The sequence below is a fragment of the Phalacrocorax carbo genome, chromosome 23 (assembly GCF_963921805.1).
Source record: "Phalacrocorax carbo chromosome 23, bPhaCar2.1, whole genome shotgun sequence".
NCBI lineage: Eukaryota > Metazoa > Chordata > Aves > Suliformes > Phalacrocoracidae > Phalacrocorax > Phalacrocorax carbo.
In genome coordinates, this window is record NC_087535.1 from 667,082 (window position 1) to 950,097 (window position 283,016).

Sequence of the window (283,016 nt, forward strand, 5' to 3'; positions counted from 1 at the left end):
ACAGCCCATACATGTGATGCCGACTGCACCGTCTGGTCTCAGCACAGGATGGACCCATGGATGCAGCTGCCTGGGGCCGAAGGGCCTCGCTGCTGCATGGCGCAGGCCAGGGACGATGTGCCAGCAGCTTCTGCCTGGAGTCTTGGATGATGAGCCGGGGTTTCCTGAAAGACCAGTGGTACAGGATGAAGCCAACCCAAGAGCTTGGCTCCTCCGGTTGCAGGCTGCTGGTGTGGCAGCTGCTGCTGCTGGATGGGAGGTACCTTTCCTCCATGCAGATACTTGCGTAACTCACCCCCGTGGCCTCTTCCTCTTTTCTTGGGCAAACTGTAGAACTGAGGCCTGTTGGAGGTTTTAATGAAAGCCATGTTTTCCAGAGCTTTCCATACTGTTTTCCTGCACTCTATTAAAGTATCTTTTTAAGGTGGGAGAGACCACAGAAAAGCATTGCTACTCCCTGCAAATGTGAATCTACTGTCTTATACAGCCCCCTGCAAGATCCCCCTTGAGCACAGAGAGAGATTCAGCCTCCTCACCCCGAATCCCACCGAGACAATCCTGTCTTAGTGCAGCAGGGCATGTCCTGCAGACAGGACCTGCACCCTGGCAGCCAGGGTCATGTGAGATACAGTGCATGTGCAAATGAGACAAATTGTCTAAACTCAAGCCCTCGATCCTGTAGTTGGGCGCTCGGCTGCCAGCACCCGTGCCCGGCTGGCAGTGCACTGAAATGCATTGATCCGCTCCCAGAGGAAGGTTTTGAGTTGTGGTGCACTTTGCAAGAGCCAGAGCCCTGTGGCAGCTGCAGCAGGTCCCATCGCTGCGGCCGGAGGAGAGACTCGCCACCGGTGTCCCGATGCAGCCAGAGGGCAGCAATGCAGAGCCAGCGGCACAGTGCAGCTCTGCAGGGCCATGCCTGCGTGCGAGTACGTGGGCCCGTCTGCTCTTGAAAGCTGTTTTGGATAGTGCTTTCTGGCCTCAGAAAATGACGAAGCTGCCACGTTGGGCCGTGCATTGCTCCTGCTGAGCGATGCCTCCCTGAGTCCCCTTGGTCTCGTTGCGGCTGCGCAGCCATAGGTCTGAGCCACAGGAGCTCGCGGCACATGGGCTCTGTTTTATACCAGCACCAGCTATCAGAAATATTCCTGTCAGCTCACTGTGGGGAAGCCATGGTGCTGGAGGCCACAAATGCCCCAGATCTGTAGGAAAAGCTAAGAAAGGGCAAGCTTTTATTTTCTTTTTTTCTTCTGCTCTTGGGACCAAGGGGTGTCCCCAGATGCTCTGGGGTGGGGGACACTTTTCCTGCCAGCAAGTGCAGGTGGTGGAGGATGGAGCCATGGGGCTTTCAGCACTGGAAGATAAACCAAGGCAGCAGCTGGTGACACCAGAGCCCCTGATATAGCGCAGGCATCAGGCTTTTTGGCCACGAAAGCCTCGCCTTGCCAGCGCTGGATGGGGGCAGCAGCAGACAGCAGACCCCTCCATCACGCAGGGCTGCCAAACACCCTCTCCCTGCTCCCGCCTGGCATGGGCGGGGGGGGTCAAGCACAGGGCTGGCATTGAGCAGTGTTTGCAGTAACCCTGAGTAGGGCACTGGGTCTGCCACCGCGTGGGAGAGCAGCAGGGCATGGCCGTGGTGCCTGGTGGGCTGGTCACTGCGCAGTGCTACAGCTTCTGGTCCACCAGCCCATCCTTCTGCCCCCATACCTCACCTCTGGCTTATGGGGGACATTGTGCCCTATGAGCAGCCCATTGTGCTCGACTGTGTGTGCATTTTGGGAAAGGGTGGGCCCCTCTATAGCCTGCACGTAGTGCTGGGGCCCGGGTCTGCAATGCTGGGATAGGGCAGGAGGGATCCTTGCTGCTGGTGAGTGGGGCAGAGGGTGGAGAAGCACTGGTCGAACACCCGCGGGGCTGTGGAGAGGCGTGCAAAGCCAGCAAGCTCTGCTCTCAGCTGGGGCAGGGCACCCCCGCCCCGCCAGGCACCATGACACCGTGGCAGATCATGTCCCACCGGTGGGCATCACCCCTGCCAGGGGGCACCTCCACCTCCTCTCAGAGCCCCCAGGCAGCTCTGTCTGCCCCTCTTCTGTGGGCCTTCTGAGCCTCTCCCCAGACATGAGAGTCACCAGCAAGGCCACCTCAGCTGGGCTTTGGGGTGCAGCCAGGGGGACCCTGCAGAGCTCAGATGCAGCAGCCTGCAGGCACGGGCTGGGCAGGGGCCCTGCTCCTGCCGGGGAGGAGATGCTGCCTGTTGGGCCGCATCCTGCAGCGCTGGCTGGGTCTGGGCCCAGAGGTGCTGGCAGGACCCCCCTGTGTCTGCCTATTTCCCCATTCCTTGTTTATGCTTCTGTCACGGTCGGGGGTGGCTGAGCGTGTAAGGATCAAGGACGGACCCTGAAGAGGTCCAGATGGATCCTGTTTTCCAGGAGGAGCCAGGTCGGATTCAAGCAGTGACAGCCTGTGTGTCAGCATCCTCTGCCTGCCTCTTCTCCACAGATCAGACAGTCCGCAGGGGCTGGCACAGGCTGGTTTCAGGGTGGACCCTCTGCCAACAGCCTTGTCCTGGTTTCAGTTGGGATAGAGTTAATTTTCTTCATAGCAGCTGGTGCAGTGCTGTGGTTTGGATATAGTATGAGAATAATGTTGATAACACACTGAATGTTTCAGTTGTTGCTAAGTTGTGCTTACGCTAGTCGAGGACTTTTTCAGCTCCCCTTGCTCTGCCAGGGGCACACGGAGCTGCGAGAGCTGACCCCAGCTGGCCAAATTATATCCCACACCATATCACACCATGCTCAGGATATAAAGCTGGGGGAAGAAGGAGGAAGGGGGGACGTTTGGAGTGATGACGTTTGTCTTCCCAAGTCACCGTCACACGTGATGGAGCCCTGCTCTCCTGGGGATGGCTGAGCACCTGCCTGCCCGTGGGAAGGAGTGAATGAATTCCTTGGTTTGCTTTGCTTGTGCGCAGCTTTTGCTTTACCTGTTAAACTGTCTTTATCTCAAACCATGAGTTTTCTTACTTCTACCCTTCCGATTCTCTCCCCCACCCTGCCGGGGGGAGTGAGCGAGCGGCTGCGTGGGGCTGAGCTCCCGGCTGGGGTTAAACCACGACAAGACTCTTTTTAATAACGCTCAGCAAAGGAGGGAAAAATTATGTTTGTCAACTGCTAAAATATCTGTGTGTTTCCCTGGAGACCTGGTGGGATGGTCCCGCTGCTCCTGCTCCTGGTACTGTCCTGGACAGAGGGGAGGTCAGTGATGGGCAGGGGAAGAAGCGGGAGGAGCTGGGCAGGGGGCTCTGGGCTGGGGCAGAGGAGATGGAATGGGTGCTGGGTGGGCAGCACCACCAGGCGGGGTGACCTTACCCACATGCACAGCTGCATACAGGCTCTGGGGGAGAAAGGATGGACCCAAGGATGGAACAACACTGTAATTGTAGAGGGCTCTGCTCAGGACCCCAACACACATTTGGGGTGCAGGGCTGGCCTGGGAGGAGCAGGGGTGATGGAGATGGAGACACTCACTCCACACTCCTGGGAAATACAGCAGTGGTGTGCCACGGGGCATCCTGCCCTTGACCCCTGCCTTCAGCAGCATCCCACGTGAACCACAGCACCGGGCCATTCCTGCCCATAGCTGAGCCCAGGAGCTCCGGTGCTCCCTGTCTGTCGAGCAGGTGGCCATGCATGTGACAAGTTTGTCAGGCCGCGGAAAGCTGTCCATAAGAAAAACCAGCAAGGCTGTGTAAACAAGTGGTGTCCAGCCTGTTCTAACCTAGGTAAGACCACACGTTCATGGATGCTTCCAGCCCGGAGGGAAAGCAAATAATGCTGTCTCCTGCTGCAGGTCTCCTGTAAAGGTTGCAGCTGATCCTAGAGCCAATCTGCTGTGACCTCTTTCTCTGCAGATGTCAAGCAGCAGGAACTGGCCTCTCCAGTGAGGGTCTGCTCTGGGAGCAGGCACTGCGCAGACAAGTCCTCTGCCCCAGTGGTAATGGAAGAGCTGCTTAGAAAACAGGAAACCACTTGACCAGGAAAAAGCAGTGAAATGTTCCCTTATTCCACAATGTTTGTTGTTTTAGGCTCTCCCAGCCAAGTGGCTCAAGCCGAACGGCAGCCCTGCTGATGCCCCCAGCCCTGGGACAGTCCCTCCCGGACCCCGCAGCCAGCCCAGCCCAGCCACACCACCCACAGGAGAAGCAGGACAGCGTGGCTTCACCGCCCAGCTGCCAAACACACTGCTAATGACAGACCAGGGAGGGACAAAGAGGCACAGAAAAGCTGGATGCGTCCCTGTTACCAGCCTGATGCCTGCTCTCCCTCCCTCCCCTCCAGCAGCAGAGCTGTGGGTACACCTTCCTGGTGTATGGATGGTGAACTGAGGCAGGGTGGGTGCTGCTCAGAGGTGGAAATAGCTTCTGCCAGTGCTTTGGGTAGGGACCAGCTCTCCAAGTCTGGCATCTGGGAAGGTCTCCAAGCCCCACAGACCCTCCCTGCCCCCGAACATTCAGGCCAGGATGTTCAACTCCGTGGACACATCATCAGGGAGCCCTGGACAGGCAGGGCTGAGCTCCAGGTCACTCTGCAAGACACAATGAATGGTGCCACCATCCCAAGTCAAGCAGCAGAGGCTGCAGCTGAAAGGACAGACACATCACAGGGATCTGGAGGAAAACTCTCAGTAGGTGGTGGGGCTGATCCTGCACCGCTCTGCGACTGCCTCAGCCCTGCTCCAGAATTGCAGCACCCACCTGGTGAGATCAAGCTTGTGCCAGCAAAGCCTTTAGCAATCACCAGCCGTGAGATCCACACCCGTGGCCAAGGCACATCCCAAGAAGCAGCTTCAGCTGTGATGGGTGAAGGCCACGGCAGCACCCCAGGGAGCAGCCAGGCTGCAACTGTGCCAGCCCCAAATGTGTATCAGCCTGGGGAGGGTGGTCTCAGCTGAGCTGGAGGGAGTAGAGCCCAGGTGGAGGTCCCCCAGCTGCTCCTGTGAAGAAGCAGAACTGCCTTCCTTTGGGGGCTGGATGCAGAAAGCATCAGGCGCCACAAGAGACAGGCTAGTGTTGTGTTTGGCTCCGGGTGCTGTGGGAGATGCCATGGAGAAGTCAAGGAGAGGCAGAAGCGGGCGCTGCCAAGGCTGCAGCCGTGCTGCAGGGAGGGGAGCACCCCCGGGTGCCATGCCGCAGTGCCCCGGGACCGCCACGGTGCTAGGAGAGCCACAGGCAGACCGTGATCCCTCTGCTGAAGGGCCAGCTCTGCCCTTGCACGCAGCCATCCTGCACGCGTCCCCGTGCCCTGGGACCCTCCGAGGCATCACGGCTAGGCAGACGCAGGCAAGATGCCTCTGCCGGCGCAGCCTGCCAGGGTCCAGTGCCTGCCGGGCAAGGCAGCAGCGCGGTACGGCGGCAGTGCTGCTGCAGGCAGCGCTCTGCTTGCAGCGGACGTGGGAGAGGGAAAGCAGCCAGGCAGCAAGACGGGACAATGCCCTGCCTTCGTCCTGAGCTGCCAGGCAGGCCTCCCACCCGGGGGCATGGAGGATGGGCAGGCCTTCTGTTTACTCCTCCAAAAAAAGAGACCTTCCTCCTGAAAACAAAACCTTTTGTGTGCAAATGCAGCCGTCTGGCAGGTTTGTTTTTGTACAGGAAACTTTGAACCAGAAGGCTGAGGCTGGTTTCATTTTGAGGTGAGTTTTTCAGTTCATGGTGGTATTTGGAAACTGAGACACTTTCCAAATTTGGACGCTGTGTTTTCGTGTAGTTGCTGAGCATGGCAGCAGTGTCCAGGGCTGCCTCCCCTCCCTGCCGTGCAGGCAGGCTGGTTTGGACGGAGCCAGCATAGCCCTCCCTCTCCCTGTTCTCTGCAGAGAGCTTTGCCCAGCTGGGGCGGGTGGGTGATGGGGACCTGCCGGCAGGGACAGGTGCCTGTGGTGGGACGGCTGAGCCCCCCGAGCAGCAGCTGAAATGCGTGGGACCCTTGTGGGACTGGGAAGGGTCAGATGCAGAGACACCCCTCCATGCACTGCACAGCGGATGCGGGAACTCGCTGCTCCCACGTGGGGCTAAGCCAGGCTAATCCTGCCAGCTGCTTGCGAGGACACCAGAAACATGAGCTCCAGGCCTTGTTTTCAGCTGGGACTGCAGGATACTGGAGTCATCATGCTCACTGCCATGGCTATTGCACCTCCTCCTCCTGCATCCATCAAGTTGGGAGAGGGGGTGCCGTGAGACCTGCTTCCATGGTCCTGGCTTTCCTCCGAACCCACTGGACAAGGTCCACCCATTCACCAGGGTGAGGATAAGTGCCACCTGGGACAAGCTCTCAGGATGCTCTGTGCCTACTGAGCCAACTCATCAGCTCCTCATCACCTCCCCTGTGATGTGGGGCTGAGGGGGACCGGGATGCTCTCGCTCCAGGATGGTGGCTGGTCTGATGGGGCTCAGGGCAGCAAAGGCTTTAGCAATCACAACCCACAGACACCTTCGGGGCTGGAGCGTGGGTCTGGGCATCTGCGCTGGCTCCATCATGGCCTCAGGGCCCTCCCTGCCTCCCTTTGCAATTTGCCATCTCCAAGGGTCCCATCACAGGGTGCCCCCAGCACCCAGAGCGCGTGGTGCAAACTCAGGCAAGGTGCAGGGACAAGTGAGCCATGCCCAGCCCACGGCATGGCACGTGTCTTCTGCCCTCCCTGCGGCGCAGTCCCCTGCCATCGCAGGGCCACAGGAGGCATCTCCATCCAGCTGGTCCCTCCTCCCTGGCATCCTGCAGCCGAGACGCCAGGCGAGCCCAGGCGGGCCTTCCCCAGGACCAGCCCAGACTTGAGCGTCAGGGCCGTGCACAAGCTGGAGTAAACGGCAAGCGTGAGCTCGCCAAGCCAACGCTGCGCACGCACGGCTTGCAGGGACTGGCTGTGGACCACGCCAGGGATGCCCACCAGGAGAGGTACCGCTCCCACTCCTTGCCCCCCTCTCTCTTTTCCCAGCTGTGCGGTTGAAGCCTGGATGCGTGCGGTGGGGAAAGAAGTGCAGACCCTCCTGTGCTCTGGCACCGCGGGAGCAAACACCATCCCACGGCCCCGGGGCGGGCGGCTGGGGATGGGCAGCCTCCGTGCATGGCTGTGCCAGAAGCAGGGCTTGGCATTACGCCGCTGTGTCTGCGCAGGGGGGGTCTCGTGCCCACGCTCCCCAGCACAGCGAGGTGCGGGTGGGCACCAGGAGCTGCTTCATGGCAACTTCTTGGCTCCGTGAGTGTGGTGTCCTGGCAGCAACAGGCAGCTTTACTGTCAGCCTGTGCTGGCACTGCATCCCAGGGTGGGAGCAGAGCCCTGTTGAGTTTTGCAGGTTGTTGGCAGTGGAGTTGGGGGGTTTGGGGGGCCATCCAGGGGCTGCCCTATCACTGCTTGCAGTAGGTGTGGGGCAGGCGCTCTCCAGGCTGCTATCAGCCCTCCCCACCTGGTGCCTGTTGCCCTGGCCAGGGGAAGGGGACGCCTGAGCCTGCTCAGCCCCAGGGGCGGCACCCACACCCTGGGGGGGCAGAGCAGGTCTGCCCGGCTCTGCCGGCTTTGGGCGTGCTCTGAGTCACCCACAGCCCTGCTCTTCCCAGGTCTGCAGGCGCCTGGTTCCGCACCCGCAGGCATCCTGGGCTCTGCCGCCAGGTCTCATCCATCACTGGCAGTGAGCTGGGGAGCACAGAGCATCGCCCAAGCGCGGGAGTCACTCCTGTGCCTCCTGGCTGTCCAGTAGCCTGGCCAGCGTGGCTGTGCCTGCCCCGGGCACAGCTATGCTGTGCAGAAGGGGTGCTCTCCCCCACTATGTGCCTGCCCTCTCCTCTCTGCAAAATGGGAAGAGCTCCAAGGTTTGAAGGCACCTGGCAGGAGGCAGGCAGCGGTGCTGGCGGGAGTCCACATGGAAATGATTAAACACTTGCAAGGGGTTGAAGGAAGAGCATCCCAGTGCTCTGGGGTTTAGGGTTGGAGAACGGTGGCGTGTGAATGTTGCGAAGAGAGAGGTCCCAGCGGCACCTGCATATTCTGCAGGCTCTGCCCTGGGAACAGCCTGTTCCCCTTGTTCCTCCCTTGCAGCCCCAGGCAGCACTCGACACCTCAGAGGTGGCAGAGGGGAGAAACCGTGGCCTGGGGCAGTTCATAGCGCTGGTGGGCACAAGCAGAGACAGGCTCTGGAGGGACAGGGACCAGAGGGACGTTGCTGCTGGGCCAAGGGATGACAGGAGCCCCAGAGCTGCTCCCAGCCCAACCCCAGTGGCACTGGTGCCCCATATCACGGGCTGCCTTGAAGGACGAAGGTTGGGGCGCTTGCTACACAATAATTGTAGCTTTTAACGTTGCACCTCTGTGAGCTCAAGGAATTCAAGCAATTGGGTTATGTTTGTTCGACAGTTTGGGGAGTAATCTGCAGAAACGAGCTGTGCTTGCAAGGACTCGATCGTTCCAAGAAACAAAACCTTAAGACCAGTTTGATTGACAGAAACATGTTGCAGGGTGCCAGTTTGGATGGAAGGGGTCCTGCCCAGGGAGGGTTGGCAGAGCTCCCACGGGGACAGCAGGGCTGCCCATCCAGACATGGGTGCAGGTTCCTCCACGCAGTAAGAGCATCGCTCATGGCACAGTGCCAGGCCACGGCTCTGCCCTTTCTCGGTGCAGGCCCTTTCTCGGGTCCCTCCGGAGTGGCAGCGTCCTTGCCTGCGTGCTGTCCCCTGGCCGTGGTGTGCACAGACCCTCCTGGGCTCTGCCTGTGCCCAGCCTCGGGAGCACTGCCGGCTGGCTGTCACCACACACAGACCCTGGGACACTGGGGATGCTCGGGTGCCACAGGCATGCACTCTGCTGCCCACCCTGCTCATCCTCGCCCCAGCTGGTGCTTCCCAGGGAGGTCCCCTTCTTCCCCCAAGTGTGGAGGGCCATGCTCGTGTCTGGGAGATGCCTCAGCGGGGACGAGCCCTGTACCACCAGCTCCGTGCCCAGGGCACCCAGGGTAAAAGTCAGTGCGTGGAGTACAAAGGCAAACTGTGGGTGGACTCTGCTCTGGTCTGAGGTTGGCACTGCCCAGGGGGACTGCCTGGAGCCTTTGCCAGACAGGGTCTTTGCCACTGCACTGTGGCTGCTGTCCCTCAGCATAAGCAAGGCCTGACACCACATTGATGAGCATGCTGTCAGAGATCCCCTTTCCCATCTCTGCTCCAGACTGAATGATCCCGCTGGGGCTCAGGGAGATGACAATGTCCCAGCCTGAGGCTCTCCCCCTTGCAGGAGGCGCTGGCGTGGCCGCTCTCACCCTGTGGTGCCACCCCAGCTCTGGCCGACACAGCTTTTGAGTGCTCATAGTTGGTGGGGCCTCCCTCACTCCCTACTCCTTGCGGTAGCCTTTGCTGCTACACGGAAAATGTGATGACTCGGCAGCCCCTGAGTTTCCAGGCTGGGTTCCAGCTGCTGGGTGGAGAAACCTTCTGCAGTTGTTTTTGGGTCTGGCACAGACGAAATCTGCACTGTCGGGGGGACCAGAGGGGAGATCTGGCACCCTCAGCTGAAGGCAGGCTCTCTCTGTCCCTGCCTGTGGTGGCACGGTATCACCATCACCAGGGTGGCCACAGGGAGGGTAGCTCTGGCACATAATGAACAGCTTCTTCTGTCCAGTATGGGAAGCTGCTGAGCCCTGCGGCGCCAGCGGCAGCTCCTGGGTTTGGCTCCCACCAGTGCTCTGGGCTGTTTCCACTGCAGGCACAGCCCAAAGTCCCTGGGCTCAGGGAACACAACAGCTGGGTCCCCAGGTTTAAAATCAGTGGGGCTGGTATGGACGTGTCCCCACGGCCAGCGGGATCCCTGACCTGTATGCCCTGCGGTGGGCCACCAGCAGCATGCAGAGGCTGGGAAAGACCTGGGGACACCTCCGGGACCATGCGCAGAGGTCAGTCCCAGCCGAGCAGGCAGCAAGGCATGGTGCCAAGGCATTCCCGGAGTGTAGGACACACATGCCAGGCGGGAGGTCACCTCTCCTCCTGGACAGGGAGGTGCGGAGCAGTGGCACAGCGTGGCAGCGGGCTCCGTGGGGATAGAGACACCATGCTCCAGAAGTCCCTGCTCTGCTCCCCAGCCCAGAGACCAGGGACAGCAGGACAGACTCTTTGGTCCTTGGGCAAACCAATGCCTGGAGAAATAACTTGGTGGTGGAGTTGTACCCCCATGTAGGGCCATGGCAGCAGAAGTTGATTTCCAACAAGCTCCTGAGATGCCACATCCCACCCACCTCCCTTGTAACTCCCTCCTGCTGAGCCAGGGTGGCTGGAGATGGAGATGACCAGCTCTGCAGGGAAGCTGGTGACAGGAGCGCTGGGGCTGCAGGCAGGCAGGTGTAGCAAGCGTGTGCGGGCTCAGCTTGCTCCCCAGATGGGCAGGGCACACTCAGCCCAGCTGGAGTTTCCCAGGACTCCAGAGAGTGGGTTTGTCCTCTTGCTGGCCTGGAGCTGCTCTTTGGTGTGCTTTGAAGCTAGACAAGCCCCACCTTGACTCTGTAGCCTGGGAAAATCTCCTGTCTGTGCCACTGCAGGGGACACCGCCTCCTGCCACCTGCCTTAGACACTGGGGGATTCAAAATCTCTTCCCAGGGTTTTCCTTGATAATCAAGGGTCCCTCCTGCCCCATCCCCCTGGATCACAGTTCCCAGCCCACCAAGGCCCTCCATTCTAACCTCCAACCCCTCCTTCCTCAGCCAGTGGCTCCTCCAATTCGGCTCTGCCATCACCTGCCACCCTCTGGGGACACCACACGGCCCTGTCCGCCCCCAGCTTCCCCTGCCTGCTCTACCTCTGCCCCAGCCATCCTGACCCTCCGTGCCACTCATGACAGCACAGCCCCACGCTCCTCTTCCCACACGGGGTCACCTCTTCTTGCACCGCGGTGGCAGGGCACCACAGCCTGCACCGCACCACGGACCTGCACAGCGGCATCCACCAAAAGCCTCTTTGCAAACATGATTTGGGGACCAGCTGGTTGTAGCTTCCCAGTTCCCACCTCCGGTCCCCGGGTAAACCTGGCACGCCCTCGCTGCAGCGGGGAGCTCCAGCCTCCTCCCAGCTGGCTGCAGCCACCCAGCTCTGCAAAGGGGCCTTTTAAAACAGTCCCCAGCCCACTGGAGACGGCAGCAGCCAGCCCCAGCAGCTCCCTCTCTCTCAGCCTGTGGAGGGGGACTCTGTCCCCATCCATCTAAGTGGCTGGAGGACATCACCTCTGGTATCCATGAACCCTGTGCTCAGTCCCTGGTCACGCTGTTGTCTGGCAGCAGGGATGGGTGTCCCCAGCTGTCTGCAGTGCTGGGTGATGGGTCATCCCCATCACCGCAGGTGCTGTTGCACCTCAATCCCAAATGCTTATCAGGGGATCCCTAAGAGCCAGAGATTTTATGCTGGGTCTCCATCACTTGAGAAGATGCCCTGCTTGCATTTTTGACATTCAGCCCTCCCCAGAGCTGCCCATATTAAGGATTAGAATGCTTGCCTGCACTGGAGCCAAGGCACTGCCTTCTGCTCCCACCCTGATCTTCCTGTCCAGGGTGCAGAGTGGGGCAGGTCCGGGGACAGAGTGACTCGAAGGGCCTCCAGTTGTTGAGCTCTGCCTCTCTGCTGGTGGGACAAAGGTGGCAAATAAGCCCTCACTGCTGGGCTGAGCAGCAGAGCCAGGGCTCCTTTACCCTCAGCCCGCTCCAGGCAGGGGACTGGACTTCTGCAGAGACGTGACTGTGACCATGGACCAGGGCTCCTGGCACCAGTCCCATTTGGCCAGGACCTGGGGAATTAACTGCCTCCATGCAAAGGCAAGGGCATTCGCATGCTCTTTCCCCTTTCCCAGCTGGCCCCATCAGCCTGGGGGCTGTCAGGAGGTTTAGGGGATGGCCCTGGGGTTGGAGATGGGTCCTAGACCCAGGGGTCCTTGTGTCCCCCTCTCTTCTCAGTTATGTGCAGGGGCCAGGGCTTTCCTATAGCTTTGTGTAGGCACTGGGGGGTTGTGTATGTGTGATCTGTCCCTCACAGGTCCCATCTGACAAACCTCTGAGCTTTTGGGGGAGGGATTTTGCTGTTCTGGGGCCAGCTAGGGGACGTGTCCCACCCTGACAGCTCAATGGCTCCCAGCAATAAGCAGAGCTTGAATAGCCCCTGTTGGTGGCCGAGCTGGCTACTGGGACAGACTCCCACGGCCACACGGGCTGTGCTGGCTTCTAGGACAGATGCATCACTGAACCTTTTCCAGCACTGTCCCAGATCTCCAGCACTGATGTGAAGCCTATGGCATCTCCGCTCTGAATCACAGCTGGCATCCTGCCACGCATTGCACAGAGTCAGCACCGCACCGCACAATGCACGGCCCTGCGCATAGCTTGGGGGGCACAGGGTGCTCCCCATGGCAGCACCATGCACAGCTCCTACAACCCACGAGCGGACAAGGGCACAGGACCCAGCCAACCCCTGAAATGGGCAAAGCGCGGTCCAGGTGTCTTTGCATCCCTGGGATGCAACATACAAGAACCTCTCACAATGTGTACGCACCCCCCCGCCTCCAGCTCCAGTCTACCTGGCCCTGTGCCATGAGCATCACATAGAGGCGCACATCTCCCTCCGCACCCAGCATGGCCAAACCTCCCATTCCCCACCAGCAGCCTGCTGTGCAGAAATTCATGCATACAGAGCTAAAGGGTGCACAGAGACAGCCGCAAGGTGCACAGCACCCACACAGGACCCACACTCCTGCCGACGCTCCCCGCAGCATCCGAGCCCAGCTGCCGGAGGCTGCCGTCCGCCCTCCCTCCCCTTGCTGGGGGCCGGTTTGGGCACTCCCTTCCAGCTCAGAGCCGCCATCGGTCCGGTGCTGTCTCCTCCCCTCCCCTCCCCTCCCCTCCCCTCCCAGCACCAGCTCCCACAGCCCTGCGGAACTCCCTCTGATGGCCAGCCCGGGCTGCCGCCGTGCGGGGCCCGCTCCGCTCCGAGCGCCGCGGGCGGACACGGATCCGCGGGAGCGGTAGCGGGTGCGCGCAGCGGGAGGCACGCGCGCACTCGCTGGGCTCTCCCAGCCCGGGGGCGCGCTCCGCTCCTGCCCGGGGGTCGCTGGCAGGGCTGATGGGCACCACGCTGGCACGCAGCGCCCGGCCCCGCTGATGTCACCCGCGCTCGGAAAGCATGTGGGGACGCAGCCCCTCGCTGCCGTGGGAGAAGGGGCTGGCTGGGGACAGCCACTGCTAAGAAGCGACCCCCTCCCAGCTTGTCATCCCTCTGATCTGCAGCCGCCCAGGTCCCAATGAGACCGCCGCTGCTGCCGCTGCTTGCCCTGTGGGTGCTGCACCTCCTGGGAACCCTGGCAGAGGTAAGCCCTTGTCTCTTCGTCTCCCCGTTTGTCCATGCAGGCACTTGGCTCCAAGCTCTCTGGCGGCAAGGGGCTTTGCATAGTCCTACCCCACTGAGGAATGACGGCATATTTCTGGGCTGCCTCTCCAGCCATGCAGCTGCACCAAATTAGCGACGTTTGCAATTACGAGCTGGCTCTTTCCTCCGCTTCCCCCCGCCACCTCGCCGTGCCCTCTTGTCCCAGCGGCTGGGATTGGAGCGTGTTACTGCTACCATGGCTGCATGGCTCCTCGCCCCAGGAATTGGCTGGCTGCTATTCCTGGGGGTCTGGAGCCCCTTCGGTCCCTCTGTGCACAGACTCCCAAAAGCACTGCAGTTGGTGGGGGAGCCAGAAATGAGTCAGCCAGCAGAGCCAAGGGGGAAATAACTAAAGAACGATGATTGCTCCTGTGCGGCTTGTTGCAGGACAGGGAGTGGGCAGAGACATTTCCTTTAATGTGGAGGGAACTAGCCTCAACCTAAGCAGGGCACACCCTGCTCGTGAGCAGACTGCGGGGAGATGGGTGTCCTGCAAACGTGCTCAGCACCCGCTGCAGTGTGGAGGATGCTGGATGCTCTGGAGCTCTCAGTCCAAGCCTTTGCTTTGCAGCCTGTGGGCGATGGCAGCTGGGTTGAGGTCTGGGGTCCCTCCATCCTCCCCTGACATGATCATGGGAAGGGGGTAATGCCTGTAGAGGTAATGAGATTGCCTGGGCCTGTCCAGAGGTCCCTCCTCCCCAAATCTTCCCCTTGTGCCCTGGCTGTTTTGGTGGGATGTCTTCCTCTGTGGGCACAACCCTGTGTTCATCTGCACTCCCAGGAGCCATGCAGAAGGCTGGGGCAGCCCCCAGGCTACATCTGCTGCATCTGCCTTCCCGCCTTGGAGGGCGATGTGAGCAGTGACCTGGGCTCTCCTGCATAAAGGGATCACAGTCCGCAGAGGGTCGCAGCCTGCAGAGGCCATGGCTGGGTGGGAGCTCTGCCCAGCCAGCCTGACCCCTGGCCTGGCACAGGGCGCCTCTCCCAGGCGTGGGTCTCAGCTCAGACCACCTCACCTTGCCCCTCTCTCACTTGACACCTGCAATCCCCAGGGTGACAGATCCAACCGGACAGCACAGGCAGGCTTGGAGGGACAGGATGCACCCAGTGACAGAGGTAAGCCAAAGCAAAGAGGTCCCCGGGTTGCAGAGGGTGGTCTTCGTGCCCGGGAGCTGTGAGATGAGCAGATATGCTGAACCAGGACTCCTGGAGTTAAGAGTAGCTTTGTAAATACTCTGCTTTTGACTTACTGCAGGCTGCAGGTCATGGCCAGGGAAGGGGAGGGAGTCAGCCCCATCCTCTTCCAGCAAGCAGCCTTATGGGGGGGAAGCGTGAGCGATGGACAAGGCCTCCAGCTCCCTCTTTCCCAGGAAGCAGCAAGTGGGCTCAGCAGCAGCACAGGCAGTGATGCCCTGCACGGAGCTCCTGCAGTTGGCCGGGCAGGATCACGCTCCTTGAGGCAGCCCCACGGGTGTGCCGAGGCGGCTGGGGAGCAGCACAGCCGTGCTGTGTTGTGATCGTGGGCCTCAGGGCTGGAGGATGCCTCTGGCCCGTTTTAGGTATCAGTACATTTGTACTGCAGATGTGAAGATGATTGCCAAGAGGCAGATGGAGGCAGGCAATGTAGTCTGTTGGATAACCGAGAGAAGCAGACAAACATGGGTGGAGAACTCGTACCTTCATGAGATAAGAAAGAGCCCACAGTGAAAAACCACCCCTGCTTGAACTTTGCACACAGAGCACAATCCTGCTGGCTGTCTTCAGGAGGAGATAAACCGTGCCCCGTGCTCCTCAAGGGGTTGCGGCTGGGTCTCTGCTGACAGCAAGGGGAGCCCAGGGCAGCGGGTCCAGGTGTAGGCACCTGACCCATAGACACCCAGCTACATTCAGATAACCCTCCTGAGCAGTCTGTTCCTAATTCTGCGCCTAAGCTGCTCAGGAATGACACTGATAAGGGCTTTCCCAGGGGAGCTACGTGCTCCTCTTTTGTGTACCTCTAACTTCCCCAATTCCCTTTGCACCCACCTGCTGAGTGAAGCTCTCAGCACAGCAGCGGGCTCCAAACAACAGTATTGCATGAAAGAGAAGTTACATGTAGTTCTGAAACTGTTCAGCCTTAGGGGAAGGCCACAGATGACACCCGAGCCCCCCTGCCCCCGGGCTCACCCCACACTGCTCCTCTTTTGCTGTGTAAAGGCAGCCCCGGGGCAGATCTCTGGGGCAATGGCTGTGCTTGTTTAAAGCTTTCTTGCCATGCCCGATCACATGTAAACCTGTTACGACATGTTGCACATCGTAAATTTTAAGTGCTAATTATTACATGAATGTCTTATTAGCACTAGAGCTGTTCCGATGTTTCCCAAAGGCTGAAAGCAATCGAGAGCTCGTGGTTCACAGCAAGGCTGGGGATAGGGAGCGCACAACGATCTGCTGGTGGAGGCATGGGGAGGCAGAGATGGAGCCTGCAAGGGTCACGCTGCTGGCTTGGTCCCGACAGACAGGCTCTGTCTGGCTCCTGTTTGTGTAGGTGGTTCCTGAGCAATCTAATGGCAGGGATTCAATAGCAGTTTTGGCCACTGACCCACCAATTAGGCAAAGCCCCGTATGCCACTTCCTTGTCCCCAGACTCTCTCCATCTGGGTGCCACAGCACCAGCCCTGCGGCTGCGGAGTGCTGACCTTACTGCTGCAGCGAGGCCAAGGCAGGGACGCACCTCAGCAGGGCGTTGTGCAAATATAGCCCCACATTTCCTCCGCGTACGCAGCATCCTACTCTTCCCATGCCATCTCTGCACTGGGCAGGACAGTGGGGTGTGGACAGAGCCCACACAGAGGCAGAGACTATTGCAGGGAGCGTCACGGCCCCACTGCCATATCCAGCCTGCTCCCTCACTGGCCAATGTCTTGGAACTGCGAGGTGGACCCGGAGCCCTTCAACAACCCCCTTTGGGGGCTCAGACCAACCAAGGTGGTGAGCAATGCATTATACCCAGCCAATGCAACTTTTCTGCCATAAACCAGGGCTGTCTGGACAAACCATGTGATGGCCTGAAGCCTTCTAGGCTTTCTCCAGTGGAAGAGATGCTCCATGTTTAGGAGCACGTCTTTCACATGGCGCCTTTGACCCCCATCCATGGGGGGTTCTGAACCTTCTGTGTTTTCCATAGGCTGTGCAGAGCCTTTGGGGTCAGGGGGCCTCATCACAGCGGGGCAGTGCCCAAGGTGATGGCCCGGGCCAAGGTGTGCAGTGAGGGTGGGTGGTCTGGGGAGCCTGGCTCTGCAGGCTGGCCACCCACCAGCACCACAGCTCCCTGCTGAGGGCTTTGGCTTTGCCTCTGCAGGGACCCTCCTGAACCTCAGCGTGAGTAACCATGGCCGGTCGGACTCCCTCCTTCTGTCCTGGGATGAGCCGGAGGGGGGTGCCAAGGGATATTCGCTCGCCCTCTCCTCCCTGGGGCCAGGCACGCTGCTGCAGAATGGATCCGCTGGACCCAACATCACCAGTTTCTGGTTCCACGGGCTGACCCCTGGCATGTGCTACGAGATTGAGGTGACAGCCACGCTTGCCAGCATGGAGACCACCAGCCAGACAGTGACAGCACAGACAAGTAAGGCGTTCCCCAGGGTCAAAGGGTCTGAGGTCTCCTACCAATGATCGTCACACTGCTTTAGAGGGTGCGAAGCACAGGTCTGCGCAGAGTCCTGTGAGTCCATGGGGAGGTCAGGTCTTTCCTCACTTCCACAAGGTCCCCAGAGCCCCAGGGGTCATTCACTCATCCTTGCAGAAGGAGGGTCCTGCCCCCCACACTTTGCATGGGCAGGGTTCAGGCTATATCTTCTCCTGGAATAATATAGACCAGTCCATGGTGTGGACTGCAGAGAGCTGAGGGGTGGAAAAGTCATGCCCGAAGGCCTAGAAAGAACTACCAGGAAGTAGCATCTGCTGTGATTTTGGCACGTGTCTGTCAATCACTGGCTCACCCACCAAGCCTTGCTCTGTGCCCTCCCTGGCCAATACCAAGGACTGAGGAAGGGGGCAGGGCTGGTGAGCCCACAGCTCAGGTGAGGATGGCAGCCCTTGCCTGCATCTCTCCAGAGGATCCTCGGGTAAATCAGTGCAGGTGAAGGTGGAAAACCTAGAGGAGGGGAGTAGAGCTGGAGGGACAGGGTTGACCAGCAGAAGAGATGGTGTCAGACGGCAGTGGTGGCTGCAGGGAGCAGGGGCTGGTGCTCACAGGAAGGCAGGTGGCAGGACCCACAGGGCCGGCAGGAACAGAGGACCTGGCAGCAAGTGAGCTCACAGGTAAGCACTGAGGGCTTCACCTTTATCAGTGCGCATCTGGTGTGTTGTCCCTGACCGAGCCTCCCTGCCCAGTTCAGAGTGGCTGTGCAGAGACTGGTCCAAAGGGGATGGTGCAGCCCACACAACCTGTGGGAGACTGGTGAGCTGGCACGGAGGTGGTGGGGCTGTGCTTGGGGGATTGGATCCCATGGAGCTGGCTGGCAGGACCTCAGCAGGTGAAAGCACTGTCCCACTGTCCCCCGAGCAACCTGGCAGGTCAGGCATCGCAAGGCAACCAGCCAACCGCCGTCCGTGCCATGTCTGATGCAGGTCCTTCGCCCGTCTGCAACCTGAGCCTGAGCAGCGGCGGGAGCTCTGCCGTGCTGCGTGCCTCCTGGGAGCACGCCCGTGGGCAGCGGGACGGCTACCGCCTCGCCCTCTACCACAGCGACTCCCAGATGCTTGTGAGAAATGTGTCCGTCCTGCCAAACGCCTCCACATTCCTGTTTGACGGGTTGCTGGCTGGCAGCGAGTACGCCTTGAAGGTCAGCACGCTGGCTGGATCCAGCCAGGCAAGCACCAGTACCCACCAGTGGACAGGTAGGGAATGATGGGTGTGCCTGCCCAAGAGGGAAGGGGTGGGAGAAGGGGCCTGGCAGGAGCGGTGCAGCACACGTGCCAGCTGGGCTGGCGGAGAGCGGGAGGTTTCCAGGCTCGGGATGGGGATGTTGTGTGGGGTGGGAGTTTTTCACATCCCCGCTGAGCCCAGTGGGCTCGGCCAAGGGGACAACCTCGCACCTCAGTCCTGCCTTGCAGGACCTGCAGCTGGGGTTTGTGTGCTCCATGTCCCCATGGGAGAAGGGCTATCTGGGGATCCTGGCAAAAGGCCTTGGCTGGTGGGAGCTGCAGAAATGTTGCATTACCTGGGCTGCCACCCGCTCTGCCCTGCAGCCTGAAAGAGCATGACAGTATGGAGGGCCCTCAAGAGCCCCTCAGCTCGCCTGGGAGACATTCCTCAGCAGACCCCTGCCAGACCCTCAGCACTCGTGCCAGCATAGAAAGCAGCTGTGGGCATAGGAGACCCTGGGGCAGGAGGAGGGTCCAGGGACCCTCAGCCCCAGTGCTGAATCTTGCTGCCTCCTGCTCTTCCCCTCAGCTCCCTCCATCCCCAACCAGCTGCGGCTCAGCCCAGGCTCCAGCACCAGCCTCGTGGCCTCCTGGGTGGGTGCTGGGGGGGCCGCCTGGCTGCACCTCGCACTCCACAACCTCCTCACCCAGACCGTGACCACGACCTTGTCAGCCAGGAGGGGCCTCACCAACTACACCTTCCAGCATCTCCACCCCGGCACCCAGTACTGGCTGGGGCTGAGCGCCACGGCAGGGCCCTACACTGTGCGGGGACCCAATGCCACTGCTTGGACATGTGAGTATGATGGCCAGGGATGGGGGAGCACCTCAGTGGCTCTGGGTTTCTCCCTACTCTCGGTCCAGCCCCTGAATCCAAAGGTCTTCTGCCAGACCCCCATGTGCAGAGGGCAGTTATTCTCCTTGGACCTGAGTGAAAGGTGCTCCAGGACATGTGTCTGGGCACTGCAATAGTGAGGCCAGTAAGTTGCCCCACAGTGAATTCCCAGTGCTGTCCTACTTCCCCCTGGGATGCACTGGGATCAGCCTACGGCCTCCCCCTGAGGAGGAGGATGGAAGGGCAGGACATCCCACTGGTGTGCGGTGCAGCTGGGGCCGGAGTGTCCTGTGCCTCAGGGCGGTCCAAGGGCAGCAGAGAAAACATTGGGCAAGAGGACAGCAGTTTGAACTGGAGGTTCCTGCAGGGAAGTGGGTCTTTGGTCCTCTTTGATTGCTGTCAAGGGTATATTTCAGTAGCACCAAACCTCATCCTGGTGGATGTCCCTAACGCGCTGGGTGCTGTGCAAACACAGCCACAGAAGCCAGCCTCTGGCAGGTCAAGAAATTGAGGTTAGGCCTCCCAGACCCCAGCTAGTTACACCAGTCAGCCCAACTTCCTCCACCTTCTGGCCTCAGGCTGAGGGCCCTGAGAGCAGGTGACTTCCACCACTAGGGTCCTGGTTTGCTGCCAACACTGTGTCCGTAGCCCTGTGAACAGTTCTGGCACTGGACTTGCTATCCCAGATATTCCCAGGAAAAATGGGGAAAATGGGGAGGGCAAACCTAGCCTCCTGGACAGAGCAAGACTCATTCCAAACTCCAAGAAAGCATTGCCCCTCTCTAGTGAGGAGCAACAAATTATGGAGGTGCCAGCTGCAAACTCAGGGCTGTTGTGGCCAGTGACTCCTCCTGGCCCTGGGCAGAGATACTGGTCAGGCATATGCTGGAAGGTCCTGGTTGCCACCAGATGACCAGTGTCCAGCTCTTTCCTGCTCTGCCTGCCAGCCCAGGAAGCTGGATTCTGCTCACTGCTGACTCTGCAGCTGGGATTTTGGAAGACCTCCACATCCCCAGCTGGTTTGTTTCTGCTATGGAGTGAGTCTGACTTGATCCCTGCCGTTGCCAGTCTGCGGCTCTGACCTACACAACTGCCAGACACACAAGCCAGGGGCGTCTGGCCAGGAGTTCTGTCCGGGCCAGTTCCTGGGAATATCAGCAAGCTCATGACAGGACACGAATGGAGAGGAGGGGGACTTTCAGGAATTTCCCAGCAGTGCTGCCAGCTACATCTGGGCTCTGCTAGACCAGGAATGTTTGTGCTGGGAAACAGAGACGGCACGGTCCAAAAGGATGTCTAAGGCTGGATGTAATCCTGCAGATAAGGAAGCAGGGAATGAGGCTCAGGGCTTTATGGGGTCCAGAGCACCCCATAATCCTGATGCATTCAATCCCGTTCCCTTCCCTTCCAGACCCCCTGAGCCCTGGCAATGTGACCCTGAGCAGTGCAGAGGAGCAGAGCTCCTTGCAGGCTTGCTGGAGCACCCCAGCGGGAGAGAGGGACTTCTACCTGGTGACGCTGCAGGAAGGAGAGGATGGTGCTCCGACGAGGAACATCTCTGTCAGCGGAGACAATGACCATGTCACATTCCACGGGCTGAGCCCTGGGAAGCAATACTCTGTCCAGGTGACGGCAGTGGCTGGGCCTTACCGGGCATCAGCCCGCAGCACAGCAGCCTGGACACGTAAGCAGAAAGCCTGAGCGTGTCCTTTCAAGGCCATTTCTGCCACCTGATGGAAGGGCTGATGCCCAGAGGGAGGCTGGTGTGATGCTGGGGGGGGGATTGCGGCAGGGGCAGAGATGGGGCTGTGCAGTGCAATGGCACCTGGTCTCAAGAGCAGGCTGTGGGTCAGAGTGACAAAACCTGCTGCCCCATGCTTCCTTGTGAAGGTGGACTCAGAGGCCCTTGGCAGACTTGTGCCAGGTAGCGTCAGGCATGAATCAAGACCAGATCCTACTCAATAACCTTTGGACCCAGTGTTCAGCAGGCTTCAAGACATATTCCCCTCCCTCTGCTCACAGCAGCTGGGTAGCGAGGCACCACCAATCCCCCCAGAGCAGCATCCCCCTGTGCCCAGTCCCTCTAGGGCAACTCGTGGAGGCATGGTTGGTGCTGTCCCAGAGCTGCCACCCTGGGAAGGAAGAACAGGACCCTTAAAAGGTGTGGGGAGGCACTCACCCCGCCCCGGGCACTGAGAGAAGTAAAAGGCTCTCTGTGCAGCCCTGGATGCCCAAGCCTGGTGGGAGGACCGCTGCAGAGTGTCATGAGAGCAGCCTGGCTGCCTGATGCACGGCCCCGCACAGTGACGTGCATAATCCCATCCTTGTCCCTTGCAGAGCCACTAGCACCATCTGCTGTGAGTCTGTCCAGCCAGGGGAGCCCCTACAGCCTGCTAGCCAGCTGGGAGGAGGCGGTGGGAGAGGGCTACGTGCTGGCCTTGAGCCCCATGGAGCACCCAGTGAAGAACAGCTCGCTGCTCAGCGGTGTCACCAACTTCACCTACGAGGGCCTCCGCCCTGGGACACTCTACACCTTTGAGGTCAGCACCGTGGCTGGCCCCTACACATCCACACCCCGGCGCATCACCCACTGGACACGTGAGTGCCACAGTCCTCACCGCAGCCAGCCCCAGGGTTCCCGCTGTGTCCTGGCCTTCTCCCCGATGTCATGCCTCAGGTCTTCTGCAGCTTCATGCCATAAAAGGGCAAAAGGCTGAGGAGGAAAGCAGAGGTGCTGCTGGGTGTGCCTGACCCTGGTCTGTATGCCAACAGCTCAGCACGAGGGTCAGCAGAGCCCAGCGCCCTCCTCCTCCCCTGGGCCGCCCTCCCATGGCACTGCTCAGGCTGCATCTGCCCTGAACCGCCTCTCCATCACCCTGGTCCAGACCATCCCACCCACCACCTCCTCCAGCAGCACAGTAGTCCTCTCTCACCATGCCAGTTTGAACTCTATGCTGGCCCAGTCTCTGCCAAACCGGTGTGTGGGTGTCAGCAGGGGTCACAGTGGCCTGCTCAGACCCCACGGGTGGCCAAAGCACCTGGATGTGGGTTTTCCCAGGGAAGGGGCTCCAGACCCAACACATTTGGGGTTGCACTTCTGCCAGGTGACCCCAGTCCGCGTGCAGCTGTGACTCTAGAACTTACCTTTCCTAGATCCTTTGCCGCCGGAGCAGCTGACCCTCAGCAATCAGGGCCACAGCACCTCCCTGCAAGCCTCCTGGAGAGCAGCTCCCGCTGGCAACACCTGCTACACAGGCACCCTCTGGGAAACCAAGTCCCAGGAGCAGGTCAGGAACATGACCGTGGGGAACAACTGGACAAATGTCACCTTTGAGGACCTGGTCCCCGGGCGACAGTATACACTGGAGATGGCTGCTATGGCTGGACCTTACAGATCCCCTGCGCGATCAGCCACAGACTGGACTTGTGAGTGTGTTACCCCTACCTCACCCCTACTGCAAACTGCGACCACAGCCTGTCCAACGAGAGCAGAAACCTCACGGCATGGAAGCGAGGCAGGGTATAGACCATGTATGGGGAGCGGGGGGGACATGGGGCAGGGGTGCATAGACCGACAAAGAATGGGACGACAAACAGAGCCACATTCAGCCAGGTTGGAAGTAAAAGGGTCTTCAGTGCAGGACAAACCCATCACTGAACGGAAATCATTTCCAAATGTCACCCAGCAGTAAAGGTGGGGACCTGCTCCCATGTCTGCTGTGGAGCAGAAGCTCAGGCTGTTCTGGGGTTTGATGTGCCAGGGCTGTTTTGTGACCTGAGCCCACCAGGGACATGCAGTGGAGGGTGCCCGGGACAGGCACGTGCAGGCTCCCACTCCACTCCACGGCAGCTCCACCGTGACTGCCTCTCATTGCCTGGATGTCTCTTCTCTCTCAGACCCCCTGGCTCCGGCTGGTGTGACCCTGACCAACACCCGACACCCGCTGGGACTCTCTGCCATCTGGGACAAGGCTGCTGGCGATGTGGACCAGTTCCACCTCCAGCTCTACAGCAAGAGCCATCCAGCGCAGAGGAACATCTCAGTGGGGCCAAACATCCACAACTTCACGTTCCTGGGGCTGTCCCCTGGCGTTCAGTACTTCCTGAAGGTGACTGTCCTCGCTGGCCCATACAGATCCTCGTCACACTTTGCCACCGAGTGGACATGTGAGTAAGAAGTGTCCCCAGCCTCCTGCAGGGACAAGGCATCCTGGCACTGCCCTGCAAGACTGGCAGTGACATGGATGTGTCCGGGCAGAGGGAGGGCTCTGGTGAGACCTGCGTGCTCCCTGCCTCTGGGAATCAGAGCATGTTTCATGGGTTAGGTGCTGTGTGCCAGCTTCTGAGCCCCAAAAGACCCTTTTCCCCAGCTCAGGCTTTCCCCAGTCAAGCTGAACCTTCTGCCTAGACTGCTCATGATCTCAAGACCAGCCTGGGACTGGTGGGAGAGGGGTGCAGGAGGGGAAGCGCAGAGATCCATCTGGGCTTGCTGGTCCCTGTCCATGGAGCAGAGCAGCCTACTTGGGAGCTGAGTGCTCTCATCTCGGTACAGCTCCTGCCTGCTAGCAACGACTGGGGGACATGCACGGGCAACTCACAAGTCCCCCAGGACAACAGGACAGATGGCAGTCAGCTGCCACCACTTCTCTTTTAGCCTTATGCAGGAGGTCCAGGCTGTGTCCAGGCTTTTCCAGTTGATTTCTTCCATGATCTCATGGACCTCCATGCTGTGTTTCCCCCTAGATCCACTCTCTCTGGCTAATGTGAGTGTACAGCCTGGCCAGAGACCCCAGGAGCTACGTGTGAGCTGGGTGGAGTCAGGCGGTGGCAGAGACCACTTGGTACAGCTCTCGGCGGCCGAATCCCTGTCCATCATCAGGAATGTGTCCGTCCCCCGTGGAGTCACCCAGCTTGAGCTGGACGGGCTGGTGCCAGGGTCCCGGTATCGCGTGGAGATAATTTCTCAGGCTGGGCCTCATCGCACCTCCTCTCAGACTGCCATCGGCTACACTGGTAGGAACGCAGCTCCTCTGCACCCATCCCCACCCCTGGTACCCAGCCTGGCTCTGACCTGGCGAGGGGCTGGGCACCAAGAGGGAGGTCCAAGGGTTGTTCTGCAGGAGGGCCCTGAGACCGTGTCCCTGCAACACCACTGGTGCCTGTCTTGCCTGTCTCCTACTCAAGATGCTGGCTGTCTTGTTGGGGCCCCCACTTACCCAGAGCCCAGCAGCTCAGTGGGGCATGCTGTGAGCCTTCCCGAGCACTTTGGGACAAGGGGGTCTCAGGCCACGGTGGTGATGCACTGTTATCACCTGGGATGCAGGAAGCACCTTCGATCTGGGAGCAACCCGCTGCTCTCAGCAGTCTTTAGACAGCATGTGAGATGCTCAGTCCTGCAGCTCCCATCTTCATTCCCAAATTAGAATCAGGCCTGAGATCCTAGGTTTGTCTCCTGTAACGCTGTTTCTTTCCTGCAGTCCCGTTACCACCTCTTTCCCTGTCGGCAAGCCCTGTCAGCACTGCTTGGGCTCTGGCTGTGCACTGGGAGACCCCTCCTGGGCAGAGGGATGGATACGTGCTCAGCATGCACGAGGAGGGCTCTTCTGCGCCAGCAAGGAACCTGGAAGTAGGGAAGGACAGCACCAATGTCACCCTGGCACAGCTGGCACCAGGAACTTGCTACCTTGTTAGGATCTGGGCAGTAGCTGGACCCTATCGCTCTCTCCCCAAGAACATCACTGGCTGCACAGGTGAGCATCCGTACCACCCACGGGTGATGTGGGTGGGAGCACTGCGAGGAGCTCCAGAGTGGGACGGGGATCAATGTTGGCACCCAGGGAGAGGAGGGCACCCTGGTCGGGTTCCCAGTGATGTTGGCCTGTGGTCTTCTTCTGCTTCTTGGCAGCCCTCTTGTACCACAGGGACACAGAGCACTTGCTGGCCGGTTGCTGCTGGCTGCCTGGGAAAAGCAAGACTCCCCTCCGGAGACAGCTGCATGTTCAGAACTGGATCTTTTTCTCTCTGAATCACATGTCTGTCTTTCCTCACAGTTCCTGCTGCACCAACAAACCTGAGCCTTACCAACCCAGGCAGCTCCTCAGAGCTTTACACGTGCTGGAACAAGCCCCCAGGCAGGAGGGACCACTACCGTGTTATTCTGTATAGCCTCAGCACCCAGAGCAGGGATCAGGTCCAGACCTTGAGTCCGGATGCCCAGAACATCACCTGGACTCACTTGGAGGCAGGCAGCAGGTTTGCTGTTCAGGTCACTGCTGTGAAGGGATCGTTCGAAGCCTCCTCCACCAATGTCACCCAGTGGACATGTAAGTATGATGGGCTGGGTTAGACACAGGTTAGACTATGCCCCAGAGCCTCCCTGTGAGCCTTGCAGAGCACCCACCACCACCTTCCCCATCCCAAACCATCCCTGCTGCTCTCCTAGCTTCTACGTAGTTGTCCCACCTTTCTGTGCACTGTCCTCACCCCTTCCCCAACGGAACCAATCCCCTCTACCCACCTCAGAGGCTCTGGGTATCTCCCCTGCCGCGTCCGGCTGCAAGCCCTGGGGATATTGCACTCAGAGCCGCGTGTGCTGTCAGCCCATTTGTCCCCATGCTTCTCTCTGGGGGGATCTCTGGTGGCCAGCCTGCCCACTGCTCGGTGGGAACTGGGGGTGGGAGCAGGAGCAGGAGCAGGAGCAGGATTAGGTAGGTAGGTGGCAGTGGAAGTCCAGCCCACGGCACTGCCAGAGCGTGAGGAACCACTGGGCAAAGCAGCCGGCTCACAGCGCTGAGCAGTGAGGAGTGGCACACTGGGGCTGACTGTTTCCCTGTTGCTTTCCAGATCCCTTGGCCCCTGCCAACCTCACCCTGGGCAGCCCGTCTGCCGCAGCACTGCAGGTCTCCTGGGCAGCAACAGGGCGCGGGGCAGAAAGCTATGTGGTGGACGTCTATGACATAGCCTCCAGCAGTCGTGCTGGGCGCGTGGTGCTGGGTGGGGATGCCAGGAGTCACACCTTCAGGAACCTGAGCCCCGGCACCCGCTACAGCGTGGCAGTGAGGGCCATAGCTGGGCCCTTCCACACCAGCACCCCCAACCTCACCCACTGCACACGTGAGTATGATGCTTTCCTTGCAGCCAGGGGTCCTCCACCAGATCTCCCCCGTCGTGGTTCAAGTCAGAGGCCATACTGGTGCAGCCAGATGCTGCCTTCCTCCCCCATCCATGCACGCGCTCAGTGCTCATGCCCTGCAGGATGTAGCATGGGGAATCTGTGCATGACCCCGTGGCCTGGCCACCCGTGTCCCAGGTGGCTGTCCACAGCCATCCACAGCGCCAGGGAGGACGCAGTCCCTGGAGGCAGCTGCCACAGAGTCAAGGGCAAAGTCAGCCCTCGGGACCTTGCAGGACTGACCCACCTCCTGCAGCACAGGCTTGGCACAGACATGGAGCACCTCCTTCCCCTCAGCCTGAACGTGGCTCCTGGCAGTGACTTGTGTTTCCTCTCCAGGTCCGCTGCCCCCAGCTGCTGTGCACTGGCTGAGCACGGGGCACCCCGACAGGTTGAGCGCGTCCTGGGAGGCCACGGCAGGGGAGCGAGATGGCTACACACTGACCCTGTACCAGGCACGGCTGGGCACCGTGGCAGCTGCAGCTTCACTCAGGAGAGACACCCACAACTACACTTTCATGGGCCTGACCCCGGGATACGAGTATTCCCTGGAGGCCAGTGCCACGGCTGGACCATACCAGGCAGCGGCACCCAACATCAGTGGCTGGACACGTGAGTGCCCGGAGGAGCGTCCTCTGCAGAGGGGTGGGAGATGTTGCATCACTGGGCAGCCCTGAGGAGGGCTGGGAGGTTTACAGGGGTTCTGGTGCCTTTGGAGATGTGCGTGCATACGTGCATGGCTGCAACACGCAGCAGCTAGTGCACGGGCACACTGTTACCCTCACAGGGGCATGGATTTTCAACTGTGGACTTGCACAAGTACATGCTGATGACATGTAGGGTTACCCAGCTGTGCCCATGCAGAGACATCCCTCTGCCCGTGTAGCCCCATCTCTCTGTATACAGGAGAACTCGCACCCTTGCTGAGTCTCCTCCAGCAGGTAGAAATGACATTACCATAAAGGTCCATGAGTCAGTGTAGCAGAAGAGGCTAATCCACAGTCCTCCCAGGAGAACAGGTCTTTGCTAGTCCAGCACTTCTCCCCACCCCGAAAGATTTTAGGCAGCTGCATGCCAGCTGGGTGCCGGAGGACGTGTGCACACGCAGCGGTGGCAAAGGCGCTCCAGCTGGGCTATGGGGATGTGGGTGACCTGGATGAGGGAGGGTTGGCATGTGAGGGACCACAAAGGGTGAGCAGCATTAAAGGCGAGGTGGGATGGGGATGGAAAAGAGAAAAAGTGAGGAGGAGAAGTGTGCCAGAGGGGGCCTTTGTGTCCCAGCCCTCAGCAAGCATCTGTTCTGCCGCACAATGTCCTGTCAAGTGTGTTTCCTCCTGCCCAGTCTCTGGTCCCTAACATCAGGTCTGGTGACTCCCCAGGCCCACTGCCCCCGGCCACGGTGCGCTTGCTGAGCACGGGGCACCCCGACAGGCTGACCGCGTCCTGGGGAGCCACGGCCGGGGGACAAGACGGCTACGCACTGACCCTGTACCACGCGCGGCTGGGCACCGTGACAGCTACAGCCTCACTTGGGAGAGACACCCACAACTTTACCTTCATGGGACTGGCCCCAGGAAGCAAGTATGTGCTGGAGGTGGTGTCCACGGCAGGGTCCTACCGGACACCTGCAGGGAACGTCAGCAACTGGACATGTGAGTACCCTGTTCTGAGGGTGATGTGTGCCTTGCTGGGCGGTCATGAAGGCTCACAGCAAAGGACATGGCCCCACTGACCTCCATGGCAGACCCCGAGCCCCGCCTGAACCCAAGGGTATATCAGTGCTGTGGCACTGAGCAGGGCACTGCCTGCCCTCACCATCTGCTCCGCCTGCCTGGATTAGATCAGCTGCAGCTCCAGGGGCTGTGCTTCGGAGGAGAGGCATGGAGCAGCAGACAGGGACATTCACCTTCCCTCCAGCCAGCTGGGTGCTCCCTCCTTTCCCATCCCTGGATACCTCGGTCCAGCTGGGACAGGGCTGCCTCTGCTCAGACAAGCACCTCTTGAAGCTTGCAGAAGCTGCTTTTAGCTGCCTCCAGGCTGGTGGATGCAGCCATCCAGCCGAGACAAAGTGCCCTGCCCTGTGTGGTGCATCCCTTCTGATGACACTGCCAAGATACCAGGCAATGTCCTCAGACCCTCCACTGACAACGTCTCCTGTCCTGTCTCTCCAGACCCCCTGCCACCCCGTAACGTGTACATGACAAACCAGGGGTATCCCAACAGGCTGAGCGCATCCTGGCGAGCTGAACCCCAAGGACAAGACAGTTACAGGCTCCTCCTGTATCACTCGGGCTCAGGTATTTTGGCAGCCAATGTGTCTGTTGGGAAAGGCATCAGCAAATTCACCTTTTCTGGCCTGGCTCCAGGACACAAATACCTGCTGGAAGTGGTGTCGGTGGCAGGGCCTTACACAGCCTCCGCGGGGAACATCAGCGACTGGACAAGTAAGTGGGGAGAGCAGGCGGTCCTTACGTCATGCGTGAGGCTCAGCCTTCCCCAGCCAGGCAGGCTCAGCCCCTGTGGTGGGAAGGGTTAGTGCCAGGGCCAGGGCTGCTGCCTGGAGGCTGTAGGTACCACGGAAGCAATGGCATCATGGGCTGTGCAAGCCCCTGGTGGAGGGGAGAGCAGGGCAATACTGCCTGGGAGACCACGAGGCCTTACAGCCGGGGGGGACACCCCACCATCCCTGCTGCCTTTCTGCCAGCACTCAGAACGTTCCTGGCATGGGGGATAGGGGGAGGCTGGGCTTGGGGTTTTTTTTTTTCAGGAATGTGGAAATTGCAGATAAGCACAATAAGCCTTTTCATGTGCTTGTCCCCACATTCCTTGCACTTTGTTTGGGGAATCCAGAGGTCTCTGCTCCCACGCTCAGCCAGCCCCTGGCAGGGTGCTGGGAGTCATGTGCAGAGCCCTTCAGGCAGGTCTCTAATGAAACATGCTAATTAGCAGGAGGAAGAATCCACCTCCTCGTGCTCCTCACTCTGCATCTCCTCCAATTGCCATTTAAAGGTCATTTCTGGTAGTGGCAGCCGGCAGCTGCAGAAACGTTATCACTGAACACGTGAAGTTTCCTTACATGTTACCCATCTTCTGCTTGCATCTCTACAGGATGGAAGAGAGTGCCTGCATGCCAGTAACTCTCCCCTGGTGTGGTTTTCATTGTAGCCCCCTCAGTTCCTAAAAATCTCTCTGTGGTAGCTGAAGGGAACAACACGATGCTCATCTCCTGGGACAGTGTCTCTGGACAGCAGGACGACTGCCAGCTGTGGCTGCGGGATCCCAGGAACAGCACGCTGCCCCGGCGGCATGCCCTTGGCAGAGGGCAGGTCCAGCACCTCCTCCAGGGGCTGATCCCAGGGAGGAACTACTCTGTCTCCTTGAGCTGCGTGGCTGGGCCCTACTGGAGCAGCACCAAACCCCTGGCAGTGCCGATGGGTAGGTGTGCGCTGCCCTGGGGATGGGGGAGTGCAGGCTGGAAGGGGGAGAAACGCCTGGGTGGCCTCAAGACAGGATCAGTCCTTGAGGATCAACAGAACTGTAGGAAGTGGTGGGAGGAAAGGAGAACCAGCAAGATAACCCACTGGTAGCCATCAGCTCCCTAAGCTAGCCTCGCCACAGAGATTTCCCATCACCCTGTGGCATGGCCACCTGTGAAGCAAAGCAGTCTCTGCAGAGCTCTCCTATAAGACATCTGCTGAGGCCCTGACCCATTTGCCTTGTCCTGTGGCCCTTGGCACAGAAGGGTCCCAGGTCGCGGATGTCCAGCTCTGCTCCTCTCCCATTGACCTAGGGACAGGCAGTAGAGGACCACAGTGGCTCTGGGCTGACACATGGGCTGAGGCTGGGATTTCTCTGATCCATTAAGTACAGAGCCCACCATATCTCCTTTGCAGAGCCGAAGCCAGTGGAGGATGTGCAATGCCTACCAGAGTCAAGGAGCCTTTACTTGAACTGGACCAGCTCTCCTGGAGATGTGGAGGTTTATGAGGTGGTGACAGAGAGACTTTCTGATGGATCTCCCACCTCCAAGTATGTCATAAGTGCCCCTGCGAGCGAGGCCAGTCTGGAGGGGCTGAGGCCAAACTCATCGTACCGAATTGTTGTGAGCACAGTGGGCATGAACACAATGAGGAGCCAGGCTGTGACTCTGCTCTGCAACACAACAGTGGAGGGTGAGTTCCCTTCTTCCCCACAGCCTTGCCACAGACCCAAGAGAAGGCACACAGTGTTGCTAATTAGACCTGGGGACTCCCTCGGATGCCTGTGAGCCCCATGCAGTCCTGCACCGAAGTGCAGTGGTTCAGAGCTCTGAGCAATGATGCTGGGACCAGTCACAGGCTGAGCAATGTGTGGTGGGTCCGTGGGCACAGGGACACACTAACAGGCTGCGCTTGCTGGTTTTCTTCCAGCCCTGCCTCCACCCTTGCAAGCAGACATCTTCCAGGTGGAGGCCAGCTCCACAGTTATCATCTCATCTGACCTATTCAGCGAGGAGAATGGCCAGATCGAGTATTATGGTGTCATTGCTACCACTAATGATTCACGTAAGTGCCCCTGCACACCCTGATCTGCAGCGACTCCCTGGAGGGAAGCAGGTCCCCTGGATGTCACTTCGGGACTACCACTGTCACCTTGTACATTCCCCTTCAGTGCTGAGGCCCACCCAGGAAAGCATGTCCAGCACATGGTATGACCACTATTACGGGACAGAGGACTCCTACCTGGCTGTGCTGATCCCCAATCCCTTCCATCCGAGCCCCAGGAGCACCCCCAAAACCTGGCGAGTGCCAGTGGGAACAGAGGAGTGTGGCCAGTCCAGGGCAACGTGCAACGGGAAGCTGAAAGCCAATGAACAGTACAGGTGAGAGATGTGAACATCCCTCCTGAGGGGAAGGGGCTGGAGGAGAAAAGGGACTGCACAGGTCCTGCAAGGTGCCACCAGGATGCCACCTCACCCTCCTACTCCCCAGAGCCCCAGGGGCTGCCCCCCCAAGCAGCGCCCGAGGGATACAAGGGCCGGCGTACCGGGGAATATTAGACGGCATGAGTGGGCAGGGAGGGGGAGAGCAGTGGTGAAAGCTGAGGCTGACAAGGGCTGTATGTGATGCCTTGGGAGCTGGGCAGTTGTCCACCTCCAGGGTAAGAACTAAAATGGATACTGTTATTTGTAGGGCTTTTGCATGCGATTCAGAGCCACCTGCAGACTCAGAAAGTGCAAAAATGAAGCAGATTCAGTAACATTAGTTCGAGTGGTGCCTACAGAATCAGGGGCTCAAAGGTTGAGGGTAGCAAACACACAAAGTCCAAGTTCCCCATGAGACACAGAGATCACAATATTCATAAATTCAAAGTCATATTTGACCAGGTCCCTGGTGCTGGGTTTGGACCTGCTGGCTCTCCTTCCTTTCTACTCTTTTGCTTTGCTCTCTCTACTTCTGCTACGTGCAGACTCTGCGCTCACATGAAAAGCTGACATTGATTCTTATGGAGTCGGTTTAGATTTACACAAGTTGCTGTACAGGGGCTCTTAACTCAAGCTGCTGTTTGGGGCAGCACTGGCAGAGAACAGAGACTGGTGTTAACACTGGGCTGCGTCAGGGGAGTGGGAGATGGCTGCTTCTCCTGGGAATAAAAAGGAGTTTCCAGAGAGCCATTCCCTTGGAAATCCCACCCATAGCAGGATCATCAGGAGCAAACAGCTCTTTGGGCTCTCCCTAGGTCCTGTATTATCATGTGTGGCAGGAAAATTGCATGATGATGCACTGCCATCCCATGCCCAGCACAGGCGTTGTGATCCCTGAGATGGCACGGGAGAGTCTCCAATTGATTCAGAAGGTTTGCGATCTATTCTTTATTGCTCCTGCCCAACTCACCCTCGGGCATGGCAGGGCAAGCCTTACGCTAGCAGCCTCAGATGTGGCCTTCTGTTGTGATTTAGCCCCAGCCAGCAACTGAGGCCCACACAGCTGCTCGCTCACTGCCCCCACCCCAGGGGGACAGGGGAGAGAATCAGAAGGGTAAAAGTAAGAAAACTCGTGGGTTGAGATAAGAGCAGTTTAGTAATTTAAATAAAATACAATAATAATAATAATGATGATGTAATGAAAAGGAAAACAGTGAGAGAGAGAGAGAAGCGAAACCCAGGGAAAAAAACAAGTGATGCAACTGCTCACCACCCACTGAGCGATGCCCCACCAGTCCCTGAGCTGTATCGCTGTCCCCCACCCAGCCAACTCCCCCCAGTTAATGTACTGAGCGTGATGTCATATGGTATGGAATATCCCTTTGGCCAGTTTGGGTCAGCTGTGCTGATCGTGCACCCAGCAGAGCATGGGAAGCTGGAAAGTCCTTCCCTAGTGTAAGCACTACTTAGCCACAACTGAAACATCAGTGTGTTATCAACATTATGCTCCTACTAAATCCGACACGCAGCACTGCACCAGCTACTAGAAACAAAACTAGCTCTATCCCAGCCAAAACCAGGACACCTCCTGCTCCAGCCGTCACGGCTGAGACAAGGGACAGCCTGGGTGCAAGCTGGGTCCGTGTTGCAACGCACTGGCTCAGACCAAGGTCTGCCTGACCCATCTCTTGTAGCTGCCAGCAGCCTTGAGGGGAGTTTAACAAAAGCACAAACACAGCGGGGTAACCCTCTGCCTCCAAAATACTGTCCAGCCAGTCTGAGGGTGTATATCTGCCCTCCGTGCTTCCCAGCTGCCATTTTCACCCCAGCATTGACCTCCCACAGGGTAATAGCTAATTCAGACCCATCAGGGTGTCATTAGCCCACCTACTGAGATTGAATGACGTGTACTTAACTGCCCAGTTACTCAGGACTAGAAGATCCTTTTGCACCTCTTCACAGCTTGCTTTCATTTTGGCTGCCCTGAACAATATGTACCCTCGGTAAACTGTGCTGCTTTCCTAGTTAATCGTTAGTAGTGTGGTGAAAAGCAGATACCTCTGACAGCACATCTCCACTCTGAAAGCCAGCCCTCGTTTCCCATCTTTCAGCGAGTTATTTGTCCACAAGCCCTTATGTCTCATGCCACAGCATCTGCAGGCTCACTTTGCAAAGAGGTCTTTGCTCTGGCAGCTGTCGGGGGTGCTGCCAGAGGCGACTCACACTGGGCTCCCCAAACACTCGGCTGCTAAAGTCCAAAGCTGTGATTGAAACCCTTAGCTTGCATTCAGGACACAGGAAGGCCTACCCTTCCAGGTTACCTGCTTAGAAAGAAGTCAGCTCTGCAGGGAGCTGTGCGGCTTGGCGCGCACACTTCTGGGACGAGAGGGGTGTAGGGCAGATCTCCACCGGGAAGGGGATGTCCCAGCCACTTCTGTGTGCATGGAGAGGGGTGTGGGAAAGGGCTCAGCCCTCCCAGCTGAGGGGCCCCTGTTTCAGTCACCCAGGCTTAGCTCTTTCAAGTCAACCCAATTAGTGGGTTGACACGAACTAAGACGGTGAGTCATCCCAGCTTGATTTTCCCTGCGTACTGTTGTCTTTCCCTACTTCTGTCCAAGAGGCAGAAAAGGGAGGAGAGACCATTTCCATACATTCCTTAAATCCCTACCAGAAAACCAGCTTCAAAACAGAGGCAGCTGCCCTGTTCCCTTGGGTCTTCCTGCTGCTGGCTGCATGGGAGCTGTGCTCAGTTCAGATTGCCCCTGACGCGGGACTCTGCTTTGCCCTAGGTTCAGCATCGCTGCCTTCACCAAGTATGACCCAGTAGCCCCTGCAGTGACATTCACCATGTTCTCAGGTAAGATGGAGAATGGCGTCTTCTCTACCTGGCTGTGCAGGTCAGAGCCAATTAACAACCTGACAAAGGCGAGCCAGAGGGAGAGCGTAGGCTGGAGCAAATATAATAAATAAAGTGCAGCCATTTGCTGACTCTTACTTCTGTCCATCCTATCTCTTTGGTTCCAGCAGCTGGGTCTGGTGCAGACGCAACTCCACTCTCAATGCCAATAATCGCTGGAATCGTTGTGGGATTTCTGTTGACACTTGCAGCTATTTTTGGTTTGGTCTACTGGAAACAGCTCAGAGCAAAGAGGTGAGGATGAGCCGTCTCTTGCCTGGTGGGTGCAGGCTGAGAAACCCAGCCTTCTATGCCAGGCCAGGAGGAAGAGCAGTGAGAGGGTATAAAATGAGATTTAGGCAAACTAGGACACCCGCCAGTGGAGTTTTGCCTGGCAAGCACAGAAGCAAAAGGCAGAGGCGAGAGGGGAGCTGTCTGAGTGCAGTTAATTCACAGAACCTACACGTGCACGAGGCAGTGTGCCTGATGTGAGCTGTCTGCTCACAAGCGCTCCTTGAGCCAGCAGTTCACAATACGCTCACAGCATGTCTCTGCACCACAGGGAAGAGTAACATCTCCAATTCTTTGATTCTAGAACCAAGAAGAGCAGCCTGCCCCAGGAAATGGTGACCTACAGCTTGAGGTGAGTGCTGGAGCCTTCCCTATCTGCACGTCCCCACTGCAGGTCCCAGAGTCCTTCACTTACTTCCTTTCTCATACTTTGACTCAGGAAAAATCCAACTTTCTCCTCTCCTTCAGTTATTGTTTAAATCATAGGCTTTCCCATGTTCAGTATTTATTGCCCAGCTCCATTCCAAGTCAATAGAAGTGGAAATGCATTGTCCATACCTCCTCTGCAAGGCTTCTGCAGTAGGAGAATATCCTTACCATCCTGAAATCCCTCCCGATAATTAAACAATGCTCTGTTGATCCCAGTTCCCTGGGCAGTGACGTGGGCTATAAACCATCCATGTGTGTGTGCACCCAGGTACTGCAGTTCTCAAGGCTGGGCTGTCTCACTGGCCACCTGACTGGCCTGCCAGACCTCCCAATAGCTAAGGCAAGTTTTCCTCTGGACTTCATTTCATGCAGAAATGTCCATCGGCCAATTCCCATACAGAACTTCAAGCAGTACTATGAGATGAAGACAGCAAGTGCTAACCACGCTTTTTTCCAGGAGTTTGAGGTGAGATGAGATTCCTGCTAAAGATGAGACTTAACTTCCCCTCCAGGTAGCTCATGCTCCAGCTGTTGGGTGGCCTGTATGGACTCCTCATCTCCAAAGACAGTAACCTATCTCTCTAGCAATCCAGCCACCCTACCAGGCAATCTTGGATGGACCAAGTGATCAATTCCTTTGCTCAAAGCCCATTTTGTTCAAGTTCTGGTAGAAACGTGTTGTCTGTGGCATGAGGTGAACTAGCACTGTCCATAGCTGCTGGTGGACAAAGCTAAGGGCCCAGGACTGGACTGGAAGCAAAGATGCTTAGTGGTGTTGCAATGAAATCCACCTTGACAGTGTTAGAAAAGGGCATGCAGCCAAAAGGAAGGCTGAGGAGCACTCCCAGAGCTATAGGGCCAGGCTGGGAAATTCACCTGGCTAGCTTTACTGCCTCCCACTGCCAACAGCTGCAGAGTCTGCATTGTTCTGCTGCCAGCACCTTTGAAAGTCCCACTAGTGATTTCAAGCATTCCTCACGTCACCCTTCTCTGGCCTTCTGAGTGAGGACAGAGGCAGAAGCAGCACAAGATGTTTCTGTTTTTCAGCACAAAATGCTCTGAGCTTCTTGGTAGATCTATGAGAAGGTATTTTTTTCCCCAATACTTGATCTTGGCTTTGTTTTCTTTTAAATACAAACACTGCTGATGGAAAAGGCACTGGGAAAAGCCACCTATGGCTCAGGGTATACAGGCTATCCTGAGTAGAGAAGTTCCCTGTGCATAGGTGACCCTCTTGAACTACCAGACGCAGCCGTTGGCCATGGGGAGGGAGCTGGGTTGGCCAGGAGCTCTCCAGAGAGACACTTGTGCTTATCCTCTCCCTTGTCCTACAGGAGCTGAAGGAAGTTGGGAAGGAGCAGCCGAAGGTAGAGGCTGAGCTACCAGCCAACGTCTCCAAGAACAGATATCCCCACGTGCTGCCCTGTAAGTGCTGTCTCCTCCCTCCTCCTGCCAGGACCTGGGGTGGGAGTTCATGCTGCACTGCATGGCGTGGGCTCACCTTGCATCGCTGCGGGGTTCACCGTGGCTGGGTCCTCTCCTGGGAGGAGGGTGTCTTGCAAGGGGTTTCAGTTTCCCTTTACCTGCTGGAGACTCAAGGCTTAAGGGCTGAGCCAGGGCTGAGGGACAACCCCCCTCAGCTCCTCCAGGAGGCTGCCAGGCAGGTGCTGGGTGAGCCCAGCTCAGGGATGGGTCCCAGCTAGAGACCAAAGGGGGACCTTGAGTGTCCCATGGCTGCTCTGATGAGCCTCATGATACCAGATCTGCTTTCTTACCCCCCTGCTAACCCAGCTGGCAGGCAATGCTCACCTCTCCAGAGAGAGGGTGCCTGGTCAAGCACAGAGCCTCACTGATGGCTGCGTACATGGAGCTAGCAGAGCTGCTGGGGCCTCTCCTGGTCACCCAGATGAAGAGGAGGTGGCCATGTCTTGGTGAAGAGCTGCCTTGTGGGGTCACACAGGTATGGTCTCTTTCAGATGATCACTCTCGGGTCAAGCTGAGCCACCTGGGGGAGGATCCACACTCAGACTACATCAATGCCAACTTCATGCCTGTGAGATCCCACTTGCCTTCCCCACAGAGACACGGCCATGGGGCACCATCAGAGAATCTCTGCCTGGATTGAGGTTGTGAGGGCTGGTGGGCAAGAGCTGCCACTGAAGCCACAGGTGGCACAGACTGGCGAGGAGTTGGGGGCCAGGCAGAGATGCATAGTTGCCCTTTAGCAGGGGTTGATGGAGATCATCAGATGGCAAGTGCTGTGAATGCAGAGGTGTGAGTGTGGGGAGACTGGCAAGGCTTTCTGCTTTCTTCTTGAGGACTATCCTCTTCCCATCCTCTCCCATCTTAGCGCCCATCTGTCTGTCTGCTCTTTCTCCTTCTGGTCTGTGCAGCTGCATTTGAACAACCCCGGAGCTGTTCCCACATCCCCCATCTGGGAGATTTTCTCAGGTAACAGGCAGAGCACACAGCATGCATGTGTGGGTGTGTGTATCCGTGGGGCATGTGTGTGCCAAAGGGGCAAAGGCAGAGAAGCAGCCTGAGACCTTGCATGCTCGCCCTACCTTCAGCAATGACTAGGGAGCACAAGACAGACCCAAATCTGTCTTTCCTGGTTAGGCTGAATGAGGAACTGCTTGGAGGGAAATGGCTGGGATCACATCTTTATTCCAAATATGTAGAAAGCACATGTTGGGCAGCGTATGCTTCCTGTGAAATCAGCTGCTTCTGAGATCAGCTGCCTGGGAACTGGGCTAAGGGCAACGGGCATTTCTCCCTCTACCACAAAAGCAGACCAGGCACTGACTCTGTCCCAGGGCAGGATCCTCCTGCCTCAGCAACTTGCCAACTCCTCCTGTCTGCCTCTTGCTCAGGGCTATACATCCCAGCAGGAGTTCATTGCCACCCAGGGGCCCCTGAAGAAAACAATAGAGGACTTCTGGAGGCTGGTGTGGGAGCAGAACGTCTGCAACATCATCATGCTGACAGTGTGCATGGAGAACGGGCGGGTAGGTCAGCACCACCAGGCTTCCACGTGCCAGCCCTAGCCAAGCCCAGACCTGGCCGTGTGAGCTGAGCCCAGGGCTGGGTTTGTGCCCTCCACCAACCCCTGCCCAGAGGTGACTCCGGGTGAGCACAGGCCACACAGCTTCCCCAAAAGGCAGTTTGGGGGGAACAGAGGCTGATGTGTGCAGCTCAGCATTAGCTTGGGGTAGGAAGGGGCAGAAGTGGAGCTTAGCTGGAACCATGCCCATCACCCTCAGATATTTCTGCAGCATCTGAAATTACCACTTGCCTCTGGATGAGACATCTCACATGGACACTGTTCCTCTGGTCTCCAGGGGTGATGAGACCCACACAGGACCTTTTCTCTGGAGGAGGCTGAGATCCAAACAAAGGGGAGGTGGGGGAGTGTCGTGCCATGTTCCTGGTGGGTAGGGGATGTACCCCTGCCCGCTCTCCAAGACCTGCCCTGGCTCCCTGCACAGCTGCTGCTCTTCAGATGCTCCCAGGGGAATGAGAGGTCACCCAGGGACCTGGGCCATCACTGTCATCACTGGGTCTCTGTCTTGCCTGTGCTTTAGGTCCTCTGTGATCATTACTGGCCATCCGAATCTGCCCCAGTTTCTTACGGGCAGGTCCAAGTCCATCTGCTGACGCAGAGCAGCTCCGAGGAGTGGACCATGCGCGAGTTCAAACTGTGGCACGTGAGTAAGGACTCAAAAGGATGGACCTGGGGACCCGTCAAAGGCTAGGGGTTTGCATGGGATGCAGTGGAGTTTCTCCTCAGTGATGGTAGCATAATTTCCTTTCCCTGCCATTATCAGGGTTCAAAGACCCAGTCCCCTGTGACTGTCACAGTGACAGTCATATAGTGACAGTCTGTCACCGTCAACTTGTTTCACCCCTGCTGTCCACCCTTGCTCTGTCCTTTCCACATCCCTGCACTGGGATATAACCTGAAGCTTCAAGGGCACATTCCCCTGCAGCCAAAGGCAGGTCTCCTCCTTACCACCTCCACATGCCTCAGCATGGCAGGGGACCATGGGGGAGGCCAGGGGGGCAGGATCCACCAGGCAGTGCAGCAGAGCTGGCATTGGCTGTTCCCTGCAGCTGAGCCGGGTGTCCCCAAGACCCCAGGTGCTCCCAGGGCTGTGGGGTGCACGCATGCCCCTGTCCCAGTGGGCGGCATGCCGACCACCAACATCCCCACCGGCAGGAGGGTCTCCGGGCAGAGCGGCACGTGTCCCACCTGCACTACACAGCATGGCCAGACCATGGGATCCCAGAGTCCACGACTTCCATTATGACCTTCAGAGAGCTGGTCCGGGAGCACATCCAGAGCACCAAGGACACGGGGCCGACCCTTGTGCACTGCAGGCAAGGCTCTGCTCCGGGGGACAGCAGGAGGGCACAGCGGGAGAGAAGCGTCCTACTAGTGCACGAAGTGGGAGGGAAAGCAGTGCCCAGGAGGCACAGCTGGTCCGTAGAGAGTGTCCTGCTTGGGCGCTGGGGATTACAGGTCTGCTCACAGCCTGCCCCCCAGTTCCAGCTGGAGATGGTCAGCACCAGCCCAGGGCAGCCTGAAGGGCTCCTCAGCCCCATGCTGTGTTGGGACCAGTGCCCCAGGGTGCAGCCTCTGGGAGCCTTGTCTAGCAGTGGGAAGGGAGCCCATCGGCTGTGGGGCCAGGTGATGTTTAACTCTTGCTGTCTGTGGTCCCAGTGCCGGGGTGGGCCGCAGTGGCACCTTCATTGCCCTGGACTGGCTGCTGCAGCAGATGAAGCAGGAGAAAGTGGTGGACACATTTGGTGTTGTTTACGCCTTGCGGATGAACCGTTACCTGATGATTCAGACGCTGGTAAGACCTCTGCCCCCTCTTCCCCCAGGCCCCTTGCTTCATGCCATAAAAGCTAGCTGAGCTGGCAGACAGACGAGCTGGCCGGCCAGCCCCAGCACCCCCCGGCTGGTCCCCAGCCTGACACTGTGCCACAGTGCTGCTCAAAGCAGCAGCCTATCTGTGGGGGTCTCCAGCACCTTCATGACCTGCTGCCAGACCCGCAGCAGCAACATGTAGTCTCAGAGTCTTCCCAGGAGGCTCAGAAACACCCCAGAGCACATAGAAGCAGGGTCAGGCCCTTTGTAGTCAATTCTTAACCCACACCACGTCACTGGCCTGTGATGGCCACAGCCCATCTAATATTTCCAGTATTCAGGGGTGGGACAAGTACGACCCTTCAGGGCAGGCAGACAGACCCAGTGGAGAGATCCAGGGGCTCTGAGATTGAAGTAGCTGGGGCCTTTTGGGCAGGGATGTAGGACACCCTCTGCCCACTAGGCAGTGCCATACCCACCCTTTCATGCTGTCTGCGTGCTGCAATGTTCTACGTTGCTGTCTGCCTTTGCCTTCTAGTCCCAGTATATTTTCCTGCATAGCTGTATCCTGGAAAAGATCTTGGAGGAACCACTCCTGGGTTTATCAGGGACAGAGAGGTAAGAGCATGCTGCATTTTGCCTGCCACTCTACCCACTCATCCACAGCCCCTTCAGGCAGCAAGCTGGGATCCTGACCCCAGCTTGAGCCTTGGCTCCAAGACAGCAGGACGGGGAAGCCCGCCCATCCATCCATCCATCCATCCATCCATCCATCCATCCATCCATCCATCCATCCATCCATCTCATCTGGTGTTTTGAGTGGGGTCAGCCCAGGGCTGGTTGTCCCCTGCAGCATAGTGAGCCCAGTCCAGAACTAGGTGTGAGTCACTGGGTATACGGGAAGGGCTTGGGGGACCACATCCTCCTTTCCTCTGGTGCCAGTCTCCTGGGCTACACCAATGCCAAAGAGCTGCAGAGCTGTCCTGGGGAAGGCATTTTGGTCAGCCCCTAGCTTCCCAACCCACAGGGATGCCCTAGAGGTGGGTTCAAACTGAAGGGGCTCGTGGCAGCTGGGTGGCCTTGGGTTGTCCCTTCTAACAGAGCCAAGAGGAGGGAGCAGAGTCAGGCTGGGCATGGCTTTGCCTCATTGTCTCTGAGGCTACATCTGGAGGTCACATACCTCTATAGTCAAATTCTCTCCTCCCTGATTCAGAACAGGAGGCCCACGTCCTTGCTGCATCCTGGGAATGGGCCCTGGGCTGTGCCACACCTGAGCCTTGCCTTTGCCTGTGGGCGAGAAGGTTGGCATAGGCCAGAGCTGGGCTGGGGACCTGCAAGGGCCCCAGCATTTGAGTGGTGAAGGTGCCTGTCAACCTACTGCAGACACAGCCTGATGCTGCTGAGGTTGCTCAACCTCACCCTTACCCCAGTTTCTCTCCCCAGGTCCTGCCCCATCCCACTGAAAAGCTTTGCTCAGCACTATGCCCAGAAGGCGGCCAAGTCCCATGTGGGCTTCCTGAGGGAGTACGAGGTGAGAGCTGTCCTGGGCAGGGTGCAGGGAGCGCTGCCATGGCCATATGCACTGGAGGCACCTGGGAGCAATAGCACCTGGTCAGGCTGGGGGACGCCCAAGAAGTGCTCTCTGAGTGGGTCCCCTAGCCCCATTTCCACACACCTGGCTATCCTGGCAGTGTCCCCTCTCCATGGCATTGCATCCCCAGGCACATAGCTCTATCACGCATCCTTCACTGATCAGGGTCTGTCCAAGACCCCCTCCTTCCCAGACCCCACAAAGGGTAGGAACCTACCTGAACACCATTCTCCTGCAGAGAGTTGCGGCCATCTCCTGACAGCGCAGACCTGACAGCCCACTCCAGAGGTGGTCACATAAGACCCCTGCTAAGGCTTCTGCATGTGCAGCTATAACCACCCTTCTGCCAAGGGCAGGCGTCCTCAGGTGTCCCCAGTTCCTCCTGCTCCTCCTGACGCCTCCTCCACTCTCTTTCACTCTGGCAGACCCTCCTAGAGGTTGTCAAGGAAGAAGCCAGCTCTGCAACACCATCTTCAGGCAACCAGCAGACACGGCCCTCTTCCAGCATCCTTCCGTGTAAGTGCTGTGACACCTTGCATCCTCTTCCTTCCTGTACCCACGTGGAGCCAGGCTGGGCCAGGGCTGGTGCTCCACAGTACAAGCAAACATTTTAACACTGTGCTGATTCTACCAGGAGGCTACCAAGGTGTTTTGGGGGTGGAGCACATGATGTATGGGCTGAGATAGGTGGGTTTGTTCAGCCTGGAGGAGAGAAGGCAAAGGGGAGATCTTATTGCTAACTACCTGCTGAGTGGGCACAAAACAAATGTAGAGTCTTCCCAGAGGTGCACCAGGGAAAGACAAGAGGCAATGGAGATAATTTGGAATGGTAATCCAACTCAGTATGAGTAAAAAAGAATTCCCATGAGGGTGGCCAAGCACTGGACCAGAGGCCCAGAGCATCTGCAGGCTCTCCATCCTTGGAGATGTGCACGTCTCCATTGGCCAAGACACTGATCAACCTGCACTACACGTATCTGCCTTGACCCGGAATTGGGGATAGAGACCTGCAAAGGTCCCTTCCCGCCCTCAGAAAAGGATTCCCCTCCAGCACCTCCGGAACAAGGCCCAGGGCTGCCTTTTGGGCACCAATGTCCATGAGCTGGACAAGAGCACTGCACAGGGGAGGACCCTTGCAGAGAAATGGTGAATGGGGTGTTGGATTTGTGTGGCTCTGCAGGGTCTGGCAGTCAGTCTGCAGGAGCTGTGTGAGTGCAAGGGTCCCCTGGCTCCCTCCACCTCCCACATGTTTTGCAGATGATCGCTCCAGAGTGAAGTTTTCCCTGCTGGAACAGGGCCCTTTCTCAGGTCTCCTGCAGGCGTGGCGTGTCCCGGTGAGTTGTACGCCCAGCAGCAATGCCAGGGTCCTGCCATGGCTGTTTCCCATCCTCACCCCGTCCCTGCTGCCTGATTCCTGCGCTGCTCCACCAGTCACTGCTGCCGTGACAGGAGGGAACTGTGGGGGCTCAGGATGAGTCTTGCCTCACTCCTGGGGCCCTGCCCAGTTTGGGCTGTCCCCACTTCCCTCCCTCAGTGCTTTCCCCTCTCTTTGCCTCCTTACCTGCTGAGCTTCCTTTCTTTTCCTGGCCCCTCCTGCAGCCACCTGGGCTGACGGGGTGCCTGTGCCACGCTCCCCAGCAGGAGAGTGACGTTCTTGTTCCCCACCCAGGGCTGCAGCTCCAGCAGGGATTATCTGGCTGTCCAGGGTCCCGACAAGTTGACCATGGAGGACTTCTGGACCCTGGTGTGGGAACAGGACGTTCACACCATCCTAACACTTCTCCCGTGGCAGGAGGAGGGGGAGGTAAGGCACCAAGCCTGCCTGTGCCATGGCAGAGCTGGGATCGCTTTAACAGAGCTGGAAGCGAGCATAGCTCCGAAACCTGAACCTTCATCACTGCCTCCTGAAGCCTGGGTGCAGATCCAGCTTGTCTAAAGCTGAACCTTTCAAGTGCTCCCACTGCCTATCATGGGAGACAGGTTCTGCCTGCCCACCATGCGGTCCATGGCTCAGCTGCTTGAAAGCTGCATCTCTAAGCTACCCAAGGACAGCAGCTCTGCTGGCCAATGGCCTCTGTCTATCCGAGGTGGAGAGTTTGCTGAGCAGATTCCCACTGCCGAACAAGCTCTGTGTTAACAGGGAAGCTGGCTGCAATCTGCTGTTGTTTCCAAAAACTCCCCAGGGTTTACCTGGGGGATGAACCGTCACAGAGTGATATTGGGGGTGCTCTTGGTCCAACCCCGTCACAGACCCCTGTGATGTTCTGACTGTTCTGAAATATGGCAACTGTCAACAAGGAGCCAAACTTGCTGTTGTGCCCAGGTCCCAAGTGAGCTGTGCTGGCCGCTGGAAGGAGACTCTCTCTGCACAAAGATGCTGACCATCCAGTGTGGCACAGAGAAGCTTGTCTACGGGTGGCGGTGTATCCAGCTCAAAATGAAACACGTATGTGTTGATGGGGCTGGCCTGGCTCCCACTGCCTGGTCTGTAGGGGCAAGGGCTGAAAGGTCTGTGGAGACTTGCCTCAGCTGTAAGAGCAGAGTGCCAGCAGTCCATGAACGCAGGAGGGAATCTAGATTGCAACGTCCAGAAGAACAACTGCTGAGTGGACATAGGAGATGCATGGGAGAGGCTTGGAGGCTTCCCTCGCTCCTGCTGATAGACCTTTCTGTCTCTCTTTGAAAAGGCCCACATGGTTCTCAGTCTCCCTCTCAAGGGGCGGGTCAGGGTGCCATGGGGAAGGAGAGCAGGTTGCTGGAGGGACCATACTGCGTGGGTGATGGGCAATGCCCCACCAGAGGCTGCCTGGACAGCTTTACAGAGGCTAGCAGATAGCACAGGAAAGCATCTGACAGCCTAAGGACTGGAGGGCTGGGAGCCCTCTGCATCCAAACTCACCCGTACCTCCCCAACAGCCATGGCAACTCTTTGTGTCTCACCAGGAGAAGAAAGCAAAAGAGAGGCAGGTACAACGGTTCCTATACACACTCTGGAGCAGCAAGAAACAGCCAGATGTCCAGAGCCTGGTGGATCTCCTCAGTGCTGTCAGGCCATGCACGCCCCACCGAAAGAGAGCTGGTCCTCTCCTGCTGCACTGCAGGTACGTCACATTGTGGCTCCATCCATGGGCAGCCTCCCAGAGCTGGTTCCCACCAGGCTGCACACAACCTTGGCATGAGCACCAGCGAGCCTGTGCCCTCCACCAAGGACCCCAAGGTTTTGGGGCATGTTGGGAGTAGGTCCATGGGAGCCAGGGGAGCTCTGAGCTTGGGGGGGGTCAGATTAAGGAGTGCCCTGTCAAGTGCATGGAAAAAAGGAGGGCAAAAAGGGCTGGGCCAGGGGCAAGCATGGGTGGAGCTGGCATCCCCGGGCTGACTGCTAGGATCCTGGAAGCAGCCCTGACATCCTCATCTGCTTGCAGCCAGGCCCACAGGAGCCAACGCAGCCAGCGCATTGGCAGAGCTGGCTTCAGCGAGAGATGCACAGCCCATAGGGCAGGGTAGGCTGGGTCTGCATGTTCCTTCAGTGGGCACTTTGGGGTCACATGCCCCTGGTCAGCACAGGCCTCCCTGCCACCTAGACCAGTGCTCACGCTCCTCTATCCCCATTGTACTCAGTTGCTGCAATTTTTTTTCATGGGGTTTCTGACTTCTTGGGCTGGTGACCACTTCCAAAGAGGTTCAACTCAGCCTGGCCTGGCATCAATGACCCTCCCATGTCCCTTGCAGTGGTGGCGTGAGCCAAATGGGGACCCTGATCTCCCTGGATTGTCTGTTGCACCAGATGAAAGCTGATAAAATCGTGGATGTCTACGGGGTAGCCCTCCAGCTGACAAGAAGCTGCTGTCTCATGACCCCAACACTGGTAGGTGGGAAGGAGGAAGGGTAGTGGGCCAGGACATTCATGCTGAGCTGCCTGGAGCTGGCCGCATGCTGCCCACTCCCCAGGTGCTCCCTGCCACCTGGGAGCCCGTCCAGCCTATGCAGGGATTTATTCTGTGCTTCATCCACCAGCCACCAAGGGCTAAGGGCGCTGTCTTTTCCCATGGAAGGGATTTCTATCTCTTCAGTTCTGGAGTTAAAATAGGTTAAATTGCATGTGAGCTCACAATAAATGCAAGGCACTCTTCCCATTCCGCCCTGGAAAGCATGAAGCACTGGTTTCATCCTACATGACAAACCTGCCTGCTCACCCCTAGCCTCCAGACACGGCTGTCAGCCTGGGTACTCAGAATCTGCTGGGTTTCCCCTTGTCCAGTGCCTTTCCCTGCCTCGCCCCCACTCCCGGAGCCTGCTCCCAGCCCCTGCCGGCTGCCAGAGCTGGGGCCGCGTCAGTGCGACGCGCTGCCGCATTTGCAGCTGCCCTGCAGCCACAGGGGCTGTGGCACTGCCTGATGGTGACGCAGCCATGCCCAGCCTCACAGGCCTCCAGCGTGCCACTCCTGATGGCTGCTGGCGGCACAGATGCCCTCTGGACAGTGCTTCCATTTGCTGCAACCGCTGAATGAGCTGATGCAGTGTCCCTGCAAACCCTCCCCACAGGGGACAGGAGAATTGGGGCAGATCTCTCCGGGTCTTCCCAGCTGCAGAGCTGCCTGCAAGCAGCTAATTGCATTCTTAATTAATGTGAACCATGCGCATGGTGGGAGCTGGAGGAGAGCAAGGCATCCACTGCCCTTGCTTCAGAGCTCCTTTGTGTTTCAGCAGCGGTCATGCTGAGCAGAGACACAATGTGCCCATAAAGGCACAACAAGCACCGATCAAAAGCTGCTGCCCCAGTGAGGGGGGCAGCAGAGGCAGCTGCCTCCCCACCTTGCCACGAGCAGTGGTTGCTCTGATCCCAGCACAGCCAGCAGGGCTGCCCTCCAGCCCCACGCCGCTGCCATGTGGCTGCCAGCCTCCTCCATCGCTGCGGGTGTTTGCCAGGACCCCTTTATCTCTGGTGGGGGTCACGCTGCTGTCATGCTGGGGGTTTAGTATCCTAACAGGGGGGAGAAGAACCTTTGAGGGTTTGTCTGTGGATAACACCCCAGCTGTAGCACGGCACGTGTCTCTGGGGATGCGCTCTTGCATTTGGCCAGGCGGTGAGTGTGCCTGGTCTGAAGTCGATCCTGGGCTGTCACTCCAGATTTCACAGTCAGGCTGGGCTCACTGAAAACATGCCCTGGTGACCTGGAACCATGGCCATTGCGTGATCTGTGGCTTCCCTGGCCCTTCAGTGGGGCTAAACCCACTGCCGGCAGGGGTGGAGGCTCCTCGTGACTTGCAGCTTAGCCAGCGCATTAATGAGTTGTTTGGGGGCCTCTCTGTCAAATCCCAAATCCCCCCTTCATGGCTACCATGTGATTTCAACCCACATAATTTTCAGGCTGGCCCTGCTCTGCAGCTTTGTGTATTGAGTACAGTTTCGTTTACCTTTCCTACATCTTGCCTTTTGTGGAGCCCTGCCATTGCTGTGGTCAGTCCTGGGTGTTTCGTAGCCTAACATCATTTTGGAGCAGCCTGGCATTTGAGCAGAATCTCGTATAAAATCCAAAGTGAACTTGAGACCTCTGGACCCACATTTGGTACCGATGGATCATTTTGGTGACTTTAAAAACAGTGAAATGATGCAACTGGACTAAAACCACCCAGATCTTTTAGTCTACCTCTGAGAGCAAGCAGACAGATACCCTACTGTCAGCACTTGACTCAGGTACACTGAAACTACCACCAAGGGAAACTCCTGCTCCAGAGGTCTTCCCTCCTGGCCTCAGGTCACTGCCAGACCCTGTGCACTCCAGCAGAGCAGAACTCTCCCCACTCACTGCCCTGCAGCATCACTGGAGTAGCTCTTTGGTCTTGTTTTGGTTGTGAACACCTTGGCCTGTCCAAAAGCCACCCGGGCAATCTGAGGAAGCCAGATGATGTTGTTCCTCCCCATCTCAGATGGGGATGTTTCTCTCATCCCCATCACGGGCATGGTGAAGCAGGAAGAAACAAACAGGGTGCAAGTACAGCTTCAGGCCTGATTCTTCCTTTCTGGGCAACTCTGGTGACAAACCATGGATCGCTTGGGACAGCAAATCTTGCTCTTCCATCAGGCACTGTTAGTTAATTAGGACCTTTTAAAGCAAATTGCAGGGTTAGTCCTGCAACCAGGAGGTCTTTCTCAGAAACCTGACTCCAGACCCGACCCCCCCCACCTTCTCTCTTGTAGGACCAGTACATGTTCCTGTACACCTGCATCCGGGACATCATCACTCAGAAACAACCCTAACACAGCTCGGCACTTCCTGGCACTGTCCTGCCTCTGCGGGGTCCTGTTGGAGCCAGGAGTTGGGGTGAGAGCACCGTGAAGCTCCTGGCACAGGGCGAGCCCTGCAGCGAGAGGGGACCTACCCCGGCACTGTCACCAATGCATCCGACATGGTGTTAGCAGTGAGAGGGGTTCTCCTGAGCAGATGGGCAGTGCTGTCCCACACGCACTGCTGCAGCCCCTCGGTGCAGACACGGCGAGGGGCTGGGTGGGATGCTCCCCTGCTTTGGCCATCTCCTGGGATTCCTGGTGCCTGGAAGGTTTGTTAACCCCACGGCGGTGCGCAGTGTTGGCTGTGGGGTCTCTGTGGTGCCCTTGCCCCTCAGCATGGACGGGGCAGCCCTGGCCTTGCTCCTGGACAGCCCTGGCACCTGCAGGCTGCTGAGGTCTGACACGAGCACTGGGCACCGCTGTCTCCATGCGCCCGTGGGCACCAGGTGTGCTGAGGTCTCTGACGCTGCTGAGGGCAGAGCATGGTGGGAGCTGGCTTGTCTCGGCTGATGGATCAGTCTTAGGTACAAACAATAAACAGCCCTAGGAATATGTGTGCTGGTAAGGGTGGGTTGGCTTTTGTGGGGTCTCAGCAATGCTGAGGCCTTCCCCTGCTGCAGCATGGCAGTTGTTCCCAAAAGGGCATCTGTGTCCTAGTGAGACCGCATCTGGAGTGCTGTGTCCAGTTTTGGGCCCCCCCATTTAAGAAAGACAGGGAACTCCTTGAGCAAGGCCAGCGCAGAGCTGCCAAGGGGATCAGGGGCTGGAGCATCTCCCTTGGGAGGAAAGGCTGAGAGACCTGGGTCTGTTCAGCCTGGAGAAGAGAAGGCTGAGGGGGGATCTCATCAATGCCTATAAATATCTGAAGGGTGGGTGTCAGGGGGATGGGGCCGGGCTCTTTTCAGCGGTGCCCAACGCCAGGCCAAGGGGCCACGGGCACAAGCTGGAACACGGGAAGCTCCCCCTGAACATGAGGACAAACCCCTTCCCCGTGCGGGTGCCAGAGCAGGGGCACAGGCTGCTCAGAGAGGCTGTGGGGTCCCTTCCCTGGAGACATTCACACCCCGCCTGGACGCGGCCCTGTGCCCCTGCTCTGGGGGTGCCTGCTCACGCAGGGGTGGGACGGGGTGAGCTCCAGAGGGCCCTGCCAGCCCCCACCAGTCTGTGATTCTGTGTGATTCTGTCCCTAGCCCTGGGCAGCAGATGGGGTGCCCTTGGGCACTCCAGGTACTGCAGCCCCTGGCACAGCAGCTTCTGCCCACTCTCATCTGCTCCAGGTACCAAGGCAACACTTCTGCAGTGCAAAGCTGCACCCACAGCTTTACGAGGAAGACACACATTTTCTCAGGAAGCCTGGGGTTGAAGTTATGAACCTGCTGGCTCCCAAGAGCCAAGGACCAGGTTCATAACAAAGAAAAAGGCACCTGGTCCAGCTGACATGCAGTCCTGTGGCTCACTGCAGAGCACTGGCTGCTGCTCTGGGAAGCGGGTTGTCCATGCGGCCACACATAGAGACACCGCTGCTCTGCAAGCAGGGATGGCCGTGCACAAACTGAAGTTGCAGGTAGCAACTTGGTTCATTGAGCGCCAAGTGAGAGGTCAGAAGGAAGAGTTTAAAAGCAGGTGATTTCACAAGCATATTCCTGGGGTAGAAAAAATTGTATCTGGGAACCTATTTACCCTCCTTCACCCCTTCAGGCAGCGTGGGGTTGTGGTACGGTCTTGAAGCAGCACCCCGTCCCAGTCCGGGCCCACACTCCTACCCACAGTACCATGCCCTGTGGGAGCTGCCTTGGAATGGGGTGAGGAGGTCCCAAGACCTACTGCAAGGAGTAGACAGCCCCAGGCGGGGGGACTGAGTTGGCCACCCATCCTTCTGCCCCTGCATTTCCAAAAACAGCTTCTCCCTGTTCTAAGACAAGGAGCCTGCTGTCTGCACCCCAGAGCAGGACACCCAGGGCACCTAAGTGTGGGCAACCATCAGCCATCCCAGCACTGGGATGATGCCTCAGCTGCAACCAAGTTTGATGCCCAGCACCTCTTCCCCCGCTCTCCAAATAACGTTCTTCTCTTTGGCAGTTGCTGTGCCCACCCAACTCCCGTCCCCACCGCCCACCAGTGCAGTGCAGCTGCCCGCCATGTGTTCGGGCAGGGGTGGGAACCTGCCTCTTGTCCTTTGCACCCACTGCCCATGTGTAGACACAGACAGTGCACAGCTAGGTAGGAGCAGCCTCTCCATGCACACCGTATCCCTTCCCTACTGCAGGCAGGGCTCCTCTGCTGCTCGGTCCCCGCTGCCGTCCTCTCCTTCCTTGCAGTCCCTGCCCTGCTCCCAGCTGCGAGCTGCAGCACTCATGGGCCAAAGGAAACCAAGATGGTGCAGAGCCTTAGCCCCATACAGGGCTGGTTTTTCCGCCCCTCTGTCCTCTCACCCTGGGGTCTCTGTGCGTGCAATGCTGTCTTCATCACAGGTCAGAGCATCCTGAGTTGCCCACGACCACCCTCATCCACCAGCATGACCTGGGTTGTCATGGATGCAGTTGCTGTTTGAAAATGTTTCCATGCAACTACAGCTCTGTCCCAGGGTCACCCACCCCATGATGTGACCGGTCACTCGCTGCCCAGCCTGCACAAGTGACCATCGCAGTGACTTGTAGAATTTCTGCTTCTGGCTGGAGGCCAACATGCCAACAGCTCTCCAGGAGGATGTGGGAATACTTTCAACATGAAAAAGGCCGGCAAAACTCAGTGGATGTTCTTATGTACACAAAGGGATTTATGATGTTGTCTTGGGAGGAGCCTGGCACTTGCCCATATGCTCACAGGAAGCCCGGTGGCTTTGTGACTTTTATGTAACCAGTAACTCCTAAACTGTACTTGCACTGCAGGATAAGTGTCACAGCAAGGAGATGTTTGCTGCCAGTGACACCCAGCCCACCCAGTCAGGATTGGTGGGGTCAAGCTTTGTGCTGCCCATAGGTGTGTGCAGCTTGTAGGCAGCAGCCACCCGCCATGTTCTTCTGGGGCACCACGGGAGAACACACTGGGGCATGTTGGAGGCCTGACATAAGGCAAGCAAGCTGAAAAATGGAATCTGGTACAAAGATTGATGTGCCCATTGTCTGGCCAGAGTTTTGAGTTGATAAGCTGGTGAAGTTTAGACCCGCCCGGCAGCACAGAATCTCACCAGTATTGGGGGTTTTAGACCAAGAGCCCCCAAGAGGAGCAGTCTCAAAGACCAGGTTGCCTGCTGCCACATGCACATAGGCCCATCATTCGTAGTCCTCCATCAGAAACAGCCCTGATGTCCAGCTTTCACCCTCCAGCTCCAGCCAGCCTTAAAAACAGTTCCTGGGCTACAAGGCAGTAGCCTTTCTGCCAGGACCTGCAAGTCCATTTTAACAAACGCCTACAAAAACAGTGGAAGTGCTGATATTTCCACACTGGAGGCCCAGTCCCAGCCACCTGCCAGAGTCCTCGCCTCACTGGTTTAGCCGCAGCACGGCTGACCTGCAAAGCACACGCAGGCAGGGGTCCCCGCACGAATGGGAGAGGGACCTGCTGATGTAGGGAGAGGACTGGTGCTCGTTCCCTCAAAGAGGGGAGAGATGAACCAGACCTGGATCATCTGTGATCTGAGAGCCTGTGGCTCTCGTTTGCTCTCCGTGGCCTGGAAACCCCAGGTGCTGAGCACAGTTACGGCTCAAAGGGGTGTGTAGATGCGAGCTTTAGCCTCGGCCCCACAGTTCAAAGTGTGCAGTCACCACTGATCACTGACAGGCGTTTGTACCTGTATGGCCCAGCATGGTTTATGATGTGTAAAACACCTAATCTCTTAGTCTCAGTGGATTTCAGGAACATCTGTGGAGCTCCCTGACCTGTGGATTGGGGCAATCACTGAGAAAGTGAAGATGTGAAGGAGGAGCCAGTGCCATGAGGTAGAAGGAGACTTGTGAGGGGCACAGAGGCAGGACTACCAGGGGATTTGCTCTCTATAGCCTGGAAGCCAGAGCGTGGGGCTCATACTACTGGCTCCCTACCCTGGGTGGGTGGTCACTGCCCCTTTGGCTGTGCGTCACCCCACAGTACCCTGGGGTTCTGCTCTGGCGAGTACAGCTACCAGGGTCTGCCAGCATCCTGGCCAGGACTGCATCCTCAGAAAAGGGCAGGTGCCAAGGAAAAGGAGGGACAGGAACTCCCCCATCCTCTCGTTTCTATTTTTCTGCAGTCAGAGCTACCCTGTGGCTTTCAGAGTCATTATGCCTGGGGCTTTGCTCAAAGCCATATTCCCCGTGGCGAGGGTCTGGGCCTGGCTCTAGAGCTTGTCGCACAGGAGAGAGGCCTCAGAATGGGACAGCATTCCCAGGGACTGCTTGTGGGCTCTTGCCTTTCATGGAGAAGAGCAGGATAATGTCCACATGAGACAACTTGGCCAGCCCCAAGTTCACCCTTAGCTGATAGCAGACCGAGCAAGATGGGGGGTGAGTTCTCCTGGCACCTGCCCCACACCACTTCTCATCCCAACAGGGCACAGTTCAGCACGTCACTGTCCATCTGCCTTGCCAGGTGGGCTGCTGCACCAGGATCTTCCTACAGCCCCTTGGGAAAGTGATCATGGGTCTTAAATGTGTCCACGCACAGAGATGGCAGCCCCAGCATGGGGCACAGCTACGCACAGCCGGGCAGGTCTGATGCACAGACCCAGGGCTTGTGTCACAGGGTTGCGAAGAGTGCTGGCTCTGAGTCGTAAGGAAGCAAGTGAAAGCCACGGTGGGGGAGGCATGTTGCTGTCTGCAGAGCTTCCAGAAGTGCAGGAGCAAGTGATCCCACAGCCCTCACATCTGGCTAGCACAACACAGCAGTGTTTCCAGCAGAGCCAGCAGCCAAAGCGAACCTGCAGACATCTGCAGCTAAAACACAGCTGTTCTGGAAGGTATGAAGGGACCTTCTCATCAATGGGACAGGCACGGGACAGGGATTTGTCTCGCAAACTGGCCAACAGGTTTCACCCAGTGAGTTTGGGATGGCTGCATCTGTGGCACAGCTTGCTGCTCCATGTTTCATGTCCTGTCTAACAAGAGGCCGCCTTGGTGACGATGATGAATTTACAACCTCCCACCCACTGCTGCAGCGGAGTCTGGAGCCACAGATGCTTACAGAGGGTGTCGTGGGAGCTGCGGTTTGGATGAATAATTTTCCAGCCCTGCAGCTCAGAGCCACAAAACCCAGAGGGGGAGAGAGAGACAACAAAACAGTAAAACAAAACAAGCCTCTAGCTCAGGCCGCCCAGTGAGTTCTGGACCGTGCCGTGTTGTTCTTCATATTTAGCCTGCTCCAGTCTGGCAGCATCCAGCCACCACCCTCCTCCATCGGCCCCCGTGCAGAGGTCAAGACCCTGGAGATGAGCAGGACCATGTTCATTTGGTCACCCCCTTCTCACTCCTTTCCCCCTTCCCATGGCTGCCAGAGCAGGGGCAGACTCGGCTAGCATTGCCAAGTGACAGGAGAGCAGGGATGCCCAATCCTCAGATCTCCTGGAGACCCACAGCCATGGGAGGTACCTGCTCGTGACTGCTGGGGCACCACAGCTCCTTGAACCCACAGCTTCTCCGTTCACCAGTCCTGAACCTCTCCCCTGCCCCCAGCTCTCTCCAGGGCACAGAGAGTCCCGCAGCTGCCACATTTTCACATAACACAGTAACAGGACATTGCTCCCACCACAGGGAGCCCATGGCACCCTGCCACGTCCCAAGCTGGACATCTCCATGATATTAGGTGTGTGGCACCAGACTGTGGCTGCCCCAGCTATGCCGTGGTGCGGGGACGTGCACTGCTCACTGCCTCTTCTGCCTGAGCTATACCAGCACTGGGAGCAGCAGGACTGCAGCCTGTTCCTCCCCAGGATCTCCAGCATCGTCTCTCATCAGCTGCTGCTGTCTCCTACCACCTGGAGAGCAGGAGTGCTGGGGTCAGGCAGATTCGAGGTAGGTCTGAACTGGAAGGGGGATTCCTCCTGGGAGAGCTGAGCAGGATCAGAGCCGAGGTTCCTGCTTCAACACCCTGCTCTTGCATGTGCTCAGCTTGCCATGGCTTTGGCTCCCTCACTCAGCTGATGCAGGCATTCCAAAAACGAAGGTCTTCAGGCATGTAGGACACTGAACCAGGGTTCTGGTCCACCTAACAGAGTTTCTATCTAGCTCTGCACGTCTGTTCCTCCTCTCTGCAGGGCATGGTGCCACCAGGCTGCCCCATGGCTTTTTGAAAGCAGTGTCTCCGTGGGCAAGGAGTTAAAGTGCATCTGAGGCTTGTGCTATTCTGTACCCTGGGCACCAGGGAGGAACCAGCCTTCTCTGTGTGACTCTATTTGCACCAGCCCTTCTCACTACCTCCAGTCCCTGGCCTTCCCCTGCCCCAGTCAGGCAGCTGGAGCAGCATCCTGGGCACTGAGGCTTTCTGCTTTTTTGCAAATGTTTGCACTTACATTTTGGAAAGCCTCTGGGAGCTCTTGCTGGGCCCGGACTTACCCATGGCCTTACTGTGGTATTTCAGCCTTTGGACGGCCCCGATGGGTGCAAAGGCACTGGGAACATTCCTCTGGCCTTTGCCCCTGCGCCTGACCTCGAATTGCTCCCTGGGGTATGCCCTGGGCTTACAGACACATCTGAAGCACCAGACTCTTGGCCTCTGCTGCATTCAGTCCATCCCTGCTGGTTTGGGCCACATCGTGCTCTCCCCAGAACCCAGAGAACTAGCTTCAGGACAAGCCAGGGATGGCAAGAAAGTCTGGAGGGCTTATCTTATAGAGAGATCATGTCCCAGGTGTGTGTGTCCCCTCCACAGAGGTATCTTGGATGAGACCATGCCCTGGCACACACGGGCCAGTCCTGGTGATGCCTATTATTCTTTGGTGTCCATGTGCTTTGTGAGATTGTCTGGGGCTCTTGCATCACCCCCTTCCCCTGCATGTACTTCTGCAGGACCTGCCTCTCTGTTGTCCTCCCCAGCGTGTGGCCCAGTGGCGTCTTGGTTCCTGTTGTGACCCTGGCAGTGAAAAACAGCCAGCGTCCTCCTGGCCTGCAGTAGGGACTGGTTGTCATTGGAGATCAACAGCCAAACTCAGGTTCTACTGGGGTGATCCCGAACCCTCTAAAATCTAGAAGGGAATAAAAAGAGGGCACAAACATGGGAGCAGGGCAGAAGACGCACTTGTGGGTTTGTTCTAGGGCCCCCAGGTCTGGCACATGTTGAGGACAGAAATAAACAGCCTCCAGCCCTTTAACTCAGCTAGCACAACCTGTCTTCCAGCTTGGGAAGGTCCCAGCTGGATGTCAGGCTGCTGGCAGCATCTTGGGAGGAGCCACAGCTCAGCACTGCCCATCACCTCCTGCCGCTCTGCAGGAAAAGCATTGCTGAGCAACAAGGTCAAAGCTCAGCAAGTTGTGCTGTCTGGTCCACAGAGGGTATCTGGCCAACTCTGGTACCCCAAGTCCCAGCTCTCCTCAGGTCCAAGACTGAGATCCAGAGCCAGACCACCTCGAGCATGTTGTGCTGGCATGAATAAATAACACAGCCCTTTCCCACCACCCCTACCTCTTCTGTGCCCCCTACGAGCAGAGGGAATAACTGTGCTTGCAGGAGTTCGCACAAGCTGGACCTGTTTCCCCTCTCTAGGCTGTACTCTAAATTTTCCCAAGTTTTTTTCCCTGCTTTTAAGCAAGCTGTAGGAAGCCCTGTTAGCCATGCAGTGCGGAGGCAGCAGGAGAAGCATCACCGGGATGTCACCTGCCACCCAGGGGAACCACATGCTAAAGTGTCACGCTCAGCCACAGATCCCAGCTGTTTGATCCCGAAGTCTCAGCTCCATCCTTTAAAAGTAGGTCTCTGTGAACAGGGGGTGCAGCAGGGCATGTTGGGGAGCCTGGCTGGTGCAGCCACAGCACGTGAGCGGCTCCGCTGAGCAGATAGTGCTGCTCAGCTTGCTCTGGAGCAGTGCTCTTTTCATCTCCCCAGACCGCAGCCTGCCGCTAGAGGACAACACACAAACACGTGTGAGCCTTGCAGAAAAACATCCACTTGCGTTAATAGGAATTAGCTGGATCTGGAGCTCCCGGTGCCTGTAATAAGGGCACAGTGCAGCTTGCACTACTCGCAGCGAACTGCGGTTTCACTGAGACCTGGCTGAAAGGTGACACTTCCATTCCAGGGGGACTTATTCAGAAATTCCAGGTTCACTATAGAAACATCAAAGTTCTCTTGTCCAAACGACTTGATGCCCAGACTCCTGGTTTTGCCAGGAGCCGGGTGACACGTTGGAATAAGTGAAGACTTTGAATGCTAACGTCTACTATCAGGTCTCAAAGAAATGAGACATGGAAATGAAACACCACTGCCGAGCTGGAATAAAAAGCAAACAGAAAAGTCAAAGCAAAGTGAGACACAGAGAGAAAAGCCCTCCAACTTCAGGCTGTGTTGCTCCAAAAACAGTGTGAAAAATGTCATTGCAGTCAATACCTTCCTGAGGAAATGGCTCTATTGCAGCAGAATGGCAGTTTTCAGTAGGAATATCTTCAGTGTGATTTTTTAAAGAGCTCTATTAATAGCATGCTCAGCCAGAGCCCTTGCTCCCCAAGGAGAATTCACTGAGCGAGAAATTGTCGGGCGCTCGCAATGCAGCGGGGATCTGGCTGCTTAGGCTGGAGAGAGAGGGATGGGGAAATCATAGATAAAAGCTGCTGTTGCAGCCAGGAGCAGAGTGATAGATCTGACACTTTCTCCAGACTGACACCAAATTCCTGGCTGCTGTCAGAGCAAATCTGGCCATTTCAGGCCGTGCTGGAGCTCCATGTCAGAGCTGGAGGGGAAGCTTGTCAAGGAACCCAAGGAGGAATCATCTTTCCAGCAAAGGCTTCCTGTGTCTCCACCAAGCAGTGTTTTACATTTGGAGCTGTCAAAACACATTGCAAACATTTAATTAGTGACATCTCCAGAATTGCTCACAATGGAAGAGGCTTCATTCCTGCTCCTAGACCAAATCTTTGCTCCTCTGCACTCAGTGACAAGGTTTCCACTGATGTCAGCAGCAATAGGGTCTCGGTCCTGAAACTGTAGGAACTGAGTGGGCTTCACAAAGGAAATAGTTTCAGATCCTGCATCACCCAGGCCAGGAACCCTCAGCCCGAGCCTGTGCATCAGCCCTGAATGCTGAGCTCGATCTTGAGCAGGTTTCTTCAGAGGAGACACCTGCTCTGACTCAAAGGCCTCAAGGCACCCCAGCCCCAGGTTAGCTGAAGGCTCCCACTTTGCAGCTTACCTTCCTGACCCCAGATAACTCTCCTACCTCTTTTATCCTGAGATAATGGGCATATCAATTAGGAAACTCTTTTGCCAGAAGGAAAAGCACAATCAGAGGAAGTGGGGCCGTGAAAACCACCTCCCAGCCTGTGCTTCAGCCATGCGGCATCTTACCTTGGCACGGCCACAGCCAGAGGGGTGTCTTCATGGGTGCACTTTGCAGCCACCCAAACCTGGGCCCTTCTTTCTCTGCCCCATTCAATTCCTCCAGCCTTGGCAGGAGGGGAGGCAAAGGGAGGAACACGCTGGCTCTGATGGGAGTCCAGGTCCACCGAAAGCCCAGGGGTCAGCTGTCTTTCTTCAGTGTGAAAGACCCGTGTTCAGCTGCCGTCCCTGTTACAGACAAGACACATGGCTCTGTAGGGAGAGACGCAGCGTGGATCAATCTGTGGGGCCAGACTCAGCCCCTATCTCTGAACCCACCACCGTGGGAAGACAGCAATCATCCCAGCCAGGGGCATCACGGTCACCCTGAACAGCCAGTGGCTGCGATCAGGAGGGAGGTGCAGAGAGGCCACACAGAGGCAGCCTTTGCAGCCTTCTCCCATCGCAGATGTAGCACCCTTTTCTAAGCAGGTGCTTCTGCTGCCCCAGAACACAGTAGCTCCTCAACACCCAAGCAGCAAGAAATCCTGTTCTGATGCCCATCCCACACGTTTCAGGACACCCCGAGACCCTGCGCTGGGCTGGCACAGACAATACTCCGCTGCTAAACCAGACCTGCTCCCTTCTGCGTGATGGGGCTCCAGATGATGTGGCTTCAAGCCCCCACTCTCTGGACTATTCCTCTACTTTGACCTCTGACCACTTTACCCAAGGCTGGAAAGAGCTCCTAGAGCAAACCAGCCACCTGTCCCTGGCACCAGTGCGGTGCAGCTCCTGCAAATGCAGCTCAGACGTGCACCAACCTTGATCTGGTCAAAGCTATAGCAAGCAGCGCGAGCACCGTGTCCCACTGTCCTGGAGAGCTCTCTAGAGAGGTCCCCAACCGAGCTCAGCACCATGACACTGCTGCTCCATCCCCTTGCAGCTCCCGCCCGGCCCCTGCCCCAGGCGTGGGGATAGCAACAGGGCTGCTCATGAGCGAGGGCTGGACCGCAGGACAGACAGACCTACAGCCCTGGGCACTGTTGGTCCCAGCAAACAGCTCGTTGTGAGCTCCTGACTCCCTTCTCCACAGCTCACCCTGACTTTCCAGTTGCAGCTGGGTTTAGCAGCCAGCACAGACACAGAGTCCTTTATCTGGGGTTGTATTTCAGCGTCCCAAAGTCTGGAGCCCTTGGGTACTCCTGCCTCCCTATTTATATTCCTCTGCCCTGTTGGAGCCAGATTTGCTTTCCCCTGCCCTGCTATCTCACAAAAACATTGTTACAAAATAAGCACAGGTCCCGGAGCTATGAACAGGTCTTTATTTGTTGAGGTTTCTTTTTTTTTTTTTCCCCCCCTTTCTTCCCTTTGAATGAAATTCCTGCCAGCTCTAAGAGAGAGAGAGAGGGAAAGAGTAGAAAGTTTAACTCCTCCCATTGGAGTGTCTCACGCCCCTGCCCAGCCCTTGAAACCCAATAACCAAGATCATTCAACAATGCCTTCCCTTCCCTGGCTGCATCCTTACCACACTCCGACCTGCAGGAGATACCCTGCCCGCTGCGCGCGTGGCAGCAGGATCGCTCCCCTCCATCCAGCGGAGCCCCGGGGTCGGAACGAGCCGGCAGCCCCTCGCGCGGTCCCTGCGGCTGCAGCCAAGGCGAGGATGGACAAGCTCTTCTTCTGGGGCGTTCTTCTGGCCTCCTCTGCCCGCTTCCAGGCGGTGCCAGCGGAGCAAGGTGCTGCGCCCTCGTGCCCACCCCAGTGCCACTGCGAAGAGGATGGCATCATGCTCTCGGTGGATTGCTCCGAGCTGGGGCTTTCGGAGGTCCCTGCCAACCTGAGCCCTCTAACAGCTTACCTGTAAGTACAGCCCTTGCTGCTTCTTTTGCAACGCTTTCTCTGGACCCCTTCGTCAGCTGCAGCTTTCCTCCAGCTTGGAAGTTTGTGCCACATTTTTCTGAAATTAAATTTCCTCTGGAAATTAGAAACAAAACAAAACAACAACAAAAAAGGCAGCTATTACTGCAGGACCTGCGAAGCTAAGCCAGCTCCCCCTCCTCCCTGCGCCCCTCTGCAAACGCTGTTTATATTGCGATGTTATGCATGCTTTGCTTCTTGATTACAGTGGATCAGAGGAGCTGATTTGCTGGGTAGATTCTGATTGTCTGAGAACATAATGGAGTATTTATACCGAGCAATTAGTGCAAACTGCTCTGGGATCCTTCTGTCAAACATTTCAATAGCTGTGATAACTCATGGCTTTGGGGGGTTTGGGTTGAGCTGGCCACCAGCAGTGTCCCAGTTGCCTCTTTAAAAGGAATATTAAAGTCTTATAAGAGGTGTTGGGGCTTTGGTAGGGTGGTGGTGGTGGTGGAGGTGTATTTAAAATTCTTAATTTTCTGAACGTTACCCATCCTTTCTGGTATTAATACCCCAAAGGCTTAAACTACCCCAGGGACCGGTGGGTTCATTTCTAGCCCCAGAGCTGGTCGCGGTGGTGCCATCTGAGTAGTGATGACTGCGAATGTCCCCAGGGTGAGCAAGAGGCTCCGTGGAAGGATATCAGAGTTTCACCAGGAGAGGAAACACCTCTCAGGGAGACAAGGTGGCCCTGGCACGCACTGGGGAAGGTGCTCGGTCTGTTAATTCACAGAATGTGCTGCAGCCACCAATTTCAGCTGTGCAGCAGATAGGCTGGTAAGGACCTTGGCTTTCCCAGCTAGGGATGCAGCTAAGGCACTGCCAAGGGAAGCCGTGTGTGCCACAGTCGTTAAAGACCACTGGTAGCCCCCAGGCAGTGCTGGGGATGTTAATTTTGTGCTCCTCGTGCTGAGGGGCACTTGTGTCCGCAGGTGACATACAGACTGTTGCTGGTTTTCTGGTGTTCCTGGATTGTCCTGAGATGCAGTTACTCAACTGTTAAAGCTAAGCACCCTAATCCATTCAGGAGGTCTTTGCAAAGCCAGGTTGAAGCTGCCACGGCTGGCTAAGAGCTTCTCTGCTTATCCTGCTTGCCTGAGGAGCGCGTTGCTTTGTCGTGTGCCAACTATTGGATGGCCAGAGCTGTATTGGCTCAGTGGAGAAAGAAATATGACAGGAAAGGACAATTTTCACCGGGGAGCATGAAAAATGAGAGAAATGTGTAATGCAAGCTGTATTCCCCTGGCAGAGGGAACCACAGAGTACTTGTCACATGAGGTGTGTCCTGTATAGAGCCATCCCCTCTGCACACACCCCGGGGCTAAGTTTGGAGCCATCTGCCTATGAGTGAAAAGTCATTACAGCTCCTGAGCGTGCCTTGGTGGAGGTGGTTAAACACATGCGGGCTGTAAGCACGGGAGGCTGCAGAGCTTTGCAGCACTGATGCTACTGCCGGGACGAGCGGCAGCCCCGCCAGGCACCCACTCCACTTTTGCAGTCGTTGCAAGACGGGGCACCCGCGGCTCCAACTCTGCAGAGAACATGCTGCCCATCGTCTCTGCGGGGTTGTCCCTTGGGCTGGGAGCCGCAGAGAGCTCCACTGCACGAACCAAGGGACATGCCAGTGTTAAATGCTTCTCATTGCCACATTTACCCTGACCGTGGCGGTGGGAGCAGGGACACAGAGCCCTGGGCGAGGGATCCCTCGTGTCTGGACCCCGGCGGGAGAGCGCTTAAAGATGCTCTTGGCCTGGCGTGGCAGGTGACGGCGGCTGCTTGTGCAGAGGTCCGGCTCTCGGTGGGCTTCGGTCTCGGGGCGGCCCGGCCGCAGCCGCTCCCCCGCCGCTCCGGCAGCCGCGTTACTCGCACGGTGGCGCCAACGGCGGCCCTTCGCCGGTGCCGCGCGGGAACCGCCAGGCCAAGGGGGACCCTCCGGGTGCCAAATCCACGGGGTCGAGCCACGGAGGTGTTGGATGGTCCAGACTTTTCCTCCTCCCCTTAGTGCTGGACCTGTCTGGGGAAAACCAGCACATTTGCTGTCTATCCGTTAAACGCTGCTGGTGAATTAACAAATAAGATGTAACAGAGGGAGGAAGGCAAGATGAATGAGGAATTATTGGAGGAGGACTGTGGAGAGCTGCGTTTTCTCCCTGTTTCTGTCACTTTGGCTACCTTCAGCAACCATGTAAGCTTAGTTTCATGGTTACAAGATGTGCAGTCAGGGCTGGTTTTTCAGAGTAAATCAACATAAATTTTGTGGAAAGTATGGATATTTAGGAGAGATCTAAGCTCTTCATGTAAATTCAAGCTTTAAATCCACATTCAGATATGTAAAGAAATGCCTAGATTTTTTTTGGAGGGCTGCAAGTGCTGAAAAGCAAGCCCTGGAATGGCAACGAGGAGCATGGAGCTAAAGGGCAGCTACTGCCAAAACTTTCCAGCTCCTTTGCTCCATGCCCTGTCTTCTAACCAAATTACTGGTACTCCTTTCTGTAAAGGGCAGGACTCCCTCAGGTGCAAAATACAGGATCCTTGTAATAACCTGTGATTAGACACTGCTTCACCACTAATGAGCTCGCATTCATGCCCCATCCTGACAATGCTGTGCCTCTGCCGTACCTGTCTCTCTCCAAGAACCCTGTCCTTGCTCACTCTCACACCTCCCTGTACTTAAACCTGATCCTACCCATCCAAACCCAAGCTTCTCCAATGGAGGCATCACTGGAGAGCTTGCAGCTGTGGTCAGGTAGGTGGGAGAGAAGCAAGTCACCTCTTCCCAGGGGAACCTCTCCAGTAGGCACTTAGACATGCTGGTGTCTCGTTGGCAGCCCTGGAGAGAGCCCAGGCAGCTAGCTCAGCTGGCGGTTGTCCACATTAAGTGACAGGTCCCTGCTGTCTGCATTGCTCCTGCAGGCAGCCGGAACACGATCAGGTCTCATGCCAGCTCTAACAGCCCGTTTCTCTGGAGCAGCACAGCCCATCCTGCCTTGCTCATCACACAGGGGCTGGCTAAGTGCTTCTTAGTGCATGACATATTTGGGGGGTGTGTGTGAACTGTATCTTCGCCTTGCCTTAGAGTTCAGCCATGAAACACTAAAGGTCAGCACACCTTCTCCTTCTCAGCTAAGTCCTGTAGGTCCTGTATCAACCCGAAGGAGCTGAGCTATTCAGAGAGTAGATTTAACCTTTAGCTGATATAACAATAAGTCCTGGCAGCAGGGTGTCAAATATCACATTTCTGTCTTCCATGGCCAGCATCATATGTAGGAGAGTTGCTTTTGGGACTGGCAACAGACATGGGCTGGAGCTGATGGCAGCTCTCTGGAGAGGACTGCAGCAAGCTGAGGATGCAGAAGGAGACAGGAGCTGGAAAGGGGAAGGTTCCTGTGCAAGCAGAGAGGAGACTGCACAAAGGGACACAGAGGAAGACAGAAAAATAGGAAGAGCTGCTTGGTACTCGGGGTATTAGCTTAGCTTCGATCCCTGGCACCACTGCACACCCTGTGTGTGACCTGGCTGAGCAACCCCGCCTCAGATCCCCCAGGGTACGGATGTGCCACATGTCATGGGCTGAGGGAGTTCGGTCCCTGGCTGTCCCCATGCCTGTCACCCACTGCCTGAGCACTGGGAACAGGGCTGTGGTTTGGTGCAGGTGCTCAGTGCAGCTCTTTGCCCCAGGATGGCATCCTGACCCTCTTCTGGCCCCTGCATCTGGCTACCAGCCCCTGGCAAGGGCGACTGGTGGCAATGCTGGGGGGGTGAAGGGATACTCTCAATTTGCTGAGGCTGCCCGTTTCACCAAAAAAAATATGACACCGTGTTGGTGGTGCCTGCCAGGCCACTCCTAGCAAGACGCTGGCCTGTCCAACCACAGCTGACAGGAAAGAGGGGGCTCAGAGAAACGGGGTGCCCGTACTCAGCAGAGGATACCCTCAATAGTACCCACAGATGGAAAGGCAACAGCGGTAGTGTCATGGACATTCATTCAGGTCAGGTGGCCAGACAGGACATGCACGCCCTGGGCAACCGCACGTGTGTATGTGGGAAATTACACATTTTGCAGTGTCTTATGCCACCTGGACTAAGGGACCACAGGGAGGAACTGGAAGGATTGCCCAGAATCATAAAATATCTTAAGCAGGAAGACATCTCTGGAGGTCTCTGATCCGCACTCCTGCTCAAAACAGGTCCAACTTGTGAGGTTGGTCAGGACCTTGTCCAGTAGGGTTTTGAGTATCTCTACGATTCCTTTACCTTTTTCCCATTTTTGACCATCCTCATGGGGAATGTTTTTCTTAATATCTAATTGCAATTTCTGATGTGCCAGCTTGTGCCCGTTACCTGTCATCCTTCCCCTGCACAACTCCAAGGGTTTGGTTCCATCTTCTCTACACTCTCCCAGTCAGTAGTTAAAGACAGCAATAACATTCCTCCATTCTCCTTCTCTCAAACCCCCTTGTATGAGCCGTGCATGGGACACGGGTGGAGCAGGGAGCATTGCGATGTGGGAGAGGGGAGCGTGCAGGGCAATGGGGATACTGCAGTGGAAGTGGTATGGATGAGGGACACAAACCTGTAGGATACCAGATATCAGTAGCACCACGGCTCAAAGCTCAGCTGGAGGAGCCATCCCACCCTTCCCCAGGGTCCCAGGTCCGCACAGCACCACAGAGGGGTCAGGCTTTACCCTGATCTGTGTCCCATCCCCAGAAACACTGGTGACCAGTGTGTGCTTGTCCCAGGCCCCATGGACACCTTGCAGTGAAGCCAAGCAGCCGCTGCACAGCTGACTACATGCAATGCTGTTGCTCTGTCCTAGAAAGCCAGCAAAGACCTGGGGCACAAGGCTGTTGGGGTGATGAGGTTGTCGGGCTGTTGCTGTCAGAGCAGGCTTTGGGAGAAGAAAGAGCAGCAGAGAGTCTGGCTGCTCCTGGATATCACCAGGCGCCCCAGCAGACTGCCCAGACAGAAAGTTTCTCATTCCCCATGCTGTTTCCGCTGAGGTGAATGGGATCAGGAGCTCTCAGGGCTGTTCTCACCTTGCAAAGACATTTTGAGCCATTGCCTGGAATTTAGCATCCCACTAGGAATCTGGGGCCCCACGTCACCCATGCTCTCCTCTGAGCTACCCTCTGGGATCTGGTGCCACATGGGCCCCTGATAGGGATCTGCAGGAGGCAGGGTTGCTCTGACACGAAGCCAGACTGCCCCAGAGTCTGCCCCTCTGCAGCCCCCACCTTGGGAAAAAGGAGGACAGCCCCCACCACAGCCCCCCTAGGATGGGAAGCACCCCAAGAGCTGCCAGAGGAGCCAGGACACCACTAGAGGGACAGGGCTGGTGAGTGACGCCTACGACCCACAGGACCGGTGGGTGACTGTCGTGGTTTAGCCCCAGCCAGCAACCCAGCCCCACGCAGCCGCTCGCTCACTCCCCCCTGGTGGGACGGGGGAGAGGATCGGAAGAGTAAAAGTGAGGCAACTCGTGGTTTGAGATAAAGACAGTTTAACAGGTAAAGCAAAAGCCATGCATGCAAGCAAAGCAAACCAAGGAATTCATTCGCTCCTTCCCACGGGCAGGCGGGCGCTCAGCCATCCCCAGGAGAGCAGGGCTCCATCATGTGTGATGGTGACTGGGGAAGACAAACGCCATCACTCCGAACGTCCCCCCTTCCTCCTTCTTCCCCCAGCTTTATATCCTGAGCATGGTGTCGTATGGGACAGGATACCCCGTGGGTCACTTTGGGTCAGCTGTCCCGGCTGTGTCCCCTCCCGGCTCCTTGTGCACCCGGCAGAGCACGGGCAGCTGAAAAAGGCCTTGACCAGTGTAAGCGCTACTCAGCAACAACTGAAACATCTCCACATTATCACCGCTGTTTCCAGCAAAAAAATCCAAACCACAGCCCCATACCAGCTACTACGAAGAAATTTAACTCTACCCCAGCTGAAACCAGCACAGTGACCCAGTGCTGGGTCGAGCGACGCAGCTGTGGGGAGGGGTGATGGTGCTGAAGGGATGGCTGGGCTTGCAGGGGTCTGACAACGAGATGGGATCTCCTGCAGGGATGACAGGGACCTCTGGGTGCCTTTGGGTGTTGGGTGACAGTCACACACTGTGGGGAGACAGAGGGAGCAGCCACAAATGCAGACAGCACGAAATCCCAATACAAGGTCCTTCCTGGGGGCATCCCTGCTCTCCTGCCCCAGGTAATTTTGCAAAGAGCAGTGAGTCACCACCCAATGGCTAAGGTTTGCCCAGTGCCAGGGCCCATCCACGGCCTCTTCCTCATGCCATGTTCACTACAGGAGCCCCAACATTGCACCAGGAACCATCCGAACACACCACAAAGGTGCAGACTCACCGCGCAGAGCTCCCAGACTCTTTCACTTCTCGAGCCATGATAGAGCACAGGGTTTCCAAAGCCACCCCCAGGTCCTGGTGGCCAGACTGATGCACTAAGGGCTGGCTCTCTGCTTGGTCTTCTTCCCTGCTGGAAGACTAATGGGAAATGCCACTCCTGCCCTGTACAACCAGGAGTCCACAGCCTCTCCCTTGGAAATGCCAGGCATGCCTGGGAGAGCGGCAGCCATAGCGTGAGCAGGGGGAAACGTTTATGAGTTTGGGGTCCCAGATGTGGGACATAAGGCTGGTGAGAGGCATTAAAGAGCTGGGCTCTGACATGCACTGTGCAGTGGGGTCATGGGTTTATGTTCAGCTCTGGGGCACTTTTTTTCTTTCACCCTTAAAATATCAGGGATAACGAGAATATCCCACCTCCACGGACTTGGTTTCATCCACAGGGGCCCTACAAAGACCATCTGCAGAGCCTGCTGACGCTGTACAGCCACTCCACAAGGACACAGGTGTGTTCTGCATCCTAACTGAATTCTTACCAGCAGGATTTCAAGGGTGCTTTAAGGTCAGGCCACCAGGGTTCAACTCCGCCCAGCACCCCAATTACCACCTCAGGGTCTCCTGTGGGTGACGGTGGCTTTTTGCTGGCACATTGCAATGAAGGTCCCATGGGAAAGCATCACCCAGCACTGATGAGCAATGACACTTTGGGATACCCAGGTAGGCTGGGCCAAACCAAGAGCTGCCCAAGTCCCAGGTATCAGGGAGAGCTGCTGGCAACTAGGCCGACACTGACTCTGGCTGGTGTTTCCCTTCTGGAGAAGGCAGATGAAAGCTAATCAGAAGCAGTGCTATTCCTGCCCCTGTGCTCCCCAGCCTGTAATGAGGAGAAAACCAAACTGAGCAGATCTGGGATCAGGCACCGCTTGGGAGTGCCTTGTGAGAGAAACTGCAAAGCAACCTGGAAAAGCCACAGCTACTGAGCGTGTGCTTCCAAACGACCTTTTACATCCCCTAGACATCATGTAACTCTCACCTCAGCCGACAGCTCAAATTTCGTGGTCCCTTGGCCCACAGCAGTGCTCAAAGCGCTGCTGGTTTGGCAGTCAGAGAGCAGAGGACCTTCATCCCTGCATTACTCTCATAAGCCTGATGCTGCAGATGCTGCGTGGAGGTGCCCTGGGCTCGAGGCTCAGGGCGGAGCAGCGGGAACACGCTGAAACCCCTAATGAGCAAAGTTGCGGGGAGGGAGCCAGTGTGCCAGGGGGACTGGCGGTGCTCGGAGCAAAGCCAGAATTGCAGGACCATTAACTGTGAGTTCAGCCCCAGAGCTGCCCGAAGAGCACATTTGGTGGGATGATTTTCCAACCAATACCTCCTTTCCTTGGAAAGGAAAAGTTTAATGAAAGTGGATTGGTGTGCATGGGACAGTAAATGGGAGAACTGTAGTAACAAGTTGAATCAATAGAGGTTATTTCAATGTTTTCACTTCATGGTGGCTTTTTGAAAAAAAATGTTTCTATTTACATATTTTTCACCTGCTGGTGTTATGTTTACCTGTAGGCAATTTAATATTCACATTGCAGGACTCCAAAGCAAAGCATCTCAATGATTCTGAAACAAAATATATTGGGGCTTTTTTTTTTTGTTCTACACTAAATATTGTCATGTTGGCTCTTTATTCTTGTTCAAGGGAAAGGAAATTTTGAAGTCTCTGAATTTCCAGCGAGGTGAAACTACACGTTCATGGCAGCTCTTCCTGCCTCCTCCTGCCTCATCATCCCCTGGCACCCTTCTGTGCCATAAGCTCTTCTCCCTTTTATCTCTTGATATCCTGAGCTAAAAAAACTTCGGGTGCAGCAGTGTTTTGCTTTATTTTGCTGCTGCCACGCCAGTGCGGGTCCTGTTGGGATTCATGGACCGCTGTGCTCTCGGAGAGCGGCTGGCTCATGAACAAGGGTTCCAGCCCCCAAATGCTTCCAGCTACAACGGGTGGTGTGTGCATGACGAGGCGGAAGGCTCTGGCTTTAGTACCACAGGTCATGGCTGAGATTTTCCCAATATTTCAGTACAAAAGGAAAGAGGCATCCTTTGCAGGGCTGTTCGGAAGTGGCAGCAGGGTGTCTGGGGTGCTGGGTGTGAGCAGGTGTCCCCTTCTTCGTGGGCACTGTCTGAGTAGGGCTACAGGAAGGGAGACACAGGATCTGCCCCATCCCAAAGCCAAGCACTGGTGCCCAGGTCTCTCTGCAGAAGAGGGAGCAGCCAGACCTTCACTGCACTTGCTTCACAGCTGGCAGCGAGCACTGCGTTCCCTGGCAAGAAGGGAGCAGGTGTACGGACGAGGAGCGCGCTGGGGAAGGCAGCAAAGCGGAGTGGTTAGAGCAAATGCACACGGGGATGGGGCTGTTCTCTGGGGCGGATAGCCACAGGTGACTACCAGCCAGCCTCCTCCCTCCTTCGCTCTGCAAACCGCAGCCAGGGCGGCTTGGTTGGGACTGGGAGAGACCTGTCCCTCCCGCTTGCGCTTTGCGGGATGCCCTGCTCCTGCTCCCACCCGTCCGAGTGCGCGCAGTGGTGCAGCAGCAGGCAGGCCATGTCCGCGTGCTCCCTTCCAGCTGGCACCACCACGCAGGGAGCCTGCGTGGGAGCGAGCTGCTGCTCACTCGCCACATGCTCTGGACTTCAGCCACAGCAGGCTGGTCCTCACTCACATCCGATCCCGCTTTGCCTCTCCACCATGCCTGAGAGCACTGGCCACGGCAGAGCCCGGCTCTCTGCAATGATGTCCTGCGCTTCCACTGCAAACACCTTCCTCCATCCTCCCCCCTCTCCTCCCTGCCCGCCCCCCAGGCTAAGTAATATGCCACAGCCTCCCCTCTCTCCCTCCCTTCCTTGAAGAATAAGCTCATAAATCTGCCTAGGGCAATGAAAACACTGAGCTCATGGCCCTTAGATCTGTGCGGGAGGAGCTCTAGCTGGCGATTAAAGGAGTTTAGGGTTTTCTTTGAAAAGCTCTTTGATTCTGGCAGAGGCTCTGATGCCAAAAGGCAGCAATGGAGCTGCAAATGCCTCTCCCCCTCTGCACCTGCCTGGGTCAGGGAGCAGCAGAGGGTGGAGGAGGGAAAAGGAAGCGTGGTGCCTCCCAGCTCACTGCAGTGGGGGCTGAGGGACCCCCATCACCCCCTCTCAGAGAGGGAGAACCTTCTGCCAACAGCAGGGCAATGGGTGCTGCTGCCTTTGAGCCCAGGCACTTCACCCAGGGTGCCAAAATGCCTCCACTGCTGTGGAACAAGCTGGTCCCCAGGTCCTCCTTTAGAGGAGCTGGGCTGGTCTCAGTGAGCCACTCGCCCATGGGTCAGGTGGACGCTCCTCCTCTTGGCCTCTGACACAGCTCAGAAGGCATCTGACATGGGCCAGGCTCCTTGGAGACCCTGAAATGGGAATATGAGATACCTTCAGGCACCACAGCGAAATAGCTCAGGGCGGGGGGGGAAAGGGGCACCAAGGGCAGCCCAATGCTGAGCTCCCCGTAGGCGGGACAGGGTCCTGCCTGGGTGCCCGGGAGCCAGGAGAGGCTCTGGGGAGCCAGAGGGGAGCTGGGGCCAGGGCAGGGACCACCGCAGCAGTGCTCTGAAAAGCAGTGGGAAGGGAAAGGGGAGGACTGTCAGGGCTGGGAGGAGCCTGAGGTCTTGGAGAAGGACTTGAGTTTGGTAGGAGCTGAAAAGAGATCAGAAACAGCCTTTGTGAAGAAGAGCAGGACCAAGCACAAGCATCTAGCGTTGCAGCCCAAGTGGAGGCAGGAGTTATGCCAGTGGTGGGGAGCAAGGGAGGACACAGTGAAGCTCAGGTGGTGCCTCCAGCCTTGGCAGGGATGCATCAAGGATCCAAGAAGGGGTAATGCAAAACCCTTCCCAGATCCATCAGCACAGGCTTTGCTGACGATGATAAAGGAGGGCAGCACTCCAGGCTCCTGCCCACCATGGGATGACAGAGTCGTCTCCTGAGGTATCAGCAGCTCTCTGTCTCCATCTGCTCTGTTTGCAGTCCTTCCTGTAGCTGTTTAAACCTCTTTGAAGGATTTGGAAAGGAAAAGCCGCCCCCTTGGGATGGACCGAGTCAGACACACCTGTAAGGGCAGGACCTGCTCAAGGGACCTGCTGTCTCTTCTTGTGAGTAGCCACAGGTCCCACTACAAAGAGACCCAGGGAGAGAGGATAGTTTCCAGCACTGAACATCCCCGTGGGGCACCAATTAGTAACATTCCCCTTCGTTCAAAGGGAAGGTGAAGCCCAAGCCCCACGCGTCAGCCGTCAGGGCTGTGCGTGCCGCGGTGGGAACCGCAGGGGTGGAAGGGGAGCGGAAACAAGGTCTCCTCTGCCGAGTAAGGGGTGGGAGAGCAGGGGGCAGGGAGGGATGTTGGGAGGATGTCCCATACGCATGTTGAAAGGTTTTGTAATGTGACGCTGAGCTCTGCAGACCACCAGCCCCTGGGACATGCCCCCTGCCCAGTGCCACCTCCCAGTGCCAGCCTTGTGCACGGAGCAATGACTTGAGCCAAGGCCACAGCGGCTGCTGGCAGCGTGACCAAGCACCAGGGATCTCAGGGACCAGCAGAATCCAAAGGCACAAGTCACCTTCCCAAGGATGTTACCTGGTGTAGGGATGACTCTGGGTGTAATTGCGTCTTGCATCTTCAAGAGAATTCCCCATTCTGGGCATTTTTTAACCTTAGTAAAGCAAATTTTCATCAGTTTCATTGCATGAAAACAGCAGGAAAGGCATTTGCGCTTTTAGACAGAAATTCATCTTCTGTCCTTCCATGCCTGGCAGTGTCCTCACCTGCTTCCCAGTACCTGGGAGCTGAGAAAGGCAATAGCTGTGTGAGCATTTCATTGACTTCCCAGGCAGCACTCTGAGTTAGTCTAACTATGGACATGAAAACAGTGCTTCTCCCGCCGCTCAGTCAGCATCTCCCAAGGGAAGACTGAGGTGTGGAGTCACGTAGCTGCCGTGTAAGGCCTTCTCCTCCCTGTACATAGGGGCATGGGAGTTGTCAGACAGTTGTCCCAAGCTGTTGTCCCAGATATTGCCCCAAGGCTCTGTCCCAAGACTGGGAGGTCGCCTGCCTGAGCAGCACGTACCCCAGGTACCAAAGGACAGAGACATACCTTTAGGGTCAGGTGTGATGTATTTGCAGAACCAAAGGTGTCACAGCCAAGACAGGACATTGATTATAGGTGCAGGTAGGATTTTATTGTTGTACTAACTTCCTGAGGCAATGAGTTCCACAGATTAATGAGGTGCCTGTTGCACAGAGCGGTTTTATATGTGTTCTGGCAACAGCATGCGGGGCTTTACTAGTCGCAGGGGCAGCCTTGCTGTACACGATGTCTTTAACTTCTCTTCAGCTCAGGGCCAAAACAGCAGGTTCTTGTGCTGCAGGTTGTGTTTGCAGCTGCAGTCCTGCGCAGGGAAGTGCCTGTCGGTTAAGGTATTGTGGTGCTTTCATGTGGTGTAAGACAGCACAAGATTTATTAGTGACAGAAGCATGAATGCTGGAAGCCTTGATTTATTGAAGAAGGGGGAGAGGAAACATGTTGCAGCCCATGCTGGTTAGTGTGGTGTGTCTGAGATGAGCTAGCACACGCTGTGAAAATTGCCCATCTCCTCCACGAGGTGCTCTGGCTCCCCTGGTGATACCATGAGGTAGATCCACTCCTTTTTCCAGGGACGACTTTTCCACTGACCATCTTGCACTGAGAAATCTGGGACAAAAAGACTCGGAATTTTGGGAACAGACAGGTGACCCGTGAGCTTTGGCTCCCTTGTATGGTGGAGGTGGGCGATACAGAGGACTGGGTAGCACGAGAAACCTGGACTGTTTTCCAGCCTTATGGTTTACGCCAAACAAGTCCTCTCCTTTTCCTGTGCCTCAGCCTCCCTAGCTTTAAAGCACTACTAATAAACCCTTCTCTAACGCGCTTTGAGATCAACTGATTAAAACAGTGCTGTGGAAGAGCTGGAGACTCTCAGCACTTTCCAGCCACGCGTCTGGACCTCTCGAGCTAAAATACCTTTTAAAAGTTTATTAAAAAATTCTTGAGCTTTACATTTCTTCAGCCACAACATGAAGAAAAGCAACACTAAACTCTCAGATTTGCTGCCTGCCTTTCATGTCCGCTGACCTCATCCCTCCTTGCTTACGGATGCAGCCACAAGTCAGTGCAGCTACTGAAACACTCCTCTGGAGCCGCATCCAGCAGCTGTTTAAAAGCTCGTGGGCAGCACCGGCGAACTCTGCCGAGGAAGTGAACCCAGGTGGTAAACTGCAGCTTAGCCAGACCTTCTGTAAACCCCAATTCTTTAATCTAATCTGTTTTCCATAGGAAGCTACCTTGCTTGTAGCATACTTCTTCCTGAATGTATAGGGGCAAATAACAGCTATTCCAGCTCTTTGGGTAAACCAAGAGGAGGGGAAGTATTGGCTTGGGTTAAACAAATAGATTTTTTTTTCAGGTTTCCCATGCAATTAAAACTAAACCAAACCAAACCAAAACATGTTTGCTCTGGGTGTCCCTGAAACATTTTGCTTTGACCCAAAAAAGAATACTTCGTTTCATGTTTTAGTTCCCTGAAACCTTTAAACCCTTTTAAAAAAAGATCTTACAATGAAATGTTCCACCATCTCCCCTCCCTTCTTTTTCCAGTGGAGCATAATTTTTCTGTGAATTTACTTTTCACCAAAATGCTGTAGGTTCTGCCTGACCTGTCAACTCACCCAGCTGAGCTTGTGCCATCACTGGTTTTTCCTTTCAACACTGTTTCTGTCTTTTCACCTCCCACTGGACAGACACACGGTCTTGTGGGAGCATCGTCCTCATCCCAGGGCTGTGCTGACTTCTCAGGGAGACTCGAGAGCGGCTGGGAAGGGGAGAAAAAAATCCACGAAGGCTCCTTTTGGCTTCAGAGAGCTCCTCTGGCTCTTCTGACTATCTCTGGCTACTGCCAAGACACCTTCGAAACAGCTTTGAAACGTCTCCAGCATGTTGGGCACCGTGACTGGGCTGGAGGGGAAATCCACATTCCCTTTGAAGTCTGGATACTTGAGCAGTCTTAGAATTATAGGGCTGTAATATACAGGAATGTGTGGGGCTGTAATTGTGACTTAGATCCTTGGATGAAAGGTGCTATGTACATACAAAAGGTATTATTATTATTGCTATTATTATTACTATTATTATTACTATTATTATTATTATTATTATAGGGCTGCAATATGTGGATTGGAGATGAAAGTAGCACCAAAAGATCCTGAAATACAAGATGTGTCTTAAGGAAATTTCAGCTTGGAATTAGGTTTTGTCTACATGGGGGAAGCAGAGCCGGCTGGCTCCGCTGCACTGACAGCTCTGGGGCTTCTGTGGAAGAAGTTCTGCATGCAGGCGTGATTCCCAAATCCAGGTTGCTCTGGCTCTCAGAGGGTGTCTCCAGGAAGAGCTGTTCCAGAGCAGTTTGTGCAGAAAAAAAATGACATCAGAGATTTTCACCATTCTTTCTGAGACACTCTGATTGCTGCCAGGCAGGCTGTAGCTGTCACAAAATAAGCCCCTGGCACTTGAGCTATCTGGTACAAACAGTACAGGAACTGGTGACTCTTAGGAGGGTGGACACGGAGCAAACTCCAGGTGCTGCTGGGCAGCAGAGAGAGCTTGTGTGCACATCGAGCCCCCTGCACCCTGGCAGAGGCGAGGCCAGGTCCAGCATCCTGAGCTCATTGTCCTCTTCCCGGCCATCAATCACATCTCTCCCTGAGCAGCCTGGGAGCAGAGTACGAAGGAAGACAGGGATCAGCTTTGATCCTTCACAGGGTCTGTGGCTCTGCACAACCTTTGCCATCAGCCTCAAGTTGTTTCTCCTGTCCTGTTCTGCACTCACGTCTCATTAACAAGGGGGGACTTAAGAGAAGCCAGGCGCTGAAGTAGAACTCCCCACGACAGCACCCGTGATGATTTTCTCCTGTGTCATGGGCTCTGCAAAGCATCAGGTTTCACCCTAGTGTGCAGCTCCAGCTGCCTCTCCTGAGGAAGGTGGGGGGAGGATTTATTCTACTCAGGTTTCCATCAGCTTTGAAAGCCAAAGCAAAATCAGCTTGAGTTTTTTCCATGGACCTCAGAGACTTTGGGAAAAGTCCTTGGCTCTCCTGCTTCAGGGGCCATCACCTATGAGAGTGCAGAGGCAGGTCTGCACTCAGCTGGTCTTGCTGAAGGGCTGAACCAGAGGCGCAGGAGGCAGGTGGAAGTGGGAAGAACTGTTTTGCTAGAACTGGACCCCTCCCTGAAGGAGGTTTTCTGCTTTCCTGGGTAGCAATGCTGGCTCTGACTGGCACAGGCTAGGTCTGATGTGGCACTGGGATCTAGACGATGAGCTCCAGCAGGAACCAAACCTACCCTGTTGGACCTAGTTCCTGGAGCAGGATGGGGAACAGATTGAACTGAATGCACTGATGCACCCAGAAACTCCTTTCAAGCATCCCGGCCTCCTTTCTCCTGCAGTGTTGTGGGAACCAGTAGGCAGCTTCATGCTTTAGCCTGGAAGAGCTAAACTCCCACCTCATTTCAGCTGTGGCTATGAGACAGGATGGTGGATGATTCTGTCTGTGAGGCTAATCTACACACAGGCTCTTTCACAGCCTCCGTAAGCATCTCTCGCTGTTTCTGTGGCAGCACTTCAGTGGCCAGCATGATGTGCAGCAGGGTAGCTTCTCCTGGACAGACTCTTCCCAAAAGGGTGTGGAACAACTGCCAGAGATGAATGTGCAGGGAATAGCTGTGTGCTGGCAGCCCCCTCGGGTGCCACCAGCTACAGCACTTCTGCAAAGAAGCTTCCTTCTCACCTGATGCTGTTTCTGGCAGGTACAAAAAGGGGGAATTCAAAACCCCTGCAAGAAAGAGCTTTAGTGTTACAACTGTGCTTGGTGGTCTTGGAAGGAGCAGAGGAGGATCTGGAGTGCCAGCCAGAGCCACTTTGACTCCAGAATCACCTCTAAAGCCTTAGAAAAAAATTTTTCTCAAGAGATGTCCAGAAGCTTATGCCAGATGCTACATTCACATCAAACCAGCCCTCACCTGCAGAGCAGACACTGCTTGGAGAGCAAAGCCTTGACACTGGGACTTGGGCACAGCCATGTATCTGAACATTGTCAAGCAAAACTCTCCACTAAGTAAATACAGGCAGATTGTCAACAGCCCTGAACTACCAGATGTGACCCGGAGCAAGCGATCATCCCAGGCATCTGAATATCCAGACTTAAAAACATTTCCCTGATAAGATGTGTGCCAAAAATCTTTGAAACAGCTGTAAAGCACGGATGTGTGTCTAGTGAGTGGCCTGAGCCGGTTGCTGTGCCCCAGTCTGGCAAACAGGAGGAGCCCTGGGGACTGCTCAGTGCACCCCTGGGCAGGTCTCCGCTCCGCTCTGTGAACGCCGGGCTCTGGGACTCAGGCTTCCCCGTGCCATAGGCTGTTGTGCTCCTTCTTCATCCACTCCTCTTCCTGTCAGTTTGCCTTGTGGCCAGAGCTTTCTGACCAAGACGTCCCACACATGTTGGCTTCCTGGGAGTTTTCGTATTCTTCTGGTCAAATATTGCCCCTGCCTTGTTACTCCTTGTGCCTTGTGAAATCAGGCGTGCAGAAGCAGGAGCAGGGCATCTACCTGAACCACAGGTGCCACAGAGCAAAGGCTGGCTCACATTGGGGTTGATGAGTCAAGTCCATCCACAGCAGTTTGTCCGTTGCTAAACTCCCACAAGCGAGGTCTGGCTCCTCAGCAGGAGGGTTCAGCTCCCCAGCCCTGCCCCACTCTTTCCCAATTGCACTGATAAGTGGAGCTTCTCCCCCAGCAGAGTCGGGAGCGACAGTGACTCACCGCCACTTCAGTGTGAACCATTCAGCCAGGCGCTCCAGCAGCAATGTGTGCTGGAGACAGGAAGACTCTTGTTACCCACTTGACAGCAGAAGAAAAGCTTTTCTCGGTGCAGAGGGACCACCCACCAGAGAATGAGACAAGGCAAGAGCCGTCACGCTTTAATGTCTTGTGGCTTCTTGGTGACACCATAGAGTCTGCTGCAGTTAATGGAAACCTGCTAGTTACTCAGGGTAGTAGAGATCACTCTGAGACGAGCCTACTCTTGGCATCTCTGAAACGCAGCCTGTCTCACCAGAGTAGCTCCCAAATCCCTGCCAGGCCATTGCTGGTCTTGGCTGGAGAGCACCTCAGCCCAAATCCCTGCAGGCATCCTGTTGCCCTTAGAAGGTGGCAAGCATGGTGAGGAATGTAGCTGGTATTCATCCCTTACCTTGGGCTGTCAGTCTCAGCCAAGAAGCCAAGCTGCTACAAACAGCATGCAGAAGTTCTCCTCTGCTGCCTCTGCTGTCATAAACGCCTGGAGACTCTTCATCTATAAATCATGCACCATCTTGGGAGGCAGAGCTTGGATGCTTACTTGCCACAGAGACCCAGGCTTTTCTGGTTTACGGTAGGGAGGATGCTGGCAGGATCAGTAGTCCCCTGGAAAGGGTTCAGAAATGAATGGATTGTATCACTTGCTCCAGCACTGGTACCACAAGGGGAAAACCGACAGGATCCTGTCTGTCATGTGTCCCCATAACCAAGATGGATCCCTTGGACTGGACCCTCAGCTTCTGCTGGCTGAGATTTCACAGCTGCTGTCTTTGAAATTTCCTCATGAAAAGGCCAGAAGTCCAAAAGGCATTTTTCAAAAGCTTCAGCCATAATGTTTCATTTTAGGAAGTCTTTGGTCTGAACACAGATAATTTTCAGCCAAAAATGGCCAAAAGCCACCAGCAATTTTTAATTCCGATAAAAATGCTATTGTCCGTTTGACAGTGTCAACAACGGCTGGGTTTTGCTCCTTGCTCACTACAGTTTCCTGCAAGAGGAAACAAATGTCTCCAGGCAGCAATCCCCTGGGATCCCAACAGTTTATCCCTGTCTCTCACCCAACACAGTGCCTTCTCCAGGGACCGTTTCTGTTACCTCCAAAGAGATGCAGAATGCTGCCTCTGGGTTGTGTGTGGACAGGAACATTATTTATTGAGCTTGCTGGCCAGTGGCTTGCTCGACAGTAAGATCCAGCGCAAAGAGTAAGGATAAACCACAGCTCAGAATGGTGCTGGCTAATAAAACCATGGCTGGGAGAGGGCAACAAATTAGGTGAGAATCTCATGTGTTTCGGGGCAGTAATAGAGCCCACATCTACCTGTGAGACTGTAGGAGCAGGAAATATTGCCTGATGAAGCAGATGGGGAGCAGTCTCTCTTTCTGACTATGTCCTGGGCTCTTTGCAGGCAGACCAGGATTAGGGATTTATCAGCAGGCTGATAAGGTTGTCTCAAAAGGAAGGCAGACTAGGCTGGTTGAGTGGCTTCTTAGTAAGGGTCATTCTGCTACAGTCCAGGAAAAGGAAGAAATCGTATGGCTTGGGACTTCTCAGAAGAGGCAAAAAAAGCAAAGCTGGGCATGCAAGCAAAGCAAAACAAGGAAACCACTCACTACTTGCCATCAGCAGGCAGGTGCTGAGCCGCTTCCCGGAAAGCAGGGCTCCACCACACATAACGGTTACCTGGGGAGACAAATGTCGTAACCATGAATGTCCCCACTTCCTCCTCCTTTCCATGTAGCTTTTACTGCTGAGCATGATCTCATATGGTGTGGGGTACGCTTTTGATCAGATCAGCTGTCCCAGCTGTGTTCCCTCCCAGCTTCTTGCATGCCCCACCCTGCTCCTTGGGGGACAGAGTGGGAAAAAGGTGCTGTGCAAGCACTCTCCAGCAATAGCCAGAATGCTGATGTGTTATCAATATAGTGACAGATCCAAAACCTTACAGCTGCTATGAAGAAAATTAACTCCAGCCCAGCCAGAATCAGTTCACACCTCCATCGATTTGCCTGACTCCAGCATCCACCCACTTGTACTTCTCTCCGGCAGGTTTTCGCAGGCTGGTGTGCAGGTCAAGGCTCTGTTTCCAGATCCTGTTATCACTGCAGGAACTCATGGCCACAGCCAGATTAAAATCATCCTTTATTTAATCCCATTGTTGGGCTTGATCGTCTAGATCATGGTGTAGATCATTGTTGCTGTTGTGGGCAGGACTCTGCTAAATCTTGATAAATCAATCAAATTTATTCACTTTATATCCAGTTAGTTCTGTGATGTTGTTCATCAGTTATGTGACCTCCTCCCTGACCATATTACTCACAGCTTTTTGGAGGCAGGAAGGCAATATTTATATCCTGTAGCTCCAGTCCCACAGTCTTTCCCACAGTCCCATGCAACTGGTTACAGCACAAGCCTTCTAGAGCAGGACCCATCCGTACCGTGATTTTTCTAAAGGTCCGGATAATAATTAATGGTGAGTTATCACATCCTTCTGCCTGACAGATGTGAGGGAATGTCCAGGAAGTTTTGTGTCTGAGGTCAGACTTGATGACATCAGGTGCTTTCAACAATGCCTTGGATGTCCTAGCTGCTCCTGTTCTCTGCTACAGTTTGAACATTCACCAGACCCACCAGATTAATGATTAGACCTAGAAGGGCTTTTTGTTATCCTATGACTTCGAGTTACCTTGGCAGCAGGGTGATCTGTCCTTGCTGCAGGATTGCAATTCCTCTTAGCACGTGGAGTCCTAGGGTTGTGCTGGAGGAGCTTTGCTACCCTGTTACATATTATTTCTCTCACAATCCTGCTTGTTTCAAAGTTGACCATTCCTTCTTGGCTAGCCGAGGTCTTGGATAAGGCAGGGACCACTGGTGTCTGTAGCCTGAAATGGAGCTCCAGGTTGCTTCATTATGAGATTAAGACCTTCATGAAAGAGAGCACCTGGCGATATGCTGCTCTACACCCAAGCCATGCATCATCAAGCAGACCTGAGAGGACACATGTCTCTGCCCTGGAGTAGCACTGACATTCCTACATTAGGCACTGGAGGTGCCCCAAAGCTCAAGCAGATACAGATGGCAAATTTTCAGAATCACTGAGATCAGCCTTGTCATAGCTTGGCCTGATGGAGGATCAGACTGTGACAGCCATACTTGGCAGGTCACCTTGAGAGCCCCAAGCTCTCTGTCAGAAGCCCTTCCCCAGAGGAGGATCAGAGCTTGGCAAAGGTCCTGCACTGTAGAGCTGTTATGAATGCCAGGTACATTCACTGCCCACTCAGGGAACTGAGACCAGGGAAGCCAACTGCGCAGCAGCATCCTCCAACGCAGGTCCCGAGCTGTTGACGAAGGAGCCTCCATGAAGGCCAGGGCTGAGTGAAGGCCACAGGAGTCTTTACCCAGTGAGGCAACGGTGGCCACCATAGCAGGAGCGCATGGGGAGGGAAGGTACAGGGACAGCAGAGTGCCCTTCCTCCTCGGCTCAGCCAGGTGGGTGGTACCTGCAGGGGTGGAGGTGCTGTTTGCTTGGCATTTAACCTTCCCTTGGCCAGGTGCTACCTGGGACTTCCCCACCTCGCACACAGCAGGTGTGAACAGAGCTGTTTGCCCTGTGGACTTTGGAGTGGCGGGGCTGGAGAAGGTGTATCCCTCATCAGCCTGGAGCCTGCCATGGTCCCTGCACCTCCCCTTCGCTGGCCTTCTCCATGCCAGGGAAGGTTTCACTGTGCACACTGAATTCCTTAAACAGTGCCCACTGCGTGTTCCCTGGGAAAGGGCTGTCTCCCGCAGATGGATCCTGGCAGCACCGGCCTCTCAGATATTGTCATCTTGGGATATTGCCGGCTTTTAGTTGTTGCTCACGCTGGTGCAACTTGTCTGGACAGAACAGATGATACTTTGGTGCATGAGCAGAGGGAGTGCCACTGAGTCACCCGCAGGGCATCTGATTTCCAGACGTGGCCCACGCACTTCACTGCCTTTCTCCCAGGAGCCCGGGCCACAGGTGCTGAGGTTGTCCCTTCATCAATCCATACCTAAAAAGGCAGGGAGCAGGGCCAGCACCCAGGGCTTTCCACTGGAGCACCATCCACTGCCAGCAGGCAAAGGTTCCCACAGCTGCCAGGGAGCTGGGAGCAAAAGTGGCTGGTGGGGGTTCTCCCTCCTTCATGTGGAGCAACATCTGGGTCCACTTCCCACCTGGAGCTGTGGGGAGGAGACAGTGAACAGCAGGAGCACCTGATCCTGCAGCAGGGAGGGTCCTTGGCAGCTGTCTCCAGCTCAGAGCCCCTGCAGGTCCCCTCTTGCTGACTGTACTTGGTGGCAGTGTCCCTCAAGCGCTGGGCAGACGGTGGCCAGGACTGTGGAGACCCAGACCAGATGCTTGTGGCATTACACATATGAGGACACGTTACCACAGCCCCAGCAAGGAGGTCCCACTCCCTTCTCTGGGTCGGGGTATGGATTAGGCACAGGCTACCACAGACTGAGGTCCTGCCTCCCACCCCTGTTCTCCCCTCCTTGCTGTCCCACACAGCTTGCCCTCTAGCAGGACCAGGGAAGGGGCAGGGTGGGAGCCCCATCTGCTGCTCAAGCCACCAGCACCGAGAAGAGCTGAGTAAAACCAGCAGTGAGCATGCAGGCGTTCATCTGGCATATGGCAGCCAGAGGTGGGAGGTTTGCACAAGCTCTGCTTATGATTTCCCAACCTGGGAGAGCATCAGGGAATGTCGGGCCTGCCCATAGAGCTTGGCCATTGCCAGGGTAAACCCCCACAGTTTAAAACCTCCTTGTAATTAATGAACCTTCCCATTAAGTGTCACAATGGAACAATTCATTATTACTGATGTGTGCAGGGTCTGCATTCCTGTCTCTGCTGCCTCCTACAAGAATGTGGAGACTGATTTAAATAGATCAACTAGTCTCATCTGCATTGTCTTTGATGATTTACTAATTCCAGGTACTGTTCTGCAACTCTTTGGCATCTTCCTGCCTCTTAATCCTCCACATCCACCAGCTTCCAGGTACTGCAGCCAAGTGGATTTGCACTGGATCACATCTGTCAGGAAAAGGGAATTAGAAACACTCTGCTCGAGGGTCACTCCACTGTTCACACCACGGCAACCAGCAGGGATGTCAAAACACGTGCTTTCAAACTTCCAACTGTGAGCAGTCAAACTGATTTCTGCTGTCCGAAGCTTCTGTTTTCCCCCAAAAATCCTCAGTGACTTAATGCTGTCTGTGAGTTTCCAGTATAAATCAATTGTCTCTCTTGTACCCGTGTGGGAGTAAGTTCCCAGAGTGGCACCACTGTGAATCTGGTGGGATGGAGGTAAGCGCTGGCCCAGTGTCAGCTCTTGCAGAGGTGGACAGACCTGGGTGAGCTGGTGGATGCCACAGTCCTGCAGCTCTGGAGCAGGGTTTACTGGAGGCAAGGCAGAACAACCGCCTGTGACCATAGCAGAGAGCTCTGTCCCAGGAATAGCTTTCTTCCCTCTCCTTGGAGGGCATGGTGCCCGGGACAGAGCAAGGTTACCTATTAAGAGTGTGCATCTGGTGGAAAGGGAATTCTGCTCTCATGCCATTCTGCACCCATCCTGCACGGAGCTGGGACTTTCCTGTCTGGCTTGCTCTCTGATAAGAGAGGTGCAAGCCCTAGAAGCCACAGCTGTACTGGGCTAGCTCAGGATGGAGGATAGAGACCTGTCAACTGCAGGGACGACAATACTTTGCCAGTCTCAAGATTGGGTGGATCTGCTTTAGCACCATGTACCCACCTCATTCCCCATCCCATCCAGATTTATCCTGGAGACAAGAGAATGAGTGACTGCTGTGATTTCCTCAGTGGACTGTGATTGTGTCAGGGCTGTTCCCCAGATGTGATTTTACCCGTGGGACTTCTCTCTTTTGCTTATGTTACACTCATTCTGACTATACAGCATGGCTCCCTGGGTTAATGCATGCGCTCAGGGCAGAATATGACCTCCCCATGGTTTTATTAAGTCTATCTATGTGCAAGAGCTCATGGCCCCAACAAAGACAGCCTGGTGCCTGTCCTCTGAAAGGTGTGGCTGAGCACCAGCTTTGCTAGCAGAGACTGCTCATGTAGGGAGCTGGCAGTTCCCCTTCCTCATTTCCAACTGTTTCAAATATCTCTAGTCTGTTCATCTTTACAAAAAGCTGGAAAAGGAAAAGAATGTACAAGAACCCATCTGACACTCTCAGACTGTGCTTGGCTTTCCACTGCCAGGGCTCCCTGGGGGCTGAGCATCTCCACTCAAGCAACCACTGAAACCAGAACAAAATGGAAACAGTATTTTTTCCAGAAAGAAATAAGGTCTATGGGATAGGAAAAGGCTGGATTAGAGCTCAAAGCAGGAAGCATTAGGGATGCATAGGCAGAGTTTTGAGGAGCTGTTGACAGCTGAGTATAGGAAGCCTTCGGGGTGGCTATGCAAGCATCTCATTGTCTATCATGTACGTATAACACTGTTGGAGAGGGGTCCCCAGGACATGGAGCCTCCATAGAGACACCATAGCTATCTACCAGGGCATGCCCTAGATTTCTGAGTGTCTGCTGGATGGGGGATTTCCATGAGATTTCAGTGGCTCTCCAGGAGTTTGGCAATGTGGATTACTCCCAAACCAAAGAAATGCGGTTTATGAGTTTCCTCAGAATCCAGTATTTCTTGGATTTGACACTCCAGAGGATCACCAACCTAGATTAGAGGGAGGGGAGTGCTTTTTCAAATGTCTTTTCTTGAGGACTCATGAAACAGTGAAATAACTCAAAGCAGTAAAGATGCAATTTATTGGACTGATCTGAGCAGAAATTGTGAAAGGCTCCCCACAAAAACTACAGTTAAATTTTTAGATGGGAGTGACGTTTGTAGGTGTTTTGTCTAGACTGTCTCTCCTTTTGATGGAGTTGGAGACTCCCAACAATGAAAATCTGGCTGGGCTTTAAAGATTTCCTTTGATTTTTCCGGAAGGGACTGTAATCCCAGTGCACAGTCTGGCCTAGCTGAGAAATCTGGTCCTTTGTAATTTAGTGCAACTGAGAGCAAAATTGTTGATAGACCTCAACTTGTCAGTCCAGACAGCTGTACAGATAAATTAATGGAGGAATATTAGGGAAGTTGTGCAAGCAGGATAAAATATACCCAGTCATCCAGACAGTACAAGCCTTACCATCACCCCAGAGTTTAGTTTATTTCCTTTATTTACCCATTACCTTAAAGTGAGTATGCAACACTGAATAACTCTTTTGTTCCCAATAGGATAGGAAGTTCTTTCCAAAACACAGATGAATCCTGAGGCTTTCAGTCAGAAATCACAGTAGCCAGCAAGTCTAAAGTTAAAAAAAGCTGAGCTGCTTCCTTAATAGTAGGAGGGTAGGTGCAGGGTAGAAGGTGTGTTGTCTTAATTAAGCCCATTAATAAGGCAAAAAAATGCTGTTCTGATTCCATGGAGGTAGGAAATGTAAGCTTACATCAAAAATGTAAACTAAAGAAAGAGCTTGTGCAATTAAAGGTGCAGGGGCATCACTAGTTCTACGGCCTTGATATTGTTCCAGGGTTCAACATATGTAATAGACTCCCAGGTGTCTCCAGGCACGGTAGGCCAGTCAAAAAGAATATGGTGAGAAGCTTATAACCCCTGAACAACCTACTGTGTCAGAAACGTGGCTTGATCAGACCTTGAACCAAACAGCCCCTATGGCCTTACAGCTGTCTCCTAGCCAGAGTAAGCAATCTCGTGTTGCATGTTGCATGGGTACCTTGCTTTTGTTGAAGACTACAAGCCATGAGTAGGCAAAATCATATTTAGGGTGGCTGAGGGACCTAAACAGGTATCACTGGCAAACTCCAGGTGGTTTTAAAATTGATCTCCAGGATTGCAGAACAGAGCTGATTAGCTTATGCTTTTAATACAAAGCCAGCTTTCCCCATCCTCCCAACAGGCCAAAATGCAAGATGGTGAAATGAAAGATTATAATCAGGAAACAAAGTGGACTCAGAGCAGTTGGGTCTTGCAGCCATGGTGTTTTAGCCTCCTCAGTGCTCCCGTCAGGCTGGGCAGGAGTGGCTCTGCTGCAGGTATCTCATCAATAGCAGCTCATTCTCTTGAATTCAACTACTGTCAGTCACTAAAAATAGCTTGTGTAGGGAGGAAGCTGTGGTTGAAAGGTCTTTAACTGAGCTACCACTACTCCTCCAGGACAATGAGAAACATCTGCTTTAACAATGAACTGATGGGAAGGGTCTGTGTGTATTTTGAATGGGACAATTACAAAAACCTGTTTAAAACTATCACGTATTTCCTCAGCAGCTAGGGTGTTATTTTTCTCCACCTAAAATGCATACCTAAATAGGCTTGTATGAATCACACAGTAAAAGGACTCGTTTCTCTTCATGGGACTATAAAGGGAATCCAAAGTCTAGCTCAGATGTAGACATGTGCATTGTAGGCATCTATACTGAGGTGGTGAGATTTAAACATCCCCTTCTTTAATAAGTCCAGTAATGGGAAGATCATTTGGTGAAGTCTTTAATTAATTGGTGATAAAAGCTAATGAAGCTAAGGAAGCACCAAAGCCTAGTAACTGTCTTTGGTGTGGCCAAGTTTGTGATTTCTCAGAGTTCATTTCCATTGCCTCTGGGGAGGTGAAGCAGCCCAGAAATTCAATGGAAGACCTTTAAGAATTTCACATCTCTAATTTGGCATATGAGTTTGTGACAACTCAAATACTGTGGGACTGATTTTACAAGCTGCTCAGGTTGGTTCATGCCCTGTGAAAAAAATAATGCTGTTGTCCAAGAGTATTATTATAAAGGAATCTAGTAAATCTCTAAAAAACATAATTAAAAATTTTGCAAGGTAGCTGCAGCATTAGATAGGCCAAAGGGCATGACCAAATACTCCGAGTGTCTGTCTCCGCTCCAAAAGATAATTTTTGTTTTATCTTCTGATGATCCTCTTGCCAAACTTCAGACAACTCGGAGTTGCAGTTTTGTAAAGAGGTTCTCTGCAATCTAATTTTCAAGATCAAGAGTAATGGTTGTCTTTTCTTACAACTGCCTTACCTGATTTCCAAAACCTTGATGTATGATGGAAATCAGCCACCCTACTTGCACACAAAAGGAATGTGATGATGCCTGTGGTGAATCTGAGGGATGTACAAACCCTCTGGCTGGTTTCCAGAGGTGTTCTCCACGTGCCCTCATGCTGGCTCTGACAATGGATGAAGGAACCCAAACCTGGCTCCCAGGGCCAGTGTGGTCATTTCCCCAACGTGAGGGTGGAGGGGCGCAGCATCATGTCTCCATAGCCAAGTATCGTATTGGCGCAACAAGCCTTCGTTTTCTAACTCATGCGAGGCTGGTGTAACGCCAATGACCTTTCCTCCTGAGATCACGGCTGGGATGACACTACTTCTGAAGACACGTTGTCAGATACAAAAATCAGAAATTAATGTTATCCCCTCGTTCCGAAGGGCTAAAGTTTGTGTAAGAGAGACAGTCCCTCATTCCCCCTCACATAATTGGGAAATGGGGTGAGTAAGCCAGACAAAATTTAATAGCTAATTACTTTTGCAATGTAACAGCAACCACTAATAATAGTATAAGCTATTTCCAACACGTGAGAAGCAGGCAATCTGACAGACCAAAAGGTGGCAGAGATGGGAAGAGCTGCTCAAACACAGGGCCGTCACCGTAAAATTAAATATTTTTCTTATTTGTTCCCTGAGAACAGGTAGTGGGTGTTTCCCTCAAAGCCGCTTTTAATGTGGACAAATCTGAGAACAAATGGATAAGATGAATAACAACAAGTGTCAGAACTAGATGATACTCACACAGTTTCTAAAGGCATCCAACTTTGGTATTGCTGACCTACTAACCGTCCTGCTTAGCCCATTGTTTAAACCAGTTCTGCTGTCTGAAAAATGCAAGGGGACGAATGCAACACCCTTTTGAAAAGCCTTCAGGGACCATCCAGGGAATCACAGATCCTTAAGCCCATCAGATGGAGTGAAGCTAGAAGTAAGGAACAGAATTAATAGATAAAATAATAAAGGCTAGATAGGGTAGGAGATAAAAAGAGGAGGGTCTGAGAAGAGGAAACCATTCATTGAATTTGCCAACAGGCATCTGGTCCAACAGAAATTAGCTTCGAGTTTCCAGAAGCCTCAAAGTGAGCCCCCAACAAACTCTCCTGAAGGCATTCAGTTGATATGGACTGAAGAGTGGTCAGGAGAGAGGAAATGAAGGACGGCTCAGTGGGCATTTTCAGAGCAGAAGGTGGGGGGAACCGAGGACTGGGAGAGTATCACAGGAGCCTGTGCCTCTGCCAGATGACAGAGCTTTGCCAGGGGAACAAAACAGGTAAAATTCAGCTTTGAGTAAGCCAGGGACAAACTACTACCTGTGTGCACACACCAGTGGGCTGCATGGATGTTATGACCGCATGAGAAAGAGTTGATGGAGCCAGTGCAGGCAGATGGATGAAGGGGTCAGCTTGGTCCTCAGGGTGATCAAAAAGGCAATGGTTTGTTAGGCAGTGTTCAGGAATAGGAGGGAAGCTGCACCAGATCTAGTCTCTAAAACTATGTGGTAGGTCCATTGAAGTCAAAAGGGATGACCGGAGGCCAGGACTACCTTCTTTCCAAACTGCAATGAAACACAGTCCATAGGTTCAGTACCCAGCACTTAGAAAAGAGACAATGAAAGAAAGAGAAAGCAGATCAGTAATATCCATGAATCAGTTCTTTGCACCAGTGTTGAATCCCTGCTTCTCTTGGTTACTCCAGCAGGTCCTGCTTTACTGCCCCAGCCAGTTTCACATGCCTTTGGCTTGGGAGCTTAGGAAAATGTTCATTTTGCTAGGCTTTTCCTCCTGCCTCTGCTCAGAGCAGTTCCCACGCTGTGAAGCACTTTTGTGGAAAAATTCAGCTTCAGAAGGGGTTTTTAAGCCTGTTGTGTGTGCAATGTACTCTTACTATGTGGGAACTGCTAGTGAAATAATTATAAAACCATGGTCACTGGGCCCATCATGAAAAAGACACAGAGTAGATACATCAACTTCTACTACCACTTCCCTGACTCTTCTTGTCTTGCCAAAATAACAATATGTCACAGGAACCGTGTCTCCTGCTTCCTTCTTCCCGTTCCATCCTGGGCCAGAGAGACCCAGGTCCCTCTGAAGGATCTCTGTCTAAGTCAGTTTTTAAGTGCTCAGTGTATTTGGTGCTGGGGTGCTCAAAAACTGAGCCATTGTGTTGGCAGGTACTGCTGGTGCTGCTTTCTTATGAAATCCAGACTGTGCTGAGGTGCCCACCAGGAAGCTAAGGTCGCCTGAAAATGTGGCTCCAAAACAAGCAGCTCCTGGCGTGATTTTCCCAGGCGAGTGCCGCACGCTGACTTCTGCGCAGGAGCTGCTCAGTGGGAGAGAGAAGTTTCTGGTTTAGGGTTTTTTTAATGGAAAAATGCGTTTTGTCCTCAAATTGAATATTTCCTTCAGAACATCATGAAGTTTGCCAGAATATCTCAAGTTTCCACTGGGAAAGTTGAATCATGATGAATTGACCGGCGTCCTCCAATGCTCAGTCAAAGCAACTGGCAGAGTCAAACAAAACCATATTTGACTTCACAGTGGCACTGAGCAGTAGAATGGGAGGCACCTGCTTGGACCCGCAGCTCAGATAATCCTGCTAACAGTTTTCCTAATTGGGCCCCCAGGGTGACTGTGATGTGATAAAGACATTAATGCTGGAAAATTTGTTTTCCATGTGGAAAACAGATATTTAAGGAAAGCAAATATTGTATCTCAAGCTTTGCTTTCGTTCTGAGAAATACATTGGGAATATTTCAGGCAGCCTTGATCAGATTAGCTGGCCTTTCACCAGGCCCTTTCTCATTCCTGGCTGGTGGTCTTTGTAGGTGGAGATGGACAAACCGTAGGAAACAAGAAAAAAAGTCCTAGAAGAAAATACTCCAACTGTTCCCACAAGTTGAAAAAAAGAAGCATTTGTTCTCAGTTGAAGACAATGTTTTGTCTGAACTGATTTCAAGCAATTCAATCTATTTAACTGTGTCAGTCTGGATGAAGAATAATGTATTCCAAGGGACTTTGTGAAAATAGAGCATTTTAATATTTCAAGAGTTTTGCAGCCTTTGCCTCTACAAGTAATTGGAAAACCTGATGCCAATTTGCCAACTCTTGCGTTGTCATTCCACAAGGACATTTGGCAAAGCAAATGTTAGACAAAAACCTTCTCCCATCTCTGCAATAAGTTCATTGCTTTGTTCCATTTTCTGCTGGCCAAGTACCCCCACACTGGTGTGAACATGTGGTAGAGACAGTCTGGGTAACTTGCCAGAAATTTGCCATGCCTTAAGATATCTATTCAGATCTTAGAGTCACTTCTCAGCAGCAAACCAAGGGTCACCTTTTCATTTTGCTCATCCTTAGACTTTTTTTGTCTACATAAAAAGCTGTCTGGGCAACCCAACAGCAGTAACAGTTGCCTCTGGTGGCAGGTAGTGGATCCCAGAGGTGCTCTGGTCGGCGCAGTGGTGCTGCATGGTGGGCATGGCCCTGCGTGGTGGGCATGGACAGAGCTGGAAGCTCAACAGCAAGCGTGGGAAAAGCTGCAGCATTTTTGTCTAGTGAGCGTAAGTAGAAAAAGAAAATCTTGGTTTGGTGTGGGGGAATGCAGTCTGTAAGCTGCCCAGCAGATGCTCCTCTCCAACCACGGAGAGAAGGGCAGCCAGCTGTGCATCTCGGGAGAGCCAGGACATGGGGACAAGTTTGGAGGGGGACGGAAGGAGATAAGACACCCACCAGCTGGCATTAGAGCAGAAATCGGCAATAGGACAGCGTGGGCTGAGAGCAGAAGGAGCCGCGGGCTGCGCTGCGGTGCCAGCTGCAGGCATGCGAGGCCGTCCTGCATGCACCAGCAGGCAGAGGAGCTGCTCCGTGCCTCTGCCTGGCCGAGCCGCTCTCTTCAGAGCGGCCACAGGGAGCTTTGCTCCGTGTGTAACAGCTCTGGGCTTGGTGCTCTCTTCTCCCCTGCTGTCAGGAGGATTTACAGCTTGTGGTAGGGAAGGCAGCAATATTAATATTGCAGAGCGGGAGCAGAGTCCTTTGAAGACACAAACTGAACGGAAGGATGGTCTGGCATGGCTCGACCTGCGCCCTGCAGCCAAGCCCTTACAGCCTTCCTCCAGCCCCAGCTGGGACGCCAGCCTAAAACCCTGCAGCACCAGGGGCTGCTGGTTTCAGAGAAAAGGCAGTTTCTGCTGAAACCACTGCACTGACTGCCCTGGCCAAGGGCCAGAAAACCCGTGGTCAGAGTCAAGAGTCTTCCCAGCAGACGTGCACGTGCTGGAGGTGATTGGGCAGCATACAGTGACGTGCTCTCACCATAGCGTTTCGCTATTTTGTTGGGTTTGTGATTCGGCTCCCAGGTCTTTGCAAGTGTTAAAGCTCTGTTTTCCTTGTTTTCCAGGGTCTCAAGGGAAAGTACCCTTTGAGTGTCCCATGGAGAGACAGTGGCACAGCTGAAATCATGGTAGTCAACCATTTCCAGCCCTCCCTCCCCCGTGCCAGCTCTCCCCAGCCCACCTGCTTGTGCAGGGTACGCAGACACATGTATTGCAGTAGATGTAGGCGCACCCTCCACGTGGCAGGACGTGGTTATTGGCCTCCACATGCAGCGTCTCTAAGAGCTGCCTGACTCTTGCCTGTGGCAGCAAGGAAGGCAGTGGTGCTTTTCTTAGGGATCTTCATTTAACAGGGAGAAAGGAAACAGAGTGCAAATTCTGAGCACCAAGCACAGGGATGCCTCTGCATTTATGTTGGTCCCACGGAGCTCCCTGGCTTCAAGAAATATTGCTCGCAGTGTGGCTGAAGGATGGCAGGCTGGTAAGGAGGGAAAGGGGAGATGTGTCAAATATCAAAGACTGGCTGAGTAGCCTCTGCTTGGTCTGGGGGTACCACAGCAGCAGCCCTAGGTGTTGACTTCCCACCTCCCATCCTCTCCAGGCATCAGTGGTTGTCTCCATTAAGCCAAATATCAGTGCCATGGGTCATTTTTGGAAGACTGGTTGGCAAAGAACTGGGCAGGTGGCACCAGCACAGAGGGCAGTACACATGCGGCTGGTGGCAATGTCAAACCTTTATACTCCTTAGAGCTTGTAGCAAACACCAGCTCCCGGAATCACATGAAGTGAGGGTATTTCTTTTCAAAAAGGCATTTCCCAGGCTTCTAAAGGTTCAAAATTCAGAAGGCGAATAAAAGGAACCCAGTTTTCTTCATTGTTAACCCATTTGCCCAAGCAAGTAGACAATATTCAGAGTCATGAAGGGCTGGTTTTGTTAGGATGAAAAGTAAATTATAGGAGTTGGGTGTATTCTTGATGTAATCTCATTTATTTACCAAGAACACATGCTGGGGCCTGTTCCCCTGCACACTGCAGAACAAACACCACCAGCCTTGCTCAGAAATCCCACACCTGCCCCTCCATGCCCAAGAAGCCCTGTCTCTTGTCATTGAGCTGCTTCTCCTAGACCAAGCTCCATCGCTTGCAGCCTGACTCCAGGACCTGACACTGCAACCCCTGCACCCGCACAGCTTTCAGTCTGAGGTTCCTCTGTGGGATTGGGTAGCAACTATCAGGATGATGCTTTTTACAGCTGGTTGTTAAAATCAGGTTGGCTTTTGGAGACCAGATCAATGTGTTTGGAACCTACAGTGCAGCCATTGCTGGAAGGGAACTGGCGTGCACTGAGGTGGTTGCCTTGAAAATCTGATGTCTCCTTAAGATAAATTCATATTTGCATCATTCAGCAACCTTATGGGGCATCTGAAGGCCAGAGATGGACATCTCTGGTGTCAAAAGCAAGACTGGAATGGCTTGCACTATTGTGACAGGAATGCACTGATGCAGGTGGATATAACAAGGAGGTAGGAGTGTACTATCTGATGGAGCAGGGAAACCCAGAACACTGCCAGGCATCCAAGTATTACTGGGATATTAACTTAGTAGAGCTATTCCAGATTTTTTCAGGGACTCAAGAGGCAGATCTACACTAGAAATCTCCGTACTGTGGTGTCAGGGTGATTCAGGGCTCATTGTGCCCGGTGCCTCGTGGCTTTGCTTTGCATTTCCAGGCAGAAGTCCTCTCAAATACGCTGCCTGGTCACCAGGACCCCTGGCAGCTGGGCGCAAAGGTGGTCACTCCCTGCAGAAGGCCCTGCTCCAGCATACTGTGTAAAGACATTACCCTGTGATCACTCGCAGCCCCCAAGCTGTGGTCCCAGGGTGTCACACTGTGACTCCTCCCATGCACTCGCTGCACACTGGGCACCATTCCCCATGCTCCTGTTGGACTTACGAGTTATCTGTAGCAGCCGGTGCTGAGTAACTGTGCCTAGGATGTTCCTCTTTCCTTCTTCCGTGCTTTGCTGCTTCTATTTGAGATATATAAACCTGCTAAATAATGTGATTAACCTTGTAAAAGAGCTCTGCAATGACATTCATTCCTGGCTGGGGACTGCACCTCCCACCAGCCTGCGCAGTAGTTTGTGCCCTTCCCCTGGGCTGTCACCGCTTGGCCCTAGAGCAGCTGTGAGGCATGTCCCACGACGGCAGAGCTCCGCTTCCGATAGCAGGGATTGCATCTGCAAGCAGGGACCAGAGCAGGCACAAGACTGCAGTTCTCCAAGAGACAAGGTTTCAAAAATCTCTGCTGACAGCCCATGTCTCTGCATTCCTTTGGGCTTGACACCGGCTTCCGCGCGAGGAGCTCGGTCGCTGCTGACGGATCGCAATGCTTGGATTGCCTGATTCTGCTGCCAGATCTGCAGCTCCAGCTCAAGCTGTACTTCACATTTCAAGCACTGAGAAGCACAGAAATGTTCCTGCTGCAATGAGCCGTGCCAGATGGGGATACCCACCTCTGTGCCCCTCTTCTGCTGGGGCACTGACAAATGGAGAGGTTGCGGGCACACTCCCAGCCCCAAAAAAACTTCACAAAAGACATCCACCAAAGGCAGCTTGACCCAACCCTGCCAGCTGCCAGAAGTAGTGTGGGGAGCACTCGGGATCCTGCAGGGCAGCTGACCTTTGGTTTGTGGCAATGAGAAACAGCTCAAGATAATGAATGGGCACAGATGGCTTGGAAGAGGACATTTGCACAGCACCTGTGGAGTCTGCTAATGAGAGTGAGGTCTCCCTTCCTCTGTCAGCCATCATCCATCATTGCCCATGATACTCCGGGTTAGTGCATCCCTTTGTGGCTGTGATGGTCGTTTCAGACTCCCCCCACAATGTTCAACAGATCGGTGGCTCATGGGAGTCGTGCTCTAAGGCACGTGTAGAAGAAGACTGTCCCTCTCTGTGCCTCAGCCTGTTGGAGCAATGAAAGACTACTGATCCAAAATGCCGGGGACAAGTGACACAGTCACTGATTTCCTTCAGAAACATTTTGCACAACTGAAGTACACAAGATAAAAGAACAACCAAACTGGAGTTGGACAGGAGTGCTGGACTGGTGTGGGCTATGGGGGGATGCTGCTTGTCTCACAGTATCCAGAGATGCCTCCTTCCACCCCACAGGCAGAGCGAGAACCACAGCGACCTGGAGCAAGGCAGGCCATGGCTCTGAAGATGGTTTATGCACGATCAGGCTGCCAGCAGCCATTCCAACCATGATAAGGTGTCTGCCCATACCCCAAGGAGTGTGGCCACATCCTGAGTGGGAATGCAGTCAAACCCCAAAGTGTTCCCTAGATTACCCACACAAATGCCTCAGTCTCTGTGTCCAAGGTCAGCTCTGCTCAGACAGGGCAGAGGAGTCATCTGAGGCTGAACCCGCAGCCGGAGCCTTTCTGTGTCTCCACATAGCAGCCTCCAGCTCCTCTCTCCTGCCCCTTTCTCTGCTGCCCTGCTGGGTGACAGGTGAAAACTCCTCTAGCCCAGGCTGTACAAAAAGTGCCTGCTAACATCACTTGGTAAGTTACTTACCTGTCCTGGAGGAAACAGGCAAAAAGGTATCACGGTACTGCAGCAGGGCTGCAAAGGAGAAGAGATGCCCACTGCAGCCAACAGGCTGCCAAAAGCCTGGAGCAGAGAGGAGATTGCAGCAAAGTTGGGAGGCACATCAAGGACCTACACTGTGCTGCCCTGACAGAGGTGGATTGCTTTGCAACTGCCTCACAGTCCTGCGTCCAGCCTCCACCTCTTGCAGACAGCGAGGCTCCTCAGGGCACGCTGCAGGGGATGTGCCCTTTCACACTGCCTGCCCAGCGCCCTGCCATGGCTGCTTTCCTCCCGCCCTGCCCTCGGCCCTCAGAGCACTTGCTATGCATCTGGTGGGCATCAGAGAAGGTCTGGTGGAGCAGCAGTGGCAGAAAGAGGTGGTGGCCTCCAGCACCAGGACTGCCAACAAGCCTGATGTCTGCTTCTCACTTGGTTGTCCTCAGTCTTCTCATGATTTGCACAGCTCTGGGCCCTCTCTCTTGACTCTTCAGAGCTTGCATTTTAGTTTAAGGAAATCTTTCTTTTTCATTAAGTCTTTCCCCTACTTTCAGTAATTTTGTCTAGCAAGACTGGGAGTGGGAGTGTGGCCATAACTTGGCTTGAGAGATGGAAGGACTAAAACTGTGAAGCAGTTCAGCTTTAGCGGTTTACAGGTGCAGATCCTGGTTCTTCCAGACTGCTGAAAAAGCCCCAGAAAGCAGACATTACTGCAGCTGCTTCTCATTTCTTGCACAATGTTGTGCAGGATACAGCAGGCAGAGAGTGTCCTGTCAATTAAGCATGGGCTGGGTTCATATTTGATCCCTTAGGACCTTGATCTTTCCCAGAAAGAGCAGTGCCTTGGGAAACCTAAAGGAAGGGTAAGGCTGCTCATATCTGGCTCCAGCAAGTCAGATGAGGGCACCAAGCAGCAAGGCTGGAGAGGGCACCGCCTTTGACACCCAGTGACCCCTAATCAACTAGGGAACATGCGGGCTTCATGGCCTTTTCAGTACCACCAGAAATGATGGTAATAATGTAGAGACATTGTTCTCCATCAGCCTGGAGCTCAGTAGCACAGCATATTTTATTTCTGATGAAGACCAGTGCCTGGCAGTGCAGAGGGGCAGCAGAAGGAACCGGGAGGTGCTGACCACGCTGATCTACCAGCACGCAGGGGCTGTTTGCCAGTCTGGTCCCAGAAAACTAGGCAGCTGGGCCTCATGGGGAAGAAAGCTTTAGGGTGTGTGGACAGGGTGTGTGGACAGGTTGTGGACAACGCTGTAGGTAGCAATCCCCTTCCAGGCCAGCAGCACCCCTCTGAAAACCTCCGCACGGAAGGGTCTCCAGTCCTCCTCTGCAGGACCCTGACCAGGACCCAGCCTGAAGGGCCCCTGCCCCAGGTACGCAAGGCTGGATGCCTCTGCAAGCCAGACACCCACGTGTTGGAGCCGCCTTTTGGAGATTTCCTCCCTACCCAGCTCTTCTTGGCCCTTTCCTTGCTTTATTCTTCCTACATCGGCTGTTACTCAAGCCCACTGATTGTTCTCCGTTTTGTGCTGGGGCAGACAGACGGGCTCCCCAGACAATAGACAGGCTTCACCAATGACTGGGAAAGAGAGGTGGAAGATTTACTGCCATGAGGTAATTGGCTAGAGGAATTTGAACTTTCTTTGCTTCAGGAATTGCCTCCATTGTGCTGCCCTGTCAGCAAAGTGGAGATAGGGTGGGTCCTGAGCCCGGTGCGCTTGCGACAGGAAAGATTTGCCTTCTGAGCGCCAGCCTCATTCACAGACCTGAGCCAGAACCTGAATCCTTGGGCTGTGACTGTTGTCTGCCTCTGGGTGCAGCTTGCCCCACCTGCTTGGACACTTCTTTTGCCAGATTTCTCAACCATGTCTGGTTGGTGACCCCCCTCTCCCTTATTCAGAGCATAAAAATGTCCCAACCCATTTTCATTTACCCCAACAGTAAGAATAAAAACGTCTCCCTGATGCCTTTGATAGTACATTGGAACATGGACAGGCGGCATCACACGCCAGGTCATACAAGTGCGTGGGTGCATGGCAAGGCCAGCGGAAAGTCAGTGTAAAAGGTGAGGTCTTGTGGGCGAGAAGGTATCCATTTTCATCTGGAACAAACACTTTCACAACTTGCAACTGCCCGCATGGCGTTTTTGCAATCCCTTCTTGATGTGGGTGTAGCAGGCACAGATCAGGAAATGCTGCACTAGCTATGCCGACACTTCATCATCCTTTTTGCTGTGAAAGGCCATTTTCTTGGCATCCACAACAACTTCAGGCTGCCGCATTGCTTAGAGTCTTGACTGCTTCAGGCCGGTGCTAGATCTGTAGTAAACGGTTGGTTTAACCCAATATGGGTCCACTAGTTGCAGCTGCACAACTTTGTTACATCCTCTCTTGATGGCTCTGGGTTGCTGAGTTTTCCAGCTGTCTGAGATTATGTCCTTGGACGTGGTTAGGACATCTGGTTAGAAGAATAACAAGAAACTTCACGACTACCTGTTTTGGAAGGGCCCTTTAGCACACCCTTGCACAGACATTGCCAGCAGGCTCTCAGGTGAAGACAGCCAGGTAGACCATCTGGGCAGCAGCCCACTCCCTGTGCGTCACAGACATTTATTCTCCCACCCCAGCCCAGAGGCAAGGTGGGATCATCAGGGTGGGGAACATGCTGGGGACGTACATAACCCCGACCTCAGTCTATGCACCCCAAAAGCTCTGGTGCCTGGGTGGTGGGAGAAGGCCAACAGAGTCCATGTCCCAGGGTCATGCCGTGACTTCCAACACCTCTTGCAGATAACACTGGGAGTTGTCCAATAATATCCTAACTCTGCGTGTAACATCAGTCTTGTGGCTTTCTGCCCTAGTACCAGCAGGAAGACCTGGTGCTTTTCAAAAAGCCCTTTATCCAGGGCTTTACAAAAACAGTGCTTCTGTTTTTTTAAAGCCCTAGATACAGGACTTAAATGATACCAAAAAAGGCTATTTAAGTCTTATCCATGCTTCTGAATTATCTTAAATTCTGTTTTTTTCTCACTTTTCCTGACTCTGTCCCCAGATGTGAGGTCAGCCATTGGTACTCAGACAGGGCAATAGGCGGTGAGGGGGTGGGTGGGCTGTGAAACCCACCCCAGAGCCCATTCTGCATCCTTGAGTGAGGTGGCATTTGTGTTCTCACTGTGTCCAAATCCATCCTCCTACTCAAAAAAAAGGGAAGGCAGGAACACTTGCGGGAGCAAATTTTTTGAGATTTCTTTTACTCAAAGTCTCCTGAGGAAGGCAAAACGTTTAACACTGGCCTGGGCACCAGCAGAGGCTCATCCATCCCCATAGCTCTGGCTTCACAGCCTTGTCTAATGGGGCCCAAGGTAGGGATCCAATTTCCAGAGCCAAGTGGTCAAGCCAGCTGCCTCCACACTGTGAGGACAGGGCTGGGGCTGAGCCAGCCCCCTTCATGCCCTTCCCTGCCTCGTGTGCAGCGCGGCCAGCGCCAGGCTTCAGGAGTCCATCGCCTTGCATGAACCGGTGCCGCAGGGTCAATGCAGGCAGCACGCTGCAGCCCATCACTGCCAGGTCTGCAAAACCCACCACGGACACCCGTGCCAGAGCAGCCCCACTGCAGGGACATGTTGTCTGCCCTCCTGCCACAGCACTGGGAGCACATGGTCTCAGCTGGTCTTTTAATTCTCAGTCCACATGGCAGCATGGCAGCACAGGGAGCTGGGGAGCAGGGCAGAGGGCTGGGACAGGAAAGGAGAAAGACCCTCTCTCAGGCCCCAGTGTTTTTGCTAATCAAGCCAGATATTTGAGCACAAGATATTGAAGAGGCCGGCCATCTCCGATCAATGCCAGTATAATGTCTCCAGCAGCACCTACCACTACCCACCTCCCAAGAATTAGAAGAGGGCAATTTTGTGTACTTCTTTCCCAACTGAGGTAGTTAATAGTTGGCCATGCCACAAAGCAGAATGGTTTAAACTATTTTTGGGACAGGTTGAATACAATAGAAAACCAAACTTCTGTTCATAAAAGCACCTGCCAAGCCCAACTCTATAAATCATCTGCAGTGCCAGACCATCCCAAGCTAGTCCTGCTCCAGAGTGAATTATTGCCTTCCGTTCCTGCTCGAGCCCATGAAATGTATTCAGCCTTGTCATGACGTAATTGTTCTTTCTTTTGTTTTGGCACAAAGTACACCATCTCCAAGACGAGTGAACTGAAAAGCAGAGCCTGGACACTGTCTCATTGCTAAGCAGGTGTGAGGTTATGACATGATTTTCTCCTCTCAAAGCAGCCGCTCTGCAGATGTCATATTATTGCTGTTTGCAATTTTCAGGGCCTTACTTAAGTTTCTTTGAAAATCCCAGCCTGCACAGGTAGCCTTCTATCTCAACAACAGCCTTTCACAGTCACAGCTAAAGTAGTGCCACAAACCAGATTAAAAAAAGCAAAGTGCAAACCTTAAGGGAGGTTCTGCTGCCCCACCATTGCAATGGGAGCTCCCTTTGGGGGCAGGGCAGGCAATTAGGAGCATCCTGTGTCCTTGCGATACACCTCCCCACTGGCAAACAGGTCCTCACAGCATAACAGCCCACCTGAATCGCTGATAAAATGCACAGGGTTGTTATTCCCCCACGACTCTTCCCCGGCTCTCACTTCCTTCTGTCATTCTGCTCAGAGGAGGACCCTGCTGACCTGTCTGCTGGAGAGCAAAGCATGTGAAAGACAAGAGAGACAACTCGGAGGTCTCTCTGTCAGCTCTGGGCTGAACACAACCATCACTCTCTGTTTGGCTGAAGATATGCCAAAGACTTTTGGGGTTGGGCGCAGCTCCCCGCACAAGAGCTTTAAGTGCAATCTGAGATAGCCTGTGGTATCTCAGACATCCCTGTGGTGGGCAGATATGACACAGGGCCCACGGGACTTCACTAGCAGGGTGGCTGCAAGCCAACATGAATGCAAGGGTGCTGCAGGGTCCCTGTTTAGATGACTGCGGGTCAGTGCAGACAAGCTCCAAGTCAGCTGGATGAAGCAGTTGCTGTTTGGAGACTGCCCTGGTGGGGGGCTGAGCCTGGACAAGCGGACCCCTCATGGTACAGCTGGACCCCAGCTTTGAAGGCACAGGTGAAAATCCCCCAAACACAGTTATAGCAGTGTTCGGTGGTTGTCAAAGGACTGAAGTCAGCACTTCTGCCTGCTGCCAGCGCCCCAGCAGCCCATTGCAGGAGCCAGCAGGGAGCTGAGCACCAGCGAGGCAAAGGAGTCCAGCTCCAACATCCCTCGGCTTTTTAGGGTTCTCGGCTCCAGAGCAGCGGGGACAGGCACATGATCCCTAACATTAACGTGTCCTGATAGCAGCAAATGCTGGACATTCACAGCCCCAGCTGGGGTAAAACCTGAGGATGCAAAGGAGACTCCCTTCCCTGACTTTAGCACGCTGCGGGGCACACGCTTGCTGCACTGGGCAAGGGTTGAGCTGACTGCACCCAGGCATCTGATGCCTGTGAAAAAAACATACAGTGAGAGCCAGCCCAAGGCCTCACATCCAGATTTGTAGCTGGATTGAGAGATTTTTAACCCATTTTAAATCCAAGCCAGGCAATATGGGAGCTGTGTCCTTGATGGAGGGGCTGATGTCCACATAATATGGGTCACATGGGCCAAAAAAAAATCTATAGCTCGTTTTGCTTGAAAATTGGGATAGCCAGAAAAGGTAGAGTGCTGACACTAAATCATCACTTTGGTATCAGGGCTCAGGTTCCCAAATAATCCCAGCTCCCCTGGCGTTGCTGCTCTCCAGGGGTAAGCCCAAGCTTGGGTTCACAGGGTGTCTCCAAAAGCAGCGTTTGCAAGAGCAGGGCAGTGGCGCTTGAGGAGAAACTTTGCCTCACAGTGCACCACAAGCCAAACGGGAACGTTCACAGAAGCCCACCTTCTTGTGTCCGTCGGCCAGCATTACAACACAGCTGGCACCAGCGCTGGCTAGGGCAGCCAGCGATGCCAGAATGGAGCCTTCCACCCGTTCCAGGCATGAGAACGCAGCCTCGGCTCTTTCGGTTGTTTATGACACTGAAGTGTCTTTGCTGGTGGCTGCGAGTGTTTAGAAAGTGCCATCCATTTAACACAGGCTTCTGCAGCACAAAGTCTTTCCAAACCAAAGGTGGAAGGGCCAGCGCTTGAGCGTTTCTGGTGACTATTTCCCAAGAGAGAGCACTGCCTCCCTCGGTCCCTCCTGCCAGCTCCCAGGCTGATACAGCTCCTAGCCTTTGAGCCGCAGTGTAGCGACCAGGGGGGCATGCTCATCACTGCTGTGCCTGTTTGCAGGTTGAGACTGGTGTTTCTCAGCGCAGATGCGCTGCGCGCACACAGCTCGTTGCAAGTTCATGCATATGCCTCACATGCACTCTGTGCTTACAGCCCTATTGAGCAATCTGCAGTGGCCCAGGTCTTGCCAGGACCTGAGCTGCAATCCTGACCACCCCACAGCAAAGCGCTTACGAGGGTAGTGGGAATCTAAACAGGTGCAGGTAGCACTTAAGGCAAAACAAGGTATGAACAGTCTTTTGGGAGAGCTGAGTCTGGAAGGCAGCTTGGCTGTGTTCAACAAACCACAGCAGCCGCTGCGGTAAACACAGTGCTGGGCACAGGGGGAGTTCAGGGTTGGCCACAGCATGATGGTGCAAGGATACTGGTGTAGGGCATGGTGCTGCATGCAACCAAGGTGGAGGTGGGGCTTCTCCTCACCTCTTGGCCAGGCCACGCTAGCAGGAGAGCCTCTACCCCCAAAACAACCTTCCCTGCATAACCCCACCTGGGAGCTTAGTTCGTGGAGATCTGCGTGCTTCATCTTCACACAGCTTTCTGACAAGTATTAGAGAAGCACGCCCTCTCCATGAGGTCAAGGATTTGGGCGTAAGAGCCATCAGCTTACAGCTGGCCCATTAAGTGCCCATTTTCACTTTCTGGGTAAGAGAAATCAGTAATCACTGGAGCTAACAGTCTGCTCCAGAGAATCACCAGCAGGAAGACACAGGCTTCTGACGGAAGCGTCTCCTGTTACCTCCTGTCCGCAGAGCTCTTGTGCTTTTCCAGGAACTTTAAAGGATCTGTACAGAAGTGCCAAATCAGGTATCGGCCGCCATGCCCTAGTAACTGGATTCCTGTTCTTTGAGAGGATGATGCGCAGCTGCAGCATGGACTTTTGGCAAGTCCAAGAGGTCTCATGCAAGGGGAGGAAGCCCATGTAAAAGTCTCTGGATGCCAAGCGCTTCTCCCTCTGCCAGCTCTTTGTGCATTGGTCTCTCCCTGACACTGGAGCCACCTCTCCATCCTAGCAGGTGGGCTCTCAGGTCGGGGCACGCACAGCCCTGGAGGTAACACAGACAGCTTCAAAGCCAGTGAAATACAGAAACTCATCATTTTTCCATCAGGGGGAGATGGGGAACAGCTATCCAGGCAATGTCTCTGTGTCTAAACACAGCCCAGCACCAGGGTTCCCATGGGGCTGTAGGCCTTTCCCACAGTGACAGGGCCGGGCACCTTGCAGGGTCCCGTGCCGGTTGCTTGCTCATGAGCAGCAAATGGATCCACTTACAATTTGCAGGAAAACCAGGTTTTTCTCTGAGACACAGTTTCCTAGAGTAAAAACTGCTCTTCATCAAATGCAAAAGTTTCCAGGCAACCCACAGATGTGGTCAAAATTTTTGAATTAAAACATATTGGGGATGTTTGAATCTGAAGTGAAAGGTTTTGTTTCAATTTGGGTTTTGTTTTACTTCTGATTATTTTTTTACTTCAACCTCAGGTTAATATATGTAGATAATATCTGTCATTAAATATTACTTTGGCTTGGCTTGGCTTTTAGAGAATGAAATGTTTTGATGTCAGCATAAAGTATTTTAATCAGCCATTCTGACATTTTTCACTTAAAAAAACCCCAGAATTTTTCTCTTGTAAAATATTTCCAAATTTCGCCTGCTTTTTCCAGTTAGCGACAGACACAAACTCCACAGAGGTTCAGTAGTACAACTCCTCCAACCCCCTAGTTCACATGTACTGCTTTATTTGCTAGTCTCAGGACTTTGGGATCAGATTCTGCCCCATACACGAGCTGGTGTAACCCCCGAGATACCCCTGAAGAGGAGAGGCAGCCTGGCCCAATGCTCTTCCAGTAGCGCCTCGCCCCGGTGCCCCCCCATCTCGGCAGCAGGCTGCTTTTGCCCCCAGCTCAGGCAGAAGCCACACACCGCCTGTGACCGTACAGCCTGCCAGATCCTTCCTCCGGCTTCTTGCCAGAGAGAGAGCTAACAGGAGTAACCGCATGCTGCCAGATCCCCTCGATGTGAGAGAAACCAACACGTTTGCGTGTGCTTCTGGTCAATTATAGGCTATCGATTGCCTGCCCGCCAGCCTTGGGCTCCACCATCCCCTTTCAGTGGGTCTGAAAGTAAATGGAGCAGGTCTGGAGAAGATGATGGGCATCAGCTGTCGGGGGTTCCTGAACAGCACTGAGGGTGTCAGAAGCTGGCAGCGGCGGGAGGATGCACGCAGTGAAGAGAAGCAGAGGCAGACAGACAGAAGAAGAGAGCAGAGGCAGCTGCTCCATGCCAGATGTGCAAGGGACTCTCATGTGCACAATTGAACTGTGGGCACCTTATCAAGAGTCCAGCAGGGCTTTAAGCTCTCAAGCAGAGGTGGAATTCAGTATTCAGAGAGTTTTTTCCCATAATTCAAATACCACCTCTCCTTAGACTTCCAGCTGACACTTCTCCAGGATATGTGGGTCAAACGCACTTTGTGCAAGCCTCGTGCAATCAAAGGAAGGATGTGGACAGCAGTGGTTGCATGTTCCCTGATATGCAGATGGAAGCATGTCTATGGCATGTGTGTGCAGACCACACTAGCTTCACCTCAGCCTGCTCCTCAAAGGAGAACCAGAGCTTGCAGCAAGTGCTCTGAATCAGGCATGGGTGCCAAGCTGTGCCCAAAGGCACGATATGAAAAATTTCTTAATCAACCATAGCTGACACAGTCCTCCTGTAAAGAACATTCTGGGTCAAACCAAAAAGCCACTGAACCCAGATGCAGGGTACACAGAGCAATGAAATGGGAGCGCTTTGATTTTCAGCAAAGCCTGTAGTAACCTGTGTGAAAAATCACGGTTTTTTTGCTCAGGACTGCAGCAAAAAGAGCAAGAAAAAGCACCGCCCTCAACCTGGCTGGACCCCCACGCTCCCAGGAATCAGGGGTTTAGGCACCCTTGAGCCAGATGTGGCATTAGACAATCACCCTGAATAGTCACAGGTAGATTTTTCCTCCATTAATTTAGCTTATATTTTTGTCTTGTGTCCTTATAGTCTATAGTCTACATTTCTTACTAGGGACTCTGCAAAATTCTTCACCAGCAATTTGTAGCTAAAAAGTACATCCTCCCAGTGCCTCAAACCAGCATTGTCTTCTCTGACTCATCTCTCCTCACAATCTCTTTGCCAAGCAGAGGAGTCCTGGTATCGTCACCTCTACACTGACCCGGTTCCTTAGACCCTGTTCCCTCTCCTATGATCTGCCTGCTCCTTCAGTGTCTGCTTTTTTAGTACTGTCCAACTAGCCATGCTTTCCTACCCCAGGAATGTGTCTGTAGCAATTCACTTCTGTTCCCACCATGGGGGCTCCAACAGGGGTCTGATCGTTGTGCTCCCGCTGCTTCTTCCATTAACTGTGCAAGTGGCAAAAAGCCCTTTATTGGCCTGAAGAAAACCAATCCTGTGCACACTGCACATCAGCGTAAACTGTCCATAGAGGTCGTCTTGGAGGCGAGGGCAGGAGCCTAGAGCAGGCAGGGCAGACTGCAATGCACAAGCTACCTTCGAAGGCACTGGGGGTTGCAGAACAGCTCTAGCCTGCTGCCAAGTGCCTCTGCCACGGAGCCCCTGGCTCCCTAGGACAGCCTTGAGGCTTACAACCGTCCTTGGCTCGCCTTGCCCCGCTTTCTCCCCTTCTGCACTGCTCTTCCTGGGACACAGCACCGTGGCCCCCAGCCAGCCCTCAGGCTCGTGTCCCACAGCAGAGCTGGGTAAGAGTTTCTCAGCACAACATTTGTCTTCATAAATATCCTGCCTTAATCAAAGCAGAAGATGCCAACTAGAAAGCACAGTATTTCCATGACTCAGTTGATTTCAGGAACGTTTGCATGGGGAATGTGACAGATCCACCATCTGCATTTGTTTGCTGCTTACTGCTCATGGTCACTTTCAAAAGGCTTTGGCTGGGTGGCAAAGAGTAAGATGCTCCTGGATTTACCTTTCCCTGGTAGATGGTCTGGGTGTTACAAGGATACCTACGAGTGAGGGGTTTTGCTTTCCATGAGAGTGACTCCCAAAGAGCCCGGTGAGTGGGGAGCTGGAGCCCAGCAGAGACCTGGAGAAGGGCAGGGAACAAACCTGCACTCAGGGCACAAGGGAATGTGAGGCTCTTTCCAGGGGTCTAGTGGGGACCATTTAGTTGCTAGAAGTCAGGACATCGCTGGGCAGTGGCTGCTCAAAAGGACACAGTGGGCAGAAAGGACATTTGCTTGCAATCTCATTTTTCTTGCTTTTAAAAAAAATGTTCTTTGCTCTCATTCATGCCCCAGTATTTCTTTATAATTTAGAGGTTCTTTTGGTTTTGATGTGCTTACACTAAGCAAAAAGTTCATGTTGACCCAGCTCCAACACTGGCCAAATCGGAGTCCTATTATGTGAGGAAAAAACGTGAAAAGAATTTTAAAGAGGCTGAGAAGTCCTGCTTGGACACTTCCAGGACAGAAGGTATTTTTCTCTTCATACGACTTTTGGGTTTGAATGTCCTTTCTGGCATGGGTTTTTTAAAAGTCAAAACTGGAGAGAAAAAAATCCCCACATATATTATTTTGATCAACACAAAACAATTCTTTCTGGACCTCAGTTTCATGGGAATCACCAAAAACACGAATTTGCAGAATGGTATCAGAATGGAAACTATGTCCCGTGCCAACATCAAACCCAAAGCAGCCTGGTGCACCGACTGCTCTGTCCAGGCAGCGAAAGCAGGGGGGCTGGGAGGAGGCTCCATCAGCCTCTCCTTCAGTTTGGTGTAAGACACTGCCCTCCTCCAGTGCTCATGGGCACTGGAAGCACCAGGGCATGTGTGCACCTGTAGGCCAGAAGATGGCAATGCCCATCGTGCTCATAAAAGCTATGTGCAGCAAGACAAGCCATCTTCTCCCTGCCTGTGACAGCACAAGCGCTGTCCCCTTTTATCGCCGTGCGGAATTCCCTCTGGCAACGAGGAAAGTTGCAGCCAGGAGACGGAGCCCATGGGGAAAACCTCTAGGAGCACACTTAGCTAGATTCAGGTTTTGCCTTTTTGGAAAAACTGCCCTCCTTTTCTGATCCAGGTTTCACCGTCATCCCATGACACGGTGCCTTCTGGAGGCAGCTCCGTGCTGCTTCCCGGCCACGTCTCCTCCGTGTGGCTGCAGCCTGTCCTGCCGAGCGGCCTGCCCGTCTCCCTGTCCTTGGCTGTGCACCCCTCACCTTACTGCCTTCTCCTCTGCTGTCTAGGGAGAGGCTTCCCCTGGCAGGCCCTGTGGACCCTGGGATGAGACGGTGTCTGCTGACAGCCCTGACATGGCTTCTAAAATTTATTTCTTCTCACATCAACCACTGGCAGGGGCAGAAATGCACCGCCTCCTCTGCTCAGCCCCGTTCTGCTCTCGTGCGTGGAGGGCAGATAGCACGGCGCGGAGCCGGGCAGCTGCGGGAGGAGCTGGAAGTGGAGTAGCCAGAGCAGCATGAGAGCTGTGCTTGCTGTAGGTCACTGCTATTCGCTGCACAGACCAGGCTTCTGGAGACCTGCTGGTGCAGGGATGGGCTTAATCTCACCCTGGCAAACTGGCCTTGGCTGGATCTTTATTATTGAAACATTGTGGAGATCTCGGATAGGGCCTACACATGGGGGATGATCTAAGATGACTGATCTATTTTCAAACATGGAGAGGTGGGAGTAGAAACACGTTCTGCTCTTGCCTATTGCAGTGATATGGGATTGAAGCAGGGCTGGTGCCTCCAGATATGGTGTAATGCAAATGAGCTCTTTCTGCTTTGATCTCTTTATCTTCCCTTTCTCCTTTTCTTTATGGAGACTACCTTTAGCGTAGTTTTCAACCTGAAGGCTTTTAGGAAAAAATTCAGCTGGCTCTATGGCTCTAAGTACCATTCAGCCCCAGCTTTACCCCGAGCAATTCAGGCATTTTGTGGTGACCTCAGAGATTTCAAGATAAACAGGAGGGGAGATAACAGGAACCTTTATGAATCACTCTAGAATAATTTGAAGAATTTCTAAAACCATCATTTACTGCCTTGGGGCTTCTTTTCTAAAGGTGGTGTAATTGTGCATTTTTCACTGGATACTAATGTGAGTGGCCAGAAGATAGGTAGAGACATTGCTCATCTCCTAGTGATTTCAGAGAGACAAGAGTGGTTCATGACTTGCAGGAACAGGTTTAGTGCTGGACCTTTCCAGCTTAAGGATGGGAATTTTGGTCTGGTTTGTACAGCTCCCCCAGAAATCAAACTGCTGGACTGGGAGGCCTTAATACTGTAATTGTGCAATTAATTAATGAAGAGGATACCAGGTCATTAGCTTCTCCCCACAATCATAATCTTCCTGCTTAAGTGTAAGGAAGGTCTTTTCTACAGTCCAGGAGCCCATGTGTTAAGCACTGAGAGGAGCTAGGTCAAGTCCACACTGGGAAGAGAGCACATTAATATCCTGAACATCTTGAAAAATGTGAAGATACTCATATAATGGAACAATTTAGGGCTTGAGAAGATAGTCACCACTTGAGGTTCTTAGTAGCTTCCTGAAGGCTCAAAACCTGAGGCTAGCCATCGGATATGTTCTCTGGGGTGACCTTACCTCCTTACAAAACAGGAGCACAAAGTCTCTTTCCCTAAATACTGAAAATCATGTCCAGTGGCTTGGGCACTGTCCGTCATCACTTCCAGCTGTTGCCAGATGCATGGGATTTTACTGAGGTAGGAAAGAAGCTGGGAGAGCCCACAGAGTACCCTACTGCTGACTCTGTGAAGGTCTGCCCCTTGAACCATACCATGAGCTTGCAGAAACCTTACAAATCAAATATCTGCTTGAAGGCAGCTACTTCCCCCTGTTCTCATGGCAGGAGGACACAGTCTCCTCATCACGCTGAGTGACAGAGGTGCCCATGGAGGCCCCCTCCTGAGACTGAAGCTAGTGACAAGAGTCTCTGTCCCTTTGGAGTACAGAGAGAAGAAGAGGGAATGTCATCTCCCAGCCATAGCTAGGAGATGCTTTTTCTGCAGGAAATGTCCTAGCCCTGTGATGTCTTCCAGGCAAGCACCATCCCTCTGTCAGTCACGTGAACTTTGCAGGTCTTAAGCCAGATGCACATCTGGCCCTGAAGGTTATGTGCTTGGCCTCAGCCAAGACCATATCACTGCACGTTTCGCCTTCAAACCCTCCTGACTGAGCAGCCACAATCTTGTCGTGTTACTCCAGCGTGGCTTCAACCTGTTTTGCTTTAGGACTGTTGTCTGTTTGTGTTAATTCACAGTAGAGTGTATCTCTGGGGAAACACCTCGCTTATCGTCTGGGAAGAGGAGCTTTGGGAGTAACAGGCAGGGTTCTTTGCTCCCCAGTTTTGTGGGCAGCTTTTAGACACCATGAGTTTGTGTGAGACACGTTGATCCCACTGTCCCTAGAGGTCATCTTGGTGATATTGCTTAGGCCTATCTTGGGCAAGTATCACAGGGTGCCCTTCGTGCAGGCCCACATATTGTAGCGTAAAAACCTTCCCTGTTGGCCTAAGGTCATGCACTTCTACAAGCTCCTGCAGGTGGTTTCACCAGAGCTGAGCAGAGTCTACTGGGACTGTGCTGCTCCCCACAGGGATATCCATGGCTCCGCATTTCAGAGCACCAGCTCCACAGCTTGCATCCCATCAGCCCGAGCAATTACGCCAAAGATAAATTCCTTTGATCTTTAAAGCCCATATCATCCCTGAAAAAACACTGTGGTAACCATCTCCTAGCACTTTTAAAGAGCATGGCAGATGGTCCCACTGGAGTACCCAAAGCATAGTGTGTGTCACACCATTTTTTGGTAAGGAATATCAGCTAATCAGTGAATAATCAAAGGTTGTTCATGAAAGAAGGTGACATCAAAGCAAATAATTTAAGGAATCCCTCGAGGGCCCGAGTAGTTGCAAGGTCTGAGGCTGAATCACATGAGCTCAGTTTCCATGAACTGTGTCTCAGTTTTCCTGCAGGTACAAGTTAGAAATGCTTACAATAAATGCTTAGAATTAGTTGGGGAAGGGGGGGATGTTAAATCACAGTAATTATAGCCATGATGGCTTTGGTGCAGTGCCATTGGAAAGCATAGGTAATTTCAACACCTAATGCAAGAGGTCTTAAAAGACATTGCTTTATGGGTAAATGGGGGTGATACCAGAACAGCGTTTCAGTTCCAGGAGTAGTGGAATAGTTCACTTTACTGTCAGCATTTCGAACCACAGCCATGCAAAATGATTTGACAGTGAAAGTGAATTCTGCTTTTATTTGATAGCTTACAGAGAGGACAGACAGGCCAGTCACTGGGGGAAGAGGAACATGGGACCTCTGGGACAGGAGAGGGACAGCTTGTTCCAGTTCACCTGTGCGGTATGGCCTCATGAACTCCAAGGCAAGAATCTGGACAGTTCCTCTGCTGATATTGCATTGCAAGCCTGGGTGAACGTGTAGCATCCCATTTCCTCGCTTACCTTTCTGATTTCTTCTAGAGTTTAAGGGACTTTGGGATCTGAATTATGTTCTCTGTGCATTTCTCTAATTCCTGCTATGGTATGGTCCCCATCTTTGCAGTGGTTTCTCCAGTGCAAATGACAATAGCCATGCTTAGATATGAATGACCCAATGCTTGTTTGACTCCACTGAATGCTAGTCACTCATAAGGGATAGCTGTTTTGGAAAGTCAAAATCATGGTCAGAGGAGTCTCTAATCCATTTAGTCCATGATTCCTTAATCCTTTTGCCAGATGTTGCTGAAAAGAAAAAATCCAACAAGGTTCAAATACCATGGGTTCCCTTTAAAATTAACTGAATGTGGCTGACTGAAGTAACCACCCTCCAACACTTGAAAAGATAAATAGCTTCCCTGATTACCCTGACAGGAAGCATTTCCACTCTTGGATGCACTGGGGATGTACATAACACAAGAAACCTTACTAAGAGGAAAAACATGAGCTTGGGAAAACACAGCAACAAGTCAACAACATCTTCACATGAGTAATAAGTCAAATATTTACTCCCACAACACTTCAGGCAAGAATCCTGTGCCTCAGCTTTCACACAAGCATGGACAGCCTGTGGAGAAACATCTCGTACTTTTGTAGCTAGCAAAATCACTGAGCCCAGGACAGTGCTCAGGAAATTCATTTCCAGCCCTTGGAGGAAGTCATTCTTCCTTCACACCATCTGTCCTTGCACCATTCCCTCAGTGCTTGTCCTCATACCACAGCTACTCCAGCAGCTCCACCACACCAAGCCAGGTGTGACGTCCACTGCTCTAGAGGGGCTGGTGTGGGCCCCGACGGGGTATCACATTGGAGACTTAACAGTAAACACAGCCCTAAAGCTGAGTCAATGGCACCATATTTGCCTCGCTGTTCATTAGTTACAGACCACTACCAGGGTTTGCACTATGAGCCTCCTCTTTTCAGTGTTGTGAGTCCAGATGTGTTGCACTCGAGCCCTGCAGGACTGCAAACCAGCAGAGCACGCAAACTCCCAAAACATCAGTGAGTTTTCAATAAAATGACCCAAAATGTTCCCCGTGCAGTAGCCTTGGAAATCAGGGCTGGCTTTTTCTTCACTGCCCCAAGACATGGTGGGACAGAGCCCCTTCCTTCAGACCTGTCTGTGGCCAGGAGCCCCAGGGCTGCAAAAGAGTGAGCGAGGGCAGCAGAGCATTTAAAGAAAAGTCATGCAAAGTGGTGCCATGAGGTTGTCAGAGTGATGGGAAAATGGTATTTCTCCTCTGCCTTTTGGAAGATTTCTTCAGAAGCCAGTGTATTTTTTTTCCTCTTGAGGGTATGGATCAAGGGAGAGGAAAGAAGGGGTCAAAACATCTTTGGCCTCCCCATTTCCACCAGCCACATACCGATGTGCAGCCGGGTATGGGAGATGCTGAAGGTCTGCGCACCCCCGCAACACCTGCCTGCCCAGGGGCGTGGAACAGGCGCTGTCCCCATCACGCCTAGGAAAGGGCTCACACCGAAAATGTAGTTCAGTGAGGTTTGGAAAGCGTCTCCTGTGGCGAGCAAGGAGGATTCCCTACACTGCCTGCAGAAGGCAGCTTAAGGAATTTCAAGGAGATCTTGGATGTTTCAGATCTGTTTCATTCCATTGCTTTTCATTTTACGTTATTTTTTGTTATTTTTACATTGTTTCACAACATGTCAAAACATCAGACTGATTCATTACAACATAAACAGGAGACACTTTGATGTAGGAAAAAATATATTTTAATGGGTGCTAAGTACCAACTGCCATTAGGGATTTGAAAATAAAAATAGAACCAGCACAAAATAATATTTTAACCTTTCTATTGTATCACAGGATCATCCAAATATAGACTGCAGTGTTGCACACAGAACAATGCAGACAATAATTTATTTTTACATTCATCGGAAAATAGAATTTTGAAATCTCATAGGTCTTTTGGGAATTTTTCCAGCACTTCTTTGGAGAGGAGAAAGTTATAAAGAAAAAAAACCAACAAACCTTGTCAGGAGTATCTTCAAATAGGGCTCATCAAACTGCACAGTTTTGTCACAGGCCACATCTCCAGAGAAACTGTAAAGGCAAGCTTTGGCTCCTCCCTAGGTGTAATGTGCCTCCACCAGTGCCAACAGATCTGGTCAAGAAGTGGGGGTATTTTTGTGGAAAATGGTGCAAAATGAAGAAGCCTACAGCCCCAAACTCCTTAATCCTCTTTACTAGAAGAACTCAGGATTTTTCTCACTGAAGAATACAAGAAATTTGAGTAATTTTTTCAATAAACCTATTTTCCACTGAAGCAATTTCCTACCCAGAGCCCAAAGCCGGCCTGTGATGCTTTGGGGCATTTGCTATGTGACCCACAGTCTCACATCTCGGGTCTGCAGGATCTCAGTTCAAATGACGGTGTGATGTGCAGACGGCAGCCAGCTCAGAGAGGTCCCTCTTGTAAGGCTAGGTTTTGCTGAGGGTAACTACCGCCTTGTCTAATGCATTGTTTCTTGCAGATTTTGCTGCTCTCATATCCTAAGGTGATGACACCTCTGCAGTGACTCTGTAATGTCCTACGGTCTTGAGACTCAGCAGATCCCCTGGTCCCCTCGGGTTGTGGCACAGCCTCCTCTGCGAGGGTCTGTCAGACCCTAAGCAGATAGGAGGTGAGCCTTCAGCTGGAGATGACAAAGACTGAGACAAGCACCATCAGACAGATTCCTCCCAATGCCTAAAGTCAGACTTTGTCACCCATGGAGCCGACCTCCAGCCACCATTCCTGGCACTGTTCTCTAGTTTTTCCAGTTTAGAGCAGCCTTGTCCGTAGGACGTACCCTTCTTCCATGACTCGTTCTCTCCTCAAAAGCAGCTGTCCATCCATGCCCTGGAAAAGCTCCCTGTGGTGTCTGGCATGACCCGCAGTCACTTTTGGGCCCAAGGACATACTGTCCTACTCCAGCACCACTGGGCTTCCTGCTCACTCTCCAAAACACGTGAGACACAAATACTCCTTGTGCTGTCAGGAAAGGTCTTAACTTGCTCCGTAACCTGGAGAAGCTCAGACAGACGACCCTGAAGGAGCAAGCGTCTCTGGTTACTCCTCTTCACCTCTTTGCAGGCAGAGCCTGGGCTGTGATAGGGTGCTAATGCCGAAATGCATTTTGCAGGGGATTCTCTCCCTGAAGTGCTTTCCCTCTTAGCAGAGAGGGGACACAGAGCCTGGCACCGGGGTTTATTTGGCACAAACCATAGCATGACTGATCAGAGACTTCTGTCTTTCTTCCCCACTAGAGACCTGAGCATGAACAACATCAGCCGGCTGCAGCCTCGCACTCTCCATCACCTGCGCTTCCTGGAGGAGCTGTAAGTATGGAGCGGCCGCGCCGGGCAGAGCATGGCCGGGGTGGTGGGGTGACACTGGAGAGGGTGCCTGTGGCTCCAGTCGCAACCCTCAGTGTTGTCACTGCGGCTGCAGGCTGAGATGGAAGGAGGCGGCACATTGGGAGAGGGTTTATCTGCTACTCTAGCTGTAGGATTTGGTTGAGGACATGACCTTTAGGCTGAGATGGTGCATGCGCCAAATGTCAAAATAAAAGAGGACCCAATCCATTATGCAAAAGTCAACACACTACCCTGGAGCAGAGCCAGCAAACAGGGAGTTTCATTCACCCTTCTGCATACAGGGTCCCCCTCACAGCCTCCTGCAGTCCAGAGTCACCTTAGCTCCCAGGCACTTTGCAGTTCAGGTGGCAACAAGCCTGGGCAGTTGATGACCAAATAATTTGCCCCGGAGGCTGAGGTGTCCCGCCATGCACCAGTGCGTACCTCGATCTGAGCAGGCACACTCAGACACAGCAGCAGTCGCAATCCCCGGGGATCAGCACGTGGCTGTGTGTCAGTGAAGGAGTGGCCCCACTTCTGAAAGTGTGAAAATTAACCACCAGCATTAGAAACCACTGGAATCCCTTGGGAGCCCCAAAAATGGGAGCCTGGGGGGTAGAAGATTGAGGTTGGCCATTTCTGCATGGGTAAATTGCACCTGTATGGTCTTACTCCACTTGACCATGAGAAATACCTCCAGGTGTTATTCTCATGTTGTTGCTCCTTTCAACACAATAGCTTCTGTTGGAAAATGCAGTTTCTTCAAAACACTATTATTACATCACATGAAATACTAATATTAATGCTGCATTGATGTATGTGTTGTAAACTTACTGTATATCTAACACTTAGTACTGTTTAATCTGTCTAAATGAAACACTGCGACTTCAGTGGGTCTGTTCATGCAGCCACCACCAGACGGGACATTGACATTTCAAAAATGGGAGTTTCCAAAATGGCAGAATTTCCTACAGAAAAGGTGTTTTCACTACCCTGAAAGGGAGCATTTTTGTCTCCCAGATGTACTGTCCTACGTGCTCTCCAGTGGAGCAACCCTGAATCGTCAGCGCCACTGCCATGAGCAGAATGTCCTGTCTGAGCATTTAGAAAAGAGTTTGCAGAATGACTGTACGTACTTATGTGGACACACATATGCAAAGGCAAACTTACTTCTCTGACCATTCAGTCTTGATTAAAGAGGGCAAACCAGATACTTTTGTTCGTCGTTCCCATCACAGGTCAAATCTCATTATCAAATCATAGTACAGGTTTTTAACTTCAGATGGTCTCGCAACTCATCCTCACCTGTCTATAGCTTCTATTCATCAGACTTGTAGGAACCCAGCTATCCAAACTCCCCTCCCCGTTAGGCAGGAGTAATTTTTTATCCTTCCTTTGCTCTGGAGCTGCTCACAGAAGGTGGGTTTTCTGAGACCTTGCATCCATCCTGTAGCCATTTTGTCAACATCTGTGTTGGAGTGTGGACATTCAAAGCATCCAATGGGGCTATTACAGCTCTTCACACACAGAAACCATACAACATTGTATAAAATTAACTGTTGTCTTGCTGCAAGCAATCATGTCCTGATTACACGTCATGTACAAACAGAACAGTCTCAACCAGCAATGAATAAATATTCATAGGCTCCAAAAGAGCCAGCTTCCTACAGCCAAAAATAATGATGAATGAAACAAATGAAGAGGAAAATTTTAAACACGAAAATCTGAAAAATAATTGGAAGTTGTTAGAGAACATTTTACTAGAGGTTCAAAATGCACAAATCCTCATTCAGAAAGCAAAGGTATGTTGACTAGGAAAAAACATCACAGTTAGGAGAAGAATTGAAACTGCAGCATTGTATATCAATGCATACCTAAGTTTGTGCTTGAATTTGATAGCAATAATACAGTAATCCTATTTATGGAAATCAATAAGTCAATATGAAATCAAGCAAGAAAGGAATTTTGTATATTATCAGAAAACTAAAGTGATTTTTTCAACAACAGCATCTAGACAGGGACAGTGCGTCTGTGTACATTACTCATAGGGCTGTCATCAGCCAGTAATACTAATTGCCTGCTATTTTCCCTGCTATTTTCACTTATATCTTTACCAAAATTTCATCCCAAAACATTGCACCGGGACCATCACATTCAGGATGGGATCTCCCTCTGTGCCAGGACATGCACAAGAATCACGCAAACAAATCCTGCCTGTTTACACATCCTCGGTAGAAGTGTGCTCAGGTTTCACAGCTTAAATCTCTGCAGAATTCATCTACTCTGAACATATTCCCTTGGGTCTACTGGGGTGACATGTAGCACATGAGACCAAGCCTTCTGACTGCTCCCCCCATGGAAGGACTGCCTCTCCTGGGACATGCTGAGTCAGTGAAGACCCGAAAACCCTATTAAGCAATGAGGGACGATCCAGGAATCTCCATGTTAGTGCCTCCTGGGGAGGAGGAAGACCTGCCTGCCTGCCCCCTGGAAGAGAAGGGCTGACAGAGAAGAGGGCTCTGCTGCAGCCCATCCTTGTTGCAAGTGCCTGTCTTCAGTCAGATGGAAACCTTTCAGCAGGCTTCTCATCTTCAGGGATCTTTTGGGTGACCTTACAGCCCCAGCCTGTCTCATACTCTGCTATGATCCCTGTTATAGCCTTGATAAACTGAGTAAGTAACAGGCTGGAAGATGCAGCAACTGAGGACAAAACTGGCAAAATTCAATTCAGGGTGAAGCAAAATGGATGTTCTGGGGCTTTTGTCTACCCAAAAGAGTACCTTGACCTGAAACAAAAAATTTTGTTTCATTTTCAGGTTGCTTCTTAACCTTTACTCTTTTGCTTTGGGTCAAACTTGAAAAGAAAATGGTATTTCAAATGGTATTTGTTTTATTGCAAAGATGACTTAAATAAGATGCTTGAACATTCTGTAAAAAATCACAGGTTCCTCAGCCAAAAATATTTGCCAAATTCAACACAGACTTTCAAATCTCCTTTTCAGGTCCTCTGGAAACTCTTATATGTTAGGGGTGGTTTTACCTTGGTTTAATGCTGAGAAACATTCCAGAAACTCCCAACACCCCTGGCCCACGAACACGTGACTGTGCTCTGGAACCGTCATCGTCTGTGACAGTCAGAGAAAGCCCGTATTCCTCCGCCTCCAACACGAGCTCCTCATAGTTCCTCTCTCCTGCTCAGCCGCTGCCAATATTCTCTCGTTAGATCTAGTCCCGAGGAACAGCAATAATGAGAAGGGGAGAGAAAGCTGCGAGAAGGGGTAGATGAAGTGTGTGTGTCCCATGGACACTGAGGACGTGTGCCATGTTGCACACCTTCAGGCTGCTGCGGAGCACTGCAAATCCAGGCTGCTGGATCCACCGGAGTGCTGAGCATGTCAGTCCCCTGCAGGCACCCATGCCGGGGGCAAGTGAGAGCGGGGTAGCACCTGAGGGTCTTGAGGACATCAGAGCAATCACCCAGGCCACACCACGATGTCCAGCCAGGCTGGACATTTCTGCATTGGTTCAGCTCCCCTGCAGAGACCAAATGCCTGTGTCCCACAAGGGGTTGGAGGCAACGCTGTGGTTAGGGCGCAGATGAGGGCACCAGGACTGCTCCAGCTCAAACCGCTCTCTCACTGGGTGGTCCTGGTAAAGCAATGTTCCCTGCCAGTGCCTCTATTTACCCATCCATCCAGTGACAAGAATGGGCCTCTCAGGTGTGCCGGGACCTGTTAATCATTAGTTTTTACTGCAAGCTGCTCAGGAAGGTGTTGCGGATGCAATTAGCACTCATGCTCGGAGGCTGCCAAGAGACCAGATTCTCCAGTCTCAGCCAGCTTTGAAGAGGCAATGCCACCGAGGACTCCCCTCTGATGGCTCTCCATCCATCGGTGCTCTCCTCTGTCACCACCAGCCTCCAGCTCCAGCGGGGAAACAGCACAGAGGCAGGAGAGGCTGCGCCCGGAGCAGGCAGGGTCCCAGCCCAGGCACTCACTGGTCCTTCCCTCCAGAGAAAGCCTCCAGCGATAGAGGTGTTCAGACCTGGGCCTCACACAGGCAGGGAGCAGCCTGGAGTTTAGTGTGTCTCCTTTTTGTTTCTTTCTTTTTTTTCCCCCCTCTTTTCTTTCTTTCTCTCTTTTTGGCAGCAGGAAGATTGTTTAAAGTTGCTAATAAATTCTAGTTAATGAAGCCTGAAAAGCCAGAGCTGGGAGCCAAGAGAAACAAGAGCAATCAGTACAGAAGGAATAGAAAGAGGATCTTGAAAGCCAGCCTGGGAATAATAACATGTTGAAATGTGTTCACCGGCAAGGGCTTTGTTACTGCACTTTGAATCCAAACACGAGCGCTTGGTGCCAAGAAGGGAAACTGCAGCCAAAGGCAGGTGTTCATTGCCATTCACCTCTTGCTTCAGGGCACAGCGGCAAGATCAGACCCCTTCCCAGCCACTGGCTCTTTCACCTGCCTCTTCCCAGGCCCTGAGGGCAGAGGGACTCACCGTCACAGGGAGTGCCTGCCGTTCCTCTGCATCGGCGCAGGCACAGCAGGCTCAGGACCCACACCATTGCCTCCCCTTGCAGGCTGCTCCCTTTCCTAGGTAGCTCTTGCAGCTCAAGGGACTGGAAGTCAAGAAACAATGTAAAAGCCAAATGAAATAAAATGCAAGCACGTATGCTGGGAATGTGAACACAGAAACCCTCTCCTCCTCCCCTGCGCCACGGAAGAAACGCCCTTCCCACTCCTCTTCCCCTGTGGGTGCAAGGACCGGTGGAGCCATCACAGATTACAGAGCACCAGCACTACTACAGTGAGCCCCAGCGTAGTGTTGGAGCACTCACCAGCACTCACGTCAGCTCCCAGACATCTGAGACATCCATCCTTGGGGGTATTGTCCGACACAGGGTGTCACTCCAAGGCAATGTCATTCTTGTGAGAGGCAGTAATCCTGGCTTTGGGGCATGCCTCCTTCTGGAGGGACAGTTCTGCTGAGCAAAGAGGTGCTGACATTTCTGGGTGATGTTCAAGCGTGCTGGCACCATGGTGAAAAGCCTTTCCTGGAGCAGTGCAGTAACGTGTCTGGAGTAGGGTACTAGGAGAGCAGCTTTGGTGGGTTTCCATGACCTAGCAGGCTCCAGAGGTCTCTGACAGAGAGACAAATGCTTGTAGGGCCATGACCTTGCTTCACCATGTTGAGATTTGGAGGCAGCGTCACTCCCTTCATAGTCGCCTTGCCTGACATAGCTTTCCATTCCCAGATGGCTGTAGGTGAGGAGCAGCAGCTCCTCTGAATGCCTGGGCACCGTGGTTCCCCCAGGATGCTGCCTAGATCCTGTGTCTGAGAACGTACCAGGATGCTGCAACAGAGCACGCTGCTGTGGCTCTTCTGCAACTTGTTAGCAACAAGGGAGCTGGCCCTGGTTCATCCAGGACTTTCTGTCCTCCTGGCTGACATTGCTCCTTTGCAGAAGACAGCACTGGTTGTCGACTCAGTGGGTGGGCAACAGCAGATAGAGGGTTAAAGGGTAATTCTTCTGATGAAGCTTCCCAAAGGAGCAACTGGCATGGTGCAGAGGCAAATGCTGGCCCAGGTACAGGTAGGGATGGGGAGGAGGGCTTCTAGGGGGTTGTCCGTCTTGCATGTTGAAAAATGAAGCCAAGTTATTGAAGGAGCCCAAGTCAAACTCAAAATGTTGTGAAAATGTAGAGATGTCAATTATTTTTTCTACTCCAGTTAGGCTGGGGATAGTGTTCGGCATTTGAAAAACCTTTGCAAGTGAGGATAGCTGGCCCCAATTTTCCTAAAAACCACCTTTCAAATGACTGACTCTGTTCTGGGGTACCCCAAGTGGGGCACCCAGAGTAGAGTCAGAAGTCAAAATTTGTCTGAAGCCTGGAAGGGAACAAATCCCCCCTGAAAACCCTGCTAGTCTATAATGTAAGGGGATGGAGTGGAGCCATTCGGTGTCCTGTATTGGGTTGTTCATTAAGGAGTTGTGTCTTATTAAATCTTACTTGGCAAATGAATCCAAACTAACTTGCATATGAACATTCGTGTGGGTTGAAAACTGGCTTGAGGACCATAAACAAAAGAAACGAATGCCATCAATCTATCGAGTTGGAACAGGCATTTGGTGGGGGCATGGAGAGCGGAGTCAGAAACAGGCCTGCATAGTCTCCTCCTCAGGGATGGAATAAGGCAATAAAGACCACGTTAGAGACACCTCCAGGTGATACCAGACTAGGACCAGCTGCAGATTCCTGTGTGGGAAGGGAGAGTCCAAGGCTGGCTCTTTTCTCAAATGTACCATGTTTTCACTTGCATGACTTAATTGGCTTCATTCCTGTTTTGCACCAGCATGAGAACAAACTCGAGCTCAACACAGAGCCCTTGGTCCCCTGTGCGCCCTGGGGATGGCACAGCCTTGGCGTGATGACACTGTTTAGACAAGAGCACGGAGAGTTTATCTGGGCACAGATTCTGCCTTGACAGTGTTAGTGCTTGAGAAACGAACCAGAGCAGGAGATCAAAGGGGGAGGCTGACATGCTCAATAAAGATCTGGCAAGGGGAAAATTCCACTGGGATATGGACACACATGTTTGTCCTGTCCTGCCAATGGGCAATGTTCCTGCCTCCTAATGTGAATGATAAGGGCATCACCGTGTTGCCTGAGCACATGACATGAGCGATCATGCCCAACAAACAACCTTTGGGCGTGCCATGGAACTTGTAGCATGACCAAGAAGCCTCCGATACAGGAGGGGGTGGGAGCCTGTGGTAACTGAACTGCAGCAACCATGAGGTGGTAAACCGTGAGTTTGTTCCAACTTGGAGTGTATTGGGAATGCACATCAAAGCCTGGAGGAATGTTCCCAGAATCACGGGAGTGGGGAAGAGGGGGGGAAGCAGAATCTAAAATCCACCAAACATGCAAGCTTTCCAAAGCAAGCCAGCCAGCTCTGGCTCCCACCCTCCCCTTCCACCTGCACCTCCTCTCCCTCTTCCATCGATCATTTTAAATCCAGAGCTTTCCCTTTCTCCCAACTCTGTCTCACAGTGTAAGCTCCAGGATGGCAGGGCATACAGCTGAATCAATCTGCGTAGCCTAAAAGGAGACGTGAGCTGGCCTGGAGCAGAGCTCATGTGCTGTGGACCAGACATTCACCCCTGCAAGAGCAGCTCCTCTTCCCCCTATGTGCTTAGGGCACAAGGGAATGCCACTCCTCAGTTCTTCTTCGTGGGGTTATTTGCTTCAGTCTTCTCTACAGAAGGAGCAAATGAAAAGCTGTCTCAGGGGAAGTGACAATGGCAGCATCACTTCAAATGTTATTGTTCACTTTTAAATAGAAAGGAAGGAACTGTTTCAGTGAATTTCCTGTGGGATCTGGCTTCTGGAGACGTGTTCAATGGGTGTCTGTCTGCCAGGCTGGGAGATTTCTGAAAAGTTTGAATGAGAGGGACAGAGGGAGCCAAATACTAGGGATATTGTCAAGTGATTATGACAGAGGATGGGTCAACACATGGGGAGTCTTTTGTATCTTGGATCTCTTACACAAACTGGCACAGAAGCTAATGACATGTAAGCAGGCATCTCTTCATAATGGCCACACCTCCTACTGGACAGGACATCCCAAAAGACCTACCCATTCCTGGCCTGCCTTCGCAGAGGTGGGACAGCCATGCCCCCTTGCCTGGGCCACCTCCCTACCACCCACAGCATCATGCAGCTCCTGTCCTGGGAGGCAGAGCAAACCTCCAAAGCCCATGCCTCCAGGCCCTGTGTGCATGTCCTGGCCACGTACCCCTCTAGGAAGCAAAACCTCAGCCTGTGTGCACTCACACAGACATGGCCTACCTCCCAACCTCTGCAGGCATACAAGTAATCAGAGACCATCTTGAACCCCAACAGCACTGGCAATTGTCTCGGGAGGTGGAATGAGTTAAGTGGTTGTGGCTGGTGCCCCCCTTTGTGCCTGGACCTTGGCTCTGCATGAAGCTCTACACCTTGGAGAGAGGAGCTAGGCTGCCCTGGCTGCAGGAAGGAGGTAAAGTTAGAGAGCGAAGACCCAGAGGCCAGAGGTGATCCAGAGACACAGCACGGTCTCAGTGTGGCAGGGCCAAGGACAGAAGCAGCAGCAACAGGGGGGCATGGCTGCCTTTCCTGGGGCTGGGGGATGCTTTGTGCCTCTAAATTCACCCAGAGATGGTACCCAGTGAAACCAGGGTATCTCCCGCAGAGTTGTTTTCCCCCTCATGTTCTGTTTTGCCCATGGTGCTGAGATGTCATGAGCTGGCTCAACATGTGTCTCACCAGCACACGGGGCTCACTGCCTGGCAAATGCTCATCACACCCAGGGAAGTGACGGGCACATTTAAGCGTGAATACATGCAGACTCCTGCCAGCGAAGGCACGGGGGCAGACAGGAGCTCCAGGGAGGTGAGGACAGACAGTCGCCCACCGAACAAGTGCAGCCTGGTGGGATGGATGCTGGGGACAGGCTGCGGATGCCTTGCAGGAACACCTCTCCTCCAGGCGAGCACTCCAGTCTCCTGGACAACACTGCCTCCCAAGTGGAAATCAGCAATCAAAAGGAGCAATTACCCCAAATCACAGCCCCCAAGTGACAAATAGCCCAGCCTGCCAGGCAGCTTGCATACTGCAGAGAGGCAGGTTACAACCTGCTCACACACATTAAAGAGACGACCCTGTGCTGTTTATGCTGTTGGAGGCCTAATTATGGGAGCAATTTTCTCTAGATTCCCGAGGGGAGAGACAGGGAGGGAGAGAGCTTGGGCACCCGCACATGCCTTCCCCATCACCGGTGAGTGTGTCTCCCCAAAACAGCTCAGATCCTCCCCATGACCTTTGCAGAGTCCTCGCTGCTCATCCTCGACACCTGTCTCCTCCACAGCCAAAATGTCTAAAAAGAATTGGGCTTTGTCAATGCTAGACAAATACAACATGCTTTCCAGCATCTGTGCCTGACCTCCTGGGCCTAGTTTGGACTTCCTGAGAGGCTGAAGATGAGCCTTGTCACAAATGATGCTCACTATCTCCTTTGGGAGATGCAATATTCTGCTCCAAGTAAAACAGACAACAGTAAGTTTCTTACCCTGTGACTATGGAGAAGTCCAACCTTGATCTCTCTGTGACCACTTGGGGATCAGAAAGTAAAGCACAAATGCAGTAGTAATTTGGGGTCTTAATCACATTGTTGAACCTCTCTTCATGATTTCTTGCTGATGGGCATTGGGACCTGGTCCACATTTATCCTCATGGGAGAAACAGGAGAAGATACTCCTTAGGTCAAGCCTAGACTCAAAAGTCCCGGACTTTACCCTAGGCTCCACCGCAGGCTCCCACCATGGTCTCTCAGGACCACTGCCCTCATCAGTGAAAGTGACGGTTACAGTGATGCAATTTCCAATGTCAGTGAAAAATCAAAGTACCTCTTAATGTCCCAGCCTGCTCTGGGCCTTGCTAAAATCTAAGCGCTCTGATCAGATGATGCTGTACAGTGGTGAATCCCATAGGTTTCCTTGGATAAATTCTTTCAGCCAGTTCTGAACACTGTCCCTTGGTCTTTGTGCTGTGTCCCTGATGCTCACACCCTCCTTTGTGATGCTGTTCTTCACTTTCGTCTTCCTCTCCCATCCCTTCACATTCATCTCCTTCCCCAGCTGCACGGTCCCGATCCTCATCTTCCTTCCTATGGTTTTCTCCAGCCATAGCTCATCTAAGAACCACTTTTGACTTTTCTGTCCTTGATTTGGAAACCACACTCAGATGAGCTGGCTTTACTGTGCACCTGCATGGCACTCCTCATCTCCAGCCCTTCCCTGGTCTCCCCTCACAGCAGTGACACCAAACTCTCATGGCTGAAGGAGCTGGGCTTAGCTGTGAACACACACGTCAAAGCAAGACTGGGAATGAGGGAGTCGAAGTAAATCAGGTGGCATCAAGCTTTGATGGACAGGACAAAGGAGAACCTGCAGGGTGCAGAAACAGGCCACATGCAGACAAAAGGGACAGATAAGGGTCCATGATTTAGGGATAGTCCTCCCAGGACTGCATAAGCAGAAAGTAGCTCTTCCCCTGCTCCACGCTCACTGCCAGACATCTGGCGTAGGGCAGGGCTGCAGGTCGGTCAGCGCCTTCGTAGAGGTCCCTCTCACAGGCAGCCTGCGCTGTCACTCTGGAGCAGGGTCCTCTGTGGGTATCCAGGGAATGGCTTCAGACATCAGCTGTCTCTGGATGCTGAAAACACTGGATTCAGGTCTGGCAGGCGTAATAAACTATTATTTCTTTGCCTGTTCCCCAGGCTGTAAGAAGGGATCATATACAAATGTTGCCTGAGCGCGCAACCACAGCTCAGCTTGCAGGTGTCGCAGCCTTGTCCCCAAGGGGCTGTGGCAAGATGCATGAACTGTTAAGCCTTTGCAGACAAGGGACTGCCATTACAAGGATGCTGACACATTACTGGCTCTTCTTTTCACTGCAGACGCCTCTCTGGAAACCAGATCTCCAGGATCCCAGGGGAAGCCTTCTCTGGCCTCTACAGCCTGAAGATTCTGTAAGTAACTCACTCCTCTCTGCAGAGCCACCGCCGCTCCCGCCTCCCCTGCCCCTCATGCCAGGCACTGGCCGTGCCATGAGTCTTGCAGGCACCCAGAGGGGAATGCAACGTTACAAGGTGGTGTGGCGTCACTTGTTAAACCCGCTCTGGCTAGCATGTCCCCTGATGACGGGGGAGCTGTGCCCCACCGCAAGGAACGTCCCCCAACCCAGGCACTGCTTCCCCGCTTCTGCTGCAGCAAACCACGAGCACGTCACCTACAGGGAACAGCCCTCTGTGCTGTGTGAAAACGTGCCACGGGAGACTCTGCGGAGATTCACATTTTGCATGAAACTCAACAAATGCCCTGACGTGGTGTCCCCAGATGTGTTGTCCCGACCCCAGATTGGCCCCCATCTTCTCTGCTGCATCATCTTGGGGCTGGGAAGGTCCAGGTATCTGCACTCTCGTAAGCGCTGTGGAAAGCTCCTGTGCTCTGCCCAGCTCAGCTGCCGCTTTGCAACCAGCCTGCCCTTGCCGCAAACTGCTTAGCCCAGGAGGCTCCTGCAAGGCTCTGGAGTGACCTGCCCCTGGGAAGGGTGGGATTCTTGGACAGTCTGACTTCAGCCTGAGGCCAGCCTGCCCACAGGGGTGATGGGGACACGTGCAGCTGGGTCCAGGAGCGCTGCAGACATCAGGCCATACCTGGGAACAGCCAGCCAGTAAACAAAGGCTTTCTTGTCATTGTGGGCAGGCCACCCACCTCTGCCTGTCCAGTGGGGAAGGTCTGAGTGATGAAGGTTACCAGCAGGTCCCTCCCCAGGGTATTTTCCTACAGGCTGGGGTGCCACACTGCTTGCGCAGTCGCACTGCTTTTTGCATCTGTGTGACAGTCCAGCAGGGTCAGTGCAGGGTACTGGGGTGGGACTCCCTTTCTCCCTCTCAGGAACCATCTTAAAAATCTCCTGCAATAAACATTTCATCCCCAAGGGGATGTTTTGAACTCAGCCGCAATGTGAAATTGTTGTAGCCGGTCCAGTTTATACAGAGCGAGCAGGTACAAACCTGCTCCCAGGATTAGAGAGTATAGGGCTGTTTACTACGTCTTCTGAAGATGTAAAGTATGAATCCTGCCCTAAATCTCAGGGCTTAGAGATTTATCCATCCCCTGCATTAGGCAACAAATCAAAGGAACTGAGGAAAAACCGCAGCTCTCCCACCCAATTTCAACAAGAGGAACTTTCTACTCTGGGAACGCAGGAGCTTTTAAAGCTGCTTTTGATCAATTTCTATTTGTGTCAGGCCCAGGTATCTACTGATGCCGAGTACAAGAGCGATGCCTCCCTTCCGGAGCCAGCACAGCTCCCTGCGGGTGGCAGAAGGAGGGAAGCGCAGTCTCTCACCCCACCGCCTGCATGCAGACGGGCTCACGGACACCCCGTGTGCTCCCTGGGGCAGCAACAGGAGGGACACATTCACCAGTGACCTCATTGTAAAGAAAGGCTTGAAGGATCAGAGCATTTCCAGCTGGGAACCAGTTGCATGGAGAGGCTTGCTCCAGGCTGTCTTGTGAGAGCTGAAGTTGGTGTCCCCGTGCTTCAGGACAACCTGCCTCGCTCTTGGCCAGCCTGTGCCCAGTGCCACAGGGTGGCACTGGGCTGTCATACCAACTCTTCTGGCTGCAGGGATGCCTTAGATTTACTCTAACCCCTGACCTTTCCCATGGAGGTATGCAGAGAACTAGCCCAGCTGCAAGGCCAGGGAAGGAAGGGTTAATACAGTGACTGGCCCCATCCAGACCCTGCCATAGGCCTCTTATTTAAACAAGTTCCTGCTTCCTAAAAGCAGGGGCACTGCCAGCCTTCATTTCACTGGGAGCATTTCACTTCCCAGAGATTCCGACTCTTTCCTGGCCAGGTTTGCAGGGGTATGTTGGCTCTTGCTGTAGGAGATGCTCTGATTGATTGCTTTCTGCAATGGTACCGTGGGCTCCGTGGGAGCGAGGCCACTGGCGGATGCAGTTGCAGGTTCCTGCGCCCTCCGGGAACAGCAATCATTCACCTGTTCATCTATCTCTGTCACCATGAGAGTGAGGCCAGCAGTGAGGGACATGGAAAAGATAGGCTGGTCCCTGGGAATTTGCTGGAACAGGACCAGAAATTTTGCCAGGACAGGCAAAAGGAGCATCAAGCTTAATCACATTGGAAGGGTCTTGGCAAGGATGGTGACTTCCACTGATTTCCTCTACTGAGAAAATACTGAGGAAAAGCACAAGGTGCTGAAGAAGGCAGGTGAAGACCACCATGTGTTTTCTTCAGGTATGGCTCAGGTCCTTCAGGTCACTGCAGCAGGGACCTGGTTGGGGCCGGTGACCCCGCAGCAGCTCAGCAGGATCTGCTCCATCAACCCAGCGACCAGGAGGAACAAGTGTCCTTCCTGGCACCGGCTCGCTGAAGAGCCATAGGTCACTCTGCCTCCCGTCTGACCTCCTCAGGACAGGAGTGTGAGTGCAGGGTGCCTTCCACAGCAGCACCACAACCTCACTGACAATGCAATAAAATCACCAAAACCTCTGGTAGGGAAAGGTGATATTATTGCCATTTTACTGGCTTGAAAAACCAAGGCAGGAACTAAGCCTGGAAGCAGGGATTCCCTTCCCAGCCCATTGCAGAGCACCCTGCACCTTCCCTCAGAGTCTGGTTGTGGTTACGGGTGGAGAGCAGAGCCTGGAGAGGGACTGTGGGGCTGGCTCACCCAGCTCCTTGTGCCCTGGGAGCGACCAAAAATCCTCGCCCTCTTCCCAAGCTGTGTCTCAGTTCCCTCTTTTGTGCTTTTCCACCCCCATCCAAGCCTGATGAGGGCAAGACCCCCCTGGTTAGCTGGCTTCTCCAAGGTCTCCATGCAACCTGGCACTTTGAAACTGAGAAGAGTGGCTTCAAGCCAGAAGACTGTCAGACATATTTGGGGTTAAAGGGAAACTGCAGTGATTTATAGGATACTGCCATTACGGATACTATGGATAGTACACAGACATGGGGGAGTGTAACCAGCTGCAAGTCAGTGTAAACTGGCTCCTGTAGCGTATAGAAGTGTGTTGGGTAACCGGGGAGCATCAGTTTGGCACCAGTTACGCCCATGTCCTATGGGGCGGCTGAGAAGCCACACTGTGCAGAGCAGTGTATTTCATGGTGACATGAGCTGCTCACCGCGCTGCTCCCCATCCAGATCGGATCCTTGCTCCCTTAGGACCAGTATAACCACTCTCACAGTCATGTGCTTTTCTCTGCACTTTAATCGCCACAAAACCCACAAATCTCAAAGGAGGTATCTGGAGAGGGAATCCGAAGAGCCCATGAGGCAGGAAGGATCAGAGAAATGCTGGGATGTCAGGTATTAAAAGACAGGAACAGGGAGGAAAGTCCTGTCTCCTCACTTTAGATAGAGGCAAAGGATCAAGTTTATACTTAACCTTTCTGGCTCTGTAGAAAAGCAAGAATGAGGACTCTGGGAGAGCAAGTCACCCTTCAGCCTATACACTGAGCTTCCCTGGGGGTGCTGGGCTCCGACAGGCAGCAAAGGCTCAGTGACAGACTGCTGGTCTGGATACCTGCCTACACCCAGACAAGAGCTGTGATGCTTCTGCACGTCTTGATGCTGGGCAGGCTCTGGCCAGACCACTCTGTCCCATCTGGGACCTGCCCTGCAGGACACGGGGCAGCAGCAGAGCAGCCAGGTGGCAATGGCCAGAGGATGGGGAAATGCCAGATCCTCACCTGTGGGGAGGCAGGAATAGAAACTACAGGGGTGGTAGAGGTATGTAATTGGGATAACTCGGTCTGGAAGAGAAAAGTCAGCGTGGGAACATCAGGCACAGAGATGTGCAGGGTGCTCACACACCACTCCTCACCGGGGCAGGGCAGGGCTGGGCGGGTTTGACGCGGCTCCCCCTGCCCATGCCCTCCTCCTTCATCCCCTGCGCAAAGCTGGCCCATGGGCAGCACAGACGGCCCCAAGTGTCCCGGTACACGCAAGGTGCAGTCCGAGCCTTAGACACTCCAGCAGTCTCAGATCCCTGCTCCGTCGACTCCTAATTTTCCTGTCATCACCATGTTGTAACTGACTCCCACCATCCTGCCGTTCTCAGAATGCTTTCCCTGTTCGCCTTCCCGGGTGATCTTCTTGCCGCCTGCTCTGCCTGGACACGGGCCAAGGGCTGGGACCACAGAACACCACGACTTTCCTCGCAGCTGCACTCGGAGCCAGTGCCCGCAGGGTGCGCACTGCAAGGCTGGTGGGACCCCTCTGAGAGGAGGGTCACCCCCAGGGGGACATGGGGCCGCTGGGACCTGTGCCCTGGCAGGTCCATAAGCATCAGCCCTGCTTCTTCTTCTATGCTAGTGAAAGTGGAGCGTAAGCCCCAGTGATCGATCCCATGGGTGCTCTCTGCAGCCTGCTGGGATGGGGAAGCTCATCCAGGCAGACAGCTGTCACGCAAGGACCAACACAGCTTCTGGGCTCCTGGTCCTGCATACGGGTTTATTTCTGCAGCCAGCATGTGCTGGAGGGATAAAACACTGTGTCATTCAGCCCAGTGAGGTAGAAAAACAAATTCTGCGTTTAAAAACAGCGAGAATGATCAGGGGTCTGGTGATGAACTAAAGGAACAATGAGTCAGCTGAGATTACTTAACCTCAAGTAGAGGTGGATGAAGATGGACATAAACTTTTAAGGACAAGCAGCTGCTTGGAGGGAAATACATATTCTCCAAAGCTGAAGAGAGGATTACCAGGTTTTGGAGCAGATGGTACCAGGGATACTGAGGAAACATTGTGTTTACAGATGTGGATGCTCTGTCACAGGTTGGCTGAGGTTTGACGGGTGACAGGCATGGCTCAGGTTGTGAATGGCTGCCCCAAAAATGCCCAGCTGAAGCCTGTAGGTATTCAGGAGCTGACTCACACCAGGATTAGCGATCTTGCCGTTGGTGACAGGGATGTTCTCTGAGGAGACAGGCTGGTAACTGGGGATGGCAGCAATTTTTACCATTTTATTTTAATGTGTTAGGGCCTTAGAGTGAATTGTGGTCATGTGCATGTCCACAAGTAAACTCTAGCACGCAGCTTGGGCTGTCAAGGGGCCTGGTGCTTTCCCAGTCTTTCCAGAGAATTAGTTTATGTTTAGAAAAGGATGGGAAACACCCTGGGAATTCCTCTACAAACCTGCCTGTGCAGATGGTCCTCTCCCTGCCCTCGGAGTGAATCCCAGAGCTACTGGAGGCAAGACCAGATTCTTGGCTCTGGCTCCTCCAGCTGCCTCACTGCACAAAAACCACCTGGAAAGTGGCCATGAAGATAGGCCTGTGCAGAAACCATGCAGGGGTACACCCGGGGAAGTAGGTGTGTGGAGACTTGGAAGAGATCAAGTGAAGAGCCAGGCCGCCCCACCACCAACTAAACATTGTGACACTGGGGAATATGCTGAGATCGCCACGCACCGAGCCTTGAGCCAGCCCCCAACCAAAGGCAAGGTGAGATGTGGCCTCCTCGGCTCCCCTCAGATAAGTGCAGACTGACAGCGGCGGATGCTCGGCAGCGGTAGCTGGTGCTCTGAGGTCTTCCTAGCTGCTGGGTACCTCCCTTTGCAAAACGGTTTTGCAAGTGCACCTCTCCCAGCGGCTCTGCTCTGCAGCATGGCCAACACACACCCTGCCCACAGAGTCTGATGCTCCTGGGTCCATTCTTCAGTGCCAGTATCATTAGACACCAGCTCCATAGGCTGGTTCCTCATCTCTGCCAAGGTCCTTCCCCTTCAAAATTAACTCCTTAGTCCATGTTCTCTCAGCCTTGGATCTTTCCAGGGTGGCAGAATATGCTGCTTAATCAGAGCCTCTGGAAAACTGGAAATGTCCCTGTCCTTCCAGACCTCCTGGTGAGCTGCCTGGATGCCCCTCACCTCTGAGTACCCTGACTGGAGCTCCATCAGCCAGGAAGCATCCATCCCAGCTGGCCATGTGGCTGGGCTTGTGCTGTCACAGCTTCACACCACATCCCACGCTCCTACATGTATCCCTCATCAAATGCTCTGCTGCACAAGCAGGACTGCCAGGCCTCTTACTTTCCTGGCTGAACATGCTGCAGCAGCAGCAGCACTTACTAGCCAAGAAGGAATCCCACACCATACTCCGCAGGGAAAGTCTCCAAGTACAACCACAACCTCAGCCTGCCTCACCCCAAAAATTGGAGGGCAAAATGCCTTGGTGCATCCTCTTGGCTGCAGACCCTGCACCCGCAGCAGCCAGCTGGAGTGGCCCACCCCACTGCTCCGTTCCGCAGCAAGCCTCAACCGGTCTGCGTGAGCATGCAGACCCAGCGCTGCCCACAGGCTGCCTGCACAGACAGTGGCGTGAGTGCTGCCCGGCACCTGCCTGCACAAGCGTGTTGACCCAGGGCTGCCTGCAGCCACTCCCACCCACACACTGTCCCAGCTGCCCGTGGCTGGTCTCCATCAACAGGTAGACTGGACTGAGCCTGACCAGAGTGGCCTTGCTCTGCAGACGCCCCTTTCCCTGGCCTTATGGACCCTACCTGATGGCCACCCCCAATGGTCCCTCCTCTTCCCGCCCTAAGCTGCAATCACAGCATCTCATGTGGTCCAGGACAGGCACTGACTAGCCTGGCTTGTGAACACGCATCAAAAAACATCACAAACAAAGCCGTCTTGACCAAGGATGGCAGGTTTGCAGGTGGCTTGGGACACTTCAGGAATCCCCAGACAGTCCCTACTTCTTTGACAACCCTGAGCCTGTGCAGAACAGAAAATGCTTTGAGACAAAGGGAATGGTGTGGCACATCCAAGAGACGCTCCCATGGGGAGGGAAGAGGAATGTGCAGAGGTTGGAATGTCTTTAATCCCCATGCACAGGCTCCAGGCACAGTTGCCTCGAGCACTAACAGCCCTTTGACTGTGCTGGCTGAGTCACTTCAGCCTTCCAACATGGGGACATTTTATCATGCACAGGCCTGTACCTCTGAGGGCTGTAAGTCTGCTGAGACTGTCTTGTGCAAGGATCCCGGTGTGATGGGACCTGATCCCAGCATTTTTCTGGTCGTTCAGGCTTAGTGTCTGCCAACAAACAATCCTCCTACTTCTGAAAATAAAACATGACCTCTGAAGAGTTGTGATTTATGCTAGCCCCAGTCAGACTGCTGTGGACAGCAGGTTGTGTGTCCATGTCTGCCAGTGCCTGCAAGCTCCAGTACGGTCACCTGAACAGTGGCAACTCAAGGTGACAATGCACCATCCAGACCAGGTTTTGAGCATTTGCTGGCCTGAATGGTCTTTTCTTGTCACGTCCATCAATGTCCTCAGCTTGTTGAGAAGGCCTGGTGCTGCATTTGATAGTGGCTCATCAAACAGCGCAGTCCTGTAGGACTTTACTCATTGATACGGCTCCTTGAAGACAGAAAATTGCACTCAGCAATTGAGAAACTGCACCAGCCACAGAGGGCATAGGGCTGGGTAGGTGGTGAGATTGCTCCATGGGTGCAAGAATTCAAACTCTGACTAAGGTTGTCTCCAGGGTGGCATGAAGCAGCAGCTTGCAGTAGGAAAGCTAATGAAGTCCAGGAATTTTGTTTGATTTGGAGCCAGAGGCTGATGGAGAGGCAGGAGCACAGACAGATGCTGTTGGAGAAAATCTGAGGCCAGTGGGATCTGGGGTCGCAGGGCTACTGTGTTCCTGTGGACTGAGGTCCAGGTTCACAGACCATGTCTGTGCCTCACTTGATCACCCTGCGGCACGCCTAGGACCCTGATGCAGAGCTCTGCACCTCGCTCCATGCGCACACCCTGGCACTCACCTTCCTTTCCTAGGGGAGCATGAAAGCAGGGAGGGCACAGGTCATGCCTGAAGCTCTCAGGGACATGAAGTCAGGAGATGACTGGTTTGCAGAGTTGTTTGCTCTTTGAAAAGCTGTTCACACAAGTTATGCAGTGGGCCCTTAATGCAGAACATATCGGCCATCCTTGGATCTGGCCTGGAGCCCAGGACTCCTGCTGTGGGTGCTCTCCTCAGTGAGCTACAGCATCGTCCTCCTCCATCTTATACAAGATGAGCATCCCAAAAGGGGAAACGTCATCACTTAAAGAGGGACCCTGTGACCCTGTCCCAGCTCTTCATGTGCCCTGCTCTCCTCTGAACTCATTTGCCATTATCCTTTTATAGCGGTGCCTGGACACCCCAGCACAGAGCAGCCCCAGGGACCAGATGCCACAGCGAGAAGATGTGGTTCTGCTGGTGTGTAGGGACCTCCTTGACATCATCCCCCAGGGCTTGGTACAATTATTCGACCTCCTGCCAAAATCATGTTGTTGAAAGGGATTTTTATGAAAAAAAAAAAAAAAAAGAAAGAATGGCTTAACATGACATGTAAGGACTGACTGCAGCAACCAGGGGCCTGATGGGGGTTGTCCTTTATACCAGACTGTTAGAAAAGCCATCCTGGGACATCCAGTGGTAGATGCAGTATGACTTTTCTTGCTCAAACCTGAGCTCCCAGTGAGCAGAGCTGGGGCTTTCCTAAGCTTGAGACTGAATGAAGAACGTTTTGTTTAATACCAGGGTGGCCCTGTCCCTAGAAAATTATCTAACCCTGCTTGGAAATATTTTTGGCCTCTCTGTATCATGCTCTGATGATGAGTTATTGGAGGTAATTGCATGTCATGTGAAGAAGCACTGCTTCTTGTCCCAGACCTGGCATCCAAAAACTTCTCCAGCTGCCCTGCTGTAGTGAAAAATAGCACTGTCCAGCACTCCAGTGGTTTCAGAGTTCTCTGATGCATCATCCTTAAATATAATTTGTCTCTGCCAAAATGGCTTCGTTTTGGAACTAGTCCATGCTGATGGTGGTCTGGAAAGTCTCGCAGTTTGCGTTGCTGGTTGGAGAAGGGACTTGTAATAGACGGGAGGCAGCAGGATCCAGCAGTAGTATGACAAGGTGTTTTGCTTTAATATCCACTCCAGATACTTCCACTGATCATATGGGAACACTGAGCTCAGATTTCTTAGAGCCACTGAGATCCAATGGGTGTCCCACCAAAAACCCAGCCGCACTTTCTAAAGCCCCACTCCGTATCACTCCGTATTCAGCTGTGCATCTTCTTGACTTGTAACAGGGTTGAACTGTGGTACTTCTTCACTGGGCTGCAGGGCCCAGTATCCCAGCTCCTCAGTACACCTCGACTGTGGAAATAAACCCGTATGCAGGTAATTTCTATTCCTGCCTCCCCACAGGTGAGGATCTGGCATTTCCCCATCCTCTGGCCGTTGCCACCTGGCTGCTCTGCGGCTGCCCCGTGACCTGCAGGGCAGGTCCCAGATGGGACAGAGTGGTCTGGCCAGAGCCTGCCCAGCATCAAGACATGCAGAAGCATCACTTCTGGTGTCCTGCTCCTTGCAGCCCTGTGTAGCAACCCCCACAGAGTGTCTGCCCTCTCCTAAGAGGCCTTGGGTCTCCTGGGATCCCCACCAACCACAGGCAACCTCAGCAGGGCTGCCAGTTATCCCTGTTCACCCACAGGGCCTTTCTCTTTGTCTCCCTGCAGTATCCTGTATTTCCTAGCCCCTCGCTTGCATTCGCTGAGCTCTGTGCCCGTCCTTGGAGGGGCAAGGTTCCTTGTGCAGCCCTGTGTTGTCAGCTGAGGTAGCAACCTTCCCCTCCCAGATATCATCTTGGTCCTTAGCAATAATGCTGAATGTCAGCTCCAGAAGAGATGCTGTAGATCCTTAAACAAGTTCTTCATCTGAGAGGGAACCTTCTATTAATTTGAGTACAGCCTCTCTGCTGCCTTTCTCTACCACATCAAATTTGTCTCCTTTCCTGCTAAGAACAACTCATGCCAGCATTTAATATCTTTCTAAAATAGAGCTAAAGTCATGGTAAATAATGTCTATGCTTTTCTCTCCATTTTCATGGCTTCCTACCCTGTATAGAAAAATAATCAGATTGCTTTGGCACAACTCTTTTTTCACTAGCCACTATTGACATTTGCTTGTTTCCCTGCTTTGTCTTCTGTGTGCATACAAATAATTTAATGGTGAGTCCCCATTTTCTTCCAGAAATGGAAAAGTGTGGCCTATAGCTTCCCTTTCTTAAAGATTGTCTCTTAGTTGCCTTTTTCCAACTTTCCTTTCATGACAGACCTCTGAATCCTCTGCAGTAAAGCTAGCAGTCTCCGCAATGGGACAGTTTCTTGCTTGCATCAGTATCCTTTGGGCTGCCCCTCACTAAGGCCATGCTCTGTCCCTTTGACACTGGCAGTAATTATGACAACCCCCTAACCACCATTTCACTTTTCATGTCACCTCCAACTACTCGTTGAAGGTTTTAGAAATAGAAACTTCAGATATGCAAATCATTCCTTTCTTTAGGCACTTTCCCCAACCCAGCTACCACACTAGCATGTCTCTCTGATCCAGAGGAGCATGTGCCCATGATGTCCCAATTCCAGAAGGAACAAGCAGGTTCATGACAGAGGTTGGTCCAGAGTCAAAAACTTAGCCTGTCCAGAGATGCAGGGATGATAAAGTCAGTAAACTCATATGCGTGGTGCTCCAGGAGGTCAGTGAGAGAGGATAGCAGCTGGCCAGGTCAGAAATACCCCTCGGTTTCAGTTCTGACTCTGCCTGAGTCGCTAGAGCCAGGCAGGCACTGACCCCTGGGGCAGGAGCACTGCCACCCAGTGTCTCCTCCTCCCCAATCTCTGGTGTAGTTACCTCCGTGTCCATGGCCCTTCTCCATGCCCTTATGCTCACTTCCATTTCTAAGAAGTCCTCCTGGGTCCTGCACGTTCAGCCAACAGCTCCAGTCACCTGCTCTCTCTCAAGCTCCTGGGCTGGTTTGGGTTTTTTCCACAACAGCCCCAGTCACTGCTGCAAGCTGTGCCGATGCTGCGAAGCCCCTTAGCAAACACCTATGATGGAGTGGCTCCTCATCCGTTGTGGTTGCAGCTGTCTCACAAGTTGAATAAGAAACCTGCCCACAGGCTAGTTTCCAGAGACCCTGCAGAGGTAACCGCCACTGGCACATACTGGGAGAAGGGTGTCTTGCACAAGGATAAGTACAGGACAACTCAGCTGAAAGCACCGGTATTGCTCTGGACTAACAGATGCATGTGTGCAGTGGAGAGGCCCCTATACGGTCACATCCTCCCAGTGGATCCCCCTTTGCAGCACCCAGCTCACCCTTGGGACCCTCTGCTGCAGGATCCTGGGCCAGCCTGACTGCAGATCTCCCGCCTGCAGCCTGCAAGCTTGCTTAAGAGTCTTGGGTGACAAACGTGCTGTTTTCCAGTCTCTCCAGCTTTCCAGTCAAGAGTCCAGGACAGCTTCAGACACAAGCTGCAACGTCCTCCACTTTGTGTCAGGCTTTTTTTTTTTAAACAAGTTTTCTTTTTTCTAATTATAGGATGTTGCAGAACAATCAGCTGAGTCGCATCCCTGCAGAGGCACTGAGAGATCTTCCAAACCTCCAATCTCTGTAAGTCATTAAAAATCAATGCTGTGAGCTGCACGGTCCCTTGGGGGCCCTGGGCTTCCCAGCATTTGAGTCATTAGTTCCTTTGTCAAGGATGTTCTGTCCCGTCTTCCTTTTCTCTTCCAATTAAAGCAAAGATTACTGTCACTTAGCATAGAAGGGAGAGGAGGGTGGTTTTCGTGGAAGGAACGCTGTCTTGGTAAAGGATGTTGAAATTACAGCTCCCCTTGTGTGTGTCGTGATGAAAAGGCTACCAGTGTCAATGCATATTTCAAGGAATGCTGGAAAATACCCACCCAGAAGGGGCTCTGTCCTCTCCACTGCAGACCTGCCAGGGAGCACAGAGGACCCTCTGCTCTGTCAACATGCGAGCTGTGCTGTTTTACCCACGTAGAGGGTGGTTATGTCAGGGTAGAAATGCTTTAAAACACTTTTAGTGATCCAGCCACAAGAAGAAGCTGGGGCTGTGATCGTGCTTTTCCTTTAAAGTATCTGTATCTGCAATAGGTTTGTGCTACTATATTGACTAAAAATCACACAGCACTGAAACATTTGCAGTTTTCCTGGGTAGGGACACACGTGCAACCAGATCCTGGCAGTGCCGCTGAATTTAGGGCAGGTCTGTTTGAGAATCACCCAGCCGGCGTAAGCAGCAGTGCCAAAGCGTGTATGAGCATCCTGAATTGGGCTGAACCACTGCAAAACTAACGTTAACCCTCACCCTTAACTTCAGTCCTAGCCTTACTGTGTCTTTTTATCATAGAATTGTTGGCTGTAAGTGGTGTCTGGGGATCTCCAGGCCAGCCTCCCGCTAGGAGCAGGACTATCACAGCAGTGACAGTGCCTCCACCAATAGGCGGGGCAGTTGCAGCTTTGTCTATCCAAGCCTTGAAACCCTCCAGGCATGGAGATTCCCCCCTTGCTGGTGACCTGGCTGGGGGTTGTCCCTCCTGGGGAAGAAGCTTTTCCTCAAGTCCAACCTAAAAATCCTGGAGCACAATTTGTGGTTATTACTCTTTGATCACTGGGAACCACCCAGAAGAGCTTGGCTCCATCATCCTTAGCTGTGGGTCACTAGCAGATCCCATTTTAGCTGCTTCTCTGCTAGGTGAAACCAACCCAGCTCCTCCCACCTCTACTCATGGAGCAGGTGCTCTGGGACCCTGACTCAGTGGCCAGCCCTCCACTGGACCCGTCTGGTTCCTCTTCATCCTTCTTACACCGGGCAGCCCACAACTGGGCACAGTTCTCCATGTGTGGCCCTCCCAGCACCAAGTAGGAGTTTCTGCAAATATTAATTTAAATATTAATTTGCAGTGGGGGTGTTAGCTATGCAATATGCGAATGTTCTCTCTGCCAGGAGAGATTTGAAACATTTGTTGCTGAAAGATTATTGGCACATGGTTGTGGCTGTTATTAAAATGTGTTGACATCACCACCAGTGCCAGAGTCAAGACCCCCCACTCCGGGGGTTTGGAGATTATATTGTTTTCCAAGTGACTTCCCTCTCAAGGGTGATGTGACATGGAAGGTCACTGCAATGGGTCTGCCCCAGGAGCGCCCCTTTCTCCCCTCAGCCTGTCTCTCCTATGCCCATGAAAACGTGTGACAACCAGTGCCACCAGAGCCCATGGTTGGATAGGCCCAACCTTTGCTTCTGAAGGTTCAAATGCCTGGAGGCACCACTGTTGCTTTGGCCACCTGGTCTGGGGCACACACCGTGGATGGATGGCCACCTTGGCTGCCACTGAGAGGTCCCCTCAGCCCACAGCCCCCCCACCGAAATACCACAAGGCACACAAGAAATGCAAAATGCTCCAAGAAGCTGCTCGTAGCACATTTGGGCTTCATTTAAGACTTAGGATGGGAAGATAGCTTATCTTGAATCAACACATATGTACCTGCTCTTAGTGCACTTTGAGGCCACCTCGTCTAGTGTAGGCCCCCCCACATGTCTCTAAAGTTGGGTGAGGAGGGAGAGGTTGGGCCAGTGGGGGTCTTGTGTTCTGCCTGCAGAAACCGAAGAGCAAGAGCAAATTTTGGGAAGAAATAAGCTACTTCAGACAACCTGAGGGAGACTAGGCTTGGGATAAAATCAGAGGGCTGAGTATCAGGGCATGGCTGGTTTCAAGAGCCACAGCAGCAAGGGCAAGAGAGGTTGCTGTAGGCAGTTGTGTCCCATTTGCCCCAGAGCGTGCTGCCCCAGTCAGGAGATCCCATCCAGGTCCAAGGTGACTGAGCAGGGACTTCCTGTCTTTCTCCAGCAGCCTTGGCCCTTTGGACCAACCTGTTTGGGCTGTTATTGCCCTCTCAAAGCTCCCCTCAGATCTTCCTTCCCAGCAGTGCACAAGCATCTGTGCCCAGTCCCTCTGGGGTCCATCACTCCTCCTCTCCTCACCATCTGTTTTTGGGATATCTGCCCTCATCCTCCTGAACCAGGGCTGCCTCTTCTGAGCCTTCCCCAGATCCTTCTGTGAGGCTCAGTTTCCCTTCCCAGCCACTCATTGGACCCAAATTCCTGTCCCCTACACAAACCATGCACAGGAGGGACCGAGACAGTGGCCCCTGACTCCTGTCTTTCTCTTAAAAACAAGAAAAAAATCTGTTAGGCCTGACAAGACCTGCGTTGGGGGCAGGAGAGCGGGCAACAACTTCTGACCTGCAGGACTGCTCCACCCAATGCCCCCAGCTACACCAGCCAGACCCACAGCTTATCCGCCAGCCACCAGGCACAGGGAGAGCAAACACGTTCAAAGGAAGGCTCCTGCTGGGAAAATAAGCATTTCATGGGATGGAGCTTAAAGTGCCACTACAGCCGAGGGAACCTGGATACATGTTCTCATGGTCACAGGCTGCCCAGGGCTTCTGGACCATCATTACACAGATTACTGTTTAATTAAACACCCTTTTTAGGAGGCTTAACTTTGAGGACTGGCAGAGAATATCAGAAAATAAGAGGTGTGCATTGGGAAAACAGCACAATCCCTTGTGGCAGATGCGCTGTCGGCAACACTTCTCCCCCTGAGCCAGACCGGCATCCCACTCACCAGCTTAGGAAGGTGGGACCTGCTGTGGTTGGGCTGGATCTTCTTCATCACATCTCACCTGATCAGAGAAACTGGAAAGGGATTAGCTAAGCCACAGGGCATCAGCAAATTAGTGGGAACTGTTAGACACAGCAAACTGTGGGGCAAGATGCTGTGGATCTTTCCCCATTAGGATAATAACACCAGCACACACTGTGCTTTCCACAGAGTTCACTCACTGTAGGTCTTACTCTGCACCGGCAAGAACGACACAAGCATGGGAAGGCAAAGTGCTCTTCCATAGGGCAACAACGAAGTCAGGAGTAGGACCTAGGTGTCCTGGCTTCACGTGCCACATTAAGGTGTTTCCATGCCTCACCCAAGACTCTGCAATGACACGACTGGTGTGTAACACCACCAGTCACCAGGAGAGGAAGTATTTGGAACGGGCTGTGTGAAGGATTAAAAGCTCCAGGAGAGAGGTTTCTGCAACAAAAAGCAAACAGCAAAGCAGTAGTATCTTCTGTAGGTCTCACATCAGTGAACTCATCTCACCCATCCAGCTCTTTCTGTGCTTACGAGAATTCAGGGCAAGGCCATAAGAGATCCATCAGGTCCCCTACAGTCACTTTTCCATGTGTGCCCCTACGGCTGGGTCCAGATCTTCAAGCTGGAGGGGCAGTTTGAAGGGGAAGTAAAAGTTTCAGAAGCGTCCCGCGCAATGGAGCCCTCTCCCCTGGCCGAGCTCCCAGGCAGAAGGTGCCTCTCAGAAGGCCCTGATGGCAGAACTGGCTGCAGTAAAACCTGCCCTCAGTACGGAGAGTACAGGAGGCGGCTGTTCTCTGACACGGTCATTCTCCACAGACCGTTACTCTCTAATAGGACAGGCACGAGCCAGCTCTGCCCCATGAGACACTGCCTGTGTCTCCAGCTTGGCCACTTGAAAGTGTGGAAGGCACATGCAGAAAAAGACGATGATTTGCACTTTCTCCTCTTTATACAGAAACTGTACAACAGAAAACCCTTGGCCATGGTGAAGGCCCAAGACCCGTGTCTGGTAACTAAGCCTAGCACAGCCGCGAGGCATAGCCCTGCTCTGGGTGGATGGGGACATTTCTGAAGACACTGTGTGTTATAAGCTTGTACCACTGCTGCATCTCACACTGAAAACATGGCCTGCCGGGTCTGCACCCTGTGCTGCTCCCACAAGGCAGAATCCAGCGCTTGCAGAGTCTCCTTCTAGGTCGTGTTCAGAGATGCTCTTCTGTAGCCACTTTTTCTTTCTCTGTCCATTCCAACAGGGAAAAGTTTCATAAAGATAAATGACACCAGATTTGAAAAACAGGAGTGGCACAGTGTGGACAGTCACCACGTCTTAAGCCTGACACAGAGCTAAGATGTTCTGCTTGGTTTTCCCTGGTGCTGCCATGACTGCTCTAAACCGCAAGTCAAGAGCCTCCAGTACAGGTCTGCATTAGAGACCTTTTTTTCCCTTTTTTTTTTTCAAATATTTGAGTCATTTTCCACAAGTTTATGAGACTCTTGTGTATTCATTGCCAAAAAATTAGCCAGCCTGGAACACCCATAGGCCATCCACAGCGTGGTTTCCGAGCATTACTGGTGAGGCTATCTGAGACCCAGTGTACTCATGTTGCCCAGAGCCTATTTTTTTCCATCCAGAAGGGGAGGTGGCTTTATGGCACATCATGACAGCTACCGGACTTGCATGGCATTTCGTGGAATATTAACTGTTTGCTCTGCAAGTTGGTAACACATACTAAGCAGGCAGGACAGCTGCAAAGCACAGTGAAAACAGGAGCCAACAGAAGTGGGATGGAACAGGCAGCTGCGCTAGACAGAAAGGGATTGTGTGCTGGTTATTTTCTTACTCTTTCAGATATTTGCATTTGATGCCCACATTCATCATTCTGGGATTCAGGCAGGATTTGAAGGGAAAGTATGTATCTCTTACAGACAAGCTGACATAGGAGAGGAAAAATGAACAGACTTCTGGATACGTAAGACTTTTCTCAGGTTTAAAACAGAAGCAGCCAAACTAAGTGGAAGTTAAGAAAAATTGTTTTGAGCGTAGCTCTTCCAGTAGGACTTACCAGGCAATTCAAGGGTTGAGGTGGCCACAGGGCGACAGAAGGAGGTGCTTCTAGCCACTGTGGGACAGAGAGAGGTTGCCTGCACAGCACCAAGTTAGAGCTGAAATGCAGCAAAAACCTAATGTGTCAGTAGAGTCTCTGAGATAGAAAGCAAAAGATAATGATTTAATAAACTCCAGTTGTCTCCAAAGATGGCAGCTATCTTGCCTTTTGAGCATTCAGAGAGGTTACCCAATGAGACAGGACACATGCACTCAAGCCTTGGTAGCACTTGGAATTGAACTGCTGGTCCCTTTGCTGCACTGCTGGGGTCCAAGCTACGGTCCCAGGCATCAGGCATGTTCAGTCCTGTACCGAAGTCCCTCTGCTTGCTGGCTGAGACTGCCAGACAGTGCAGGCAGCCAGACGCTCTTTGGTCTCCGCAGGATGCGTGCTGTGAGGCCATGGTACCAGCTAGGAAGTTTGCAGCAAGTTTGGGAGTCTCTAACAGCAGAACATCAACTTGTATGTACATGCTCAAGGAAAGTCCAGGCAGAAAGAGACTCCAATAAATGTCACTCAGAGAGCAGAGGGAAAGATATTCCTCCTTTTTTTTTTTTTGGAGGGGGGGATGATGCACAGGGAAGCAGGAGTCTTCTGTCCAGAATGGTCAGAGAGTCTGTGGCACAGTCAGGGCATGAACCCAACTCTCCAGAGTACTTTGCTCCCAGGAAACCTTGTTCCACATTGGAGCCCTCTTGCATTGCACACACACCCTGCAGCTTTTTTTGTGGCAGCCTGAACAAATGACTCCACCTGCGGGGAAAGGAAGCAGCAGCTCTCTGTTAGCATGGCCTGGGTACTGCTCTCACATGTCTCTAGAAGACCAGAAATAAGGGAGGAGAACCACTGGCCAGGTGTCTCAAAGACCATGCTTACACTCTCTCCCTCTGTGGGCCTCTCCCTGCTCTTCCCTTCTGATTTGGCCAAGACGAGGATCCATCTTCATGCAAGGAACCTCCTCAAAGCTGCCGACCCATGAGCTTCAGGTGCACAGGATTGTCCATGGCAGGTGTCCATGGCCACCCGCAAAATAAACGTGTTGTGGTGCAGGAACCAGCTACGGGAGGGCACTAATTTTAACTAGCCTCAATGATGCATACTGCCTCTCAGGGAACCTAAGTTACTGAAACTCCAGCCCTTCACAGGACAGACAGCATAACAAAAAACTGACTTTGGGGCTAGGCAAGTTTAGGTGAGATGGGAGGGTCAGGATGTTCCCCTGTGGATGCTCTCCAAGAGTGTGCTCCCATTGCCCTGTGTGATCCGCCCATACCTTTTCTAATCAAGGAAGATGCAGTCCTGAGTTTTGGCAAATAGTGTTTCAAACATGCTAACAGGGCAACCTCCTACAAACTCTAACACAGGTGCTGGGAAGACCGGCAAACCAGGTGGAGGTTTCCCATCATTCAACATCAGTCTGTGCCAAGGGCATTCATAGGTCTAGGACACCCATTCCCCACCACTTCATGTGCTGACCCAAAGCTTGGCCACTCCAGGCTGGCTTACTGCATATCACAAGTACCTCTCATCAGGGACTTCATGTGGCCTGGGTGACCCCTCCTCCAGAGGGAGGCATCCCCTATGGGGGTTCAGCACTTCCCAGCCAGAAGTGTTCATGATTCACTTTGACCCATGGATGCCAGCCAGCCTGAGGAGGCAAGTGTCAAATCCACCCAAATACCCCCATCCACATCAGAGACACCTGTCCTTACAAACACCCTTCATCACAGGTTCTCTGAAGCTGCAGCCATGCCCGTGGGGCCAGAACCAGACCTGCCCTGCTCCCTGTCAGCTACAGGATGTGGAGGTATCACTGCCTGGAGCCCACGCTGTCAGGAAGGACACCTTGGCAGGGAGCACTAGCTGAATACACAGAGGAATTTGGATTTCAAAATAAGAGAATACAAAGCTCTGGAGACTGACCCTCCTACCAAGTGTGAGGGAGCTGCTTCCCAGCAGGCTTGCTTTATCTGGGAAGCATGTTGGGAAGCCCAGTGGGGAGGATTAGAGAGAACACGCACACCTGATGGCAATGCTCTGAGCCCTGCAAAGGGTGCCAAAGCTTTACGTAATGCTCTGATCTAGTTGTGATCCCCTGGCAGAGTATCTGGTTACCAGTGGTTTTTAGGTGCAGTAACAACATACCATGTGTATTCTGGAAGAGTCGTGTGTCAGTCTAATTAACGACTTTGTGGTTTGTGAGCACTTACCTAAAGCAGATGGGCACTGTGTCTGTTCCTCTGCCAGGCTGAAGGAGTCCAAGGTATTTCAAAGTGAGCAGGTGCTATAAATTATAATTACCAGGCTTGCAGAGGTAGAGAAAGCAAAGAGAAAAGAAACTCGATGGATTAAGAGATCAAGATAAACTCTTGGGTTTTCTTTTCCAAATAGTTATGGAGAGTGATGAGAATGGCTGGCTCTTTCTGGAGTTTCTCTCAGATCAGCACTTTGGGAAGGTGCTTAGCGTGCGTCTGGCTCCTCCGGGTGGGTGTTGCTGACAGCAATTTGGAGGGGGAAGGGGGAAATAGTGCCAGCCAGAAGAATGTCAAAGTTTTTCCAGTATGGGTGGCTAAATGGTGGCCTCAGGACAGTCCCTCACCTGACTTGGAGGCCAGGGGCTCCAGGAGGATAAGATTTTTAAGTGGCCCAGTGCAGCTTTCCCAAAGTTACCACTGTAGCTCAGCTCCACTGTATCAGCCTGTGATTTCAGTGTGGCAATCTGATTTCTAGCCTGTGGCCATGAATCCCAGAGCTCTGTGCATTTCCTTGGGGTTCCTTCCTCCAGACTGGGGAGGAACTACACTAATAGCTAATTACTGGGGTTTTGAGAGACTTTGAGCCTCCCTAGGATAGTAGCAGGTTTTCTGACCCACTAAGACACAGCAGCACAGCCACAAGGCTTCCAGAGTCACATTTCTGTCTGATACAGTCATGTACTCATTTATCTCCCGCCCATGGTAGCTCATTTCTCCTCCCACAGGGACTTGTGGCTGCATGTCGCCTCATGATCACCCCAAGATCATAGACATAACTGGCATAGAGACACTAACATAGGTAATGTCATCTAACACCCCGGTGGGACACCAGCAGTGCGGGAGCGTCCAGCTGAGCTCGTTTATATGTGTTTGAGCAGCACCCTTTAGTCAAGAGAGAGAAGTAGATGCACAGGGGAAGCAAATAATCTCCTGGAAGTAGGCACCTGCCTTTGGAGACGGATCACTCACAGTGGTGCCTGCTCCTCTTCATTCAAAGCTGGAGAGGGACACACAGTTCAAAAGGAGCCTTCTGCGTATAGTTGAGATGACTCCTAGCTGGGATGCCCACCTGTGTATCAAACACAATGTCCTCATTAAGTCCTTGGTACCTGGAGCATGGCATTTGAATCAGGGAGATAACCACAGCTCTAGCCCGTCCCTTGGCCTGCATGTGCAGGGATTTGTTCAGAAACATCTAAACATTTGGTAACCCTGCTCCAGAGGAGACAAAGCATGTAAATCATAGTCCATCAATGCTAAAACTTGGGAAAAGAGGGAACTAGAAGTCTGGTGTCTTCACTAAAGGTCTGCAAAAGCCGTTCAGTCCAATAAAGTAATTTTCAGAGATTTCTGCCTGGCCCAAGTCATCAGCGACTCTCAGGGCCTTGGACCAGCCTTGACTGTGGGATTTCCCCACACCTGCTGCTGCCCCAGCAGCCTCCAGCACACTGAGATACCCCACTTGCATTTACAAGCACAGAAACCCACTGTGGCACGTGAGACTTGGAGAATGGTTCCCAGCCCCTTATCAACAAATGTCCCCATTGCACTCGCCCCCTCCCGTGCCATCAGTTGCTCCTATCTCTCAGTCACGCCCCACTCCCTGCCCTGCGATGTTCCCTTTCCCCAATAGCAGCTGCAGCACTTCCCTTCATGAGGAGTGAAGCAAAAAGATCCTGCACCATGAGGTTGGGCTCTTCTTGCCTCCTTTCTACAATGGACTTTGATTTTTCTCTTGTCGTGCAGGCAAGATGTACCATAATGCTAGGAAACACTGGCTTCGGTCCTTGCAGGCAGTTCATTAGCCCTGTATCCCAAATGGACTGACTCTCCTGCTGTTGGCCTTGATGGCACGTTTGCTAAAGCAAAGGAGGCCCAGGAGAAAAACCTGTGACTGTGTCTGTATCTGCCTTCTGTCTCAGTGACTCCTCCTGCGTACAGTACGCGAGGAAAGCAACTACAGACAAGCAAGAGACATTCCCTCCATGCCAGCATGTGTCAGTCACCTAGAGCAAACCATTTTCTTCTCCCTAGTGGCTGATGCGCCCAGTACACAGTCAGCCATCACCACTGCAACCATGCACAGGTGGTGGGCGACAGCGCAATAGGTTCCATTATCTGGGGTGTTGTCCTTGGTCTCATTTTAGCTCTCCTTTCTCCCTCACAGTCTTTGTTCAAGGCATCCCTCCGAAATATTTGCAGGATTCACTTGCCACTCTGCAATTCTGTCATCCCCAGCTGAAGTCAGCCACGGTCTCCCTGAGGAGGACACCAGTCCCATCAGCACTGGTCCTGCCAACACCACTGTCCCATTTCAGGTGGTTGTATGACAGCAGTGTGTCCTCTTTCCATCTGTCCTGCAGAAGGATTTGATGCCTTCATAAGCTGATGGCATTCAACCTGGAGGACTAACTGTATAAGGCACAAACTGTCATATACATTGTTTTTAAAAACATTGCAAGCATTTTCATGTTTTCTACAGATATTATTTCCCATTATATTCTGACTTTACTCCAGCTTTACTTGACTCATAATCTCTTAGCGCTAAATCAGCCTGACAGTACACTCCTTGCATACAGGTTAATTTTACCTTGAACTAAAATAATCCAGTTCCTCCAACCCACTGGTTCACTTCTCTGATAGCTTTAGCAGGAACCTTTTTGAGTTTTATGGAAATGCAATAAAGACTACTTCATCCCCTGTCCCTCAAGGCAGGCAATTATTTTTATACATATGGCCAGAGATTAAAATGCAAAGAATGACTTATAGCAATTTGAGGACATGTGGACTTTGATGTAGACAATGGAGGAAAGCTCTTCCCACCTGATCAGATTCTCAGAAGCATATAAATTCTTATGACAGAAGGAAGAAAAACTTATTTTGGAACCAGCATGTCCTGAAGAGCTCAGTCAATTCAGCCCTCGTTTCATTACTTTGATCTCTCTGAGATTTGACAGTTTGCTGTTAACAGCAATACTCTACTCTATAAATCACATGTGATGCAGTAAGGTTTAAGAAAGGTGTTGTTTTCATTGGGTGTTTAGAGGATAAAAGCTCTGGAAAAAAAACAGGAATCTATAAAGTCAGCATAACATAGCAGTGACTTACAATCTGTTGGCACAGAAGTTGTCTTGTGGCAAGACCACCTCAGTCCTGTAACATGATTTATTGACTACAGGGCCTTTCTGGAGTACAATAAAAAAGGGGTCAGGGAAAAGCAGTGAGGTGGTTTTTGTTGCCAAATCTGAAAATGGACTGAAACAAAGCAATTGCAAGTGCTTTCTTGGCGATTGCTCCTGCTGCTGAGAGCACAGGACCTCAAATTTCACCTGTTATAGACCACTTTGAAGCAGAAAGCATGCCTGTGGCAGGAAAGAGAGCCCAGAACAAGTGTCACGATGCAGACAATGTGCTAAAGTTCCTTCCACTCTAGAGGACACTTGCTGCTCAAAACCTTCCTGACCCATCTCTGAAACCACCTCTTCTCAGCAGGCAGCTCTGGAGAGGAGCACAGCTAAGTCAGCGGAGTTTGTCCCCATTCTTGTTTTCAGAAGTCTGGTCTCCATTTTGGTATTTCAAGTGTTTAATGGTATTTCTACACAGAAGAATGTCTAGGAGGGGCCAAGAGCAGATGTCTACCACATCCAAGTGAACACCACAGTCAGGTGTGCCACACATCTGGAGGTACTGCAGGTAACCTCCATGCAGTGATGTAGCCATGGTGTGGTGAGTTCTTGCTGAAGTTTGCCTGCTGTTAGTATTCCTCGCTGGCTGTATAGAACCAGGATCCTCTCTGCTTCCATGTGCCATGATCCTTCCTCCCAGGTGTAGTGTGCACATTCTGAGATTCACCTGGAAATGGCAAGGTGGCCCCTGAAGCTTGTATAGTTGAGCCAGTCCATAGATAGGGAGGAAATCACAGAATCACAGAATGTCCTGAGTTGGAAGGGACCCGCAAGGAGCATCGAGTCCAGCTCCCGTCCCTGCACAGGACACCCCAAATTCACACCGTGCCTCTGAGGGCGTTGTCCAAGTGCTTCTGGAATATCGCCAGGCTGCCGTGATGCCTCCCTGGGGACCCTGTTCCAGGGCTCCACCACCCTCTGGGGGAAGAACCTTTTCCTAAATGTTACAGTTGTGTTTTCTTTCTTTGGCTTCAGGGGGGCTGATGTCCCTGGAAAGGACTGGGGCTCTCCTCCTCTACAGGCACATCTTGTAATTTGGTTCGGGAATGATAAGCCAAATTCAGAGAGGTTACTCATTTCTAGCATACACTTTGAGCCAACAAGACTTTCCTGGTTCTGTGTACCACAGGCTACTATCCAACCCGCTGCTCACCTGCTCTTTTCTCCACTTCACCCAGTGCATGATCAGCCTGAGCTGCCACTGCAGACCTGTGCTTGTCACCAGGATGGGCAGCAATAGCTTGGCAATATCAGGCCGTGTTCGAGGAGAAAAAGCTGCGTTAAAATACAAATCCAGTTTAAGATTCAGATTTTGGAGTTGTTTGTCTGCTTACACTGACCTGATCCAAGTCAGGGTTCAAGATTATCCAAGACTGGGAAACAAGGTGTGTGGCTGGACCTTATTTCTTATTCCGGCGGCTTTCTCTGCCATTCATCCTGTCTCCTCATGTTGTTTACAGAGTGTTGCCCCGTCCCTTTGAAGAGCACTAGCATTTTAACTGCAATGATGAGCAGTAATACATTTTTAAAAGCCGTTGGCAAATCCACTTGGGAGAAAATGCATCACCCTCTTTTATAGGGGCAAAAACTGTGGCTTAGTCACTGTGTTCTTGGTAGGACCCAACCAGCAGCTTCACTGCCTCCCCTTTGCAGCCCTCAAAGACCAGCAGAGGGATCAGCCATGCTGGCATTTGGCATTACAGTAGAACAGCCCAGGCTGGGTTTGTAGATGGGAAGTCGAGCGGCTGGGACCAGGAGGCTGGTGGCTTTGTGCCTCTGCCATGACTGGAGTGCTAGATCTTGCCCTCATGGTGGGAGATCCTATGGTACCACCGGGAAGGTAATCAAATTCTGAGTCATCCTCCATGGCCTTGCTACACAACCTTTCTTCCATTCAGGTAAGCTTTGCCTGTGCCTACGTCTCCCTCAGGCAGACCAGGTGGATTTGTCTCCTCTGACCATAGCTGCCTAGCTATTACTCATCTCAGCTAGTCAGCAGTGGAAAACGATCAGCATCTCCAGAGGGTGAATCATCTCTGTTATCTCAGAGCCCTGTCTGGGGCAATGAATCACTCTCTGGAGGACTCTGGTTTTCTCTTCTGACTATGGAAAGACCCTATAATTGGTTTCAAGTTCTATACAAATAAGGTTGAGTGAGATGTGTTTTTCCTACCCCTGGAGAGCAAAAAAAAATGCCTCTTTCCCCACCCCCCCACTTTTCTCTGGCAAAAACAGATCACCAAGCTAACACACATCAGCAGAGCATGGGTACCAAAGCAGAGCTGAGCACCCCTCCTCCCCATGTCCCTGTGCACTTGTGCAGCCCTCAGAGAAAGCTGTCAGAGGAGATCGTCTTGCCCAAAAATACAAGCGCAAGGAGCAGCTTACTCATTAACCAGAGAGGAATCTTCTGCACTCCGGAGCTGGAGGGACTTGAATTTGTAACCATTGTTCTGGGGGCAAGCCAGAAACGGGAAAGGCTTCTGACACGGGCGCTGGGTACATCGCAGACATGGTTTTTTCCTGTCAGTGGGAGGAACTCAGCTAGTCAGATTAGAGCCTTTTCTGCTTAGGAGTAATAAAGCATGAAATGCAATGTGGTTATACCACTACAATGACCTCAACAGCTTTTTCTGAGAGGAACACTTAGAGACCACACACAAGATGTCGAACATATCATCCTCAAGGGACAGTTTTCTTTAGCAGTGACCCAATAAATCCCTGCCTCCATTTGTCCTTCTGGCTTTGAGCAATGAGATGTTGTGAAGTTTATGTAAGGGAAATATGCATATGGCTCATCCTTGTGAGCTTCCATGTTGTGACAGATCCCTGGATTTATCTCCCAGGAAGACGAGGGTGTTGTGTTGTTTATCAGACTAACAGCTGAAAGTTTAGTGAACTTCAATCGCTCCAGCTTATTTTATTGTGTGGCAGAACTGGCAAATAATACAGAAAAATGGGTGTCTGTATATACTTCTATCTCCTCCCAAGAAAGGCATCAGCAGATATAGAAACTCTACCCCTGACTGCATCAAATGCCTTCCCTGTGTACACTGTGTGAAAAAGCTGCAGTCTCACATCTTTACAGCTTTTTAAATTCTTTCCTGGAACATGTAGAGAGTAGGGTCTTCAGCTCGCAGTGATGTTGAGTTGGGCCATCATGTTCATGATGATCCCCTGAGTCAATTCCTCTCTGGAGACCTCACTTCCTAATTTCCCCATTCATTGAGCTTGTGGTTGGCACCACGTGGAAGGGGGTGATGATGAGTGACACCCTTGCTGTGCGCTAGCACCTCTGGGGTTCACCAGTTGTGCTCCCAAGTGAAGAGGTCACAACACAGGCTGGGTGGCTTGAGCTGTATTTTTTCTAGCAGCTTGGCAGGAGTTATACCTACATGGCTATGCCCATCATGTACTGTAGTCACCTCCAAACCTTTCTATATTGACTGCTAGCAATGCAGTGTGGCAACCAGGAACTCTGGATAAACACTCAAGAGATCACCAACACCAAACTGACACTGGTGGTCACTTCTCTATCGATACTGTTTCTACCTTTCTTTGCCCACACTGCAATGACTGCAGTACCCACCTTGCAATAAACAAACATCCCTCAAAAAAGACTCTGACAAACAGGGAAACTTAATTCCATCTTCATACCCCTCTCATATGCACTGCCTGTTCCCATCTCAGGCTGTAATAGCTTTCAGGAAGAGGCACGTGCTATCTTGACTGCCCTCCCAGTGCCTAAAAGCCTGTAGACACTAAAATAATAATCGCAGCTCACATCCACGATACACACACACACACACACACACACACACACGCATATGAGTTATATAGTAAGTTCCAGTGTGTTTTCCATTGACCTTTATTATGGGGACCCATGAACCTTAACTCACTCGCTTATACACATAACTATCCAGGGCATGCTGCATTTCCCTAGTGTCGGCTCAATAGAGAAGATGGACAATGGGTCCCAGATGTTACATACGGTAGATACAGCTGCACAGCAGGGAAGATGGGTCCCAGATGTTACATACAGTAGATGTGTCAGTGCAAAAGGAAGACGGGTCCCAGATGTTACACGCATTGAACGTGTAAGCACTCTTGATGAACCACAGAGAAGCTTCAGGTAAACTGGAGATAAGAAGGCAAGCAAGAAATGAACAACATATTTATACTGGAGCCCATCTATGCAGCATTTAGTCCTCCATGCAAGACACAGCCATGGCCCTTAGCCTGCTCTTATCTTAACTCTCTGTCTCTTTCATAACCCTGTGGACTTAAAGAAGTTCCTCCCACAACAAGGTAGATGGGAGCATGGCCATCAAGGCTCAAGGCTCCCAGCAAAGGCCAGTGTTTCTCTCCAGTATAGTCTATGAGCTATAAGGGTGAGGATTATTTAATTTCTAAAACAAAGCTGGCTGCATTGGAAGGTCATGGCAGATCCCATGGGTGCTCACCCAACACAAGGAGGCACTCAAAGACACCAGGGTACAATCCAGCATCTCAACAGGAGGCGGCTCCCACCCAAGTGTCCATCAGACCAAAATAACCACCTGTCTAGCAATGATTGCCTGAGTCAAACACCACAGATTCAACATCTGGAACCCTATCTCCACGTGAACTCCCGAGTGGAGAGTAGATGGAGCAAGGCAGACATGGACCCAGCTGTGACACCCCTGCACATCCCCACTGCCAGACAGGGACCTTGTAATGCATCTGGTCTGGCCGTGGTGCCCATGCATTCAAGGTGAGAGCTGGCTCTTATGCCCAGGTAAATTCTTGGCCCAGGGGATTTCACAGGGTGCCAAGACCTGTTCAAAGCCCCCCTCCCCAGAAAGAAGAGTGTCCTGTTCCTTCTCTCCCGAAGAGCTGCTCTCCCTTGTCTTTTCCAGATAGCTTGTGTGCTTGACAAACACTATGTTTCCTGGCAAACATGCAGGACACTGCTTGGTGGGCTTTTGAGCCACTCCGCTTAGTCTCTGGCTGCTTTCTGTACCTTCTCCATTTCCCTGTGCCTGGCACCATGGGCAATGGGGGCAATGCCAGGCGCCCAGTGATAGGGCTGGTTGGGGAATCAGTGCGGTGGAGGAGTTTCTATAGCTGCACAGAGATTTTGACAATCCTTCTTGCACAGTTCTGACCTGAGGGGTTTTGGAGGTGTCTGCAGCTGGGGATAACAAAGCCCTCTTGTCTGTACCAAAGGCACTTTGTGTGGAGTCTGAGTATTGCTCTGATTTAATTCCCTGAGCATTCCTCATGGAGGGATTCCCAGAGATACATGTCCCAGTAAGTCAGGAGTGAAGACTCACTGCAGTCCAAACAGAGCCCTGCAAACTTTTCCACCAGGTTCTGCTCCACAGACAACTGGGAACATGTTTGTGTCTTGAACCTTCATTCACTGCCTGGGATGGTTCTCACAAGAGTTTTTAGTCTGGAAATGGAGCTAGGGAACCCTTGCAAGTCTTGCTTGAGGGCTGTGAGCTGTCTGTGGCAGAGGCAGAGTCCACGTGTTAGAGAAGGCCTACAAGGCAATGCTTTACCTATTGTTTACCTATTCAATAATGTGTCATTCATAAAATCATAGAATGGTTTGGGTCGGAAGGGACCTTCAAAGATCATCTAGTCCAACCCCCCTGCAATGAGCAGAGGCATCTTCAACTAGATCAGATTGCTTAGAGCCCCATTCAACCTGACCTTGAATGTTTCCAGGGATGAGACATCTACCACCTCTCGGGGCAACCTGTGCCAGTGTTTCACCACCCTCGTAAAAAATCTCTTCCTTATGTCTAGTCAGAATCTACCCTCTTGTAGTTTAGAACCATTACCCCTTGTCCTATCACTACAGACCTTACTAAAAAGTCTGTCCTCATCTTTCTCAGAAGCCCCTTTCAAGTATCCAAAGGCCACAATAAGGTCTCCCAACAGCCTTCTCTTCTCCAGGCTGAACTCTCTCAGGAGAGAGCTGCATAGGAGAGGTGCTAGAGCCCTCTGATCGTTTTTGTGGTCTTCTGGACCTGCTCCAACAGGTCCATTCTCCCACTGTATCCACAGTATGTTATGACCATAAGAACATGAGAGACAGAGCAGAAATTGAACCCAGTTTCCCACCTTCTGGGTTAGCACCGCAGTCCCCAGCTGCCTTTCTCCTATTCCGTTTGGCATCAGTTGGTGGAAGAAGCACTTGCTCCTCACCTGGGTTATTTGGGCAGGCTCAAGGTCCCAGAACCTCCTGCCTCTGTGTGTCTGGGCCCCACCAGGTGCAGTCCCTGGCAGAAAGAGCAGCACTCACGGTGCTGGCTTGCAGGGGAGTGCGGCGGTGGGGACAGAGCGCCTTCGAGCAGAGTGTTTTGCAGCTCCGGAGCCATCCTCCCTCGCTGCGCCCTCAGCTCCTCGCACAGTGAGTTCTGCAGGAGCTCACAAGCCAGGTACTGACTCAGTGCATCTGGGCGTTTGGCCTGAGAAAGGAACTAGGTGTTGGCCCCAGTCATTAGTAAGTTATCGGAGAAGTTTAGCTGCAGTGACATCATCTCCTTCTTATGTTACTACAAGGAACTTAGATCCTATTACGGGATAGGAGGTAACTCAATCAAGCCTTTCAAGATAAACTCAGACAGGAAGAGAGACATGATTGCCTGAAGGCACCAATTAGACACTTCTGGTGAGATCAGCTCTGTTCAGCCGACACACATGCACGCTGGGGCCAGGGAAGACAGCAAGCACCTCGCTCCCTGAGAAAGAGGTGGTCTCAGGGAGGGGTGGGCAGTCAGCTCTTCCTCAAACTGCTGCCAGGTCAGTCTTCACACCTTCAAGGGTTGCAGCTCTCTCTCCAGACCATGCTTTCTTTATGTCCTGTATCCTGCTGTTGACAGATAACAAGATACAGAGGAGCTCCCCTGTTTGGAGAGACAACAGCCCAGCCCAGCACCACCCAGTGCTGCCTAGTATGTTTGGTGGCAAGTTTTCTCCAACTTTATCAAGGGAAATAATAGCCCGATACATTGCAAAGAACTCTGAGAGGATGGTTTGGAGTCTGAGGTCCCTGTGTCCTATTGTGGTGGGCTGTGGGCAGTGGAGGAACACCACAGAGTCTATACTGCAGACCACCTACTGCACATAGTTTGTATAAGGCTCCCAGACAGCCTGCTGTCTGGCTCTACTGTGTGCAAGGAAGGAAGAACAGCAGCAAAAGTTGGCATATTTCCTGACAGCATGGCATTGTGCATTTTTATTGGTTTCCAGGCTGCAGCTCCCCCTGTAAATGCTCCACAGCCAGAAGGAACTTGAAAGATATGGGCGAAGTTGCTCCTGCCAGTCATAGCCCGAGATGTGCATCACATCTGTTAGGGAGCAGAGAGACTGTTTCTGTTTATCCGCTGCTGAACACTTCTGCCAGTCATGTTACAGACAGCAGGATGCATGTGCTTACAGATGTCTAGGAAGCGCGCTTGTACATCCCCTAAAATGCTCTGGAAGCAGTTCTTGGAACAAGACAGTTCTAAGAAACTGCTGGGTCTGTGGCACAGGAAGCCAAAGACCTCCGATTATAGCTTGACATGTCAGAATTGATACAAAGCTTATGACATGTTTGCTATACTAGCAACTGCACATAGGCCCACCAGCATCTGGACCTCCTGAATGGCTGTACTGATTGCATTGGCTTATCTTCTGCACACTGGGAAGGAGGAATCTCCTACTTTTGACCTTTCTCATTAGAAAAGGCTTTCCCTACCTGCTTGGTTCCTTCTATGAATGTTTTTGATCCTAGCGTCATCTCTGGACTATTCTTGGCAAGAAGGCAGGCAGTTCCTCCTCAAGCCTTTATCAAATACAGTGCTCAAAGCAATGAAGTGGCTTTTCAAAGGCATGCTGGGCTCTTAATGCTGCACCCACATGAAGGCTACCTGACACTGTCCTGCCCAAGGAAAGGCTTCTCTTCCCCACCCCACGCAGGTTCCTTTGGCTCCCCAGAGCTGTCACCGGCTACAACAGCAGCAAAGGCACCAGCCTGTGGGGCTCAGACACACTTGCATTTGATGCTCACCTGCTCCCCTCACCGTGACTCAGCACAGATGTGAACAGATGCTCAGGGGACAAAGATGACATAGGCAATGGCTCAGACCAAAGGCCAAGGGACTTTTAAGGTCCTTCCCAGACAGCTCCCTCTCTTCCCTGTAGTCCCTAAAACAGAAAATGGAGTAAAGTCTGAGGTGATTCAGGGACTTTTAGGACTTTTGGCTAAGTGTCATGTTGAAGTCACATAAACACCCCAAAACTACCAGCAGCAGATGTAGGTCTAAAGCCAGAAGCTGAGACTTCCAAGCAGCTGGTGACTTTCATATGCCATCATTCTTGAATGCCCCCTTAAAATCAGCTCCTTTTGCTTACAACAGACAGGATGATGCTCTACAGTGCCTTGCTCGAGCCTGTAAAGTCACTTGGAAATAGTGTCCATCTGTGTTTCTCATCTGCTCTCCAGACCTACAACACTGCTCAACAGCAGGCACGAGATGAAGTCCCATTTCTAAGTCACCCAGCAGCTCTGTGAAAGAGGCATCTTCCTCTGTAAGCAACAAACGGGTTAATGCTTGCAAGGAAAACCAACTGAGTGATTTGGTGAAATAAAGATTAAAACATCTCCGTGAAAGGTGAGGAGCCAGCCCCAGCCTGCGCTGTCCCATTTACCCACTAATCGGCCCAATTATCTTAGGTATAAATCATAACACAAAACACTTACGGAGCCAGAGTCACACACTGAAGAAAGGAGAGAACTGTTGGGTTGGTTTTTGTTTAGTATAATTGATATAATTACTAACAACTCTGTGCCAAGAACTTTGGCTTTTCTCCTTCCAGAAGAGAGTGGAGAGCTGTCTGAAAGCCATAGCAATTAGCAATCCCCACATGCAACAGCTTTTATTAGAAAGAATGCACCTCTATTCCAGAAAGAGCCAGCAAGTCCCTGAGGAGCAATTAAACAACCCGGAGACTTTTTGGTATGAGGAACGCAGCCATTACCTAGTCCGTGTTCCCTGTTCCCTTGTCAGTGCTGCGGAGGCACATAAGGAATCCTGCCCATCGTGCTGCCTGCGAAATGCCTTCACCTGGGCACTTCCCTGCTCCTAATTTTAACTTCAGTACCTCCAGATAGGTGCATCTTGCTGTGCTGTGGTCCAAGCAGGCTGCTGTTTCTAAGGTTGCCCAGGCCCTTGTCCAGCTTATTGAAACCAGCAGAAAGTCTCCCTTTCACTCCACTGAGAAATCTGGCTGGGGTCTGATTTTCACACTCTGGAGCAGGCGACGGCAGCAGTTACGTGGCTGGCGCTCCCCAACACTCCCCGAGCACGCGGCTCTCCAGGTAGCCGCTCGTGGACAGCGGCCACGCTCGTCACACACGCCGTGTTGCCTCCGGGCAGCCCCTGCAGAGGTGAGGGGACAGAAGACGTGGGGTTCGTTTCAGTCCTGCAGAGGTGACCTCTCATTGGCGGCGGGGCGTGGAGACGTGGAGCAGAGCCTGGCCTGGAGCTGCAGCATGTCCAAAGCTAGTTGCCTTCCAGGAGTATCGACAAACTCCCTAGATGAATCTCAGTTATTGCCCTTGCACTACCCACAGGGATCCACAAAGGCAGGGGCGTCTCCGAGTACCTCAAAAAAATCCAGCAAGGACCCGTGCTACCTCACTGGCACTTCTCTCATGCCCAAGGACCATGGATGTAAAAAAAGTGCCTTTCCTGAGTATACGTTAAATAGCCATGGAGCAAATCCCTCAAAGTTAATGGTTTCCCCAAGACCTGGTGCACCATCACTCTGAAGCCAAACTCCCTTGCGGCTCACATCTGTGGCTTCTCCCAGGAGTTCATGAGCAAAGTGGGACATAAAGCTAGACAGTCATGGGGCCACCACGCTCCCTTGCCACAAACCATCCCTGTCTTGGACAGCTCAGCCTGGTGTACCAGCCCTTGGCTCTGTTTTAGTGTCTCCATTTCTGAAAGCTTAATTTGGTTTTGAAAAATGGTAACCATTCTCAGCAGATATTTTCATTGTCTGTTCTTTAATTAATTAAACTTGAAATAAAGCATTCACTTTAAAACAATTTTCAGTAAACATGCAGGGATTTGGATGAAAGAATGGCTCTGAGAAAAGTAAGCAGTACTTTTTTTTTTTTTTTTGAAAAATAGATTATGATGCCAAAACCTAACAGAAATCTTATGCTGAAGAAGGAATGGAAAAATTAAGCAAAGATTAACATTTCCCACACAAGTTTTAATTTTGGTCAAAAAGTTCTTGTTTGTCTCGAAACATTTTGATGAAAATTTTCAGTCTTTAATCTTACTCTGAGCTGCTGCAGGGTTTGCTTTTCTCCTCTTTATTCTTTGGATTTGTCTTAGGAAGATGAACGATGCTACGCTCTGATTTGTTTGTAGCCTTGGTGACAGGAGGTAAATCGAGGCAGAACTTGCAACATGCCCACCCTCTTCAAGAGGAAAATATACACTGTCTTGTGTCAGCCCGCTGAGCAAAGACGCAAACCCTGTGGCAACTGAGCCGAGCTTTGGGTGCGATGAGCTTTTGTCGTCCACAAAGGAATCAAGAGAGCTGGCTGAAAAACGCTCAGCTGAACAGCCTTTCACCAGAAAGTGCCTCTTTGCAGCAATACAAGTGCATTGCAGTTTGGAAAAACACATTAATGTGACAAAATGGGAGTAATGAGATAGTTATTTAATCCACCTTGGGGTATTGTTTCAGTGTGAGGTGATGTTATATCAAGACTTGTGCACTGTATTTAAAGGGCAGCTGTCTAAGGGAGATCTCAGGAAGGTTTGACTGCACTTCTCCACCAGGTACAAATCTCCGGCTTTGTCCCTCCAGGTCAGAGCAGCCAGTGCAGGAATTGCCTCTCTCTGTGGCACAGGAAAAGGTCTGTTCCCCAGGATGACCTGAGCATTTCACCCAGGAAACACCACCCCTACCCCACTGCAGAGACCACAGCTTGCACCTGGGGTCTTCCCCGCTCCGTGCATGTGATGGGGCGTTTGGTCTGCTCCTGCAGGCTACAGGTTTATTGCAGGGTGCTGGGAAGTGGTTTGTAACTAGAAAATGTTGTCTGTGCTCTTTGGACAAGGGTCTGGTGCCGGGGGAACAGAGGCTGGGGTCTGCCCCAGTGTTCAACTTTCATCAAAAATGCTACTCTATGGAGCAAAACAAAACCCCTAATTTCTATACCACATTCCTTTATGGAGGATCGTTGATTTGAGGGCTGGGCCACGACAGTTCTGTTACCTTCCCTCTCTCATGCTTTCATAAGAGAGAAAGTGCTTTCTCTTTGCAGTTTCAATTCAGAGATCCTTCTTTTAGATAACTTGGAAAAATCAAATAAGCTTTGTTGGCCACGGTTGGAAATAAGAATTTCTTTCTCCTTGCTATAATTGGTTCCTGGTATTTCATCCAAATGTGAAGTGTTTTCCTCTTATGTTTTGATTTTAAAATCTACAGATAACACATTGTGTCCTGCTCACCATTGTTGAAATAAGAGATCTTTAAGAGAGATGATTCTCAAACCGAGTTTTTTAACCTTTTTTTTAATACGAATTGTAATATTTTTTGGCTTCTCATTCTATTTTGGAACAATAACAAGTTTTAAAAGTTAAAGTTCCTCACCAAATTAAACCTCAAATTCAACTGCCTTAAGGTTTCCACGATGATAAAAAAAAAAAAGCAATTGGCAAATCAAGGCGAAAGAAAGGCCCGAACATGTGTGATACAGAGAGCGCAGGCTTAATTCCTGTGCCATGACATAATGGTCTGACTCGCTCGTGGTGCTTTTGCAGGTAGCTCTGGCTGTTCGGATCAAATGCAGGACCCCAAGCAGGACTGCCACGTATTTTGCGTTTCCAGACAAATCCTTTGCTCTGGAGTGGGGCTTTGGCCACGCAGTCTGGCTGTCCCGCACACCAGCAGGTCGTCTGATCGGGCAGCGGGGTACCCCAAGAAGGGCTGTGCCTCTGCAGATTGGCTCAGGCAGGCCCATGGCAAGCCCAGCCCCAGGGGATGCAGCTTTGATGCTCATTTTTAAGGGGGGTGCCTGCAAGCCACAGCTGGCCAGTGTCCGTCTGGTGGGTCCGTGTGGAAGGACTTAGCCCAACCACTCTGTTTAAGAAGCTGCCATCAGTTGGCAGCACTAAATGGCCATCAAGAAGGGATCATCCTTGGCAGCAGTCAAACATCTCGAAGCACAGGCAGCAGCCTTGCACCGAGACCTCCTTATGCTAACCACTGTTTAGAGCCTAATCCAATCTCCCTGGCCATCAATCCATCCCGTCTCAGCATCAAAACTCCCTTTGCATAACACTGTGGGCACATAAAGCAATGCTAGATCGTCTCTCACTTATCCCCACCCTGTTTCTTTCCCACTCAGACGCCTGGATGCAAACCTTATCTCTGTGGTGCCCGAGAAGAGCTTTGAGGGGCTGCTCTCCTTGCGTCACCTGTGGCTGGACGATAATGCCCTGACGGAGATCCCTGTCCAAGCTCTGAACCACCTGCCAGCGCTGCAAGCCATGACCTTGGCTCTCAACCAGATCTGGCACATTCCTGATTATGCCTTCCAGAACCTCAGCAGCCTCGTGGTGCTGTAAGCCTTCTCCGCTTGTTCCTCCCTCGCAGCCGCGGTGTCCTCCAGCTGGGACAAGGTGCTGACCATGCCTGGCAAACGGGGTCCTCCTCCCGTGGGATGACCTGGTGGTCGCTCCCCAGGAGCAGCTTTTTGCTGCAGGGGCAGCAGGAGGAGGTTTTGTTGATGAGAGTCAAAGAATCCCTGCCATTTGATATGAAATGCCAAAATTGTCTCTTTCGTTTTTTTTCATAGTTTCTCCACTTTTCACTGAAGAGCCAAAAAGCTTCCCAATGTCATTCAAAAAATGCTTTACATTTAAAAAACAAAAAAGAAAATCTAACTGTATCTGGAAACAAAAAGCAGATTATTTTTTTTTCCCCTGAAGAATTAAGCAACAAAAAGCTTCTCGTTTCTATTTCACCCTCCAATCCCTGGGTTAAAAGGACAGGAATTTCTATCAACATGAAAAAAAAAAAAATTTCAACAACCTGCAGTCAGGCCAAAAAGCATGTTTTTCTTTCTTGGAAAACATGCCAAGAAAACTTTTAGACCAAATATGATTTTGATCGAAGGGTCTAACCTCAACACCTTGTCCAAGCCTGTGCATGCTTATTTGCATGACCGCATTATATCTGTGGCTCAACCACTCTTTGCGGTGACCACAACGCCATGGCGCACGCCACTGTCCAGTTTGCATCATGACCATTCTCCTGACAGTGTTCAGAGCGATGCAGAGAACGGTGCTGCCTGGTCCAGGAGGGAAACGTTGACTCAGTGGGCAGTGAGACGCACTAGAACACGCTGCGGCCTGTGGTCAAAGCAAACCGACGTCTTCGGCGGTGATATCAGGAGGTGCATCCTTTCAGTCAACGGAGGCTTCTGTATTACCTAGCTTTTAAAAGGAAGCTCTCAGGTGCAAATTAGCTAGCCATTACTGTTTTAGTATTGATTAGCAAGTTCAGGTGTGATTGTTAATTACTTTAGAGCTCCTGTATCTACATGAAATGAGACCTATTAGTTAGGTAATAAGTATTGATACCAGGGTATTAAGTAACCTCAGCATGTGGTGCCTTAGTGAAAGTTTAGCAAGTATTTCACTTCCAAATTTAAAGTGTTTGCTGAAGCCATTTAGCATAGAAAGCGCTTGGACAAAGCACAGTCCAGAGTTTTATTGAGCATCAGCTTCAGCTCTTTAGACAAAGCATAAAGGCTCATTTAGGAGAAATGCTAAAAGCAACTTGAGAAATATCAAATAAGTAGTTTTCACCCACAATAGTGCTCATTCTACAAGGCATCCCATGACCATCATAATGCAACCACTTCATTCAGCTTTAATAGCTAGCACAGAGGGTGAGCTGACATTTGGGGTTTTATTTCAGTCTCAAAAGCATGCTGCTTTCATTCTGGCTTATCCCATACTTTGGGTGAGAAGGAACTCCTTAATTAAACAGGCGAGCTCAAGAAATAAAAGTCATTGACTATTAGGTCACAAGGGAGAAAATAATGTCCCACCACAGACAACTGGAAGGGAACACATGTGTCATCCTGCCAGGCGCTGCGGGACACGATGTTAAATTTTTGTGGGATCACAAGTGTTTGGCAGAACTGGCCCCATAAATCTCTCCCATGCTTCCATGCATACCCTTGTCAGCACACAGCTAGTGGAAAGTCACCCAGTGTTCTTCCTGCGCCCTACCAGGGATGTTTCCCTGCCTCGGACTCACCCACCAAGCCAGGAAGCAACCGCTCCCAAAAGCCAGCCAAGCTAGGCAGTAAAGTTTGCGAGGAAACTTTCCCTACCAGGATGCAAATGATACATATGTGCTTTCCTCTGGAAGTGTCTGAATTTGCACATAGATTGAGAAGAGCTGGCTGCGACCATAAGCGTCAGGAAACTTCTAGCCTGAGAGGTATTAAAATGAGCACCTGGGGGAGGGGAGCCAAGCGCAGATGTGGGGGGTGCAGCCACATCTGTCATATACAGCCTGATTAATACTCATGGACACGGCTGACCACGGCTGAGGGCATGACCTTCCCAGGTGCAGAGATGTGCTTTTCCTCCTCCGTACACCTTGGGCCTTTGGGAGAGATGTGGGTGAGCATCCAGCACTGACAGAGAGCACCAACATCAGAATATACAAGTCTCGATCTGGAACAAGTTAAGGGATTCAGTCTCTGCTAATAAATTACACCTCTGTTGAGGAATTCCCTGACCTTATTCCCATCTATTGCTGCTACAGGTTTCCAACTAGGGCTGCAGGGTGTTCAGTAAGCAAAGCCTCATGTAAATCACTCACCATGAAATCTCTGAGTCTCAGTAATTGGCACCATCCTTTCCCAGCTTTGATAACAAAGGCTTCATGTGCTGTGATGTTGGCACTGTGCTGCTGGTGGCAGAAGGGAGACGGCTTGTTTGATCAGGGTGGCTCATGGGACTAGGATAGTGAAGATCTTACCTCCAGGTCTGATCTATTCAGGACAGAATGTGTCTTAGCTTCTAGAGGCAGAAATAGTCCTGAGCAATTTTCAGCTAATGATTTGTGTGAAGCAAAGGGTTTTTTACAACAAAAAAAAAAGCATCTTCTTTCTTGGGGATAAAAGATTTTTCATTTAGAAGCAAGCATCTGAAACTCCCATGCTGCTGTGCTGACAGGCTGATAAAGTGCATGACAGCAGTTCTCGTTAGTGTCCCTCATCTCCTCTGTCAGCTGAATTAAGCAAAAAGTCATCTCACAAACCAGGAATCACAGCACCTCTTTCAGTCTCAGTCCCCAGAGGGGTCCACTAGCCCTGCGGTAAAATCTCACATGGACAGATCTGGGAACCGTAGCAAGGAATTCCCCCAGCGCCGCAGACATGGCCTTGCTGCCACACCTCTGAAATGGGCTGCAGCTCCCTTCTTTCCTGGTGTCACCAAAGGAGCTGTGAGCACTCTCAGCAGAGATGCTAGGAAGTGGCTGGGACACGGAGCCAGGATGCCCTCTCCTACACGGGCCAGGCAGTAGAGTGGTTTGCTCTGCAACCCTCTAATGATGGACCTGGCTAGAGAAAGCCTTTGGGTAGTTTTACCCTTAAGTTAGAGTAAAAGAGGTCAAAACCCAGATCGTTCTCTGTTTGGGTCCACAGGGAGCCTTTGCTCCTAGAAACGCCACTGACTCAAACATTCCTGCAATGCTGAACACCCCGCTGTCAAAAGGACTCAGCATTTGCTGCTTCACATGGCGTGAGCCTGGAGCCGCCCCACCCCCCACCCCCGTTATCCGCCCGTGACCCCTGTCTGCCTGCACACAAGTCTTTCGAAGACAAATACTCTGGGAAAGGTGTTTTCATGCCACTATCAGTTAGTTTTGCTTGATGCCCCCTAATTCTTGCACTGTCTCTACGCCCTCTGTGCCGCCTCTGTGTTTGTTACTGGCTGTCGTACCCTTCCCTCATTGTGGCTTTTCCAGTCCCCATCCAGTTAGATGTTTTGCAATCAGAAGTTAGTCTACAGATCACACTTGTTTGTTCCTCTGCACCTTTGAGGTGGAGAGGCCAGAACCACACACTGTCACAAAGGCAAAAACGACCAATGAGTTTATACAATGGCATAATGCTGTTCTGTAGCTCACTTTCTCTTTTCTAGTCACTCCTATCATTTTATTTGCTTTTTTGATGGCTGCTAAACACCAAGAGCTCCTTCCCATAGATATTTGAGAGCCTGTTACTGCATATCCTCATATAAGACTGGTTTTCCCCCTTTACATCACTTTACATTCATGTAACCTGAATTTCAGCTGATGTTTTACTGTTGAGGACAAGCCACTTACCTGCAAGCGCTTCCCTCCTAGGTCACCCAGCAAGACCTTCCAGCTGAATGTGTTGAGATCTAAAGGCAGTAAATTAAAGATATTTAGTAAAATTTCTCTTTCTTACAGTATTTGTCATGTAAGGACATGATGCAGCTCTTTCTAACAACACAGTTCAGAGACTAGAGGAGAAAACAGGTTTCCAAGACTCCTGGCTTCCCTTTCCCATTTTGGTCCTTGTTCTGGTGTTACTCTGGCCAAAACTTTCAAAAGGGACCACTGATTTTCAGTTTCCTCCCTGCCTGGGAGCAAATGTCAAACATCTCATCCCTGCTTTCCAGGGGAGCTGAGCGCCAGTAGTTTCAGCCGACATCTGTGGGACTCAGGGCTCCCCATCACGACAAACCCCAGCCTGTTGGATCGGTGTCAGGATGAACCTGTACATCTCTACCTTCACCTGTACAAGCAAGTTAAGAATTCCTTCTCTGAGAAGTTCCTGGGGACCTCTGTGTTCACAGGGAGTGCCAGGCATGTGCAATTCATTATTACTAAGAACAATATTGCCTGGAACATCTGGGTCCCATTCATCGGCCTTTTAATTTGCAAAAGTGCCTTTTCTCTCTGAGGACCGAGCATACTACCTTGGCAAAAGTGAATTTCCCTCTCCAGCACTTGAGGAGGAAGCGGATAGCACTCCAGTGCACCCCTGAAAATGTCACTTCTGATCAAACTTTATTCTGCACCAGACAAATCTCATGCTGGTCCTTCACTGCCAGAAATAATCCATGGGAATTTGCACCATTTATGGCTTAGGCTTCTCTACTTATCTATGACTAAATTGAGGAAAAGGACAATTTTGCCACAACAGAGCTGGAAATTTATCATGGCAATGGCTGGTCCAGTGGGAGAATTCGTATCATGTCAGATTTGAACTTGGTTCAAATCATCTAATGCAAATAACTGATGGAAAATGTTGGCATTCATCCCTTTTGAGAAGAAAAAATTAAGTCATTAGAAATGAAAGCGATGGAGAATCCACCACTTCTCTTTGTAGCTTGTTCCAGTGGTTAATCATCCTTAGTGTTAACAAAAAAAAAAAAAAAAAGCTCATATTTCCTATTTGAATTGTCTTTGGCTTTGACTTCAGACATTCGTTCTTATTATTCTTTTCCCCACTAAATCACAGAACAATTTCAGCACCCATTTTCTAACCAGGAAGAATCCTATACGTTACGCTGCACTCATTCCCTTGATCTTATTTTTAATAAGTTAAGCAGATTGAGCTCTCTAAGTCTCCAACCTAGTTTTTTCCAGCCCAGCCCTTGGATCATTTTTATTGCGCTTCTCTGCACCCATTCCAAATTATCAACATCCAGTTAACAATACAGGTACCAGAAATACTTTTAGCCTTCCAGAGCCATTTTCACCAGTGCATGGTGCAGATGTAGTGTCATTTCCCTTTCCTTACAGTCTACTCTCTTGTTCACGCACACAAGGACCTTTATTAAGCCAGTGTTTAGCACATGAGCTCAGCCTGCTCTCCCATGTGTGTAAGACAATTTGACAGAGGTGCCATGTCCTCTTGGAGGTGGCATTTCCAGAGCTGGAGTTCAGAGTGCTTGGGCAGTCTCGCACTTCAGTACAAGACTATTCTCCAGGATCTTTTCATCCACTGCAAAAAGAGATGGAAAAGGGAGTGAAATGAAAATGAAACAAATTCTACCAGGAGTGCTGCAGGGATTATTTGGGAAAGTCTCATTTATGCCCAATTTGTGACAAGAAATTGTTGGCGAGAACAGAAAAGTCTTCCTTCTAGAAACTGCTGTGCACTTTTTTGTGGGGCTGAATCTTGTCGGGTTGGGTTTTGTCTGGTGTGTATCTAAAGTCTCATCGCCTGAGGCACCAACCAAGACGAAGCGTCTCTCCCAAGCCTGTCTGGGGGGTTGTCACCACCCGGTATTCTGCAGCCACTGTAATTTCTGCTGCCTTTCAGTGAGGCACGGCATGGGTTCACCTGACGCAGCAGAGGAGCGAGCCTGTCTCATGACGTGTGGTAGCACTTGTGCTGCTGCAGGAGCACCTGGGAAATTGTCTGCCACCCTGCCCGAGGTCACTCATGACAATTGCTTTTGCAAAGAGGCCACTGTTTTCTAATGGAGGTGCACAACTGAAAAATAGTCTACATGCCAGCCCACAAAAAAGCAATGGCTGTCCTGCTCCTTCCTGGGCAGAGCTCCTCTCACAGACTATTTCCCCAAACCAGCCTCGCTCCGTGGTACTGACCCGCCAAGGGAGATACACACATCCAGAACCAAGTATCTCGAGTTGCTATCAAACCAGCTGTAATTTACAGGGCAGAATATAACGTTGTGTGGGCTGAGCTCAAATTGACAAACACTGGAGATGTTGCAATTCCACTTGTTAAAATTTGTTTACCAGGGGAGAAAAAAAGGCAGGATGGAAGAAAGAACGTCTTTTCAAGTGTTTACCTTTCCAGCTCTCTTGTTTCTATTATTGCCATGTGGTTGGGTAACGACTCTAGAGTGCAGCTTGGACAGCACATTTTTTTATAACTCTTTTTTTCGGTTGCTCATAATTTTCTCACCAACAACGAACTTCCTTCTGATGATTTTCATTACTCTGCCTCCAAACAAAGCACTTCAGAGCCAAATATAAACACAGCAGGTGATTGCTTTTCTATTCTCTCTCCTTGCCTGACTTGAGTGATAGTAGTCAGCTGCTCGGCATGTCCGAGCTTAGGCAAGCTGTCCCGGGGTACCTCCCTGCCAAAGCTCCAAGGAGCTCACACATTCCCCAGCATCCAGCATTTCCTTTCTCCCCGTGCTGTCCCCCCACAGCAGACAGAGGTGTGGGGCAAGGGGTTCCTGTCCTGTGATGTTGCTCAATGTGCAGCCCTTGCTGTGACTACAGAGCAACTGCAGATCCAAACACTCGGTTGCCCAAATGCAGCATCCAATGCTCAGAGGGACCCAAAATCGTTGGCACCATCTTGCACTGGAAATGCCAAGTGAAGTAAGGGCGACATGTTCTGAAGCTATCCTATAACATTTGATAGAGGAAACTGTCTGGACTTGAACTTCTTTTCTTGCGACAAAGAGACATTTCTCCTGTAAGATTCTGATTTTGATCTCAGATTCTTTTCTCCTCTAAGAGTCACAATCAAACCAAGTTTTCTTGCAGGCACCTTCCTTTTCTTTTTTCCCATTTGCTCAAAGAAGCAAACATTTCATCACACATCTTTCCCCTCCCTTCCTCTTCCTCTGAAATGTTTGTATGTTCTCATCCCAACAACAAACATCCGTCTTGGGCTGGTTTCTGTTTTGCAAACCAAACTGCCCGAGAGCCTGGCTGCTCCTCCGCTCCCAGCTCCCTCCTGTTTTAGCCTAGAATATTTGGCAGTGGGAGCTGCCTGTGCTCAGCCAAACAGCTCACACTCGAATCCAGGTGGAGTGAGAGTTTTCAAGCTGAGACAGATTTAGATCAAACAGCAAATAACGAAAAAGGCATTGATCCACCTGCCTGTGTGGAGTCTCCCCCAGGCTCTTGGAAGGAGGCAGCGATGTTGGACAAATGCTGGTGCGTCCCTCGGCGTAGGCAAGGGAGAAAAGGACCCCAAAGGCAAGTGGTGTGGCAGCAGATTAAGCATGTGGCACTCTGTGTTAAAGGAGAACTTGAACTGTAAAATGAACTGATGGGGAAAACTACCCTGACAGAGAGCAAAGAGGGTATCCTGCCCCAGAGGCCCTTACCTCCTTGGTGGGCATTTCTCCGCACAGACCATCCCTGTGCATGCATGGATGTCACTAATGTGCTTAAGCGCAGGCTGCAGAAGTGCAGGCTGGGCAGCAGTGGGTTGTCTTCTACTGTTTTTCAGCAGACTTTCCTCAGGCTGCTCCAAGGTCTATTTATATGGGCTGGAGTGGGATTTCAGAGAGAGATCCACAATGAGCCACGTAGCTCCCACCAGCGGCAAAGGAAGCCCAGTGGCTAAAACACTCCGATGCGCACACACACAGAGTCTCTGGCAATCAGAGAGGAGGAATCCAGGAATGAAGGTCTTGCGCTTGCCAAAAACCTGAGACATGGGAGTTAGAGGCCCATGGGAACAGAGAACCTAGCAGATGGGACTCCAGGGGAACTCATCTCCTATGGAGCTTCCAAGGCAAAAATACCCCAAGTGGCTTTGCAAGCCAGAGGGCCCCACCATATGGCGCTCCAGCACCAGCATTAAGGCTGGGAGGTCCAGAGACCTTAAGCACTAGTTGTTCATGGTGTGTAGCAACGGGCTAAAGGAGCACAGGGAAGAAATTTCTGCCTTAGTGTAGAGAATGTGTATCAGCCTGTCGCATGGCCCCTGCACTTCAGCCAGATTCTGTGAAGCATGAAACTGAAGACAACTTCATTGCAGTAGTACTGGAGCTGATCCAGGAACTGGCAGCATTTTCGCTTTTTTGCAAGTAAAGATAATAAACTGTGACTAACAGGATGATTTTCAACTCAAAGCCTTCTTGCTGCTACGAAGGTGCTGAGGAGTCCAAATATGCCTGTGTCCTTAGATAGCACCCAGTGCCCATAAACAACTGCTGAAGCCACACAGCACTTTGTAGGGTTGGGTGCAATGTAAGGTGAGAACTAGAGAGGTTCTTGAAGCATCTTGCTGAAGCATGTTCTTCCAAAGTCACCCACCAGCTGTGAAAGCGGAGGTCTTGGGGAAACACCTCCCTCAGCCTGGATTTCCGGGGAGAAATGCTCTGCAAGCACTGTTGCACCTAGCATGTGCCTCATGGGGCAAGAGAGGGGACCTTATAACACCCTTCATCATCCCAGCTCAGGCTGTGCTCAGCTTGCAGGATGTCCCTGGGCCATGCAGGGACTGGCAGGAAAAGGTCAGGTTGCATTTCCAGTGAACATCTCTGTTTTGTCCACAGGCACCTGCACAACAACCGGATCCAAAGCCTGGGCGCCAACGGCTTTGATGGGCTGCACAACTTGGAAACCCTGTGAGTCATCTGTTTTCTCTCTGTGCTAAAGAGCTTGCGTGTGTCCATGACCTCCAGCACAGCCTGTAGGAAAGGGCTGGTGCCCCTGGGTCACTGCACGTTCACTCATCGCCATGCTCTGAGGGCAGCAGCCGGGCTGGCTCCAGGTACCAGCCCAGCAGGCAGATGCCCAGGGCACGGTGCTGCCCAGGGTGGTGGCAGACGACTTTCTCTCTGCACCTGTGCAAGCTGGCTGTGCTGCTGCTGCAGAAGGGTCTGCATGTATGGGCAGAGTGGCTGGGAGGGGGGTCTGAGGCCCTGGACATGAGTCTAGTCCTGGTGTAATCCAGAGAGCTTGCATACACGCCCTGCTTGGAGAGCGTCCCCACCTCCTTACCACATGCACATGGTCCCAAAGCCTCTTAAACACCTGACTCCACCAAAATGAGGGGCTGGCTTGAGTTCAATGCTCAGTGGTAAAATTCTTGGGGATCTGTGGAATATCTCTCTCTGAGATGGTCCCATGTCACCTGGCATCACCCTTAGCCAGCTGACTTTGTCCTACACCATGTTCTTGGCACGGCTGGGTAGGCAATCTGTCAGGAGACCACGGGGGAAGGCGGGAAGCAGGAATTAACTCTCCTCCAGGACACATCTTCATTAGCAGCAGATGGGTCACCCTGAGAGAAAGACTTAAATCCGACCGCCTTGCCTTGCACACACAGCGCCTTTGATGGCAGTACGAATTGCTTGGGACTCGTGTGTGCTCTGCATTGGCCTAGGAGGAAACATAAACAAGCAAGCAAATAACTTAAGGCTCTGAAAGACTAGAAGAGGTGCCTGTTGCCTTCAGTTGTGCAGAAACGTGTCCCTTCATGTAGGCCTTGGGGTCAGAGTCAGGCCCTCACTCCTTGCCAGGGAGAAATAGTGGGTCTGGGTCATTGCAAAAAGAGGTGACACTTCCCAGCATTCAAGTGCCATTCAAGGATAGAGGGTCCCTCTGTGCCAAGCACGGTGCCAGCAGCAGTGATTGGGCAAGAGCAGAAGCAGCCGGCAAGCCCTTGGTCCCTAGACACACTCCTTGGGGCAGGACCACAACACGCATTGTCTCTTACTTTCAGACTGGCACATCCTGGGGCCACCCAGAAGGGCTCAGCTGGGGAGAGGTTGAACTGTGCCAGGGATGGTGCGGGAAGGGAGGCTGGACGGTCTCCTCTGGTCATCCACAGATCCCCCTGCCACTGTGCCATCTTGGCTTTCTCCCCAGTCGTTTCTGGTGGGCACAGACAAATACGTGAGGGCAGAGTCATGGCATCCAGGCAGCGCAGAGGCAGGCAGGTTGCAGTAGGTCGTGGAGGACTTGCTGGTGGAAGAAAACCCAGTTTGAGCTCTAACCCAGGCAGACCATGCAAGCAACATCACAGCCTACATCAGGGGAACCTTATTCTGCAGCCAAGGTGTCTAAAGTCACCCTGCTGCCCATCCCAGGCAGGACGGAGCTGCAGAGAAGTTGGCCCCTTATTTACTGTGGGAAGGGATAAAGGGCTTCCACTGCCCTGGGAGATAATTCAGTTTCCACAGACACTTGTGCTGAAAGCTCATTTCCCCTCTCTTCCTCTCTGCTCCTGCTCTAGCACTTCCTTTGCCTTTTGTTGCCCACCTGAGATTCACCCCCAGCATTCAGGAGAGCTCAGCGCCTCCTTCTCTTGCTCCCAGTCTCCACTGGGACAGGACCGCATAGCACTGCGGGGACCAGGCTCTCTGCAGGTCTGTGGCAGTGGCAGTCGTGCCCCAGCTGACCAGGCAGCCTGGGGAGTATCCGACCTCCAGGGATCGTCCCCTTTTAGCAGAGGTCTGCCTGTGTCCAGGCTCTGATGGCCTGGACTTGTGCGTGTGAGCATCCCACAGCCCCATCCTCCGCAAGCTGCCTGCAGCTGCAGGGACAGTGCTGTGGGTGAGATCGCCAGCCTCTCTTCCACGACTGATCACACTGAAGGAGTGTCTGCAAGAGAGTGAGCTGGCTTTTGCCACCCTTGGCCTGAGCATCTGATTCTGACCTCCAGGCCAGCAGGTATTGCAAGTTCCTGATCTTTGAGGAATAAGTTGTTCCTCAAGTGGAGCCATCCCCCTCGCGTTAACCCCCAGCACTCATCTGCCCTGCTGACCGAAAGCGGCCAAGCTTTGTGCAAAAAAATGCCAAGCATTTGCCTGCAACAGCCCAGCCAAGCTGCTAGATCTGCATCTACCTACCACCTCTCAGCTCCTGTGCATGTGGAGACTATTACAGTCTCCGCACATACCCTTTAACTCAAATTATGATTACATTCTGTTGACAGCACTTAGCACATTTTCTTGGCTTGTGGAGGCCAAACTGTGCTCTCAGTTACCCCGTGGGTGTTACCTCCTGGAAGGCAGCAGGATGGTAAGAGTTGGTGAAGACAGAAACTTCTCCAGGGTTCCTAAAATGAGCATTTGTGGCCAGATGCTGACTATAAGCCAGGCACAATAGTTGAAGAACTGTAGAAGTTGAGAGGAAAAAAAAAAATGTTTCGGGCTTTTCCAGAAAAGCCTAGGAAGTTTTCGGTGCAGAAACCTCTATTCCCCTAAGGGAAATGTTTCTTCTCATATCCAGCTAGGCAGGGAAGCTTCTGTTTTTATCAAATGCAACCAAAACTTTGAGAGAAACAGCACCCTCTGCTCCATGCAGGTCTCAGCAGCGTGCGAGCTGCCTGTGCACACCCACACCAGGCGCCTACCCCAGGTCCTATTATTTCTGCAAAAACAGATCCCAGTGGAGCACCTCTGTTCTTGGAGAGGACTTGGCCCCGGAATTTTAGGAGGGCAGCAAATCTAGAAAGAGGTAAATTGAAGCCAGATGAATGACTTCATGCTTCCCCTGCAATGACCTGCAGCTACTGTGCAGAAGTACCTGGCAGAGGCCAGGTACAGAGGAAGAGCAGCTCTGTTTTCCATGCTGATGAGGGGGCAGGTAGATGTGCAACACCTGCCAGGTCTCAACCGGTCAAACACCAGCATGTGGCTGGAGAAAGCAGCTCCAAGAAAATTTTCTCTGTCAGGGCAAGATCTGGCTCTTCACCAGCCCCCCAGCCTCCTCTTCCTGGGAAGGAAACCTGGGCAGGCAGGCTGGAAGCAAGTCAGAGCTGCTCTGGCCAGATTCCCAATAGAGTTTCGAAATAGCCTTGAGACCTAGTGAGATTCCCTCACCAGTTCCCATAAGCCTGAGAGATGACACAGAGCAACCCTGCGGGGCTGTGGGAAGAAACCCCAAGTGTGGCTAAGCCATGAAACCAGGTATTAGATGGTCAAAGTGGGTGATACTTGGCATTTTTTAGCCCTCGCCCAAAGACACGGAGTAAATAAGAGTGTAAATGTCCTTATGTGACATTCTTCCTGTAGCCCCTTTGGGTAATGAACTAAATCCTTTAAATAAGGTGTAAGCTCAAGGGGTGTGCATATTGATGCAGAACAGACCCAGCACTGCAGATGAGTGGAGCAGTGAAGACTTTAAATACCAAGGAAGGAACAACCACAACCCATAGGCATGGCCAGAGGAGAAGACCTGCTGTGTTTGGACCACAGCAAATGGGGTGGGGGAATCCTGAGAAGGATTTGAGTGAGGATTGGGGCAGTGAAATGAAGGAGAAAAACAAAGTCAAGGGGAAACTTCATCGAAGGATGCTTTATCTTTTCCAAGAAGTAGGAGCAAGGCATGCCAAAAGCTGAAACCAGCCACGCTGCTCTTCACATCGCTTTGCAGCTCCTGCTTTGCCTTGTAAAAATTGCCCTGTAGTGTTTTGCTCTTTAGGCCATTTAATGTGTGCTGTAAAACATCAGTATAACCGGCTTCCTGCTGTGTGGATGGAAGGATCCTTACTTTTACATTTCCTGATTACGTTGGACTTAATTTCTCAATCTTTAACAATGCAGAGAGAAGGGGAGGGGTGTTCGGTTCTAACTGTTCTGTAGCATAAGCCTGGTAAGTAGGGATGTTTATGGAAAAGCTGATGTAAAGAGAAGTCAACTGCAGCCAGCAGCATTGCTGCAATGACAGAGGTTGATTCTTGGGAATGTTCAGACCTTGTGCTCAGGGCTGGGGGCACGGTGCTAGGGGAGACAGGGCTGTGTTTTCAGAGGAGCAGCAAGGGGAAAATGCCATCCAAGGGCATGCATGGTGCAAATACGGGAGCCAAGTTCCCCACTGCTATATGAGAACAGTATTTCTCATAGGGGGGTGCCTGTGACATGAATTTCCAAAGTGACACTGGCCTTGTGCCCAGGTTTCCTACCTACCACCTTCACCTGGAAAGCTGACCAGTGTCCTAAGGTCTTTGAGCTTTGCAGCCAGTCTGAATGCAGTCTAAAGGCTGATGAATAATTGCCTCATGCCTTGTAGTGCTTGACTTTGACCTCATTAGACAGGTTGTGATAACGCTGAACTTAGCCCTCTGCTTCCCTGAGGTATAAATGTTTCATGGATCAGACCTGGAGGGGAAGGTGAATGCACGTCCCTCTAGATGGCCAGGACCCAAGTCACTGCTCTCTGCAGGATGAAAGGATGGAAGGGGTAGCTGACTTGAAACCATGCAGCCAAATAAATAGAGAGACGTGTGTGTGTGTATAGCGCTTCACAGATAGGCATGGTGAGGGCATCTTATCATGGAAGCCGAATTTCAGAGCTTCTCCACATGTTCTAGCTCCAAACACCAGCACACACAAACTATCATTTAGCATTTCCCAGCTTAACTGCTGTTAGGAGACCTCAGCCATGCCGGTGTTCCCATGTCAAAGCAGGACAGACCCCAGACAGAAGGCAGAGGGTGCAGCTGAGGGGTGGAGAGGTTCCTGGATGGATCTTCCCATGTCTTCCACCAAAACAGTAGTACCTGACTGAAAACGCCCCTGGGCTGGGAGGTCCGCTTTGAAGAAAAGGAGAAAGTGTTTTTTCTCCCATCAGGACTGTTTTGCCCAAGCAGGGAGAGGAGGTGTCGTGGCCCTGAGCGCCGGCTGCGACACACACAAGGCAAGGAAACCCGTCGAGGCAAGTTCTTGGGGCCTCTGAGAAGGGGTAGGCGTGCGACGGCGGTGGCTCCGGCAGGTCTATGCTCTCGTGTGGCTCTCGGGCGCGGGTGGGCTGGCAGTGCCGAGCAGCACCCTGGCGTGGGTGGGTACAGGGTCCTCCACCACAAAAGCTACCATGTATCCCCCAACACCTGCTCAGGGCTCAGTTTTCTGCTACTGAGGCAAAGGGAGAAATGCAAAAGTAAGAGATGTGGCCATCCCAGTGGTCCTGTCCGTGAACATGGCCGAGTCCCCTACATACATGGAGCATGGGCTGAACCAAAAACAGGGGCCAGGTCTCCTCCCTGCCCCGGCACGTGCAACCAGAGAAGACCCTGACTTTGGCAGAGAGAGAAAACGTGCCTCGGCAGCGTCCTGTCTCCCACCCCGCAGCAGGGCTAAGGTGGCTCCCAGGGCAGAGGTAGGGATGGGGGACGAACAGCTGCTCCACAGGACCAGACCAAAATGCTGAAGGCCTCCAGACTATGGCCAAAATAGCAATGATCTATCTCAAAACTGCTGGTCCTCTGATTGTTGAGGCATCTCCAGCCTGTTTCTAGCACAGACGTGATGGGGAAGTGGTTCAGGGAGGCCCTGCAGGCCTTGCCCATCCCCTCTGCCTGAGATGACCCCGCTGCTTCCTATCTCTCTGACTTCTCCCTCCCCATCCACATCCCTGCCAGCTCCTCTGCTTGTCAGACAAAGAAGATAAATCACTTGGAAAGAGAAAATCTCCATTCATTTAAAAACCTTTTAATTTATTTCTAAAAAATAGCACTAATAAATTAAAAACGTCTCCCAGAAGAGCTGAATCCAAAACTCTCTGGCTCCAGGCGTTTTATCTGCCTAACCTTGCCTCACAGGAAATGCCCTTACCACAGGCTTTTGCAGCACGCTGCCCTATTATCCGGGTAATTAGTGGAGACTGCAAACGCAGAGCAGAGCAGGAACCTACTGACTCCTCTGGAGAGTTGGATTTTCTACGCGAGAAAAAAAAAAAAAAGAAAATTAATATAAAGAGCACCTCAGGCAATGAAAGCAGGAAGAAGGAAATGGGAAATATCTCCACCACAGCTCATACAAGGGTTGTTTAACCCTTTAGGGCCAGGCAGACTTTGCTGTTCTCCTGGAAAACTGTCTGCCAAGTGCTACCTTGCTCCTCAAGTGGCATTTCTCTCCATCAGCATGTGTAATCTGAAATCTTTTGTGCAGTCTCTTGATGCTAATCCCAGTCTGTGCAATTCCCAATATAGCTCATGGGGTTGACTCCTCCAAGGATGTCCTGTTTGCTGTGCTGAGCTACTCTGTTCCTTCTTCAGCATCCTAATGCTCCAGCCGTGCTGTGTGCCAGCGTGGGTCCTTGGGCAGCTCATCAGAGGCAGCTTGGCTCTACAGTCCCACCCTGCCCTGCCCGAGGAGGGAGGGGCCTTCAGCAGAGGCTTGGGTACCCAGATTCAGGGGATGGAGAAAGGAAGGGGGCAGGTGACGTCTTGGAAAGAATGACCACAGCTCAGGGCCCTGGTGGCATGGGTCCCTGTGTCTGGTGCAAGAGAGAGCTAGCAAGTTCATTGCCTGCTCTGATCGTCATGTAAATGGAAGGTGACTTCCAAACAGAGGAAGACGCTTGCAAAACTGAATTGGCAGATGCACAAAGTGCTATCTGGAAGCATGAGGACCAAACACTTCCCTCCTGCGGTCTCCTTGGGCAAACTGATCCCAGTTTGCTGTATCTTCTCTCACAAGAGCAGAAGCCTCGACTGACAGAAATGTGTCCTCACTGATGCAGTTCAGGCTCTGAACCAGTCAGATGCCTTTGAACCAGGCTCTGAACTTTGGCTGAAGGTGACCCCAAGCAGACATATTTTGCAAGATTATAAAGAAAAAAGAGAGAAAGTAAAGCAGTTCAGGTGAAAAGGTACTTCTGGAGACACCGCATTTTTCCGTGGGTTATGGCTCTGCTGTAAGGCTTACCTCCTTTGCAGGACTCTGCCTATTCTTTTTTGCCCACCAAATCCTCACACCACCCCTCTTGTACCCTGCCAGCTCTCCAGCCTGGCTGCCCCGTCCCTGGAGATGCTGATCTTGTGCTGAATGTCCCCAGGCCTCCAACCCTGGGTCTCCAGACAGGCTTGCTGTGACCTGTCAGGGGTCCCCAACTCCTCTGACTCCTTGGGCTTCATTTTGCTCAAAGCATTCCCCTCGGACACAGACCCTTTCACAGGGCAGCTTAGCAAGAGCAGCTGCCTGTGCCAGAGAAGGGAAGCCTCTGCCTCCAGAAACGTGTGAGAGCAAAGTGATTGCCTATGAAAAGGAGGAACAGTCACTGCAGGCAGCAGAAATGGCAAGAGAGGCAAGCTGCGAGCATGTTTTCACCATGGGTGTGCTGATGCACAGAAGCTCTGCCCCACACCATGCTCCCTCCTTCCAGCAGCAGCACGCAGCAGGGGGCCAGGGGCCGATCACCAGCAACTTGTGCACCTTGGGGGGTAGGTAGAGGTCCCCAGCTTCCTTCCCGCAGTTCAGAAACGCTCTGCTGTAGACCAAGCTTCCTCAAGCCTGCCTCCTTCCCCTGCCTGGCAAAGTGCAGCAGCCTCCTCCGTGCCTCCCCTGCCTGAGTCATCAGCTCCATGGTTATTGTCTGTGCATCCCAGCGACCGAGGTCCCCACTGCTACGCTTTGCGGTCAGCTCCTTTTGTGTCTTGTAAATGATATGTGCGTGGCAGCGCCTGTGCTCCCAGGACCCCCCACGAGATCCCGTTCTCAAAGGCTTATTTCGACCTTGTTAAATAAATCACATTGAATTGAAAACATATTTAATCTGGTACCTTCATCAGTTAGAGAACAGACAGGAATACGGGTTGGAACAGACACTTTCTGGGCACTGCTGCATTTTTAAATGGAGAACAGAGCTGTGTGAGGAAGGATTGGCGGCTGCAGGCGTACAAGGCATGACCTACAGACAGGTTCCCCCCTCCCCAGCAACAGACCTTTCAGTGCCACATAAACCCTGTAAAATGGTGCAGCACCATGTAAGTGAGAGGCTGGGATGTTTCCGGGCCAAGCTGTCAGAATTAAACCTTGTATAGAGGTTGCTGCTTGCTCCTGGCAGAAATCAAGTACCGTTAGTACATGGCAACCTTCCCACGGTGGCGGGGCGGGCATGGCTGCTCATGGGACACCCATGAACCCTGTAGCACTCCATCACAGCCTGGCTCCTCCTTATAACTTGCCAAAAATGGGCCTTTTTAGGACATGATTAGTTTCCCAAATTAAAACACTGACCTTAGCAGATGAATCCCACAACAGGTCACTCCTCTCTCCTGCGCACACTTGCACATCCCCGCTCTTGCATGTCTCTGTTTAGGGGATGGGGGCACGGCTCCAGCCTGGCTGAAGTCAGACATGTGCTCTGGGTCCTTTCACATCCCCCTTCCCTCCTTTCACTTATCGCAGGCACTTGCTGCATCTCATCATCCAGACCATGCTGGGGAAGGGCACACACTCTCCGCATGTGTTAGCTGCTACCGGGACAGCAGGGTTTATGCTGATGCTACACAACAGAAATATGGCACCTAATGATGTAGTTACTTTTCATACTCTGGACTAATCAGGCAGCTCTTCCCAGCCCAAGCTCAACCCCAAGCCATGACCTTGATTCAAGGCATCTGAGTAAGGCAGTCTGGCCGGTGCCGGGCAAGAAGTCAAACTAAATGGTCACGACGGCCCCCTTGGGCTCTCAGACTACCAATTAAATCATTTCCAGTGCTTGATTTGGCCACAGTAACCGGCACGGCTAGCAGCAGCGGGGTAATTACATTTACTGGCAGCTTGGTTAGATGCCAGCCCAGGACAGGTGGAAACGCAAGTCCTTATCGGAGGCTGCACAAAGTCTCCCTCCAAGGCACTGCAGTCACATCTCGAACTGCACTGGGACTGAAATAGTCAGCAAATGTCCCATCTCCAGCTTCTAATCTTACTGCATCTTCAGGTTTATTAGCTGCAAATTTGTGGTGTTTTGTGGCTTATGGAAGAATTTATAGTACTATATAATTTTTTTTTGGCTTCCTGTGTGGAACCACTAATAGTCCCTAACAGGCAGAAAATTGAACTGAGACTCTTTCCCCTCCTTCTCTCCTTTTGGCCCAACTGAAGATATTAATAGTTCCAGGGTGCATGTTGTCAGCTTCAAATCACCCTGGCAGTTAAAGCCCAAAATAACTGTGTCTTTGATGTCAATTTACTTTTATTTCTAAATAAACAGCAGGGTTGGTTAAGATCTTCCAAACAGGAAGCTATAGGCTCTCTCTAGAAATAACAACAATGGAAAGCCAGCCAGTTCGTTGTGTCTTGGGCAGAGCGGGTGACCTTTAAGAGATTTTCATTTTAACTACAAGAACAGTCAAGGCTCCTGTCGACATCCCACTGTGATGCCTGGAGCTGCTAACTTGGACCCCAACTAAGGAAAGTGGTTTTTTAAAGTCCTTTCTCTTGCACATCATTTCTGAACCTCTTGGCTGGGTGATTTTGCTTCCAAAAGCCCTTGATAATCGTCAAAACTCTTGTCCTTATGCCATACCCATTACTTCTTTTTTTTTGTTATGAGATTTCCTTATTGTTTTTGCCTAACCGTGGCCGGGGTGCGCTAGCATCCTTCCAGCAGGTAATGCTGGCATTGGGTCCGCTTTCCCAGATGTGCCAAAAAGGGCAGCACCCCAAGCCAGGAGACCCCACATGTAGCATGCAAAGCCTTGGGGCAGACCCCAGAGCCGGGGCAGGTAAGACCCCAGCAGTGCCAGGTCCAGCCCCCTTGGCCAAGGGGCCTCCCTGGCCAGCCACGGCCACGCCAGCCCATGTGCCACAGCAGTGCAGTGGGGATAGTGTCACCTGGCGGCAAGTTTGGCTTTTTGCAGCCAAACATGGTTCCAAAGCTGAAAGCACTGGGGAAGGGTCAGAGTGTGCAGCTGGGACCAGCAAAGCTTTGCCCAAGCAGCTCAGATAAGGCAGGGAGAGAAAGGGGACACTTGGAGGTGTTTTCTACAGCACATCCATTTTCTATATCCACACAACACCTGGAGAGGGTTTGTAAATGACGTACAGTTCACTGACATGCTCAGTGGAGGAAGTTTTGTTGCCATGGAAGTCAAACCACAAAATCCTTCCCGACCCACTGAGCCCAGACTCCTTCCCATCTGCCTTGACCCTGTGCCAGGAGAGAAGCTCTAGAGACTCACCGCTGGGCACACAGGCTGGGCCGAGTTTATCACGGGAGAGCAGGCGGAGAGGACCGATGTAGCCCCACTGGTACCAGACATCTGTGGAAAGATCCAAGGACTGAATTTTACTAAAGGAGCAGAAACTTCGCGACTGCCACGAACATCCACAGCCTCCCCTACAGTGAAGGTTGGAGGCTGTTTCTGGGTCATTGCTTGAACCAGAGCTCGACTCAAGTTTCGGGAAGGAAGGAGAAGGGAGAGAGAAGTCACCCTTGTGTCCTGGTTTGGGTCTGGGTTTCAGGGAGAGCTGCCCCACTGCAGGGAAGAGATGACACCTGGGGACCATCTCAGGTACCGGCTTCTTCCAGCCTCCGCCATCCAGATGAGGCTCTGAAATGAGCAGAGCTTGGCAGAGGGCAGCGCTGGAGGCAAGTCAGGGCAGTGCGAGCGGCACACGGATCAAGAGCAGTCGGATGCAAGCATCACTCAGGGGAGCTGTTAACGAGCACAACGGGGTTTGTTTCCCAGAGGGAGGCTCAACTCACCAAAAACCAGGGAGCACCGGCAGGAGCGAGCACAGGCACATTGTCTCTCCTGAGCAGACTGGGGCTGCTGGCACCCAGGCTGGAGCAGCGTGACTACACCTGGTTGCACTTCCACTTTCCAACAAGCCCAGTATATGCCAGCATTCAGAGGTGGCTTTTTTTACCCAGAGGGAGCTGCTGAACACAATGCTCTTTGTGCGGGGGGAGGGAGGCACCGAGATGCTGTCAGGGCTGGGAAAGGTGTGTGTTCGCTCAGGAAGAACTGGTCCTGTACATACTTGCACACACACAGAGGTACAAACAAAATGTTCATCTGCTGATGAAAGACCAGCCTGCCTGGAAGAGACATGGGCTGGAAAGGAAATGCCTTTTTAGAGAACGACAGGAGCAAATATTACAGCACACTGAATTATTCCTTGTAAATAATATTGGTTACAGACCAGGCTCCCTTTTTCTGTTAGTGAATCACAGGTGAGCCAAGACTCCTCTCTGTTGGGCAATATTTTCCATCTGTCAGCTGCTCACAGACACGTCGGGTATCGCCGGGGAGAAGCTCAACCCAGCGCATTGCACAGAGCTTCCCCAGCGGCAGCGACACGACGTCGGTGGGCTGAGCGTCATCTGGGGACAGGGCTTACAGTGCCTCTCCTCCAGGGTCGGTCCCTTGGCACCGCACAGGCTCATCCCAGCCCCTCAGTCTGTGGCACGAGGGAGGGAAGCGGGGCAGGCAGACATCCAACCTTGAGTGACCTCTGCAGCTTCCTGCGCTGCTGTGAAACCTCGCTTTAACCTTGGAAAGTCACTGCAGGGTGAGACCTCTAAAGGTGTTAAGCACCTTACCCGCAGGTAGAGGTTTGGGACTGTCAGTCAACTTAGGCTGCTAATGCTCTCTGCTTTCATTCAGTGCAGTGATCTGAAGGTTCATGGGATTTGACTGATGCTTTCAAAATGCCCGCTGGTGTCCCATCTGCATTTCTAATCGCTCCACTTGTTCTCTTTGGAAATCCCCTCCTGCTCCTCCCTGAGCTTTGGTGAAAGGATGCGCATTGTACAAGTCCTTCCCTGCCTTCCCCTGCGTACCAGAGCCGGTGTGGTGTGCGCGCTTAGCTCTGGCAGGGAAGGACAAAGGACACCGGACACGTACCGTCGACAGAAGCCGGCTAAGAGCAGCCAAGCAGCTGATAATGAGCTACGTGCACCTTGCAAAGAGTGAGGCATATGAGCAGACATGTGCTGGGCTATTTATTCTTAAACAGATCATTTTGGGCTCAAGCAGAGAACACTGGGAAAAATCACCGAGCTGCTTGGACGCAGATGGGAACTGAGTGTGCCAGAGCAAGCTCTGTGGGAGAAGCAGAGCTCTCACATCTAATAGATGTGAGCTGGTGTGAGGAGGGGATGTATCGTTCCTGTTGCACTTGCTGGGCCCTGGGGACATGCAGAGCAGCTTCATGAGTGCAGGGACTCTGCTGTTGCATTGCAGGTCGGACATAGCAGGGAGGCAGAGCTTGTGGTCTTGTCACCAGCCCTGTGCTCCTCTCCTGCTGACTGCCAGTGCTGGCGATTATTAGACTAGGGGAACACTTTCCAGACCTTCAGGGGTAGGTCCTACAGGAGCAGGATTCGTTTGCTCAAACCCATACAGGTAGTGCAGGCAGCCAGACTCCCTCTGTAACTGGAGGAGAGAAAATAGCCTTTGGTGCGGGGAGACAAACCCTGCCACAGCAGGACCCGCTGCATCCCATGGGCTACAAAGGAAATCCAACAACAAGGTCTGATATGGACGTTGTCAGAGCTATACAAGACAAAATCCATCCAAGACAACCTCATTCCATATTTTTCTTCTGGTTTTGTCCCCTATCCTATAATTCCCTGGTAAGTATTTCCTAAGACATAAGTTATATAAGCCTGGAATCCTGCAAGGTGTAAGGGAAGACCCATTTGGAGTTGATTTACTGCGTAAATACCTACAGGGCAAAGCCAAGATGGTGCTGTAGAGTAATTCCCAAGCAGGGACACTGTTAGAGGAGAAGACTATGTAAGAGAGAGGCGGGCCAAAAGAGATCATAACGTAATTACCATGCCTGGGCCCAGAGGATGAGAATTACAAGGTAATTGGGCAGCAACTCATTGCTGTGTAAATGCACAGTTATTTCAGTTCTGTAAACCACAATCCAGGTTACATGGTAATTACTTTGAGGTCCATTAAGTGTAATTATACAGTAATCTCCAGGAGCCAGTAATTACCCTCATGCTCCAAAGTATCTACCACTTAAAACTCTGTGAGTTTCATGCAGGTAGGAAGCAGTCGCACGGTTTTCGGACTGCAGTGTCTTGGTCTGTGGGATAGCCAGGCCAGGGTCAAATGTCACCATTTCAGCTGGAACTTCCTTTCAAAGGAGAGCGTTGGGCATGCTAGCGGAGGAGTGCTACACATCTAAAACCCAGCCAGCCTCCATGGGCCCCCTCCAGCCAACAGCAGGATCGGTACCTTCGAAGGGCTGCTCCTCCTGGGCTGCCAGCAGTGCCCCATAGCTCAAATAAATCCTTTTTCAGAGGTGCCAGCCCATCCTTGGAGAACAAATGCAGCCTGCAAGGTTTCATTCAGGCTCAGATTTCTCTTCTGGTTGCCAAGTAATGACAGGTAAACTCTACATTTGTCATTGCAACCAACATATTGTATTTTACTTAATTTATTATACTGCAAATTAAACTTAACACTCAGCAGTGTCAATACCTCTTGCACATCACTTCCACCTATGGCTCACAGTTTCCAATGTGGGGTTGACCGCAACTATCAGAAGACCTAGGCCTTCCCATAGCCCGCTCTCCCCACTGGTCCCAGTCACAGTGTGTCCCAGTGGCAGAGAGCCCTCGCCCCCAGGACAAGCACCAAGGGAAGAGTCCCCTGAGCCCCTCTGCACCACAGAGTGAGGGGGCCCAGGGAGAGCCCTTTCATGGAGCCCAGAAAAACTGGAGCTGCTCTTGTGTTTCTCATCCTTGATAATATCCCATTTTGACCTGATAAGGCAAGAAAAATGACTCACAGCCAAAGCCCCTGGGAGGTGGGGACGGGGCATTCCAGCGATTCGAAGCAGCAGCAGCACCACAGCCTAGTGCTGGGAATGGAGGGACACGGGGAGAAGGAGTCCAGATGGCAGCAGCCATGGCTTGGACTGGCTCTTGCCTGGCAGTGCTCCTAGCAGGGAATATTCCTGCTGCAGGAATGTGTGAGGTTTCGTTTCCAGGCAGTGGCTAGATCAGCACGATAGGAAAAGCCTGTCTCCCATGCTTAACAACCAAGTTTCCATGCCTTCAAAGCACAGATACACTCAGTTGAGTTCCTACAGCCATGTTAATGAGTGTTTTTCGTTCTCTGTCTTTCAGGGACCTAAACTACAATGAGCTGCTGGAATTCCCTGGGGCTATCAGGACGCTGGGCCGACTGCAGGAGCTGTGAGATTTTCTATTTATTCCTTTCCAAAAGCATTCCCAGATGGAGAGCGACCAATAAAGCATCGCGTGTGCTCTGACTTGGGGAGACCGCTTGGTCCAAGCCTTTCTTTTATCTTTCCCAGCCCTCTCTACCATGCACATAAAAGCAGTTTATCCCCTCGATTTCCATCAGCTTTAATCACCTCGCCATCAGCCTCTGCACCATGGCTGGCAGAGTGGAGTTGGAGGTCCCCCGTCAGGCTTGGAGCAGGTTCTTCCTGCAGCTCTCTACATTCTTCTGTGGCGTCTGATGAACTCAAAGTCCATCTGAGCTCCAGCAACTTCTAATGTCCATTCCCCAGCTTGGGACCACAACCATGGAGTTATCCGTGTTGTTGTGAGGCTATGGCTTCTGCAGGCCCTGTGCCACCTCCTCTGACGTGCAGAAAGTGTTTGATTTCCTTAGAACAAATTTATAATAGGGATTACAAAAGTTTATGACCATTCTAGTGGCTAGCTCTCTCTTCTCTAACCGGTCAGCCTGGGAGACACTAAAAATGGGAAACCATCCCACTTAACACCCAGGAAAGTAGAAGCCCCAAGATGGGGTCAAGTCAAGTTGATGTGGATCCACAGTTTCTGTGGACCCTAAAACTGTGTCACACCGGTGACAGTCTGGGGTGGGACAAAAGCAGCTGCTTTGGTGCTTCTGGAAGGCTTGGAGTAAAAACATGACACTACTTTTTTCTTTTACTGGAAGAATATCTTGTCAGGAGATTTCTCAGATCAGACCAGATGTCATCGTTACTCTGACATTCAAAATGAGAATAAGATCCTTAATCCACTTTGAGATCGCTTTTGAAATGCCCGTCACTAAATAAGAGGCAAATTTCAAACAGCCATCCAACTAATCACACAGACTCCTCTGGGATTAAACAACCTGGGCATCACCCAGAGCCTGGTCTTGGTCCTGGGCATGGGATCCCCTGGCTGCTTTTGATGTACAGGATATCAGACGGTGGCCACAGAGCTCTCTGCTGCTGCAAAAGTTTGCTGATAGCAATTTTCTCAAGCTTACCCAAAATTAACACAGCTACATCTACAAATACTTCAGTCACATGGGCCAACTATTCATGGTAGGCTGCACTCTGGGTAGCAGCTGTCGAGCTGTAATGGAGCCCATCCATAAGAACTGTAATTCCTGGAGGGTATAAAATAAGTGTGTTTTGTTTGCTCCTTGTAATCTTGGTGTGTTCGGTGAGTGACCTATGGAGCACCAAGCTATACAGAGTAAATGCAGCAGAATGAGGGGTTTGTCCTGCCAAAGGACAGACCTTGTTCACTTGCTGGGATGATGCTACAGCTGGGACAGGGCCTACATCTCCTATCTGCTGTGTTTTGAAAGCCCTCTGCCTTTAAAAATGTTGAGGAAAGAAGGTGTCCCCAAGCCTTTCTCATCCATTAATATCAAGATATTTGTTTCTCCCAACAGCGGTTTTCATAACAACAACATCAAAGCTATCCCAGAGAACGCATTTGTTGGGAATCCCCTCCTCCAAACAATGTAAGAAAATTAAACAATATTTTCTAAATCCTTATATCTCCCGGAAACGGGCATTTCTGACAGTTGCCAGCATGGCTGCAATCTGACATTTTTTGCATATAGGTCAACACACACTGGAATTAGCTCCTTCTCAGCTACGCCTCAGGTTTTTTTGCCATGGGTTCTCCTTTCCCCACAGCTGAACTTTGCTGCAGTACAGGCTGATAACAACGAATTAACAATATATGGGTGGTCTGCACGGAAATCTTGCTGCGCATAACAGGATTTGCTAAGCCCTGGTTGACATCTGCCTGTGTTTATTCCTTGTGTTTAGAAAAGCTGCTAGCCAGCTACAGCAGTAGCTATATGTGTCGGGGAGCTGAGACACCACATCATTGTGTGTCTACCCCAGACCCATGGACACGAAGCTCTGCAGATAAATACACCCAGTTGTCAGCTCATTTCCCCTCTGGCCCAGACACAGGTAGAGATTTTTGGACAGTTCTTCCCTGAACTACACTGATACTGGAAATCACGGCAAGTGACAAAAGCTCTGCTTGGCCGGTCTGGGAATTAAGTTATAGAAATACCAATGTCTGGAAAGCCATGGTGACACTGGGTGAAAACAGCCACTGCTCCAGTCAAAACAAACCAGCCTCATCCCCATCTTCCTTGGGCCCCATCCTTGGAGTGACATGGGGGTGGGACACATCCAGAGCACTCACGTCCCTATTGGATCTGCGCATATAAAGCCTTTCACAGTCAGGGAGGGGAAAGGGCTTCTTGTAGGAGATGAGTCAACTGACTGTGACAAGTCGGAAAGATGCTGGTGCTGTGGATATGTAAGATCAGAGGAGGTGTCATCAAGCATAAAGTCTTTCCCAGCAGGGTAACAGCACTATAGCAGGGTTGAAGGAGGGCTTTGCATCTTTCTAGCCTGCCTGGTTCAGGAGGACCCTAAAGGGCCCTTCCAAAGCAGCAGAAGACCTCAATTGTACCAATGTTCAGCCAAAACAGGCTAGTGGGAGAGCCTGGGGTTATCTGGAAAACAGTACCATCTTCTCTTCATGCACAGCAGAATCTGACCAGCTACTCATTTCTTTTGCAGACATTTTTATGACAATCCCATCCAGTTTGTTGGACAGTCTGCTTTCCAGTACTTGCCAAAGCTTCACACTCTGTAAGTTCACCAAGCGCATCCTCAGACAGGTGACACATCCAAGCTCCAAGCCCTGAGAGCTGGACAACTTAGTGGCCTTCTCCATTCCTCTTTTCTAGAGCCCCTGTGCCTACAGGGGACCATAAGGCCACTCCTCTGGCCAGCCCCAACTGCAGTGAGCCAAGGTGTAGTCACTGCAGGTGTTTTCTGCTGAGGAAGAATAATTTTAAGAAGGGCATTTTTGAGGGAGCAATTCATTTCTCCTGCCCACCTAGCTGACAGGCACTGGAGTCTTCTCGGATCTTTTACTGGGCAGCCAATGGTGGCAGCGCTTCCTTCACATGTCTGGCCCTAAGCCTGCTCCAGGGCCACCACCAAGTGGTGGGCACCATCTGGACCAGAACGCCTGCTTCACACTGGCTGGCCTGGACTGGCTGGCTTTTCAGCTAACCTGTTGTGGCACAGCACTAAATATTGCGGCAGAAGCAATCTCAGAATCTCTATTTATAAGCCTCACCCAGCCTCTCGCTGCAGGAACACACACTCAGGCAAAAAAAAATATAAATCCTTCAAATACCCATGCATTCTTTAGCTCCAAATGCATAGACTCTGGGAGGCTTGGGTGGGATGCCCTGCTTACATTCCCCATAGTAATTGTTTGGGGGTTTTATTTATTTTGGGTAGGGATCATGCCAAGAATGTCAGTGGTTGGGGGAGGGTCTGAGCTTGCCAAGCCTCCTTGCATAGAAATGCCCAGCTCTGGCTCGCAGTATCTGCGCTGCGTGAGACGCCTGCATCACCACCCGGCTGGCAGCGGCATGCTGATGAGAGGGGCACCTTTGGAGCCGGGCCTCTGATCACCACGTTGGGCTGTGAGGAAACAAATTTGCCACCATGGCAGATGGGTCTGGGACCTGGGCGGCTGCACTTGCTTCTGGGTCCTCTGTCCACCTCATTTCACCCTCATTTCTCTGCAGGTCCCTCAATGGTGCAACAGACATCAGAGAATTCCCAGACCTTAAAGGCACCACCAGCCTAGAAGTTTTGTGAGTGGCAACTCTCTCCCTTTACCCTGCTATTTGTGCTCTTCCTCCTTCAAGGCGGCCCAGGCTGTTTCAGCGAGGACAACTTTGCAGCTGGTTGTCTTCAGCTCTGCCTCTCCCTGGTCACTCACCTCTCTGCTTCGTTTCACCCCTGTGGCTCCTGAAAGCAGCTTTCCTCTCCGTGAGTTGCTCTCGGTACTGTTGAGTGTGCTCCAATCTTTTTAATTATTATTATTTTTTTCTTCCTTCCTTTCTGCGTCTGTGAAGGAACTTCGGGTGCAGCGCTTCAGCATGGTCTGCTGAGAGCCAGTGTGTGCCCATCCTGGGACCAGCGCTGGCAGCGCAGTGCAGTGCAGGAAGCCTCTGCCACCAGGCTGGGAGCTCCTGGAGCTGACCTGGTCCCATCTCACACCACCAGACCCAGGAGAGCAGGAGCTTGGAGGGCATGCCGTCTCTGGCCACACACAGTTCTCCCCTCTAGGGCACTGGTCCACATGCTATGCCCAAACTGGGAGCAGAGCTGAGTGTCTCAGCCCAGGAATGTGACCCGGCCATGCCTTGCCTCAGGGACACAAGGACACGCCATCTGTCCCCACACACAGGTTTCTGAGGCAGCCATGACTCCAGGCAGATCCCCAGTGGGGGTCTGGGGTGGCAGAGCATGCCACGGAGGGCGCTGCCACCTGCCCTCAACAGGGCCAAGGTCAGCAGTGAATTCAGTACTCAGCAGCATCCCAGAATTCCTTACAGGCAGATTCACCTTTACCAAGTCCATCAGCAGTGTCCATTTCCAAGTCAGTTTTTGTTTCTGTCCAGGTATTTCGTTATCCCATTGATATTGTCTCTCCTGACACCATCTGGGACCAGTAGCTGGGCTTGTGGGTCACAGAGCCTGTGCGCTGGATCTCAGTTACACCATTTTTTCTCTCTCTGCCTCTCCTCTAGGACCTTGACCCGAGCAGGCATCCATTTACTCCCCGGAGGGATGTGCCAGCAGCTGCCCAGCCTCCGAGTCCTGTGAGTAATAAGTTTCTCTGTCCTGCCTGGTCTTTAGAGATGTACCATCAGAAACCAGGCTTTCTTCTTGTCTAGCTCAGGGAGGGGACCAGCTGTGGAAGACCATCCTGTGCTTCTTGTTCCCATTATCTTTTCCTCTTTTCCATGCAGAAAACACCACCTTCTTAGGCACTGCCTTGAGCTCTGCATGTTCTTGAACTTGCTTGCTTCATCCCAGTGTGATGCTCTGGACTCAGGGCTGCAAGTGATAAGGCACATCCACGTTTGCCCCTCCTTGCTCTGCACCAGTGGGACTGTCTGCCCCATGCAAGGAGCGTAGAGAGGGTGCAAACGATGGTGGGTAAGAACGGCAGAAGCATTTCAGGGCTCCTAGCTATACAGAGCACAAAAACCAGGGGCAAATCACGTTCACACAACGCTCTGCCCCAACATTGGCTTACTGCAGTTGGCGCTCCAGCAAGTGCCATCATCTGAGGGAAGGATCCTGTTCACTTCCTGGGGGGGACAGGCCTGACCTGACAGAGACCAGCAAGGCCACATGGACATGGCCCCTCCTGTGGTGCAGCAGTGGCAGATCAGGGGTTTGCTCAGTCTCTAAGTTGCTTTGGCTTTACCTGCTTGGCAAGGCACTGAATGATGCTGCATGGGGGGATGTGCCTTCTTCTTTAACTTGGTACATGATGAAATCAGCATCTCAGAAAGACTCCTGTGTCTTGTCGGGAATCACACCCCTTGTTCCTGAGATCCTCGGCTTTGTCTGCAGTCGAAGACATCCTCAGGAAATGAGTCATGAGCCAGATTTATACAAGTTTGCAGCCTTAGGGCAAGCAGGAGGCTTGCCTCTCATCAGTCTTTATACAAGCAAGCTGAAAATGAAAACAAGTCTGTTCCAGGAAAGCAACAGGAGTGAATTCTTGATCACAGAAATTGGAAACAAGAGAAAAACATAAAAATAAAAGAACACAATTTGTAACTTAGCAGATCACAGCATTTTGGCTCCAGCTGTCCCTGTAGGGAAGGTCTCTCATCATTAGACATCTGGACCAATTCAGTGGACATCTTGCCACCAAAGTGTAGCCCTTGGAATGGCCCGGGCTGTAGGGTCCCAAATGCTCTGTTTATGTTTGCAAGTTATCAGACTGTAAACCTTCACAGCAGAGCCTGGTCTTCATCCCTGCCCCCTCCCTGTGGGAGAGTTTTATTGGGACACCCCAGCTTGTTCCTTGTTCCTTGTCCCTCTTTCCTAGTTAATTTTACCGACATTAATTGCATTGCTTTCAGAGTTTGGAGAAAGAGTATGTGGGCCAATATTTGTGCATGTTGACATCTCTCTTGCCTTTGAAATATGTTGGCCTTCTGCACCTGCAGAGCTAGTGGTTGTTCTCACTGCTTTCGCCCACTTTGCCAACCCCTCGGCAGTTCATCAGGTTGACGTTATGACTGTGACACATCTGAACACAGATGATACAGTTAACGGCGCCTTTCTGGCCTCCTACTGCTGACGCCACGAGCCACCACAGGGGCGTGAGGCTCACAGCCACGCTGCGACGCCAGTCTGTGCATGGGCACTGAGCCCAGCACACCCAGGCAAGGCAGCCTTGCCCAGCTTGAGCTTGGCATCAACCTGACATTGTCCTGCTGCTTTTGTCCAGGCTTCTGCTTAGGGCACAGATTTGTCTTTCCTCTCAAGCAGAAATAACTGAAACTTCCCTGAGCAGAGCTAAAGTCCCTCGAAGCCACTGGTACCTTCATCCTGCTGTGTCCACAACGCAGTGTCAGTGACTGAGGCTGCTCTGCTGGTAGATACTGGGCTGCATCTGGTTACCCTTGTTCCGGAGGAACCAGAAATAACTGCTGGGGCTGCATTCTCCCTCCATCACTGTCTAGCTAAGCTAGTGCCTTGTCAAGCCCAGTGGATTGCCACAGGGACCAGGAAAGATGCTATAGCTCTCTCTCCATACTGGGTGACAGTCTCCAGAGCCAAGCACAGAACTTATGCTTGCTTTTCCCTCCCTCCTCTTCCAACCATGGAAAACTGGTGGAGAGAGGGTTGGCAAAAAAATAAGTCATTGAAATGTTTTAGCAGCAACTTATTGGCAGAAAGATGGAAACTGAGTTTGGAAAGTCAGCGGAGAGGCCACATACAAAACTTTACCCTGGGGCAAATTTCCCTTGAACAACCACAACCAGCCTCTGCTGGTGGGGGAAAGAGCTGCCTTTAAGCACTACTCCTTACCCAGCCCATTTCAGTTTTAATAAATTCAGCTTAAGCTGTGCCAGGATAGGTTTTCATCTGACTACCAAGTCATTGAACCCTGGACGCTGACACGACACTGGGCCATGAAGCAGTGGGAACAGGAGTTTCCTGAGAACTGCATTCAAGAGACAGCACTTGAAAGAATGAGGAGCAGAGGTTTTCAGAGTCTGTAATGTCCTGTACCAAATCTCTGCCAGTGCTACAGCCCCTTCCCTAACCCTGGGGAGAAGCCAGGAAAGGCTGAGGGGAGAGCAGGCGATGGGCAGCTGAGTTTGCTGTGCCAGGAAGGAAGCAAGGCAGCTGGCTGGCTGCTCTGCTGGCCAAAACCTCCCCGGGCTCTGCAAGCACATCTGCAGCTTTTATGAGCTCCCCCATCCACAACAGCAGGACGGGAGCTCTGGCACAAACACCTCTCTGCTTTGCCCACAGGAAAGCAAGGCTAGGCATGGCAGAGGCTGGCCCGGATGCATTTCACAGCTGACTTGGGCTGGGGAGGAAAAACCCACCGCAGCTGGAAAAGCAGCTCCGTCAGTCCACAGCTTGTGCTGGAGGGAGCTGGGCTGGGGTTGGATGAGTAGGTAAACCACCAAGCATCCTTGCCTTGCACAAAGGTGCTCAGAGCAAGCGTCAGGTGTGTGCAGAGTGGATGGAGACCCCCCTCGCGTGGGGTTACTGCTCTCTGCAGCTCAGTGCAAAATGGAAGTCAGGTCATCCCCCTCTCCAGCAATATCTGCTTTCCAAGGGTGGGCTCAGGGGCACTCGCTTTTGATGTCCTAACATTACTGTACTGATTCTTCCCCTGCAGAGAACTGTCACACAACCAAATCGAAGATCTGCCCAGTTTCCACCGGTGTCAGCGGCTGGAGGAGCTGTGAGTAAAGAGATGCCCTCGCTTGCACCTCTGGGGGAAAACGGCTGCTTCGGGGAGAGAGGCAGTTCCCACACAAAACTAAACCTTCACCAAGCACTGGGAAAGCTGGGTGTTATAACTCACTATTTGGACTGCAAATGGACCAGAACTCTGGTCTCTGCCCCTGTGCAAATACAGAATAAAAATACATCCCCTGTGCACAGGAGCTCAATTCAATCAGGTCTTTTCAGAGGTCCCAGCCGCAAGAAACAGAAGTAAGATATGACAGCACTGAATTTTACTTCACTAACTCAAGTCCCAGTATGAGTACATTCAGGAATGATGTTTATCTATACCATAAATATCTTCTGCTTCAAGAAGGGGTCTCGATCCATGGGCCCAAAGCAGCTCTTACCCACACTGCTCTGTAGCCCCTCTGTAGAGAAGGCTGATGTTTTCCTCATGTGTAACACTTGAACTGGGTCTCCTCTGGGCACTTCTGTTGCTCTGAGACAGTTATTCATGTTCAGTTCAAAGTGTCTGGAGATCTGGCCATGCACTTCGAATGTAACAGAGGTTCTTGCAAACAGCCTGGGTTGTGCCAGTCGCTCTGCTGTAACTGCCAATGTGCAGGTTTTTAGCTGCAACGCACAGGTGGTCCCATGCAGCTAAAATCCTTGAATTATTTTTCACTAGCTTGCTCCAATACCCCTGCTTCCCCAGCTCCACCTCTGCCACTCAGTTTGATGCCTAAATTTGTGCAGAGGGTCCCATGGTCCCCACTTGAAACCTTAGCCAGAAGCAGGAGCCATGCCGTCTTGGCTACATGGGGCATTGAGAAACCAGCAGTAGAGCAAAGAGAGCCTCAAGTCCCTGTCTCTGAAACACGAATGTGTGGCCAGACACCAGCTGAGACATTACAGCCACCATGTGCAGGTCCTTGTGTGAGATGAGGCAAGATCATTTCAGAGTCTAAAGGCAGGTTAGCTACCCAACAAACACCCTGGGCAGTTGGGTAGAGCACTAGGCAGTGGCTGTCTCCCCTTGCAAAGGTCACACACTAAGGATACCACTTCCGCCGGTCTGGGAATTCATGATGAGCATTTTTCAGGAATTTTAAAAAATATTCACCATTGTTCCACTCTAGGGAAAAGAAAACTGAAAAATTTGTAATGATTCCCACAAAGTGGATGTTTGGATCAGTTCAGGATGTCTCTCAAGGGGCGTGGGGAGCGTATAGGTCAGTCAGCAAACACCATGTCAGCTCTTGCCCTGCTCCCTGCCCTGCCCCGGGGGGTGCACGACGCTGCTGGAGGGCAGGTGTGGGGGGGCTGAGGCGCTTTATGAAAATACACATACAGGATGTGGATGGTGGGTTCAGCAAGAAACCAGCCTTCAGCCCTCAAACCCCCTTCATCATCACCAAGGCAAAGGGCAGCACTGTATAGTCCTTCCTGAAGGGTCACACAGAGCTGTTTGCTGACTTGGTCCAAGCTCTCCTCTTTTGCTCTGGACTAAGCATTTGCAGGCTCATGGTGGAGCAGAGCGGGAAATCAGTGTAGCTTTGGCGATAATGGGACATCTTCACCACTGCACATCAGCAGCACTTTACTGTGCCATGATGGCATCAAAAGGAGGGGCTGCCTGGGCCCTGGAGCTGCCCATAGGAGAGAATGGCTTTGAGGTGTTTTGTTCTTCGTCCTGTTTACCCCTTGAAATAAGAGTAGGTCTCTCAAGCTTGAATGACAACTTCCACTGTGACAGTTTGCTGCCATGGGACAAAGATCCCTACAAAGTATGAATGCTGCCTTCAGCTATTTTCTCAAACCAGTTTCTGTTTCTTCAGAGGTCTCCAGCACAACAGGATCCACGAAATCAGAGCAGACACCTTTGTGCAGCTGATGGCCTTGCGCTCCATGTAAGTCTTGTCTGGCAGAGGGAATGACAGGGCTTTTTGCTGGGGAAAGGGGAACCATGAGCACCCAGCCAGGCTGATATGGGGTTTCCCAGCCCCACGCCCTCTGCCTCTGCTGGAAGGCTTTGCTGTCCAGTCCCTCTTCCACTTCCCCTTACAAAAGAACATGGCACAGACCTTCTCCCTGGCTTCCCTTCTGCATGCAGACACACCCTGGAAATGAATTCATTACCTGCCAGGCGTCGGGACACCCCATACCACATGCTCTAACCACATGCTGCAACTTGTATGTGGCACAGCACACGTTACAGACACCTGCCTCCTAAATGCCCATGCAGACGTGGACTTGTGGCAGGGATTTACCACGGTGTGCATGAGTTGCAGCTCCCCCTTCCTTACACGTGCTCCTGGTCCATGCACTCCTGGAATACCCATGCAGAACACCCCATTTGACTTGGGACCGCCTCCCACCTCAAACGCACGAGTTAGACATGTTAAGTGCACACAAGCGTGCACATATCATAGACACAGTGACCTTGCAGTAGCCCACTTAAGTGCTCGGCACCTTTGAGAAGCTGGCAAGGCTCCGCAGGGCATGATTCTCCCTGTGGCATGTGGGAAGAGCCCTCCAAGTGCTGACAGTCTGTATTTACTGTTCTGTTAGGAAGTGAACTGAATCACACAAGAGCTTTTTCCGATGGTGCAGCAATTTGAGCGTCATTTAATAGGCCAGCATTCCTAGAGATGAGTGTCACGTACACCATGTTTATAACTGCACAGGAACACTCACATATTACGTGTAACACGACAGACAAGCATGCAAATACAAGCATGCTGCTGCCACACTACAGTCAGACAAATGTACAGCTGAGCGTGTAAGCTCTAGCATTTGCCTTTGGGTATGTTCTGGATCCTTGTGGGAAGGATTCAACCCACCTAACTTTAGCCTTCTGCAGTGAGACACACACACCCGGGCAGGCACCCCTGGATACCTTCAGAGCCACATACATCTCTCCAGATGTATATATATGTAGGAGATTGCTCACATTGTCAGCCTTAGGAGAAGAAATGCTTCCCGATATGCAGGTTCCTCTCTGCTGATGACAGAGGGAGATGAGCCCTCTAGCTCAGAGGGAAGCAGAGCTTATTGAGGAGCTTCAGGGAATCCTCCCCAAAACCAAGCCACTGTACATGACAGGAGACACTCTAAGATGACCTTGGTTCATCTTCCACACAGCTCCTGACCCTATTTGCCCTTGCCTGTGTGCCCAGCAGTGTGACCATATCAGGGATGCTCTGGCACTAAAGCCTAACCCATCTAATGCTCTGAGGTTTAGCATGTTAGCATTAAAGCTCCAAAGTTGCAGAAATGAACCCAAAATGGAACTCAGTAGAGGACCTCTTGCAAGGCAAACTCGTGCCCTCTGTTAGAAACCACCCATGTATAGACCCAAGTGTGTTTGTCCCCAGGGAGCTGCAATGAGACAGAACTTGCTGCCAACCGAGGGGCTACAGATCCCACATTTGCTCACATTGAACCCCTGACCAGGCCGGTGGCAGCAGCTTCACTGTCCTGCCCTGCACCCCTCTTACCGGCATGTCCTTGCCTTGCAGAGACCTGAGCTGGAATTACATCCAGTTTATTCACCCCGAAGCCTTTGTGACCCTGCACTCCCTCACCAAACTGTAAGTTGCAATGATATTTCTTTCACAGTGGGCCACGGACAGCAGGTGTCTGAGGAGCTCAGACTGACTCCCCAGGCTACAGGGACACGGGGCATTTAGACATCAGAAGGGTGCAGTGCTGAGGCGCATGTCTCAGTGCTGACATGGGCAGACCAAATCCCAACGTTTCCTATCAGTATTAGGGGGTTGATCAGAGTGCAGAAGGGACCATCTTCAAGATGTTTTCACCTTGAATACTTAAGCCAGTACCTCCACTTTCTGATGCTTTCATACCTGCCTTCAATACCTTTATGAAAGACCAGCATAATAGGCCATTTCAGCAAGAGTCATCGCAGACCACCTTTGCTGGCTCCGGAGTGGTCCCCAGTCCTCACCCCCTCACTAAGATGCTTGGGTGTCTTGAGCTGGGAGCTGCAATCGTACCTGCCCTATTATGGGGGAAGAGATGCATGGGGGAGATATGTGCACAGGGAGGTAGATACCACCCAGAGCTTTAAGCGTAGGCATTAACCCCTGCCCCTCATTGCCCCCGGGGACTGCAGTATCAATCCATTTATCACCAGGGGATCCTGGTCCCCATGCAGCACCCAGCCCCATTTCAGCATCACATTTGAAGGAGCAATTAAGGCAGGCAGCATGGCTCTCCAAGCCTCTGCTTGGCTGAGCTTCCATGAGCAGCAAAACCCTGACCACAGTCTCCCTCTCTGCTTTTCCTTCATCAGGGACTTGAGTGATAACCGGCTGGTCACACTGCCTCTGGATGGTTTGGGTGGACTGACCCATCTGAAGCTCCAAGGCAACCCGGCTCTCTCCGAGCCCTTCACCAAGGAGAGCTTCCCCAAAATGAGGTACTGGTGGTGTTGGCTCTTTCACTTCTGGCACTCAGCACAGCCGGTATTTGCTTATAGCAATCAGCCTCCTGCTTCCCTTGTTTATCTCATGCTTTCCTCCATCCTTTCAGGCCAATAGGTTGACGAAGCTTCATCTGCTACTAACACGCCTCGTCTTTTAAAGACTTCCATGGGAGAGGGGTGATGCACTCCCTGGGCCCACCGCCCCCACCCCAAACATGCACTCAAGTGGAAAGCATGGAGCAGGCCCAGCTCAGGGCTCCTTTCAGTGGAAAACATTCCCAGAAGCCAGTCTCAGCTAATGACATCCAGCTTTCCTTCAGTAAACTCTGTTTGTGTGGCCATGTCTTGTCTGCTATGGATTAATGAGGAGCCTAAAGGGGTCAAACTGAGCAAGACGAGGCTGCAAAAGGCTCGGCACGCAGTGCCACACTACAGGCTCTGGCTCTCCTGACCCACCTTAGCGGTGGGTCACCAGCAGAGCACCTGCCCTCAGGCTGTGGGACCCATGGTCCAGGTGACCCAAATTCCCCTGAGGTAAAGCCTTCTTTTGCTTGGGTCTCCCAGATAGTTCCCTTGGAGCCAAGGATGCATGAGCTGATGCTCCCACTCATCCAGAATAGGTTCCCAAGGCGGGAGCTTCTCAAATTTAGACACCCACTGCTGGGGTCACAGGCCACTGCACCAACACTGGGCTTAATAGCTCAGGTCCAATGAAAAGTGTGGAGCTCTCACTTCAGTCTGCCTCAGCAGTGGTGTCTGCAGGGCTTTCTCTTCTGACTTTTTTGACTCATCATAGCTGGGATCTGCTGCATGTCTAGTTTCCAAATGGCAGGGGACCCCAGAACCTTCTGGAGAGTTCTCCACACCCAAGATGGCAGTCCCTTGTGCACAGCAGGTCAAGTTCAGCACTTCCAGGGTTGCTCCTCCTCTAAACTCATTCCATTGATGTCTGTGGCACTGGTTTGGATTTGTACCAGAGAGACCGAGTCTGCAGGAGTGGTTCATTGAACCACGCCAGATAACGGACCCATTAACATTTCCTAAATGTTGGGGTACTGCCATTAAGTAGTCTTATTCTTGGGGCATATGTCACAGGAATCATCTGAGAACAGTTCTTAGCCATTCTGGGAGGATCTGTACCTCCCTACCACCTTTCAACAATAGGATTGAATTTGGAGCTTCTAGCAGGAAGCAAGCTTGTATACAGTTTCTATAGCCTCCCGGGGCTCAGCCAGAAATGTTTGGGAACTTAAAACAAAAGCATATTTTTGGAATATAGAGTTTCACCATATTTACTGATCTTGTCAGAAGACCTTAATTGTCTGGAAAACCTGAGGTTCCTTTGCCTTCATCAGCAGTCTTCCTGACTTCCAGCAAAGAAGCAGGAGTTTGCTGCCTTTGAAGAAAATGCAGCTGCTGACTGATAGCCTGGTATTTCATCCAGATGATGTTCAGCTGCTGTTTAATTAACCTTGTAATACATGCTATAATTAACAACTAACAATTCTACTTTCAAGTAGAAATCAGGCATATTAAAATAACTTGCTACACTTGAGGAACCTGAGATTTCCCTTCCTAGGCTGGCAGGCATGAGCCATGCTCATGGAATCGGAGTTTGGAGGTGCCTCTTTAGGAATTATCCAGGAACTTTAGTGCAGGTTCCAAACCTGGTGTTTGACAAGATCCTATCGACAGACAGTGTCTTAACCGCCAAAGGTGGGGCACTGCAGAGTCACCGTGGGGTGACCTGGGTCCACACTGTCCTACACAGAGTCTTTCACCAGAGCAAAGTCCTGCTCCATCCTGCTCCAAAGCCCTGATGTAACCATCACCTGATAGACTGGCTTTTGTCACATATGGAAATTAAGCAAAAAGTAGAAAGCAATGGAGAGTCAGGTCATGGAGGTGATGCACCTAAAAGTTCTGCTTTCCCCCTTTGCAGAGTCCTTGAGGTACCTTATGCCTACCAGTGCTGCGCCTATGGAAGCTGCAGCAGCTTCTTCAAGATGTCCAACCAATGGGAGGCAGAAGACATGAGCCCTGAGGAGGAGGATCCCCACAAGAGGACAATGGAATTGTTTCCAGGTCATGCTGATAATCACTGTAAGTAAACTGGGCTGACTGGCGATCAATCCATGGGCAGGGCTGCAAGCTAGGATGTGATCCTGCACTTGCAGGAGTGGGCCCGCTGCCTGCCACAGAGTTACATCTGCCTCAGGGAAGGCAGACTGATCCTTCTCCAGCTCTGCGGCCAGTTGCTGTGACTGGGCTTCAGTTAGTGTCACTGCATTGGAGAAAGAGCTGAGCTGGTGCATCCAGACCTTCACAATCTAACAGAAAGGTCTGGCAGTCCTCAACAGCATGGACACGTTTGCTAATTTGGCCTTGCTGACTATAGAGACAGGCTACCCAAGCCACTGAAAGGTGGCCGAGGTTACATGGGACAGCTTCTGGGCTTGGTCATTAGATTTCTGGGCAGAACATTGGTCTTTGTTGCTACAACATACAGAGGATGGACCCTAGGATTAATCTGAGGAGAACGAACTCAGAGAACTGGAACGTGCAGCTGGCTGGAGGCAGAGACCTGAGTCTGTGCTACTTCTGTGCACTTAGCCTGATGCTACAGCGAAGGTCAGGGCTAACAAGGTCAGGTATGATCAAAAGGACTCGTTTGGGGAATATGATGAGCTCAGCACAAAAGCTAGCCTATGCAGGGCAGAGGTGTCTCCACAGTTCAAGATGAGCAGCACTTTTTGTTCAAGAGTCAATTTATTCTGTGCTCCCAAATGCACTTTTGCACAGACCTCCATGCAATCTGTTGCGCGAGGCCAGCACAGGAGCGTGCAAAGCACACCTCCTGTACCCACAGTCTCACAGCACAACAGCAGCTCCAGGAAAGCTGGTGTGATCCCTTTGCAAGGGAATCTCAGAATAATGTGAAAAAAAGCATGAGCCCTTTTGCTTCATCTGTAACTGCTGGGGAGTGGAAATAGCATTTCAGGACACAGCTTGGATGCTGCATTTGTTTACATGTTTGTGTAAATAGAGGCCACATGCACTTCCGAGGTCTGAAACGCCCTGTAGACAAAACCACAACATGCTGTGTGCCTGTAGGAGATGGGGAGAGGGCTGAGTCCCTGGGGAGCGCTTGGCTCACCGGCTCCTGGGATCACCATGCAGCCAGCTATGACCACGAGCTCTGCAGAATCTCCTCCTGCATCCTAAGCAGGCAGGACTAGATCTGAAGGCAGGTATCGACCCAGAGCAGTTGGATTCTCTGGGTTACAGCAGTGGTGGGAGGCAGGATGACACAGCCAGGGAGTGAGTCATGAGCCCTGCGTCCCTGCTCCTGCCATCCGCCCTGCCCTCCTCCTGCACAGGCTAAGAATACATTTAGCAATGTAAAAAGTCCAGCCAGAGGCTAGCGAGCGTGATTGCTACCAGCATCATGTGGCTCCTGGAAGCATGGTAGAGTTGGTGGTTACACTGGGCAGACATCACAGAGGAGCCATATGTTACAGTCATTGATGCAGGAATTTGTTCTCATCTGGGTCAGTTTTTCCATCATTAATGCAGCCCATACACTAACAGTCCTTCTGCATACAGTTGGGGTGTTTGCCCAGCAAATTACAGCATCTGTGAAAAGACCTGGTTTGTGACCAGAGCTCATAGTACCGCTTACAGACCTGCTCTTGCTGGGCACCAAAACATTTGATGCCTCAAAGGATAGTCTCTCCTGGCCCTGTCAGCAGACCGATACCTGCCGCAGACTCCCAGGCCTCCAAGTCTCACCCTCATGGATTATGTGTGTGTTCATGAGATATTAGGACAAGAGGGGAATGCTGACTGATTCTGAGGTGTGCCAGATGAGACTATAAGCAGCTCATAAAGGCTCACATTTTCAGATATTAAAGCACTGGGTTTGTCTTGAAATATCAAACCACAGAGGCGCAAACATGAAATGCACAAGAATATCCTTCCTTACTGTGTACAGCTCTTGCAGATGACTCTCATTACCATTCAGCAATGCATGGTCTACTCTTGACGATGTGGGTTTTGTGATATTGCTATTTTATTCATTAATTGTTGCTTTATTTCTGTTCCCAGTGCTTCCTTTCTGATGGCCACCAGTGGTATTCAGCTGTGTTATATGAATCCTGTAATACTTCCTCATTAAAGAGGGAAAAAAGCTCCCAAACATTCCTTCCATGCAAGAGATAAAGTGGTCTCTTTAAGAGAAAATAACTCGGGGCTCTGTCCCTGCAGTGTACAGCCAGGCTTGTCAGGGCACTTGGATGCTGTGGGAGAACTTGTGAGAGGGATGGGCCATGTTCCCAGATAGCCGTGTCCTCTCAGCCTTGCACAGTGCTTCCAGCAAGGGACTGAGGAGCCCTTTACAACATCTGCAGAACCTCACGACAGGGTGGTGAAAGGCAACTTGTCCCAGGCAGCCATGTAGGGGTGAGAAATAGATCCCCCGTGGCACAGCCCTGCTCCAGCATCCAGGCAATGCTGCCTCCCACAGCTTGTCCTGCTGCCGTACCCAGCACCTATCCCTCAGCCGAGCCCAGCACCCAAGGGACCATTTGAGTCCAGCCACAGAGTGCACATGGTGCCATGGACCCCTGGGCCAGCTCAGCTCCCCCCCAGCCTCCCAGGGCCCTGGATGCCCAGGAACCCCCTGGACACCACCCAGCTGTGGCCATTCACATCTGAGTAACAGCCACCCAAGGCCCAAAGGACTGCGGTTACTGCATGTCTCATCACTCTGTCACCTTGTCACAACAGATATTAAAGGTCCTGTTTCCAAAATTTTTGCTGCTTGGGATATGCCTCTCTGGATTATAATCGGTGGCGTTTAGCGGCTACCCCCTGCCCCAAGCCTGTCGCGTGTGGCTGGGGAGCAGCCCAGAGGTGACATGGGGCTCATCACACAGGACACCCACACAGCTCTCCCCGGCAGCTTGCTCCTGCCGTCCTCCCAAAATTGGCTGCAGAGGGAGGACAGGCAAAGTGCAAGTACTACCATTGCCACGGGGCACTTCCATCACAGTCCCAGCACCCCCCTCAGGACCACTGGTTTGAGGATAGAAAGGGATGTATTTAGTTACAAGCATATGTTTGCAATAATGGAACAAAGCTATAGAAAGCGAGAAGAAAACACACTTGTATGGTTATCCTTGACAATAGGACACTGCTTTACCCAGTCCAGCACCTCCATTAGCTTGTAAAGCTGACTAATTAACTTTTGCATCCATCCAGCAAACACTGGAGAGTCCTTAGAGCTACACTTTTCCTGCTTCTGTCGTTCAAGAAGGCTACTCGAGTCCCCCAAAAACCACCGGCCCAGGCCCCTTGCAGCCACCCGTGCCCTAACACTGAGGCAGAGCGCAATTATATGCAAACCCCACGCAGGGACTGCCCTGGCTAAGGCAGCCAACACCAAAGGGGAAGAAGCATCCAGCCCAATCTTTTTTGTTCTACCCCTTTTCCAGCAATTCTTCTCCTCTTCCTCCCACTCTGGTGTTGGTACAACTGGCCGGGAACCATTTTCCATGGAAAGGGCACTACTAGCAAAGTGGGGTTTTTCCATAAGACCTCAGAAAGTGGAAGTGCTTTAGTAAAATTAAAATAAATAAGGGCTACTTCAAAAACAATGCAGTCTGGCTTGCTAGAACACAACAGCCATTTTCTTTTCTCTACAGTTCCCAGGCTGGGAGAAGTACTGATTTCCAGCAGAGAGAGGTACATTTTCTGCTTTGAATCCCGCTGTGTTGGCCAAGGATTGCTTTGCAATTCACAGCTAGCTCAGTAGTGCAGGCAAAACAAAAGATCACTCCTTCACTTCATGCAAATGTTTAACCTATGCTTAAAACCAGCCTTTGTGCATTCCAGCCCTTTGAAGAGAAAAGGGATGGGGGCACATTAGGCTTTACCATTACTATGGGTTGGGTAGCAGGGGGGCACAGAAGGTGAAAGTCTCTGCATCGATTTGAGTATCATGACTGCACATCACAGCCTCCACACTGTGGATGGAAAAGACACTGGAGATTTATAAGACTATAAAATACAAAGAGGAAATATTTTTCCATCCCACTGTGAGTGTCTTCACGCCAAACTCCAAAGCAGCAGTAATATTTCAACTCTTATACAGACATTTTTAAAAATGACATTTTTTTTCCCAAAGCTCACTGAAGCTGAGAAAGCCACAATGCCTGTCAGGAGGCACTAAAGATAACATGTAATTTGTCATCATTCTTTAATCAAATAACCCCAGCTGTATTTTCAAACACAGGCAGGGAGCAGACCTCATGAGAGGCACCATCTCTAAGCAGATTAGGCAACTAAATCCCACTTAGGTTAACCATATCTTCAGAACTGTGGAAACTCACTTTCCTGGCCAGTCTCAGCTGCCAGGTGCACACCTGGGCACCAGCATCACTCCATGTCATCCAAGGGGGAGCCACAGATCCAGCTCCCTGGCTACCCGGCTTTGGCAAGCACAAAACACGTCCTTTGCCTTTCCTCCCGCCTGCAGAAAACCCTCTGGGGACCTCGGCTGGGAGCAGAGGCCGTGCTGGTGCCATGGGTGGGGATGGTGCAGGGGGACAGCAGCTGTCCTCGCTGTGTCCCAGCGCTGTGAATCAGGGGGGGCTTGAGAAGAGGAACAGGGAACAAAGCAGAAAAGCATGTCTTAGATTAGATTAAGAGGATGCCGTTCTCCTACACCTACAGGCCATCAAAAACACAGCTGTGGTCTCAGCCCCATTCTCTTACAGCAGCTTCTCCTTCAGCCAGGGAGTCTCTGCCTGACCTTCAGAGAGCCCGAGCCTGGCTCAGCGTGCAGCTGCCAGCATGATGGAGATGCTGGGCCAGCAGGCTGGGCTCCTAGGGCAGAGCAGTCTGGTTGCATAAATCCCACGGATCCAAAGTCTGCAGGCACGGGCAATCAGTCTGCCTTTAAGCAAATCCAGGATTGGGAGCCTCCAGGGTTAAAAACAAGGCACCACAGTCCCAAGAAATCATAGGACATAAAATAAAGCAATAAATGTTGGGTTCTCTTGTCTTTTCGCTTCTGAGCTCTTCCGTCGTGGTGGTGGTGGTGGTTGCTGATGGATTTGTGCTGCAAGTAGAGGGTAACGGCTCTCTTTGAACAAGGCTCCAAAGTCCTTGTTGATGAACTAACGTTGGACAAGGCCTGCCCAGAAAGCTTCTGTTTAGAAACTGCATTTGAAGGCTTTGTTTTCTGTAACCACATAGGGTAGAGTATTTATTTTTAATACAGCATGCTGGGAGGAGGGATCTGCAGTCACACAACTTTGGGATCTGGTGCTCTTACACATCAAATGTTGGCAGTAGCCTAAAAACAGAGAGGTTGGCCACATTGCAACCCACCAACGTCTACAAGGCCTTCTCCCTCTACATCACTGACTGCAGGGGTCAAACTGGACACCAGCAGCTACTTTGAACCTGTGGGCTGGGAACTGCTGGGAAGGTGTGTGTTGAGGACAGGCTGTGGGAAAAGCTTCTGGCCCAGCTAGCCCTATGGCCCTGCTCGTTCTTCTCTGAGCATCGTTTCTTGTTTTCTCCCCAGATGACCTAGATGCAGATGACCTCCAGCTGGACCTTGAGGAATCAAAGCTGCACCCCACTATTCAGTGCACGCCAAGCCCCGGTGAGGAGCCAGGGAAACCCTTTGAACACAGCTGGGATCCTCCGAGCTTCTCTAAATCCCCAGAAGGCCATGAACCTTCCTGCAGCGTCTCACAGACGTGCAGATCAGAAGCTGAATGGCTGGGCTTTGCCCAAACTGGGGACAAGTGAGGGGCTTCCTTCCCCCAAATGGGATGTAGCTGCCCTCTTATGAGGAGAGGACAAGGTCATGGTATCCCTGACCAGGGGTGCCAGGTATCACCAGCTCCTCCATCCACCAACCTGCCCGCAGTCAGACTCTGGCTCTCAAGAAGTTCCTGTTCCCTTGCAAGACTTAGACTTTGCTTTGTCCCAGCCAGCCCAAAATATTGCATGCCAGGACCTAGTCCTTGATCTCCTGATCATACTTGCAGCACTGCAAACAGCAGGAGTACTTTACTCTGTTTGTTGAGAAAGGCAGAGAATGGAGGTGCTGGACTGCACCCAGCCACTTTCTCCTTACTTCCACTGAATACATGCCAGTGGGCACAGGCTGGCTGGGACACGAGGAAGCTGCCTTCTGATTTTTTCCCCGTTCACAGCTCAGTGGTGTCCTACACAAGCACAGCTGGAGGCTGGAGAGGCCTGGTTCCATCCAGGCAGCTGCGGGACACTGGCAGGGAGGGAGTTTTCACCACTTTTCCCACTGATTTTGCTGCAAAAGAGACAAGAAGTAACAAGATTTTAGCAGAGGGCATGCCCTGCTGCCTGGGTACAGAGGTGCTGGCTCTCTGAGGACAGCCAGCCAAAGACCTCCACCCACTTTGAGCTGAACAAGATTTCTCAGTTTACTCTAATTTCTTTTGCCCTCTACTGCCTAAGACTTGGCCCGTCCTGTTTCTGTCTTTGCTGAGCTCCCGCCCTGAGCCCCCCAGAGTAACATCTGAATCCCTCCCAGAGGCAGCTCTCTCTCATCTCTCCCCACTCTCTTCTTTTTCCTTTGGCAAACAGCATCCACCACCAGCCCCCTTCTTACCCCTCCATTACCTTCCCTTCTCACTCCCCCTTCTCCCCACATCCATCCTCCTCCGTTCTTTCTCCTGACATCCTCCCACGCTCTCTTGCCCAGGCCCCTCCGTCTCTTCCCTGTCACCCCAGCTCCCTCCCTCTCTTCCTCCCCACCTGCTGTCTCTCCCTCCTGCTCTAACACTTATCTCGCCTTGGCCACCCCCTCCATGCAGAGGTCATTCATGCATGGGGGGGCAATGCCAGGCCACAACCTTTTTCTATTTTGGGGGCTCGGATAAGTTTGCCGTTTCTCACATTTCACATAAGACCTCTCCCTGCACCTCATTTCTGCCCTGGACAGTGTCCAAGAGGAGGTCCTGGCACCTGGCTGCTGCTCCAAGCAGCACCACTAGAGCAGAGACTGGGTTTAACTTTGGGTTTTGTTTTCTTCCAGGTCCCTTCAAGCCTTGTGATCACTTGTTTGAGAGCTGGATCATCCGCCTGGGAGTCTGGGTCATCGTTCTGGTCTCAGTGCTCTGCAACGGGCTGGTCATCCTGGCTGTCTTTGCCTCTCCCAGCTACCTCTCTCCAGTTAAGTTCATCGTCGGCTCCATAGCTGGAGCCAACATGCTGACCGGCATTTACTGCAGCATGCTGGCTCTCGTCGACGCCCTGACCTACAGCCAGTTTGCCAAATACGGCGCTAGATGGGAGACCGGCGCAGGCTGCAGGGTGACGGGGTTCCTGTCGGTGTTTGCCTCCGAGGCTGCCATCTTTCTGCTCACGTTGGCTGCTGTGCAGTGCAGCATTTCAGTCTCCTGTGTGCGGGCCTATGGAAAGTCACCCTCCTTAGGCAAGGTCAAGGCTGCTGCCTTTTGCTGCCTGTTGCTGTCCTCTGTGGCTGCCGTTCTGCCTCTCTTCTCCATTGGGGAATATGGAGCATCCCCCCTCTGCCTCCCATACCCCATCCCAGATGGGAAACCCACCACCCTGGGCTTCACTGTGGCCTTGGTGATGACAAATATGCTCTGCTTCTTGACTATCACGGGCACCTACATCCGACTCTACTGCAACCTGCTGAAGGGGGAGTTCAGTGCTGTCTGGGACTGTGCCATGGTCAAGCATGTGGCCTGGCTGATCTTCACCAACTGCCTCCTCTACTGCCCAGTGGCCTTCCTCACCTTCTCCTCCACACTCAACCTCTTCCTCATCACACCAGAGGTCATCAAATCCGTCCTCCTTGTGGTCCTGCCCCTGCCTGCCTGCCTGAACCCCTTGCTCTACCTGCTCTTCAACCCCCACTTCAGAGATGACCTCCGCCTCCTGAGGCAGAAGGGCCAGGACAAGGGGAGCTACCCCCAGTCCTGCAGGGTTGATGACATTGAGAAAAGCTCCTATGACTCCACCCAGGCTCTGGTGAGCTTCTCCGACATTGACCACATATTCGAGACACCTGATTCCCTGGGAGTGCACCCCATCCTCGACAGCTACAGCTTCCCCTCCATGACGCTTGTCCCCTGCAATAAAAGGGTGGGCACTAGGGGGAAGGAGAGGGGCTTCTCTGAGCATTGTCCCTGCCTCAATGACAATGAGGTGCTGATCACTTCAGAGAGTCAAGATCCAGCCAGCAGCAGCCTCCGGATAGCCTTCTTCCCCTCCCCACCCACACCAGCCTACACGTCTCACTTATAAACCTCCTCTGAGTAGCCGTGCCGAACAGCCTCACACCATACACTGAGGGCCAGCCCCAGTGCCGGGTGGCCAGCAAGGTGACAGCAGGCTGCTCCATGTAAAGCACCAGTACAACCCATCTACCCTCACCCCCCCATCATATCTGCCTGGGCAACTGGCACCGCTCCGCCAGCTGCCACTCGCCTGGAAGGGCTCTGACTGAGCTCCAGATACTCAGGGCTGGCCATGGGAGGAGATAAACCCCCTGCGCGAGTGTTTCCCCTGCTAGGGACTGCCTGGGAGAGAGCCCTACCAGCTCAGGAGGTGGGTCAGGGAAACCCTCCTCCTCGTCATCCTACAGCATCGCAAGCTGGGAGGAGCCTGCAGCAAAGCCAAGGATGTCTTCTCAAGGCAGAGACATCTTAGCAAGCAAAAGCCATTGCTCTGTGGCAGAAACACATGGAAATGGCTGACTGCAATGACGTGGCCACCCACAGGGATCTCAGGCCTTGTCCTCCAGGGTCCTCTACAGGTCCCACAGACCCCTGGAAATGGGCTTGTGTCCACCCCACACCATCAACTAGAAGAGCAGAGGAAGTGGGTTAAAAGCAGTGTATCCATGTGTGCACTGGAGGTTTGGCCCGCCTCTGTTTTGGGAGGCTCCATTTTATCCACTGGGATCCTCCTGGGTTGGGCAGGACTCCCACCTTCAGATAACAGCAGGAGCTGGGGATGCTCAGCCCCTCTTTCAATCTGGCTCACAGTGTCTAAGGGGTCTCTGAACCCTGAGGCAGCCAAATCCAAACACCTCCCTGGAGAAATGTACGTGCTTTCCCTGAGGTCACTCGGCAGCACCTGGCCAGGGCACCCAAGGGAATACTGGGCTCCCTCCACCTTCATTGCTTCCTCCACCTTCGCACGCTGCAGCACACCCAAGGCACTCCTGCCCACAGCCACCTGGCCTCTGGTCCGGTGCACTGGAAATGGGGTCTGGCTCCCTCACTGCCCCCAAACCTCACTCCTGGAAGAGGCTGTTGGTTCCTGGGTACGTGTCCTCCATGCAGAATAGCCATCTGGGGGGCTGCATTTGCCCTCCCCTATTTTAAGGGCAGCTTGTGTAGAAGGAGGGAACAGAAATAAGCCTTGTGGGATGATGGCATCAGGAGGACACAGGCCACTAGGAACAGTCTCAAATTCACTCCCTGCAGCTCAGGGATCTCCCAAATCCATCCTCTCCATCACAAACCCTCCCACTGCCGCCCAACGCAGCAGGGAGCCCACAGTCAGAGCTCAGGTCCTGGGCAAAGCTTTGGTTCTGCTGACATTACTGCAGCTGTATAAGTCGTTCATTCTTGTGAGATAATAAATGAGCCCCATTGCTGATCACTGGCTGGGTTCTGTCCTCTTGCATGTGAAAAGCACCTTGTTGGTTCATTCAGTGGCTGCCTCTCTCAGCCAAGCAAGGCTGCTGGTGCTTGGATGTTGTCTGTACTCCCTGAGCGAGGACTGGAAAGTTGTATTGTGTCCACATGTAAATCATAGCATGCTTTGGGTCGGAAGGGACCTTTAGAGGCCATCCAGTCCAGCCCCCTGCCCTGAGCAGGGACATCTTTAACCAGACCAGGTTGCTCAGAGCCCCGTCCAGCCTGGCCTGGAATGTTCCCAGGGATGGGGCATCGACCACCTCTCGGGGCAACCTGGGCCAGAGTTTCACCACCCTCACTGTAAAAAATTTCTTCCTTATATCCAGCCTAAGTCTCCCCTCCTTTAGTTTAAAACCACCACCCCTTGTCCTGTCACAACAGGCCTTGCTAAAGAGGTCACCCCCATCCTTCCTATAGTCCCCCTTTAAGCACTGGAAGGCCGCAATAAGGTCTCCCCACAGCCTTCTCATCCCCAGGCTGAACACCCCCAGCTCTCCCAGCCCGGCCTCGCAGCAGGGGGGCTCCAGCCCTCGGATCATGGGTGCCAGCCCCCATGAGCTGGCACTATCCTCCCCACCCCTCTTCTTCAGAGGGAAGAGCCAAACCGCCTGCCCTTATGCAGCAGAATTACCTCACTAGTGTCCCTCTGCAGACTCTGTGGACCAGACCCACCTGGATGCACCCCTGATCTGCTGCTCGGCTGCATCTAGTGTCTGTGTTCATGAGCAGGACAGAGTCTGCTGCATAAAAGTTTAGGGACATCATATAACAGGGGCTCCCACACAAAGACAGACTCCCAGCCAGAGCCTAGCTCTGCTTCTCTTCTCTTCACGTGAGCCCTGTAATCTTATCTCAAGAAGAAAAACTTGAGGTATCTGCTAGAAATCGGAGGAAAGAGATCAAAGAGTAGAGAAGAGGATGGGAACCCCAAATTTAGTGACAAAATCCAAAGCTCCTCCATGCAGTCTGGTGGGAACTATGAAAAAGCAAGCCCTGTTGTAGTACTTAAATCCTGGTCCAGACTTCTGATATCCTACAGATGCTCAGAATCAATTCTCATGCTTGGCTCATTAAATACACTGAGCCATTTTGGGTTTTTTTAGGGCTGCTCATGTGCACGTGACTAGGAAAGGCTCATATCTAGTTAGATTTGCAGAAATAAAATGCTCCTTCAGGAGTGGGGTTATACCTCCCCAGCATAAATTCAAATTCCCCAGCATGTATCCTAACTCCTTAAGGAAATCTGTAATTATAAGACATCCCAAAATAAGCCCCACTGATATTGACACAATGAGCATCACTACAAATCACAGACCAACTGCAACACTCGCTTGCCTGAAATCCCCTGCAAATGCACTGCTGCCAGGAGTATTTGTGCCAGGCTTGCAGGCATTAAGGTACCCAAACAAACACTTGCCAGGCAGCTGTCCCCAATGGACAGCACACGTGAGCTTTCCACGGGCACTGGGCCATCAGGGGACGGTCACACAACATCATGGTAGCAGGAGCTGAGCAGTACTTGGAATCTCAAAAGCAGGATGCTGCATGGTCAGTGTACCCGAAATTGAGTCCCCAGTTGTCGCAGCTGGTAGATAGGGTTCCCAAAACGTATGGATGCTATGCACACTTCCTGCACACACATCAGTGTGTGGGCAGGCTGCCACGGCTGGAGAGACTGTGGCGCAGAGCCAACAGCTTCCTCTTGGGATTACATGAATTACTGCCCTCATCCAGCCTGCCTGTCCCTTATACAGTCTCGGCCTAGCTGGTCACACCCTGCTGTGATGTTGTCATACGTGTCTCAGGTGGTGACCACCACAGGGTAGACCAACTAGCAAACAGCATACAGCCATCCTTCACGGTACTGAACACAGAGGAACAGGTGAGTCTGTCTTCAAGACTGGTAGGAGTCTGGCACAGCCAGCTTCCCAGGGCTCGTGCTCATCACCTCTGGAACTGGCTGAAGAGGAGGACGAGCATCTGAGAGTGCCCAGCCCAGGAAGAGCCTGAAATAATGATAGGGCTGATGCAGACACAGGCATTGTCCTTCCCAAAAGCAATAACAATTCCCCAAGAAGCTGTGGAAAAGTTCACTGCAGGGCAGGGTAAAGCCCTTCAGAGCATGCTGGCCCCTAGTAGTCAATGTGGGACTTCCTACCCTGCCTCTCACAGATGAAGCAATGGCCAGCAGCCCTGCTGGTCTTGTCTGTGCTAAAGCACAGCGCAGCGCAGCGCAGTCCAGCTGAGTCCTAGAGAACCTCACTCCATCCCTCAGGGCATCCACAGGAGATGCTGCCCATGTACATCCTGACCATTACCCTCTGCTCAGCCATAACCCCTGCTTCACCTTGTCTTCTACCTCACTTGTGTCTTCAGGCACACGCCTGGAGGGTGTCCCCTGTGAGAGGGACGTTGCCTACGCCAATGAAGGCTGCAGGGCACCTCCGGGGCAGGAGGGACAGAGAGAGCACCAGGCCACCCCAGAGGGCTCTGAGCCCAGAAAGCAGACACGCAGCAAAGCACAGCAGCACTTCATTGCTGTTCAGTGTGGAACCACTTCCCATCAAGGGTCCGTAGGCTGCCTCCAGGGAAGCTGGGGTAAAACAGTTTCCCCTCAAAGACAGTTCCCACCTCATGGCACCTCAGCTGGTGGTCCTGGGTCCCCCTGCTATACCAGAGGTTTCCAGGAGGTGACGGTGGCACACTTTGCAGGTGCTGCCTGCAACCGCCTGAGTGAGCAAGAGGGCACAGAAGTGGTGAGACATGCTGAAAAGGAGGAGAACAAGGCCACGCTGCCTTGTGGGTTACATTTTGGCTGATGTGGCATATTCCAGGCAGAGACCCTCTGGGCAGCTGGATGACATGAGGAGCTGCTCTGGAAGCCATTGTCAGGGCTGGGTACCTTTGAGGTTTCCCCTGCACGTCAGCAAGGCACTCTCAGGACACCCTGAAGGGGAGAGACAGCATGTTTTAGGGAGGATTTTGGCCCTGAGGGACCCGGAAGCATTGTCTAACAGGACAATGTAGGGACAGTTTGTAGGCGCTCTCAGATGTCAATTTTTCACTTGTCCAGCCCTCACGGCTGCAGATGTGCAACTCCTCTGAAACAAAGCCCATGAAGCAAGCACCCTATGGTATTATTTTTTCAATCTCATTGTTTTTTCCACCAACATTGAGATTTCTGGAAGCCTGGGCCATAATTCAGAATGCTTGGGATGGCAGCACTGCCGCAGCCATGGGAATGCAAATGATGAGAAGCGAGTTCTGCATGGGTTTGCAGGATCTGGTACTAGACTCCTTGGAGGCCAAAGAAAAACAGAGAACGCAAGTCCGTCTTTGAGACCGAGATACACCACGTGTCAGGTCTGGCAGCTGACCTCAGCAGTTTCAGGTTATACCCTGAGCTACCAAAGGGTTAATGCCTTTTCCCTACTCTCCAGTGACACAAAACCATACTCATATATTCAGACAAACACTTCCAAACACGCCCCAAGAACCATTACTCTTCAAGACCTGATTTGGAACTTCCAGGCTATCTCATTCACTCAAAGTTTGCTGGTTTGAGCTCCTGGAAGCAAAACTGAGGCATTTAATCTCAAATTATTTTAGCTGTAATTCCTGCTGGCATTCTTCCCCTGCCATCCAGACCCAATATTTCTCCATATGGACACTGTGGTCCCAGCCCTGAATCCCCATGCACATCCTCCTTCCTTCACAGACCCCAGGAAGGGGATGATGGCTGGGGGAGACACAGGCAGTCCAGAGCAGGAGCATCAAGAGGACCAAACATACTGGCTTTCGTTCTCAAAGTGAAAGACATCGTGATCTTCAGTCTCCATTGGCCATGTGTGGGTTTCCCTTGCGCCTGCTGCATTCTATGGTCTCTGTCAGGATTTCAGGATGGAGCAGTCAAAGATGGGCCAACTGGCACAGAAAAAGGTAAGATCTGATGGATGACTTCACAGAGGACTCTCAGCTACAGCAGACACTGGGTGTGACCCCAAATGGAGCAGGGAACCAGGGCAGAGCATGGAGCATCTGCCTTGTGGCATCCTGTGCTGCCAAGGAAATGGCATAGCACATTTCACTCCTTCTCTGCTGGGTAAAGGCCACACCGCTTTCGTGCAGCGGAGGGCTGGCTGTCCTACCCACTTAGAGACTTCAGGCATGAGTCTCGTAACTGGATGTTCCCAGGAATGCAGTCAAAGCCACAGATCTGTCTGAAATCTACCTTGCTTCCAGCTGTATGCTTCCCATACCCAGAGGAGGGAGAGGCGCCACTTTGAAAGGTGATAGGCAGGAACATGGAGCAGAGGAGCAGAGGAGGCAAGCTTGCAAGGGGTTGAAGAGTTAACAGCTTGTTTTGATCCCTCTGGCCAGTACACTCACCCACTACTACGCTGGGAATTATTCTGCTAGGAAGCAGAAGTATTCTGGGAAGTATTCTGCTAGAAGATTTCTTAAACCTTGGATGAAAGCAAAGTATGTGCAAAATCTCTCCAGGTATGTTTCAAGGTATACCAGCAAACTCAAGGCCTTTACTCACTGTCTTCTCTTCAGATGTATCTAGGATGTCATTGTACCAACAACTAAATCACTGGAAAATCCGAGTTCACAATGTGAAAAGCCAACCTGGAAAAAAAGAAAAAAGCTTCAGCTTCCTGAATGCCTCAAAACTGAAGTAACTTCCTTGCAATTAGTGACAAAGCAGAATCCCACCCAAATACTGGGCAGTTATAAAGTGAGTCGAACACCTTGACCATTTCTGTGGCACCTCTTCCAAGACCCCCAGGGCTTAAAGAAATGAGACTTGGCTGGGGCAGAGGGTTGTTAAGCAATGGTCACTATCTCCTATCCTAAAGTGCTCCCAGGGGACAGATATTAACAATGCACAGGTGCTTGAAGATGCAGAAGGACTTGTTTTCTGAAGCACTTTGGTATTTACTTACAATTGGAAACAAACATCTAGGATTTGTATGACTGTTAGTAGGGCCTCAGTGTCGAATGAATGATGGAGCAACTGGCTCTTTTCTTTCCCTGGTAGTCACTGGGATATGCCCTTTCTGCAGCTCCACAGGGAATCAAGCAGCAGTCCCCACTGAGGGCTGAGGTTCCTTTTGTCCACTCAGGACAGTAGGTGTGTATGTAAGAATGCAGGCAGCGCCCTAACACCAGAACTACTCCAGTAGGGCACTCTGCCCTTTAAATACTGGATGCAGGTGGACACGGAGGTGCACACTCTGGACACGGAGCAAGTAGTATGTCCCTCCACATGGGCTAGCCATGTCAGAGTCACAGAGCTCTTGAACTGCCCTTGAAACACTGGTCAATTGATGGGAGTTAGGGGTAAGCACATCTCTGGGAGTTCCCACACCTCAGCCTTCATCTGGTTCTTAGGCACAGCAAGGATGCGGAGTGCGTTGCCTTAGCTACCTGGGGCAAGTATTGCTCAGAAGCAGCAGACAATGTCTCATTCCCTCCAGAATTGATGAACAGCAGTTCAGGTGCTTCCTTAAACAGCCTGCAGGGAAGAGCAAAGCACCAGTCTCTTGACTGGGCCCATCAAGAGCCAAGACTGTATGCTGTGATGAACCACAAGCTAGGGGAACAGTTTTATTCTCCGTTCTCAGCTTCCAGTGCCATAAACTATTTGCAACAGTAAATCTATCTGAGTGAGATTAATTGCACGTCTTACACTTGTCCTCCATTCCATCCCACCAAAAGATGGTATCTGTATTCAAACCCACCTAGAATTTTTTGTATTAATTTGACTTTTTTGGCAAGTACTTCTAAATCATAATCTCCTCTCCCTCTTTAGGTAAGCTTCTTCTACTTGTTCAAAGGCTACCTGTAATTTCTCTTCTCCTAAATACTAACAACACCACTATTAAATACACTTTATTATATTAGTTGTTCTAGTGGTGGGTAAGAACCTATAGGCATAGTCTGCTTTTAAAGACACAGTATTTATAACACTCTTATCACTTATTCTTAAGAATAATTTTATGCTATTCCAAATCTACATCAACAATAATCACAAAATCACAGAACTGGAATCACTGAAGTTGGAAGGGACGTCTCAAGATCGCCTAGTCCAGCCTGCCTGTTCAAGCAGGGTCAGCTACAGCATGTTGCCAGGACTGCATCCAGTCAGATTTTTAATAATTCCATGGATGGAGACTCAACAAACCCTTTGGACAACCTATTCCAGCGTTTGACCACCCTCCTAGTAAAAGCATTTTTTATGTTCAGATGGCATTTTCTGTGCCCGTCACCTCTTGTTCTGTCACTGGGCACCACTGAGAAGAGTCTGACTCTCTCTTCTTCATCCCCTCCCATCAGGTATTTATACATATTGACAAGATCCCTCTTAGCCTTCTTTTCTCCAGGCTAAACATCCCAGCTCGCTAGGCTTGTTTTCATATGAGAGACACTCCAGGCCTTTAATAATTTTTGTGGCCTTTCACCAGAATCTCTCCAGTAAGTTCATGCCTTTCTTGTACTGGGGAGTCCAGAAATGGACACAATACACCAGGCGCGGCCTCACCAGTGCTGAGCAGAGGGGAAGGAACACCTCCCTCCATCTGCTGGCAAGGCTCTTCCGAATGCAGCCCAGGATGGTAGTGGCTTTCCTTGCCACAAGGGTGCATTGCTGGCTCATGCCAGCTTGTTGTCCACCCAGACCCCCAGGTCCTTCTCTGCAGAGCTGCTTCCCAGCCAGTCAGCCTCCAGCTTCTACTGATGTGTGGCATTATTTCTGTTCCTATGTAAGCCTATGCATGGTCATGAAAAGACTCTTCATGGGCTGCTCTGTCTTTCTACACTCTGCAAATACTATTGGATGTGTATTTAGCTTCAGGCAAGTGCATGAATACACACATACAAATACCCAGTAACCATGAATATGTGCATATTATTCACTTATTTCTATACAAAAACACCTTAGCTTATCCCAAAGTCCTGCAAGTGCCATCCTAAACTGCCTCGTGCATCATCCTGAGAAAGGAAGAAAATTATTCTCTTCTGCAGTGTGTAGAGCTAGGCTTATTCACAGCCTTAGTGCAGAGCAGTAAACAAGCTTTCTCAGCAGAGAACGATGGGATCAGGGATTTCCCTACAGCACCCACACTGTCTGTTGGAGAGACGACACAAAACTGTATTAGTGTGGCAATCTTATCTCTCTTATCTTTCCAGAGCTATGGTTCTCACCTCCCAAGTCAACCCATGGTATGTGTCTTTCTTTGGCAAAATGTTGGGCTTTTTCTGGCACCCACAGCAGCTCAACAAGCACAGTTCTACTTGCCATGACTGGTGTCTCAGCACCGTGAAGTATCAAAATCCAGTGATGGCAATATCTCATTTACAAGTATGCATTCATATGTAAAGGGAGCTATGCTGGTGGAACTTCAATGTTAGGAAACCATAAGAGACAGGAATAGAATGGCTTGCTTTCGTAGAATCATAGAATCATTAAGGTTGGAAAAGACCTCTGGAATCATCAAGTCCAACCATCAGCCCAACACCCCCAGGCCTCCTAAACCATGTCCCAAAGTGCCACATCTGCACGTTGTTTGAACCCCCCCAGGGACGGTGACTCCCCCTCCTCTCTGGGCAGCCTGTGCCGGGGCCTGACCGCTCTGGCAGGGAAGACATTTTCCCTCATCTCCAACCTAAACCTCCCCTGACGCAGCTTGAGGCCGTTCCCTCTTGCCCTGTCACTGGTGACCTGGGAGCAGAGACCAGCCCCCCCCTCACTCCAGCCCCTCTCAGGCAGCTGCAGAGAGCGAGAAGGGCTCCCCTCAGCCCCCTCTTCTCCAGGCTAAACCCCCTCAGCCGCCCCCCAGCACACTTGTGCTCCACACCCTGCCCCAGCCCCGCTGCCCTTCTCTGGACACGCTCCAGCCCCTCAAGGCCCTTCTTGTCCCGAGGGGCCCAAACCTGAGCCCAGCACTCGAGGTGGGGCCTCCCCAGGGCCGAGCACAGGGGCCCCATCCCTGCCCGGCTCCTGCTGGCCACCCCAGTGCTGGCACAAGCCCGGGGGCTGGTGGCCCCCTTGGCCACCTGGGCACTGCTGGCTCATGCCCAGCCGGCTGTCAGCCAGCACCCCCAGGGCCTTCTCCGCCGGGCACTTCCCAGCCCCTCTGCCCCAGGCCTGGGGCGCTGCCTGGGGCTGTTGTGGCCCAGCTGCAGGACCTGACACTTGGCCTTGTTAAACCTCAGTTGACCTCAGCCCATCAATCCAGCCTGTCCAGATCCCTTACGCATCAGTACTCCCTTCCTCCATGTTTCCTTGGAAAATCCTGTTTGCGTATCCATTTGGAGCTATCATGGGACCAGTATGCAGGCAGCCTCTCCTTCTATGTTCTTCTGGAACTTAATAACAATTAAAACACTTGCTCAGCATTTTGAAATAATCTTCTTTGGCTTTACAACTTTGTTGTTGGTTGCACAGTGTGGCAACGGCTGGGTGAAGGCTGGGACACAGCAGTGCTCTTCATGTATATCATGCAGTGAATGTTACCTACGTTGAACTACTGTTAATGTCACAGAATGTCTAAACTCCAAGAAAGGAAACAAGGCATTCTCTAGACAGGCATATTGGTGTACAAACATGGAGAGTAAAGGGACATCTTCTCCCCATAAAAAGTCAGACATGCTCTTTCACTACTTATCGCCATTTCTGTCACCCAAAAATAAAAGGGCGGAAATGTCAGACTGCCAAAGTACTTCCTTTGACAGTATTAAGCAACTGCTCATTCACTTATGACTATAATCACAAATGGACTGTGGCAATCGGGACAATCAGAATCCTTTTTTTTATTTAGTCCCATTCAAAGCATTCTGAAATAAAATAAAATATAAAATAAAAAGCAACACCCACCAGGGGACATGGAAGACAGGTTCTTCACAAGGAATAAAGCACCGTATTTGAAGGTAATGACTAACACCGCATCAGAGACAACGACCGAGAAGCAGAAGGGAATGGCCAACCAGTCTGCATCACACATAAACATTATAAGATCTATCTCTTTAAACTGATTAGCTGATTTACCGAAGTGTAAATCAACATGACAGCAAAGCCATCTACAAACTAAACACGCATTTTCCCCTCTTCTTGATGACAGCATTTTCTTTGCTTGGGGAGAGACTGAATTCTTTGAGGTATTGTCTCCCTGCCTTATCCAGCAGCCGGGGATGCCCTTAGAGACAAAGAAAACTTCTAGCCTGTAGGACACGACCCATAGTCTTGATTCTCCCATTGTCCAGCTCAGGGACCTCCTTACACACCACAGCACGCTCCCAGCCTGCGTGCCCAGGTTTTTCTACCACATTGCAGAGGGATAGGAGGGAAGCAGGGGGAGATGCAGAGTTGGTCTCATCCTAACATACCACTCAACCAGGAACACTAGCAGGCCTGTTGTTTGCATATAACCAGACATTCTTGTTAAAACTTATTCCTATAACTTTCCCAGCCAAGACATAGGAGAGAGCAAAAGGCCAGGAACTTTGTGAGTAGAGGCAAAAACTAGCTCCTCCTCTCAAAAACATCATCCTACACCCGTGTTTACACCACGGTGTGTGGGAAGAACTGATCCTGAATTGCTTCCAGTCTAGGGATAAAATCCAGCAGCTGCTCCACACCACGTAGGAACTATTTGAGGTTAATTCTGAACAACAACAAAAAAGGTTAGTTGCATTACGGATTATTTCCTGAAGCAGGAGAAGAGAGGAGGATGGAGCCAGATGAGTTGTTTTGGCGGCAATGCTAACTTTTCCCAACATCAGCTGTTCAGGAAACTACAGCCTTCAGCAACATGGCTAAAGTGACCCTAATCCTCAAGGAAAAAGCAGATGCAAAGTTGGGTCCAAACTGCCCATTGAGGTTAAAGGGGTGCCCAAAAGGAGTCCTTGCTCCTACACAGTGCTTCACAGCCAGGCTCTTCCTCTCCTTTTCTTTGCTGCCCCACAATAACAGAGCCATTTAACAAACAAAAACAATTGCACCAAAAATTCTGCAGTTGTTTTAGCTCCAAGCCTTCAGGAAAACAGCTTTTTATGCTTTTAATTTTTTGTTTTTCTCCTGCATTTTTTGCCAATTGAATCAAACAATTAAAATAACTGGATTATTTTCCTCTCCCACTTCCTTCAACCCACCTCTTCTCTTCCTTTTTCTCCCACTCTCACATTTAGATCTTTAGTTTTTCCTCTAATTTTTTTTTAAACTTCTGGTTTGGAGAAGTTACACAGTCAGAGTTTCACATTTCCTTTTGCCACCACATTTGAGGAATACAGTGAAGTGAATTTTACACTGCACACACACATGTTCGGTTACATTAGGGGCAAAGGGAAGAAAGACAAGGCAAAGCAGTTTCCAGTCCAGTTTCTATAGCTTGGCTGGCCTTTCTCTGCCTTGCTGTGCCTGGCTGGTTGTTCAAATCCTTCACCCACCCCCATCTCTCCATCTCTACTTCACTGCACCACTTCTTCTCTTCCTGTTTCATCTCAACCTTGTTAACCAATCCCTGCTACATACAATTCTTCACCACCTCATGCAAAATAAAATCAATTATAAGAAAACAGAAACAAAACTGTCCTGGATCTGAAGCTGTCAGCTGTAAGTCTAGTGAGCAAAGCTTAGTAGAGTCCAATACTCTCTTTTGACAAATGCTGGTGAATAAAGAATATAAGGAATATCCCAGAGCCCCTGAGGCTTGCAGGGGACAAGATCTTGATCTGACAGCGAGGTCTGTCCTGCCAGAGCCTGTCTGAGACAGAAGCGTTAGTGGAAGAGGCTGAGGAGATCCGTGCCAAAAGGGCAAAAAGGCTGAGGCCTTGCATGCTTTGCAGAGAGCATCAGCAATGACAGGGAAATGCTGACGAAGCTGGATCTTGACCAACCTGAAGAGAATCTGTGGTTCCCAGGGGAGCACGTGCCTGTCAGAGGCTGATATGGTCCCGTCACTAGCAGTGCTGACTGTTCCTGTGACTGAAGTGGAGCAATGGCCCCTTGGCTTTTACTCCCATCACATGATGGACAGCAGGAGCCCTCATCGGTCCTCCAGACCTCCGCTGAACCAGTGCATTGAGCTGCAGAGCCCCTTCTTCCTCAGGTTTATCTGAAAATCCCAGTCTTAAAAGAACAGTGAAACACAAAGGCAAGAAGCCATAGTCGGACATCAGCACATGCTGCACCACTGCTTTCTTCATACATGCACGTGAGCAAGAAACAGTAGAAAGATTTTGCATCAGAAAAGTTGTACTGCACAGACAGTTGGTAATTCAGTATCTCCTAGTCTCCCTTACCTGCAGGCAGCCTACAGATATCTTTAGCAGTCAGTATCAGAAGAGGGGGGGCAGAGAGCAAAGCCACGGAAGTCTGGAGAGGCACCTCGTAGGAAGAGGTGTCTGAGAAGCAGACCTCATGAGGTCTGTGTTCCAGATCACAAGTAATGGATTTTAAATCTGCCCCGGTTCACTCACAGAATCTTACCTCCCTCTACACAGCAGCTCTGGCAGGAGATATTTCCATCTCTAACTTAACTGAAGCCACTGACTTACCTCCCCCAGATGCCTGCAGTTGGCTTCTGAGATTTCACATCATCAGACATCTTTTTGTGAGTACTTAGCATCAGCTTCCTCTGCCTGAAATATCTGGTATGCCATTGTCTCAGCTGTGATCGGGAGTCCCTCAGAGTCCCTCTTCCTCCTTCATAGCAGTCCTTAATGACTGCTGTTAACAAAGCCTTGGGGAATTTATAGTGAAGTGAATTGTATCAACCAAGTGAAAAAGAGGAAAAAATCAGCATATAAAGTTCTTCATCCTAAATGGTTTGTGTTCCAAACACTGTGTCCAGGGAAGCAACCCTCACCTCTTAATGCCTCCCACATGCTTAAAAGGAAGGCAGAAATTACAGCTGTCTCACCATGTGCATACCATAGGGCGAGATGCAATTCACCTTCCAGAAACAAATCCTTCCAAGCTGAAAATGCCCTTTTTCACACGACATTTTTGCTCCAGTGAAAATTTCTTAAAGGGAAAAAAAAAAATAGATCTTGACAGAGGTTAGAGCTCAGTCTGAAACAGAGAAAGAAGAGGTTAAATAACGGCTGCTGAGCTGGATGAGATTCATCTTACAAGACTTAGTGAGTCTGGGCCACTTCAGTGTGGGCTGGAGAGTTTCCAGATTTGAAAGGGAAATTAAAAAAATTGGACCTCAGCTAACTCAAGGCACACAGGTAGCTCCTGCCGGGTGCAAACATTCTTCCCAGCAAGCTTGGTGCATCTTCTCTCTGTCCTCTCCAGTGTTGTTCTGCCTCTTCTCAACGAGAAAACCCTCAAATTGCACCACAGGCCCACTGCTAGTCGAGTCCTGTGCCCCAGACTGACCATCCCACCAGCAGAAATATTTCATAGAATCATCAAATCATTAAGGTTGGAGAAGACCTCTGGAATCATCAAGTCCAACCACCAACCCAACACCCCCAGGCCTCCTGAACCATGCCCCCAAGTGCCATGTCTAGACATTGTTTGAACCCCCCGAGGGATGGTGACTCCCCCACCTCTCTGGGCAGCCTGTGCCAGGGCCTGACCACTTGTGCAGTGAAGACATTTTCCCTCATATCCAATCTAAACCTCCCCTGACGCAGCTTGGGGCCGTTTCCTCTCACCCTATCACTAGTGATGGGAGAAGAGACCAACACCTACAACTCCCTACACAAAGCAGAACTAACCCCAAAGCAAGGTCAGGTTGCTGAGCACCTTGTCCAGTTAAGTCCTGAAACCCATCAAGGATGAGGATCCCACCAGCTCCCTGGTACCTGTCCCAGGGCTGCACCACTCAAAGGGGGAAAAAATTTGCAGCAGAATCTCCCTTGCTGAAATTTGTGTCCATGACCTTTTGCCTTTTCAGTGTGCACCTCTGACATGGCCACGCATTAGGTAGTTGCAGACAGCAAGGTCTCCCCTTCACCTTCTCCAAGCTGAAACCCAGCTCTGTCAGCCTCTCCTCATATTACCTGTGCTTCAGGCTCCAACAACCTCATCTGGGCCCTCCAGTATGTCTATGTCTTCCTTATGCTGGGGGACCCCAAAGTGGACACCACAGTACTCCAGGTGTGGCCTCCTAAGTACCAAATATAAATGAAGAAACACTTCCCTCCATATGCTAGCTGCACTTTCACTAATGGAGCCCAGTGTGCAGTTGACCTTCACTGCAGCAGCATCTCTACGAGTATGTCTGGGAAACAGTGTCAGAAACCTTGCAACAGCCAGGGGAAACAGCACCCACTGATCCTCCATCCATACAGCCAGTCATCTCACTGTGGAAGGTAATTGGGAAGGTTTACCTTTCGTAAAGCCACACTGACTGTTCCCAGTTACCTTCTTGTCCTTTGTGTGCCTTCACATCCTTGGACATGGTTTTGAGGAAGGTCTGCTCCAAAACTTTCCTAGGGACTGAGGTGAGGCTGATTGGCCTGTCATTTCATGGGTCTTCCTTCTTGCCCTTTTTGAAGGTGGGTGTGACACTTGGCTTTTTCATGGCAGTCATCAGGATCCTTCCCCAGCTGCCAAGAGTTTTCAAAGATGGTGTAGAATGGCCTTGCAATGACATCAGCCAGCTCCCTCAGTGCCTTCAGGTACATCCTGTCCGGTCTCACAGGGTCGTGTGTGTCCAGTTCCCTTCAATGACCTATAGTTTTCTCTTCTTCTAATGTACCTCTCTCCCCCGAACTCTGCCACTAGGCATGGAGACCAGGGAGGCCATGCTAGTGAAGCCTGGGGCCTTTCCTCTGCCCTTTGTCAATAGGACACCCAACACATTCAGCAGTGGGCCATCATTTCCCAGCTCCACCCCTGCACATTCAAGCGATGTTTCTATGTTCCTTCTGGGCAGCATAACCCTGCTTTCACTTTCTGTGCACTTCATTATTTTTACTTGAGCTTAGTCATGAGTTCCCTGTTCATCCATGCTGGCCGCCAGCCATGCTTGCTTGACCTCCTGCAGATCATGTTGGGCCTTTCTTCTGTTTGGGGAGGTCATCCTTGAAAATTTAGGAGCTTTCCCAGGTGGCTTTGGCCTCTGAGGGCAGCCTCTGCTGCAATCTCACCTAACCCCTGAATGTGCCAAAGTCTGATTTCCTGGTGTCAGAGCTGTTACTCTGCTGCTTGCCCTCCTCACTTCTCTTAAACCCACCAAGTTGTGATTCCAGCAGCAAAAGCTGCCATCAGCCATGACATCCCCAAACAGTTCTTCCTTGTGCATAACCAGGAGATCCGTCACCTCCCACAGATGGCCAGCCCAGCAGTTTCATTGAAAATGAAACAAACATGAGACCTCATGGTGAGACTCTTTCTGCTTTCCTCCCACCCCGCCCCCCATCTTCTGGCCTATGAAATCCCTGCCCGAAGCCTCACAAAATCATGGGACCTCTGCATCAACTGCACTGGGGCCCTCATTACACTGGCTAACCCCAGTACCAGAAGAGCAAAACTTAGTTGTAGGGGAAGTGGGGCAAAATGCTCCCCAGAACTGCAGGATCTAATTCTTTTCTCTGTTTCCTCCCATCTGGGGACAGAGACCTCCTGGGCAGCATGCACCAGACCCCTCCAAGGAGTGCTGGGCAAGCTGAGGATGTTCTGTGCACTACCCCCACTCTGGTCCTCTTGTTTTAGCCTTTTAGGAACACTCTCTTCACTACTTGTGCCATGTAATCACCTGGACTCCTGAGTGGCACTCCAACCTTCCCCACCAGCAAGAGGTAAAGACTGAAGGCTGTGTGTGAAACCAAAGGTTTTGATTTTGGTCAAAACCCACTCTATAAAGACGAAGGCAAGACAGAGGCAGAGATGGGTTGGGTCCCACATTCACTTCCTCACAAGCCATCAAGGGCATGCTCTCCACTCAGTGCCCAACCACCAGTAGTGCAGGTGTGAGTATAAGTCCCCTAAGGTACAATTACATGTCCACTGGGAGCAAAGTCAGGTAAAATGGGTCAGGAAATGGGAACAGGGGTTAAATGTGTGGCAGAAGGTGAAGAGAGACCAGTCCCAGTGGCAGCAACTCCAGTGCATGCTATGACAGCCAGCAGGGGAGCTCCTCGGTGAGCAACAAGAGCACCATGTCGAGCCCGAGGCACGGGAACAGTTTCCAGATGCTGTGCCCACAAGTACTGCTTGGTGCCGTTAGGGATCGCCACTCCCTTGCGATGCGCAGACATTTTAGCGCTGACACCTGGGGATTCAACCTAGGGGAACAGGTCAGGGGTGCAGGACTCCCACAGCACACCCTGCCATACCGCAGAGGGGACGTGCCTCCACAGGCACCCCACTCAGTTGATGGGATAGCCTGTGTGCCGTATATGCTTCCATGTACAAACATCAAACCGGTGACACTTCCTTTGGCGTTTCACGTCCAGGCTGGATAAAGTGCTGAGTAACCTTGTACTGGACACAGCGTGACAATACTCGGATGTTGCCCTGCCTGGGTGGCTGGCAAGCTAAGAGGCACCATGAGCTCCTGCTTCCCAAGAGATACCAGGGGTCTTTCCAGCCACTGTCACATACATACACACACGTGCACGGAGTTTATATAGTTCTTACAACACTGATGCTGGGAAGATCCTTGATTTGTAGAGCTGCTAGAGCAGACTTGGAGCTACTCTGCCCTCGCGTGGTTTGTGGACATTTCTGCAGTAACACATCTCGCTGCAGCTTTATGGCTATCACTATATCACATCCTTATAAATTATCACTGTATCATCCTTACCAATGTCTGTAGAAGATGCTGTACTCATTTGCACGTGGGCTCACGAACCATTCTGAAAGTACCTGACAGACGACATCCAACAAACATCTAAACCACACCCCAGAGACACGTGCCATTTTGGAGATGAGCCTAAGTTGTCATCGGATGTTTTTTAAAGCACTTCTCAGATCACACTCATGAGACATTTCTTACAATATTCCTGAAGACATTCCCCGGTGCTGGAACCTTGATATCCAAAAGTCATTTTAAATTGTCTCAAAGATGTCACCTCAGGGACAGAGCCACGAAGCATTTGAAAAATCATCCAAAGCCCCAGACCAGGAACCATTCTGTGACTCCTCTGAAAACTGGAAAAAATTCTGAACTATAGATCCAGAACACCAGAAACCACAGCCAAAAGCAATTTTGAAAATACCTATATCTAAGGCTCCACCAAAGCAATTTATCAACTGTCTCAGTGATCCCATGGAAGGGACATTTAGAAAATGGCCATAGGGCATTACTGATGAAATAACTGTGAAAATTGTCAAGGCAGTTGTGAAGCTGCCCTAGAGTCAAACCATATGGATTTACTGTGAGCATCTTGGTGATTCTAAAATTGCCCCAAATAACACCAAATAGAAGCCACTTTGGAACTGATCTGTAATGTCAAAGCATAGCCATAAACACCCCATTAAAAGGACCATAAAAAAAAAAGCCAAACAAAATATTCCACAAAGCATCCAGTATTAAAAATCTCTCGTGTGATTTTTGGAAGCATTCTCATGGGGGCCTTTTGAAGGGATTTATACAATGATCCCTCAATTTTTTATGGTCCTATTTACGATGGCTCCTTTGTGGGGATTTGGGCTTACTCTTGATAGCTCCTTGGCAGTATTTTTGGTCTCTTCAGTGTGTTTTCACAATAGCTCCATGATGGAGGTGGGGTATTTTTACAAGAGGCATTTCATAGATTTTTTGAGTCAGTTTACATAATGGTTATGTAATGGTGTCTTGGGGGAGGATCAGAGATTTGATTTAAACTGTCTGAACGATGTTGGATTTGCGAGTATTTTCCCTGTTAAGTCTGCATTCATTGGACCACAGCCCCCATTTTATGCCATGAAGAGCAAAGAGAAGACAATCATAATCACAGGTTTTCCACTACTGACTCCAGTAGCAGGGGAAGGGCTAGAACAGCCATATCGCAGGCAGCAGAAGGTAACACCGCCCTGCAGCTCACAGAGGAAAAAAATTGGATCTGCTGTGAATCTTTCCATATTAGACTGCAACAATCCCAAACTGATCATCTGTCATGGTCCATTAGTGGGCCAGACCAACGTTGACTCCCTGCCAGCTACCAGTCCCCTACAGGAAAAAATGTCAGCGAAGGAAGGTAGGTGGGGTAGCCCTGGAAGAAAGACAGCCATGATGGGTCAGGTGCAGCTTCTCTCGGAGGTGCACCTGCTCACGACCCAGCAAAGGGTCAGGCCAAGGCCCTGTGTGATGCATCTTGTTGCTAAACTGAAACTCTAGCCAGTCTTGCACACGGTTGCTTCTTCTAAAAGGAGAAGTGTCCCCAACAAAAGCCTTGCCCAGAATTGTTCCTCCTCTGACCAGAGAAGGCAAAGCTCTGAGATGACAGTGCAGCAATCTCTGCTCAGTCAGGACACGTGCATCCTTCTGACTCCTTCCCTGGGCTGCACATAGTGACCACCACCCCCAAGAGTGTATCTGCCCTAGACTGAGTCATGTGTCCTTGCCCTCTGCCCTCCCTGTTCATGCTATTAGTGCCCACACACACACGACCACTCCTCCCAGACCTGAGCATGTCCTTATGGATGTTTGAAAAGTTCAGATCATGGAAATCATCTCAGCCTTGACATGTCTAGCTAGGAGGAGGGCTCCTGTTTGACTCCCAGGTCTAAAGCACCAATGACTTCTAAGGCCCCTACCTGAGGTTCTTCCTTCCCCCCCCCCTCTATGTCTGTCCTGGCTCTACATTTATGAAATATCACCAGAGACTCAGTGCAAGTCTCCCTTCCACAGATTTCACATATCAGTCATGAAAAGAGATGCTGCTCTAGAAGTACAGTTGCAGCCTTGTTACTCAGAGAAAGGCTTCTCTGAGTACTTACTCAGTACTTAGTCTGTAGACTAAGTTTGTAAAAGACACTTGTTTGTAAAAACAAGACTTACAGAAAAGTAACCTTTCTGAGTTGTTTTTTAATTATTATTATTATTTCTATTTACATTGTCCTCAGGTGTATCCAGCCTGGCCATTATCCTGGGAAGGGACCTTGTGCCACTGTACTCATACGTTACCAGCCAGATGGCTCCCAGCTCTCTTCACAGCTCCAGCAAGACTCTTCCAGACATGAGAAACAGCAACAAAACTGCTTTCCCTGCAAAGAAAATCAGAGGGGGGTTGTCATGTTTTCTTCACGGACTTTTGTAGAGGGATATTGAAACAGAGAGAGAATAAAAGGAAGAGTGGAAGGTATTGTGGAATATTTTGGGAGAGCTACGGGTGTACATGGACCACAACAGTAGTAGCCACAACCCTGCTACCTCTTGAGGACGGAGCCCAGCCTGGTTCCCTTTTCCACCACTCCCCTGACAGCAAGCATAAGTTTCTCACCCAGAGATCCAGTTGCTTTGCTCCACAGAAAAGCCAGACTGTAAATCAACATGTAAGAAGTGGAGGATCAAAGAGTCTGGGTTCTTCCATGATCACAGCCACAATAATCCTGCCCATCCCAAACTGGTAAACCACTGCTGAAGAAGAATCTGGAGTGGCCTGCTTCTGCTCCAGGCTTGAAGGAGAGCCTGAGTGCCCAAACACTGGCCTGTTTTTCCAGGAATGTCAATTGCTCTGATATAAGAAATCACCTCTTCCTGCAAACCTTGCCTTGTTTTCATCTGAAGAACATCCATCAGGCAGCTGGACTGGAAAAGATAAAAGACATTTCTTAACCCGGGGCTTGTAACAAGACCTGAAATGCAGTCAGTGACTTTTTCTCCTAGAAACTGCAGCACAAGAATTGAAAACAGACTCACATGTCCTCAGATGAGCAGCTCAGTGCGATGTCTAGTGGAAGCCAGTAGGCACTTTGAGTGCTGTAGCCTTTGAGGGCCTCTAGTTGGTAGAGGATTATTATTAGATGTTCCCAAATCTGGTGGTGGCTTTTGCCAGTTTTGACCTAAGTGACTCAGTCAACCCAGTTCCAACCTGTCGTCTTCTGCCTTCCCCAAACCATTCCTCCTTCCATACAACAAAACAATTCTGTGTGCCCAGCAAACACGAAGAATTTGTCCAGCGTGAGACCAAAGTTATGAGAGTCCAGAAAAAAATGGAAGCTCTTAAGAACAAAAATGCTGCATTTGAGGTTCTATCTTTTCTTTTTTTCAAGATCTGGTATGCAAAACTGGAGAGGGTGTGGGGAATCAAAAGAATGTTTAACATAAAATATTTCCTCTGAGAAAAAACAATGAAAGACATCATAGTACATTAGCTCTGTTGCCTCCTAAAGACTTTTTCTAACTTAAGAAGTATTTCAAATAAGATCAGTTTGTTCACAAATCAAAACTGGTTTGTAATGTTTTTGCCTGTACTTAGGCTACAGCTTTTATTGATCTATCCTGGGCACCACATCTATTTTGTCGTTCTAGAGTTCTTACACATCTTTACTCCCCTGGCACCACAGACTAGTGCCTGCGACTCACCCTGACACTGTGAGCTCTTGGGGTACATGAAGGCGGATTAGTCTGGCATGGCTCTGTCCTACCTGTCTTCCATGCACTCTCAGCTCTTCCAAAATCCATTTATTTCTTCCCTGAAATCCTTGTGCCTCCCGCCTCTCAGCCACATCAGTCGTTTTCCCAAAACACACAGCCAATTGTGGAAGTGTTGCTTTTCTCAAATTACTCTGATGGCCAATGACAGCTCTGAAAACCTTTATCACTGTGATGCACATGACCGTAAGAAAAGGATAGGAGAGATTTCAACCATGATCCACAAGAAACAGTAAATGCAAAGTGTCTTAGGCTGGGAATTTGGGCTCTGCACTGTTGGCCCCAAGTAAAACAGCCTGAGTTGCCTTTCTAAGGAGAAAGACTGAGTACGTTGAGAGAAGGGCCGGAGTACAGCCTGAGGTGTTGGGCTTCATGGGGACCTCATCTCAGTGTACTCAGCCTATGTGACCTGGAGACACAGTCTTTGTATATTAATTCTGGGACAAACTAGATTTGATGTGCAGCATGAGTGGCAGCATAACAGCAGCTTTCACAGCACGGCTGGTGCAGGAGATACTGAGCTAGGACACATTGCAGCTCTGGTGAGACGTACCAGTGCATCTGCTGGGTAATTGCTTCCCTGATGTCCTAGCGCAGGGATGGGAGAACACCTCCATCACCATGACTGCTGAGTTTCAGTCAGGCCATTCTGCAGGGTAGTCTGGGGGACACAAGGAGCCAGGCCCTGGCTGGCCTGAACAGCTCTGCCGCACAAGAGATTCGGTACCATCTACCCCAAAAGTCATGCCACAGAGCCCACCAATGCTACTTCAGTGTCAGGCCCCATCCCAGCACGTCCCAACTGCCACTTCCAATATACCACAACACAGACGTCTCCTCCCACTTACTGGGCTCACACTGTCCCAGCAGCAAGAGGTCTCTAAGTTTGAGCCAGCCTGAAGGAGCAACACAAAAGCAAGCCTATGGATAAGGTTCTCCAAAGTTTCTTCACCATACTGTACTAGCTGGGATCTTTTTATGCAATCCCAGAGGACACTCCAAGGATAAGACAAGTCCTGTCAAGTCAAGTCAAGGAATTTAGCTCTGTGGACATTAACATACACTCAAAGCAAAATTTAGATCAGAGGTCTAGAGACCTCTGGAGGGCCCTTGTCCCACCCCACTCAAAGCAGAGGCAACACCAGCATTCCATTAGGTTGCTCAGGGCCTTGTCCAGTCACATTGTGGGTATCTTTGAGAGCACGGTGCATTCTTACAGCATGCTCTAGATAGCATCAGCATTGTGTGATGGAACCACATTCTCACACATGGAGATGACAGGTCCCTGTCCTTCTTGAACTGGGGGCCCAGGACTGGACGCAGCACTCCATATGTGGCTTCACTTGGGCAGAGCAGAGCGGGAGGATAGCCTCCCTCGCCCTGCTGGCCACACTCCTTTTGATGCAGCTCAGGACACCGTTGGCCTTCTTGGCCCCAAGGGCATGGGGCTGGCTCAGGGTTACTTCCTGCCTACCAGCACTCTGAGGTGGACAGAGCCACTTTGCAGTAGTTGAGCCCCCAACCTGTACCGGTGCATGGGGTTGTTCCTTCCCAGAGGTAGGACCTTGCACTTGCTTTTGTTGTATTTTATAAGGTTCCCCTCGGCCCAGCTCTCCAGCCTGTCCAGGTCCCGTTGGATGGCAGCACAGCCTGCTGGTGTATCAGCCACTCCTCCCAGCGGTGGAGCTGCTGAGGTTACAGTCTGTCCCTTTGCCGAGGCCATTAAGGAATATGTTCAACAGGATATTCCTTGAATATTCTTTGACTATTCTGTTTGTTAGTATAAGGTCCAGTAGCACATCTCACCTCATTGGCTCCTCCACTCCCTGTGTCAAAAAGTTATCCTCGGTGCTCTGCGGGAACCTCCTGGATTGCGCACACCTCACTGTGTTGCTTTTCCAGAAAATATTGGAGTGGTTGAAGTCCCCCACGAGAACCAGGGCCTGTGATGTGAGGCTACTTCCAGCCGCCTGTAGAAAGGCCTCATCGACTTCCTCTTCCTGACTGGGTGGCCTGTGCAAACAGCCAACAACAGTGTCACCCATATTTGCCTGTCCCTTAATTTTTAGCCATAAGCTCTCGACTCGTTCCTCCTCCACCCCTCAGCAGAGCTCAATGCATTCCAGTTGCTCCCTCACATAAAGAGCAACTCCCCCACCTGGCCTTGCTGGTCTGTCTTTCCTAAAAAGCCTGTAGGCATCCACGACCACATTCCAGTCAAGCGAGCTATCCCACCATGTCTCTGCGATTGCCATGAGATCATGGCCCTGCGACCGCACACAGATCGCTAGTTTCTCCTGCTTATTCCCCACGCAGTGTGCGTTGGTGTACAGGCATTTCAGAGAGGTACTCAAGTGCGCAGGTTTCCCTGGAGGGGTGCGCGAGGACCCCCTGTAGCCATGCACACCCTCGAGGTGGCTGTCTTCTGATTGTCGTCTCACGAGGCAGCTAAGGCAGCTCTGTAGCTCCTCTGGTTGACCTGGCTTATTCCCGCCTTGGATGTGATGCCACTTTGGCCCCTGACTCCAAGTCCTTCAGTTTAAAGCCCGCCCCTCCAGGCTGGCCAACCTGCTGTCAAAGATTCCCTTGCCCCTTCTAGACAGGGAGATTCCATCCCTCCCTGACAGGCCGTGGCTTCTGGGGAAAGGCCCATTGTCATAAAAGCCAAGACCCTTGCGACGGCTCCAGCCATGTATCCAAGAGCTGATTTGCATTATTCATCTGTTATTGGCCACCCGTTTTTCTCCAACTGGTAAAACAGAGGAGAACATGACTTGGGCACCAATTATTTTTCACTTGCTCCCCCAGGGAGATATATATTTCACAGATATCCTTGGAAAAACCAACACGAGGTGGATGCAAAGACTGATTTGATGTGTCTGTTGGGAAATGAGGATCACGTAGCGTGAAGGCAAGCACTGGGCAGGCATATGCTGACTTTTTATCTCCATTACTCCAGGCTGCATCTCTCACGGACTGACAGTCTGTTCTGACACCCTGGTCGAACATCTCTCTTGATTTTAAGCTCCAAGAGTATGACGATGTAGTCTGACACAAAGTTTCACTTACTGGTACCTGCCTCCAGCACAATTCCTGCTTGAACTGGATCTAGAGAAAGAGGCGCTGCACGCTGATTTAAAGATCCTACTTGGCAGAGCACCCACCAGCTCTGAAGGCAGTGGTTAACTGCCCTCCTGACTAAACACTGATTCCTCATCTCCAGCTGCTGGATCTTGCCAATCCTTTGCTTGCTAGATTAGCATGACTAAGGTCTAAGAAATCCTCTGAAGTCTGGTTCTGCATGCAGCCTCAAAACAGACTGATCCTACCTCTCTGAAGAGGAAGTTTACGAACTAATGACCAGCCTCCAGGCCAGGATAATATCTTAACCTCCGTGTACAGATTTCTTAATCAGAATTTGTTCTACATTTAGCCAAGAATTTATCTCAGGTCACTAACAATGGCTCTATACCGACTACCGGACTATATGTATAGCTGCAGGTTTTAAAATGCATCCCCAGCCCCCTGGCAGGATGGAAACAAGCTTGAGGGCAGGGGGAGAGCGGAGGCGGCAGCCACCGCGAGCTCAGGGTTGTCAGCTGGAGGCGATCTGCCGGAGATGTTGAGTTCTGTGTGTGGGAAGAGCTCAAAAATAGCACTCGTTTAAAAATCTTGGGATTTTAAAGCAGCCTTCTGGGGCCTCATGCCTGGTTTGGCTCCAGCATGCCGGGAGGGCCAACCCCAGGACTCTCACCCTGGAGGGGGGACAAAGCGGGAAGGCAGAGCGTGGCCGTGGCTGGCGCTTTGTGAGGGACCTGCCCAGGCCTCCGGGCCCGTCCCCGCCAAGCCAACGGCCCGTTCGGCTGACAGTTCACCGGAGCTCCCCCCGCGCCGAGCACGGCCCAGCCGCTCCTGCCGCTGCGGGCCCGGGCACCCGCCCCGCCGGGGCCACGCTCGGCGCTGCCTCCTCCCGAACCCAGAGTCCCGGGCACCGATCGCCCAGCCCCAGCCCCCGGGCCCCGGCGGGGGAGGCGGGGCGGGGCGGGCGGCATTGCACGGGGGCTGCGGGGCGGGTGGGGATGGAGGCGGTGGTGCGGAGGGGTGGGCGGCGCTGCGGGGAGGGCGGCAATGCAGGGGGGGCGATGCGGGGAGGAAGGCGGGCGGGCGGTACGGGGCGGCAGTGCGGGGGGCCGGTGCGGGAGGGGCCGGCGGTGCGGGGAGGAAGACGGGGGGTGGTGCGGGAGGGGGCGGCAGTGCAGGGGGGGCGGTGCGGGAAGGACGCGGGGCCCGGCCGGGCCGGGGCGGCTGCAGGAGCCCGTTGCCCGGCAACCGCGAGGCAGCCCGATGGGCGGGGTAGCGGCGGCACCTCGGCGCGCCGCAATGACGCCATCAGAGCGCGCCGCGCGGGGAGAGGGAAGGGAGGGGGGGAGGCGAGGCGTCCTGGCCGGGACCTCTCCCCGCAGCGGTGAGTGCGGCCGGGCCGCCCCGCACCGGGCGGGAGGGCGGCGCGGTTTCGGAGGGCAGGCCGCGCCGCGGGGCTGCGGGCGGCTCGTGGCCGGCGGGACGGGGGCGACCCGGGCGGGGCAGGGAGGGGGAGAGGGAGGGGCGGCGCGGCGGGGCGGGGCGGGGCGGGCGCCCCCTGGCGGCGCGGCGGGCGGGCCGTGACATGTGGCCGTGCTGGCTGTGCCCGCAGGTGCCGGGCGCCATGGCCCCCCCCAAGGACATCATGACCAACTCCCACGCCAAGTCCATCCTCAACGCCATGAACGCCCTGCGGAAGAGCAACACGCTCTGCGACGTCACCCTCCGCGTGGAGCACAAGGACTTCCCGGCCCACCGCATCGTCCTGGCCGCCTGCAGCGACTACTTCTGCGCCATGTTCACCAGCGAGGTCGGTGCGCCCCGAGGCTGCGGGCTGCCGCCGGCCCTGCGCGCTCCGCGGCTGGAGGAGGCAGGGGCGCCCGATGCTCGGGCTGCTCTCTGCCAAGCTGCTCAGCAGCTGGGCCTGGATCCCCCTCGTGGTGGCCCAGGATCCCCTCGTGGTGGCCCTGGATGCCCTCACGATGGCTCTAGATTCCTCCCGTGGTGGCACTGGGTCTCCCTGGAGCCCCTCCTGGTGGCCCAGGACCCCCTCACGGTGTGCCTGGAGCCCTCTGGACCCTCTCCTGGTGGCCCAGGACCCCCTCACGGTGTGCCTGGAGCCCTCTGGACCCTCTCCTGGTGGCCCAGGACCCCCTCACGGTGTGCCTGGAGCCCTCTGGACCCTCTCCTGGTGGCCCAGGACCCCCTCACGGTGTGCCTGGAGCCTCTGGACCCTCTCCTGGTGGCCCAGGACCCCCTCACGGTGTGCCTGGAGCCTCTGGACCCTCTCCTGGTTGCCCAGGATCCCCTCGCGGTGATTCTGGGTCTCCTCAGGGTGGTCCCAGAGCCCTCTGTCATGGCATGGCAGGAGTTGGAGGCTGCAGTTGGGACTGTGGTCCTGAATCATTGTCTCCTGCATGATCAACCTGTGCGCCAGAGAGCTGCCAGGCTGAGCTGGCAAACGAGAAGGCTCTGATGCATTTACTGATTTTTTTAAGTGGTGGTTTATGGTCTTCAAGCATCTGGGCATCTTTCTTGCCAAGGGTGCCAGCCCAAGATAAAAGCTGTGTGAGCCATGGGGTGCATCTTGGACCAGGTGGTGAATTACGGCAGCCCTTTAAAACTGAAATGGAGGGTATTTAGCTCATGTTCTGGTCTCCGTTTTGCACTGGCTGATCAGCTGGTGCGGGCTCGGTTGTGCTGTTGCTGTGGTGAAGAGGGTGTAAGCTCTGGCACTAGGGTTGGGGGGGGCACTATAAGCCCCTGTTGCTGTCCTCACAAATCTCACTTGTGAGGACCTTTTCTCTCACAGTGCTCACTGTATTGCCTTTCACTACCTGCATGCTGTTGTTCTGGATCACTGAAAGGTAATACTTGAGCTAAAGCTGGCACTCGTTCATATTGTTAAATATGAGATGCCTTGCCTGGTTTTGTCTTTTATAAGTTTGAATCAATCTTTGTGGCTTTTCCTTACAGTAGATGCTTTCCTTACCCTAGCAACTTCCCCATTAGCAGGGAGAAAAATTACTAAGTAGCTCAAAGGTCCTAAATAGCTCCCTGCTTGCTGAGGAGAATTATTTTCTTCTTTGTTTTATCCAGCAATGAATGCTGTTGGCAGAGCTGTTTGCGTGCCCACTTGTTTCAGTGCTGTGTTGGCTGATCTTAATTTTTATAGTGGTGTGCAAAGCAACCAAAAAAGACATAGGTGGACTGACCACATACCAATGTATTTTCTGTCCATGTCTTCATGAAATTTCTAAATTTGTCAGGTTTATGGTCTTTCTCTGCATAAAGGAAATGTAATTTTAAAAGAATACACAAAGCAAATTCAGTCCCTGGAGGCTGAAGTTCTCTGTTTACCAATAGCTTCAAGGTGCACAGCAGTATAACAGACTGCCTCTTCTTCTTTGTGTTTGCCTCTCGTTCCTGTCAATGATGTTGACTTCCTGGATTTTATCTAGGCAGCCTACAGAGATCCGATCGCCCTGTGTGCTGCAGGATGTTCTTTGTGGCTGCTAACAAAGGCTGAGGATTGGTATACTTGGGATCTAGGCTGAGATAGTCTCTCCTTCCTTCTTCCTACTCCTTTTAACTGTAACATTGTAGTGACCTGTATTCATAGATGTAATTCTTCCTAGAAAAATAAGTGCATCCAGTGCCCAGTGGGCATGATTGCTCCATCTCTCATGCTCCCAAACTGCTGCTGCTTTAGGGGCTTTACTTCTTTTGCTTAGTTTGTATTTCTTCCAAATTTGCTTTTCCTATGGAAACCCCAAAATGACAAACCTGCCAAGTGACACACGCAATTACTGAGTGTTTGTGGGAGAGCGTTCTTTCCAGGAAATGACAGCTTGGTAAGCCTCAAAGTGGACCTGCTTCCTATGTGTGTCAACAACAAGTATGTTGGTGAGTGTAAAGGGACAGCGTTTGGTTGCTCTCCAAACACTTGTGGGTACAGAGTGTTTTGGCCGTGGCTGTAACTTGAGGGAACTCAAAATGCTAGACTGCATAATGGACTGACAGTCTCTGCGAGGGCTTCCTTTGCGTTTCATCGCCCACCTCCTGCAAATCTGGGGGCTATTTGGCTAGCTGTCATGTGTGGCTTTTGACAGAGTTGGGCTACACAAGGCTTTGTTTGGAACTGATCCCTGGGTTATGCCCGCTGTCGTGATGGTGCAACTGTGTGTGGCCAGTGTAGCACTGAGACTGTCATCAGAGATTACCATCATAGAGAACTGCGTTTGCCAGTCCCTGTGTCTCTAGTTTACTTCCTTCTCTCACTTCTGACTGTAACGTTTACTTCAAAAAGTTCTCAATCTTTCTTCCCATTTTCTGTTCCCATTTTTCAGAATGAAGTCCCCGATCACCTGTTGAACCCCTGGCTTTTGACAACAGTTTTCACTGCCCTGTGCTGAGTAGTATGGGAAAACTGAAATGCCCATCAGTTTTACCTGCAGGGTTTTTCCTTGCAGTGAAAATTGAAGAGCAGTTTTAGCAAATGCTTCCCTGGATCCTAGTTTTGCACTGTCATTTCTGTCTTTGTTTGGACAAGTTAGCCTAAGTCGGGATGTTTTAAGAGCTGATCAGCGGCTCCACCTCAGAAAGAAACTCATCTGTCTTCTCTTAGAGGGTATGTTCTGGAAATTGAAGGGGTTTTTTTCCCTTAGAACATGGAGAAATATTCTTCTGATTTGAAAATAAACAACTCCTGTTTCCAGGTTCTTACATGGTTATCCTCACTGTACTGTGAACCCCTTCCAGAATGCAGTGAGCCACATATTAGCACTGTGATGCCAGCATTTCTTTTCCACTATATGTGAGGAGAAATTGGAGGGGCTTATTACAATATACGTCAGTGTATCTGCATTAGTGAAGGCAAAAACAATAAGTGGCCTTGGACAAGGAAGTGGTTCCAAAATTTTAGGCCCGTTCTCCTGCAGAGTGGGATGCATGATTTATGGAAGGAGTGGGAGGCAGCCACATTATGTTTCACAACAGAGCTATGACCTGCAACCCCCGCCTTAAGGCTTTCAGCAACTTTGGCATCCTGGGGTAAAACTCCTGATGTCTCCAAGTGACTCTCCTTAACATGGGAATGTGTTTTCCTGGGTGCTGCAGTTGATTTCTGGATCTGTACTGCTACATGCTTTTTATGACGTGTTAGAAATGTGCTTGTATCAGGGAGTATCAATCCCTTCTTGCTTTTCTTCCTGCTTTCCTGCAGAAGTCTGATATTAAACAACAAAGAGGAAAAAATAACCTGAAATTCTAACAGCAGAGCTGCAGAGATCTGTCTCGTACCGCTAAACACCTGTGAAAGGAAAGCTGCTTTTACTGTGTTTTGATTAGCATCATATGACCATAATTTTGCATTGCTCCTGAGTCCAAATGTGTGGATGTACGGATAAAAGAGGGGCGCTCTCTGTCCCAACAGCACAGCCCTAAGCACTGTGTGCGGTTCTCTAGCGCTGCATCTGCACTCTGCAGCTACAGCTCGGAGTCTTAACAGGATGTTCAGAACCAAGTTGCCTCCACTCAGAGGTCCTTCTTTAAGGCATGATGCTAGCACCCCAAGTTATTCTGCATCACATACATTGTGTGAAGTTTTCTGAAATGTTTTCTTCCTTCCAAACAATCTTAGCACGCGAGTAAACTGTGAGCCAAATAACAAGCAGGTAGCGGAGTGTAGCAGAAGTACAAGAGACACGGGAGGTGATCGGCTCTGCAGTATTAGTGTTGTCCCCATGGTTTGTGTTTTGGTCAGCAAACAGAGTATGTGCATGGCTGATTATTGAATATTGGTTGTGGGGACAGGAGCTTCTTTACCAGCTCCAGGCCTACCTGTGAAGAGCAGATGTCTACAGCATCTCCCTGCTGCAGTGGAACACTTTACCAGGAGGTCTGGTGCCCTTGTAACCTCCTCTCAGTAGATATTTGTAACTTTTTATCCTCTTTCTTCTAAGTATGTATGGTCTACAACTCCATTTGCCTGTCGGAATCATAGGAACATCTTGTCTGACCAGTTCTGACCCTTGGTGACACCCGTGTCCTATATCTGTTGTACCGAACAGCTCAGTCTTGTTTCGGGAACGTTTTGTCTAGCCCTAGTCAGGAACTAAAGGCTTTTAAATGCAATGCATGGCTTGTCATACAGCGGGTCAGACAAGGTAATTTGCTGCTCCTTTCGGACTCTGAATGCCATAAAGTTTGTTCACTGTGTCAACGGGCTTGAAAGGCCTCTTCCCTCAGATTGCTTCAAGTATCACCATTACCTCCTGTGTTTCTCTTCTCTACTGTGAAGTGTATCTCTCTGCATCACAGAAATGGCTCAGTCTCAGCTGAGACGCTTCTTCCCTTCTGCGGCTGTGTCATCGAATGCCTCTGCGGGAATGTCCTTGACTGCTCTTATTTTCTCTGCTTCTCTGTTACCTCCTTTTTCCCCAACTGTGGCTGATTCTGAGCCAAGTGATCATGCTTTGTTCATGCCTTCAGTTCACTGGGTCTCTGCTCAATCTGTCTGTAACCATCTTCAGGCTCTTTCTTGACCAGAAAAGTCATGGGCTTTCATCTGAATCGTGCTTGCACTGATACAGACTATTTCTTAAGAAATCATGGGGGAAAAAGGTTGGTTTTGCAGCGTGCATGGAGATATCCTTCTGCTGAGGTCCATTCACGCTGACAAGCTTGCAGCTATGTGCAGGGTGTGATTAGTGAGTCCACCTGCTAGCCCATTGTTCATGAATCATCAGATGCTGTGCCAGCAGATTCGTGATGGATGATGCATTGAACCACAAAGCTGGTGCTTTGTGAAATATAATCTCAGTTTTGTACCTACAGAGGTGCAAATTTGGATTCGCAGAATGTACTGTTCCCAAAGATTGAGTGCTGAGAGGGTGGCATTCCTTGGAAAAAGTAATTATTCCAAAATTATGTATCTTAGAGGTGGTAAAATGGTCAGGGGGCAAAGTCACGATTGTGTAAGTGCTATCACTGTATGTACCATCATTTTACTTTCAAATGTTTAAGCTAAGCCTACATTTAACCTTTAACTCTGAACTTTCTGGCCTATAGTCATTCTTTTTAGGAACCTTCACCATAAGCTTGCAGAATGGATCAGGAATTGAACACAGGAAAGATTTTTATTTGGTTTGGTTTTAGAGGGAAGCCGTGAGGTGGGGACTCTGTGTAAACTGCAGCGTGTCATACACATCCAGCCCAGGTTGGGATCCTTGTAGGAAGGCTTGGAGTTACTCCATGGAGGAGAGAGTTTAGTTGTCTTGCACAAATGAGGCATGTAATTTCTCCTATCTCTAATCTCAGCTTGCTCATTTTACAGTGCAGTTTGACTGTCGGCCCGATCCATAATGAACTTTGGCTCTTTTACTCACCCTGTAAGTGAATTCCGTAGGGAAATTCCCTCCTTCCCCTTATTCTTTCACTGAGCACAAGAATGGAAAGCACAAATCTCTGTTGAAACCTCTCTCACAGATCATATTCTACAAAACCGCTGAGTGTTGTTGGCTTTTTGATCACATTACTGAAAAATAAACCTTTGTCTCCCTTCTGATTTACAGCTCTCAGAGAAAGATAAACCCTATGTAGATATCCAGGGACTGACAGCCTCCACCATGGAAATCCTGCTAGACTTTGTATATACAGAAACTGTTCATGTGACAGTAGAAAACGTCCAAGAATTGCTCCCAGCGGCATGTCTGCTTCAGCTGAAAGGTAATTGCCAAGTATCAGCACAAATTGCACAATTGCTGCTGTTCAGATATTCGGTTTGTCTGACCTTCTGTAAATGGAAGTCAGATTGTGAGAGGCGTGATATCTATAAGTACTTCTGTCAAAGTTCTGTTGTCTTGTGCGCTGGGATCTCATTGGTAGAGAAACTGCCTTGGGTGCAAAAAAACGATGATAAACCAGGTTATTGTTCCATGCTTTGGGCTACTGGATATCTGCGTGAGAATTCCCAGGAGGAATTGTGGGCTGTGTAGCACATAAATGTTCCAGCTCAGCCAACTTGTAATAATAAGTGAATACTTGATGTCATTTGACCTGCTATCATAGTATGTCTGGGTCATAACAAACTGGCTGATGTCATTGCAGGTGCACCTACGGAGCTATCCCAGGCAATTGTCCCAAATCCCAGGCAACTCTCAAAAAGGCATTGCAGAAAACCTAGAAATCTGGTATCCGTATCCACTAGCATATACATTTTTCATTTATAATCCGTGAAGCTGAGTGTAACTCACATTTGAGTCTTTTCCTAGTACCAGATTTATTTAATTTTTGCATTTGAATAGAATAGCCAGGGATCAAAACAGCCCAAACACGTGGTCTGCTGCTTAGTGTTTTCATGTCCCTCCAAAGAAATATTTGCATGTGTGTTTCTGTAGTATTTTTAAACCTGTTATTTGAGTTGGGTTTTCATAATTGTTTAGAACTTTCTTTTCTGAAGCCCTTTCCAAAGCAGTGGATTGATAGTAAGCATGCAGTGCTCATTCACCCCTCCGATTTTCCGTAGGTGTGAAACAAGCTTGCTGTGAGTTTCTAGAAAGCCAGCTGGATCCTTCAAATTGTTTGGGCATTCGGGATTTTGCTGAGACACACAATTGTGTGGATCTAATGCAAGCTGCAGAGGTCTTCAGCCAGAAACATTTTCCAGAGGTGGTTCAGCATGAAGAGTTTATCCTCTTAAATCAAGAAGAGGTTGAAAAGCTCATCAAGTGTGATGAAATTCAGGTAAAACCTGAAAAGTATCATTACTGTGCAAAGCATTAAAGTAAAACATTGAAAGCAGTCAGATATTAGTCCATATTCCTAGGGTGGGCTTCTCACACAGTTCCTGAATTTGAAATTTAATTTCCAAGAAGCTTCTTCTAATTTTTTAGCCATGCAATCTAAAATTGATCAGTAACATGTAGCTTCTGTGTAAGAATTTGTTGTCACACAAGTGTTTCTTGCAAGTAAGGCAACCACAGTTAGTTACCTCTGCAGAGTTCTTGTTCCCTTTCCCTTGTCCCCTCCTGTCCTGGTTTCAGCTGGGATAGAGTTCGTTTTCCTCCTAGTAGCTGGTGCAGTGCTGTGGTTTGGATTTAGGATGAGAATAAGGTTGATAACACACTGAAGTTTTAGTTGCTGCTAAGTAGTGCTTACCCTAGTCAAGGACTTTTCAGCTTCTCAGGCCCTGCCAGCAAGCGGCTGGGAGGCGGCACAGCCGGGACAGCTGACCCCGGCTGGCCAAAGGCATATTCCGTACCGTACGTTAAGTGGGGGGAGCTGGCCGGGGACCGCGACTGCTGCTCTGGAGCTGGCTGGGCGTCGGTCGGCAGGTGGTGAGCAACGGCATTGTGCATCACTCGCTTTTTGTTTTTTATTACTGCTACTACTAGTATTAATATTATCATCATCATCCCTACCTTTTCTGTCCTATTCAAGTGTCTTTATCTCAACCCACAAATTTTACGGGTTTTTTCCCAATTCTCCCCCCATCCCACTGTCGGGCAGGGAGAGAGCGGCCAGCTGTGTGGTGTTTCGCTGCCTGCTGGGTTAAATCACAGCAGGCCTTTCCCTGGAGGAGCTTTCAGAGGTTAGAAAGACAAGTTGTCTCAATGCCTACATTTTAGAAATACCCCCAAGACTTTAACTTCTATTTGTAGACCTTTGCATGCTACTCAGCAGCTCAAGGAATGCGTGTGTCATCCCAGGCATTTGGGTGTCCTTTGCTTTTACAAGCAGCAGAATGCACGACGGTGCAGGGTAGCCTGACTCTTCAGCGAGTTATGTGCAGATTTTGTTCCCTTAAGGTTGGTTTCTGGAGGATTTACTATTTGGCTGCAACCTGTCAAATACTTTTTTCCAAATTTTCTATGAATATATATGATCTTGAGAATTGAAATAATTTGAACATTCATTAATAATGGGGAGGGGACTTGGGTTTTTTTTATTGAGATGGACTTTGTCGAGACTTGCTGTTTGCTTCTGTTCTAAAAGAAGTGATTGAAGCAATCACTACTCAGAGTTCACAGTAACCTGAACTCTTAGAAGCAAACCAAAGTGATCTCTAGTGCAATTCCTGAAAAGCCAAGACAGGGGTAGCAGGAGGAGAATTCTTGATGTCTTGATGTATGCCTTGAAAGTCTGCTCTGAAAGTGGCGGAAGGCCAAGCTGACGTCCTCTGGTGAATAAGCCTGCTTGACAAAGAGCATGCAAGATAGCAGGGAAAGACCCTGGCACGGGCTGAGATCTGCAGTGGAGAAAGGCTGAGGGTGTTTGGTGTTTAACAAGCTGCAGCCTTAATGCTGTGAGGGTTTGGGGGCTGTGGCGAGTACTGACATAACACTTCTGGACAGGGAAGAGGAAATAATGAGGAACTTGAGAACGACCCAGCCAAACCAATCAGATGATCCACACAGGCAAAGTAAAATTCATTGTGGATTGGAAGGACTGATTCAGGCCTTGCAGACACCCAGTAAGGTGTGCGTTCGCTGTGGTACCTTAAAAAGGTGAATGAAGCAGATCTAGCTGTTGCTGTGCCAGTGCAGAGGTGGTGTGCTGTATCAGAGGGTTCCGAGCAACCGCCCTCGGAAAATCTCCTGCTGTTCAAGAAGTGTAACGGCAGGTCCTCCCTGTGGTGCTGTGTTTAGTTTTACCCATCGTTTGTCAGAAAACAGAAGTGATTTCACAAACAACAAAACTGTGAAATATGTCAGAGGACAGCCTGTTTGGGAGGGGATAAAATGATGTGGGTCTATTGCATTTGAGGAGGAGGTGGGCAAAATGGGAAACACTAAAGTAGTCTGCTCTCCTTTTGTGAGTTCTAATTGTCCTTTCCCTGTAACTCAAATAGAAAGAGGCCATTTCAAATTACACTGTAACAAAGATAAATCAATGGCTTGGAAGAATTGCCTTACGTAATTAACCTCTGTGGCTCCCTGCTTCGGAACATTCTGCAACAGACAGCTTCAGACTGAACTTCAAAGTGTACCAGTCGTATCTTGGTGGGAAGGCTCGATCCTCTGATTACAGTATCTCCTTTTATCTTCATATTTCATAACAGTTAACAGACCTCATGATAATAAATTCATGTCTAATTTGCTTTTACGTCGGATGATCTGAAGGTGTGCAAAAAGAAAACCAAGCCTAAATAATACATTATAGAGATTTTTACAATTCTTTCGCTTTTGGTAATCATAGATGACCAAAGCACCTGAGGTTCTCTAAAAGTATCAAATCTAGATGGTTTAGTCAGAGTAAGCTCTGGAAGTGGTGTAAGCAGCAGCACATGCTGGTCCTAAATGGAGAGAGGAATAAACTGGTCAGAACGGTAGCATTCACATCCTGGGGTTCTCCACTCTGAAATCCAGTTGTTTATAGCTTCTTAAATGTGGATTGAAATAAAATAAACCCTTCAATGTACCTAGTATGGCTTGGGTGTTAAAGGGGCAGTGCGTGGGCACGGGGCTGCGGGGCGGGTAAGTGAGACACTGCTCTGTAAAAAGAAAACATGATGCTGCTCTTCTTTATGATGGTGCTCTGCATTTTGCAGGACCGTGACTCCCGCTCCGCTGCGAAGTCAGGGGAGCTGCCTTCGAGTTACAGCCTGTCACTGGGCTCTCTCGAAAGCGGTGGCTCCCAGCTTCTGGCCCTGCTGTGTACCGTAAAGCTTACTTTTCTGGCACTCGTACTGCCGGTTGTTGATCTCAGCTGTGAGGGAGAAAACAAATGCAGTTTTAAGGAAAAGAAAATGAAGGAATTTCATAGTGCTTGTAAATAACAGCCCATGGGAATTTCCATAACAAACTTGCTCGAAATGTCCTGCTCTCTTGCTAGCTGTGAAGCACTGTCAACAGCCTGGAAGCTGTCTGTTCCACAGCAGTTGCTGAAACGTTATCCTGATCAGTGGGTGTCTCCTCTTTCCAGGTGGACTCTGAAGAGCCGGTTTTTGAGGCAGTTATAAACTGGGTGAAGCACTCGAAAAAAGAACGGGAAGCATCGCTGCCAGAGCTGCTGCAGTACGTGCGCATGCCGCTCCTGACCCCCCGCTACATCACAGACGTCATTGACACCGAGGTATCGGCAGCCGGGGCCGCGGACACAGAACGCCTGGGAGCCGGTATCTGTGTGCAGTTGCCGTGTTCCCTGGTTAGGCCTCTGCTGTCCTGACAAAACGTGTTAAGCTGCTTTCTCTGCTGATGCTTTTTTGATGCTGGCGCTGCGGAGTTGTCCCTGTTCAGCTGGAGTGCCCGCTGTTTCGCTCAGAAGTAGCTTGCTGTGCCAGCAGTTGCTACTTTTCAGCTGGGAGGGCGTCCCATCCAGAGCAATTAGTCAGTTGTCTCCTGATATATCTAACAAGTGCTCGCTGCCTTTCATTCGCAAGCGCTCGCAGGTCTCCTTCTCTAGGCTGGAGGCTGCTGGCGTGCAATCCTAGGCAGGAAATGGCTCCTCAGAAATAGTTTCAGGTGCAGATGGCAAGCAGGTACCTTTGAATGAGAAGGACAGCAGCTGAGTAGGTCCAGGGCCCGCACACAAGTCAGAGCCATGTCTAATACTGCTGCTTTGTGCAGCTGGGGTGTTGCAGAGGCAAACCGAAATGGGGATGATGATGAGAGATAATTAAGCTTCTGCAATGGAAGTTTAATTCCAAACAGGAAGAGAAGCTGACGCCACGCAAGGTTTGACAGGAAGGCACAGAGAAGTTCAAACCAGAATTCTGGTTTGCTGTCGGTGTGAGGTGATCAGTGGTTACTAGCCCTTGTCAGCTGATGGATGCTGAATGTTGAATGACAGACTTCTCTACATAAAGAAATGGCTGATTTAGCAACATTCATCTCTAATGTGGTATAGCTGTCTCCTTTTATGGATGTTCTTAAATAAGGGCAGCTAACAGGCGGTTAAGTTGCCCCAGAGCTAAAATGTGTGTACCGAGATTGCTGTGGTCCACTTTAAACTGAAGTTGAAGGTAACGTGAGAGGGACTGGTACCAAAACAATTAGATCTGTTCCAAAACCAGCCTAAGGCAGTGTGTATACAGGGCCTCAGCTTTCTTACTGCACAGGATGGCCTCTCCAGACTGGAGGTGACAAACACTGGTGGGATATCATCATCTTGGGACAGCATGGAGTGTTGGCCCTGCGTGGCATCATCTGCTCTGAACAGCCTGGCCTTCTTGCACAAGCACCAAGAACTTGTAAAACTAAATCTTAACTTATTGCAGCAGCATATAGCACCAAACACCTGGAGGGAACTGAACGCCGAGCATTCAGGGGAGGTTGGCCCAGGCCCTCAGCCAGGGAGGGTTATGCAGGGAGGAGGTGAGACTGTCCTTGGGCTGCAGTGTCCCCCCTTCTTTTAAAGAAGACCTTACTGCTTCTTTAGGCTTTTCATAGCTCCGTGTCCCATGTGCACAGGGATCAGGCTAACAGACGCAGCAGAACTGCTTTGTCGTGCTGTGCTCCTTGTTTCTTCTCTGATGGCAGGTACATGCTGAGAGTTGATTATGTGGGGCAAACCCAGCCAAACTGAATACGAGTTTCACTGCCAGTCTCCCTTCTCGGACATACCTCTGCTGGCCTAAATGTAGCAGAAGTAGCTTTTCCTTAGCTGTCCAATATAGCTGTTTTCATTACGGAACCTGCAGTGCCAGACGTTGTGTGAGAACTGAGCCGTCTTTTCAGCTGCAGCCCAGCCTTAAGCTGTCTTTGCATTTCCTTGCGTGCAATATTTGCACCATGACACCACTAGCCACAGCCTGCACGCGAGTCGTTTCAGTGCTGTCTGAACTGATGAGAGTTGGCTTTAGGACAGTTCTTATGAGGGATCTTAAAATACATCGCATGTACCAGTGACTCATGTTTTTCCTCAGCCTTTTATACGCTGCAGTCTGCAGTGCAGAGACCTTGTAGATGAAGCTAAGAAATTTCATCTTCGGCCCGAGCTCCGGAGTCAGATGCAAGGACCCAGGACAAGAGCACGTCTAGGTGAGCAGCAAGGGAAAGGACACCGAGGTCTGGGGCATTGGAAGGTATTATATTGTACACCATGTCTAGTGCCGGGTAATTCCACTGAAGCGCTTCACAGCAGTAACTTGTCAATCCACAGTCCCCAGTGGCACGGAAAGGGGACTGGAGCAAAGGACAGAGGTTTGTTTTTTTTCAGAGCACAATTGCTTAGTGGCAAGGTAGGGACTAGATGGTTACCTTTAATCCTGGACCTCTGTTGTAACCATAAAACCAGTTTTCTGTGTTGTTGGTGCCTCCAGATATGTTTGTCTCAGCATGCAGCTGTCCAAGAGGTGTGGGAAGGGTTTGTTCCTGTCTAAAAAGGTAGATAGCAGTGTCAGAAACAAAAAGCTGTGAGGTGAGAGACAGCTGTGTTACAGTGAAGATTAGTTTTCAGCAGGGAATCTCAGAGGGGGAGGCACAAGGAGGGAGATGGAGAGGTCCCTCTTTCCTTTCAGAGGTACTTTTGGGGTTTTTTTTCCCCCCTAGTCCTGTTAAGGCAAATAAATGATGATTTCTTCCTGTATTTCAGTAACTCCTACCAAGCACAGTCACTGAGTTGTTGGGAAAATGCTTGGCTTAGGACTGTAAGTACTTGACAGCACATGAACAGCAGGAATGACCTGCAGAAGAAGGAAGAGTATTTCACTGACTTCTTCATGACTGTGGCCATTCCCCACCTGAGGGCACTTCTTTTATCTTCGGACTCTCTGGCCTGTCTCTGCCATGCCCTTATCGCGGGCGCACTCGCAGGCACTGCCATCGGTGCCAGCAGGGACCGCCCTTCCCGCAGGCAAACCTCCCTGCGTGTTCTCCAGCGCTGCTGCGCGCGTGGTGGGGAGGCACCCTGCAAAACCCTCATGGCCATTTCCTGTTATTAACACTGTTTTACGGGACAGAAAGCAGTTTATCCACTAAAGGAGGGCAAATTAGGTTTGTCAGAGAGACATTGATTAGATTCTTTTGGCCTGAAGACAATGTTGCTGACGTCCAGCATAGTCCAGGCCACAGCATGTCTCCTGTTTTTCTGGGAATATCCTATGCCAGTTTCGGTGACACGCAGTTCAGCTCAAGCTGTCATTTCAGAACAACGTTTCGTTTTGTTCTTAGTTAAAAAGCTCCACCTGGTAAAGGAGACATCACAAAACTGTTTTATTGTTTAGTTCTACAAGCAAAAACTCTGCACCTTATTGCTAGGGTTCATCTTCTGGATTCAGCCCTACCTTTTTTAATTGATTCAATACCATCAGCTGTCAGCAATGCTCTTGTCACGTGTCACCTACAAACTGTGATCAAGTTGTGTATTAACTTTCTGTGGGGTAAACTGAAACAATTGCACTTTCAGCTGTCATGCTGTCCAGGAGGCTTCCCAAGTTGTCAGCGCTCTTTTGTGACTCAGGGACAGTCTTGGAGAAAAGAAAGTAGGGGAAAGGCAACTTTGAAATAAAATACATAAGACTTGAGACAATTCCTCTGAAAATATTTAATTAATTTTCCAGGCTTCAGTCAGCTTGACTTGTTTCTCAGTGAAATGGTGAACAAAGGTGCCATCTGGTCTGGATGTTGTTTGCAAACGAGGGGAGAAGGCCCTGTTTTGTGAGGAGGCTGCAGGGAAGCAGCCGTCCTCCTTCAGCTTTTATGGGGTGGTAAGAGGTTTGAAAAAAAAAACCAAACTGAAAAAAAAGATACTTTTGAGCCAACTTGTCTTCTCAGAGTCCCTCTGACATGAGGAGGAACAGCCCTCCAGCAGACAGCTCCGAACACCTGAGTTAGTCTTACTGCCACGCACCCTGGAAGAGCGTCTCTCTCTTCCTCCCTGCTGAGGCTAGAGGGAGTCCAGGTGGCCGTACCCAGGTCAGGTGCCAGCTTCGTAGTGATAAAAGCAGGGATTTAGAGGTGACTTGTTGCACCAAGGAAGGCTCAGAGGTTCTCCAGGTGATTCCCTTGAGGTGACCTTTTGGTTGTGAAGAGATTGACTTGGCTTTGCTCTCTCTCTTTGCTCTAGGAGCTAATGAAGTCCTGCTTGTGATCGGCGGCTTTGGTAGCCAGCAGTCACCCATTGATGTTGTGGAGAAATATGACCCGAAGACTCAGGAGTGGAGTTTCTTGCCAGTAAGGGACCATTTTTGACCACCACTGGGTTGAACAGGCTGTGATCAGACACTGATCCTGTAGCATCAGCTTTATAACATTCCTCTTTGGGCTATCCTTTGTGTTCTGCTTAGAATTCCTGCCATAAACTCTTCAGAGTTGCTGGGGTTTACACAGCAAATGCTGAAACCACGTTTGCAGATTTGCTAAGTAAGCTTTGTGTAAGAGGTGGTTGTCAAATTTCTGATCAGATGAGCCTACAGAGACCCACATCTTTGTTGTGGGAGTGAGAGCTATCATGTTTCATATTGAAGGGGTGTTGAGCTTTAAGGTTAGTGATGGTAACTGAAATGTCAGTAGGAACAGTGAAGTCAGTCCTGCTTTCAGGCAGGCTGCGTGATCTCTCTGGTTTCATTGTTTCTGAGCATAACGGGAGATAGTAAGGATGAGAGAATTCCCGCACCGAGGGCTGTTTCTACCCAAATTTAAAATCACCTTTATCTGTGTGAAATGGTGGAGAACTGTCCCTTCTTTAATATCGCTAGTCACAGAAGATCCTGTATCACCTGGTGTCCCAAAATCCTGTTCTTTTTTGGAAGCTAAAAGCTTCAGGTATTTTCATCAACTATTCTGAGTCTCCACGTTTTCCCAGTAGCAGTCTCTGCAGGGAGCCAGTGGGAGGACACAAACCCCCGAGATGCATCAAAGAGTCAGCAGCGGCGTAAGATAAATGACATTTAATGCAAAATACTTTAGTGCAAAGAGGCCTGGCCATGAGAAGAGAGCGTGGCAGAGAGAGAGAGAGTCCAGGCAGAGGAAGGCAGATGCAGTCAAGTATTTCAGACAGGGCCGTACCCTTTAAACCCAGAGTGCTGTTTCTCTCTGTGGTAGTGGGCTTTTTTCCAAAAGAGCAGCGAAAGAGGATGGAAGAACAGTGGTTGGTCTCCGTGCATTGGTGTTATTTCCTCCTCTAGACCTTTTTATTCTTTTGACTGTTTTAGAGCATCACCCGTAAGAGGCGCTACGTTGCTACGGTGTCCCTGCATGATCGGATCTATGTGATCGGCGGCTATGACGGTCGGTCTCGTCTCAGCTCGGTGGAGTGCTTGGATTATACATCAGATGAGGATGGCATCTGGTACTCCGTGGCTCCGATGAACGTACGGCGAGGCCTGGCGGGAGCCACGACCCTTGGAGGTATGTCCTGGTCACCGTCCTGGCAGGGCGGTTCAGCCTGTTCAGTTCTCGTCCTGAAATGCCCTGAGCTGGCATGTGCGGAGTGGGATGGCTCCGAGGGAGGAGGTGAGTCTGAAATTGTGGCTTCTCGTCATTTGGATGTAGGAATGGAAAATTTGCCCACATATCCTGAGAGGAGCTCTGCCTCTGCGTCATTCTTACGGCGTGTGCCTGTGCGTTGAGGGAAAGGAGCTCTGTGGGGGGTTATGGAGCGGGAAGCTCTCGGGGTGGTGGCAGTGTTGCATGAGCGCGGGACAGCAAGTGCGGCAATAACCGACCGGCACTGGAGCTTGTGCAGGGGAGGCTTCTTGGGACAGACTTGGAAGAAGAAAACTAGTGAGCAAACCAGAGCGCTTGAGCTTGCTTATGCTGGCAAAGCAAAGGCCAAGAGGGAATATGATTGTTCTCTATGAGTGTACCTTGGCATGAGAAGGAAATGGGCAATGTGAGAATTGAATAGGAGCAAATGGTTATAAACAGGCCAGGGAAGAGCTGGTTTGGAAATGAGAGGAAGTTTTCTAGCCATTAAAATAGCAGTTACTCTAATGAATATTCTGTGCTTTAATGTGTATATTGGAATATCTTCTTAATAATTAATTAATTTAGATTGTTAGTAATATATTCTAATGAAAATTCTCCTAAAAATGCAGCTGCCTTGACGATGGCTGATTTGTGAAAGTGTTCCGTGAATTAAGTTATCCAGCATAAGGGGCTGATCTTGACGATCCAGGCTTGTCTTTTGGATCTTCTTTCCTTTTGCTACCTGTGCGTTTACTACCTTGTACGCATTTGGGGAGGTGCTGACCGGACGCTAGTGATTGGCAGGGTTTGGGCATGGCAGTGTTTCAGTAGGTTCTGCAGCATGAAAAAAATAACTGGGGTGTGTGTGTTCTCTTCAGTCCGTCAGCAAAAAGCACATTGAAGAGCCAGGTGAGTTTCACGTTTGTTTATTTTGTTGGGTCTGTGAGCAGGCTAATGCAGTGAGCTAGGGTGAGGAGGCTGGGCTTGTCTTAGCTTTGAATGTGCCGAGATCTGTAGTTGTTCCTGTATTTTGCAGTCCATGTTGTAGGCTTGCTTCTTCTGAGCGGCTTCTTGCTCCGCGTGCGTGCTTGATGCTTGACTTGCTGAGTCCAACCTCTGTCTAATGTTGCAGACATGATCTATGTTTCCGGTGGGTTTGATGGAAGCCGACGTCACACCAGTATGGAACGATACGACCCGAACATTGATCAGTGGAGTATGCTGGGAGACATGCAGACAGCACGGGAAGGAGCAGGGCTTGTTGTAGCTAATGGAGTGATCTACTGCCTCGGTAGGTACCCTTAGGACCTCTAGGCATTGTGCAAATACGTCCTTTTTGCAGAAATAACAGTGCAGATGCTGTCTGTGGGGAGCACCGGTTATGTCATGTCCAGGTTAGAAGAGAAGATTTAACGTCACTGCACTGGGCGCCGCACAGCTCTGTCAGCGAACGCAGCCTGTTCTCACCTGTCACAATGGCTTAGGCTGGAGCTGACATATAACTACAGTAAATGCTGTCAGAAGCAAACTGGACACTGTCAGCCTACATTTGAGGGATGGATGAAGCGCAGGGGAAGCACCAGGGGAAGCTAGCAGTGCCAGCTGAGGTTTGCAGGGACTAGGAAGTGGCTAAGATGCCCTAGAGATGCCACAGGACGGAGGGCGCATCTGCTCTACACAAAGCAATGTTGGCTGCAGTGCTCCAGAAATGTATGCCGAGCTGTATGTGTTCCAGCTCCTTTCTGTAGCACTCATTTCATTTTCAGACACCCACGCCTGCTGTGAATAGTGAGAGCGCTAGAGGGCAAATCACCCCTGAGACTTCAGTAAGCTTGTTCTGTAGATAGGCCTTCTGGGCCCCAGAAGAGGCAGGCCCAGCGCTGTACCCACATTTGTTAACAGTCCTGTTCCTGGGAAGTCACAGATATCGGACACTGGTTTATGGGTTTCACTTCCCTCTCCCAGATTCCTCTTCCTCACGCTGTCCCCGGAGGCAGATGCCAGCACACTGCTCCTTTGCTGAAGCTGCACAATGAGATTTCTTGGTATCCTCTTGTGAAACAGCTCTTTGAGACATCCCAGCCTACACTGGGTAGCCTCAGGGCATCAGCTGACAGCTGCAGCACACAGACCCTGAGCCAGCACCAGGTCTGGGAGCTGTACATGCGCTTTAGCAGGACGGCATCAGGATTGGCATCAGCATGCTCAGGGGCAGCTCTGGGCAGTGCGGTGCTAACCTGGTTGTACTGGTTTGGAGAGGTGATGCTCTCTCCCAGCACGACCCTGTGCAGCGCAGGGGCAGAGCTTGCTCCAAGCTGGCTCCAGTCCGGCATTGCAAGCTGCAGAGATCCTCTTTGTTCTGCCAGCTCTGCACGTTGTGCTGATTGCAGTGCAGCACTGCACTAAGGATGAACCAGGCATGTTATTGCTCTTTACACAGAAAACGTTTTCCAGAAGCCAGACCCATGGTTCGCTCCTGTATTTTGTTTCAGGTGGCTATGACGGGCTGAACATACTGAATTCTGTAGAGAGGTATGATCCCCACACTGGACACTGGACAAATGTCACCCCAATGGCCACTAAGCGCTCAGGTAAGAGCCCACGGTGCCTTGAGGTCAAAATGTTTTGTGCTGCACTGAGGAAGCAGCCACTGCTGGCTCGTCCGGCTGCCCTGGAGGATGTTGGCTGACCCCAGTGGGTGGTTTGGCTTTGAGAAGGGATGATTTTAGGACATGCTGACCTAACTCCCCCCAAGAAAAGATTAATTTTCACATGCCTCATGTCTCCATCCCATGCTAACATGTATAGAGGAATGTGTGTCTGGGATTATAGGTTACAGGGAAGGAGAGGAAGTCTTGTGTGACTTCCATAACTAGGAACAGTGCACGGCTTGGAGAAAACCTAGCCAGGAACAAGCTGCAGAGCTCTGGCAGGCTGCTCCTTCACCTGCACGCCGCTTTGTGAAATGCTGGGCCTCAGCTCCTGGGGCAGCACTAACGCAGAGAGCAGCGCTGCCAGAGCAGAGTCACGCTGCAACAGTCTTACGCTAGTGACGTGAAACATGGTGCACTCACACATCAGTTATCCCCCACCAACTCTTAGTTTGTCTTCCCTGTTTGGCGCCCTGTCTGAGCTTTAAGTTTGACAGCTGTAGCTACGAGAAAAATACAGTTTAAATCCTACTTTTGGAGTAACTTTCTGTCTCAGCTCTCCTTCATTTCTCGAAGAAGCTCCTCTGGGGCTTGCGCAGCTCCTGCGTGCTCGAGTGTTGGCCCTCTGCTATTGCACTGTGCCTCGGGCCACCTGCTCCAGACCTTCATGGCCGTGCTAGTGAGCAGCCGTGGCTCTGCTCAGCTGTGTGTGGATGGGCAGGATGCTCAGTGTCTCCACAGCTTTGTGGTTTTGCCGTGCTTACTGGCCCTCTTTCAAAACCCTTTTCTCTAGTTCTCTCAATAAATATCCTTTACAGTTAGCCTAGGCAGCTTTGTTTCTCTCTGTTCTCTGCTGCAGTGTTCTTGTTTAGGGACAAGGGCTGGTTACTCAATTAAAACTGGTCTCTGTTCTAAAAACATTTAAGCTTTCTTGTGCCTGCAGTGGCATTCACCAAAACCCCAAGCTTTAAATATTTACTCCTGTGACAGGCCTATTCCTGTTAAGTGTGGGTTGGAAAGTATTTCCCATATGCCAAGGATGGATTTCATTTAGAAGTTGGTTGCTTTCCACATCCAGGAAGACCCCATGTACAAACACATGATAAAATCTGTGTTTTCCTACATCAGAGGCAGCATGTGAGACCTCTCCATGGATCCCTAGAAAGCTTAAGGATGAGACGGCTTTCCCCGAGGGGTCTGTTGTGTGCACCACAGAAGATGGCTTCTGGCAAGACCAAAAGCAGAGAGTTCAAGGGGAAAGTCTGTGATAAGAAGTGTTTCCAAGGTCCATGCTAGCTTCCCGCAAGGCTCAGAGGCTTTTGGTAGCTGTGTCTTGGCCCACAGAGCAAGCTCCTCAGTGCCACAAGCGAGCGGGAAGATTGTGAGGCTCTTGGCCCTGGCACTGGCTCAGCCAGGTTCCTTCCTCAGTGCTGTGACCTGGAGCACCGAGGTCTGAAATGGGGGTGTGCCCAAGGACATTCTTTGGCCCAGGTTTTTGTGCTGCCGCTCTGTGGTACTAACACCCTGAACTACTAGTAGCTTAGACACCAGCTGCACTTGCCACCTGCGTCCTGGTATCAGTCCAGCCCATCCATCCTGGTGCACCCTGTAGGACTTCTTTTGCCCTAAGGCTTTGATACTCTTTCTAGAGCTGTCTCCTTGCAGGTCTTTGAATTCCAAGGCAGTCCGGGACTAAAAGTAATCTGGCCTTTATTCACGGAGATTGTCTCCTCCTTGTTTCTCTCCATATCTTAGGACAGATGCTGGAGGTAGGCCACCCCTTAGAAACCGTGGCCATGTCGGATGCTAAACCCAGCCTCCCTGATTAGGCTCTGGTCTGGTCTCTCTTCCAGCCAAAGCCTTCCCCACAGAAGCTATCAGAGGGGCCACTGGGGCAGCCTGGCCGTTCCCAGCTGGTTTGGTGCTCTCAGCACGGACAGACAGTGAAAGTGAGGTTGCATTTAGTAGAACAGAAAGTCTCTCATACCCTGTTTGTAGATGAAACAGATCAGCGCCCAAAAGCTGCAGGGCAGCTGGCTTGTTTCCTTTGCGATATTCATCAGTGCACCGTGTTGATGGTGACAGCCTGACAGGGTCTCGAGCTGCTCTCGAGATGCAGCTCGAAACAGCAGCGGCTGTTGGCGAGAGCACCTAAGGCCGCTAAGTGCATTGTTATCTTACTGTGTTCTGTGGCGCTTTACCCGAAGGCGGCTGCAGATGACGAACAGAAGCTGGCAGAGGTTTATTTTCTGCTATTGTCACAAATTCCCCGTTGGGCCAACTGTATTATTGATTGCTTTTACTGGGGCAGGCGAGAACAGCTGTTCAGACAGGTGCCTCGGCCACTGACGCCTCTGCGACTGTGCAGTGGACACCGGTTTTCATTTCCCTGCCTCCCAGAGGAGCAATGTCAAAGAAATCCCTCCTCCAGCTTCACGTGGAGCAGCAATATTCTGCTTGTAACACCCAGGGGCTGGGTGACACCAGGGAGCAAGAAACACCAGAGGAACCTGTCTCTGGTGACAGAGTCCCAGCCAGCCACCCGCCAGCAGAGCAAGCCTTGTGCTGGACTGTTCAGGGGGTTGCGGCATCTTTCAGCCAAGGTGAACATCTCACGTTCCTACTGCTGCCCTGGCTGCAGCGTTGCTCAGTCCCCCTTACGCCAGAGACTGAGCAGCACCTGGCAGAGTTACAAGTTTTCATGTATCGTACTGGAAACAACAACAGCAGAAGACACTGGGTTATGGCAGCTCTTCTGTGGGAGATAGAAGCATGAGAAAATGTCCTCTGAAGAGGGAGGAACTGACCTAGTTCAGCCTTGTAACGGCGAGCCCCGGGCACGGTGCTGACGGTGTCGCTCATGGGTGTAACTGTGCCGCCTTCTCTCTCTCCAGGGGCTGGAGTGGCTCTGCTGAATGACCATATTTATGTCGTCGGTGGGTTTGATGGGACTGCACATCTCTCCTCCGTGGAAGCCTATAATATTCGCACTGATTCCTGGACAACTGTAACAAGCATGACAACCCCCCGCTGCTATGTGGGGGCCACCGTGCTGCGGGGAAGGCTGTATGCAATCGCGGGGTAAGCAGCTGCCCTGGGCTGGAGAGGGAGATGCCCTGCGTGTCTGTTTGCTGGAACGAGTGAGTTTAGGTGACGCAGCCCGCTGCCCTGTGGCAGGTGGCCTCTCCTCGCATTTACATTTCAAGCTTTATGAGAGGAGACAGCCCGCAGAGTCACCGTGCCGAACCTAAATAGGCAGCATGATGGCCCAGGGCCAAGACAGGCGGGAGAGCAGCCACAGACAGCACCAGGGAGCCCAGTGCGGCGGTTTTATTTCTGGCCGTCCCTGCTGTACGCAGCTGTCCGGCCTCCCAGGAAGGGCTCTGAACGCCTCAGCCTCAGCCTTCAGCAGCATCCCTCACCTGTAACTTTCTGTCCTTGCAGATATGATGGCAACTCACTGCTGAGCAGCATTGAGTGTTATGATCCCATCATTGACAACTGGGAAGTGGTAACCTCCCTGGGGATGCAGCGCTGTGACGCCGGAGTCTGCGTCCTCCGGGAGAAGTGATCTGGAAGGAGCTTACAAAGAAGATCCTAAAAAGTGTCAGCTGGAGGAAGAGTCCCGAGTGATTTGCAGTGACTGTTCCTGAGAGGTGTGGATGCTGTGGAAATAGGCACGAGAACAGCAGCTTTCTGTGCTGCTTTTGACTGGAGCATGTGCATAAATGTGTTATCTCAGCGGTCATTTGAAATCGGGGGCTCTGTGTGAAGCTGGAGAAAGGTGGTGAAGTAGGTCAAGAGAAGCCGCGTTCTCTGCCCTTCCTGTGGCTAAGTCTATTGGCAGAGCAGAGATGCCCCAGCCTTGGCGCCAGCCCAGCCTGGTGAACGCTTCCAAGGACATGTACATACAACTGGGTGGTCTCTTCGGCCACTGCAGGACCACACGGGTCCTCTGGTTGCTCTCAGCCACGTGGATGTGTGAGGGTGAATCCAGCTGCTCTTATGTTCCAGCTTCAAATCATCTTGTATATACTGAATGTTTAAACGTGCTCCTCAAGCGCACATCAGTGCAGAGCCAAATTGAGTGAGCATGTGTAAGGGGTCCTGCCCTGTAGCTGCGTCGGCAGGTTCCTCACAGGTCTGCACACAAAAGGAGTTGCAGATTAAAGCTGTCAACTACTGAGACCCAAAAGCCTGAGGCTGCAGGGGAAAAAGCTCTTTGCCTGGTGCAGAAGCAGGGCTGCAGCATTTGTGCTCTGCTCAGGGGGCTCAGCAAGGTTCATCACATCATATTTCCCTTGAAAAGCTGACAGACCCAGCTGCAAAGCACTGCCTTTTCTGGCAGCAGGAGCCTTGCTGTGGTGCGGCAGTGCCTTTGCTCCCACCCCTGTGGGGGGGTCACCTTGCAGAGGCTGAGGCCCCGAAAGTAGGGCCACAATTGCTGCCATCCAAGTAGATCTTGCTGGTGAGTGACTGGGGTTCGTCCCTGGACAGACCGCTGTCCAGCGCACCCACGTCAGCCTTTCGGTCGAGTTCATTGTGTTGATTTCCTTTTCTCTAGGATTTTTCTGCTTCCAGGGCTGTTTTGGAATGACATCCAGGATTCCAGTTTGCCCTTTGTTCTCAGCTGTTCGTTCCCCTGCCTCTGAACTCCACATTCTCTTACACTAGCTATCCTTCGCTTGCCCCACGAACCCTGAGCGAGAGCTTCACCACTGGCTCACTAGAGCGCTCTCTCCTCAGCATGTCTCCTGCCTTGCTGTGTTTCTGGGAGCACGGGCTCTCCGCCGCCGTCAGCTTAGCCCCTGCAGTGCCTGGGCTCCGTGTAGTGCTGCTCGTTGAGCTTACTGCTGGCTCCTTGCTTGGGCAGGGTGGGATCAGGGACGTGGTAGCATGACTTAATTATGCACTTTCAGCCAATGCTCTGACCTTCTGCGTTTGTTTCTATCACACAAGTGTTCTGTGGTTTTGTTTCCTATGTTTATTTTTTAATGAAAATATAAAGAATAAAATATTTCCTGAGCCAGTGGGAATTTAGCTTCTGTTCTATACCTTCAAGACACTTGTCTAACTACTGTGCGGAGGGTACGTACAAACCCCGTGTGAGACCAGGCAGCCACCTTCAGCTGTGCCTCTGCCCCGCAGCTTCGGTCTGATAGTAAAAAACAACTGCTCCATCTGGTGAGCTCCACAGCACGGAAACCTGTCAGGCCTGGAGGACTTGCTAACTGGGGGTGAACTCGGTGCAAGCTCTGCTTGAGAAGAGCGTGGCAGCAGAGATGAGGAAAAGACTGTGATAATACTGTTATAATAGAGCCTGTGGTTGCAAAAAAAATAACAGCTCCTTTGTCCACCATGGAAATGTGGGATGAATGGAGCCCAGTGTTCATTCGTCTGTCAGTGCTGCGGCTACAAAATACCTCTCCAAAACCTTCTGTTGATTTCAAGGCAAAGCGCAGCGCCGTGCCCCAGCAGCCGTCGACGGCTCTGAATGCGCTCCCTGCCGCCTGGTCCCCTAGTCAGCACCTGACCCGTCGCTCCAGATCTAGGATAGCCTCTCCTGACACATCCCCCCCCAGGATGGACGTCTCTGTCACTCTTTAGCCAGTGAGAAGTGTGTGAGGAACCAAAAGGTACAAGGACCCGCTCGGGAGGGTGCAGCATTCACAAGGCAGCACGCCCTGATTTTGTACGTGGACGTCTTGCGCTGTGCACCTCTGACCCCGCAGGGAGGCGGCATGCGGAGGGTGAGCTTCCAGGCTCCGGTACCAAACCTGCAGTTGTCAGTAGCTCCTCCTTAGCGTCCCGACCAGCCCTGCTCGCCTGCAAAGGCCTCTGGAGGGATTCAGCTCCAGAAGTGACTAGGGCTGAAAAAACACATGCCTGGTGCGTGGTTCTGCTGAAACTCAGCAGACTGAAGCACCAGCACCGGATCTGGGTCACAGCAGGACACAACCCTATAGACGGTGGCCAGCCGATCCCGTCGCTGCCTTTCCAGGACAAGGTGTACTGAAGGATTTGAAGAGGAATTGGCATTTCCAGCTAGATAATGAACAATACAAACCTTCAAAACAGTCTGCGCCTTGCATAGCTGGAGATGAGAAAACTTACAAGCTACTGTTGAAGGTAAAACAAAGGGTCAAAATGTTCTGCTTGGAAAGAAGCTGGTATTGGTTCTGTCAGACCAGGGAGTGAAGCTCTGCTCCATGAATAATCTAGGAGGAAATGCTAAAATGCAGAATTAAGCATAAATTTTCAACACCAGACAGCTCCCACCCAAGAATGTTAAGAATTGGCTAAATATCACTTTGGGTTTGTAGGTTTTTCTTCCTTTCTTGAGAAGTTCCAGAGACTAACAAAGACAAGCCCTGAACAACCTCCCCAGCCCAGCCCAGCCGTGCCCGGCGGCAGCCCTGGGCCGTGGGCTGGGAGGCGGCAGTGCAGTGCCGTGTGCCGCTCAGCAGGGTTTTTCGGGAAGCGGATCTTGCCAAGAAAGCATCATCTCAGGTTGATTTGACTGGCAGGCGGTGTCCACGTAAGTGTGGATACAACACCGTGAGCTGTTGACTTGCAACCTGAATGGACTTCGCGTGGGTCGGGCAGAGGGCTTACTCTCCTCTCCCCCCATCTGACCTGGCTCTCGCTCCCTACTTACCGTGTTACCATCTAAACTAGCGCACACTTAGTACCGTCGGGCTGAAGCCCTACAAACATGTTACTTCGTGGCATGGTACAATCAGATCAGGGAGGCAAGGGCCTTTGCTTCATGCCTCCTCCACTGGAGCCTCCTGCACGCAGCAAAGGTGGGCAGGAGCAGTGCTTCCCTCGGCCGGTCACGGCAGGCAGGAGCAGCGACCCATTGAGAGGCCCTGAAGTTCTGGAGGGGGTAAGTGAAACCAAAGTCTCACAGCTCGGGGGCCTCTGAGGCAGCACGGGCTGTCCGGCTCTCAGGACACGGTGCACTGCCCGAGCAGGGATGGAGCCAGGGCTCCTGGGCACGCTCACCCTGCGTCGCTTTTGTAAAAGTGGTATTTGCACTTACACAAGAAGGAATCACAGAATCGAAGAATAATTGTGGTTGGGAGAAGCAATCTGGTGGTCTCTAATCCTGCTCAGAGAAGATCCAGTTTGGATCGGGTTTCTCCAGACCTTGTTCCATTGAATCCAGAGTATCTCCAAGCAGGGGGATCCTGGGACGTCTCTGACCCCCGAGGTGCTCTGGCTGCAGAGCAGATCTGAAGGCCTGCCACCAGCCGCTGGCAGGCACCGTCTGTTTCTGCAGGGAACTCCTGCGTGGCAGTAGTGGGGAACTGCTGACCTGCAGGAAACCCTCCCTGGTGCCGCAGGCACCAAACCCCGTGGAAGGACACATCTCGGGCGAGGGAGGAGGCAGAAACCTGACAGCACAACCTCCTCTACAGGTAAACCTGCTGCCTGCGCCCAGCGTTTCACAGCGGAAAGCTGAACAAAGTTGCTCAGGGTGGGAGATGGAGACAGCAAAATTGAGGACACGTGGAAAAGTCCTCTTTGCACCCTGCAGCGTCCCAGTGCAGCCCAGCCAAGCCCCCTCTGTCACCGCTCTTCAGGGGAGGCCGCCGTACTGTGGCGAGGACAGGACCAAGCCTCAGCCCTTTCAGCTCACTGGAGCTGTCACGAGTGGCACAGCTGTGCCGCCGCACCTCGGCGGCTCCTCAGTCATGGGAGACACCCCGGCTCCGGCTCAGCCACCAGCCAAATTCAGGCAAACCAAGACCTTTCTGTGGTTGGCTTCCGTGACTGGCTTTAGAGCAGCAGCTCCCCAGGGCTGCTCACGGTGGGTGTTGCTGAGCTTCACACCACCGCTTTTGCATCGGTGCCCCTCTCGGCCCCACAAGCCCCGCTCTGGCTCCCAGGCACACGCCCAGAGATGGCTGAGGAGCTCCAGTGCCCCATACACTGCTTCTGCCCTATAAACACCTGCATGATTCACAGGACTGCAGGGTTTGTGTCTACCAGCTGCACCCACCTTGCGGCTCATGGCAGGGAGCAGAGCTGAGGCTGATGACACAGCATTCAGGACTCTGATTGCCCGGGCTGGAGGCTGAGGTGAGCAACTGGATTCCTGATGAAATCTTTTATTTTTATTTAGTACCTTGAATATCAGTTCCCATTTCTGGCTTCTCCTGGGACTTCTCAGGAGCAGCCAGTGGGGAGACAGGAAGGTAGCAGGAGGATGGTGTATATTTACAATAAATGGTCAGGAAAAAGCAAGAATCAAGGCTCTCCTGGGATCTGTTCTACCCCTAAAGAAGCTGTAGCTGCAATCAACAGGCCTGTTTCAGTCTTTTCAACCATGCTAACAGTGGGCCACGAGCAGCAGGTCCCGAGATCAGCACAAAGCCACAGTGCCTCAGAGACGTTCCGTGAAGAACAAGCCCAGGAGTCACTTGGGCCCCAGGACCTTGCCTTCGGCACTGCTGCCTGTTGCACTGACACAGCCTCCTGCTTTTCCTGGGTTCTTCAGGGTCTGCCTGAGCTCTGGCTTCCTCTCCTGGAAAGCAGGGAGAATGTCAGCCCCCTCTGAATGTCAGCCCTTTGCCCCTTTCCCTGCACTCTTCCCCTCTCCTTCCCCATTTCTGAGCAGGTACCCTCTGTACCAAGCAGCTAGGCGAGCTGCTCTGTGCAGCAGGAAAAGAGCATAGCCCAGGCTCTCAGAAATGCCGATGCAATCACTACACGCAAAATATGTGCAGCAGCTTCACAGGGAGACAATTTCCCTTTGTCCAGCATCAGCTGAGCTCTGCTTTCTCTGACCACTGTAACAGACGCCAAGCATCTCCAGGCCCCCATGCCCAGGAACTGACTGTCCCTGACGGACCCAACTGGCAGGCAGACAGCCGTTTGCTGCCAACTGCTCACTACCAGCTTGTGAAACAGCCCGGTTTCACAAAGGGATCCTCCGCACCGTGCTGCTGCTCAGCCTGCGCTGCCTTCCTGCCCGCAGAGCGGGCACAGGAGGCTCTGTCAGGCCACCCTCGCGTCACCCATTGCCTTACAGAGCCGCCTCCGCAGCGGCTCGGGGCAGGGCTGGCGGCGAGCCTGAGCTGGGGGCACCTCCACGGCCACGGGAGTCACCTCACACACCACGGGCTTGGGAGGAGCTCAGGGCCGTGTCATAGAATCACAGAATGCTTTGGGTCGGAAGGGACCTTTAGAGGCCATCCAGTCCAGCCCCCTGCCCTGAGCAGGGACATCTTCACCCAGACCAGGTTGCTCAGAGCCCCGTCCAGCCTGGCCTGGAATGTTCCCAGGGATGGGGCATCGACCACCTCTCGGGGCAACCTGTTCTAGTGCTTCACCACCCTCACTGTAAAAAATTGCTTCCTTCTATCCAGTCTGAATCTCCCCTCCTCTAGTTTAAAACCATCACCCCTTGTCCTGTCACAGCAGCCCTTGCTAAAGAGGTCACCCCCACCCTTCCCACAGCCCCCTTTAAGCGCTGGGAGGCCGCAATAAGGTCTCCCCACAGCCTTCTCTCCCCCAGCTGCACAACCCCAGCTCTCCCAGCCCGGCCTCGCAGCAGGGGGGCTCCAGCCCCCGGAGCATTTCTGTGCCCCCTCTGGCCCCGCTCCCACAGCCCCGTGTCTGTCCCGCGCTGAGGAGCCCCGAGCTGGAGGCGGCGCCGCGGGGGGGTCTCACAGAGCAAAGCCCCCGCCCTCGGTGCTTCAAACCCCGCCGCTTCCCAGCCCGGCTCCGGCCCCCGGCACCGCCCCTCAGCACCGCGCACGCGCACGGCGCCGCCGGCCGCCCCCTGCCCTGGCCCCGCCCCCGGGCGGTGGCGGCACGAGCGCGGCTGCGCGGCCATGGCGTCGGCCTGCGCCGAGATGGAGCAGCGGGCGGCGCCTCCTCCTTCTCCCCCTCCTCCTCCTCGTCCTCCCGCCGCCGCCGCCGCCGCCGCGCCGGGCTCGGCCGAGCTGGTGTGCGCGCAGGGCCGGAACCTGAAGGCGGTGCTGTGCCAGCGCTGCGGGTCGCGGGTGCTGCTGCCCGGCGCCGCCACCTTCGCCCGCCGTGAGGTACCGGGGGAGGGCGGAGGGAGCGGCGGGAGGGCGGGGCGGGGCGGGGCGGGGCGGGCGCCCCCTGCAGGCGGGGCGGTGACGCTGTGTGTCCCGCAGCTCCTCCTGCCCGCCATGAGGAAGAAGGCGGCGGCGGGAGGCGGCGGCGGCGGCGGCGGCGGCGGGGACCTGGTGCGGGAGCACTGGCTGGTGCGCGACATGTTCTCCTTCGAGAACGTGGGCTTCACCCGCGACGTGGGCAACGTGAAGTTCCTGGTGTGCGCCGACTGCGAGGCGGGGCCCATCGGCTGGCACTGCCTCGACGACAAGGACAGCTTCTACGTGGCGCTGGAGCGCGTGGCTCACGAGTGACACCGGCGCTGCCGCCTGGGCTGGGGACGGGGGCGATGGCCCCTGCCAGGGGAGCCGGGCTCAGCCGGCGGGACCCCTGCCCGCCCCGCGGCCTGCCCGCGACCGGCTGAGCCAAGGCACACGGGCCGACGGCGGCCTGGCCGCCGCGCAGCCTTGCTGATGGCGGCCCCACACCTGACTGACCCACACCTGACTGACCCACAGCGTGGCTGGTCACCCCATAGCCACGGACTGACCGGCACCGGCACAGCCAGCTCCTCGCCCGAGCCCGCGCGGGAAGGACGTCGTTGGCGGGAGGGTGCCCCGCGACCTGCAGGGACGGCTCACCCTGACAATTTTGCCAAATAGCCCGGTCCGCCGCTGTCGCTAGGGGCGGCCCCAGGCCTTCCTGGCTGTTCTCCGTCACTTCTGCGGCTGCTGTTTTTCAAACGTGCTGTCTCTAAGGTCGATGGGTTTGTGGCACAGCCATGTAAATGTGGGTGCTGGCACAAGGGCAAGGGGAGCACTGCTGCACTGAATCATCATGGCAGCTTAAATTGTCTGAACTACAGCCAAAGCAGTTACAGGGTTTAAGGCTGTATCTTCTGTTGATTTTTCAGAAGAAACGTTCCCTGCCCCAAAGCCTAACATTTTGGTTCTCTAAAACCTCATCCTATTTGGCAACTGTAACCTGTACATGGCACCTAAAGTGTTTGTAAGGCATTTTAACTAACACTGTATGCAGTTTTATTAACTGAGTACTTGGAAATAAAATAAGATACAGGTAGAGTTTGCAGACAGCGTAGGCTGATGGAATGGCAAACAAAGAAACCGTGCAAGATCAGAGTATTTCCAGGCAGCAAGAATGAAGAGATCCCAACCTGAAAAGGATTTGAATCATTGGACGAGCAGTGTCCAGTGACCGTGTGTCTCAGTGCTGAAGAATGTCAACACAGCTGTGTGGGTATTAAACAGAGAAGCTGGGGAGGAATTTCTCTTCTGTAAAAGCAGCTGGTAGGAGCAATGTGGGGTGTCGTGTCCAATTTTGGTCTCTGCCTTCTAAAAGATGGGCACAAAGGTGACTGAAAATTGAAGGAGGCTGCAGCAGCCATGGTTCTCACTGTATTTATCTCTTGGTAATTGTGGTCCAGTTTGCATTCCCCAACTGAACCATGCAGCAGCTTTACAGTGGTCGTCTGGGGTCACAGAGGACATGCCTTACTGCAGGGGGTGTATCGGCGTGCTGTGCTAATAAATACATTTTGTACCAATGCAGCTGTGAAGGCACAACTGTCATTGCGCTGGGGTGCTGAAGTTGTATTTGCTACCAAAATCAAGGCCGGTTGTACTTAAAGACGTTGCTGCCACAAGGCCATGGGAGAGACCTTTTCCTTGGTCTGGCAGGAGTCTGTAAGGCAGGCACAGCCTCAGGGAGATTTTCCAGAAAGGCATCCTGACAACAGGCGAGGGAGAAATCCTTTCTTCCAATGCTTGAGCACCTGCACTTTTAAGATTGGAGACTCTGCCTTAATGTAGAACAACCAAGACGTTGGCTGTTTTGGGGCTGCTCCATGAGAAACCTCTGCTGTGGGCAGTCACCACGTATTCACAGGAGGGAGAGAGGCACACACCGCAGTCTGGCGATTAAGGCTCTCATTTGGGCAGGAGGTGAGTCTTGTGCCATATCTTTGCTAAATATGGCACTTCAGATGCACGTTTGACATGAAAATTGTGCTTCTTTCCTCGTGCACCTCTTGTCTTTTAGCCGTAAGCCCAGTAACTGAACAGATTCATCAAGGAAGCATACCTAGAAGGGCAGGAGAGCTTCATTTGGGTTCTGCAATGAAATAGTGGGATCATGTCACTTTCATTTCACACTTCCATTAGACTGTTGTCTATTAGGGAACATGTTTTGACCTGTAACATCTAGGTTACTAAAATATAAAATGTGCTGTGCAATAGTTTCATTTTGAGGATGCCACTGTGCAGAAGAGGCCTGTGGATATCAGTTTGATTAATCCTGAGTAAATGACACTTCTCAAAAAAATGGTACATGTTGATTCCTGATGTTGGGGAGTAGTCGGCGGGTGGCGCAGGGACAGAGCTGGGGTGGTGGCCGCAGCTTTCCCCAGTTGGTAGAACACTTCCTGGAGAGATGGGAGACCTTGGGTCAAAGGCCTCCTTCACATCCGCATTGCAGCAATTTGAATCCCCGTCAGCGTGGCGTTGCTTGGTGATGGTGAGCAATGGCAGCTCCTCCTGCCCGTCGGTCTGAGAGGAGAGATGTGCTGGATGGAAACATCCTCCACAGGATCCAGGTTTGGTCCCTGCTCACTCGTAACTCTGAGGTAGGAACATGCAGATTGTGGAAATGCTAAGAAATATAGTATCTTTTAGCAACTCACGGGAGGGAACTTTTGTATCATGAGATCTTGGGATTTTTCAAGCTCAGGTAAGATCTTGGCTTCCTACAGCTTGGAGAAGCCGTGAGAGGTGCCTCTGAAGTCCAAGTAGCGCAGGCAGGGACGAGGTGCTGGGGAAGGGGCAGCCAGGCCATAGAGCTCCGCAGTCTGACTGCTGGTGCTCGGGAGCCCATCGCCTGGGCTGATGCATATCCCGAGAGCTGAAGTCAGTACTATGAGGAGGGGGAGGGAATTGTGCAGAGGGAGAAGGCAGCATCACTGTGGAATCTGAGCCCAGGCGGTTCCACCGTGATGTTAACTGAATTTTAGAGGAGGAGTGTCTGCAGTCAGCAAACCTTCGGGGGAAGGTCTGCTGTGTTTATGTAACAGACGGCAACGCCAGATCTGGGAGCATCAAATGAAGCACTGAGCAGTTTTTGTGTTAATGAGAGCTAATAAAAATTTGGATAGTCTCACAAATAAACATAATCTTTTCACTGCTTTTTATCTAGCATGTTGAAAAACTGTTTTCCAGTTGCCTGCAGGAACTTCTAGGAAAAGAAGGATAGACAAGAGCCAACCTTCAGGTACGGGAAGGGCCTATCTGCAGCCTATATTTATCATCACAGGACGGAGCAGAACCCTTATTTCCACATGCAGGTCGCTTTTAAATTAATTTGAAGATCACAGAATCCCAGAATGGCGGGAGTTGGAAGGACCCTCTGGAGCTCACCCCGTCCCACCCCTGCTGGAGCAGGCACCCCCAGAGCAGGGGCACAGGGCCGCGTCCAGGCGGGGGGTGAATGTCTCCAGGGAAGGGACCCCACAGCCTCTCTGAGCAGCCTGTGCCCCTGCTCGGGCACCCGCACAGGGAAGGGGTTTTTCATCATATTTAAGATAGGTTCTTCTACATAAAGAGCTGCACAGACTTTACTCGTAAGACCCATTCTGTGTTAACTGTAGCACTGCCAAGAGAGGGAAAGCTACTGAACCTGCTCCCTTGCCCACCTCGCTAGTGGGATTGGCTGGCGCGAGAACTGTGCATGGCAGGACACAAAACCTCCAGCCCTTGGGGTCTTGCCTCAGTCCTGCTTTTGGGTGAGGGCAAATAATCATAATTTTGTCTAATTGCTTCCCAATCTGATTTTAAGGCCTGTTTGTGTTGGTTAAGTGTTTATATACCATAAATATAAATGTATTTAGGATGGGTAAAATCTTGCTTCGCTCTGACTCAGGTATTGAGGTTGGTTCCCAGCCCCAAAACCCTGCTCTGGGCTTAGGCTGGCATTGTCACCTTGTGTAACTTCACCTCTCCCTTGAGCCAGCTGCTGAACCCTTCGCTGAGACTGTTCAGTTTGCTAACTCAGTGTGAAGCTCTGCTTCTTGGCCTGCTGGGTTGAAGCATGGGAGTTTGAGCTCCACAGCCTGCGTGAGATAACTGGGAGGTAATGGCAAGATGCAGGTCTTCCCATTTTTGGCAGCAGGAGGCTGTGAGATCAGCTGAGCTGTCTTGGGAAACTGCCACAAGTCATCACTCGCCAGGAGGTTGCATTCACAGTCTTCCTTCCCTGAGCTGAGTGCATTGCACGGGAATAGGTAAGTGGTGGTCGGAGCAGGGACTGGAATTCAAGGCTCCCTCTTTCCCCAGCTCTGCAAGTCAGCAAAGAGGTCTTGTTTCTGGCCCTGACAACACTCAAGGTCTCTCCATGATTGTTTGTCTCTTAACTGCTCTGCCAAAGATTTCTTCTGTTACAACAATATGGACTTCAAAGTGACAGTTTGGAGGATTTTGCTGTTTGCCTCCCTGCTGTGTTCTAGAGCTCTGCCGTTCTTGCTAGTCCTCACTTAGGCAGCCAGGAGAGCTTAAAGTGGGATCTTCGCAGCACCTGCAGCTCAGTGTGTCTCAGAACCTGCTGCCACCGTGTGTGGAGACGAGGAGCAGAGCTCAGGAAAGAGCTGTGGATTGATAAAAGCAAGGCCAGTTTTGCTAGGAGAGATATTTTTGGCATTACATCTCCTACGTATCTTGCCTTGCTTATTTCCCTAAACCGCCAGCACTACAGAGCAAGACAGTCACACTGTGTGAACAGATACTGCTGTATCAGCATGGGCAGCATCTACAAGGCGTGGGTGTTTGGAAGACGAGGGGTATCTGAAATGTATTATGAATATTCTCTGAAGGTCATTTTACATGCCTGACATTACATTCCCTGGCAGGGACAAGAAAAGCAGGAGGAAAGGAGACAATAGAGAGGAAATAGCTTCAGGGTCCTTCAACAAATAGTGCAGGGAAATGCTTCCCTGCCTCCCGCAAAGCCAGGTTAATAAAGGCCAAACCCTAGAATCAAAGCAACTCTAAACCACCAAGTATTTTGCCTAAAACCACCAAGCATTTTGCAGCTGCTGAGGGACATGGAAAGAAACCACAGCAGATGAGTGGAACTTGCCATAAAAGTGCAAAGAGAAAATGAGGGCTTTGATAAAAGCCAGCTTTACGCTCCTTTTAACCAATAATTTCTGTTATGCATTTCAGCATAAATACTTCTTTCCTGAGTTGCAAGTCAGCCACGTTCTTAAAGCGCAGCTTTCTTACAAGTGCAGCTGGACCTTTTTGTGTCGGTGAGGGTAGAGAGGAGGGAGAAGGTAGCCTAGCAATCCAGATGAGAGTTACTGTGCTGGGGGGCTGCCCCCACCAGGTGAGTGAGAGAAGCTGTGCTGGTTTGGGCTGGGATAGAGTTAACTTTCTTCATAGTAGCTAGTACGGGGCTGTGTTTTGGATTTGTGCTGAAAACAGTGTTGGTAATACAGGGATGTTTGGCTGTCTTCACAGGAGCATGCTTCAGAGCAAGTGCTCTGGCATCTGAAAATTATCTGACCGTGCAGAGAGAAAAAATCAAGTGCTTTGCTCCCTAAATGCAATCACTGAGGAAGCGTGAGCAGGTTCCTGGGTCACTGAGATAATGCTTCCATCTCCTGAGAGGGGGAAGCAGGCTCTGCAAAAAATGCTTCTTGCATCTTTCGTAAAACTTAATCCAGAATGGCACAACTTAGGGGTTGCTGCAGTTCAGGTTTTTAAGTACTGCGTGGCTGAATCTGAGAGCGCTGCACGGGTGGAAACAGCTTGTAGCCAAGGATATATCCCTTGATCAGCACTTGGTCACTTCTTTGGGGCTTCAATTTTGTCTTTGTTTAAAATATGAACTGTTCACATACAGCTCCTGCATGGAGAAATGCAGGGTTACGCTTCCCTCCTTGGCACAACTGCATCAGATGTGTAGGCTGTGGGTGGAGGGGAGCAGCCCAGGGCAGGCTGTAATCCCATAGACGCAGTTGGGCCTGAAAGTGGGGCACGTCCTGACCGAAGCAGGGGCTGTTCAGCCACCAGAGGAGGCCAAAGCAGTAGGAGCCAGCGCTGCGTTTTTTCCAGCAGCCCGCCTTACCGGCGGGTGTTACTCTGGCAGGACAGGTCAGAACTGCGGGCAAAGTCTGTCCTTGGAAAGTCTTTCAGGGCAATTTGTGGCATCGATGGGAGCCACACGTCCCTGGGGCGAGAAGCTGCGCTGGGAGAGCTCCCTGCATGGATGTGTTCATCCGCACTTCTCGCTGGGGAAGCAGTGGGGACTGTGCGTACACTCAGCTGTGCTTCTGCTCCCCCTTTCATGTTCCTTATCTTCCAGGAGTCGCTGAATTCCCCCAGAGGAAGGGAGACGGTTTCAAGCCTTAATCGCTGTGCGCGCAGAGGCAAAGCGCTCTTGTCTGAGTGCTGCCAGGAGTCACCCTCTGCCATTGTTCAAACCCAGCTGGAAGAGATGCCCTGAGAGCAAGGGAAAATAAGCAGAGCCGTGTCAGCACAGGTATCCTCCGCTCCTCGAGCAGCTGACTCTGCACGCTGCCTGGAACACTATTAACAGTATGCTTCTTCCATGGCAGACATCCAGACCGCAGCTCACTGCAGAACCCCTGGTTAATTTGTAATCTCCAGCACTGGAGCACGAGGACATGGCTCCGAGAACTTGCTGCCTAGTGCTTTCCTGGGGAGGGAGCAGTCTGTGGCTCCTGGTCTCTAAAAGAGGCAGGAGGACTCCGTTCTCTGCCAAACTGTGGCAGGTCCAAGGGGTCAGCACCAAAAAGGGTAGGAGGAAAGAAGGGACTCAGCAAACAAAGGACCCAGCTCCTGAGGAGAAAAGATGCTCGGAGAAAGGCGCAGCTTTAGACTGTGGTGGGAGGAACCTCCCTTGATAAGGAGTAACCAGGAGCGAGGGGTGGAGCTGCGGGTGTCAGCAGCACTCTGTAGGCTCAGTGCCTCCGCAGCTCCATCCCTGCTGCAGCCACAGGTCCCCAGTTTGGCTCTGGTGCTCCACAGGGCCCCACAGCATCACTCATGGGGATCTGGTTCCACCCCTTCCCTCCAGGGCCCTGCTGGGATTTGGGGGTTTCTGTTGGGCACCTGGTATGCTTGCACTGAAAGGCAATGGCTGTGTGCTGCTGGCCTGTACCGAGACCCAGCTCCCGACTGTGGGAGAGGTGAAGCCACGGTGCTGCACGTACTCAGAGCAGCACAGCGTAAGGTGCACCTTCTGCCTACTGGGGCCCTCTCGCTCTACTTCCTGGCATCCCCTGCCCTGCAGGCCAGGTTTGTAGTGCTGCTGATCCAGCCAAACTCGTGTTTAGTTGGTCCTGACACAGATGTCAGTAGAGAGAGGTTGCTGCCGTGTGCAGCTGTGCCATAAGGCCAGTGCAGTACTGAACTGGGTGCACTGGTTGCAGCAGGGGTCCTGCTGTGCACCCACAAAGCCATTCTGCCTTGGATGCGGCCCCTCCGCACGTTACTGTGCCACCTGGAGCTCTTTGGCCGAGTCGGTATGTACAGCGCATTTAGCTCTTTGAGGCTAACGGGGAAATGAGTGCTCGGCTCTGTTCCAACGCTCGTCTGCAATCGGTCAGTGTCACCATGAGTTCACTGGGTATCTCAAACCTGAGACAGTCCACAGAGGGGCTTCTCTTCCTACCGGCCTTAGTGGTCCACAAACCATTGGATTCTCTTTAAAACCACCCCGTATGCACTTACAGCAAGAACCGACTCAGATCTGTGGCACTGCACCCAGTCCACGCTGCCTGGCTGTCACGGATGGATGCAGCCCTGCCAGTGGTGTCTCTGGACTATGGATGTGTCGTGGTTTAACCCCGGCCAGCAATTAAGCCCCATGCAGCCACTCACCCACTCGCCTCCCAGTGGGATGGGGGGAGAATGAGAAGTGTAAAAGTGAGAAAAACTCATGGATTCAGATAAAAACAGTTTAATAATTAAAAATAAATTTTTAAAAAGGAAAAAAAAAGAGGAAAATAAAACCCAAGAAAAACAAGTGGTGCAAAAGAAAGAAATTGCTCACTACCAACCAACCGATGCCCAGCCCGAGCAGCAGCAGCCCCTGCCATCTTCCACCCGCCAGTTTTGTTGCTGAGCACGACATCGTATGGTCTGGACAGTCCCTGGGGTCAGCTGTCCCAGCTGTGTCCCCTCCCAGCTCCTTGTGTGCCCCAGCACACGCGCTGGCGGGGCAGCGTGAGGAGCAGAAAAGCCCGTGACACTGTGTCAGCCCTGCTCAGCAATAGCTAAAACAGCCCTGTGTTATCAACACAGGTTTCAGCACAAACCCAGAACACAGCCCCGTGCGAGCTGCTGTAAGAACTGCAACCATCCCAGCTAAAGCCAGCACAGGATGCGAACGGTTTGCCACGGTCGCTAACTGCACTGTCAGCAGAGCGGTTTCTTGGTCAAAAGAACCACGCAGCAAAGAATCCGTGCAGGTAGAAATCTCCAAACACTGGAAATATGAGTAAGTTGGTAGATGGTGCTACTGCTTGACCAGAGGAAGAAGATTAATTTCGCAGTGAAAGAGTCTAATGGGCGATTTTAGTTACCACAGTTAACTGCCACATAAAGAGAGGCCAGTTATTGTAGCAAGGTGTATTTCCAGTATCTAACCCAAAACCTAGTGGTGCAGAACACAACAAAATTTGTAGGCTAGGGTGCGTTTACTCGCAGTTAACGAGCAGAACCTGGGCCAAGAAGTTTAACCCATACCGGGAACAGAGTTTCCAAAGTCGGACATGATTTGAGCCAGAGGGGTACTGGCCAGCACAGCAACACACGATGCACAGCACGGAGGTGGCCCTGCGCATGGGTGAGTCACTCAGAAGGCCTTTTAATTGTAAAGAAAAAAATCAGTGGACTTGGTGGAGATGTTGTTTCAGCTCCAAGAAATGTCAGATGGGGGGTTGTTACTGCAGGGAAGAAGTATGGTATGAAAGTCAGGGCTGAAGTAACATTTAAAAAGGCAGGGAATGGAGGCAGCCCCTGCAATATGGACTTGGAGAGGACAAAAAAATAGGGCAGGTAGTCAAGTCCCTGCTTGCAGGAGCAGGATTAAACCAGTTGGAAGAACAAATAAGGTAAGATTTAAAAACAGGGAATGTATTTAAGGCCATTAAAAACAGGATCTTATTTAAGGATTACCTTCAAGAAGCTGTGCATTAAGGTTACAGAGTCAAATGATAAAGGTAGAGAATGCAGATAATAAACTTGTTCATGAAATGTTAATCCCCTGTGTACGTACATTCTGCTGCAGTGCTGCTGGCTATCACGTAGGAAATCACACAAAGCAAAAGGAGAGCCCAGCCCTTTGGGGTGCCAATGTGGCAACTCAGGCACATCCTTCCACTTATTTTGAGACTCCCTGCAAGGAGAGGGCCAGGTATAAATAGGGTATAATAATATAATTAGAGATCTGTTTATTGCACATGTTCAGTGTTCAGGACAGGAATGATTCCTTCCCGTGGACGAACTACTCTAGTTATGTCTTCTGCACTCATCTTTCCCATACGGAAGGATTTCCAGCCCATCTGGAACGTGGAGTGTTTAGGTCAGAAATTAATTCAGCCCTGGCTACTTGGGTAGTTTTGAGCTCTAAATCAAAGGTGTTTCTTGGCGCTGGCAAACGTTCCCAACACCCTCACGGGGAATCCATGTCCTCCCATGGAGGTTTGGCCTGAGATCAGTGGGTTAAGCATTCCCTCCTGTTTTAAGTTCTCCCCAAGTCGTTCCTCTGTTTGCTGCGTGCAGCACTTGAGATAAAACGTACAGGTATGTGTGATGGGATAAGCATCTTGCTTTGCAATCAAACCCCAGTGATATGAACGGGTTTGTCACAAGATCCACGGCGTCCCGCTCAGAGCGCTGCGCCCCAAGTAGCCGGGTGCACCTCCTCTTGCACAACCCGTTCCTCTGCAGGGCCCTACCCCCGCCACCCTGACGGCAGAGCGGTGTTTGCCTCCCTTTCCCAGCAGGGCCTGTTGATATTCACCTTGCCAAGGTGAATGGAAATGGAAATCTGCTGTGTACATACCTTCTGCTATAGGGTGACCCTTCTGTACCCTGGGCATGGCGGAGAGAGCGCTCTGCGATGAGAGCGGCAATGGTTTCCGCTTTTAAACCAATCTTGCAAAACAGAGCATTCCATTCTGGTTGTCTTCTATTGATTTGCACAGTTCATTCAGTTCACATCAATACATTCAGGCAGAAAAGGGCATGGTGCTGGCTGCTCGTGCAGCTGTGGACTCCTGACACGTGGTCCGTAAGTGACATCCAGACCTGAATGGCCAGATGAGCTGGTTTAGGCAGCATGCAACCACAGCCAGTGCTAAACCAACTAAAAACCTCATCACACTGCACGGGAAAGTACTGTTGTTCCTCATTCTTGCTAGCTAGGCTTCATACAACAGTTTTCCTCACCTGCCATTCCTTTCCCAGTCTACAGAATAAACAAAGAACAAAATCCCTGTTTCTCTTCCCCTTCTACCTCTCCAGAAGGCTAATGAAGGTTGTGGTTTACTTGATGTCAGGAACCTTTGTCCTCCAGCCCCTGCAAAGCTGACAGTGCATTTTGCAACAGCGAAAGGTTGGGACTGTGCAATAGGAGGCCCCACCAAAGTCCACAGCAAGCTGCCCTAGGCAGGGTGTCAGGCCTGTCTTCTAGAGGAGGATTAGACCAGATCAGATGATCCCAAGTGAACTGCGCCCAGTGTTGCAAAGGAAGATTAAAACAAAACCAAAACACCTGAAGATCCCTGTCAAGACAATTTGGAAGGAATTCCTTGTCAATACTAAAAAATACCTGTTCCTGTAACAATACAGGACCCCAAATCCAGGAGGAGACTGTGTGTTACCTTCACGCACCCTGGCGAGGCATTCAGCTACCTGTGGGTAATGGGGCAGGACAAAACAGACAAGCAAAAACCTGTAGCCAGATGATAGGCTGGGATGAGAAAATACAGGCTAGTGGTTCAGGAATTCTCTGAGACAGGAATCTCTGAAGGTGGGGAGAACACCCTGGGGTAGTGAAGCTGTTACACTGGCCCTCTTCTACATGCTTCCCAAAGAATTTGCCATGGCTACCGTGAGAAAAACAATACCGAGCTCAGCAGGGGTATGACTGATCTGGTGTGACTCTTTATGTCACATTTATATCCTTAGCAATTTCCTCATGTGTATAGTCACCCCAGAATTAAAAATTATATATGTAAAACCAATCTCTAGTTCTGTGCCACACCACCGAAACAGCCGGGAGGCATTAACAATGCAAAGAGGGACCCCACACCAGCACAACGGTGCGAACATTCAGCCCAGCACTAACTGCTCCTGTGTCAGCCTGTGACAGACGTGACTGGGATCAGCACGGACGTGGGCCCTCGCTTGCAACAACCCTCTCGTTGTGTACATGTTGAGGCGATCAATCCCCGCTTTGGAAGGCACCACCCCATCTCGCCTCCGCAGAGAGCCCTGCGGCTTGCTGACAGATCAATAACCTCCCAGCTGGCCCTGCACCAGGCAGGGAAGGGGACGTGCTTGTGAATGATTAACTACATTACACACCTTCCCTCCCCCTGAAGTTCAGCTCAGTCCCTGATCCCAACCATGTCTTTTCCTGGTGCTGTTTAATCTGACCTGGCCAAGGGAAAACCTGGGTGCTCATTTTGGGAAAAGGGATGAGTAAAGAACGGGAGCAAAGACTGAAAGTACATGGGGTAACCCTGGTGTCTGGGAGCTAAGAAGGAAGATTTTAGATGGCAAACGAGACAGGGAGTCATGAGCAGGCGGCCATAAAGGCTGCGACTGGCCACAGCCATACCCTGCTGCAGTGGGAGAGAGGTGAGAGGAGTGACCAGATCTGCCACCGCTCGCCTGGGTTACGCAATTCAACATATCAGAAGGTGAGATCCATGTTAAGGAACCGGCTGCTGCCGCACGCTACTTCCTGCTGTAAGCTGCTGCGACATGCCGCGTCCCTTCACCAGCTCCCAGCCAACGTCCAGGGTCAGCTCCGGATCCTGCATCTAGAATTTAAAGTAATTAATAAAATCAATGGTATTAGAGACTGGAAGAGTCATTCAGAGCTGCAGAATAAAACCTGTCCCTGAGAAGCAAGGCCCTCACGCTGGTTAGGAACCCTCCCGACCCTGGCCTGAAATAGGCTGAAACCCCTCACGGCAGAAGGCTGGTAGCCACGGGGCACGACTTAAACTAGAGCAGGAAAACCTGCACAGCCCAGGGACACGCAGAGGCCCCATCTAGTCTCACCCCATGTCTGCCCTGTTGCTGTGTAGGAATTTTCCAAACAGGCATCTGGATTTGGTTTTCTGGGCCATTTGGGAGGGAGAGTCTCTCTCCCACGAAACAGTCAGAGGGGCTGTATGCTTGTGGAGGGAGCCAGATAGAAAGCTAGGGTGAGGTACACAGGACTGACGACGGCTATTTCAAACTGAATGAATTGGCAGTCGGAGAGGAGCAGGTGAAGCTGAGTACTGAAAAACTGAAGTCTTGGTAAAGCACTGTCCCAATAGCGATGAAATCTGAATATTTTATTCTAGCTAGACACATGCAGTCATCAATTCTCATACTCAAATGAGTTTTCTGTTCCCTCGGAATGATGAGGAGTCAAGACCTCACTGAAATCTATGCAGCACATTGCTGTTGTCAGTCTGAGTGCTAGAAAACAGTGCATGGAAATCCCAGGTCCTCTCAAATCCAGCACAGACAGGTAGTCAGCAGACAGCTAGGGGATTAAGGCTATCGCATTCTTAGGAATCCACTCATAGAAGCACATGTGCACAGATTATTTGTCCCACACTTCTGAGAAAGAACAGACAGCAAGAGCTGCAGAGTTGTACATTCAAAGAAGGTTCATCCCAAACCCTCGAGGATCGCCAGACCCACTGTGCAGCTACAGAGACTTTATCACAAACACACAGCAAGTCTGGCATTTTCTGAAAGTATCATATTCACTGAATACACGGTATGCAGCCAAAGTCTGTGCTCTGTGGGCCTCGACAGCATTACCAGACACAGAGAAATCCTGGACAACTGTAAAGAATTCTCATACTGCATGCAGAAATAATCTCCAGCAAGAAAAGAGAATGTGTTCAGGAAAACCTGGGTACATGATACCCCTTGGACTTGACATTATCATTTAGTCAGACTAAAGGAAACACATTTCAATCCGCAACAAACATTTTTCTGGGTATCCAGCAACACAAATGTATTTATGTATAAGACTGGGGTATGTCTTGTCAGTGCATCAACTATGGGAACACACACCAAGGCAAACACAGCTTGAAGTGCCAGCTGCGTGGTCTTGATGCCCCCTTTTATGCCACATGAGGAGCACACTGAAGCCCAGTGAACGAAGCTTTATTGCAGCAGGTGCAGTACGACAGAACAGGTTTCAGCTGCCCAAGTGGCTGTATGAAATCTGACAAAGTAGCATCAAACCCTGATTTTCTCACCAGTCTGACAAACACATCATGCAGCTGGAGCAGTCCTGGTAAATCCAGTTTAGTGGGGATGATACCACGTTTCAGAGCTGAGGCACACGTCAAAAATCCATTCCCCAATACCTGTTAAGACAAATCAGACCAGGTAATTAGTACAGGAGTTAAGTATGTGAAAACCTCGGTTTAAGCTAGACCAGGGCATACCATAACACCCCAGCCTGGCCTGCTGGCCACACTCCATTTTATACAACCCAGGAAGGCTTATGGAGACGCAAAAATAGAAAGAACACTGAAATTTTTGCAACACCATAACAACGTGGAAGAATGAAATCCGGTTTTGCCCATTTTCTCTTTTATGCTGCAGGAAAAGGATTCCCAAAGTTGGGTTTGCAAAGGTCTGATCAGTGATGGGGTGCTGCTATTTTTGTTTCCAGCTGAGAAAAGCACAACAGATGATAAAAGGATTAAAAAAGAACACTTAACTGCTTTTTTTTTTTCCCTCCAAAAAGAATAAAAAGAACAAAAATATTGCACCTGTTTTCCTCTTCCGTTTTCCATTAGTAATTGCTGTGAGGCTCACGATCACTTCAGGTGTGATCCCTCCCATCTGAGTATGAACACCTACGACTGCAGATTTCAGTTCTGCCTGTCTCAGACAACTAGAACCATCCTGGTCTTTACCAAACAGCTTCACCAAGGAGGCTGTGTGAGCGAAAGGCACTTGGCAGCCAAGGTCATACCCCAGCCAAGTCAGGCTGAGCAATTAGCATAAAACAAAGGAGATGAAAAGACAGAAAGACAAGTTCTTTCAGGTCTCAGAGATGACTGGAGCATATTACAAGAGGCTAGCTGGAACGGGGCTGGGGGTTATTAGAAGTTTAATGTTGATTGGATCCTTAAAATATATACCAGCTTGATAGCAGTAAGCAAATAGTTTGTGCTTGTTGAGGATTAGGTTACACAGGAGCAGAGAAGACTTATTTTTAGAGAATATTTGCAAAGCTGTATGTACTCCCCTGATGTCAGCTGGCCTAGCCACCCAGCCCACGGCTATTTCATACTCACAGCATGCTTATTGAACAGGCACAGGAGGAAAGAGATCCTGCTGCAGCTTGCTTCTTGATACAGGTACTTTATGTGCAATCACTCCCAACCATCCCTCAAACCCTAGTCAACCTCTCTCCGGTGTGGAGACAGACAAATTCTCTAAATACAGCCAGCCAAGGACTCTCTTGTATCTTACCTGTTTTTCAGCTATGTATTACACCAGGCATCATTCTTTGGAAAAAACAAGTATATCGGTATTATTTTTAGTTTTTTCCCCTTCCTCCATCTCTGTCCTTCTCTCTCGATCTTCTGATCCTTGCTATCCGGAGGACTTTTGCCTTTCAATAATTCTGAATGTGCACCCATGCAGGTTTCATTTCCAGAACCAGTGTTGAAACGATCACAATGAAATTGATAATATCAATAAGAGCATCTTTAGCAGGCTGTGGTCACCATGCCCTCGAGATCAGTAGGAGGGAGGGGGTTCATCACTCCCACCACTCGCTTCAGCTGAATGTAGACCCAGCGTGACACGGCTCCACCACACTCCCTCCAAAAGTATCACTTCTGTTTGGGCAGCTCACAGGAATGAAGGTCTACACAGGAAGAGGAAAACATTATCTACTTTGTTATTGTTTATTATAGTTTCACATGCCTATCCTGCCCCAAAAGCTTAGCTCAACATGGGTAGAAGCAGTTTCCTGAAGCTGATGCCTGTGCTGCCCTTGAAAGGATGGTGCTCCAGTTATCAGACTTCACGCGCACACACTGCCAGCAGCCGCTCTCCACCCGAGAAATCAGTTTAGCAATCTCATTAATACTTCTGTTACTAAAACCCTTAGGACCCTTCACAGGGTTTTCATCCTTCCCATCTAAACACCCAACTTCAGTCAGGACATTTACACACCAAGAGTACTGATTTCAATAGGGTCTACATGGCTTTCCAGATTTGGTCCTTTGGATTTAAATCCTCCCCATTGTGTGACTCTTTATTCCAGTAATAGCTGGTACAAGCACTGCTTTGCCTGGTGACTGCGCAATGGAGCTGTCTCCTCCCTCCTCGGAGGGAAAATATAAAGGTTTGCCCACATGTCACTCTTCCTCCCTCAGAGAGGGGCACTCCCACAGGCCTGCCTGCGGGGCCGGGGTCTCCCAGCCGTTTCGCCAGGGCTCAGCGTGCACCACCGGGCGGGCCCGGAGCCTCCCGGGCAGAGGGCTGAGGGCAGACCCCGGCGCAGCCTGGCTCTGCCCGCCTCAGGCCCGTCCCACCCGGGTGACACTGACCAGCAGGCCCGCCCGCAGCCGGACAGCGGGCCTCAGCCCGTCGGCCGGGCAAAGCCGCTCTCCTCACCCCTCTCCGCCGCGGCAGCCACCGGCTCCGGGGACAGCGCCCCCGCCGCCCCGGGCCGGCACCAGCTGCCCGAAGGACCCGCAAACCCCGCAGCGCGGCCGGCGGGTACACGGCCTGAGGAGGGAGGTGTCGGCCTCCCTTGGCGGGAAGACTAAGCCCCGCCTTATCCCCGCCCCCGGTTACGAATCAACCAATAGCTAGCGCAGGAGGGTGAAATTCATACCTGCGATCCAATGGCGCACAGCCGGTCCCATTTGGCGAGGCCATAGCCCGTCTCCGATTGGGAGAACAGACAGTCTCGACGCGTACGCACCCAATAGCACCGCGAGGAGGTTACGCCTCCGAGCGATGTATAGCCAATGAGAAACGCGCGGGGTGCCCACCGCCCCGCCCTCCTTCCTATATAAGGCGGGCCTGGGAAGGGCTGCCGCTTTCGCGGTGCTGTCCAGACCCGTTGCGCGTCTGTTGCTCCCGTGCTGCCCCCGGTGCTGCCCCTGCCGGCCGAGCCATGGTGAGCGGGGCGGCTGGCGAAGGGGGCCTCCCGGCCGGAGGATGGGGGGGCGGTCCCGGTGCTGCTCCGCACGCTGAGGCGGTGCGGGGGGGGGCGGGGCGGCCCCGCCCGTGCGCGGCGGGAGGCGCGGGTCCGCCCCGGCCCGCGGAGTCCGGGGCAGGGGAGGACGGACAGACGGACGGGCCGGACGGGCTCCGCGTCGCCCCGATGGGCCTTCGCGGTGCCGCGTCCCGCCGCGCGGCCTCGTCCCAAAATGGTGGCGGCTCCTCTGAGAACATGGCGGCCCGCGGCGGGGCGGCTCGTCCCGGGGGCGGCTGTCTCGGACGCGGCTTCGGCCTGGGCCCTCCGCGGCAACGCGGAGCCGCGGCCCGGCCCGGGCGGCCTGTCAGCCCGCGGGGAGGCGGGCCCGCGGAGCGTGGGGTGGGGGGAGCTGGCGAGTGCCCTCACGGGTACCTGTAGAATATAAAAATGGGGGGGAAAATCTCTCTGGGGCGTGCGGGACCTGGCAGGGCGGGGGGAGGCCACGGCACCGGGTGTTCCTGGAGGCGCAGCTTGCTGCGTCTGCCCCGGTCCGTGCCCTCGCTGGGGTCTGGCGGCAGCTGTGGCGTGGGGTGGTTTGGAGAGCTCAGGGAATGGGCTGCTGGTGGCGGTTTCCTGAAGGACCTTGTGAGACCGGCTGGGTAATAAAACCGAGGTGGAATGACCTTGTGAGTTAGGAGTCAGCCTGGAAGGGATCTCTGACAGGTATGATAAAGGGCTGGGACATTATAAACAGGACAGAGCTCAGCTGTTGAGCTGTGCAGCACCAGTGGGAGGTGTCAGGTAGAGTCTCTGGGACAAGCACGAAGTCCTCCATGTGGGCGTTTGCCCTGTAGATCTGTTTGAAAAGAGATTGTGGATGTTGGAGGGTTACACAGGTTTAAAACATGTAGCAGAATGCTTCTGTAGGGATGTGAATGCAGAAGAACCATTTGTTGAGCTGAAAATTGTTAGAAGTTAAGAAAATATTGGAGGGATATGTTGATGTCCTTATCTTGTTCTTACCCTTCCATGGGGGCCTGCTTATGGTTATGTTTTTAACTTAAGCCAAGAGTATGAATGCAGTCCCTCACCTCTGCGAAGGATGCAGATTCTCTGGCCTTTCATCCTAGGGAAACCACATTCATCACAACGGTATGTTGTTGAACTTGGTCTGAGCTGGTACGGCCATTCGCATGAAACCTGGCTTACCATCAGCTATGTGCAGGTGAAGCTGTACCTGAAATACTGTGCTGGAGAGTACAAGGGGCCTCGAGCAGGATCCATGAGCACAGCTGGGGGGAGCTGGGCTTCAGCCTGGCAAAGAGGCCACCCAGTAGCAATATACACCTATGGAAAGGGCAGTTACGGAAGACAAGTCAGCGCTTTCACGCTGGAGCACATCATTAGCAAAAGGAGATGGGTAATAGAGGCTGGAGAGGTGCAGGCTGGGCTGGGCAAATTCCCTGGAATTTTTCACTGAAACTGCTTCTATGCTTGAAAGTAGTGTATGTAAGTGGGAGAGAGCAGTTAGTGTTATTACCTTAAGGATTCTGTGTCCTGACTTGTGGCTTGAATACAACACTTAGCAGTACTGTCTGTAGTACATGTTTAAACCTTATTAATGATGGAATTTCAATCAGTGATGTGTAAAGGCTTGGAGTTGTAATGAGTGTGACAGTTGTCTCTTGCCTGTCTTTACAACTTGGAGATTATACCTTCCAGGCTCAGATTTTGTTCTGTTCTTTAGTATTGGTACTGTCACACTTCTGCTATGACAAGGTTACGCAAAGAGAAACAGGCAGTCTCTTAGTGTCTAACGAAGATTTGTGTTTTGTTAAATAGCCATGTGCTACTTAAAAGTACTTGGTAGAGTTGCAGGAAAGCGGTTGAAAGAAACCTCTCAAAGCAGAGCTAGCAGTAGCACAGGCCAGGCTTTTGTGACTGACTTCATCTCCCTAAGTTTTGCAGACCTCCAAGGATGGAGATCCCTTCCCACCTCTCTGACCTGTTCCAGGGCTGCATGGCTCTGCTGGGGAAGCTTTTCCTAACACCCAAACTGAATCTCCCAGCATCCTAACATCTGACCTGAACCCTCCTGCAGAGGAGAGGGAAGGCTTCTTGGGGCCATGTGTCTCCTGTTGTAGCCTGATACATTGTTTGCTTTATTGAGGATGGGAATGCCGTGCTGAACACTCAGGATGGTTTCTGTGGTAACCCCCAGGATCTCTTCAGCAGGACTGCTCAGTTAATTGCTGCTTTGTACTGATGCAAGGAGTTACTGTGCCCCAAGTGCTGAACTTTGCACTTTGTCAAAGTAAACACGCCAGGCTTTTAACATGGCACTGTAGGACCTGGTCTGTGGCTGTGTTGCCCAAGTTGTACTTTCAAAGACTTAAATTTTCTCTTTGGAACTCAAGTGACTGTTGTTGCTTTGTGTAGTTTGACGTATTGGTGCTGGTTGATTTGATGCAGTCTCTTCTGTGCATTCACCTTGCTTGGGCATGCCAGTCCCTACATCCTTCCTTTCAGTGACCTTCTCCAGCTGCTTAGAAGCTTCACTAACAAAGCTTGGGTTACTGATAGGGCCTCAATACAGGTGAGGATCCAGACTGAAGTGGTGGTATATTTCTACTTTCTCTTACTGTAGAAAAGAGTTGCAGGCTGTCCTCCTGATTTCCTGAAAGGATGACGTGGCCTAATTCATTGCAGTACCCCGGCTTCTCTGTGACAGCGCAGCCTTGTTGGGCTGCATTCTGAAGCTGCTTTTCCTGACACCCTTTTTATGGTGTGTAGGTTGGCTGTCCTCTACCATTGCAGTACCTTGCCAAGCCCAGTGCTTTGGCCTGGAGAGCGATGGAGTAGTGACTGGCTTTGGAGGAGAGTAGTGTGGCAGCAGCTTTGAGAAAGTTTGGCTGCAGAAATGATGTGGGTTGCTCTTCTGGAAGCTTTATATCTGAATACACAGCTTAGATGGATGTTCAGTGCTGTGGCTGAGAACCGGTGATGGGGAGCAGATTTTTGCAAATACAGATTTTAATTTCTTAGGGCTCCCAAGAAATGGGAAGGACTGTGGTATTTTCCTGCATTGACTATTGATGTGGACCAGCCAGTTCCAGGTCCTGCTTATCCTGGAATTTCAGGGGACAAATTAATTGTATCATCCAATCATAGGGTCTGAACATAGTTAAATGTGAGTGTTATTCAAAACTGTCCTATATGCAGGCTCTTCTAGAGTGTGCTTAACTCTGTCACTCAAAACTAGAAGTTAAATATAAAATACCACAGATGGACCAGGACTTTGGAGATGGTTCCATTGTGGTTTGGCTTTTAATATTCAAAACCCTCTGCTGAAATATTAAGGAAGCTTGGTTTATGCTTTGGACATCAAAGGCAAGTTGGGAGTCCATAAATTGGTATGAATAGATTATTTTGCTGACATGAACTATTTTCTACATAGCTTAAATGAGGTAGAGTTGACTAGTGTTAAGGAGGTTACTACTTCCTATACAGCAGTGTGATGTGAGGCCTGATGCTCCATATTTATGAAGTGATACTAAGGGTTTCATTAAGCAAAGACTTTCTTACAGAATGGCAAGGTTCCCTAAAGGGATTGGGAGAATATTCTAGGTATATTAAAGAAAATGGCCCTGGATCTTGCAGAAGGTTTTGCTCCCTCTGGTGGCTGTGCTTAGGTGGCTTCTGGGGGTGAAGTTTTTCTGGACACTTAGGCCAGTGACAGGTGTTGTCATCAGTTTTCCTAATTATTCTGTTATGAAGCGGAGTTGGCTGAAGGATTTGGAAGAGTTGGTCAATCTCTTCTTGTCTGGTTGAGGATAGAACAACAAGGGGGAATGAGTTTGTAAAAATTATGGTGCCCAAAAGGGTCTTTCTAGGTGGAGATGGATGGTGACTGAAAGAGGCTTTTGTGTTCTGTTGTATTTTGTGCCAAATGCCCCTAACACCAAGACAATAAGGCCAATGTTTTAATAGCTTTGCAGTATGGGAGTTCAAGCTGTGTGCTGAATGTTTTCTAAACAAGGAAACTGCTGTTTCTGCTGAGTGATCCATTTTTTCTCTCCACACAGCGTGAGTGCATCTCAGTCCATGTTGGTCAAGCTGGTGTCCAGATTGGCAATGCGTGCTGGGAGCTCTACTGCCTGGAGCATGGCATCCAGCCCAATGGTACCATGCCAAGTGATAAAACCATCGGCGGAGGTGATGATTCCTTTAACACCTTCTTCAGTGAGACCGGTGCAGGAAAACACGTCCCTCGTGCTGTGTTTGTGGACCTTGAACCAGCAGTAATAGGTAAATATGGTGACCTGTGCAAGGGACTGTAGAACATGCTGTAGGATTTGATTTAACTTACTTTTTTTTGACTAAGGGATCTTTCTCCAGTCCTGCAAAATGCCTTGGGGCTTCAAATTTTTCATACTTAAAGCTCGCCTGCATCTTCCTAGTGATGAAAAATACTTGGCTTTATGTTCACTGAGGCTGCCAAATGTGCGCTCTGGAGCTCTAAAGAATTTAAATATTACCTTCTGCCAGCTTGTGGAATTAAGTGGGTCTTCTGAACATTGCTCATTCATTTGCTGTGCAAGGGACTAGTTATAACCTTGAAGCAATCTGGCATAATGTGTACAGCAGTCAACAGGAACCTTTTAAAAAGATGTGATATGTATAATTAAGCAGATTTCTTTTGTACATTGGAATTATACCTGTGCTTTCCCAAAATAATCTTCTCTGTCGCTTGAATAGTGCTTACAGAAGTTAGTTGCAATTGCTAGCCTAAATTAAGGGTCTTCCAAACATGCATTTCAGCTTCCTGCTGCCTTAGCTTTGAATAACAATGCACTTTTATCCTGAAAATCAGTTGTATCCCAAGCTCTGGCAACATTGGCTCTTAATGTCCAGATGTGATTCCATGCATCAGCCACTGACCAGGCCCATGTTCTGTGGCATTAGCTACACTGCCATCCCAGTGTGAGCTCCCCAGTTTCACAAGACCCTTGTTTCTTGTGTCATGAATTTTGTTTTTGCTCTCCACAATGTGTGTGCCTGAAGTAATTCTGGAGATGGCTTTGTGGCTGTCTTGCCTTAAGCAGTGATTTGAGGCTCTCATCGGAGATGAGCTCTGGTGTTGGTGCTTATGCAGTTGCCGTGTTTATCTTCCTGCAGTACACAGAGAGTTGGGGAGGGGAGATGAGTGAATAGGCTTAGGCTTCTCCTATAGGCCCAACCCATGGGTCTCTTGTGGCTTATTTTCATTGTAACACCCTAAACCACTTTCTGTGGCTAACACAGTATAATGAACTTCTCCAGGAGAGCAGAAGGCTGTTGGGCCAGTCAAGGGTGGGGAGTGCTGGATTGATAACTTTGAAACGAGCCAAAGTGCCCTTGGCTGTAGACTGATATCCTCAGGAGCTCTTGCAGGTCTGGCTTTCTGTTTTCTTGAGCCCCATGGCTGTTGCTTCCTCTGCTGCTGGCCAGGTGGTGGCTCTCAGCAACCAGAAAAGGCTGAGAAATGAGGTTAGGGAGAGCAGGTGGCAAAGCTCTCACCTTACCTCTGGGGGGGTAGTAGCTGGTGAGTCTTGGGACAAATGGTAAAAGGTGTAGTGTTCTAGCACTTGTTGATGCAAGTGTAGTATGGGGAGATGGGCAAAAGGCTGTCTTATGAAATACCTGGTAATTGTATTAAAGGTTACATCATGTACCTTTCAGGGGGGGCTAACCTTCTTTTACTCCTGCCCTGCTTATTTGAAAATTATTGATCCAGCTTCCTGGGCAGGGCTAGCATGACGGTCCCCATTCATGCAGCACGTCCCTCTGCACTGTGCGTATGAAAAAAATGAACTGTGCATACAGCAGTTCTGTAGCTGCCACACATGTACACTAGGATTTCCGGAGCTTCCAGATCAGTGCTGCTCTTATGTGCAGCAGTCCTGCTTTCACTATACACCACCTCTGCCGATGCACTAAAATACCATCAAGCTTTGCACCAAGAAATAGGGCAGTAATATGTCTGGAAATTCAACACAAGTGTCTTTAAACATCTACCTCAGACTTAAAAACATGAAGGATAGCATGTCCAGGGGAAGGCTTGGTTTAGCTGGCCCCTAAACTCTGAATCCTTTATTCCAGCATGCTTTCATAGCCTCTTAACTCTTCAAGTTTCGTTACTTCTCCAGGACTATCTGGACTCATGTTGCACCTACCAGCTATGTTTTTCCTTAGGCTCTTTGTCTCCCATTTACCTGTATTTGTCCTCTAATGTGGAGTAGTAATGCAGAAAGTCTTAAACATATGTATTTTAAATGGTAGACTTCTCCGAATTGTCTTTATTTTGGTGTAGCTTGGAAGTACTTGGATTGCAAACTGCAGTGGTGGCTGGTCAGTCTAAATTGGTTCAAATAGTAACTGTATTTTTAAATCCTGAATTCTACTTATCTTTGTCTTGCTCACTCTTTTTCAGATTAAAAAGAATATATGCAAGCAGGCAACTTCATCTGTAGTTAAAGCTCTTTGCTTTCCACCTGATTTTAATTAAAGGATGCAGTACTGCATTAGCATGCAACTCAAGAATGCCTTGAGCTAAACCAGAGACAAAGCTATGATGAGTGTCTTTGTACCTTTGTGGTAGGACAGAGCTTTAGCCTGCTAGATGTAAGTGAATATTTCTGATAACTAGTGGAGATAATAACTCTAACTCATTCTCCAGATCTGAAGCTGGTGGGGGATGCTATGTATTTGTTTGCATGGTTTCTTTATAACACAGCCATTCGTGCTAGAGCTCTCGGCTCAGTATTTGAATAACTGAATCTCTCTATACAAGAGCATCTCCTCTTCCTTTTGAACACTATTCTGTACCCTTGGCAGAAAGTACGATTAAGGGAAAGAAGGGGACAAGGAAGCAATGTAGGCTCTGACTGCCCACAGCTGCAGAAGCAATAAGGCAACATCCTGGAGGGCTTGGAAAATAAGGGGGAAAAGCAGTATTTCAGATGCTGATCTGCGAAGTGGGCCTTAAGTTGTCTTAAACTGTAGAAAATTGTTCTGCTGCTACAGTCCACTTTTAAATCGTTCTGGCAGGTCAAAAATACAACCTTCTGTGTAAAATGTGGTGGTTTACTGAGGTGTAACTTAATTTTTCTTAGGTATTCAACATTTAGACTGCACTAAATATTGTCACCTACTGATAGGTAGAAATCAAGCTACTTTTTATCTGAAAGGGTTTAGGTGCCTTACTGTGGACAGCCTCAGAAGTTTGAAAAAACCTGAGCTACATAGAAAGCAACTTATAAATAATATTCATCTTGTCTCCTCAGATGAAGTTAGGACTGGCACATACAGGCAACTCTTTCATCCTGAACAACTGATATCTGGTAAAGAAGATGCTGCAAATAACTATGCTCGAGGTCATTACACAGTTGGGAAAGAGATAATTGATCTAGTTCTAGAGCGTATCAGGAAACTGGTAAGACTTCTTTTCACTGAAGGCTCTAACCATCTACATCCTGTTTTACAGGATTTGTAAATAAGGTTATCAAAAATACATAGGCCTATAAATTGTGTTTTAATTTATTCCGTAGTTGGAGAATCTGTGGGCTTAGTATGCATCTGTTTTTATTCTTGGCCAGCTGAGAAAGTTGGATTATTCTTGTCAGATACGACTTTCAAGTGGCCTAAAATGCTGATGAGGCGCCCAAAACTTCATAGCTTCATGTTCAACTTCAGAAAGTCAGGACTAAGAATTTTGATTTGCATAGTTCCTGCTGGAACAGGAGTGTTCTCTGGCTGGGGCTCTTGCAAGGAAGTTTAAGTAGGAGTGTTTGCTTCTGTGGTTTAGGCTTTTGTTTGCATTTCCTGCTGTTATAATTTCTGAATTGAAACCGGTAGTAACAGTAAAAAAGGAATTAATAACAGTAAGCTGGGATATTTCAGGCTCCCCAGTGCTTTGATCGTGTGGCAAACTTATGAAGATGTCGGCTTACAAGGTTAGAGTTCCCTTTTTAGGTCTGCTAAGCATGTACTTTAACAAATCTGTGTCACAATGGTAAGGAATTGTCATTGCACAAAAAACCCCAGGGTATACATCTGATGCTTTAATACGGAATGCTAAATGAGTTTTACCGAAAAGCATACCTTTTGCAGATATAAAATGGTATTATTCTTAACACTTGGCTGCCACTGTCTCTAATTAAAGCTAAGTTTGCAGCAGGCTGTACTTTGACCTGAGAAATATGGCTGTAATTTCTTTTTACAAGCTGTTGGAAGTCCCTGTCAGTCCTGGGAATCAAGCTGAGCATCATGGGGCACTTATCTCTGAGGACAGGGCAGTCTAATGTCTTCATCTGAGAAGACTAAACTGGAGTGGCAGTGTGATACATTTTGACATCTCACTTCCCTGAGCTGAGTTACATGCAACTCTTAGAGGATTATAGCAGTAGTTATGGGGCAGGGGATTGCTCCATTTTTGCACAGGTAGAGAATGTCAAATCAATGTAAAGAATAGATAGTCTGTGGTTCCTTGAATATTCTTGCTTTTCTTGGTCATTGTTGATGGCCTTGGCCTGAGAATTGGTGGGGGACAAGTTTTGAGGTAGTAATTTGAAGTGGGGGGGCTACCCTGCAATAGGCAGGGGGCTTAAAGTAGCCAAGAATAGCATGATTTTTAAGGGGCAGTCCTTTGATTATTGGTGGGCAAATCAAATCCAGTATTACTTTCCTGAAGTCTGAACAGTTGGTAAGTGTCAGAATTCAGAGTTCTGTCTTGAGCTTGTTTGGGGATTCTTAATGTCTACACAACTGTCTTAACACATGTATCTTCTCTTTCAGTCTGATCAGTGCACTGGCTTGCAGGGTTTCCTGATTTTCCACAGCTTTGGGGGAGGCACTGGCTCAGGTTTTACTTCTCTGCTGATGGAGCGCCTGTCAGTTGACTATGGGAAAAAATCAAAATTGGAGTTTGCCATCTACCCTGCACCACAGGTCTCAACAGCTGTTGTTGAGCCGTACAACTCCATCCTGACCACCCACACCACTCTGGAACATTCCGACTGTGCCTTCATGGTTGACAATGAGGCCATCTATGACATTTGCCGTAGGAATCTGGACATTGAACGCCCGACCTACACCAATCTCAATCGCCTCATTGGGCAGATAGTATCTTCCATTACTGCTTCCCTCCGATTCGATGGTGCCTTAAATGTGGATCTTACGGAATTTCAAACTAACTTGGTGCCTTACCCTCGTATCCACTTCCCATTGGTAACATATTCCCCAATTATTTCGGCAGAGAAAGCCTATCATGAGCAGCTCTCTGTGTCTGAGATAACCAATGCTTGCTTTGAGCCATCCAATCAGATGGTGAAGTGTGACCCTCGCCATGGCAAGTACATGGCCTGTTGTATGCTGTATCGGGGGGATGTTGTCCCCAAGGATGTCAACGCTGCTATTGCTGCTATCAAAACCAAGCGCACAATCCAGTTTGTGGACTGGTGCCCTACTGGTTTTAAGGCAAGTCTCAGTTACATCGTGATTTTTTTAACAGACTTCTCGTTCACTGTCATGGGCTTGGGGAAGTGTATTTTCTCATTAAGATGTTCTGTAGGTACCTGACTTCCATTTTGAGACATGGAGGCTGAAGTTACACAGAGCTGTTTCCTTAGGAGTGAAGCATTTTATTCAGCTACTGTCTGACTTCGCTGATCGTAGTCACTGTCAAATGCTACAGAGAAACTCATGGTCTCTTCTGCTTTTCCTGTAGGTTGGCATCAATTACCAGCCACCAACAGTGGTTCCTGGTGGTGACCTAGCCAAAGTCCAGCGGGCAGTGTGCATGCTGAGCAACACTACAGCCATTGCTGAGGCGTGGGCTCGTCTAGACCACAAGTTTGATCTGATGTATGCCAAACGTGCTTTTGTTCACTGGTATGTTGGAGAAGGGATGGAGGAGGGCGAGTTCTCAGAGGCGCGGGAAGATTTGGCTGCACTTGAGAAGGATTATGAAGAAGTGGGCACAGACTCGATGGACGGAGAAGATGAAGGTGAAGAATATTAAATACAACAAAAGTGAATTGCAAGTCTTTGCCATTTTAGTGCCTCTTCTATAGCAGTGTAAATCATGTTAAATAATTGGAATAAACTTCTTTAATCGAGACATTTGGTAGTGTCCAAACACTATGTACTTTCATTAACTGTATGCAAGTAGTCAGTCCAGGAGACAGAATTTTTCTGAGAAAGACAGCTGAATAATATAATCATGCTTATAGCTAGGTGAGTTCTTGTCCTTAAGACACTGCTATTTGAAGAGCTAATAGTTCGTATTTTTCCCCCAGAATACAAGACTAGAATGTGCTTGAGCTTTTGCTGGAAGATTAGTTAGCTACATTTTTTTCAAGGCTCTAAAGCTGGTGTCACAAGAGGCACCACAAACTAAACTTGTACTAATCTCATGAAAAGATGCAACACCTCTAAAACCAAAGGCTATTTGAGTTAAGTTTTCCCCTCTACTTAGACTTAGCATGGGCCAGTAACTTAGGGATGCTGTAACCTGGAAGGGGAGGAGATGTCCCGAATGGGTGTGCTGGAGCATGAGGAACCTGCCGCTTCTGTTAGAACCTGTGTGGTTGTTGCCCTGATGTTGCTTTGCCCTCCCGCAAAAGGACCTGCAGTCCCTGGCCAGCTTTCTGTGGAGTCAGCCTTTTGCATGAAGCTGTCTGGAGCAAAATCTCTACCTTAGCTGGCCAGGGTTAAACACTAGTTTTCCCTAGGAGGAGTACTTTTGCAGAAGTCATTAGTCCATGGGTTCAGATATCCCAAACTATCATCCTCCTCCTGCCTTCCATGTAAGCTGAATTAATGGGAGGATT

At 51.7% G+C, this 283,016-nt stretch overlaps 5 protein-coding genes and 2 long non-coding RNA genes across 12 annotated transcripts; 5 read left to right on the forward strand and 2 right to left on the reverse strand.

Moving 5' to 3' along the window:
• The first annotated feature begins 13,013 nt into the window (after nucleotides 1-13,013).
• LOC104041842 (receptor-type tyrosine-protein phosphatase V-like) lies at nucleotides 13,014-48,156 on the forward strand. Of its 5 annotated transcripts, none has more exons than XM_064471915.1 (39): nucleotides 13,027-13,368; nucleotides 14,480-14,543; nucleotides 16,768-17,034; nucleotides 18,039-18,308; nucleotides 18,865-19,131; nucleotides 20,582-20,854; nucleotides 21,508-21,768; nucleotides 22,324-22,596; nucleotides 23,068-23,337; nucleotides 23,914-24,183; nucleotides 24,648-24,920; nucleotides 25,221-25,493; nucleotides 26,014-26,283; nucleotides 26,681-26,953; nucleotides 27,721-27,993; nucleotides 28,513-28,785; nucleotides 29,507-29,776; nucleotides 30,235-30,513; nucleotides 30,751-30,885; nucleotides 30,992-31,202; nucleotides 34,034-34,101; nucleotides 34,269-34,395; nucleotides 34,736-34,783; nucleotides 35,233-35,326; nucleotides 36,195-36,285; nucleotides 36,837-36,913; nucleotides 37,734-37,868; nucleotides 38,445-38,567; nucleotides 39,080-39,240; nucleotides 39,584-39,719; nucleotides 40,272-40,351; nucleotides 41,177-41,264; nucleotides 41,750-41,840; nucleotides 42,582-42,658; nucleotides 42,994-43,128; nucleotides 43,648-43,770; nucleotides 44,268-44,425; nucleotides 45,054-45,189; nucleotides 47,524-48,156. In XM_064471915.1, the coding sequence occupies exons 1-39, from the start codon at nucleotides 13,303-13,305 to the stop codon at nucleotides 47,581-47,583; spliced, it is 6,819 nt and encodes a 2,272-aa protein (XP_064327985.1). In that variant the 5' UTR covers nucleotides 13,027-13,302; the 3' UTR covers nucleotides 47,584-48,156. The 5 variants fall into 5 exon arrangements, 3 of the variants coding, with proteins under 3 accessions (XP_064327985.1, XP_064327986.1, XP_064327987.1); XM_064471916.1 differs by having other exon boundaries at nucleotides 34,272-34,395; XM_064471917.1 differs by lacking the exon at nucleotides 13,027-13,368 and having other exon boundaries at nucleotides 14,507-14,543; nucleotides 16,768-16,787; nucleotides 16,888-17,034.
• A 10,558-nt stretch (nucleotides 48,157-58,714) lies between these two features.
• Nucleotides 58,715-202,874, forward strand: LGR6 (leucine rich repeat containing G protein-coupled receptor 6). Its single transcript, XM_064471878.1, has 18 exons — nucleotides 58,715-58,911; nucleotides 110,445-110,516; nucleotides 121,036-121,107; nucleotides 132,555-132,626; nucleotides 155,658-155,873; nucleotides 164,593-164,664; nucleotides 178,868-178,936; nucleotides 180,408-180,479; nucleotides 181,567-181,638; nucleotides 182,595-182,663; nucleotides 183,606-183,677; nucleotides 186,740-186,805; nucleotides 188,631-188,702; nucleotides 190,314-190,385; nucleotides 191,108-191,233; nucleotides 193,182-193,342; nucleotides 198,834-198,914; nucleotides 200,334-202,874. Exons 1-18 carry the CDS (start codon nucleotides 58,715-58,717, stop codon nucleotides 201,569-201,571), a joined length of 2,871 nt encoding a protein of 956 aa, XP_064327948.1. The 3' UTR covers nucleotides 201,572-202,874.
• Nucleotides 202,875-226,895: 24,021 nt separating this feature from the next.
• KLHL12 (kelch like family member 12) lies at nucleotides 226,896-250,634 on the forward strand. Its single transcript, XM_064471816.1, is given in 13 exon segments — nucleotides 226,896-226,934; nucleotides 226,936-226,980; nucleotides 227,209-227,406; nucleotides 233,171-233,324; nucleotides 234,124-234,341; nucleotides 237,522-237,671; nucleotides 239,464-239,578; nucleotides 241,605-241,711; nucleotides 242,692-242,887; nucleotides 244,080-244,238; nucleotides 245,440-245,538; nucleotides 248,493-248,679; nucleotides 249,043-250,634. Coding segments are annotated over 13 exon segments (1,794 nt in total). The 3' UTR covers nucleotides 249,170-250,634.
• Nucleotides 250,635-255,391: 4,757 nt separating this feature from the next.
• On the forward strand, nucleotides 255,392-256,772 carry RABIF (RAB interacting factor). The gene is made up of 2 exons (XM_064471720.1): nucleotides 255,392-255,653; nucleotides 255,753-256,772. The coding sequence occupies exons 1-2, from the start codon at nucleotides 255,444-255,446 to the stop codon at nucleotides 256,002-256,004; spliced, it is 462 nt and encodes a 153-aa protein (XP_064327790.1). The 5' UTR covers nucleotides 255,392-255,443; the 3' UTR covers nucleotides 256,005-256,772.
• On the reverse strand, nucleotides 256,707-267,916 carry LOC135316847 (uncharacterized). Of its 2 annotated transcripts, none has more exons than XR_010376071.1 (2): nucleotides 265,792-267,916; nucleotides 256,707-258,357 (listed from the first exon to the last, which is right to left on the reverse strand). It is a non-coding gene; the product is annotated as an uncharacterized LOC135316847 (long non-coding RNA). The 2 variants fall into 2 exon arrangements; XR_010376072.1 differs by having other exon boundaries at nucleotides 256,707-258,790.
• Nucleotides 267,917-268,295: 379 nt separating this feature from the next.
• LOC135316856 (uncharacterized) lies at nucleotides 268,296-271,746 on the reverse strand. Its single transcript, XR_010376076.1, has 3 exons — nucleotides 271,614-271,746; nucleotides 270,459-270,858; nucleotides 268,296-269,338 (listed from the first exon to the last, which is right to left on the reverse strand). It is a non-coding gene; the product is annotated as an uncharacterized LOC135316856 (long non-coding RNA).
• Nucleotides 271,747-272,013: 267 nt separating this feature from the next.
• Nucleotides 272,014-282,304, forward strand: LOC104050315 (tubulin alpha-8 chain). The gene is made up of 5 exons (XM_064472180.1): nucleotides 272,014-272,124; nucleotides 276,231-276,453; nucleotides 279,471-279,619; nucleotides 280,981-281,661; nucleotides 281,912-282,304. The coding sequence occupies exons 1-5, from the start codon at nucleotides 272,122-272,124 to the stop codon at nucleotides 282,203-282,205; spliced, it is 1,350 nt and encodes a 449-aa protein (XP_064328250.1). The 5' UTR covers nucleotides 272,014-272,121; the 3' UTR covers nucleotides 282,206-282,304.
• Nucleotides 282,305-283,016: the final 712 nt, after the last annotated feature.

Excerpts from the sequence above, each read along its gene's own strand:
- LOC104041842 (XM_064471915.1), top strand. The coding sequence starts at position 13,303 with ATGAGACCGCCGCTGCTGCCGCTGCTTGCCCTGTGGGTGCTGCACCTC. Across the intron at positions 25,494-26,013 it reads CAATGTCACCCAGTGGACAT|ATCCCTTGGCCCCTGCCAAC; the intron begins GTAAGTATGATG and ends GTTGCTTTCCAG. Across the intron at positions 29,777-30,234 it reads ACCCCTGGCAGTGCCGATGG|AGCCGAAGCCAGTGGAGGAT; the intron begins GTAGGTGTGCGC and ends TCTCCTTTGCAG.
- LGR6 (XM_064471878.1), top strand. The coding sequence starts at position 58,715 with ATGGACAAGCTCTTCTTCTGGGGCGTTCTTCTGGCCTCCTCTGCCCGC. Across the intron at positions 182,664-183,605 it reads ACCACCAGCCTAGAAGTTTT|GACCTTGACCCGAGCAGGCA; the intron begins GTGAGTGGCAAC and ends CCTCTCCTCTAG. Across the intron at positions 190,386-191,107 it reads CTGCACTCCCTCACCAAACT|GGACTTGAGTGATAACCGGC; the intron begins GTAAGTTGCAAT and ends TTCCTTCATCAG.
- RABIF (XM_064471720.1), top strand. The coding sequence starts at position 255,444 with ATGGCGTCGGCCTGCGCCGAGATGGAGCAGCGGGCGGCGCCTCCTCCT. Across the intron at positions 255,654-255,752 it reads CCACCTTCGCCCGCCGTGAG|CTCCTCCTGCCCGCCATGAG; the intron begins GTACCGGGGGAG and ends TGTGTCCCGCAG.
- LOC104050315 (XM_064472180.1), top strand. Across the intron at positions 279,620-280,980 it reads TAGAGCGTATCAGGAAACTG|TCTGATCAGTGCACTGGCTT; the intron begins GTAAGACTTCTT and ends CTTCTCTTTCAG. Across the intron at positions 281,662-281,911 it reads GGTGCCCTACTGGTTTTAAG|GTTGGCATCAATTACCAGCC; the intron begins GCAAGTCTCAGT and ends CTTTTCCTGTAG.